The sequence below is a fragment of the Plecotus auritus genome (assembly GCF_963455305.1).
Source record: "Plecotus auritus genome assembly, chromosome: 10".
In the NCBI taxonomy this organism is placed as follows: Eukaryota; Metazoa; Chordata; class Mammalia; order Chiroptera; family Vespertilionidae; genus Plecotus; species Plecotus auritus.
This window is the reverse complement of record NC_137785.1, coordinates 36,886,937-37,175,294: the sequence shown is the minus strand read 5'-3', so window position 1 is coordinate 37,175,294 and position 288,358 is coordinate 36,886,937. Positions and strand designations below refer to the sequence as shown.

The window sequence follows — 288,358 nt, the reverse complement described above, 5'->3', positions numbered from 1 at the left end:
CAGGACGCTTATGAGGACAAAATGAGGTCATACCTATCAAGTGGCACATAGCAAGCACTCAACAAATGTTATCTAGTCTTACTCACCTGAAATAAGTTAGTTTCCAAAGTTACTAGCTAATTTGGTTTCATACACATAAAATTATAGGTGCTCTTTTCCCCATCAGCCCACCATCAGCACATAGTTTTAAGGCACTCATCCAATGGGAAGGAGGGTGGCCAGTGTTCAGAAAGTGGATCTTAGGGGTGAGAATGACCTGGGTCGGAGGTGGGATGGAGTCTAATTGGAGATTTACTGTTGGGTAGTAAGAACGCTGAACAAGTCTTGACTCCACAAAGTCAAAAGTCTTGACTCTACAAAGTAGAGTCCACAAGTGAAAAAGTGACAAGCAGTTCACCACAATTTCATTTTTAGAGGCTTCCCATGAAGATATTTTGAATTAGAAATGGAAAAACCACAGTCAGTGTTTTTCCCTGTTTACTTACATCTGGTGCTATTATGACATCTGCCTGAATGATAGATGCACAACGTGGCTTAAGGCCAAGGTTAATGCCAACAGCAAGCAGTCCTCCCTGCCTAATGTCAATACTTTGTAGGCCCCATGCATATGGCATTTCCTCCTGAAACTTGCCCTGAATTTCCAAGTCCTTTCCTATTACATCATTGACTTAAATGTTTACTTATTTATATCCCCCACTAGACTCCAAGCTCCAAGATGGCAGGGCCATTGTTATTTTCTTCAGCATTGTGCCCTTAGCAATCAGCACAGTCCCTAGCACACAGTAGGTTTCAATACTTTTGTAAATGAATGAATGATAGAGATAGAGAGGATAAGTCATTTTCTTTGAGAGGATTTTAAATGGGTGTGGGCACTGAGTGGTGTGTATAAGAGGGGTTCTTGGCCCTGTTCCCAGCCAGATCTGGGCAACAAGACAAGTAATCACTTCCGTTCAAAGACAAGGAAACAGGGGGGGGGTGGCTCTGGGATTTCTTCAAGTGGGGAGTGCACATGTTAATGAATCAAACAAGCCAATGTACAAATGAAAAATTAATTTACAGACAACATTTTCAGAGTACATATCCACAAAGCTCAGAATGCATGTAATAACACAAATTCCAGATGTTCGAGTATGATCTGGACAAAGAAACTCTGCACATGCAGTTTGGCCATAGCAGAGAGAGAAGTTAGAAGGGGAAGACCAGACTGGACCCACTGCAGGCAGGAGAGAGGCCAGTGTGGATTTAAGCCCAGTGCCAACATTCATGGCTGCTATTGGCTGCCATCCAGCTGTGGGCCTGCATCTGATAGGATGAGGGTTTTTAGCAGGGCTGTGGCTGGAGGAGGGGTGCAGGAAGGACTGGCCTGCAAAGGTTGCTGGGAGCCATAAATGGCCAGTGGTGATGGGAGGGGGAAGGGAGGCCAATAAATGGGAGGAAGTTTAGACAGCACCATTCCCTGGGGCACTGGCCGCTTCTAGGTCACAAGCAAGAACTGCTAGCAGAACAGAAACTTGGCTGGGGGGAAAAAGAAAACATTTTTGAAGTTGCTGAGTGAACCTGGCCTTTGTATGTGCATCCAGTTCCCGTACTGTGACCCCAAAGTGGCAATGGGCAATTTCTGCACTATCTTTGGAGTAGCGATCTCAGGGCCAGGCCATTGGAGAACTGGGTCATTCAGGGACTTCTTATGGAAGAATCTTTTTGAGGCAGTTAGTCAATCAACAAATGTTGCCGAGCACCTCCAGTATGCGATGGAATGCAACAATCTGGAGGGAGGCTTCCTAATGGGTCGGTGAGTTTAGACTGAAGGCAGATAATGAACAGTACAAGTGAAACCCCTCTGTCAACTGAGGCCCCTTAGAGGGTATATTGTATCACATCCTAAACACTCTTGCTTTGCTGAAAATATCCATACTTGGACCCTTTCCTTGATTTCCTTTTGAACATAAAACCAAACAGTGCTAAGAAGTTTGTGTGCATAAGAGACACCACTGAAAGTGTAAGTGGGGTGGAGCAGAGTGAAGAATTTAACATTGAATGTTGGATATCTTGTGCTCAAGATTCCTTTGCCTCTCCATCAGCAGGAACTCTTACAAGGTCACTTTACTCCACATGGACCCCCAGGCTGAGACAGATCTCTGGCTCTTCTTCCCTCCTTCTGCCTTTCTCCTTTCATCTTTCTTTCTCACCCCCTCACTTCTTGGTTTTACCCTTGAGAACTTCGAATTCCCTTCCGTCTTGAAAAATAATGGGCTCTCCCTGGTTTCCACTTCCCAAACACAGCTTCAGACCCATTTTTGAAGAGTGCTAAGCTGACCCCCACATTTGCCACGATCCTTAGCATACAGAAGTGGTTGATTAATAACCTTATTTCTCTATCTCTCACACACCAAGGTCAATTATTATCTCTGGCCTCCCAACCACCAGATTCTCCCTTTCAATCCTAAATGAGCCTTCCTAAAACATCACTTTCATCAACTATTGACAGGCAAAGCTCATTATTTTCACCCAAATTTGCTCTTCCTTCCATGTTCCACCCAGATGCCCAAGCCAGAGGCATCAATACAGATGTCAATACAAATATTACCGCCTCTCTCTCCCTATATCCAGTTGACCACCAAAACCATTAGATGCTCCTTCTGAAATGTTTCTTAGTCAAGAATAATGGTTCATGTAGTGAGCCAGATAGATGGTTCGGTGGAGAGAAGGTAGATGCTATGACTGACAGTTCTACACAAAACACATGCAATAGGAGAAGGAAGGTTTCACAAAAGAAGGATGATGGGCAAGCAAAAGATGCATCACCTCAGCAAGGAATCCAGGGCCATGATATTCGTAAATCTTGAGAGCTGGCTTCAGAAAAATGTGTGCAGAGAACCAAGCCATAATCACAGAAGGAGTTCAGACCCCAGCCCCTGGGAGTGGCATCGGAAAGATTGCACTGGGGTGAGGGAAAAGGAGGGGGATTCTAGAGAAAGAGATTAAGGCAAAGAAATCCATTATCAGAACTAAGGCTATATTGGTTTCTAGGGCTGCCTTAACAAAGTACCACAGACTGGGTGCTTTAAACAACAGAAATTATTTTCTCACAGTTCTGGAGGCTGGAAGTCCAACATCAAGGTATCAGCAGGATTTGTTTCTCCTAAGGCCTCTTTTCCTTGGCTTTTAGATGAACATCTTTTTTCCCATGCCCTCATACTGTCTTCCTTCTGGATATGTCTTCTTATAGGAACAGCAGTCAGATTGGATTAAAGCTTACCCTAATGGCCTCATTTTTTTTAACTTAATTACCTCTTTAAAGATCATATCTCCAAACACAGTCACAGTTTGAAGTGTTGGGGGTTAGGACTTCATCATATGAATTAGGTGGGAGGATGGGATTGAGCCCATAACAAAGGGCTACTGTCAGAGCCAAACTGTCAGTGAACTCCAAACCTGGGCAGAAGACCTGGTGATGAATCTCAGAGTGGAGAAGACAGAGCCACTCAACAGCCTCCTATCGCCTTAGGCAACTATGCTCCTCAGACCCTTCTCCTTTATAACACTTTAGTTTTTTATGGACTGACTCCTAAGATGGAGTCGGATAGGAGCCTTGAAGCATCATCAACCATTAAGCAGAATGGTCACTCCAAACAGGATTCCATTCACATCTAAGAAGATTACTAGGTATACCGATTAATAAGGCTGATTTTTTTCAATAGATGGAGTTACACATATGTTGATATATATGCGATTTGATATGTATGCTATTGTGTTGTATTGACAACAAGCTTCAAAACTTCATATGTCAAATTTGCTGAAGGTGTTAACATTGTAGATATTTTTACACTTAAAAAGGTCGAATTTTTTGCCAAAAAAAGAGCATTTGTGGGAAGTTTTAATTCATTACTTTATTTTGAAGAAAAGTGCTGCTGAATACTTCGGGAAGCTTATGGTGAACATGCTCCATCTCAAGATACTTGTGAACGCTGGTTTAAACACTTTAAAGGTGATGATTTCGAAGTGAAAGACAAAGAACGTCCAGGTCAACCGAAAAAGTTTGAAAACCAACAATTACAAGCATTATTGGATGAAGATGTGTGTCAAACTCAAAAACAACTTGCAGAAAGATTAAATGTTGCTCAGCAAACAATTTCTGATGGTTTACAAGAAATGGGAAAGATTTTAAAGGAAGGAAAATGGGTTCCACATAAACTGAATGAAAGACAAATGGAAAACCGAAAAGTCATCAGTAAAACGTTGCTTCAACGGCACGAAAGAAAGTCTTTTTTGCATCAAATTTTGACTGGAGATGAAAAGTGAATTTATTTTGAGAATCCCAAATGCACAAAATCATGGGTTGATCCAGGTCAACCATCAACATCGACTGCAAAGCCAAATCGCTTCGGAAAAAAAGACAATGCTCTGTGTTTGGTGGGATCAGGAAGGTGCAGTGTATGATGAGCTTCTAAAACCAGGTGAAACTGCTAATACTGATCGCTACTGACAACAAATACTCAATTTGAACCACGCTTTGATCGTGAAATGACCAGAATGTTCCAGAAGACACAGCAAAGTAATTTTGCTTCATGATGATGCACCATCACACACTTCAAAATCAGTTAAAGACACGTTAAAAGATCTTGCCTGGGAAGTATTAACCCACCTGCCGTATTCACCAGACCTTGCTCCTTCAGATTACCACTTGTTCCGATCAATAGCACACGCACTTTCTGAATAGCACTTCAAAACGTACAAAGAAGTGGAAAATTGGGTCTCTGAATGGTTTACCTCAAAACAAGAAAAGTTCTGCCCTGGCTGGTTTGGCTCAGGTCAAGGGCATGTACCTTGGTTGCGGGCACATCCCCAGTGGGAGGTGTGCAGGAGGCAGCTGATCGATGTTTCTCTCTCATCAATGTTTCTAACTCTCTATCCCTCTCCCTTCCTCTCTGTAAAAAATCAATAAAATATATTTTTAAAAAAAAAAAAAAAGAAAAGTTCTATTGGGACGTTATCCACAAATTACCTGAAAGATTGGGGCAATGTGTAGCTAGCGATGGACATTACTTTGAATAAAGCACTTCTGATGTTTCTCTTGCAATTATCGTGTTTTCTTTGATTACCAAATCTGCATTATTAACCGGTACACCTAGTAAAAACCTTCTCAGGACATCTAGAAAGCAGGTCAGGTTCCTTTTGCTGCTGTAGTGAGTTACCTGGAATTTCAAGCTTAGCTTTTATATCACAAAACTCCTAACCTGGGCAATATAGTCTCCATAAGACACTGAAAAGCATAACCGAAAAATTTAAGTGACTTCTTGAGGCCCTTCGTGATTCCTTATACTGAGTTAAAAAGATAAGAACATCATTTTCTAGGCCTCTTCACTTTCACTGGTAGCACAAAGAGGGCCATGCCCTCACTGAAGGCTCTAGGAAAGAATTGGTTCCATGCCTCTTGGCAGTGGCAACTTGACATCTATAAATGAATTTATATTTCATGTGGGGATTTGGTACATTTTATTATGATTAATGTGTTATAAGAAAGGGCTTCCCAAGGTAAGAGTGCCTACGGCCTCAGGAGATCTTCAACTAACCAGCCTTTGAAGATTGGGGTTCCATGTCAAGAGAGAATTCTAACCACATATCCCTTCCTCATGAGTCTTTGAATTCAGTGTAATTCAAAGTCTCTAGCAAACCATTCCTTTGTGGGGTGCCTGAAGAATCAAGCAAGGACATTCACAGAGCCTGGTGGGCAGGAAGCCCTAATTCACCTGGCCCTTGGAGGCCTTTCACAGTGATTTCCTGTGAAAATGCATCCCCCTGAAGCACCCCCAAGATGGACCTGACTTACTGGCTGGCTACCAGCAGCCCCTGGGGGCAGAGGGAAACAAGCAAGTGCAACTGGGGTAAATGGCTCTGTGGGAAGCAGCCTGTGGCACTTGAAGTCAGTGGCTCTCTCCAGCCTCCCGGAGGGAGAGAATAGAGAAGGAAAGCTGTGATACTATATTACCCTGTCAGTCACATGGAAGCAATTCTTTAGGTCATCAGTCAAAAACTTCCTTGGAAATGAGAAATGAGCCTGAACACCAGGCCACTTAAAAAGATATTTATTGTGAAATGTGAAGGCAGCAGCGCCTTCCTCGAGTTGAGATAGGCGCTCAACGTGAGATCCGCAGGCCAAGTCTAGAGAAGCAGGCAGCAGGAATCTGAGTACAAATGAGATATAACCTCAAAACCATCACTCCAAACAATGGCCTGGGAGGAAAGAATATACATGTGGAAGGCGAGGAAGTCAGTCCCCAGGGCCATGGAAAACAGGCAGGGCAGAGGCCAGTCCTTTAGTGTCTTCAGCCCGGTGTGAAGAAGCAGGAGGCTTAATCCGTTACATTGCAAACTGAAGATGACAGCTGAAATGTCTTGTTGCCTGGAGTTTGCTTTGAAATACTCCAGAAAAAAATGTTAGGAGAATAGATAGATAGCTAAAACAAGATTGGTGATAATTGCTAAAGTTGGGTGATGGGTATTAGGGAGTTCATTAAAACAATGTTTTGTGTAGATTTGAAAATTTTAATATGGAAACAATTTAGTTAAAGAAAACAGATCTTTATCCTGTATTCATGAATCTTATCTCTCTGAAGATATATGCATTGGAGCATCAGCTGACCACATTTTCTAGGCTCTATGAGAACCTGCAAACTTCAAAATTAGATAAACACACACAAATCATAGGTAGTATGTGTAAATACACACACCAGTATTATCATTTCCATATATATTTATACCATATGGCATGCCAGGCATAATGCATACCAGAAATGGGCAAGGCAGGTTTTCAAAGTGTCCACACACTGTTATTTTTTAATAAGATTGGGCCTGTTTGATTTTCTATTAATAAAGTTAATTGGGTTCTACCAAAAGCAGACCTTCAGTTAAAAACTTGAGTTCAAGTAGTTTTATGGTCGTGTCAGCCAGGGAGTGGGGGAAGTAATCTACCTATAATAATGTATAATAATAAAAGCATCATATGCTAATTAGACTGGACGTCCTTCCAGACGTCCTCCCAGACGACCGAGGCAGAGGAGGCAGAGAGGACAGATGCCCCCAGCGGAGGCTGAGCCCCTTGCACAAATTTCGTGCATTGGGCCTCTAGTCAGAGAATAAAAAGCAGTCAATGAAGGGGTGTGTTACTGAGCAGGCAAACCACCATGGGCAATGCAGGGGCTTGATTCCCCTGGGAAAGTTGTGGAGACCACATAGAAAATGCATCAGAGTTTTCCAACATAACAGGCAAAGGAACTGGGGGGTGTACCCTCCAACTCCCTCCCACTATTGGCTGACTGCTGCTCCTGGTGTTAGTAACTAACTCCTCAGCACTTCTAGCCTTCCCCTGTACTTGGGGTACTAGTGACATTTTACACCAAATGTTTTTTGCGAAGGGAACTGCCCTGGGCACTGTAGGATGTTGAGCAGCATTCTTGGCCTCTATCGACTAGATGCCAGGACAGCTCCCACCCTAGCTGTGTCTCCAGATATGACAAAATTTCCTGGGGTGGGGTGGAGGGGCAAAATCACCCCCCTATTGAGAACCACTAACCCATCATCCAAGTTTGCCCAGGACTCTCTGATTTTAGCACTAAAAGTCCCACATCCTGGGACATCCCTCAGTCAGGTACCCACCCAAAACACATTCTCTTTGAGGGCCAAGGTAAGTCATGTGCCACGGAAAAGCCCTAAGTTTTTCCATGCACCCAAGTCCAGACCTAGACTTGGAACCTCGGAATGGGGCTATGGATAAGAAGGTCTTTCAGACATCCCACCCAAGGGACCTGAGAAAGTCTGAGCACCCATCCCACTAGACTGTGAGCTCCACAAGGGCAGAAGACCTAGTATCTCCTTCCCCAATGACCCCTAGTGCCCAGCAGAGAGCATATAAAACATGATCAGTAAGTATTGCTGGTCAATATTTACTGATCAGCAATAAGTGGTGGATGGATGGATGGATGGATGGATAGATGGATGGATAAGTGGATGAAGATAAATGGATGGTTAGATATATGGATGAACTGACAGATGGCCTGATGAATAGATAGGTAGATGGACAGATGGACAAATTGACTATAATTAGGTTATCCAATCTTTCTAAGCTTCAGCATAACCCCACCCATAGAATGTGGATAAAAATACCTTCTATGTAGGGCTGCTGGGAAGACTGAGTGAGAAACTAAAGTACTGTGTGTGGTTTCTAGGATCAAAATGCTTAATGTGGTGCCCAGCACATAGCAAATGCTGGCTACCTTCCTTTTCTGGGATCCAGGAGAACTCATTAAATTTAATTAAGTGATTTGAAACATGAGGAAAGGTAGGAGAGGCCCCCACAATGCCCACAACACAAACAAGCCGGGGTGAGAATGATTGCAAACACTCTTATTTCTACCTCGTGGTCATAATTTCAGATTGTTCCTAATTCAGATAATGGATCCAATAAATGAGATTCCAGTTTCCTGCCAAGTGCACTCTGTCTTGCGTGCCCTGGCATCTGGGAACGTTTCATAACCAGCCCTCTACACATTAGGCCGGTTGAGCCATTTAGACCAACTTGCCACTTGGATTATAAGGAGTTAATCCTCCCATCCACCCTGCAATCCAAAGGAAAATGAAAAGAGTAGAAAGCAACAGCCCAGCCTTTACTCTGAATTTTGAACCTGGGGATTTTTCCCTTGGCTCAGTCAGGGGCCCCTGACCCCATGTCCTTGTCAAGATCAGCAGGTGACCCTGGGCTGGAAAACTCTTTGAAGCTGATTTTCTTGAGAGAGAGAGAGAGAGAGAGAGAGAGAGAGAGAGAGAGAGAGAGAGAGAGAGAGAGTTATATTAACTAATCAAACATGAATTGAAAAAGAACTTCAATAAACCTGGAATCCCAGGACTCAAGGAGAATAGCCAGGGATAGAGAATAGCCAGATGTAGATAGCATATCACACTGAGGGGCCAGCACAAGGCTGAACTTCTCTTTCCATGCATATGCCTTGCCCACCTCCTGGAAGAACGCCCCCCATGTCCCCCAATCACCTTCAGAGCCTCCTCTCTGATACTCACTGGGCTCCTGCCCACCACCCCTGAGCCTTCCTTCAGTCCCTGGAACTCCCCCAACTCCTTTCCACCTCAGGCTTTCATGTGTGCCATCACTCTGCCTGAAATATCACCTTCTCAGGGGAGCCCCTTCTGATCCCCACCCCCCAACCTGACCCCAACAAGGAGCATTAAGTACTTTTACACTGTAGATTTTAATGTATTACTAGAGGCCCAGTGCATGAATTCATGCACGGGTGGGGTCCCTCGGCCTGGCCGGTGATTGGGGCTGATCAGGGCCATGGGAGGTTGGCCAGCTGGGGGAGGGACCAGGGGAGGTTGGCCAGCCAGCTGATCTGGGCCATCGGGGCAGCCAGGGGGAGGGGTTGCAGGAGGTTCTGATTGGGGCCATCTGGACTGGCTGGCAGGGGGAGGGACCATGGGAGGTTGGCCAGCCGTGGGAGGTTGGTTGTGGGAGCGCACTAACCACCAGGGGGCAGCTCCTGCATTGAGCATCTTCCCCCTGGTGGTCAGTGCACGTCATAGCGACCAGTCGATTGGTCATTCGGTCGTTCAGTTCCTTAGGCTTTTATTTTATTTTATTTTATTTTATTTTAAAATATATTTTATTAATTTTTTGCAGAGAGGAAGAGAGAGGGATAGAGAGTTAGAAACATTGATGAGAGAGAAACATCAATCAGCTGCCTTACGGGGATGTGCCCACAACCAAGGTACATGCTCTTGACCGGAATTGAACCTGGGACCCTTCAGTCCACAGGCCGAAGCTCTATCCACTGAGCCAAACCAGTAAGGGCTAGGCTTTTATATATATAGATAATTGTAAATGCTTGTGGAATTATTTGTTTGATGTCTGCTATGGGCTAAATCATGCCCCCCGCAAATTCACAAATTACAAAATCCAATGAAATGCTATTTGGAAATGGGGTTTTGGGAAGGTAATTAGGTTTAGATGAGGTCATGAGGGTAAGGGCCCCTTGATGGGATTAGTGTCCTTATAATTAGAGAGAGACCAGAGCATTTTCTATCTATCTATCTATCTATCTATCTATCTATCTATCTATCTATCATGAGGGCCCAGCAAGAGAGCGTTGCAAACCAGGAAGTGAGCTCTAACCAGAAACTAAATCTTGATCTTGGACTTCCATACTCCAGAACTATGAGAAATAAATGTCTATAGTATTTTGTTATGGCAGTCAGAGCTGATTAAGACAATATCTGTTGCCCCAGAAAGACCAAGGCTGTCCTGTTATTGTTCCTTTATCACTCCTAGACCTCACAAGGTGATGACACACCTGAATTGAATAAGGGGAGGAGGGTTTATTTACAAAAAGGGGTGGGTATAGAGGCAGTAACCCAGAACTTACCACCCTAGGCTTGAAAGGAAGCCACAAAGGATAGAGCTGTGTCAAATCAGCCCCCTTGAGAGCAGCAGTGATTGCCAGTGATGGAGATGCAGGTGACCACACGGGGAGGGAGCCAGAGGAAAAGTGCATGACTCCACTCTTTCTTCTCTTCCAGATCTCCTGCCAGGACCCTCTGTTGAGCAAGCCCAGCCAGAGGGCACTGGAGTCTGATGCTGCCCAAATAAGTCAGTCTTCTGGGGCCAGACCAAGGTGGGGAAAGGTGGATAGTAGATCTGAGGGGGAAATGGAGGCTGTCTGGAGCATTCCCCTAGCATCAAACACAGTTCTGAGCTCAAGTATGAAATCAATATTTGCTGAATGAACGGCCATTCTGACCCTGAACCTTCTCTCCTGTGCCTGAACTCTGGCTACAAAGGCAGGTCTCCAGGATTTTGAAGGGGAAAGTGCAGAAGTGATCCCGATATTCTGGTCCTGCTACCATGTGTCCTTTGACAACCAACACCATTTTGGTGAACAACCACAAAATCTGCCACCTACTTCAAAGCCATCTGGGTAGTGTTCCATATTTAGACAAATACAGACACCTGGTTTTGGGTACCTGTCTCTGAGTCTCCTCCATATAAATATCTTCTAAAAAGGCCAAACTCTCTCCTTGGAGAGATCTGATTTCTTCCCTTACCCAACCACCCATTCTCTCAACACTTTATTTAAATATATTTCTCTATCCAGGGCAAGTGAGGGCCAATCTGGGATTAAGAATATGGCAGTCATGAAAATGCTTTGCTCAGATCTCCTGCTGAAGGAATACACTTGACTGACAGCTCCAGCTGCCACCCATCTGGATGCACTATGTTCACACTGAGGTTATGCTTCTCACAGGCTATTCTATACTCAATGATTGAGCACAACACCTAACAGTGCCAGCCCTCTCCCGCAGGGTGTAAGAGTTATCTAAAGGATGAGTTTAGCTGGAGGACTGCCTTATCAGCCTGGCCAAAATGTAGGCCTGTGCTGTGATCTGAGATTCTCCATGCCCGATCCTTCTTCCTTCCCAGGTGTCAGACTTGGATCTAATCTCAAGGCTCATCCAGCCTCTCCTGACTCCTCCCCCTTGTAATGCCTTTCACAGGCCAGTCTCCCAATAAATCTTTTGCTTGCCTAATCTTATCTTAATGACTGCTTCTTAGAGACCCAGTCTATCACACAGACTCTGGCAGTTTGTAAAATTCAACTGCCTACAGACAGGTGTTTGCTTGGTTGTGCATGCCAGTCAATGCAAGGATGCCCCTGTTGCTTTTAAAATTTATTTTTATGAAAGAGGATAATGGGATCTTGGGTTTGGGGGCTGGGAAGAGTAGGCTGGTGGGTGGGATGGCAGCCCTAGGACCTGGTTTTGAGCCTACATAGAAGGAGGGGAAATGGGTAGAGCTGAAGGAGCTGTAGTCATGAAAGACTGAGAAGTTGAGCATAGCAGTCCTACTAATGGGGTCCACATGAACAAATGTGGTAGAGAGTTGGGAAAAAGGATAGTCACATACACAGCTGGCCACAGACCAAGGCCATCAGAAATGGCTATGCCCAGTGGGACACTGTTTTCATAGAAAATTGTATCAATTATCTACTGCTATATAACAAATAACCTCAAAACCCCCAAACATTTATTATCTCAAACAATTATATATCATCACTTAAATGTCTACAAGTAAGGTAGGGGTTGGCTGCTTTAGGCAGGACTCTGCTGAGGCACCTCTGGTTCCTATATTTCTCATCTTCTTCAAACTACCTGGTTAGCCAGGCCATGTTCCTTTCATAGCAATGGCAGAAAAGCAAGATAGCAAGTGGAAAAGTGTGAAACCCCTAGGTCACTTCCATAAATGTACCACTGGCCAGTGCAAGTCACATGGTGAAGGGTTGGGGAAATAGCCTCCACCCATGATGAAGCCACTTTAAAGGTATGGATGCAGGAAGGAGGGAAGAATCCCCCACCAGGACTTTAGCAATAAAGGTAGACAAGGGTCATATGAGGACAACGCAACCCAAGAGAAAGAACAAGAGTGATTTGGTCTGGCACCTGTAAAAAGTACTTCCACCTAGAAATGACCTGAACTAGAGAAGGCTTTGAATTGGGGGAGTTATCTTTAATGTAACCTCATTAAGGGATAAGAATCCCCTTTCTCTTGGTTTCTCTGCAATGCTTGCAGCCCTCCCTTCTGAGTGTCAGCTTTGTACCTGTCCTCAGGCAAGTCACCTTCAAGATAGCAAGATGGCTGCAGGCAGATCAGAAGACACTCCCCCAAAGTTGCCCATTGAAAAGACAAACCAAATGTGGGCAGGAAAATGACATGTGTGGACTAGCTTGGGCTGCATTACTCTCCTCCAAGTACCAATTATTATAGCAAGAGTGAGACTACATTGCCGGCTCCCCCTCAAGTTTTTGTTTTGTCATATTTATTATACCACAGGGTAGAGTTGATTCCACAAAGGAAAGCATAGATGCTCTTTTTTTTTTTAATTTTTTTTTAAAAATATATTTTATTGATATTTCACAGAGAGGAAGGGAGAGGGATAGAGAGCCAGAAACATCGATGAGAGAGAAACATCGATCAGCTGCCTCCTGCACACCTCCCACTGGGGATGTGCCTGCAACCAAGGTACATGCCCTTGACCGGAATCGAACCCGGGACCTTTCAGTCCGCAGGCCGACGCTCTATCCTCTGAGCCAAACCGGTTTCGGCAGCATAGATGCTCTTATGAAGGGAAAGGGGGTAAGGGAAATGGGAAAAGCAGCAACCAGTATCCCCGAGAAGCAGCCAACAAACACATTTCCTGACTTCACGGAGCTTACAATCTATCTGAGGTGAGAGGAATTCATGACTGTGCAAACATTTCATTACAAACTGTGGTAAGTGCTACAATGAAAATAAATGAAATGGGTGCTATTGGGACAGATCATTGGAAGACTATCATCTCAGAGCAGGCTGAGATGAAAGGGTGAGCAAAATAAACTAGGAGAAAGGAGATTGGATGTGGAAGACAGAGAGAGGATTGGTTAGAGCACCCAAAACAAGGAACAGGCTGTGGGACTAAAAGGACCATGACACTGAAGGGTGCTGGGAGAGGGCCAGTGTGGCTGGAGCTCAGAGATGAGGGAGGAAGATGTGAGTTATAGGGCTAGTGGGGTGACGGGCCAGACTAAGCATGGCCCCCAAAGCCTTTGTAAGGTGTTTGATATGTATCCCATGAGAAGATGGAATCATCGAAAGGTCTTAAGAGAGAAAGGACATAGTAATTTGACTTGTGAATTTCTTTCACTCTCATGCAGTTTGGAGAATGGGTTAAACTTGACAAGAGTGGAAATAGAGACCTGTGAGGAGGCAATAGTTGTGGTCCAGGCAACCAAAGGCGGTGCTTGGAGGTAAAGTAAATAGATAGATCTGAGTGCTGTTTAAGAAGCAAAATCAATAGGACTTGGTGAAAGATGAGGAAGAAGACCAAGTTAGTAATCTCTTAACTCTTGGCACTGCTTTACATTAAGGACATACTGATTTTTCTATTAACCTTATTCAATGGTCCAAGGAAGTCATGGATATTGCCTTGGCAGCAAAGATTGTAAAACGGACTCCAAGCCAAAATCCACCTTACGCTGCCATGAACTTTCTCATTCTGCCAGCACAATGTGGTGTAAACTACATGGGATTTTGAAATCACCCAGACCTGGGCTCTGATTCCATACAGGATCCTCATTAGCTAGAGAAACTGGGTGACCTGTTTTAACCTCATTGAGCCTCAATATCCAGATCCATAAAATGGGGATTATAATACCCACCTCTGGGGGTGGTTTTAACCTGGGTTGGTTCAATCAGGTGACATGTGACAATGCAAAGGATATCAAGCTATAAAATGCTTGTTAATTCCATACAATTATAAGGAAAATCATTCTCTTATAAGAATACATTTATCTAGCACATTGGTTTCTGGCAATGGCTATTCTATATTTACTCATCCCCCAAAAGGGAAATTGCTTCTTGGGTCTTTGTTGGGATCTTACATACCTACAAACGTAAGGGACAAAACCTCTCTTTGTGACTTGACAGTGAAACCATTTCAAATGAAAGAACACAAAGTATCCTATTTTAGGGACAGTTTCCTCCACTCAGAAAACCTGTCGTCAATGACCTGTCACCTTGTCTACAGTCCTCTTTGATAAGTTAAACAGGTGTGGAAACCACAGGGGAGCAAATGTTCAATACACAATGGGATCAAAAGAGGCCAAGGGAAGATTCAGAGCATAGGCCTGGTGTCAGGAGGGCAGCATCCCAATTAGAGACAACTCAAACTGGTTAAGCTGAAAGGGAAATTCATTGACATGAAACAGTTTAATAGACCGGGGCAATAGCAGATTGAGGCCATGGCTGGATTCTGGGACTTGAACAATGTCACCAGCTTCTCTCCAACTTTTACTTCTGCTCTGTTGGCTACAACTCAGACAGGCTTTGCCCTCATATCTTTCCAGGTTCAAGTCCAATAGAAAAGAGAGAAATTATCTTCCAGGTATCTCCTGGGCAAGTCCTGGACTTCACTCTGATTGGACCAACTTGGGACACATGCTCATCCTTCAAGCAATCATTTGGCCAGGAGGACAGAGATAGGCAACTTGGTGGAGGACTAAGATTTTCCAATTACTGGAGGAAGAAAGATGGCTAGTGAGATGCGGGAAGACATGAAGCCTTCCCCCTTCCCCCCGCCCCAAAATCAGGGACTATTGTAGAGAAATTATGCTGAGAATTCCCTCTAGACAGGCACAGGGAGGTCCTCTCACCAGGACTTACCTTGGCTTCTCATTCCAGTTTCACTCCAACTTTGGCTCATCTAACTATACTCAAAATCAAGGCTACCCACTTAATATTTGTACTGTATCCTCCTTTACCAGTATACTTTAAAATATCTTCCTTGTCCACTTGTCCCTCTGCTCTTCACACTAACCATCAGCAAAGGGAATGTAACTTCCCAGATAAATCTAATATCTAGATGTTGACATCTGTTCTTATTCCATTTGCTCCTTCCATTCCATTCTTCACTCTCTCTGTCCTGCTGGGTGCCCCTGGAAGCTGACTTCTATGGACTGCATCACCAGGGGTCCCTTCTGAATTCACATCCTGTTGCCCCTGTAACAAATGACCACAAATTTTCAGCTTAAACCAACACTGGCATATTCTCTTATGGTTCTAGAGGTCAGAAGTCCAAAATGAGGCTTATGGATCAAAGTGTCAGCAGGTCTGGCCCCTTCTCGAGGTTCAGGGGGCGGGGGCGGGGTGGGGGAGAGCTTATCTCTTCCAAATTCTAGAGGCCACTGGCATTCCTTAGCTCTTGGCTACTTCCATCATCAAATCGCCATCTCTGACTATTCCTCTCCTGCCTTCCTCTTTAACTGACAAGGACTCTTGTGAATACATTGAGCCCAAACCTAAAACAGCCTTCTTTCAATCCCCTGCCAACACCATTGTATTTCTTCCTTCCTTACCCCGCTAACCTTCTTAAACAAATGATCTGCACACAGGAGCATGAGATATCTCTGAATCTGGTTTCTCCTCTCTGAAAGCTTCTGGAGCTTCCCCTTTGAAGGTCACTCAAGACATCCTATTTCTCAGTCCCCATGTCTCTGTCTCCCCTAGCGACTTTTCCTCTACCTTTTGACTCTGAGATGTGGAACTTCCCCTGTGTCTTGCCTCCACTTCTCCTCAGTTCCTTATACATTTGGGGCCCTGCAGGGCTAATCCCATCCTGCCTCTCACTTCATCACACATCATCTGTGAGCTCAAGACTCTAGAAGCTCAGAGTCCTATCTGCACCTGCCCATTGCTCATGTCCACCTGGATGATCCACAAATCCCTCATCACCTCCCAGATGGAATCTCCCTTCATCCATTGTTCCTTTTCCCACATTACCAATTTCCATCTGGGACATTCCTGACATTTTAGAGATATGGCTCCATGGGGCTAAAGCCCAGGATGCCTTGGCTTCCCTCCTGGCTCCTCTTCCTGTGGTGTTGCTGTGAATTTCCCTCAGGCAGATGTGCTGCGTGGATGATAGCAGACTGTGTAAATCTATAGTCCTCAAGCCAAGGGCAGCCAATTCACCTGAAGAAGGGTTTTAAAAACACAGATCCTCCTCAGGCCTTACCCATGGGCCACTAAATTAGAATCTCTATAGGTAAAACCCAGGCATCTGTATTTTATTGTTACCCCGGTGCTATATATATATATATCCCTTTGGAAATCCTGGTTTAAACAACTTACAGAGATAGTTTCAGTACAATTTTTACACTAAATTTCTCTTCCATTAAACCAACAAAGTGAAACCATTTCTAATCTTGTAGCTTATATCCACTGCCCTTATGTGAGGTGGTATCTCCTTGATGTACATTAGCTGGACATACATATATTTAAACTACTGTGTCCATCGCAACTGAGCCATTTGGGAACTATAGCATGCCCACAGACCACAGAAAATAGAGAAAGGGGATTGTTAGGGTGAAAGAGAGGAGAAATGAAGAAATAGAAAGGTTTCAAAGAGACAGTTATAAGCTCTTCATTTTTTATCAAAACAAAAGAATCCTTACCAAGATAAACAGAATTCAGGACAAAATTTCAAGATATAGAATATCTGTGTTCAAATTGGTCAGCCACCTTTCTAACTAGCCATTCATTGGTCTAGCCTATTTTTGTTTTCCGAAGACTTAGCAGATACAATTTCCCTTCATGAGCCACCTAAAAGCTTGAGAATATTCTCAAGCTTGTGTACATCTTGTTCTTCATCTTGAAGGTAATGTTCCATCAACCACTTTTTTAAGAGCTGTAGTCAAACTTTTCTCTCTATAAATAACTCAAGGGGATTTTGGTACTTGTTTTCAGCCTCTCAAAAAAAATATTCCATGTTTACTTCTAATTTCCATGGTTATTCTTCCTGCAGGGTTTAGACAAAAGAGAGGGAGGAAATCTTAACACAGCTATATATAACCTCTAATATGTGGACTCTAACCAACTTCAAACCTCAGAAATGGGAGCTGAAGTTGCCTCTGCTGGTTAGTATAGAAGTCAGACCTTCTGCTGCTGCCAGGCTCTGGAAAACTATCAAGGGCATTGTCTTAGTCAAGCTGATATAACAAACATACAATAGGTTGGATGGTCTAAACAACAGTTTATTTCTCACAGTTCTGGAGGCTGCTGAGTCCAAGGTCAAGGTGCTGGCAGATCCAGTGTTTGCTGAGGACCTGCTTCATGGTTCATAGACAGCTGTCTTCTCCTTGTATCCTCACATAGCAGAAAAAGATCTAGCTAGTTCTCTGGTCTCTTCTTCTGTAGACACTAATTGCATTCATGAAGGCTCCATTCTCATGACATAATCATCTCTCAAAGGCCCACCTCCAAATATCATCAATTAGAGATTAGGGTTTTGAGGTGATGCCAACATTCAGTCCATTGCAGCAGTGTCTTTCTACCTGTGCTCCGAGGGCCTAATCTTAGCCTGGAATCCAAAGCCCAGCTCTATCTCCACATCTAAGCAGTATCATGAGCCCAAAGTTCTCAGGTGCCTGCCTGGGCAAATGAGGCTGGGGACACAAATATGCTTAGAGCTGGGAGCCAGTGCAGATCAGGCCAAAAAAGAATTCTGGGGAAGCTGCAATGTCTGCCTCTTCTGCAAAGCCTTAGGCAGCACTGGGCTCTCAGCCAACATCTACGTCATCTTGTTTGCTTCTTGCACGCAATAGATAAAAGGTACTGCTGTGAAGGATTCTGACCCATCACTTTCTTTTGTTACAGTGAGAATTGCCTCCAACGCAGGAGAATCCACTGCCCCCAAGTGAAAAGCCAGTCAGAAGTTTCTCATGCTCATTCTACCCTCTGGGATTATTTCTCTACAATGCCAACCAAGTGAGGTCTAAAGATTCTAGAATGCCTAGGCTGGACAGATCCTTCAAAATCATTTCTAACAAGGGACATAGGCAGGACTAGGACTCCTGACTCTCATTGCTCTTTCCAGAGTGTATTAGTCAGGTCTCTCCAGAAAGACAGAAATACATAAAATTAACCATCACAACGAGGGAATCAAAGTCTATTAATTGAAAGCAGCCTCTACAGGGCTTAGGAAAGTCTTGTTCAGCATTAACAGATGCTTACTAGAGCATGCCTGGACTCTCCGAAGAAACAGGAACTAGACAGGTGCTCTTCTTGCCTTCCCACTCACTATATCTCTGGGAAACGGTTCTGCCCCCATCCCCTGGGGCTTGTTGGTTTGCCAGTCATGGAGGCCTACCCAACTAATCTACTGAAAGCAGCATGTGAACCAGGTTGGGCCAACTATATTTTCTACCTGTGGTAGACAGAATATTCCAAAATTGTCCATATCCTAAGCCCTGGAACCTGTGACTATGTTACTTTACATGGCAAGGAGGAATTAAGGTTGCAGATGGCACCAGGGTTGCTAATTAGCTAACCTGCATTTAGGAGGCCACTGCAAAACCAGGTGGGCTCAATGTAATCACAAGGGTTCTTAAAAATGGAAGAGATAGGCAGTTAGAGAAAGAGATGTGAGGATGGAAGCAGGGTCAGAGAGATGCTTCACTGCTGGCTTTCAAGTGAAAGGGGGCCACGAGCCAAGGCATGTGTGCAGCCTCTAGAAGCTGGAAAAGGCCAGGAAACAGATTCTCCACTAGAGTTCCAGAAGGAACATAGGCTAGCCGACTCCTTTACATGACCTGATTTACACGTTAAGACAGGTTTCTCTGATTGCTGTGTAGAAATTACCTGCAGGGAAAACAAGAGTATAAGCATTTAGGAGGCCACTGCAAAATCCAAGCAACAGTTAATGGTAACCTACATGGAATGGTGAGAACTGGATTCTGGATAAATCCAGAAAGTAGCGCCAATAAGACTTGCTGCTGACTGAACATGGGGTACAAGAGAAGGATGGGCATCAAAGGTATCTAGCTCGGTGGCACCTGTGTCAGATTTTCAACTACAGAACCAAAAGATAAATGTGTACTGTTGTAAGTCACCAAGAATGTGGTAGTTTGTTGTAGCAGCAATAGGAAAATAATACATTACCCTATCTTGTAGGAGCAGTGATTGGTTCAGAAATGGGCTTGAGACCCACCAAGGACCAATTAGGAATCTTTCTGAATAAGTTCCTGGTCACTGGAGAGAGAATTCCCTTCCCTGCTTAGATTACCAGGCTGAAATATGGAACCATAGGCTCTCAGTAGATTGCCCGATGGTGTTAATTAAGCCAATATTTGAAGAGAAGCCAAGTTGATAGAGATGCTCTGCAATATCACTTGAACCTTTGGATTCAGTCGTCTGAAACACCCAGATTTCCCAGTTACACTTACTAATGAAGTTTATATAGGGTGGACCCAAATCCAAACAGCAGCCTAGACCAGGGGTGGGCAAACTTTTGACTCGAGGGCCACAATGTGTTCTTAAACTGGACCGAAGGGCCGGAACAAAAGCATGGATGGAGTGTTTGTGTGAACTAATATAAATTCAAAGTAAACATCATTACATAAAAGGGTACGGTCTTTTTTTTTTTATTTCAATAGTTTTATTCATTTCAAACATTTTAACAAGAAGAATGTAAACACTAATTATTATAATTTGAAACTTCAAAAAATGGAGGAATCATAGCACAATAACATACCTTATATTGAAGATGGCAAAGGCAAAATAAAATTGCCTAACAAAGGAAAGGTACAAAAGCCTTTCAAATTAAACTTAAATATAATAAAATAATTTAAAACTAAAACAAATAGAAAAGAACAAAATGTGTAAACAGTAAATTAAACATTTTCTTTAGTGCAACTTCCAAATTATGCCCGGGACGGAGGTGTAGATGGCAATGTAGACTGGGTTGAAAGGTTTTTGGTCTTTAAAACATCAACTTCAGTGGGAACAGTGTTGTTGGTCTCCTTTTTAGCTAATGCTCTGATACTGTGCTCTCCAGGGGCGTGTCTCCCTACATCACCACGATAACGTGTCTATGCATTCCCAGGGTGATGTCGGGGACTCGACCGCGGGCATTACAAGGAGCCTCTGGAAGATTGAGAGGTTGTTCCTTCTACTGAATGGGCGGATATAAATCCGCCCACTCAGAAGAAGGAGCTGCGGCCGTGTTTCCCGATGTTGCCATGTTAACACTGCTGCTGGTGAAGGAGCGGAGGGGAGAGCAAGAGAACCCTCCGCTCTTTCGGCTCCACGGGCCGGATAGAACAGCCGAACGGGCCGGATCTGGCCCACGGGCCGTAGTTTGCCCACGGCTGGCCTAGACCCAAATCTAGGCAATCCCTAATGAGCAGTCCTATGAGCCAGAAAAGTAAGTGTTTATTATGGTAAGCCACAGAGTTTGAGGGTATTTTGTTATGCAATATGATTATGGCAATAGCTGACTAGATTCTTGTCAAGCTGATAAGACGTAAACCTAGAGCTATTGGCAGCCATTGCCCCCAAATAAGGGAAGAACCTCCCTGAAAATGAAGCCAACAGAAAGAAAGGCAAAGCCAAGAGATAGAATGTACATTGTTTAAGTTTAAATAATTTCAATAGCTGAATTTATCCCATTCCCAGACTATTCAGTTAATTAATTCAAAAAATTTCCAACGAAGTTTTATCGAGCACCTACTATGTACCAGACAATATTTTAGGTGCTGAGAATGGAACAGTGAACTAAACAAAACAAACAAAGATAATAATTAAAATATATAGTATGTTGGAAAGTAATAAATGCTAAAGAGAACAATATAAAATGGGGGGATGAACTTGAAATTTGATGGGAGATGTTAGATTTTTAGATAGGGTGATCAGGAAAGATCTTACGGGAAGGTAACATTTTAGAAAGAACTGAGTGAGTCAGCAGTCTAGGCAAAGGGTACAGAAAATGCAAAGGCCCTGAGATGAGATTGAGCATGGCATGTTCAAGGAACTGTGAGAAGGATATTGCGGATAAAGCCAAAAGGAGGACAGAGTAGCAGGAATGTACTAGGGTGAATAGTGCCCCATCCCCCCAACTTGCATGTCCACCCAGAACTTCAGAACATCAATACATTTAGAAATAGTGTCTTTGTAAATGTAATTAGTTAAAATGAGGCCATACTGGATTAGGGTGGGCCCTAAATACAATGACTAGAGTCATTGTAAGAAGAGAAGAGACACACAGGGAGACACACAGAGCGGAAGACCATGTGAGGATGGAGATAGAGACTGAAATAGGGCAGCCACAAGCCAACGATTGCCAGAATCTCCAGAAGTTAGGATAGATCAGTGGTCGGCAAACGGCGGCTCGCAAGTCACATGCGGCTCGCGAGCCGCGGTTTGCCGCTCTGTTGACTAATGAGTTTGCCTACCACTGGACTAGACTAAATGTTACCGTGTGGTTGGAAGCTGTGAGGATTAGGCTATTGTGGCATATTGTGTGCAAAGAGGTAAAGGGTAGTATATGACAGTGGTCAGCAAACTCATTAGTCAACAGAGCAGCAAACCGCGGCTCGCGAGCCGCATGTGGCTCGCGAGCCGCGTTTTGCAGACCGCTGGGATAGATGACTGGGAGAGTTTCTCCCTCAGAGGCTTCTGAGGCAGCTTGATCTTGCTCTGGCCTCCAAAACTGTGAAACAATAAAATTCTGTTGTTTTAAGTTACCTAGTTTCTGGCACTTTGTTACTGCATCTTTAAGACACTAATACAGAGAGGCAATAGAAAACATGTGTATTGAAGGATTTGGGACATTGGAGTTATATGACCTGATTTACACGTTAAGACAGGTTTCTCTGATTGCTGTGTAGAAACTACCTGCAGGGAAAACAAGAGTATAAGCATTTAGGAGGCCACTGCAAAATCCAAGCAATAGTTAATGGTAACCTACATGGAATGGTGAGAACTGGATTCTGGATAAATCCAGAAAGTAGCACCAGTAAGACTTGCTGCTAACTGAACATGGGGTACAAGAGAAGGATGGGCATCAAAGGAATCCAGGGTTTTGGGCCTGAGTTACATGAATGATGGTACTGCCATGAATCAAGATGGAAAAAATTGTGGCAGGGCAGGATTTGGTGTGCCTGGGCAATATCAGGAGTTCTGTTCAGACAGGCTACATGTGAGAAACCTACTAGACATCTAAGGGGAGACACTTTGAAGGCAGGCAGGTATTCTAGAGTGGAGTTCAGGGGAGTGGTCCAGGCTGGGGATTAGAACTCAGAAGGTGGATGAGATCACATAGGAAGAATATGGGTAGAAAAGGCAAGAGTCCAAGGCCTGAGCTCTAGGGGACTTCAACCTTTAGAGAGCTAAAGATGATCAACACTCAGCAAAGAAGATATGGGAGGAGGATCAGGAGAGGAGATTATCCCAGAAGCTGAGAGAATAAAGCAAGTCAAGAGAATGCAATCAACTGTGTTAACTACTGATAAGGCATGTCAGATAAGGGCTGAGAAAGGACCATTGGGTTTAGCCTCAAGGAGGTCACTGGAAACCTGGAGAGGTGCAGTTTCAGTGAGGTTGAAGTATAAAAAAACCTGATGATGGTGGTTTCAAGAATGAGTGGGATGAGAGAAATCTGGAGGCAGCAGGTATGGACAAGTCTTTGAGGAACTCCATGAACCCATGGAGTTTTTATTTTTCCTTAAGCTACTATGAACTGCTACTGTGAAATCCTCCAATAACAACAACAACAAAAGTCCAGACTAATGGAGGTGGGAGGCAAGAGGCAAAGGATAAATACTTACTATGTGCCAGTAACTTCATACACATTGTCTCAATTTATTTTACCTTTATATAGTAAACCAATAGAGTGGGTATTTTTTTATCCCCATCTTAGATAAGGAGCTGTTTTTGGGGAGAGTATATGGAGACCTCCTTGGCAGGAAGTCTGCAATTTTCAATAGGATTGTCAGAGAAGGCCTCATGGAGAAGATGTTCTTTGAGCAAAGACTTAAAGGAGCTGAAGAGGTGAGCTATGGAAAGTCCTGGGACAAGAGTACTTGAGGCAGAGAAGAGCAAGAACAAAGGCCTTTAGACAGGGGCATTCTGCATGGGTTTGAAGATTAGCAAAGCGTGTGTGAAGGGAAGAGGATTAGCAATGAGGTCAGGACATAGTTATGTGATTTTTATTAATGGAATTTATAAACCAGTGGTAAGTCATAACTGCTCTAAGACAATTCACCTAGTGACAGCTACTCACGTTTTTAACCATTGCAACATTTATACATGACACAACAACCCTTTATGAGCATATTTGTGTGATGGGGTTTTTCCCTATATTGCCAATTGTAATCAAAAGCAACCTTCATTAATACCAATAAAACCCAAATTCTTCAAGGGTGAAACTGGAAAACAAACGAATGAATGAATGAGTGAATGAATAAATGAGTGAGTGAGTGAATGAATGAGATTCTCATTGACTTCCACGTGAGAAGGGGCAGCTGGATCTCTATTGTTCCCAGACCTGTATTCCTTTTGGGATCTATCAGGGCCACCAACATGCTTATCATTAAGGGGTGTTGCTTCCCACTTAACATCATCCAAGCCTTGATGAGAAACCACAGGGCTTCTTTAATGTCCCTTAACACACAGAGGTCAAGGCTGAACCATGCAGTGAGATTTTGCAAACACTGGGGAGAGCAAAGGGTAACTAAACACAGCACCCATTGGAAATGTGATCATCTGGGGCTTTAGGTCAGTCCTAGAATCCAGCTCGTAGCCGGCCTCTCTGAGATAGGTACCTGATAGCATTTATTTCTGCACCTCACACATTGCTATTGGGTGAATACTGTATGCCAGGCACTGTGCTAGGCAATGGGAAAATATTTTTAATAAAATAGGCATGGATCTTATACTTAACCAAGAAATCAATACATAATCCCATAATGGAATGGGCCAGTAAAAGAAATGAAGAGGGTGAGGTAATCCTATCTAATAAAAGAGTAATATGCAAATTAACCATCACTCTGCTACACCCACAAGGCACACCCACCAGCCAATCAGGAGCAAATATGCAAATTAACCCAATCAAGATGGCTGTGGCCATGGAGCGAACAGGAGGCTTGGGTTGCCCCTGGCGATGGAGGAAGCCAAGCTTTCTGCACACCCTGGCCAGCCCAGGCCTCCACTCCAGGCTACAAAGTTTCAATTATAGAAGATAAATAAATCCCAATGAAAATGGCGGCAGCCATGGAGCTGGAGAGAGCAGGAGGCTTGGGTTGACCATGGCGATGGAGGAAACAAAGCTTTCTGCACACCCTGGCCTGCCTTGGCCTCCGCTTAAGGCTACAAAGTTTCAATTATAGAAGATAAATAAATCCCAACAAAAATGGTGGCAGCCATGGAGCAAGCAGGAGGCTTGGCTCCGCTCAAGGCTACAAAGTTTCAATTGTAGAAGATAAATAAATCCCAGATACCAGGACCTCCGCTTGGGTCGCCGGGGGGCGTGGCCAGCCTGCAAACCACCACAGGCCCCTTGCCCAGGCCACCCCATGCCCCAAAGGAACGCCCACCCTGATCCAGGACACCCTTCAAGGAAAACCAGCTGGCCCCCACCCATGCACCAGGCCTCTATCCCATCTAATAAAAGAGTAATATGCAGATTGACCATCACTCCAACACACAAGATGGCTGCCCCCATGTGGACACAAGATGGCCACCACAAGATGGCCAGCAGGGGAGGGCAGTTGGGAGGGACCAGGCCTGCAAGCGAGGGCAGTTGGCGCGATCAAGCCTGCAGGGGAGGGCAGTTAGGGATGATCAGGCCGGCAGAGGAAGGAAGTTGGGGGCGACCGGGCCTGCAGGGAAGGGCAGTTGGGGGGGACCCAGGCCTGCAGGGGAGAGCAGATGGAGGGGACCAGGCCTGCAGGGGAGGGCAGTTAGGGGTGACCAGGCCTGCAGGGGAGGGCAGTTAGGGGCAAACAGGCTGGCAGGGGAGCAGTTAGGCATCAATCAGGCTGGCAGGGGAGTGGTTAGGGGGTGATCAGGCTGGCAGGCAGAAGCAGTTAGGGGCAATCAGGAAGGCAGGCAGGTGAGCAGTTGGGAGCCAGCAGTCCTGTATCTCAAGGGGTCCCAGATTGGAGAGGGTGCAGGCTGGGCTGAGGGTCACACACCCCCGTGCATGAATTTCGTGCACTGGGCCTCTAGTAGAGAATATAAGAGATGATTTAGGGTGGCCAGGGAAGAGCTCTTTGAAGGATAATCTTTAATCTTAAACTTGAAGAAGAGCAGCCAGCCTTGCACAGATGGAACGAAGATGGTACCAGACAAGGGGAGAGCCTGTTGAAGGCTCTGAGTAGACCAGGACCTTGATGTGTTAGAGAACCAAAAAGCAGGCCCCAGGGGCTGCTCGGGGAACAAGAGAGTGGGGGGCCTGGACATATGACATGGAATTTGGGCTTTATCCCAGGCTTGTAATGCAATTCTATTGAAGCAGGGGAGTTTCTAAATGATGGCAACAAGATCTAAATGATGGTACTGCCATGAATCTAAATGATGGTACTGCCACATGCTCTTCCAGTGTGATTTGGACAAGCTCCCACTGTGAGGTAAGCTCTATATTCCCACCCCCTGAGTAGGGCAGAGGCTGGGACTCCTCCCCATGAAGGTGGTCCAATGTGACTTTGGAAGACAGGTTATCCAAAGGACACAGCTCTGCCTGGCTAGTCCCTTTCAGGATGCTTGCTCTGGAGACACTAGCATCATGTTGTGAGGAAGACCAAAGGAGCCCTGGTAGAGAACCACATGGAGAGGAACTCAGGCACCCAGCCAACAGCCGACATCAAGTGCCAGTCAGATGAGTCAAGAAGCCTTCAGATGACTCCAGCCACCAGCCTTGAGGAGCTGCCCCAGCTGGGGTCCCAACACTGGAGGGCAGAGGCAAACTATCCCCATTGTATCCTGCTTGAATTCTTCTCCCACAAAATCCATACATTTTAAAATGCTTATCTGACACCACTAAGTTGTGAAGAATGTGTTATGCAGCATTAGGAAACCAGAACAAACATCTGTGTAGAGAATGACTGGATGGGAGGAGGAAGCAGAGGAAGGTGCTTCCCAGACATTTCAATTCCTTGAAGTGTAGATGCAAAGAATAAGACCCCAGGATCAAACAGGGTGCTCTTTCTTCCCATCTGAGATAAAATTTCCAGCTCCTCTTTTCCTGTCTGAGGACCCCCCTTACACCAGGTGACTGAACTGGGAAAGAATGTTTTCCTTTAGGCAGGAGCCACCTATCCACAGCAGGGATGGGCAATACCTCATGTTTAAGGACCATATGGAATAAACGGAACACTCAAATGGCCATGCACAGCACACATGCCTGGGAGTCATGTCCCTGCTTCCACTCTTGAGCACTTTCAATTCTTCCAAGGTCATATCCACTTTAATTCCATATTCGTAACAAGCAGTGGTCAAAATCCATTCATTTTTCCATGATATGTTGTCTTTTGTCCCTTCAGAGTGTTTTTGCTTCCTTTTAAATGTCGTTTGTTATTTTGCCTACTTTTAACATTTTAAAGACTTATTTCAGGCATTTCATCTGAGTACATCTATCTTAATCGACTGAAAATCCTTGGAATACTGATGTAGTGCATTCGGAATAGAGGGCTGCTGCTGGCCGTCAGGGTTCAAAGTCTCATCTCTGTGATGCAAAATTCAATTTGGCAAAATTTCACAAAATAAACAATAGGTAATGTGGGCCAAGTTGGAGTGAAACTAGAAACTCATTCATTATGGGTGCCATTATAAATTAAGATGACCTCTTTGAAAAGCAACATGTTATAAAACATTCCCAATAATTTCATTCTTGGAAACTTATCCCAAGGAAAAAAAAATTCAACAAAAGCAAAAAGCTCGAGGAGAAACCAAGATGGCGGCATAGGTGAGCACCTAAACTGCTGCCTCGCACAACAATTTCAAAACTACAACTAAAAGACAGAACGGACACCATCCAGAACCACAGGAAAGCTGGCTGAGTGAAAATTCTACAACTAGAAGGAAAGAGAAAAGCTCACAGAGAATTGGAGGTACGGCAAAGGGTCTTTGTGCGCGCAGAGAGGAAGGGCGGCTGAGAGCCTGGCTGACTTTCTCCGGCGGAAGGGGGAAGGAAGCCCCCGACCGCACTGAACCCCAGTTCTGACTGCACTGAACCCCAGTTCCGGGCGAGCCCCTGGGGACCCACGCTCTTACGGGGGGAGTCTAGACTCTCGGGTGGAGACTCGGGAGCCGGGGAAGGCGGAGGACTAAAAGCGCGCGCGTGCCAGTGCGCACAAAGGCTGCGGAGGTTGCCATAGGCTTTCCCTAGTGGAAGGGAGTCGGAGGCTCCTGACTGCACTGAGCCCCAGTTCTGACTGTAGTGAACCCCAGTTCCAGGCGAGCCCCTGGGGACCCATGCTCTTGTGGGGGGAGTCTGGACTCTCGGGCGGAGACTCGGGAGCCGGGAAGGCAGAGGTCTGAAGGCGTGCATGTGCGCGCAAGGAAGGGTAAGGCTGACAGGAAGCCAAGACTGAGACTCCACCCCATCCAAGCTGAGCACAGAGGCTATTGCAATTTGGCAAGTCTAATCCTATAAGGCTGTCTCCAGCACCGAACTTCTCCCAGCATAGACACAGCTGATCCTTACAGCCAACTGGCCTGGAGGTCAATTCTTCCCAGTGATACCAACAACAATCAAGACTTAATTACAACAAGGCTGTACACACAGTCCACAAAGGGGTGCACCAAGAGTGTCCACCTCAGGTTAACTGGGGAGGCAGACCCACTGGGCCATATTGGAAACCTAGCACACAAATCTACCTTACCAACTCAGGGAAGCAGTGAAAATGCGGGGTCAAAGAATCAGATCACAAACGAAAGAAATGGAGGAAAACAAACGACTGGATATAGAATTCAAAACCACGGTTATAAGGCTTTTTAAGAATATCCTAGAAAAGGCCGATAAATATAACAAGACCCTCGAAGATATGAAAAAGGACCAACTAGAAATTAAACATACACTGACTGAAATAAAAAATATTATACAGAGACCCAAAAACAGACAAGAGGAACACAAAAATCAAGTCAAAGAATTGAAATACAAAGAAGCAAAAAACACTCAACCAAAAAAGCAAAAAGCAAAAAAAAAAAAAAAATCCTAAAAGTTGAAGATAATGCAAGAAGACTCTGGGACAACTTCAAGCGTACCAACATCAGAATTATGGGGGTGCCAGAAGAAGAGAGAGAGCAAGATACTGAAAACCTATTTGAAGAAATAATGACTGAAAACTTCCCCCACCTGGTGAAAGAAATAGACTTACAAGTCCAGGAAGCGCACAGAACCCCAAACAAAAGGAATCCAAAGAGGACCACACCAAGACACATCATAATTAAAATGCCAAGAGCAAAAGAGAAAGAGAGAATATTAAAAGCAGCAAGAGAAAAACAGTTAGTTACCTACAAGGGAGCACCCATACGACTGTCAGCTGATTTCTCAACAGAAACGATGCAGGCCAGACGGGAGTGGCAAGAAATTTTCAATGTGATGAATAGCAAGAACCTACAACCAAGATTACTCTACCCAGCAAAGCTATCATTCAGAATTGAAGGGCAGATAAAGAGCTTCACAGATAAGAAAAAGCTGAAGGAGTTCATCACCACCAAACCAGTATTATATGAAATGCTGAAAGGTATTCTTAAAGAAGAGGAAGAAGAAAAAAGTAAAGATAAAAATTATGAACAACAAATACATATCTATCAACAAGTGAACCTAAAATCAAGTGAATTAAAAACCTGAGGAACAGAATAATCTGGTGAATATAATAGAATCAGGGGCATAGAAAGGGAGTGGACTGATAATTCTCAGGGGGAAAGGGGTAGAGGGGGTTCATAAAGTGACTGGACAAAAATCATACACCTATGGATGAGGACAGTGGGGGGGAGGTAAGGGCAGAAGGTGGGGTGGGAACTGGGTCGAGGGGAGCTATGGGGGGAAAAAGGAGAAATAATTGTAATAATCTGAATAAAGATTTATTTAAAAAAAAAGCAAAAAGCTCTATGTCACAAATATGTTTATTACTTTCTCAACTACTATAGGAAAATAAGAACTAGAAACTAATACTGTCTAACACTAGAGAAGAGCATTGTTAATTATGACATATCCACTACAAATGACATCTGGAACACTGCAGAGAATTTAAAATGCTAACAGTGTAGTAATAGGTTAAAAAAAGATACAAAATTATGTGTACAATAATTTTTCACCATAAGCAAGAACTAAATTTTATTCCCTATTAACAAAAACATCCCATATACTTCAAGATAGCTGGAGCAAATAATACTAGTATTTGGAAAACAAGTATAGGGGTTGTGTTGAATTTCCATTTCTCTTCTGCTTCCTCTTCCTTCCCAGTTACATAGGAAAATCATACCTTCTACACTTTGGTTCCTTCATTTGTAAATTGAGGTAAATAACAAATGTAAAGTTACAAAAAAGTAAGGGAAAACAGTTTCTAAATTATAGTATACCACATAAACAAAATGTTCAATTGCCAGGAAATAGCAAAGACTTAAGGTAATGTTTCAACAAGAAGTTGAAAGAATAAGGCTGATGACAACATTTTAAACAATTTCTGTGTGTGTGTGTGTGTGTGTGTGTGTGTGTGCACGCGTGTGTGTGTATAAACCGGTTTTAAAGTAACCCTTACTGGAAATGTGTGTGTTTTTAATCCTCACACGAGGATATGTTTATTGATGAGAGAGAGAGAGAGAGGAGAGAGAAACATTGATCAGTTGCCTCCCATACTCGCTCCAACCGGTATAGAACCCACAACCTTTTTGGTGCATGGGACGAAGTTCCAACCAAATGAGCCACCCGGTCAGGGCTGAAAATGTTTTTAAAATTGAAAGAATGTGTTTATAACTTAATTTATTCCCCCAAGCTACCTTTTAACAACTTAAAAAGTTTCTTCAATTTTCCATTTTTCCATTCCATTATATGATGTGACAATACTCTCAATTCAGTTAAACTGTGGATAAATTTGATATGGGGACATACACTATGTGCAATTTAGAAACAATAGTAAAGAAATAGTATAATTATCACAGTGTCTTGAACATAAATGTTTGTTGAACGAGTGAATGAAAGATCTAATGAATAAATGTGGACAAGGTCCAGTGAGAACTTTTTTTTTTTAATCAAAGTGATGGAACTTTAGCCAACTGAGGGTCATGGACAGAACACAACCACAGAAATTCCAGGTTAACAGGGTTAAGATGGTGATTGAAATTACACCTCAAATTTTTCCAGCCTTAACATCTAACACAACAAGCAAAATAGTTAAACCAGAAAAAAAAAGTAATCAAAAGGATAAACTAATGAGAGATCAATTAAGGAAAGAACAGATGAGCAAAGCAAAAGGTATAACATGGCATGGCTCTCAAGCTACCCTCATCCTCCATTAGTTATAACTACAAATCAACGAAGTCTAGAGAAGTTTTACTTAATCCCCAATGTGTACCTTTTTCTCTTTTAATATAGAACTAGGGGAAAGGGCTTCTGGGAAGAAGGAAACAATGGAAAAAAGTGATAAGATAGAAAGGCAGGCTCCAACCTACATGCTGAATTGGAAAACAAAACACTAGGATATCCCAACCCCCAGAAAAATGGGTATACACCACCCCCCAAGGAGAGTGAACATTGATCCAGGATGTTTGGCATCATTTAGAAGAGAGAATAGAGCCCAGGCAATTCTAACAGAAAGTATTTTTGCTGGCTGTTCTTTCTCCCTCCCTCCATCATTCTCCCAGGTTCAGATGAGTGGATGGAACACAAAATATCTAGCCCTCGATATATAGCTTGTAAAAGAAACAATCTGGTTTCAGATAGGATAGAAAGAAAGTAAAAAGGTCATTTATACTATTTAATTGCAAGTAGAATGTCTGCTGTCCCGCATAAGCGGGATGAAAAGAAATGTCATAGAAACTATGCAGACTCAGAGAGGAAAAAAAAAGACAGTAGGGTAGGAAGGAAGGGAAGGATGGAGGGAGGGAAGGGAAAGGGATAGAGGGAGGGAAAGGAATGGAAGGAGGGAAAGGGATGGAGGGAGGGAGGAAAGAAAGAAGAAAATGTAAAACAAAGAACTCAACCAAAAAGAAAGTATGACCCAAAAAAGAGGAGATCCGTTATAACTACTTCATGCTGTACAGCAACAAATAAGAATATGAATCTCAATAAAGCAAGAGCTCTGAACAAGATAATACAACAACAGTGTGAGATTTTCTAAATGGAGACCGAAGAACTAAGGAAACAAATTGAGGACCAAAACAACAGAATTATGGAACTAGTAAATAATTCAGGACAGCAAAGAATGGATAGATCTGAAACTGAATTATTGAAATGAAAGGCTTGCAATGCAAGTAAAATGACAAACATCTTAACACTGTTGGACAGAAGCTAATAGATATGGAAGACAAAAATTATCCAACATATGGATATTTGATTCCTTAAATTGATAATCTAACAAAGATTTAAGAAGATATACTTAAAAATATAATACAAATAATTTTCCTGAAATAAAAATCTGAATGACTTTTCAACTCTACAGTAAAGGGCACAGAATCCATTGCAGGAAAATTTTATTCAGAATGCTTAATACCAAATATATCCCAGTTAAGCTGAGATGATATAGATCAAGTATTCTTCCAACATCCAAGAACAAAAATAAAGTGCCTACAAGGAAGAAAAAAATATATAGCTATCTTCAAACAATGCCAGAAGACAATGGAATAATGTTTACAAAGTTCTAAATAAAAGAAAGTGTATCTTAAGAATATTATACTCAGCCCATAATATTGTCCAAGCAATACAGGAACTGTAAGTCATTCTTGAAACAATGACTTCAAAATGAAATCCAGACAATTGAGAGATGACCTTAAATAAATAATTCAGGAATGTAAAAGAAATGGAAAAAGGGTTGGTGATTAACATTGAGTTTATTTAAATATAGAATCAACAGTAAAGAACTATGGGAAATATATTTCTATAACTAAATGTGAATGTTATATACCTGGAAAATTAAAAATAATCACTGTGTAACTTTTAAAAATCAGGAAACAAAGAAGTGATAGGAGAAAATGCATAAATGTTAATGTTCTCATCTTTCTTAGCAAGAATTAATTATGGGGGAGGAAGGAAAAAATTATACTAGCTAAAAACTGAAACATGTAGCTTTTTAAAATCTTAGTTCTCATTCTCTCTTCCTTCCTTCCCCATTCCCTCCCCTTTCTTTCCTCTCTTCTTAAATGAATATTTTATTGTATCTCCTGGTAAAGACACATTTATTTAAAATCCAACAATTCTTTCCATTTCATTATAATGTCTTGTATTGAATTCAAATAAAAGTAAGTTATTAAATTGAGTACTTTTTAATAAAAACAGCATCTCATTTTTACAGTTCATATTTATAGCTATCCTCTACCTGTATACATATACATAACACAGTAGTACATAATAAAAATATACTGGGGGCAGTGCTCAGCCAGTGTGCACAATGGTTGTTTCTGAGTGGTGGGATTTTTTCTTTTATCCTCTGAACTTTTCTCCACCTTTTGATCTCTTTAAAAGCAAGCACTTTGTCTCTTTAAAAAGACGATAGATGGGTTGTATTATTAAATACTTACACCAGAATCGACTGTGCCAAGACGTTAAAGGAGAGAGGAAAAGAGAGGAAGGAGGGGAGGGAGTCAGGGATAGAGAGAACAGAGAGAAAGGAGGAGGAGACCTGACAAAGGAGGGATGAGGGAAGGGGACGCACAGGGAGACCAGACGAGGGAGGCAGCGCACCGGGAGGAAGAGCCGAGAAGAGGAGAGAACTGGGGAAAGAAAGGGGAGGGAGCGGAGGAAGGACCCGACAAGAAGGGGAGGGCCCCAGGGCGCAGGGAGAAGTCGGCAGCGCTGCCTGGCCAAGGAAAAAGCCTGGCAGCGTGCTGACCTACTTTTCTTGGGTCGATCTGTTTGCTGCCAAAGCTACTGTTGAGACAGCCGCTGCCAGGGTTAGACGCACGGACTCGGGAGGATCCCGCTACTGCTCCCTCCTCTGCGCGCGGGAGTTGTCAGTTTCACCCACTCTGGCTCCCCTGAGGAAGGTGGAATCCCTTCAGACTCCGGGGACTGCCTTCTCCAGGAGATCAGCCGGTTTCCTTAGTTAATCCCAGGAGCCCCATGGGATCTATGGCCAGAGACCAGGCTCCCTTCATTCTGGGAGAGAACTAGACCCCTGGTGCTCTGGGACCCTTGCCTCTCCACTGATGTCCCCTCCAGGTCCCTCCAGGCCGCTGGATACCCACATGGACACACACACACACATTCTTCCTGGTCCAAGTCAGCCTCCCAGAATCAGCTTAGCTCTGCCACTCTCCACCCCCTGTCCTTTGGAAAGTCTCCCATATTTCTTGTTTTTAAGATGGAGAAAATGCTATCTACATCTCATGATCAGGGTGAGAATTAAATAAAATAAACGTGTGAAGTGCCGCAAGGGGCAGCGGGAACATGCTGTGTGCTCCTGGCACCTGGTGGAGGCTCAATATAAATGTTAGTTTCTCCATTTATGAGGAAGCTGCTTTATAGGGGGTGCCAGTTGATGGCTCCAGGCGCTGGCCAACTCCACTCCAACCACACCTGGTCAGCAATGATTTATGTCATCAAAGTTACTTATGCCCTGAGACATGAAGTAACCAAGTGCTTGGGGAAATGCCTCTTTTCTGAAATATTTCCTATGAAATAGTCTGGCCCCGTGCCCACTACCTAAAGAACTGCTTTGGATTATTGGTATAAAATAATAATGAACACTTTAAAAGCAATTGCTTCGGTGCAGATGGAGGCTGCCAGAGCTTTAGATGAAGTAACTCTCTTAGCCTCCCAGCAGCAAACTGAGTCTCAGGAGGGAAACTGAGACCAAAATAAGCAGTGGGGTTATAAGTGGACATTTGTCATTTAGGGGTCACATGGCATCCATTTCTCCTTTTTATAGTTAATACCAGCTTGATTTCTTTTGAGGAAGTTACCTCTAGGAAGATGCCTCCTGCCCCTAGGCCTCTCTCTTCCAACCTATCTTCCATGTTACAGGGAGTTCTTGCTAAAATCTTATATCTGGCTATGTCAGCAGCTTGAATCTCTTCAATACCCTGCCTCTTGCCTCTCAGCAAAACCCAGATTCCTTATCATGATAAACAAGTTCTTGTGTCTCATGTGACTCTGTCCCATTTCTTCTTATCTCTCAACATCCTACCCAAGCTCCTTCCTCTAGCTACATGAAATTCTGCACTGATTCCTGGACAGTCTTTGCTTCTTTGAGCCTCCATGCCTTTTCCTGCATGCTTTTCCTCTGCTTTGAATGCCCTTCACCCTCTTCTCTACCTAGAAAACTTGTTCTTACGCTTTAAGACCAAGCTCAAATACCCCCTATTCTGGGAGGCCTTTGCTGACCCTCACAGGCAGAAATTTACCATTCTTTCTTCTGAGCTCCATTCTTTCTTCTGAGCTTCTACTAAGCACATGTTTTACTGTTTTGCATTTATTCTGCAAGTCATGTCTCAATCCGTTCCCTCTATCTGCCACACCATCTCAAACAGAATAGGATGAGTGAATGAGTACATTCTGGTGGGAGATGGGAAAGGAGATAGTCCTAGGTTTGCTTTTTTCCCATGGGAAGCTGGTCTGATGTGGGCTTGTTTACATTTCTGAGAGTTAATAAAATGCAAGCCTGGAACTATGGGCAGCCATGCTGCCACTATGAGGAAAATACTGCCTGGAAATGGACCTCAAACAAACAAAGACAGAATTTGTACATAGAATGAAACCAAGTTCCCATGGTGACATTTGAGCCCCTAGATGCAGCTGTGCCGGAAGTCAGACAAGACTCAAATTTTTCAGTTGTGTAAGCCATTCCCACTTTTTGCCTAAGCCATTTTGAACATGGATTTTCCATCTATGGCAAGCAAAAAATAAATAAAAATAAAAATAAAAAAAATAAAAAATCCCGATATCCTTAAAGAACATTGAAGTAAGAATACCCTTGGAGAGAAAAACTTTAAATCCCATATGCCATGCACCAAGATAAAAGTATAGGATTAACTTGGAGACAGAATGGCCCTGTGGCTGGCAAGACTTGACTTCAACCTAACTGAACAAAGACTCATTGAAGGTACACATTGTGCCTGGGCTCTAAGACTTGACATAGAAAGTGTCCACCACAAGGAGGTTTGGTCAGACATGGGTGCCTGGACAAAGAAGGGTAGTGGAGAAAAAGTTGGCAGTGCCCATCCAAGCACCATCCAGGTTTCAGAGTTTCCTCGGCCAGATTCCCCATCTGGGGTCGGAGCTCTGAACCAGGGTCCTATGGCTGAGCTTCCTGGAGCCTTGTGAACCTCCTGAAATTGTATGTGTGATGGCGTGTCTTGAACAGAAGAGTGTCCAAAGTTTCAATCCAATTCTTAGAGGGGTTTGTTACGCTAAGTAGGTGAAGATTTGCTCATGTAGTAAGTGAAAGTGTTTCAGGCACCCACATTCTTTTGTATATTCCAGTCCTGTTCTCAGGACACTACCCTCTGATAATCAGCGAGCCCATGTGGCTTGTTTCTAGAGAGCAACTGATGGGGCACGTGGCTCCACTAAGAGCTGTGCTTCTCGTTATGAAGTGAGAAATGGGGACATCAGAGAAAGGAGGGGGTGTATTGTCCTAGGCAGCCCCAATGCAAGTATAACAGAACTTGGGGAATAGTAATTAGTATTTTTTATCATCTTCCAGATGCTTTCATGTTATCTCATTTAATCATGACAAACCTGTGAGAGAGTAATTATTATCCCCATTTTTATAGAAGGAAACCAAGATTTATAGAGGTTAAAAAATTTCCTCAAGGTAACAGAGCAGCCAAGACCTTGTGTTTTTCATGCTGCCAACAACTACCACAAACCACATCCAAGTGATAACTGCATGCTGGTCTTGGTGCTAATTTTGGTTATGGTGCTACTGTCTTGGTACCCCTTCCACATGGTTTTAGCAATGAACCCTGTCTCCGCCCTTGGCCAAGGGTATGTGAATCTAGGCACAGCTCCCTGGGATATCCCATGGACAGAGAGATTGATTTAGGGATGGAAACATGACCCAAGTCAGGACCATCAGAGTTCTTCCCTGGATTGTATAAATAGAGACAGCAAAGAAGCCCTTCACCTCTTGAGTCTTGGAGAAAGCTCATCTTCAAGAAGAGATAATAAAGTCAATCAGAAACCAGAAGAGATGAGAGATGGGTAACAGGAGCTTCCAGCTCCAAAAGTTCTTTACTTCTCTCATAACAGCCTAGACCGATAGTCAGTGGGTGAAAGTGCAAAAACATTAAACTTCATAGATACCTTTCATTGCAATTTATTCTTCACATGAAAACTTTAAGATAGGTTCTAGTCTTTTTACCAAAATGAGAGAAATAAGGAGCAAAGTGGTTAAGCAAATGGCCTAAGGTCACACACAGGTGAGTGACAGAGCAGAACTTAGGATGCCAGGGCTCTAACTCAATCACCATGTTATATTGCTTTCCATCAACATGATGAAAGTGGATGCCAATTTTGAATCCTATCAGGAAAAGCAGAGATGCTATGCCTCAGTTGGGGGAGGAATCTGGAAGTAGTTTAAATACCTCCAATGAGGAATGTTTGCCCCAGAAAATGAATGATTCCTAGCTTACCTAGAGAACCAAAGTATTAGTCAGTATTTTGCTATAACTAACAACTCCAAAAATCGCAGTGACTTACAACAACAAGATTTCTTTCTTGCACTCAGATTTGCAGCTCAGTTGCATCTCTGCTCAGCTCTGCTCCACATGTCTTCTCACTCTAGGACTCAGGCTGCAGGAACAGCTACCATCTGGGACATGAGAAGCTTATGGCAGAAGGCAAGAAAGCCAAACTATACAATCTCATGGAAAGCTTCTCCTCGGACATAGCATAAATCATGTCCACTTACATTCCATTGGCCAAAGTAAGTCACATAGCCAAGTCTGACAATATTTCCACCTACTGGAATAACTCCTGGAAAAAATATGTATTCCTCTCACTGGAATCACTCCTGGAAATCACGTGGCACAGGATACAAATGCATAATACCCTCACAGAGAGGAAGATGGTTGCAAACAATAACACAATCAATTATACCAACAAACAAGCATGTGCTGGAACAATGGAACATATGACAAATCTACCTTTCATCCCAGGCAGCCCTCCAGCAGGCCTGATGGGAGAGAGCAAAGCTCCCAGCTTTTCTGAATTGAGCGAAGACAGAGTTTCAGCTACAGACAGGCCAGGTTTCAAAGGCAAAACAGAAAGTCTTGAGAGCTAAAACCTTCAACATCTGGAGCCCAAACAGGGACCTAACAAAAGGCCAGAATACAATGGCCCAACGGGATGCCCAATGGGTGTGTCATAAGAATAATCATTTTCTCAGAGCATTGGGTTGTGAATAATTTCCCCTTCTGTTTTCTATTGTGTTACTGTGCTACTTTCTTTTATTTTTTTAATCCTCACCCAAGGATATGTTTCCATTGCTTTTAGAGAAAGAGAAAAGGAGAGAGAGAGAAACATTGATGTGAGAGAGAAACATCGATCGGTAGCTCCAATTGGGGATCAAATCCACAACCTGGATATGTGCCCTGACCGGGAATCAAACCCGTAACCTTTTGGTGTATAGGACAATGCTTCAGACAACTGAGCCACTAGGCCAGGGCTTGTATTACTTTCTTAACTATAAAAAAATAAGCATTTGTTTTAAAAGATGTGCCCTTCCTGAACCTTAAACAGCATGGGCAGCAGAGACAACTGCTTTTCAATGCCAAAACTCATAATGTTGCAGAAGGTTTATATGTTGATGACACACCAAGGGTGTTAAATTTCAGTCTGTGGGGGAAATGGTCCTGCCCCCTACTGCAATGACTGACACATGGAAAGGTGGTGATCAGCATAATGTTTTCCCTCAGGTTGTCTGTGTGAACAAACTGGACTTCACTCCCAAAACCTAGACATTCCAGGAATTTTCCACTCACAGGTCCCATCTGAGGTTGAAGACAGAAAAAGGCCACTATGAGTTCAGTATGAGCTGGAGAACCTGGATTTCTTTCTCGCACAAAAAGGAAGATTAGGCAACTTAGGTTTTAAAAATGCCTTAGCTGAAATTGAATCTGTGAGAAGTCAGCCCTGTGGTTTTGTAAAAGTTAAAATGAGTTTGGGCCCATTTGAGCCCAATTTGATGCAATATGCACAGGGACCCAGCCAGGGCTTTGGAGTTATACAAACCTTTAAACATTGGTCATGTCACTTGATGGCACTATCACTGTGGGCAAGCAATTTAATTTCTCTGTGCCTCAATTTTCTCATTGAAAAATGGGATCATAATAGCATCTACCTCACTGAGGTATTTTTAGGATTAAATACACACATCCAAAGCTCCTAACACAGTATTTACTATATATAGTACACAAATAACAAAATTTGGTTATAGATACTAATGTCATAGGGACAAAAAATGGTTGATATATGTGTGTTTGCAGCTTTTCCCCTTCATTTCCTATTAAAGAAAAGCTGGCATCACTTGGTCAGAGTTTCTTCCTTCTGTCCCTCCTCCCATGCTGTCCTCTACTTTGGGGTCTTCCTGGAGAAATCCACTAAACAATGGGCGAAGATCAGAGAAATGGGGATAGGGGTTTGCAATGAAAAGGGCTAAATGAAACAACAATAAAACAAACACACACACAAAAAAAACAAGCTAACAATTAACAAGAGAGTGAGGGAATAACAGAAGGAAGAGAAGTGAGCCTCAACAGTGGGGGTCTATGTGAAAGTTTTGAAGAGTAGAAAATGGAAAACAGGATGAGATATTTTTGATCTGTTGCATAGTGTGAGAGGTGGTAACTGAAATATACCAAGGAAAGGAATTGAATTCATTATCTATTCCTGCATAATAAATTACCCCAAAATTTAACAGCTCAAAACAATAAAGATGTATTATCTGTTTCTGTGGGTCAGGGATTTGGGAGAAACTTAGCTGGATTTATTCTAACCCAAGGTCACTCATGAGGTTGCAGTTAAGATATTAGCCAGGGCTGCCATCATCTGAAGCCTGATAGACAGGAAGACCTCCTCTCAAGATGGCTCACTCATATGGCTGTGGGCAGGCCTCAGTTTCTCACCACAAGGACTCTCCAGAGGGTTGCCCAGGTGTCTTCATAATACGGCAGCTGACTTCTCCAGAGTGAGTGCTCCAGAAGAGAGAACAAAGAGGAAACTGCAAGGCTTTTGTGAACCAGCCTTGGAACTCACTCATCATCACTTCCACTATATTCTATAGTGAGTCACTAAGTCCGGCCCACACTACAGGGGAAGGAGATAGGACTCCATCTTTGGGAGGGGATAGTGTCAAAGAACGTGTGGACATATTTAAAAACCACTGATAGGACTTAAGGGAGTGTTGCTGTGGATTGTGATATTGAGTCCCTTGAATATTATTGGGGGCCAGCATGGGAGGCTTAGAACTTTTTTTGCTTTGACTACACAATTTTTGTTGGCTGCTGCTTTGATAGTACATGGTCCCTACATTGGTCTATATATTTCAGTATCATTTCCTTTATGTCTGAATGATATCCTTTAGCACTTTTTGTGATCCAGGTCTGCTGAAGGTAAATTCTCTTAGCCTCCCTCTCCTTCTGGACTCTACTGACATATATTTAAAACTATTTGATATTATCCCACAAGTCCCTGAGGCTCAGTTCATTTTTTAAATCTCTTCACTCTGTTCTACAGATTGGATCATTATTACTCATGTCTTCAAGTTCCCTGACCCTGTCTTCTGCTATCTGAAATCTGCTGCTAAATAATTTCAGGTATTATTCATTTGTTTTTACTTCCACTTCTAGAATTTCCATTTGTTCTTTTTTGTGGTCTCTATTTCTTTGCCAAAATTACCTATCTGTTTATTCCTTTAATTCTCTGAACATATTTATAATGGCTGCTTTAAACCTTTCATTTCCAAAGTCCAATATCTAGGCCATCTTGGGTTTAGTTTTTATTGCCTGCTTTTATCTTTACTAAAGATCACATTTTTCTGTTTCTTCATATGTCTAGTTTTCTTGATTGAAAAACTGGGTGTTGTGATTAACAAATAGTAAGGTACATATTATTATTATATACATATCTTCATTTTGTACATATTATTATTATATACATAGCTCCATATCTCCCACTGAAAGATATTGATTCTGAAGTTTAGTTACAAGGCTTAAGTCATTTTGAACAAACGTAGGTTCAGTTTTATGATTTGTTAGTGCCCAAGGTGTTTCCCAAGAACCTCCAACGTGGTAGAACTCAAGTTCCAAACTCTGCCTCTACTGAAAATGTTGTCATGACTTCATTTTGGGTTTTGTTAGGGAAGGTTCAAAGTAGGTCTTATCCTAGGCAGTGCTTCTCAACAGGGGCAATTATGCCCCTAGGGGATGCCTGACAATGGCTGGCACAAGTAGGTGGTGGGGCAATACTGGTACCTATGGGTGGAGGCCAAAGATGCCGCTAAATAGGCTACAATGCACAGGACAGACCCTCACAACAAAGAACTGTCCCATCCAAAATGTCAGTAGGATGAATATTGAGAAACCCTGGAGGAAAAATGGCAGCGGAATAGACAGACGTGTTCCAAGCCTTGTCCTGGAGCAGAAAGAAAGAAAAGCTGAGGGTCGCACGAGGAGTGTTTGTTGGCAAGTTAAGGGACAGCTAAACTCCAGAAGAAGGTGGGGGACTGCTAAACGGGGTTCCCCTGACCTGGCAGCCCCCACTGCGGCTGGGTCCCCTCCCGGAGCTACGGGCTCCGACGAGGAGTTTGCGCCATCTTGAACGGGAAAGTGGAGCTTATCGGAAGCCTGAGAATCCACAACCGCGGCACCCACAGAACAGCTGCGAGCCCAAGAACACCGGTCCCCAATTGGCACAAAAACACGGATTCAGAGGAGCTCTACACTTCACCACAGAAAGGTCAGATTTGGCCTGGGATAAGGTGAGGTCTCTGGTCCCAGCGAGAGAGAGGAACACGCGTTTTGCGGGAGCTGGAGGACCAGGAAAGTCTGTGCCTAGAAAAATCTGTGGCTGTTGGGGCTGGCGTGACCCGTGCATGTGGAAGGGGGTCCTCAGAGCTGCTAACAGAAGGGATCTCTAAAAAACAACCCATTTGGATCCGACGTGCAGGGACACCCTAAGAATTTCAAAGGGGTGCCAGCTGCTTAGACTTGCGTGCAGACCCACTGTTCGCACACTTGGGCTTTTTCCTCTTCAAATCCTTGCTTCTGATTACTAAGCCCAATACATAGGATCACCCAGTTGGGGACACCCTGGGAGACTGCAGGGGAAAAGTGTTTTTCTGGAACCTGGGGATCGGAGAGGGAGTGACCATCAGAGAGCCAGCTCTGAGGCAGCCCACTCCCACAAACCAGTAGTGAGTGCCACAGGGAAAGAAGGCTCTAACACTGCCTAGAGAGGCCATATATAGACCCGGAAGTCAATCCAGAAACACTGCCACCCAGAAGCTGAATCACAAATTGACTCTTGTGTAATCAAAAATAAAGGAATAGGAGAAATTAAGACACACCACCTGCTTAAAATCAGGACTGGCTTACAACACTGAAGAGCAGTGAAACGCAGGGAACTGCAATACTGTCCGGACTGAGATACAGGCGTGCCAAACAGAACAACAGAGGAAGTGAATGACCTTCACTACTCCACATTTTATTTTTTATTTTTTTATTTTCACTTTTTGCATCTTTTACTCAAGAAACTAATTTTTTTTCTTTTTTCCTCACTTGATTTTACCTTTTTAATTATTACATTTTTATTTTCAATCTGTATTATTACTACTGCTATTTTATCTTTTTTTAAAGTGTCATTTTATTTTCTCTTCATTTTACTTTGGGATTAGTGTTCTACATTCTATTTTCATCTTTCTTTAGCACCGTTTTACTCTATCTCAACTCTACCTTTATGCCATCACACTCTTCCTAACCTTCCCCTTTTCGGTGTCCTGTTTATCTTACCCCTTTCTTGCTTTAGATTTCCCCTATTCTTTCTGTTTACCCCCTGTTAAAATTTCACCCTACTTACATATCTAATCTCCAATCCCCTGCTCCAAGTCCATACACACCTCTCTCTTTGCTGTCTGAACTATCCAAAAAATTGTTTTTCTCTCTGTCCTTTTGTTGTTGTTCGCTTGAATGTTGATAATATCGAATTTTTATGCTTTTTTGTGAGATTGTTTTGCTTATTCTTCTTTTGTTTGTTTTGTGCTTCTGTTTTCCCTTGCCTCACTCAATATTAGTTGGTGCTGTAGTTTGTATTAATCCCCAGGTACTTGTTGCTGGCATTTGCTGGGATTAGTGATTGTTCTATTGGAGTTTTATCCCAATATGTATAGTTTGTTCCCCTTTCTCTCTTAGTCTCTTTCTTGTCTCTCTTACTTTTTTTTCCTTTTCCCAATTTCATTTTGACACTCCTTTTTTTTAATTTCCTTTCTTTCTTTCTCCTCTTCTTCTTTCTCTCCTATCCCCTAATTTGCCTTTCTCTGGTGGTCACCTTTATTGGAGGTTATTAATATCGTGAATACATTTCTGTTCAGTGCCTTGTGTGTTGTACCTGGTAGTGCTGTATTTTGTGCCTTTAAATCAGCGCAGGAGAGAACTACATAACCAGACATCCAGAGAAGAGAGACCATGGGGAGACAAAGAAACAGCCCGCATATGAAAGAAAAGCAGGCATAACCAGAAAAGGAAGTAAACGAAATGGAGGCAAGCAACCTTCCAGAGAAAGAATTCAGAGAAATGGTCATAAGGTGGCTGAGAAGAATGGAAGACAAATTCGACAATATGAGCAAGAACCAAATGGAAATGAAGAAGAACCAAGAAGAAATGAAAAATGACATCGCTGCTGTAAAGAACTCAATAGAAAGCATCAAGAGTAGACGAGAAGAAGCAGAGGACCGCATCAGTGAGCTAGAAGACAAGATGGGAAAAAATACCCAAGTAGAGTAACTTCTAGAAAAAAAATTAAAAGGCAGGAGGAGAGCCTAAGGGAACTTTGGGACAACACGAAACAAAACAACATCCGCATAATAGGGGTTCCAGAAGGAAAGGAAGCTGAGCAAAGAATAGAAAACCTGTTTGAAGAAATAATGACAGAAAATTTCCCTGATATAGGGAAGAAAAAAACCCACACAAATCCAAGAAGCTCACAGAGTTCCAAGCAAAATGAACCCCAAAAGACCGACGCCAAGGCACATTATAATTGGCAAACACCAACAACAAAGTAAGAATCTTAAAAATGGCAAGAGAGAGACAGAAAGTTACATACAAAGGAACCCCCATCAGACTAGCAACTGATTTCTCAACAGAAACTCATCAGGCCAGGAGGGAATGGAATGAAATATACAAAGTCATGCAAAGGAAGGGTCTGAATCCAAGAATACTGTACCCAGCAAGACTATCAATCAAAATTGAAGGTGAAATCAGGAGCTTCACAGACAAAAGAGGGCTAAGGGAATTTATTACCACCAAACCAGCAATGCAAAAAATGGTAAAGGGTCTGCTGTAAAAAAAAAAAAAAAGAAGAAAAAGAAATAGGAAGCGAAGAAGGAACACAGGGGTAAAGAATAAAAATGGCAACAAATAAGGACCTATCAATAATAACTTTAAATGTAAATGGATTAAATGCCCCAATCCAAAGACATAGGGTAACGGATTGGATAAGAAAACAAGACCCGTATATCTGCTGTCTACAAGAAACCCACCTCAGAAAAAAAAGACGCACACAGACTGAGGGTGAAGGGATGGAAAAAGGTTTTCCAGGTGAATGGAAATGAAAAAAAAGCTGGGGTAGCAATACTTATATCTGACAAATTAGATCTCAAAGTGAAGGACATTACAAGAGATAAGGAAGGCCACTTCATAATACTAAAGGGAGCAATCCAACAAGAAGAAATAACTCTGGTAAACATATATGCACCCAATACAGGAGCACCCAAATACATAAAAAAACTCCTGGAGGATATCAAGGGAGAGATTGACAGCAATACAATCATAGTAGGAGACTTTAATACCCCACTATCACCACTGGACAAATCCTCTAAACAAAAAATCAGCAAAGAAACATCAATCCTAAATGACTCACTAGACCAGATAGAATTAATTGACATCTTCAGAACATTTCACCCCAAAGCCACAGAATATACATTCTTCTCAAGTGCACATGGGTCATTTTCAAAGATAGACCATATGTTGGGACATAGGCAAATTCTCTTCAAATTCAAGAAGATAGAAATCATATCAAGCATCTTCTCAGACCACAGTGGCATAAAACTGGAAATCCACTACAATAAAAACAACCCAAAAATATCAAACACATGGAGACTAAACAGCATGCTATTAAACAATGACTGGGTTACCAGAGAGATCAAGGAAGAAATAAAAAACATCATGGCAACAAATGACAATGAAAACACTACAATCCAAAATCTATGGGACACAGCAAAAGCAGTCTTGAGAGGGAAGTTCATAGTTCTACAAGCCTACTGCAAAAAACAAGGAACAATGGTAATAAATTACCTAACCCAACAACTCAAAGAATTAGAAAAAGAGCAACAAAAAAAGCCCAGTGTAAGAAGAAGGAAGGAAATAATAAAGATCAGAGCACAGATAAACGACATAGAGACCAAAGAAACAATACAAAAGATCAACAAAACCAAGAGCTGGTTCTTTGAAAGGATAAACAAGATTGATGAACCTCTAGCCAGGCTCACCAAGAAGCAAAGAGAGAGGACCCAAATAAACAAAATCAGAAATGAAAGAGGTGAAATAACAACAGATCCCGCCGAAATACAAAGGATTGTTAAAAAATACTACAAACAACTCTATTCCAACAAACTGGACAACCTGGAGGAAATGGACATATTCCTAGAAAAATATAACCTTCCAAAACTCAATCAGGAAGAATATAAACAGCTCAATATGCCAGTAATTATGGAAGAAATTGAAGCAGTCATCAAAAAGCTTCCGGAAAACAAAAGCCCGGGGCCAGACGGCTTCCCAGGAGAGTTTTACTAAACATTCAAGGAAGAACTAAAACCTGTGCTCCTCAGACTATTGCAAAAAATTCAAGATGAAGGAACACTTCCAAGTTCCTTCTATGAAGCCAGCATCACCCTAATACCAAAACCAGATAAAGACAACACAATGAAGGATAATTAAAGGCCAATATCCCTCATGAACGTAGATGGCAAAATCCTCAACAAAATTCTAGCAAATCGGATCCAGCAGTACATCAGAAAGATCATACACCATGACCAAGTAGGGTTTATCCCAGGAATGCAAGGATGGTTCAATATCCGCAAATCAATAAATGTGATACATCACATAAACAAATTGAGAGATAAAAATCACATAGTCATATCAATTGATGCAGAAAAAGCATTTGACCAAATCCAACACCCTTTCTTGATAAAAACTCTCAACAAGGTGGGAATAGAAGGATCATACCTCAACATAATAAAAGCTATATATGATAAACCCACAGCTAACATCATACTCAATGGGCAAAAACTAAAACCATTTCCCCTAAGAACAGGAACAAGACAGGGGTGCCCACTCTCACCACTCCTGTTTGACATAGTACTGGAAGTATTAGCCATTGCAATTAGACAAGAAGAAGAAATAAAAGGCATCCAAATTGGAAAAGAAGAAGTAAAGCTGTCCTTATTTGCAGATGACATGATATTGTATAAAAAAAACCTGAAAGACTCCATCAAAAAACTAACAGACTTAATAAATGAATTCGGCAATATAACAAGATACAAAATTAACGCCAAGAAATCTATGGCATTTCTATACACCAATAGTGAACTTACAGAAAGAGAGACTAAAAAAGCAATCCCATTTACCATCGCACCAAAAAAATTAAGATACTTAGGAACAAACCTAACCAAGGAGGTAAAAGACCTATACGCGGAAAACTACAAGACACTGAAAAAAGAGATAGAGGAAGATGTAAACAGATGGAAGAACATACCATGTTCATGGATTGGTAGAATCAACATCATTAAAATGTCCATACTACACAAAGCAATCTATAGATTCAATGCACTCCCCATTAAAATACCAACGGCATATTTCACAGACCTAGAAAGAACTCTCCAAAAATTCATCTGGAATAAAAAAAGACCCCGAATAGCTGCAGCAATCCTGAGAAAGAAGAATAAAGTAGGAGGGATCTCAATACCAGATTTCAAGCTGTATTACAAAGCCACTGTCCTCAGAACAGCCTGGTACTGGCACAAGAACAGACATATAGATCAATGGAATAGAATAGAGAATCCAGATATCGACCCAAACCACTATGCGCAATTAATATTTGACAAAGGAGGCATGAACATACAATGGAGTCAAAACAGTCTCTTCAATAAATGGTGTTGGGAAAATTGGACAGATACATGCAAAAACATGAAACTAGATCACCAACTTACACCATACACAAAAATAAACTCAAAATGGATACAGGACTTAAAATATAAGACGGGAAACCATAAAAATACTAGAGGAATCCACAGGCAGCAAAATCTCAGACATATGCCGAAAGAACTTCTTTACTGATACTGCCCCTAGGCCAACGGAAGCCAAAGAGAAAATAAACAAATGGGACTACATCAAAATAAAAACCTTTTTCACAGCAAAAGAAACCATCAATAAAACAACAAGAAACCCCACTGTATGGGAGAACATATTTGCAAATGTTATCACTGATAAAGGTTTAATCTCCAACATCTACAGGCAGCTTATACAACTTAATAAAAGGAAGATAAATGATCCAATAAAAAAATGGGCAATGGACCTAAATAGAATCTTTTCGAAATAAGACAGAAGGAAGGCCAAGAGACACATGAAAACATGTTCAAAGTCACTAATTATCCGAGAGATGCAAATCAAAACGACACCAGCTCACACCTGTCAGAATGGCTATCATCAACAAATCAACAAGCGACAAGTGTTTGCGAGGATGCGGAGAAAAAGGAACCCTCGTGCACTGCTGGTGGGAATGCAGACTGGTGCAGCCACTGTGGTGAACAGTATGGAGTTTTCTCAAAAAACTGAAAATGGAACTCCCATTTGACCCAGTAATCCCACTCCTAGGAATATATTCTAAGGAACTAGAAACACCAATCAGAAAGGATATATGCACCCCTATGTTCATAGCAGCACAATTTGCAATAGCTAAGATTTGGAAACAGCCTAGGTGCCCGTCAGCAGATGACTGGATCAGAAAACTATGATACATCTACACAATGGAATACTATGCTGCCGTAAAAAAGAAGGAATTATTACCATTGGTAGGCACCTGGATGGAATTAGAGAACATTATGCTAAGTGAAATAAGCCAGTCAATGAAAGAAAAATACCACATGATCTCACTCATTTGGGGATAATGAAAAACATTATAAACTGATTAACAAAAAGATAGATACAGAGGCAGTAAAGCATCAAAGAGACTGTCAAATTACAGCGGAAAGGTTAGGGAGAGGTGGGGGAAATAAGAGATCAACTGAAGGACTTGCATGCATATAAGAGTAACCAACGGATGCAAAACATTTGGGGGGTGAGGGCATGTATGGGAGTGGGGTTGGGGGGGGGCAATGGTAAGATATGTACACATATACTACCTTAATAAAAAAAAAGAGGCAAAAAAAAAAAAAGAGAAACCCTGCTCTAGATCATAATCCTTCCTCCTAAGGTGTGGTCCTTCTAGCATTTCAGCCAGATACCAGTGGTATTAGCTCACCATTAATGACATATCTCCACTATGGCAGGGCTGAAAGTCTGCTGAGCCCCAGCCCTGCTCATCCTCTAGTGCCTCATACTGTGCTCTCAACCCTATAGCAGCTGCTCTCTGGGGGTCTTGTTCGCACATGTGTCTCAGCCACAGGCTCAGAAGATATCTTCACACATAGCTCCCTGCTCTCTGATATCCTGTCTGTGGATTCTAGTTTCTTCACTTGCCTGAGCTCTGATCTCTGCCTCCTTCAGTCTGTGCTCTGCTCAAATTCCAGATCTTCCTGCCATAATTGGAATACTGTCCCCCAGGCAAGGAGCTGGACAATTATGGGACCCAACTCTTGGCCTTCCCCATCTCTCAGGGATCACAGTCTTGCTATCCTTGTTTCCACTGTCTGACATAAGTTTCTCCGTATATTCTGTCAAGTTCAAAGTTGTTTCTGGCAGATAGATTAATTAATCTATACCAGTTACTCCATCAAGGCTAGAAACTGAAGTCCAATGTGTTTATCTTGGTCTTTCTATTTCTAGTTGGAGTGTTATGCCCAGATTTCGTGATCCCCAAAGACCACCAGGGAGCCGAGTCCGATGCAAAAGCAAAGAGCCTTTAATCGAGCTAGCTCAAGCTCAGTCCCATACACACACACACACCTGCGCAGCGGCGAGGTGGAGAGAGAGAGAGAGCCCCAGGCCCCAAACGCGCTGATTTATAGGGGACCTGGGAGAGGTAGGAGGGGTGAGGTAGTGTGGCCTCCGCTGATTGGTTGGGGTCAGGTTGCACATGGGGGCAGGGCGCAGCTTACTTTCCCCTTGCATTTCTATTAGCTAATTCAAAAGTGTGGGTTGGGCTCTTGGAGAGGTTCTAGGGCGGGAACCTGACTCCACGAGGTGGAAGACATGGAACAAAGGGAACATGGAGTCGGTCTCTCCCCGCCCTTTCATTCCCCACTTGTCTTGAAACTTACAGGCCCAATCATGGGTCGGTTTGTATTTCTACTGAACAACATTCCTGGGTCACGAGGGTACACCATCCCAAATTCCCTGCACTGATAAAATTGGAGTCCCCAAGTCTTCCCAGTGTCCCATCAAGTAGCCTTCCTTCCCCCTCCAGCATCAGGCAGGTCGAGCACGCCGTAGCTTGAGCTTGAGTGGGTTGCGTTGATCTCGATCGATGCTCCATTTGGTGACGAAGTCTTCCCGGATCACAGATGGGTCCGCTGACCGGACGTGAGTGTGATGGACCCAGGTGGCGACACCGTCTACCTTGAGAGCGGTGGGGGTCGTCAGCACCACGACGTAGGGACCCTTCCATCGTGGCTCAAGGGTCTCCCGGTGGTGTCTCTTGACGTAGACCCAGTCCCCGGGCTTATGCTGATGAGGAGTCGGGGCTGGGCTGGTCTCGTAGATAGCGCGGAGGCGTGGCCAAATGTCCTCGTGCGCCCTCTGGAGCCCTCTCAAGGAAAGAAACAGTTCTTGACTTTCAAATTCTGTACGAAATTTGGCTTTAAGGTTAGGGATAATAGAGGGTGGCCGGCCAAACATGATCTCATAAGGAGTAAAACCCAGGGTGTAGGGGGAGTTCCTAACCCGGTAAAGGGCATATTGAAGAAGAGCCACCCAGGCCCCGCCAGTCTCCATGGTCAATTTGGTAAGGGTCTCTTTTAGAGTTCTATTCATCCTCTCTACTTGCCCTGAGCTTTAGGGCCTATAAGCACAATGCAATTTCCAATTTGCCCCAATGGCCTTGGCCACTGCCTGCGTTACCTGCGAGACAAAAGCTGGTCCATTGTCTGACCCTATCTCAGCGGGAAAACCGTACCTGGGCAAGATGTCTTCCAGCATATACCATCACCCCTTCTCCTCCTTTGCTTGGGGAAGCTTCCTAATGTGCTGTAACTCCTCCAGGGAATATCCTGGCTGAACTGGCGGAACTGGGTCTCCTGGGTCTGGGAGCTGTAGGGCCATGGTGGGGATCGGTGAAAGGGCTACTGCCTTGGCCTCCTGGTCAGCCCTGCGGTTTCCTCTTGCCACTGGGTCGTCAGCTTTCTGGTGTCCTTGGCAGTGTATGATGGCCAATTTGGCAGGGAGCCATAAGGCTGAGAGTAAGTCGAGTATCTCCTGTTTATTCTTTATAGTCCGCCCCTCTGCTGTTAGTAGCCCTCTCTCTTGGTAGATTGCCCCATGAACATGAGCGGTGGCGAACGCATACCGGCTGTCTGTGTAGATGTTGAGCCACTTTCCAGCTCCCAGTGTCAGGGCCTTGGTGAGGGCCACAAGCTCTGCTCTCTGGGCTGACGTCTCGGAGGCAGAGCCTCTGCCCATACAGTGTCCGTTTCAGTGTCTACAGCTGCACCTGCATACCTGCTCCTGTCCTGTACGAAGCTGCTTCCATCCATGAACCAGGTGACGTCTGCATCTGGAAGGGGCTGGTCAGTCAGGTCCTTCCGGAGCCCATTCACTTGCTCTAGGATTCCCAGGTCCTCGTGCAGGGCCTCGTCAAAGATGGTGGGCGAGTTCTTGAACCCGAGGCAACCGAGTCCACATCAGTTGTCCGCTGTAGCCCTCTATTGGAGAGGCTTTTTGGTGAAGCCAGTACTCATCCTCCAGCCTTATGGTCAGGACCTGAATGGGGTGGCCCTGCCTTCAGTAACCTGAGGCCCCCCTTGTCTGAAAGTTATCTGAGCTCCGATCTTAGTGAGCAAGTCTCGTCCTAACAGTGGGTAGGGGCATTCCGGAATTACCATAAAAGAGTGGGATACCCAGCCCGTCCCTAAATCCACCGTTCTTCAGGTAGTCCATGAATACTGGCTCATACCAGTTGCTCCTTGTACCCAAGACTTATTTGTTAATTTTCCCTGAGGCATACAGAGGACCAAGTGTTGCGCTCCGGTGTCGACAAGGAAGTCAATGGAGGTCCCCTCCACTCTAAGAGTTACCCTGGGCTCGGGGAGGGGGTCCGAACCCCGACACCCCTAATCACTCAGTTCATCTAGCTCCAGGACCTTCATTCGATCCGCTTCGCCTCCCTTTTTGCTGGCCCTTTTCGGGCACTCTTGTTTCCAGTGCCCTATCTCCCTACAGTAAGCCCACTGATCTTTCTGCAGCTTCCGCCTCCCGCCCCGGGCGGTCCCCTTACCGTCCTCCTGGTTGCCGGTGAGTTGGCGGAGACGGCGGTTCCGTTCCTCGGAAGAGTCCGCGGTGGTGGTGAGAGGATCTTAGCTAGGTCTCGGGTTTGTTTGCTGCTCGCAGCCGCCGCAGTGTGAGCCTGCCTTTCTTCCAGGGGCTCCCTGTTATTATACACCTTCTCGGCTACCTCCAGTAGGTCCTTTACACTCTTTTCCCCCAACCTATCTACTTTTTGCAGTTTCTTTTTAATATCCCCAGCTGATTGGTTTACAAAGCTTATGATCACAGCTGCCTTGTTTTCAGGAGCTTCTGGATTCATGGGGGTGTAGGTGCGGTATGCCTCCATGATCCATTCTAAAAAGACAGCTGGAGACTCATCCCTTTCCTGCTGAACATTCCCTACCTTGGCCAAATTAGTTGGCTTTCTAGCAGCCATTCGGAGACCCCCCATTAGAGTCTGGCGGTAGACCCGGAGCCTCTCCTTACCTTCTGCCGTGTTGAAATCCCATTCGGGCCTAGTTAAGGGAAAAGAGACATCTACCTGGACCGGGTTGGTGGTTGGGTTCCCGTCCACGCCTGGAACCACTTTCAGGGCCTCATTGAGGATTCTTTCCCTCTCCTCAGTTGTGAACAGGACCTGTAAAAGCTGTTGGCAGTCGTCCCACGTGGGCTGGTGGGTGAAAAGGACAGAATCTAACAGATCAATAAGCCCTGCTGGCTTCTCAGAAAACTTTGGATTCTGAGCCTTCCAGTTGTAAAGGTCACTAGTGGCAAAAGGCCAATAGTGATGGGGTTGATTGCCATCCGCATCTGGGGGCCCCGCGGCTTGTAAAGGTAGGGTTTTAATAGTGGAGTCGGGGGCTGTGACAGACAGTTCCCTCTGAGCCCTTTGTCTAGTAAGAGGTGGGCTTCCCACCAGAACCACAGCCGCTCCCGGAACTCCGCCCCCAGCTGCTCCCGGAACTCCTCTCCCCGTGGTGTCCGCTTCCCCTCGCGTGGGAGGATCACCCCCCTGTGGACTCCTAGGGGGCTGATATGAGGGAGGAAAGATTAGTTCCTCTTCAGTTCCCCCCTGAAAGACAGGGTAGAGGGGAGCTGATGGCGGGGTGAGATCCTTCTTCTCCTTCACCTTCTCCGTTTCCTGCAAAGCAAGTATGGGTTTCAGCTCCGGGGGGTGCTGGGACAGAAAGGGCTTAAGCCAGGAGGGTGGCTCTTCCATGAGGTCCTGCCACGTAATAATGTAAGGAAGTTGATCAGGATGTCCCTTCTTGGGCTGAGAGACGATGTCCCTCACCAGGTGGATGGTGGGGAGGTCGAAGGTCCCCTCTGGCGGCCACCCGACACTAAAATTCGGCCACTCCCTAGAACAAAAAGTTTACCACCGGCCCTTCCAGACCTCTACACTGAGGTTGCTAGCTCTTCCCTTAACCTCTTTGAAATGATCAACCATAATGCTTAAAGGAGTGGTTTGAGTCTGTCCCATGATGTCCGTCAACAGAGTCCACAAAACAAAACAGAAAAACACAGACACAGACAAACAAAGGGCCCTTGAGACAAGCTTTCCAATGCGAGTCCGTTGGAACAAAACTGACAAAACTGAAAGTGCGGATGACGGCCTCACACCGATCGGTGGGAGCGACCCACCTCGTCCCAGAGGTTTGAGGGGAATACACGTCCCTCCTGAAGGAGGATCGGGACGTCTCCCAATTCCTCCCACCCGTGGTCCTCCAGTGCGTCCACCTAGACCGCTTCGGGCACTGCCAGAGATCCAGAAATGAGCTCACACAAAAGAGACAAGGAACAGACAGACACCTACCGTGGCCAGTCAGACTCTACGGATCGGGGGTCCCTTGAGGTTCTTGGGGATCCCGGGCCTCCGCTGATTGGTCGGGGTCAGGTTGCACATGGGGGCAGGGCGCGGCTTACTTTCCCCTTGCATTTCTATTGGCTAATTCAAAAGTGTGGGTTGGGCTCTTGGAGAGGTTCTAGGGCGGGAACCTGACTCCACGAGGTGGAAGACATGGAACAAAGGGAACATGGAGTCGGTCTCTCCCCGCCCTTTCAGGAGCCCTGTAGAATTTGATGAATCTGAAGAATTATGATGACATGTCCACACTATAGGTGTTCCCCACCTGTCACTCACTGAAGACATTTCAGATTCCCAATCAACAGACACGTCCTGTGCCTCCATCATGGAGGACAAAGCAGTTTATCCTCATTACAACCCTGAGAGGTATCATCCCTGTTTCTTAATGAAATAAACTTGTGTCAGGAAGTGCAATTTTCCTAAAATTTAGGGAGATAAACAGATCCAGGAATCATATGGAAATATGTCAGAAACATGAATTGGTCTCTCAGATTCCAAGTCCAATATCCTTTCTTTCCTTTCCAAGGTCCACAGATGTCTTTCTGGGATCTCTCTACCACCTCTCAGAGGAGAGTGAATGGCCCCAAAACGTGACTAGTTTTTCCCTTCTCACACCCATCTGCTCTCTGCTAATTTTATTCATACTTTTCTTTTCCGGCAAACCTGTATCTGCTGCTGGGCCTCTTTGTCCACATTTGCCTTAGGACATATCTGAGCCTGAGCATCGCCTGTCTCCCCGGGAGCCCAGAACTTACACTGTCAAGAACATGTTGTCCAACATTTACATCACCACACCTTCATCTCCTTTGTTTAAAACATTTTTTCAAAACCACCTCTTAAGTGTTAACTAAGCGATTATCCAACTTGGATAAGACAATGTTTTCTGTGAAACACCAGTGAATACCAACCAATTTATTCCTATTTTTTATGAATTAGGAACCATTTTTAGGTTGAAAATAGAACCATGTTACCTGTTTGCACTATCAAATCACAACGAAGAGCAACTTGTGCTAGTGGCTTGAATGTTGGCACCCCAAAAAAGATATATCTACATCCTAACCCCCAGAACCTGTGAATGTGACCTTATTGGGGAAACCAGGCTTTGAAGATATAATTAAATTGAGGATTTTAAGATGAGACCATTCTGAATATCCAGGTGGCACTAAACCCAATGACAAGTGTCCGTATAAGAGACAGAAGTGGAGACACAGAACCACAAGAAGGAAACTATGTAAAGCGATCTGAGTGATGCCAACAGCCACCAGAAGCTGGAAGAGACACGGAACAGAATCCCCACTAGAGCCTTTAGAGAGAACACAGCCCTACCAAGACCTTGATTTCAGACTTCTGGCCTCAGAACTGTGGCAGAATAAATTTTTGCTGCTTTGAGACACCTGGTTTGTAGTAACTTGTTACAGCAGATGCAGAAAACTAATACACATGTTCTCAGAAAAAGACAATCTGACACTAACCACACTGACCTGAGATTTTCCCCATTAATATTTGGTTTCCTTGCTCGTTGGGTTTCCTTGCTAGTACTGATAGCCAACCATCAGGGCTGGGCTACAATTGTTTAAGTAAAAATTGGAGGAAAACTTAAAATTGAGTAAATTAAGAAACAGTTAAGTTTCCAGCTGATTAGCAAATGATTGCTGTGTGCTTCCATTGAAGCATCCATCTTATATAAATACTGCTGTTTGAAATTTTAGCTCTGCTATTTGGCTTCTGTAAATTCTTGCTTGCTAAGACAACTCCCACTTCAGAGAGGCCATTAAACTTTCCCCAGACAAGGTTATCAGTGCTGGTGCCAGGCCAGGCCTCTGGTTGAGGTCTTGAGGCCCCAGCACATTCGGGCTCTTTAAGAACTTGCAAAAGGAGCCGAAACCGGTTTGGCTCAGTGGATAGAGCGTCGGCCTGCGGACTCAAGGGTCCCAGGTTCGATTCCGGTCAGGGGCATGTAACTTGGTTGCGGGCACATCCCCAGTAGGAGGTGTGCAGGAGGCAGCTGATCGATGTTTCTCTCTCATCGATGTTTCTAGCTCTCTATCCCTCTCCCTTCCTCTCTGTAAAAATATCAATAAAATATATTTAAAAAAAAAAAAAAAGAACTTGCAAAAGGGGCCGGAAACACCCCATATTTGGGAGACAAAGAAGGTAAAAACATATAAATAGGGAAAATTCCTGCATGTTGGGGCCCAGAATTTGAGAGACATTCTCCTCTGGACCCGCGCGTAATAAATGTAACTCCATCTCTCTAAGTATTGCTTTGTTCTTCTTCGGTTTTCTGTAACATTATTGGTTCCCTGAACTGAGGAACAACTGTGCTTGGCCTTTTTGGCCTCCGGTGAATGGGCCAGGTTTGGGGCCGGGGAAGCCGGATAGGCCTCCGGGAGGTGCCGCTCTGCTGATTTAGCAGAATTGAACCGGGGACTCCGGGCACTCCCGGACCTCAGCCCAGGACCCGGCCGGCATCTGGAGAGAGTGGACGGACACTTCTGTACCTGTCGACAGAATCTGTAAGGTAGGGGCCCCGTCAGTTCAGCCCACTCCAAGTGAGTGGAAGGGGGAGCTTGATCACCTCCCCGGAAGCCATACAGCTTCCTCAGGCAAATTAATCAGGAGTCAGGAATCAGGTGACTATTTAAACTCTGGGTAAATATCTGGTAGAAGTCAAAAACTCGGACTAGCTAGGATATAAATGTGGGACTCTGGAGGTGAATGAAGGAATTATGAGTTCACTTTGCTGTTTGTTTGTGTGGGACTAGCCAATTTGCTACTGAGAAGGGGGAGTGGACGCAGTCTTAATGCCCTCGCCCTCAGGTAGGTTCTCACCAAGACGTTGGTTGAGAATTCTGTTTTGGGGCATGGGTGCCGGGAGTGCCCCCAAGCCCCTCTGGGGAGTTGGGCATTGTTTCGTTTATCTGCTCAACTCCAGTTTGGGCTAGTCTACTGAGAGAGTGTGAGTATGGATGTTTGTCTGTCTTGGCATAATTATCTGCTCATTAACTGGTCTGTGTGAAGCAAAAGCCATTTTGTGCCTTCTGGCTGTACACAGGAGAGTATTTGTTATCTCTTTCTATTGTTTAAAGATAGGGTGGACCTGTTGTGATGGTCTGCAAACAAGCATTTTTCTCAGAGATGTTTGCTCTCTATCACAGTGGGAGGGAATCAGCCCACTTAGCTAATAAAAATTTCTCTCTAATTTTGTATAAGTAAGAGTTTCAGTTTGCTCTGATTTGTGAAATTGCTGTATTAAATTGAAATTTTAAAGTCCTAGTATTAATTTAAAGGTATAAATTACGACATTTCAAAAAACAAAGAACTTTTATTTATGGCTTTCTTATCTCTTTTGGTGATCGGAGACTTCCAGGGGCAGGGCTTACAGCTCCGCAGGGCGGAGAGATTTACAGGCCCTGTCCCTGCCTGTGACATCATAATCCAACGTGAGGACAAAGGCTGAAGTTATTATTAACTATCTATGGACCTCCGATTCTAATAGCATCTGTAACTGGATTAAAGATCTTTTCTTTCAGGAGGCCATCCAGGCTTTCAGTTCACAAGAAATCTCCCTACACACCCTTATCTTCCTCCTCCCTATCTTTCCAGGCTGACTAAGAGTCATTTTTCTCCACAGGTCGGACCTCAGCCTTCGAAAGGGAGGACTACTACAGTGGTAGTCTGTAGTTTTCTCTGAAACTCCCACTGTTTCTATTTCTCCCCTCTATAGGAATTGTCTTCCTCTGACTCACAATCAGAAAGAGAGACAAGCAACTGGACTGGGGGACGTGACGGGGGAAAGGGGGATTGTCCACAGTTAATTATGAAGCAGGGAGAGATAGGTTTTTGTTGATTTTACTGGCTGCAGACCGCTCTGCTGGCGTAGGGGTATGGTCCAGGTGATCTTATCAGAACTTCACTAGATTTAAGGTCGCAAGTTTTCTGCAAGCATAATTAATCTAGCTGCCCTGGTGATTTAAAACTGGTTGCTAAGCAGACTCATCCCCCAAGAGCCAGGTGAAAGAAGGGGGTGAGGGGGGCTGGATGCCCGAGCTGCTTACAGTGGCCCTGGAAGAAGCCTCAGCAGCGAGAAAAGCGGGGGACAGTAGACATTTACCTGACACTAGAGCTGCCCCACTGCTGCCCAGTGAGTAATGAGCATTTTACAACAAGCAATACAAGACTTAGGCCTTTGGCTTACTGGCTGCAGCAGTTAAACCAGAAGCCAGTGACTGCTACTAGCCTTCCTGCAGCCCCAGGAATAGAGCAGCAGGCCTGGGATCTGTAAAAGCAGCAGAGAGAGCTAGTGAAAGCTCCCTGTTTGCAAATGTACTGAAAGGGTTCAGTACCTGTTGCTGCTGGAAGAGGAGAGGCTGAGATCCCTTTCCAATGCACTCCTTTTGGAGAGGCCTGGTCCCTGCTCTGCCACAAAGGGGACTGGCAGGAAGACTAGGGGTCTAATACCCAAGCCACTGCCACAGAAGCGCTTTGCAATATGCAAAGCTGTTTCTAACTGCAACTCCGGCTGTTTTGGACTGGCAACCTAAAGTCAAAGAGCAAAGGAAAGGCACTCTCCCTGGACCAGGGAGCCTTCAGGACTTTGAGATTCTCCAAGAGAGGAGGAGTCTGACTGAGGGATGGCAGAGACCCTGTTGTGTTAGAAGGACCTTAGGCCACATGTTAAACTCATAAATTATGGCTTTCTAGGCAGATGTCCAAGCCCAGTTATGTAGGGGTTAAGCTGCCTGTTTACAGCAAAACAACTCTCTCCCGTGCCAGTATAAAATTTAGGGAAATTAGACAGGCTGTGATTGTGACTAGAAAGAAGAACTGGCCACCATGCACAGCCCTGACAGTGACCTGCAGAAAGCTGTATAATAGATTTAGATGATGCCTGCGTCTTCATGGACATGATGCCAGAAAGACAAGGAAGGTCAAGAATAGACTTTAGTCACCTCCCTAAGATATTTGTATAGCCCTACCATATGTCATATATGATAGCAGAAGATTTAGCTACCTAAGGTGGCCACAGTGCCAATGTTACTGTCTTGCAGGCCTGTGTGACCATGCCCATGTCAGGGGTGGCACAAACCTCAACTTTAGGAAACTGGGGAAGGCCTGTTTGGAACAGAGGAAAGTAGTGAGTACCAGCCCTTTGTTACAGGAATTACAGACCCCGTGTGATCTTGTGACATATGAGACCCTGTAAAGCAATAAAGCTCCCTTAGTCCTTTCTCAGAGGGCATGTCACCCCTCCCAGAGACCATACGAAATTTTAAGGACAAGTTAAGTAGGGGGAACCCTACTACAAGGACAGCTATAATTGTCTACTTGAATATAGACACATTTTGAATTTCTCCTTGTCATTTGAAGACAGTTATATTACTCTAAAGAATCCATAGAAAGGACTGACAAGGAAAATCAGAAGATCTTAAAGCAGGTCAGTATATTTTTCTCCTTATATAATTCCCCTGAAATTTGGCAATGCTTAATAAATCATGGCAATACATTTCTCTGCATAAATTCAATAAGACCGGTTTCTAATAGTGGTTTTATTGACCAGAAACTTTGACTGGAGTGTCATGTTTTAAAGAGCCCCGTCTGAACTCTAAAGACTTGAAGCCAATAAGAGTGCCAAGGAAAAGCCTGGTATCCTGCTTGGGAGCCCTGAAAATGGCTGGTGCTGGAGCATCAGGCCCATGTCCTACCATCACTGGTGGTTGGTCAGAGTAGAAGGGGAGCAATAAGGGCACCTCTGCGTCCCTGCGGAACCCCACACACTCTAGGCCGTGACGAGTAGGAGCGCTACTGAGATGGGCCTTAAAACCTAGGGCGTGGGCCCAGGTGGAGTCGCTGCAGGTGAGGGACTCACCTAACTCAGCAGATACTACAGGCAGGCCTGACGGCAGCTGGATGGCTTGGCCTTCTGGCCCTACAAGGCACAATAAGATTCAATCATGAAATTCCGGCAAAGGTAGTCAGTTACCATTCTTGTTGTGTTTATGCAAACAATCAGGCCAAATTAAATACAATAGGTAAATTAGTCTTTATCTGGCTCTTTTGATAAACATAGAGGTAATTTTGAGGAGAAAAATTCTATTTCAATGAGGTCATTAAAACTGAAATGTTTTCTTTCCCTTCCACTGGACCATTTGTTACAGTTTGTCTCTGCCAGGTCACAAGCCCACCTCCTTCTGGGCCCAGGCCTCATCGTCCCTGTGACAGACAGCAAGGATCTCTTGGCTCTGAGGGAAAACTCCGTCCCTCCTCAGCACGAAGCAGCTACAGAAGAAATTCAACGTCCATTTTCCCTAAAAGAATTCAGAGCCAGGATCCTTAAGGTAATATATTAAGCAGTTAGACAGACATGAGCAGAGCAGGGATGATGGGCCAACTAGAGCTACAGGATGTAACTAAGTCTTTCCACCTCTACGTATGTGAGACAAGGGGAATAGGCAAAGAGGTACTCACCAAAATCTCAGCCCCTAGAAAAGGCTGGTAGCCTATTTGTCCAAAAGACTTGACCCCTTTGCATTTGAGTGACCTGCTTGCCTCTGGGCGGTAGCAGCCACAGCTATGCTTATTGAAAAAGCAAATAAGTTAACCCTAAGGCAGTAACTAATCCTAACTGCCCCACATAAGGTCGAGGTTTTACTCCAGAACACACTAGAGCACTGGATGTCAAACACTTGAGTCACCCAGTTTTAGGCTCTCTGGTAGACAAAAGAAAAATCAGTAACAATTTATACTGATAGCAGGTACGCATTTACAATAAGGTAAGGGTTCTCCACAGAAGCAAGAGGGAACTGGGCCACAGATGAAGCTGCCCAGGAGGCTGCCCTAAAACCAGTGGGGCCTCTACAGATTCTAGTGACTCTTCCAGATCCTGACCTACCCAATCTAGAAAAAGCTAAAATCCATAACCAGTCTTTATTCAAGTTCTTACAGGCTTTACAGTCTACCCAGGAAGCAATCCAGAAGCACATCTGAGATACTCTGCCTGTACCAACTTCTGATCTGGTTTATCCCTTCTACCCTGGTGACTCCGTTTGGGTAAAGAAATTTGCCACCCACGGACTGACTCCTACCTGGAAAGGACCACCTCCACGGCAGTCAAGGTCAACGGAATCCCAACGTGGCTTCGTCACACCTGGCTTAAAACAGCCCAGGAAAAATTGAGAGTCCAGGACTCTTCGGACTCTCTAAAGATTGCTCCTGGCCCTAATTCCGGGCCCTTATCTTATAAGCAGGCCCACTAACTGTATTAGGCAGAAAATTAAGATTATAGTCCTCAGGGGTAAATATAACTACAATGACTAAGAGTCAATGATTTGACTCATGTACATAAAACCAGTGGGGAATGAAGCATCCATCTTATATAAATACTGCTGTTTGAAAGTTTAGCTCTGCTATTTGGCTTCTGTAAATTCTTGCTTGCTAAGACTACTCCCACTTCAGAGAGGCCATTAAATTTTCCCCAGACAAGGTTATCAGTGCTGGTGCCAGGCCAGGCCTCTGGTTGAGGTCTTGAGGCCCCAGCACATTCGGGCTCTTTAAGAACTTGCAAAAGGGGCCGGAAACACCCCATATTTGGGAGACAAAGAAGGTAAAAACATATAAATAGGGAAAATTCCTGCATGTTGGGGCCCAGAATTTGAGAGACATTCTCCTCTGGACCCGCACGTAATAAATGTAACTCCATCTCTCTAAGTATTGCTTTGTTCTTCTTCGGTTTTCTGTAACACCATAGCAACCTATGTAGTACAGTTAGAATGCTGCAAGATGATGGAAAATCCAATCCAAAGGAACTTAAGCCTCCAGAACATTTACTGGCTCATATTCTGGAAGAACAAAGGTGGGCTGGGCTTCAGAGCAGGGGCAATACAGTCAACAGGTTGAATCATCTCTCCAGTGTTGGTAACTTCTTAAGGCTGGCCCCCTCATTGTTGGAGGAAGGCTGCCATAGGCAAGCAGGGATCCATGCTTCCTCTTTTAGGTCCAAGAAGAGTCAGAGAAGGAAAGACAGAGACAGAGACAGAGACAGAGGCTCCCTGCTGCTCTTATTGTAGAGAAGGTGCTTCCCAAAAGACTTCAGCAAAACCTCTCCACGTTCATTAGCCCAAATTGAAACACTTGCCCTATTTGAACCAACTGTTGGTAAGCATGATGGGTCACCCTTAAACTAATGAGGGTGGGTCAGCTTTCTTTAGCATCACAGGATGCATAGAATGGGGGGTAGATAAGTTAACAAAACAGGTTCTGTCAGGAAGGACAAGGTGGGGAACAGATGGTGGGTAGGTATTGTATGTAAATGACAATGCAACAATACCAATGCGCCCACCATCCCTTTTACCTTAAAATAAAAATACAGCCATGGTTGAAGATACCTGCATTCCCCTGCACAATTGCATTCCCTTCCTCCTCCTAAGAGTTCCTGCTAATTTAAATTCAGGGCTTATCATTCCCATGCATTTGATTCTATTTTTACTTTTGTAAGCCTACGCAGTATATTGCATTCTTTTGTATGTTTTTGAACTTAATATAATGGGATCCTATTGTACATACACTATCCTGCAATTTGCTTTTATTGTTCATCATCAGGTTTGTGAGACACATCCACAGGAATATATGAGGTTCCAGTTCACACCTTTTCACAGATGCCTCCCAATGTACGAATGTATTCATTCCTCCTCCTGTTCGTGAACATTTAGGTTAATGTTTTTTTCTGTAAATACTACCAAAAAGCTGCTGTGACCATTCTCAATACATAACTCTGTGCATTCCTAGAAGAGTTTCTTTTGGGTATATAAATAGAAGTGGCATTATTAACTTATAAGGTGTGTACATCTTTAACTTTTGTTTTTCTCAATAGAAGCTATACCAAGTTACGTCTCCACACCCTTGCCAACATAATCTGAGCCCAATTTTAAAATTTGTTAGGCTTTTCAAAACTTTATTGTTGACAGTATTATAGATGTCCCCCATTCCCCCCCAACCCCCCCTCCACCCAGCCCCTGCCCACCCCAGGACTTCACCACACTGTTGTCTGTGTACGTGCATATAAGTTCTTTGATTAACCTCTTTCCATCCCCCCACCCCTCTCCCCTCTGAGCTCTGTCAGTCTGTTCCATGCATCCATACCTAATCTCCAGGTCTATCCACGCTGTTGCAAAGGGTAAGAGATCCTTATTTTTTACTGCTGCATAGTATTCCACTGCATGAATGTACCACAGCTTTTTTATCCACTCCTCTACTGATGGGTACTTGGGCTGTTAGGCTTTTTTCTTCCTTAAATGATATGTTGCTCTTGCTAGTCTCCAAACTCCATGTGGGTAAAGACTGCGTTTGCTTCATTCATTCCCAGCCCCACACAAAGCTTAGCACTTGACAGGTTTCACCAGGGAGGGCAAGGCCCCAGCCTCACTCTTCTTCTCTGCATAAATCATTTGCTATGTTGTTAACAGTAAAAAAGGTCAGGGGCCAGGTGGCCCCAGTAAGATAACCTTGGAACTAACTGATCTTAAGAAGAGGCATCTATGCCCTGGCCAGTTTGGCTCAGTGGATAGAGCATTGGCCCGAAGACTAAAGGGTCCCGGGTTCAGTTCCAGTCAAGGGTACATACCTCGGTTGCAGGCTTGATCCCAAGCCCTAGTTGGGGTGCATAAAGGAGGCAACCAATCGATGTGTCTCTCTCACATCTTTCACATCGATGTTTCTCTTGATGTTTTTCTCTCTCCCCCACCCCTCCCTCTCTCCCCCTCTCTTCCACTCTCTCTAAAAAAAAAAAATCAATGGAAAAATAACCTTAGGGGGAGGATCCAAGATGGCGGCGTAGGTAAACACCTAAACTGCTGCCTCGCACAACAATTTCAAAACTACAACTAAAAGACAAAACATCTATCACCCAGAACCACGGGAAAGCTGGCTGAGTGGAAGTTCTACAACTAGAAGGAAATAGAAAAGAGCATTGAGACGTGCACAAGCGCTGAAAAGCTGAGGTATGGAGGCGCGTGCCATCTGGGCTGGTGGAAGGCGTTGCTTTTTTCAACCCAAAGGGAGACAAGCTCCCGATTACTCTGAAATCCAGTTTCTGGGGAGACGCAGGAGACCCAAACTCCTACAGAGAGAAGCTGGACTGTCTGTCATCGGGTTGGAAAGTGAGGGTGGCTTGCTTGCAGAGCTGTGCGCAGGAATAATTGTTTACCGTGCTGGGGTGTGGGACACGGGGACGCGGTCAGAGACGCAGAGCCGGCTAACTGGCAGCCATCGCTGTTTGCCACGCCTTAGTCTAGTGACACCCTGAGACCCCACCCCGCACAACCTACAAACCCACCCAAGCTCCAAGCAGCGGCTTTAGCATATGAATGGCCTGCCCTATCGCAGCTTAACCTAGCAAACTTGCAGCACAGGTCAGACAGCTCCAAAACCTCCAAACCCCAAGCAAAGAGGAGAAAACTGTAGTTCTCGCTGTAGCTCCTGCTGGGTGGCCTCAAACAGTAGCTGACCTGAACCCCATTGGAGATCCAAAAGCCAGTGTACCTAGTGGTCAGTGTGAGACACCAGATTTCAATTCCTCACATCCATAAGTGACACATTCAAGAGGCAGACTCAGTGAGCACTAAAGCCTCATTGAAACAAGTCCTGCACCATAAGCGTGTCTCCAGCACAGCAGTTCTTCCATTATAGACACAGCAGGTCCTCACAGCCAATTGGCCTGGAGGTCAATTCCTCCCAGTGTACCAACAGCAATCAAGACTTAACTACACCAAGACTTTGCACTCAGCCCACAAAAGGGTGTACCAAGAGCGTCCACCTCCGGTGATTGGGGATGCTGAGCTACTGGCCCCTATAGGTCACCTACCACACAAAGCCACTCCATCAACACAGGGAAGCAGCCAAAATGCGGAGACAAAGAAACATGTCACGAATGAAAGAAATGGAGGAAAGCAAACTACTGGACGACATAGAGTTCAGAACCACATTTATAAGGTTACTCAAGAATCTTCTAAAAACCTCTGAGAAACTTAGTGAGACCTTTAAGGATCTTAATGAGAATGCCAAAAAAATGGAAAAGGACAAGTCAGAAATTAAGCATACACTGTCTGAAATAAAGAATATACAGAAACTCAACTGTAGATCAACGTATCCCAAGAATCAAACCAAAGATCTGAAATATGAGGAAACAAAAAAACACCCAACCAGAAAAACAAAAAGAAAAAAGAATCCAAAAATATGAAGATAGTGTAAGGAGCCTCTGGAACAACTTTAAGTGTACCAACATCCGAATTTTGGGGGTGCCAGAAGAGAGAGAGCAAAATATTGAAAACCTATTAGAAGAAATAATGACAGAAAACTTTCCCTACCTGGCAAAAGAAATAGACTTACAAGTTCAGGAAGCACACAGAACCCCATACAAGAGGAATCCAAAGAGGACCACACCAAGACACATCATAATTAAAATGCCAAGGGCAAAAGACAAAGAGAGAATATTAAAAGCAGCAAGAGAAAAATGGTTAATTACCTACAAGGGAGTACCCATACGACTGTCAGCTGATTTCTCAGCAGAAACTATGCAGGCCAGAAGGGAGTGACAAGAAATATTCAAAGTGATGAACAGCAAGAACCTACAACCAAGTTTACTCTACCCAGCAAAGCTATCATTCAGAGTTGAAGGTCAGATAAGGAGCTTCACAGACAAGAAAAAGCTAAAGGAGTTCATCACCACCAAACCAGGATTATATGAAATGCTGAAGGGTATTCTTTAAGAAGAGGAAGAAGAAAAAGGTAAGGATAAAAATTATGAACAACAAAATGACATCAAATACATACCTACCAACAAGTGAATCTAAAAATCAAGTGAATAAAAAATCTGAAGAACAGAATGGACTGGTGAATATAATAGAATCAGGGACATAGAAAGGGAGTGGACTGACAATTCTCAGGGGGAAGCGGGTGTGAGGGGTGTGGGAAGAGATTGGACAAAAATCTTACACCTATGGATGAAGACAGTGGTGGGGGGTAAGGGCATGGGGTGGGGTGGGGAATCAGGTGGAGGGGAGCTATGGGGGGAAACAAAAGAGGAACACCTGTAATAATCTGAACAATAAAGATTTATTTAAAAAAAAATAAAGATATCCAAATGGTACTTGAAAAAAAAAAAAAGAAAAAGAAAAATATCCTTGGGTGAGGATTAAAAAAAAAGATTAGGCATCTAAATCACTGAAACAGACCAGAAAGCCTGGCAACAGGCTCACTCACAAATGGTCGACTGATTTTTGACAAAGGCACCAAGGTAAAGTAATTTAGTGGGGAAAGAATAGTCTCTTCAACAAATGATGTTGGAAAATCTGGGTGACTCACACCTCACACCATCCACAAAAATTAACTTGAAATGAATCACAGACCTAAATGTAAAAGCTAAAACTATATATATAATTTCCAGAAAAAAAAATAGGAGAAAACCTTTGTGAACAGGAAATATACAAAGATCCTTAGAACACAAAAAAAAGCATAAACAATAAAAGAAGAAAACTGGTAAATTAGATTCCATCACATTTATGTTAACAGTAAGAAGGAGGGAGTGTACAGGGAAAAACTGTTATTAGCTGAATTAGCCCACACACAGAGAGGATGGGAAAGGTCCTCAAGCTGCCTATTGGTCTTAATCAAGGAGTGCTGCTCTATTCTCTCCTTTCCCTGCAGTACTCCTGGTCACTTATCACTTAACCCCTCACTATGCCTCTTGTCCAGGATCTTCCTCAGCCTCTGGCTCAGGCTGTCATTCAGGTCTATCTGGTTTACCCTTTGGTAGAGATTGGGGGTAGGGAGTGGTACTGAAGTAGGTGGGTGAGCAAGGAGAAGGGGATGAAAAAGGGAAGGAACGCAGCCTTCCTGGTCCCACCTCAGTGGGGAACATATAAACACACCAACTTCTCAGTGCAGGACACTGAGAAATGGATTTGGTTTTCCCTCTGCTTTTGCAAGTGCTCCTTAGTATGAGCCAAATTTCTTATTACCACACCCACACGATGGGGGATGCATTTAAACTTCTGCTTGTTCCAAATCTGTCTTCCCCACAGTGGTTCTCAACCAGGGGAAGCAGCGCCCTCTGGAGGCATATGGAAATGTGTGCTGGCATTATAGGCATCCTGCTTGGGAATTTATTGGGTCCAGGCCAGGGATGTTGCACAGCCTGCAATGAGCAGGACAGACCCACACAGTGAGGAACTGTCTGGCTTAAAATGTCAATAGTGCCTTCATTGAAAACACTGTGGATGCTGGGAGGCAGAGAGTGAGGCCTGTGACGTTCACAAGTATGTCCCCAACACCCAGCACAGGGCCTGGTACAGAGTGGGAGCTCCCTAAATACGTGGCGAGTGAAATAATGCATGTGTGAACACAGTATTCTGTGGCACCAGCTCACAGAACTCAAGTGCCTGCTACAAGCATACTTTGAAAACCAGGGTGTTAACTCATCAGTCAGAAACAGACTCAAAATCTGAAGAAAAAATATCCTCCCTGGCTAGATGTGAAATTTTCTTTAGGTGTGGGGAAAAGATTTTGTTCTCTATCCCTGAAAAGATATTGAATCCTGCATCATCTCCCACTTAGGGATCTAAGTGGGGCTGAAGAATATAGTCAGAGTGAAAAACAAAACGAAACACAGAAATGCTCAGATATCACAAAGCAGCCAAAACCTTATGCACTTTAATCCTCCCTAATGACAGTGACATGAATGAACATGGCAGGGCAAAATTTGCCAGAGCAGTTACATGGGCTTTCGAGAGGAAGTGAAGGGAGCTCTCAAGCCCATCTTACTAGGAGAGGAGCAGGCAAGTGACTAAGAGCTGAGCTCTAGATCAGAGGTCATGGGTTCAAACCTCAGCTGTGACACCTAGTAGACTGGATACCTAGACTTTGGGTAAGTTGCCAAACTTCTCCATGCCTCAGTTTCTTCATCTATAAAACGAGGATAATGATATTTACCCTATAGGGTAATGTAAAGATTAAATGAGATAATGCAACTAAAGCACAAAGCATAGAACCTGGTACTTAATAAACACTTATCATTATTAAGTATTTGAAAAGCAACTCCAGACAAATGGCCCGTAATAAAGCTACTGACCACTTGGGGAACAAGAATAGACACTCAGACATTTAACCCAAGGACAAACAGATAAACAGAACATCATGTTCTTCAGAGACACAAATAATTTTATTCTGCCTCTAACTTATTTTGTTCCCTGGTTGAACAACACAGTGTTATGACTCACATTAAATTATAATTGTGTTTCTATATTCTTCTGCTGATAAATATTTCATTTTTAGGCCTCTTTTGAAGGGGGAAAAAAAAGGTCTTCCTAGCCAACTTATTTCTCACTCAAACTTGACAAATTCATTTTTATTCCCTCACCCTCATCATCCCAGGCCACTGCTGGCATTTTGCTGTACCAAGGATTAGACTTGTGTTTTATTCCAATAACTGAACATCGATAATCATGAAAATACTTGGCATCTGTTTTCTGTTGAAATGTGAAAGCTTCAGAGCAATATTTACAAAACCCACTTCCCCAATCACTGCTCTCAGATTTAATTAAGTAACAGTAAAATATGACATTCCAAATCAGAGTTACAAGCTGTTCTTAGGCTGTGGCAGGCCAATCCTTTATATTTTAAAATTTATGAGTATGCTACTTGAGAAACATCACTTACCCAGCTGATCCAACAAATGCTCTCTCCTCTCAATCACATGCAATACAGTTTGGGTTTTCCTGACTCAAATCCCAGTCAAAGCTCTCTTACACACGTTTTGGAGACTGGGGGTGATATGGGGAGTATTTCAATATTGGTAGTTTATAAACTGGGGCACATTCATGAGTTAATCACTTATTTAGTAAAGATAGCCTGGCATAAGTAAATCAGAGCGGGAGCAGGAGCAAAGAATTATTTTTTATAAAACTCAAGTCCCCATTCAGAAAGCTGAGAAAATTTTCCCTAGGAGAGCATGTGGGCAGACAACAAATTTCACACATCCAATTACACAGCCACAGTACGCTATCTGAAGCAAACCCACCATTAAATATTACTACATGAAGTAATATTTACACAAATAAAAGGCAAATCACAATAGAGTGTCAAGAATTTAGCACTAGAAAGAATTTAATACAATCTTCCTTCTGTTCCCTTTACAGATCAGGAAGCTAAACAGAGGGGAGGCCATATGCCATAAATCCACATGCACAATGGGAGGCAGAGCCAGGACCAGGTCTTCTGAGCCTCACAGCTCTTTCTTACGAAGGGAAGTCATGTCTCTGGCCTGCTTAGGTACCCTTTCTAACTTACTCAGAATGTTTCCAGTGCTGTCTAATATAGTAGTTACTAGCCACATGTGGCTAGTAAATTAAATTTAGCACTGGCCAGGTGGCTCACTTGGTTGTAGTGTCATCCCATACACCAAAAGGCTGCATGTTCGATTCCTGGTCAGAGCACAAACCTAGGTTGCAGGTTTGATCCCCAGTCAGGGCATGTAGAGAATGCTATCAATTGATGTTTCTTTCTCACATCAATGTTTTTCTCTCTCTCCTTCCCTCTCTCTCTAAAATCAATAGAAGCATATCCTTGGATGAGGATTTTAAATAATTTAATTTGACTTAATTTAAAATTCAGTCCAAACGGGGTGGTTCAATGGTTGAGCGTCTACCTATAAAGCAGGAGGTCACGGTTTGATTACTGGTCAGGGCACATGCCCAGCTTGTGGGCTTGATCCCAAGTGGGGGGAGTGCATAAAGCACCCAATCAATTATTTTCTCTCATCATTGATGTTTCTATCTCTCTCCTTCTCCCTACCTCTCTGAAAGCAATAAAAATACAATCTTAAAAAAATATTTTTAATAAAACAAAATTTAAAATTCAGTCCCTCCATCACACAGCCACATTTCAAGAGTCCAACACGTGTCTAGTAGCTACTGAATCATACAGCACAGACACATGAACATTTCCATAATAGAAAGTTCTGCTCGACAGTACTGGACCTAATGCTGGGAAGCTTCCTTGTCTGGGCCCAAGAGCAGCCCGGGGTCGGGGGGGCGGGGGTGAAAGAACAAGAGAAAGGGGGCTAACACCTTCTTTCAGGCCCTCCCAGACCCAACCTCCAAGAGTCTATAGGACATTCAGCTTGTTCTGATGCCTCTTGGGATCCCAAGAGAAGTCTGAAAGTCCCTCTCCATAAAATATCAACTAATGTCTGTATGGCTCTTTATAGTTCAAAAGTAATGTCATGGGGTCTCCTTTGATCCACACAACTGGTAAAACAAAGATACCCATTTTACAACTGAGAAAAATGAGATTCAAATAAGTAAGGTTTGCCAAAGATATGTAGGGAAACCAAGGTGGCGGCATAGGTAAATACCTGAACTTGCTGCCTTGCACAACCACTTCAAAACTACAACTAAAAGACATCATCCAGAACCACAGGAAGGCTGGCTGGGTGGAAATTCTACAACTAGAAGGAAAGAGAAAAGGACACTGAGACTCAAAGGAGCTGCAGAAGTAAAGGCAGTGGTACAGAGGCGCACGCGCAGAGAGGCCTGGCAACTGAGTACGCAGTTGTCTTTTTCAAATGGGAGGGAGACACAAGCCCCTGACTGCTCTGAACTCCAGTTCCGGGCAAGACTCTGGGGACCCAGACTCATACGGGGAGAAACTGGACTGTCTGGCTTCAGGCGGAACTTGAGGGCGGCTTTCTCTCAGAGGTGCTTGCAGCAATTACCACGGGACACTGAGACAAGGGGGCCTCTTAGGGAAGCCATTGCTGTTTGCTCCGCCTTGAGACCCCACCCCACCCAAGCTGTCGCAGAGGCTTTTGCATATGAATGGCCTGGTCCTTTGAAATATAAAATTACCTAACAAACTGCAGCTGAGTCAGAGAGACCGAGAAGATCCAAAAGAAGGCCCAAGGCCCCATAGCAGCTTGCATTGCTTCACAGCTGGGTCTCATCTGGGCACCTCCAAAACCCAAACAAAGAAGAGGAATCTGCAGATCTCTCCGTAGCTCCTGCTGGGTGGCCTCAGGCAGAGGCTACATTGCACCTCCTTGGAGATCCAAGAGCCAGTGTACCCAGTGGTCAGAGTGGGACCATCCAGATTACAACTCCTTAGATCCATAAGAGACACACTCAGTGGGTAGACTCAGTGAGCATCAAAGCCCCACTGAAGCAAGTCTTGCCTCATAAGGGTATCTCCAGCAAAGAAGTTCTCCCATCGTAGACACAGCTGATCCTCACAGCCAATTGGCTTGAAGGTCAATTCCTCCCAGTGATACCAACAACAATCAAGGCTTAACTACAACAAGACTTTGCACACAGCCCACAAGGGGGTGCACCAACAGTGTCCACCTCAGGTAACTGGGGAGGCTGAGCCACTGGGCCCTATAGGACACCTAGCACACAAAGCCACTCTATCAACACAGGGAAGCAGCCAAAATGCGGAGACAAAGAAACAGATCACAAATGAAAGAAATGGAGGAAAGCAAATGACTGGATATAGAGTTCAAAACCACGGTTATAAGGTTTTTCAAGAATTTTCTAGAAACTGCTGATAAATTTAGTGAGACCTTCGAGGATATGAAAAAGGACCAACTAGAAATTAAACATACACTGACTGAAATAAAGAATAATTTACAGAGATCCAACAGCAGACTAGAGGATCACAAGAATCAAGTCAAAGATCTGAATTACAAAGAAGCAAAAAACACTCAACCGGAAAAGCAAAAAGAAAAAAGAATCCAAAAATATGAAGATAGTGTAAGGAGCCTCTGAGACAACTTCAAGCGTACCAACATCAGAATTATGGGGGTGCCAGAAGAAGAGAGAGAGCAAGATACTGAAAACCTATTTGAAGAAATAATGACCAAAAACTTCCCCCACCTGGTGAAAGAAATAGACTTACAAGTCCAGGAAGCTCACAGAACCCCAAACAAAAGGAATCCAAAGAGGACCACACCAAGACACATCATAATTAAAATGCCAAGAGCAAAAGACAAAGAGAGAATATTAAAAGCAGCAAGAGAAAAACAGTTAGTTACCTACAAGGGAGTATAATACATCCATATGATTGTCAGCTGATTTCTCAACAGAAACTATGCAGGCCAGACGGGAGTGGCAAGAAATATTCAAAGTGATGAAAAGCAAGAACCTACAACCAAGATTACTCTACCCAGCAAAGCTATCATTCAGAATTGAAGGGCAGATAAAGAGCTCCACAGATGAGAAAAAGCTAAAGGAGTGCATCACCACCAAACCAGTATTATATGAAATGCTGAAAGGTATTCTTTAAGAAGAGGAGGAAGAAGAAAAAAGTAAAGATAAAAATTATAAACAACAAATACATATCTATCAACAAGTGAATCTAAAAATCAAATGAACAGAATAAACTGGTGAATATAATAGAATCAGGTGCATAGAAAGGGAGTGGACTGACAATCCTTGGGGGGAAAGGGGTGTGGGGGGTGCAGGAAGAGACTGGACAAAAATCATACACCTATGGATGAGGACAGTGCGGGGGGGGGCGGTTAAGGGCATGGGGTGGGGTGGGAACGGGGTGGAGGGGAGCTATGGGGGGAAAAAAGAAAAATACCTGTAATAATCTGAACAATAAAGATTTATTTTCAAAAAAGCCTTTCTTAACACCACCTCTTCTTCCTTCTTCTCTGAAGATATACACATATGTCTCAGTCCTTCTTAAGGACATCGGCTGAGTCTTGCTCATCTGTGTAGCCCAGGTGATATCTAGCAGTACTATCCTCACTCAATCAAATGGTCCTTGAAAGCCTGGTTCTCATATCTCACTCTCTTCTCTAGTGGGGAGGCTGAGAAGACAAATCAAGTTCAAAGGAAACAAGACAAATATTTGGAATTGCACTTCTGAATGCTCAACTCCAGAAATATAGGGATTTTGTACAAATTCACTTCAGAGGACCGAATTCCTTATTCTGACACAGGTGGTTATATACCATGATTGAGAAGGGGTTTTAAAGGCAGGCAAGAGGCATTTGTCTTTATATGGCCATATTCTTAAGTTTCTAGTGGTTTTCTAACACACGCACACAGGATTCTATGGATATTCACAGTATCCCAAGAACATAATTTAAATCTCACATGTGAATGTAACAATTTAATTCTAACCATAACTCTATGAAATGGGTACTACAACTAGCCCCTCACAGTTGAAGAAATTTAGGTTCTGAGAGTTTAAGTAAATTTAAGTAAATCCTCCATCACCACAGTTCACAGGTGACAGTGTTGGGATATTTGAATATAAGTCTGTCTGATTCCAAACTCCTGACCATGCTAGTATTCTGACTCTCAACAAAATCTAAAATAGCCATTGTGGATTTATATGAATTTGTTATGGAAAATAAGGGACCTAGGGCAAAAAAAAAGCCTTCAAAATAGTTGTAAGCTTCAATGTGGGCATATATATCATATTTTGAACATATTCCTATTCTGCTCCCAGCATTTCTATTATCAACATTAATTTTTTAAGAAAGGCTGCCCTTTGTCTTTAGCAGAAGAACCCAGAGCCCTTTAGAGTCACAAAGATCAAAATAAACATTAAGCATTTAGGAATAAAACAACCAATAGTTCTGAGTCCTCTTCTTAGAAGAGTACATATTCTTGACAAGTTATATTTCTAGATGAAATTGCTTCTTGACTCTAAGAATCTAGGACTCGCTTTCCAGCCAGCGCCAAGCCATGGGTATCTCTCGGGACAACTGGCACAAGCGCAGTGAGAACTAGGGCAAGAGAAAGCCCTACCACAAGAAGTGAAATATGAGCTGGGACACCCTGCTGCAACACTAAGATTGGACCCCGCCGCATATACACAGTCTGAGTGCAGGGAGGCAACAAGAAGTACCACGTCTTGAGGCTAGATGTGGGCAACTTCTCTTGGGGCTCCGAGTGTTGTACGCGAAAAACAAGGATTATTGATGTTATCTACAATGCATCCAACAATGAACTGGTCCACACCAAGGCCCTAGTAAAAAACTGCATCATGCTCATTGACAGCACACAGTACTGACAGTGGTACAGTCCCGCTGTGCACTGCCCCTGGGCTGCAAGAAGGGGGCCAAGCTGACTCCTGAGGAGGAAGAGATTTTAAGTAAAAAAGATCAAAGAAAATTCTGAAGAAATACGATGAAAGGAAAAAGAATGCCAAAATTCGCAGTCTTCTCAAGGAGCAGTTCCATCAGGGCAAGCTTCTTGCATGCTTGCTTCAAGACCAGGCCAGTGTGGCTGAGCAGATGGCTATGTGCTCGAGGGCAAGGAGCTGGAGTTCTATCTGAGGAAAATCAAGGCCCAGAAATCCCCTTCCCTCCTACCTTAGCTCATGTAATAAAGGTGTTTATTCTAAAAAAGAAAAAACAAAAACAAACTAGGACTCTTAAAAAAAATTTTATTATGGAAACTCTCAAATATTCATTAAAGAAGAGAGAAAAATATAATACATCCTTATGAACCATTTTCAACAGGTATCGGTTCACAGTCAATCTTGTTTCATCTAATGCCCCTACACTCACTTTGTTTGCTGGTATTTTAAAGTAAACCTCACATATCTATCACTTCCCCTGTGAATACTTCAATAATGCAGTAAGATCACTATTCGCCCTTTCTCTTTAATAGAAATGTCAACCAGATTCACGATCGACAATGACAGATTGAAACATGTGTGCAACTGGCGCCAGCCAAGAGCTTTATATGTATCACGCATGCACGAGTCAACTTAGCCTTTTATATATATAAACTTGCTTAATTAGACCTGCTTTCTGATTTAGCTAAACTTTTTCCAGCACAGTGAAGCAACCCAACCTCTCTTTCAGGTAACTGTCAGCAACACAGCAGTAAATATCAACACAAAGTAGATTATTATTGTAGATCACACAGGGAGAACAAGATATTTAACTGCAGCAGTGTTTGACTATATTCTGCGCAGTGAGAAAACCTGAAGTCATTTTCAAGGTCCACCAGTTCTTACTTCTTTTCAGTCAGGTCAAGTTTCTAAACTTTCTAAATCTCTTTTCCAGCTAATGAAAAGAAAATGGGATTCCACCGAGTCTCCTATCTACCTACTCCAGGACTTTTGTGAGGATCAAATGAGATGAGGCATGGGAAAATGCTTCACAGACATTTGGTTACAGTGTTAAGTGTTTCCACCTGGCTATAAAGTGTGTTCCTGGGCTGAAGAAACTACAAGGAGGCTAGTCGTCGCTAAGGAGAGAAAGCCAGGCTTTGCTACATGACGTCATTACCCAAACAGAGGGAAGGACACTTAGCCTATTTGCCCTTTATATATATATAGACTAGAGGCCCAGTGCACGAATTCGTGCACAGGTGGTGTCCGGCCAGCCCAGCCCCAATTGGGGCGGATCAGGGCCGGGCCTGTTGGGAGGAGGAGACAGTAGGAGGTTGGGCAGCCAGCCCACACCGATTGGAGCCCAATCAGGGCTGGGTCGGCTGGGGGAGGGGCTGTGGGTGATTGGCTGGTGGGCCCCACCCCCAATTGGGGTGGGGGGGCTGAATGGGGGCAGGGCTGGCCATGGGGAGGGGCTGTGGGTAGTCTCGCCCCCGAATGGGGTGGGGGAGTTGACTGGGGGTCAGCTGCTGGGAGAGGGGCCGTGGGAGGTTGGCTGGCCAGCCCCATCCCCGATTGGCGTGGGGGAGGGGGGCCGATTGGGGGCAGAGCTAGCTGGGGAGAGGGGCTGTGGGCCCATTGGTGTGGTAGGGGCTGATCGGGGGTGAGGCCAGCTGTGGAGAGGGGCTGTGAGCGGTGGGCTGACTGGCCCCACACCCAAATGGGGTGTGGGGTCTGACTGGGGGCCAGCAGACTTGGTGAGGGGCCATGGGTGGTTGGCCAGCCAGCCCTGCCCCTGATGGGAGTGTGGGGGCTGATCATGGGCGGAGCTGGCAGGGTGGTGGGGGTCCATCGGGGGTGGGGTTGGTCGGCCAACCTCCTGCAGCCCCTCCCCCCGGCCGGCCCCGCCCCCTATTGGGGTAGGGGGGAATCAGGGGCGGGGCCTGCTAGGGGAGGTTGGCCAGCTGGCCTCACCCCTTGATGGGGTGGGAGAGGCTGATCAGGGGTGGGGTGGCTAGGGGAAGGGGCCACGGGAGTTTGGCCAGCCAGCCCCATCCCAATTGGGCCGGTTCACTGGCCACAGTGGGCGTCATAGCGACTGGTCGTTTAGGTCATTAGAGCATACGGTTGCTGGCATTATATATATATAGATTCACCTCAACTAGTCACTGCTCTTGATCCCCAATACACTTCTTTTAATTCATGCCCTCATTTTTCACCTAAATTAGGGTAAAATCTAATTGGTCTCTGTGGGTGTAATCTCCAAACTGTTAGGAGCAAAAATAGAATATTGGAGACTAGCTATGGTTATGGGAAATATTAATCATGCTCTATTAACCATGATTGCCTTGCATTGGTTAAAGAAAGGACACTGGGAGTCAACCTTGGACCTGGGTGTCAACCTTGGAATGTGGTCCATTCTCATACAAGAAGTGCCTATTATCATGGAAAGATTAACAACCTTGTTGCCCAAACAATGGAATCCCACCTCAGCCCACATTGCCTATTCCCCATGTAATCTTTGTTCTACCCTATAAAAGCAGCTGCCTTATGGGGGCCCACAGAGCAGGTTTCTGTGGATGACCTGCTGCTCTCCCATACTGCCGGCATTATTGGAATAAATGCTCATATATGATCCAACCCTGTCTCTGCTGAATTAGCTCAAGTAGTGATAGGCAGCACAGACCCATTGAATGTCCGGTTACAAAACTACAACCAGAAAATCTTACTAAAAATACAAATTGAAACATATCCCTCTCCTAAGCCCCCTCTACAAATCCAAATCACCATATTAAAATTTGCAACTGGTCACCACAGTATTGAAGAAAAAATTCCAAAATTAAAAGCCATTTCTGATCTTCCTCCACCAACAGTTCTCATATTCCAGTCATGCCTAACAACTTGATGTTCCCCCGAATGTATTCCATTTTCACTTCATTTGTCAAAGGTCACCTGTGCTAAGTAGCTTTCTTGGCTTGGCTCTTTCTTCCTGAGGGCTGGGCATGGATGCCCTGTTTTCTCTGACACCTACCTAATCATGTCACTTACTACACTACTGTAATAGTCAACTTGTCAGTACTACAAGCTTCTAAGGACAAAATGTCTCATTTCTGTACCTGTACTGCCTGCCTGACATGGAGAGAGGGCGAAGGGAAAACACGACTGAATATTTGTAAACCTCTGTCTTGAAAACGACCTCAGAATTACTTCTGCTTCTTCCTCCAACCCTTCATCAAATATCTGTTATCCTGTGTAACCGCTGTAGGCGGCAGAACAGCACCAGGTGTCTGACCAGAAAGGGGTCAGACCTATCCTGGGTTCAGCAACCTCGGTACTTGGGTTCTGGCTAGGAAAGAATTCAGAGCCAAGACCCAAATGATAAAAGAACATTTATTGGTAAGTTAGAGGTAGAAGAAGCAATTCCTAAAAGAAACGGACTTAGGAGACAAATTATAGAGGTAAAGGAAGGGCCCTTGGAGGGAAGGCTTGAGCGAACTGGGTCCTACATCCTAAGGGTTTTAAGGGTGGAAATTTTAGGGGACGTTCCAGGGAAAGATCTCAACAGAATATTCAGCAATTTTCCAGGTGTGTCCTTTCAGGGTTGTGGTCTCCATTGATTGAATGCTGGCACCAGGGCAGGGGTCATTATTCAATGCAGTGGTCCTGAGGTCAGCCATGGGGTCACTGGTCTGATTTTGCTGTTTTTCTGCACCTGGAATATTGCTGAGGCCTAGATATTATCTCTAGGGAGGAAAGGTCAGGGGGTCCAAACCTCATGATCAGAGAGATATGCTAGGGGAAGAAAAGTCCCCCTGGGGGTGAGGTCCCACCCTACAACTGTCGGTTGCTAGGCACTTGGGGGCTTTCCATCCTGGTGATCTTCTGTATCTGGCCCATCATCCTTGCTCTGCTCATGTCTGTGTAACTACCTTCCACATAACCACCTCACTAAGTGAATGAATGTCTAGCCTCTTGAACACCTCTTGTGATACGGAAATCACTTAATTCAACACTGACACCAACAAGGCCTCATGCTGAACACACACAAAGATTTCAATAGAAGGAGCTCACAGTTCACAGTCTGTTGACAATTTATCTGACAAGAAGATCAAGCCATGCTGTCATGTGGCTGGACGTTGCTGACTTTCAGATTCTCACAGGTCTCAAGCACCAGGCAGAAAGAATGCTGCTAAAAAGTGAGTATGGGAAGAAGAGCCCTGTACCCAGCAAGAGTAGGCATGCTGGCCTAAGGTTGATGCCCAGTAGTTAACTGGCATCCAGGGTGAGCACATCCAACCAAACAAGAACCAAAGTCCACCAAGACTTCAATCCTAACTAGAATTTTATCAATGTTAAACACTTCACCTTTTAGAAAACAGTTTTTTTAAGAACAATAAAGTGGCAACATTTTCATATAGTTAGCACAGCTGGGAATTTCCTCAAACTCTTTTTGCCTTAGCTTGTATCTTTTTTATTTGAGGTTTTTATTTATTTCAGAAAGAGGAAGGAAGAGGGAGGGAGAAGTAGAAACATTAATGAGAGAGAAACATCTATTGGCTGCCTCCTGCATGCCCGCTATTGGGGATCGAGCCCAAAACCCAGGCAGATGCCCTGACCTGGAATCAAACCGTGACTTCTGATATACAGGTCGACGCTTAACCACTGAGCCATAGCTTGCATCTTCAATGTTTAAGCTCTAGAATTGCCATGTTGTCAGAAGGTAAAGTCTAATGGGACCATTTCTCCCTAATTCCAGGAGAGTCGAAGAGAACAGAGAAAATATGACTAAAGTCAATTATTTTATTGAGGGTGACAAATTACTCAAATGTTAAATGGCTGTAGGCAAAGTAAAGAAACATATTAAAAGTCAGGTGTGCTGGTAAAGGAATCAGAGTACTAAAGGCTCTGCCCAACAAATACTCTGAATCCAGCGTTTCTATATTTCTCCATGCCTCTATTTCTCATGGGCCACTTGCTATTCAAAAGATTCTGGAGACAAAATGAGATAGGATTCTTTTGGTTTTATCAACCAAGAGTCTTCAGATCTTCTCTCAGCCAAGGTATCCAGTGATAATATAATTTATGTTTCAGATTCCTCTGGAGGATTTGAAAGTCTCTTTCGCATTGCATTGCCAAGCTCCCTGCTCTTGATCCTCTTTTCCATGTACTGGAAAATAAAAGGAAGGGGGAGAAAAGAGTAGATTACATTACCATTTATATCAATTAAATAAAATATTTGCAGAAAAATAAATGTTTTTGCTGACAAAACTCTTGTCTTTTATTTCCCTGAATCTGAGACTGAAAACAGTGACTTTAGAGGCTATCTAGTACAAGTTCATTCAATACAGTACAGTATCCACATCCTAACAGATGCTTAAGTCTTTACTGAATTAATTTCCTCCCAAAATATGAATTCAGTAAATATTTAAGACGAATGGGTTTTGTCCCTATTCTCCAGGAGCTCACAATCTAATTATCCAACCTCTGATTGAACACTTCTAGTTATAAGGAGCTATCTACTTAATTATTGTTCGGAATAACTGTTCCAAAGTGTTTTATGTTGAACCAGTAAATGTTCCCAGTAAATTATCCCACTGTCCTCTATTTCTTCTTGCCTGTTATAGTCTTTCAAATATCTGATTACAGATAACCCATTCACAATCTCTTTTGCAGGCTGAATATCACTATTTTCTACAACTGTTCACAGAACATGGCTTCTGTCTTCTAATATCTTCTCTATAAAGCACCTTTTATGAAGTACTTTAATATCAATACTCCTTAAAAAAAGTATCACAACCAGAATTAAATACAGTGCTCCAGAAGTAGTCTGACAGATGTGGACTACAATGGGCCTACTAGTTCTTATGACCTGAACACATTACATTTCTATAAATATTATCAAGAGTAACCGACTCACCCGGCCGGCGTAGCTCAGTGGTTGAGCATCAACCTATGAACTAGGAGGTCACAGTTCGATTCCCAGTCAGGGCATATGCCCAGGTTGTGGACTCAATCCCCAGTGCGGGGTATGCAGGAGGCAGCTGGTCAATGATTCTCCCTCATCATTGATGTTTCTATCTCTCCCTCTCCCTTCCTCTCTGAAATCAATAAACAAAATATATATATATATATATATATATATATATATATATATATTCTTTTTTTTTAAAGAGTAACTGGTTCTTAGCAACCATATTATCCTATTGATTCATATAGAAACTTATAGTCAGCTGGACTTCCCAGGATTTTTTCATCATGAATAGTCATTGAATCAAATCTCCCCAAATTCTATGTTTCTGTAATCAGGTGGATCTAAATGCACTTTAACCTTAAATGTTTTCAACCTAGTATTCTGATCTGGCTAGTAGGTTATAAATAACAGGAAATACAGAGTGTGGCACTTTAAAAAGCATTTATTTAAAGCAGAGAAACTTGAATTTAAGTGTTCTTATATGTATATATATAGAGGCTTATAATATACTAGAGGCCCAGAACATGAAAATTCATGCACTGGAGGGGGGTCCCTCAGCCCAGCCTGCCCCCTTTCACGGTCCGGGAGCCCTCAGGGGCAGGAGGCAAACCGGTGATCAGGGGAAGGCGATGCCTCCATCACACCTCTGCTGCTGCCACTGCCAGCAGCGCAAGCCTCGGCTGCCCTGGTTACCTGAGCCTCGGGCGGCCCTAGGCAGCCCTGGGTGGCTGGGCAGCCGCCATCTGAGGCTTGCCTGGGCCTTGGGCCAGCCCTGGGCGGCTAGAAGGCTGAGGGGACTGGGGTACTCTGGAGGCAGGCGCACGGAGCGGCCAGACCCACCTGGTGGCGGGCCCAGCCATTCCCCGCGCCTGCCGCCCCGGCAGGGCTGAGAGGACTGGGTGCCGCCACCTTGTGGCTGTGGGTGCCACTATCTTTGAGGGCGTGGCAGTGAATTAGCATAATCCCTCCTTATTGGCTGTGGGCAATGCCATCTTTGCGAGGGTGTGACAGTCAATTAGCATATTCCCTCTTTCTTAGATAGGATATACTAATACAGACATATTTTAAAGGTGAATGTGAATACCTAGGCAGAGGGGAGAAAACTGAGTATATGTGAACTGTTGGACATCAAAATCTTTTAGGAAACAGAGATATGGAAAGAGGTCACAGAAACAAATGATTAGCGACAGAGTTAACCAAGTACTTGATTGGATCCCCTCCCCTGACTCCTGGTGTGGAGATTCCTGATGTTGAGTTACTTTATCTTCTGGTCCAGTAACCTCAAACATAAGGAGTTGGGTTAGATAACCTTTAAGAAGTTTTCTAAGTCTAAAGTTTTGATTGAAGCGTTCTAACATATCTCCTGGAGTGATAGTTTTCAAACTTTTTTTTTCTTCCCCATCAAAGGGCCTCTTCAAATTATAGGTGAAGAACCAGGTCCCTTTAACGAAAACCATTCCTTTTACCTGCCATACATTAATTTTCCTCTTAAGATTGTTAAGGGAAAAGTGTGTTTTATTGCTTTAAAAAATTTAAGGGTCCTGGCTGGCGTGGCTCAGTGGTTGGGTGTCAACCTATGAACCAGGAGGTCACAGTTCGATTCCTAGTTGGGGAGCATGCCTGGCCTTCAGGCTCGATCCCTAGTGTGGAGCATGTGAGCGGGGGGCGGGGAGACAGCCAATAGGTGATTCTCTCTCCTCACAGGTGTTTCTGTCTCTCTCTTCCTCTCCCTGAGATCAAAATATCTATATCTATATCTATATCTATATCTATATATATATATAGATATAGATATAGATATAGATATAAATAAATTTAGGGGGGAAAAAAGCCTCCAGAACATGGATAGATAGATATATGCTCTGAGAAAAATGCTTGATATTTTTAATCACATGTTGCCTCCGACAATTAGGCTGGGAGGAGGGTCTTAAGAGTAAGTCTTCTGAAGATAATACTTTGTAGCAAACCAATAAAATAAGCATAGAGCAAATTAAAATATAGTTTATATTAAAATATATGTTAAGATTATTTCCAAAGGGAGTTAAAATGGCCCCTGAATAAAAGAAGAGAGAAAAGGATGAATATGTTATTCACAAAACTCTACTGAATAACACAGATAGAATGGAAGGTCAATTAACCAAAAACCAAACAAAACACAGGTAAGAGGGACAAAAGAGGATGCTACAGGGCCTTCCTTCCCCCAGCTGCTGGCTGGGGCCTTCCTTCATTTCGTGCCGCCCCCTGGTGGTCAGCACATGTCATAGCGTGTGGTCAAACTCCCAAGGGGACAATTTACAGATTAGCCTTTTATTATAGGCTAATGGGGGGGAAAGATCAAAGATACAGAAAATTGGAAGGCGGATTTTTAGTAGTTATAGATTTTTAAAGGTTCTAGACATAAAATATCTGATGTACAAAACAAAAATGACACTAAATTTATTTTCAAAGATTTAAAACGCACTTTGCTTGGTTAGTAGTGCCTGTAAAAAAAACAATGAATTAGGTATTTTGACTATGTGCCCAAGTTCAAATCTTAGCCTAAAATTGGGTTCAGAAAATTAGTCTTTCCAAACAAGTCAAACTAGATCCCTATGGTTTATATATGCCATAATTATAAAGAAATTCAAAAATTTAAAGTTGTCAAGAGCCTAAGTCCAGCCTCACCATGTTATAAAGGAAACTGAGGTCCAGAGAGTTTTAGTTACCTGCTGTAGCCAATAGCTGACTGACATGTCTTTTTTGTTAAAAAGAGATTCAATTTCCCAAACTTTTAAAAAATTAAACAAAGAAAATTATAGATCAAATTCCAATGAAGAGAATCCTCTTTTGCCATTGCATCTTTTTCTTTCAATTACAGTTTATATTCAATATTATTTTTTATTAGTTTCAGGTATATAGCATAGTGGTTAAACAATCATATAGTGTACAAAGTCAACTTTCCAAACTTTAAAATTCATCCAGAGGAATTACAAGGATTATAAAAAGGAAGTTGTTTCATTTATATGCATGCCAAACAACAGCGGTATTCTAAAATTGTCCCCAGAAGAGGCTTCCATTTCTGCCCCAGGTTATAGATATACATATAAAGTCTGTTTTACTCTGTTATACTAAAACTAGAGGCCCAATGCATGAAATTTGTGCACAGGGGTGTATATCCCTCAGCCCAGCCTGCACCCTCTCCAATCTGGGACCCCTTGAGGGATGTCCGACTGCCCGTTTAGGCCCGATCCCAGTAGGGATCCCAACTGCTCGCCTGCCTGCCTTCCTGATTGCCCCTAACCACTTCTGCCTGCCAGCCTGATCATCCCCTAATCACTCCCCTGCCAGCCTGATTGATGCCTAACTGCTCCCCTGCCAGCCTGTTTGCCCCTAACTGCCCTCCCCTGCAGGCTGGTCCCCCCTAACTGCCCTCCCCTGCAGGCCTGGTCCCCCCCAACTGCCCTCCCCTGCAGGCCAGGTTGCCCCCAACTTCCCTCCTCTGCTGGCCTGGTCACCCCTAACTGCCCTCCCCTGTAGGCTTGATCCCCCCCCCAACTGCCTTCCCTTGTAGGCCTGGTCCCTCCCAACTGCCCTCCCATGCTGGCCATCTTGTGGCGGCCATCTTGTGTCCACATGGGAGCAGCCATCTTGTGGGTTGGAATGATGGTCAATTTGCATATTACTCTTTTATTAGATAGGATAGAGGCCTGGTACACGGGTGGGGGCCAGCTGGTTTGCCCTGAAGGGTGTCCCGGATCAGGGTGGGGGTTCCCTTGGGGTGTGGGACGGCCTGGGCGAGGGGCCTGTGGTGGTTTGCAGGCTGGCCACGCCCCCCAGTGACCCAAGCAGAGGCCCGGGGATCTGGGATTTATTTATCTTCTATAATTAAAACTTTGTAGCCTTGAGTGGAGCCAAGCCTCCTGCTTGCTCTGTGGCTACAGGCATTTTTGTTGGGATTTATGTATCTTCTATAATTGAAACTTTGTAGCCCAGGCCAGGGCTGCGGAAGCTTGGCTTCCTCCATCACCATGGGCAACTCAACTCCTGCTCTCTCCAGCTCTGTGGCTGCCACCATTTTTGTTGGGATTTATTTGTCTTCTATAATTGAAACTTTGTAGCCTTGAGTGGAGGCCTGGGCTGGCCAGAGTGTGCAAAAAGCTTGGCTTCCTCCATTGCCGGGAAACCCAAGCCTCCTGCGCATTCCGTGGCCGCAGCCATCTTAGTTGGGTTGATTTGCATACTCACTCCTGATTGGCTGGTGGGCGTGGCTGGTGGGTGTAGCAGAGTAATGGTTAATTTGTATATTACTCTTTTATTAGATAGGATTGGGGAGGAGTTAATAACAGCAGTAATATATAATACTGTTTTAAAATGTTTTGTTCTATTGTTGAACGATTTCCATCCTTTTGACACTTTTCTTACCTCATTCTTCAAGCATTTTCTCATCTCCCGATCAAAATCATTGCAATGACCAAAAAATTTCAGAATGCTGTGCTAAAAGGAAGAAAAGGGGTAAAATTTTCATCCCATAATATGCTATGTTCTCTGGCACATAGAATTTAAGTGCTTATTCTTAGAGCATGGGTTTAATGTGTCACCTTGTTAATAATCAAATAATTAAATCCCAAGTATAAAATATACAAATAAACAGGTTTATCCTGGCCTTTCTAAAAAAGAGGGATAAATGCTGTATAGTTAGAAATAAAAAATAAAAAAACTTTTCCTTGATAAATGGGAAGTCTATTTACTTGCCAAAATCTCATAGTGACGGTGTGTAAACCATTTTATTTCCTAATACCTCCTTCTTTAAAGGCATGTTAAAATCACAGCATAATCCATTCTCCATTACAGGGAGCAATGTAAAAGAGCAGTGTGGCCATATTAATACAATGAATTTCCTTCACTAGCAAACACGCTGTCCTGTAGAAGAGCTACTAAATAAATGTTTGGTGCCAAAGTCATTTCCTCATTTGACTCCATTCAAAATGTTATCAAATCTGAAACACATAACAGTTATTAGATGGCCTATATGGGCCACATAAATAAGCCACTAATTCACAATACATATAAGGAAATCTGTGTCTGAAGTTCAGTCTGCTTGGTTTGGAAAGCAAAAATAAATATCTCCTAGTGAATTCAAGTCCTATAACTATTATCATGGCAAAAAGTATGTTCCAAAGCAGATTAAGATGAAGACTGAAGTCAAGAAGCTGAATTTTAGTAGGGCCATATCTAGTGTGTTTGCATGTCACAATTTTTAAGAGTAGATTGGAGAGCATGGTGATTTCCTATAATAATGCCATAAATGCTGAACTTGTAGTTGTAATAATAAGGACATCTTTTCCTTTTCTTTCTAATTAAGACTTTCATGAAAACCAGGCAACTCATAATTAGTAAGCTATGCCTCATGCTATTACTTTTTTGCCTAATTCATTACCACTTTAAATGTGCTTTTCTGGTCCACATTGGAAAATGGTCAGTTTTTCTGGCAAGCATTAAGATAGGCTAAGAGCTCCTGCTAGCTACCTAATGACCTCTTCAGAATAAATATTTCCTGTGTATTTTTCCTAAATACTTAAATACAAATAAGCAGGGACAATGCAGCTTCACACCCCTCTGGTCAAATAGAAATAACAGAAAGGATTAGACTTTTAGAATGCAAGGCAATATTTCATAGTTCAGCTTACATTTATTCCACCCCATATACATACATCTTATTTTAAAAATCCAAGAAAAAAACTAATTTATAATAAGAATTATACTCTTGTGACATTCTGTGAAAAACCCAAAATGCCCAGTGGAATTGGTGAAAGACATGTCTATGTACAATTCTCTTGTATACACATAGCATATGCCACTAGTGTCTGACGTCTATTTCTAGAGAACTAAACTGGCTAAGCAACTGATTGAATAAGTGAATCAATCAATCAATCTATCAATATCTGGAAGACAATGTCCCAGGAACTAGAAGGATACGTCAGTAAGCAAGGTGAACCTGGGTCCTACTCTCATTGCACATAGTCAAAGGGAGGAGACAAATAATGAAGTGATTGCTATAAAGCAATGGTTTACAAAGTATAGTCCAGGAATATCCAGGAGTTCCCAAGACCTTTCTAGGAGATGCATAAGGTAAAAACTATTTTCCTAATAATCAAAGATCTTATTTGTTTTGTTCACTTTCATTCTCTAACAAGGGTACAGAGCAATTTTCCAGAGACTACATGAAGTGTAACATCATCACAGATTGAATGTAGAAGCAGGTATGAGAATCCAGCTGTATTCTATTAAGTCAGACGTTAAAAAGAATTGTAAAAATGCAAAAGCAATGTCACTCTTTTTTTTGGAAACTAAGCTTTTTATGAAAATTAATTATGTTAACATGAGTTTATTATCATTTTTAAATAAATTATTTTTTAATTTCTAAATTAATTTGATAGTATAGTCCATATAAACAAAGTCTTTTGTGGTCCTCGATAACCAAAGTGTAAAGGAGTCCTGAGACCAAAAAGTGTGAGAACAACTGCCATAAAGTAGGAAATGTATTATGTATGGTGTTATTGGAGTGCAGAGTGATTATCCCAAGAGAATCTAGGCCAGGAAAGAAGAAAAGGAAGAGGAAATGATAAATTAATCTGAATAAAACCTAGAAGATGACAAGTGGTATAGCAAATGGGAAGTGAAGATTATAAGAAAGGTTCTTAGTCAAGCAAAGGAAAAAGCAAGTGCAAAGGCTTACAAGACAGAAGCATGCTCCAATACAACTGCAGAAAGAACACATAGGAATGAGGGGGAGAACAGAGGTATAGGACAGTGGTGAAGCCCACAAGATAAGTAGGGGCCAGTTTCATGAAAATCTTGCAATACAAAGTAAGAAAGGAAGATTTTATTCTACAGACAAAGTGAGCCTTTAAAGTGGAATAATGATTAAACTTATATTTGAGAGATCACTCTAGATGCAGTGTGGAAAGTGAATTAAGACAGAGAAGAGTACAAAAGAGTCCAGGGACCACTCGGCCTCAGTAAGGTAACTTTGGAATTAACTGGTGTTAAGCATAGATACATGCGTATATCTCAGTGGAACAGACCAGAGAGCCCAGAAATAGACCCACTCACAAATGGTGAGTTGATTTTTTACAAAGGCACCAAGGTAATTTAGTGGGGAAAGAATAAATAAATAAATAAATAAATAAGTTATGTTGGAATAATTGGGTATCGACAGAGAAAGAAACTGACTCATACTTCACACCATACACAAAAATTAAAGCATGATGTCAATCACAAACCTAAATGTAAAACTTCCAAAAGAAAAAATAGAAAATCTTTGCGACCAGGAAATATACAAGATCGATAGAACATAAAAAAACACAAACAAAAGAAAAAACTGGTAAATTAGACTTCATCAAATTTACAAATTTCTCTCAGAAACACACTCTTAAGAAAATGAAAAAGGATGCCACAGACTGGGAGAAAATATTCACAATACACTTACCAGACAAAAGACTTGTATGCCCAATGATAAAAGTAACTCTGGCAACTCAATAATAAGACAAAGAACTCAATTTTTTTAAATACTGGTAAAAGACTTATATAAATGGCTAATAAGCACATGAAAAGATACTCAAAATCACCAGCCATTAGGGAAATATAATTTAAAACCAAATGAGATACTATTACCACATATCCATACAACAGCAAAAGTTAAGACTTACAATATCAATTCTTGATTTAAATGTATGCCAAAAATAGTTTGCCTACTATCATCAACAACATTCTTTGAACCAGTAAAAATACATGACTTCACAGGTCATGGGTTTTACTTACTACTTACTTTCAGTCTTAAAATTTTGCTCATTTAAATCACACTTACTACTATTATAATTTGGCATGTCTATAGTTTAAGAATATCATGAGGAAAATAATGCATCATGCAAAGTTAAAGAATAACACAAATAACCCTGATAACTATCTCATGCATCAGATATATGGAAAAAGCTACATATTTAACATCTGTAAAAATATCAGCTCAACTTAATGCATTCCAAAAATGGGCTTTTTTCTATTTTGGTTTTAACCATGGAATTTTACTTCTATTCCACTAATAAATAAATCTGTCAAATTAGGCCAATCATAATTTAAATTAATATCTAATTATAAAAATGTTTCAATTTCCTTTAAACACAGAATGATATACATCAAAGAACAGAAAATCTTGGATTAATTCCATTATAATCAGAAGAATCAGAGCTGAACATATTGTTCTAGTGCCCTGTAATTAGGAAAAGTATTTTATTGCAAGAATATGGATTCTAACTAATACATATCATTTCAAAAGATCCCTAACAAACTTTCATCCTTGATTTTTACTAATTATAAAAGGAAGTGATTTATAAAAAATCACAGCATCAGTTGTTAGTCTTTACTAAGCTAAGACATTACTGTTCCCTTCCATTAGTGGACATTACATTTAAATTACATCAGTATGTTGTACCTAAGCTTCATATTTACTTTATGGTATTTTTTTCTGAACTCTTACATTTTTGTGACATTCCTTAAGTAAGTTAATCAAGACGTTGCATTCTTCAGTGTGCAAGTGTGGAGATAAGTCAGGATGCATCTTTAGGAGAATGTGATGGAGGACAGCAGAGCAACCTGTGGATACAAGAGTGTCTTGAATGTCTGTGACTTTATTTGTTAATGTGACCTACAACTATTTTCACATTTTTAGTAAGAACCTTTATCAGAAAAGAATGTTGACCTTAGGCAAATTATTAAACTTGAGCCTCAAGTTCCTTATCCAAAGGTTTAACAGATTCAGTAATTTATCAGGAGTGTTGAGAGAACATGCAGGTTCAGAAAAACAGCAGGACTCCTCAATAGACCCGATCCTGGAAATAAGCACTCAAGCAGAAACAGCTTGCCTATGTTAATAAGCCCCACATTCCTGAAACTGATTACAACTCATTCTGTTCAGATGAAATTCTACCAATTAAGAGAACTGGCTTATTAATCCTTTAAAAACGTGTATTCCTCTGAGAGTGTTAAAGGGAAAATCAGTCATCTCACATTAGTGTGAATTAATATAGACTGCTTTCTTCCTAACATCTGGCTAGGAAAATCTAACCAATGAAAAGAAACAACAAGCAGATGGGAGATAAATTTTTTAAATTTAGCAGATATACTCATAAAATGCTATTATTACCATGAAAACAAGAAGCTGAAATCTCTGAAATTGGTTTAACTGGTTCATTCACAAAGAAAATTAGCAGCCACAGTCAAAGGAAAAGCATTATATTGAGGTATACTACAGTTATGTATCACTATACACCTATTGTCTTTAAACCAATTCTTTTTAACTCAGAAAAGATTACCGAAAGGAAGAACCAATTAATTGCTTTAATCTTTTAAAAGTTCTAAGAAAGAAAACTTAAGAGAAAATTATGACCTTAGATTGGGCAAAGAGTTCTTACATACATAAAAAGCACAATCCATAAAAGAAATAAGTTGGTAAGAACTCATCAAAATTAAAAAGTTTCTCAATTCGAAAACACCGTTAAGAAAATTAAAAAACATGCCACAATTTAGATTCATCAATTGTAATAAACATATAAACTCTGATGGGGGATGTTGATAGTGAGGGAGGTTGTGAGTGTGTGGAGGCAAAAAGTATATGGGACCTCTCTACTTTTGCTCAATTTGGCTGCCAACCTAAAACTGCTCTAAAAAATAAAATCTACTACAAGCCACAGACTAAGAAAAAATATTTGCAAGTCATATATGATAAAGAACTTATATCTAGAATAAAATAAAGAACACTTACAAACAATCCAATGTTTTAAATGGGCCCAATAAATGGACAAAAGATTTGAATAGGTATTTCACTGAAGGTGGTATAGGACTAGTTAATTAAGCTCATGAAAAGATGCTGAACATCATTAGTCATTAGGGAAAGGCAAACTAAAACCACAATGAGATATCACTATATATCTACCAGAATATCTACATCAAAAAGTCAGACAATACCAAGCATTGGTTAGAATGTGGAAAAAATGGATCTCATGCATTGCTCTGGAGAATGTAAAGCAGTACAGACAATTTGGAAGATAATTGGCAGTGTCTTAAGAAGTTAAACGCAAACTTACCATATGACCTGGAAATTAGTATAGTACTGCTCCTAATGTATTAATATAATACATTCCTAAGAATCTATTCAAAAGAAATGAAAACACAATGTACAGGGTGGGGCAAAAGTAGGTTTACAGTTGTGAGTACATGAAACACAGTTTATTCTTATATTATTTATTAGTATACAACTGTAAACCTACTTTTGCCCCAACCTGTATATCCACACAAAGATATGTATGTGCATGTTCACAACATTATTTATAATAGCCAAGACTGGAAACAATCCAAATGTCCAATAACCAAGTAACTGAATAAACAAATGTAGTATATTTACACAATGAAATACTATTTCTCAATTAAAATAAATTAACTGACACATGTGCCAACGTGGATGAACCTCAAAAGCACTAACTTAAATGAAAAAAAGCCAGATTCAAAACACTACACTGTTATGTATAGTATCAGTTATCTGATTTCTGCTTCACTTATTTCTTCTGAAGGAAGCTGTACATAGTTTAGTCACCTAGCAAATGTCTTCAATGTTTTATTTTATAAATATATTTGACAAAGTATTTTTGCATATATCTATCAATCAGCCCTCAAATTTGTGCTTTTACAGTTCAGAAACAAACTTATGATTTACTAAAATGACTTTTTTAACTGACAATAGTAAACACCTGAGAAGACACTTGGCTGTAGAGATAAAAACATGCATGCATGTTGTATATAAGCATAAATGAATATCATGAACTATTTAACTATAAAACAATGCCATTATTCTTAGAACACACTTAAATGAGTGTTGATACCTTTCACTAGTTATCTTTAAAAGCCTATTCTAGCCCTGGCTGGTGTGGATCCGTTGGTGAGCGTCGTCCCGTCCCGTACACCGAAAGGTCTGGTTCGATTCCGTCCGGATACATACCTGGGATTCGGGAGGTGGCCAATCATTGTTTCATTCTCCCATCTCTCCCTCTCCCTCCCTCGCAAAAAATTTTTCTAAAGCCCATTCTAATAACACTAGTATAACTCAAAGTAATTTTATAAACTAAAGAAAAGCTAAACATATATGCCAATGCTTACTTTTAAAGTTTCTTCAAAGCCGTAAGCACATATCTACATTATTAATGTACAAAATAATTTGTTAAAACACTATGTGCTGCCCTAACCGGTTTGGCTCAGTGGATAGAGCGTCAGCCTGTGGACTGAAAGGTCCCAGGTTCAATTCCAGTCAAGGGCATGTACCTTGGTTGTGGGCACATCCCCAGTAGGCGATGTGCAGGAGGCAGCTGATCAATGTTTCTAACTCTATATCCCTCTCCCTTCCTCTTTGTAAAAAAATCAATAAAATATATTTAAAAAAACAAAAACACTATGTGCTAAGCACAAGTCTAATAATCCTCCCTATAACTATCGGAAGTACCTTTTAAAATTCAATTGAATCATAAGAAATTGCCTTTTTGTAAGTCAAAATATACATTACCCACATTTCCATGGCAAAACTAAGCCCCAGTTACAAAGTAAGTAGCAGTTAATCTCTTATCACAACATATTTTTCCCACATTCAAAATAGAAAAGATATACCTTCCCTGTAGTTTGTGAATGAAATAAATTCAGTTAGAAAAACTATTTCCCAAATAGCCTTTTGGCTACAAGTTCAACAGGCACTAATTCTGGGCCTAGTTTCCAAAGAAGTCAATATACTGGTAATATTATCCTGTATTATTAGAAATAGAGGGTCTGTCTACAACAAGAAAAAGAGCAGTACTATACTCATCCTCATAAGCTATGTCCAAAATATTTACAATTTGAATATTCCTGGGGAGAGTGCTCAGGATGGTGATGGTTCTGACACTAGATTTAAACAGGAAACCATGAATGAAACTGGCAGTATTTACCAATGTAGGGGAGCCCCCAATAGAGGAGACAGATAAAAGGTACAACTTGGTTAAGTTGGACAAACAATGGATTTGATGGAAGAAAATGGTTTGAAAGCAAAAATTGTGGACTCAGTTATTCACAAGTTATATCACTTTGTTTACTTGATATGAGACCTAAGTCCCTTCTTTCTTAAAAGGCAATTAACTCGTAACCTATACTTCCGTGTTGTCATGAGGTTTAAAATGACATATACGAGACTCTCTGAAACAGTGAACAGTGTGTGACATATGTAAAGTATTATTTGTATATCTGAAATGCTCTGTCACATAATAGAAAATGTTGAACTGAATGTACTCTGAGGTGTTTCCAAGAACAGGACTATAAACCAAAAGGTGGAAATTACAGAGGCAGTCATCTTCATGGAGCTGTCCAACAATGAAACAGGATGCTATGTGAAGCTCTTGGTTATTGTCCAAACACGCCCAAAAGAGACTGGCTACATCAATTAAGGATGCCATAGAGTATATTCTGGCATTACATTCTTAAGTTTCTTCTCAAATCTAAGCTCACAATTAAATGACTTTAAGCCAATTCCAAAAACAAAATTCACACTCAAATGATAAACACCTGTTACTACTAGGAATACAAAAAACAATTTCAAAAGGGTACTCTCAAGGTACTTATGAACATCAGCTGCACCACCGAAACAAAGGGGAATGGAATATTCATTTGTGATAAGCCTTCATGCGTGGATGTTTGCAGTGAGAAAGAGGGGGATAAAGTTCATTATTATTCATTTAAAGAACAAAACCAGTCCCACTCCAATTTAGAAAACATCAGAAAGGTTAAACTTGTCACAATTACAAAACTTCCCTCCCCATGCCAACTCCACCCACTTCCTTAACTTTGCAAACATTGATACCAAAATAGTCAGCTGAAATTTTTTAAATTGTTCAGCTGTACAATTTGATATTTTGATAACTGGCTAGTAGGCCCATAAAAAGCAATTTTAACTTTTATTTGGGGGTAACCTGGGCGGGCAGAAGCAGTAGGGTACTCTCACTGACAATATAAAAATTAGTCATATTATATGTACTCCTTTACCTTATTTTACCAAGACTTTTGAGGTAAAGTATTCCTAATGAGTATTCTATGATAGAAGATTTCAACCACTAGGTGGCACAATTTCAGGAAATAAATAAACCAAGAGTAAGCGATACATAACTAATAAAGAAAAGGGAGTAAGCCTCCTAATTACACCATTTAGCAGATCTATAATTACAAGAATCTGAAAACCCTTTATTTTAATGCCACTTTTGTTTTCTTTGAATTTTGCTATTGTGTGGCTGCACCAAAAATAAATTTACACTACAGTTGCAATTTCTAATGTCATTTTAAAACAAGCAGAAAGCAGAACCACAAGTCTCTGAAAAATCTGTTCTCCAGAAAAACCTGTAAACCAGTATTTAAAGCTTTCTAAAACATATTTTTTAAAGTCCACATTTCAGAAAGCACTGGAATTAGTTAAATTAGTACTTCTCCAACTATCATTTTAAATAATGCACCATATTTAGCAGAGGTAGCAGACATAACAGATAACAGTAGACCACCTACCCTACCTACTTATACTTATCACAGCTGCAAAGTGACCAAATCTAAACAAATGCTATTAAGTGACTGGTATGCCCAAAGTACAGACCGTGCCCCACTGCTACTGAGAGCAACCCCTGGGCTGCAGGGAGGACTGCAGGGCTCTAACTTCCTCACATCCTTTCTTAAGGAATGGGTCAAGTTGTAGCTTCCCCTGAACACTTACCAGCACTTACTAGATGCTGAGCACTCTGCCACATCAGGTGAATTTCCGGGGAGAAGTGGGGGGATTTAGTCCATACACCTCAAAAAACACACAGGCTAATGAGGGAATATCCTTATAACTGCACATAGTAAATGCTCAATAACTGTTTGCTGAATGCTGAGTTTAGGATTATCATAGATTTGAAAATTGGTTCAGACCTCAACATCGTGGTATTGTTGTGTTTTAAGGATGGAAATAAGGCTCATTTAAAATCAACTAAACAAGTGCAAAAGCCTGTATGCACAGGAAAGGACATACAAAGTGGGAGGGAGGTGTTACAACAAAATTCCTTTACCAGCACAAACTTCTTTTATCCATTTAAAATTTTAAGTAAAGGTTTCCAGAACTCGGATTTACTTACAGCACCTATTGTGAAACCACAGGCACGGTCATCTTTAAACCCAATAAAAGGGACATGAACGGCTACATTCCTTGAAAAATGTACTGATGGGGGTCTTACGGGACTGTGCCATCGCAAGAAGGGTTGGTGCCAACGTTCACTGCAGCTGAGATGCGCCTTGACAGGCTTTTATCTTCTACATGCAAATTTTAAACTACATAATCAATAGCAATAATCATGCAATGTATTGAGCGCTCACCGAGTCAAACACTGTGCTAAGGACTTCCCTTCTCACAATCGATGCAATGGGTTTATACCCATTTTTCAGGCGTGGACGCAGAGGCTCAGGGAAGGGAGAAGCCCGCCCTGGATCATAAGGCCAGAGCGACGGGAGAGGCTGCAGGAGAGTGAAAGCTCGAGGCCACGCCTGCCCTCAGCTACTAGCAGGTCCTCAGCAAGAGCCCGCGGGCGGTCAGCTCAGGACTCACCTGTAGCCACTCTGACAAAATCACGGGCGCAAGGCGACGGCCGCCCCGAGGACTCGGCCTTCCAGGTCCTAACCTCCAATGGCAACAGAAAGTCCCGACAGGACGCGACAGAGAGGGGCGCTCGAGAGCGGGGACAGGTGAGTGTCCCGCGGCCTCCCCGGGCGCCGCGGTCGGAAAGAGCGCGCTCCTCTGAACCCTCCGACTCCCAAGACTCACCCACCTCGCGGCCACACCAGAAGAGCTGAAGCGGAATTCACCAGCGAACACGCCTCACCCCAAGTCCGCCTGCCAGGGCGCTAGAGCCGGTCAGCTCCGCAAGGAGAACGCTCCTACACTCCACAGCTGACCCGCTGGGCCGACCCCCGCCGCTCGCCACCTCTGAGGCGCATGCGCCGCCCGGCCTGGACGGGCCCATTTGGGGGGAATTAAAGGAGGAGCCAACCCACAGAGGCACGGTGAAGCCTAAAGAGCAAGCTGAGCTAACAAGTCAGATGTCGTGGCTGATATTAACTGCATTTAAAAAATATTCTCTGCTGAGAAAAACGACGTGAAGACTCGCCGAGTTTCACTTCTGCCGCTTCCACCACGCGGCCCCCTCCGCTGGGAATACAGTCCAAAGTTTGCGCTCCCCCCGGTGGGCGGGGCTCCAGGGCGGCAGGAACTGCCATTGGTGGCTTTGAAGGCGCAGCGGGCGGGAATAGCTGTAAGAAGTGAGGCGGCTGGCAATGTGAACGGTAAGAGAGCCCCTAACGGCATGGAATCGGGCCCCAGAGGGGAGAGGCCCGAGAACCCACATCCCAAGCCTCTGAGGCAACTTTTTGTGACTGCCACACGTTCCCTGGCGAGGGACTGGCGCTTGCTCTCGGCTGGAGGCAGAAAGGCTGAAACTACGGTTGAGGCTGGAGAGGGCTATGACGCTTGGTCCTGACCTCACATCCGCCCCTGTGGGGGCGGGACTTAAGAAGGCGGGCGTCAGAGCTGAGCCGCTCCGAATGGTCACGTGATGGCCTACTCAGCTATCCCAGCCTTAGATTGCTGTTTTTCCCAGTGTTGGGTGTTTTTTTGTGTGTGGGTGTGTTTGTGTTTGTTTGTTTTTAAAATATATATTTTATTGATTTTTTACAGAGAGGAAGGGAGAGGGATAGAGAGTTAGAAACATCGATGAGAGAGAAACATCGATCAGCTGCCTCCTACACACCCCCTACTGGGTATGTGCCTGCAACCAAGGCACATGCCCTTGACCGGAACCGAACCCGGGACCCTTGAGTCCGCAGGCTGACGCTCTATCCACTGAGCCAAACTGGCCAGGGCACCAGTGTTGGGTGTTTTGATTTTCCAGTTAACCTTGGCCTCCGTCCTCTTAGGTCCATGCAGCCTCCCGCGTTACTTATGCTCCTTGTTGCAACTCTTCAGCGGTGTAGTTCTACAGGAAGATTACGTAAAAGGGCTGTTTTCTGTCATGCGTTCATTCTACAAATATATCTTGAGCACCTTCTATAAGCCAGGCACTGAGCTGCATGCTAGGAAGTAAGAAATTAGGTCATCACAGGGAATCAAGAGTTTATTAAAGAGTTTTCCAACTTTGTTAGTGAGATTAAGTGCGCTCTTTCTACCAAAATTCTTCAGAATGGCATTCTACAAACTACCCAAAATTAGAATCTTCGGAGGCACTCTAAAATGCAGAATCTCAAGCCCTACTTGGTGACACACACACCCCCGCCGCCAAGTTTAAAGCGAAAGGACCCAGGAGTCTGCATTTTAACAAGCCCACCCACCCCTTCCATTGTTTTTGGTGTTTCACTGACTGTTGGACCCTAGTCCTTCCCAGGTTGTTTATCTCTTCAGCACACTGCTTAGGGAAAGTAGTACTTAATTCCACAAGTATTTGTCATTTAGGGTGATAGCCATGAATAAGACAAACATATAGTTCCTACCCTAGTGGATATCCTACATAATCTTTGTTTAGAAATCATGTTTTCTTGCCTTTTATGTTATGTATTTTGAGAGAGAGAGAGACACCCATTAGTATCCCCAAATGAGGTAACAGTTGAAGTCAGCGCTCACCCCTGGCCTATAGTTTCTGCACTGAAAAAGGGGCTCAGAATCCCCCTTCCTTATGCCACGGCTTTAAGAGAGACACTGAGTTATGCCAGTGTCTCTGTACATCTGTAACCTACATTATTGAGGTAGCCTCCTAGCTGGCCTCCTGCTTCCTCCGTTCCTCCTAGATTACATTCTCAGTACAGTAGCCAGATTGATCCTGATAGAAAAACTAAGAGAGAGCATATTCTGCCTCTTCTCAAAACCTTCCAGCAGCTGATTTCTGACAGAGTAAAGGCCTTGATCTCTGACCTCTCCTCCTCCTCTGTGCCCCTCTCTGTAATCCCTGGAAGCCTTCTTTTTCCTTGAAGGCCCCAAGGCTTTTTTACACTTGCTGTTCCCTCTGCCTGGAAAGCTCTTCCAATAACTGGCCACATGGCTCACTTTCCTCCAAGGATTGGCTCAAACGTCACCCTCTTGTGGGACCTACTCTGTCATCCCCCACCTCCACCTCACTCCCAGCCTGCTCCATTTTCACTAATACTGGTTTCCTAACACTACTCCATTTGCTCTCCAGCACTTACCACTTTTTTTTTTATCTTCACCCAAGGACATGCTTAGAGAGAGGAAGGGGGAGAGAGAGAAAGAGAGAGTGAGAGAGAGAAACATTGATCAGTTGCCCCAACCAGGGATTGAACCAAAACCTAGGTACATGCCTTGACCGGGAACCAAACTGGCAACCTTTTGGTGCAAAGGACAAAGCTCAACCAACTGAACCACCCCGGCTGGGCCGCACTTACTACTTTTAACACATTTTGTGATTTTCCTGTTGCCTGGCTCTCCCAAGTAGAAACAACACTCCATACTGGCAGGGATTTGTGTCTTTTTTGTTAGGATGTATTTATCCTCAGTGTCCAGAAAAGTGTCTAGCATGCATAAGTGCTTCTTCATTTGTTACATGAATTAGTAAACGAATGAATGATTTCCATATTATTGCCATCAAAAGTTCAAAATATTCTAGCCAAGAAAGGAGAGAGAGAGCACTAATTTTTAAAACTCTAAAACACATTTAAATATACAGCTTAAAGAGAAAGTTATTAAATCCTCTTGTGAAAACACTTTGCAGATTGCCTGAAAAAACAGTAAAATAAACATTTAGGTGTTTGACCTACAAATCAAAATCTCAGGCTAAAAATATGATGTTTAAAAAAATTAACTGTTGATTTGAAATAATGGCGGCGGAATAGACAGACGTGTTCCGAGCCTTGTCCCGGAGCAGAAAGAAAGAACAGCTGAGGGTCGCGCAAGGAGTGTTTGTTGGCTGGTTGGGAGACAGCTGAATTCCAGAAGGAGGTGGGGGACTGCTGAACGGGGTTCCCCTGACCTGGCAGCAAGAACTGCGGCTGGGTCCCCTCCCGGAGCTGCGGGCTTGGACGCGGAGTCTGCGCCATCTTGATCCGGAAAGTGGAGCTTATCTGAAGCCTGAGAATCCACAACTGCGGCACCCCAGGAACAGCTGCGAGCCCCAGAACAACGCTCCCCAACTGGCGCAACCACACGGGTTCAGAGAAGCTCTACACTCCACCACGGAAAGGTCAGATTTCGCCTGGGATAAGTGAGGTCTCTGGTCCCGGCGGGAGAGAGGAACGCGCGTTTTGCGGGAGCTGGAGGACCAGGGAAGTCTGTGCATAGAAAAATCCGTGGCTGTAGGGGCTGGCGTGATCTGTGACTGTGGAAAGGGGTCCTCAGAGCTGCTAAGAGAAGGGCACTCTAAAAAGCAACCCATTTTGATCTGAAGTGCAGGGACACCCTAAGAATTTCAGGCAGTCCAGACTTACGCCCAGCCCGTGCGCTCCCTGGGTGCCTGGGCTTACTCGCAGTCCCGGAGTTCGCACACTTGGGCTTTTTCCTCTTCAAATCCCTGCTTCTGATTACTAAGCCCAATACATAGGATCACCCAGTTGGGGACACCCTGGGAGACTGCAGGGGAAGGTTGTTTTTCTGGAACCTGGGGATCGGAGCGGGGAGTGACCATCAGAGAGTCAGCTCTGAGGCAGACCACTCCCACAGGCCCGAGTGCCACAGGGAAAGAAGGCTCTAACACTGCCTAGAGAGGCCATAGATAGACCCGGAAGTCAATCCAGAAACACTGCCACCCAGGGGCTGAATCACAAATTGACTCTTGTGTAATCAAAAATAAAGGAATACGAGAAATTAAGATACACCGCCTGCTTAAAATCAGGACTGGCTTACAACACCGAAGAGCAGTGGATCGCAGGGAACTGCAATACTGTCTGGACTGAGAAACAGGCGTGCCAAACAGAAAAACAGAGGAAGTGAATGACCTTCACTACTCCACATTTTATTTTTACCTTTTATTTTTTTTATTTTTTTATTTTTTTTTAATTTTCATTTTTTGCATCTTTTAATCAAGAAACTTTTTTTTCTTTTTTCATCACTTGATTCTGCCTTTTTAATGATTACATTTTTATTTTCAATCCGTATTATTACTACTGCTATTTTATCTTTTTTATTTTTTTATTTTTTTAAAATGTCATTTTATTTTCTCTTCATTTTATTTTGGGATTAGGGTTCTACATTCTATTTTTTATCTTTCCTTTAGCATCGTTTTACTCTATCTCAACTCTACCTTTAGGCCATCACTCTCTTCCTAACCTCCCCCTTTTCAGTGTCCTGTTTGTCTTACCCTTTTACTGCTTTAGATTTTCCCTATTCTTTCTGTTTACCCCTTGTTAAAATTTCACCCTACTTACATATCTAATCTCCAATCCCCTGCTCCAAGTCCACATACACCTCTCCCTTCGCTGTCTGAGTTATCCATAAACTTGTCCTTATCTCTGTCCTTTTGTTGTTGTTTGCTTGAATGTAGATTATATCCAATTTTTATGCTTTTTTTGTGAGATTGTTTTGCTTATTCTTCTTTTGTTTATTCTTTTGTTTGTTTTGTGCTTCAGCTTAACCTTGCCTCACTCCATATTAGTTGGTGTTGTAGTTTGTACTAATCCCCAGGCACTTGTTGCTGGCATTTGCTGGGATTAGTGATTGTTCTATTGGAGTTTTATCCCCAATATATATAGTCTGTTCCCCTTTCTCTCTTAGTCAATTTCTTGTCTCTTACTTTTTTTTTTTTCTCTTTACTTTCCCTTTTCCCAATTTCATTTTCACACTCCTTTTTTCTTTTTTTCTTTCTTTCTTTCTTTTTTCCTCTTCTTCTTTCTCTCCTATCACCTAATTTGCCTTTCTCTGGTGGTCACCTTTATTGGAGGTTATTAATATCGTGAATACATTCCTGTTCAGTGCCTTGTGAGTTGTACCTGGTAGTGCTGTATTTTGTGCCTTTAAATCAACCCAGGAGAGAGAGAACTACATAACCAGACACCCAGAGAAGAGAGACCATGGGGAGACAAAGAAGCAGCCCGCATATGAAAGAAAAGCAGGCATCACCAGAAAAGGAAGTAAACGAAATGGAGGCAAGCAACCTTCCAGAAAAAGAATTCAGAGAAATGGTCATAAGGTGGCTGAAAAGAATGGAAGACAAATTCGACAATATGAGCAAGAACCAAGAGGAAATGAAGAAGAACCAAGAAGAAATGAAAAATGACATCGCTGCTGTAAAGAACTCAATAGAAAGCATCAAGAGTAGACTAGAAGAAGCAGAGGACCGCATCAGTGAGCTAGAAGACAAGATGGAAAAAAATACCCAAGAAAAGCAACTTCTAGAAAAAAAAATTAAAAGGCAGGAGGAGAGTCTAAGGGAACTTTGGGACAACACGAAACAAAACAACATCCGCATAATAGGGGTTCCAGAAGGAAAGGAAGCTGAGCAAGGAATAGAAAACCTCTTTGAAGAAATAATGACAGAAAATTTCCCAGATATAGGGAAGAAAAAACCCACACAAATCCAAGAAGCTCACAGAGTCCCAAGCAAAATGAACCCCAAAAGACCGACGCCAAGGCACATTATAATTAAATTGGCAAACACCAACGACAAAGTAAGAATCTTAAAAGCAGCAAGAGAGAGACAGAAAGTTACATACAAAGGAACCCCCATCAGACTAGCAACTGATTTCTCAACAGAAACTCATCAGGCCAGAAGGGAATGGAATGAAATATACAAAGTCATGCAAAGGAAGGGGCTGAATCCAAGAATACTGTACCCAGCAAGGCTGTCAATCAAAATTGAAGGTGAAATCAGGAGCTTCACAGACAAAAAAGGACTAAGGGAATTTATTACCACCAAACCAGCAATGCAAGAAATGCTAAAGGGTCTACTGTAAAAAAAAAAAAAAAAAAAAAGAAAGAAAGAAACAGGAAGCGAAGAAGTAACACAGGGGTAAAGAATAGGAATGGCGACAAATAAGTACCTATCAATAATAACTTTAAATGTAAATGGATTAAATGCCCCAATCAAAAGACATAGGGTAACAGATTGGATAAGAAAACACGACCCATATATCTGCTGTCGACAAGAAACCCACCTCAGAAAAAAAGACGCACACAGACTGAGGGTGAAGGGATGGAAAAAGGTTTTCCAGGCAAATGGAACTGAAAAAAAAGCTGGGGTAGCAATACTTATTTCTGACAAATTAGATCTCAAACTGAAGGACATAACAAGAGATAAGGAAGGCCATTTCATAATACTAAAGGGAGCAATCCAACAAGAAGAAATAACTCTGGTAAACATATATGCACCCAATACAGGAGCACCCAAATACATAAAAAAACTCCTGGAGGATATCAAGGGAGACATTGACAGCAATACAATCATAGTAGGAGACTTTAATACCCCACTATCACCATTGGACAAATCCTCTAAACAAAACATCAGCAAAGAAACATCAATCCTAAATGACTCACTAGACCAGATGGAATTAATTGACATCTTCAGAACATTTCACCCCAAAGCCACAGAATATACATTCTTCTCAAGCGCACATGGGTCATTTTCAAAGATAGACCATATGTTGGGACATAGGCAAAGTCTCTTCAAATTCAAGAAGATAGAAATCATATCAAGCATCTTCTCAGACCACAGTGGCATAAAACTGGAAATCAACTACAATAAAAACAACCCAAAGAAATCAAACACATGGAGACTAAACAGCATGCTATTAAACCATGACTGGGTTACCAGAGAGATCAAAGAAGAAATAAAAAACATCATGACAACAAATGACAATGAAAACACTACAATCCAAAATCTATGGGACACAGCGAAAGTCTTGAGAGGGAAGTTCATAGCTCTACAAGCCTACTGCAAAAAACAAGAAACAGGGTTAATAAATTACCTAACCCAACAACTCAAAGAGTTAGAAAAAGAGCAACAAGAAAAGCCCAGTGTAAGCAGAAGGAAGGAAATAATAAAGATCAGAGCACAGATAAACGACATAGAGACCAAAGAAACAATACAAAAGATCAACAAAACCAAGAGCTGGTTCTTTGAAAGGATAAACAAGATTGATGAACCTCTAGCCAGGCTCACCAAGAAGCAAAGGGAGAGGACCCAAATAAACAAGATCAGAAATGAAAGAGGTGAAATAACAACAGATCCCGCCGAAATACAAAGGATTGTTAAAAAATACTACGAACAACTCTATTCCAACAAACTGGACAACCTGGAGGAAATGGACATATTCCTAGAAAAATATAACCTTCCAAAACTCAATCAGGAAGAATCTAAACAGCTCAACATGCCAGTAACTATGGAAGAAATTGAAGCAGTCATCAAAGAGCTTCCGGCAAACAAAAGCCCGGGGCCAGATGGCTTCACAGGAGAGTTCTACCAAACATTCAAGGAAGAACTAAAACCTATCCTCCTCAGACTATTCCAAAAAATTCAAGAGGAAGGAACACTTCCAAGCTCCTTCTATGAAGCCAGCATCACCCTAATACCAAAACCAGATAAAGACAACACAATGAAAGAGAATTACAGGCCAATATCCCTCATGAATGTAGATGCCAAAATCCTCAACAAAATTCTAGCAAATAGGATCCAGCAGTACATCAGAAAGATCATACACCATGACCAAGTAGGGTTTATCCCAGGAATGCAAGGATGGTTCAATATCCGCAAATCAATAAATGTGATACATCACATAAACAAATTGAGAGATAAAAATCACATAGTCATATCAATTGATGCAGAAAAAGCATTTGACAAAATCCAACACCCTTTCTTGATAAAAACTCTCAACAAGGTGGGAATAGAAGGATCATACCTCAACATCATAAAAGCTATATATGATAAACCCACAGCTAACATCATACTCAATGGGCAAAAACTAAAACCATTTCCCCTAAGAACAGGAACAAGACAGGGATGCCCACTCTCACCACTCCTGTTTGACATAGTACTGGAAGTATTAGCCACTGCAATTAGACAAGAAGAAGAAATAAAAGGCATCCAAATTGGAAAAGAAGAAGTAAAGCTGTCCTTATTTGCAGATGACATGATATTGTACATAAAAAACCCGAAAGACTCCATCAAAAAACTAACAGACTTAATAAATGAATTCGGCAATGTAGCAGGATACAAAATTAACACCAAGAAATCTATGGCATTTCTATACACCAACAATGAACTTACAGAAAGAGAGACTAAAAAAGCAATCCCATTTTCCATCGCACCAAAAAAATTAAGATACTTAGGAATAAACCTAACCAAGGAGGTAAAAGACCTATATGCGGAAAACTACAGGACACTGAAAAAAGAGATAGAGGAAGATGTAAACAGATGGAAGAACATACCATGTTCATGGATTGGTAGAATCAACATCATTAAAATGTCCATACTACCCAAAGCAATCTATAGATTCAATGCACTCCCCATTAAAATACCAACGGCGTATTTCACAGACCTAGAAAGAACTCTCCAAAAATTCATCTGGAATAAAAAAAGACCCCGAATAGCCACAGCAATCCTGAGAAAGAAGAATAAAGTAGGAGGGATCTCAATACCAGATTTCAAGCTGTATTACAAAGCCACTGTCATCAAAACAGCCTGGTACTGGCACAAGAACAGACATATAGATCAATGGAACAGAATAGAGAATCCAGATATCGACCCAAACCAATATGCGCACTTAATATTTGACAAAGGAGGCATGAGCATACAATGGAGTCAAGACAGTCTCTTTAATAAATGGTGTTGGGAAAATTGGACAGATACATGCAAAAAAATGAAACTAGATCACCAACTTACACCATACACAAAAATAAACTCAAAATGGGTACAGGACTTAAATATAAGACGGGAAACCATAAAAATACTAGAGGAATCCACAGGCAGCAAAATCTCAGACATTTGCCAAAAGAACTTTTTCAGTGATACTGCCCCTAGGGCAATGGAAGCCAAACAGAAAATAAACAAATGGGACTACATCAAAATAAAAAGCTTTTGCACAGCAAAAGAAACCATCAACAAAACAACAAGAAACCCCACTGTATGGGAGAACATATTTGCAAATGGTATCACTGATAAAGGTTTAATTTCCAACATCTACAGGCAGCTTATACAACTTAATAAAAGGAAGATAAATGATCCAATAAAAAAATGGGCAACGGACCTAAATAGAAGCTTTTCGAAAGAAGACAGAAGGAAGGCCAAGAGACACATGAAAACATGCTCAAAGTCACTAATTATCCGAGAGATGCAAATCAAAACAACAATGCGATACCATCTCACACCTGTCAGAATGGCTATCATCAACAAATCAACAAACGACAAGTGTTGGCGAGGATGCGGAGAAAAAGGAACCCTCGTGCACTGCTGGTGGGAATGCAGACTGGTGCAGCCACTGTGGAGAACAGTATGGAGTTTCCTCAAAAAACTGAAAATGGAACTCCCATTTGACCCAGTAATCCCACTCCTAGGAATATATCCTAAGAAACCAGAAACACCAATCAGAAAGGATATATGCACCCCTATGTTCATAGCAGCACAATTTACAATAGCTAAGATTTGGAAACAGCCTAGGTGCCCATCAGCAGATGACTGGATCAGAAAACTATGGTACATCTACACAATGGAATACTACGCTGCCGTAAAAAAGAAGGAATTACTACCATTTGTAGGCACTTGGATGGAATTAGAGAACATTATGCTAAGTGAAATAAGCCAGTCAATGAAAGAAAAATACCACATGATCCCACTCATTTGGGGATAATGAAAAACATTATAAACTGATGAACAAAAAGATAGTTACAGAGGCAGTAAAGCATCAAACAGACTGTCAAATTACAGTGGTAAGGTTAGGGAGAGGTGGGGGAAATAAGAGATCAACTGAAGGACTTATATGCATGTATATAAGAGTAACCAACGGATGCAAAACATTGGGGGGTGAGGGCATGTATGGGAGTGGGGTGGGGGTGGGGGGCAATGGTAAGATATGTACACATATAATACCTTAATAAAAATTTGAAAAAAAATAAAAATAACAAAAAAAAAAAAAAAATTAACTGTTAAGTTAAACTTGTGCTGTTTTTGTTTTATTAAAGTGCCAAAGAAATGGATGAAATTGTTGCCGAGTTTATCAAAAGGACCATCTTGAAAATCCCAATGGCTGAAATGATAACAATCCTGAAAGCCTGGGATTTTTTGTCTGAAAATCAACTGCAGACTATAAACTTCCGGAAGAGAAAGGAATCTCTTGTTCATGACTTGGTTATGCTTTGTGAGGTAACAATGTTCAAAATGATTAACCTTGAACTTTATGCTTTGTTTTTTTCTTTGTTCCCTTTGTCCAAAAGAGATTTAAGGCAGCTGCTAAGCTGTGAAGTGATGAGGTTATGTTCTTCTCTGCCCCCTTATCTTCTCTAGTGGAGACCGCTATAGTGGAGAAGACACTAATTTTTAGCTTACCAAAACTGCTTACAAATCACTAAGAAAAAAGTGAATACATGAGAGAAAAAAACAGACAATCAATACAAGTAATGAGCAGTATTCTTTTTATACCTATCAGATTGGCAAAGGTGAAAAGATAATAATACTCAGATGTGCTGGTCAAGTTGTGTAGAAAAAGACACTCTTTCACATGTATTTATTTACTTTTTGCTTTAAAAAGATTTCAGACTTTCAGAAAATTTGCTAGTACAAAGAATTCCCATATTCCAGTATACCCTTCCCTTAGTCACTTTTAAATAAATATACTTTATGACCCAGCAGTTCCACTTCTGGAAATTAATGTGGGTAAAATCATAAAAAATAAAGAAATATATAAATATAATTGATAAACATGTATGTAGTTATAAATATGTAAATATTTATACATAAAGATGTTAACTAGCATTGTTTATAAAAACAAAAAATTGCAAACAAACAACTATACATAGAAGATGATTATACTCCACATAAAATATTATTCAGCCATTAGAATAAATTAGATGTTTGTGTGCACATTGAAAGAAACTATATGCTATGCATACATATAAATGTATAATGTATAGGATAATGGTTCTCAGCTGGGATGAATTTTGTCTTCCGGAGGGTACAATGTCTGGAGACATTTTTGGTTGTCAAAACTATAGGAGTGGGGTGCTATTGGATTCCAGTGGATAGAGGCCAGGGACGCTTTTTTTTTTTTTTTTTTTTTAAATATATTTTATTGCTTTTTTTTACAGAGAGGAAGAGAGAGTGATAGAGAGTTAGAAACATCGATGAGAGAGAAACATCGATCAGCTGCCTCCTGCACACCCCCTACTGGGGATGTGCCCGCAACCAAGGTACATGCCCTTGACCGGAATCGAACCCAGGACCCTTCAGTCCGCAGGCCGACGCTCTATCCACTGAGCCAAACCGGTTTCGGCCAGGGACGCTTCTTAATGTCTTACAACAGCTCTCCACAACATAGAGTTATCTGACACAAAAATGTCAGTAGTGCCTAGTTAAGAAACCCTGTTGTAGAGAAAGTTGAGAAAAACAAAAATTAAAAGTGATGAATGAGGAGTAGACTGTGGGAGAACAGGTGTGAGTACCTGTACTAAACATGAATCAGAAGGTGTATTTGTTACTTAACGGGAGAGTGTAAATCGGAGAAGGTTGTTAGTAAAGTATTGAGAGGGTGCTCATAATCCGTCCTAAGCAATTCTAAAATGTGCTGTGATTCTAGGGTAGAATCAAACCGATAGCCATGTTTACTGAATATTTTACCTTTTCTTTCAGGAGAAGCATGCGAGTATCAATGATGCTGCCCTTTTAGACATTATTTGTAAGTTCTGGTGGTTTGTATTTATATTGAACCAATGCAGTTTCATCAGAGAGGCCATATTGTAGATAAGGGCTCAAGTTGACCTGGTATGTAAAATCCCAGCTCTATCACTTACCAGTCCTGTGTCCTTTGCCAAGTCACATTGCCTTTCTAGGCCCCCGACTTCTAGTAATAGAAATAATAATAGCACCTATTCATATAATAACATTATAATGATATAGCACAGGATCACTGTGAGGGTTAAATGAGATCATGCTTGAAAGGTTCTTAGCACAATGACTGGCATATATAAGTACATATTAATAGAATTGAAAATATATTTCTAAAAATTTATTCTTATTATAGTGCATCCTGTAAGGGATGTGAGGATTAAAACTGACTGGACTTTGCACATGGTGTGGTCTAGGGCAGCGGTCGCCAACCTTTCGGACCTCAGGGACCACCAGTGGTCCATGGACCACCGGTTGGCGACCACTGGTCTAGGGGGACTGAGTGGGAGGAGCACACATGGCTCCAGGGTCTATAGGTACAACTAGAAGGACAGTGGAGCCCCTTGCTAAGTAAGATAGGGAACACTAGAGGTGGACTGAGTGTGTCACAAAGATCATGGGTTAGCCTGGGACGTGTTCTATTTGAGGAAATGTCTTCATGTGTTTAAGTCCTTGCCACTTACCATGAACTTTTGCGTGATGTTTAATGGAATTATTACAACAAAAATTTTAATTTCTATTATTATAACAACCTTATTCAAAGATCAGTTAGCAGGCTATCTTAACTCTGAAATACAGAACCAAGAAGAAAATACCAGAAAGGAACAAAAACGCTTCAGATGCTGTCTCTTGGGCAGGCATCACATTGTGCCAGATTACACCTTCTTAGACAAAACTTAGGGACTCAAGAATCGTCAGGCCATTGCTATAAATGGAGTGAGAGAGAGATCTGGAGACACCAGGCACCAAATATAAAACAAAAACCCCCCACTAAACTGTAGGAAGGACAGAAAGTACAAAAAGCACAGTAAGTTGGTGCCCTTGTGTGTTGGGGTCAATAGCCCCTTTTTATGGGGTGCAGAGTACCTTGATCCTAGGTGCAAAGACACAGGGATGCAGATGGAGGTCAGTACAGGGACAGAGTAAAGCCAGGATGATAATGTGGTGGGATTGAACTTAATAACTCCCTAGGTCCATTTTTACTCCAAGACACTCAAGTTTATAACTCTTGAAGGGTGTCTTCTATATCAAACATTCATTCATTCATCAGATATAATACGGAGTGCCAGCCAGTGTCTACACTGAATACAACAGTGCACAAGACAAAGACCTGTATTCCACAGGATTCTAGTTGGGGAGACAAGCAGTATACAAATGACCGTCTAAATATATGATGTGATGTAGGATAATGATAAGTGCTATGAAGTAAACTAAAGCAGGGTGGGGTCGGGGGGGCAGTTTGGGTACAGTGATCAGGGTAGGCCACTGCATAGGTGGCATTTTATTAGAGACTAGATGAGGTGCAGGAATGAAGTGTGCAACGAGCTAGAAGAAGAATGCTCCAGACAAAGGAACAGACAGCTAGTACACACACCAGTTATGGGGAGCACGCCATTCCTGGCATGCTCAATAAATGCTGCATTCTGTGTGGAAATAGAATAAATGATCTGACTTAAGAGTAAATGCTAAAGCTCTACTAGATTGAGTAATTCGTTATAATGTGTTTCATTTGTCTGGAGTAAATTTCATCCATGTAAAATTTATATTTGAATAAAAATGTATAACTGAATTTATAAATTACTATTTTCTCCACCTTCATGTTATTAAAAGTACATATTCATAAGCATAGTACATAAAAGTTCTATGATATAATAGCAATAATTTCTTCCTCCCTCTCTCAGATACTCAATTTCATCAGCACCAGAAAGTTTGGGATGTTTTTCAGATGACTAAAGAACCAGGTAACATTTTCCCTTGTAAAGTAAACATTTAGCGGGCCGGAGGAGTTCATTGGGGAAAAAGGGGGACATATTTAATACTTTCAACAATAAAGATTTTAAAAAGTAACTTATCTAAAAAATAATAATAAAAAGTGAACATTTACATTTGATATTTTGGCTATTTAAAAATGAATAGCAGTATGTTCCTCTTAAATCACTTTTTTTTCAAAATGAGGTGATTATTACTCATTTATGGGAAAATGAAAAATATATTTGGCAATGCTGTGTCAGAGTACCAGCAGCATCTCTGTGATTTGAATATTATTGCTCTTTGAGGTTATACAAATGCTTGCCTCAGGGTCTTTGAAATGTATTTATTGAAGACATTGTAGCTCCCTTAATTTTCCTTAATTTTTCTTTTCACTTTGACAGGTGAAGATATTGACCTTTTTGATAAGAAACAATTCAAAAGTTCATTTAAGAAAATTCTTCAGAGAGCATTAAAAAATGTAAGATTAAAATCTTTCTGAACTTCAATGAAATTTAATTCCATGCATCTGTGCTACTACCTTTTTTTATTTGTAAGAATTTCAATTAATAATATTCCATACTATTCTAGTCCATAACAAAAAAAGAACTTTTTATTATGCAAACTTTCCTTTCCACTCACCTCTCTCTTTAAAAAAAAATTTTTTTAAATTGATTTTAGAGAGAGGACTTAAGAGGGAGAGTGATAAAAAAATATCAGTGATGAGAGAGAATCATTGATCAGCTGCCTCCTGCATGCCTCACACTGGGGATCAACCCACAACCCGGACATGTGCTCTGACCGGGAATTGAACCGTGACCACCTGGTTCATAGGTCGACGCTCAACTGTTGAGCCACATGGGCTGGGCTCCCCTCACCTCTCACTTCAAGGGCAAGTGCTTCTTTCTCAGGAGCAGCCCCATCCAATAGAACTCTGCAATGATGGGAATGTTGTATGTTGGCACTGTCTAGTACACAAGCCAATAGCCACATGTGGCTACTAAGCACTTGAAATGTGGTTGGTGTGTCTGAGGATCTAAAATTAATTGATCTTATTTAGCTGCAGCAAATTTTACTTAAATAGCCATGGGTGCCTAGTGGCTCCTGTAATGGTCAGTGCAGCTCAAAAGCACCCACAGAATCTTTCTGCCATTCCATTTCCACAAGCACCACCTTATTGTCGTAGGTTTGGGCAATCTCTCCTTCATTCTCTTTCTGCATTATTCTGTCTTAGTCCTCCTTACATATAAAAACATGCCAAAAAATCACATTTGCCATGCTATGGCTGTCCTCCTTAGAGTAGTAGTGTTCCCTCTTTTCTCATACACAATTCTTTGATCTTTCCATTTCTTTACCTCATCCTTTGTAACTTGTCATTCTTTCTATGTATCCACTTGTCAGTGAACATATTTTCTCCTTTCTTAAAATGACCCTTCTTCATGTGCTTTGAACCCATCTCCTACATCCTCATAGGGCCTACATCTTGGTTTTTCTCTATTCTTTCACATTCTCAACCCCTTCATCTACTGATGCCTACTCTAATGCATATAAATATGCCCAAGTCCTAGTAAAAGTACATCCAAAATCTTGGAAGGAAATATTTCTTGTCCCTCATGTAGGAGTCCCTCCATCACCACCCCTTCATTTTTTTCTCCAGCAGGAGCACTGACTTAACCTGAGTGAGAGCAGCAGCCTACAGGGGCACCTGTTCTGGTCTGTGGCTCCAGGGCCCGGCTCTGCCCTTGCAAGGGAAGCCACCCGGAGTGATTCTGCCAGCGGCCATGTGGGTTTTATTGTCCAGAGGGCCACTTGTCTGCCAATATGAGCCAGTCATATGAGTTTCTTGGTAATATGAGTTATATGCTGGCCTCCACCTGCCAACTCTTGACTTATTTCTTATTTGTTCCAGAAGGATATTGTTCCCCTTCAAAGACCTCCCCCCAAAGACCGTTAGACCTCCCCAAAAAGATGAACGGGTAATCCATCCTCACTGGCGTCATGCTTAAGCCCCTTGCTCTCTGGCTACTGCCCTCAATGCCAGTTTAAAACTGAGTTATTTTGTTTTGTTTTTGTTGTTGTTTTTGAGAGTGCATTAAAGCTGGGGACAGTGAACCAAAGAAGGGCTTAGAATAGAAGAAGCAACAGGAGAGCCTAGACAGGGCTGCTTTGGCTCTCTGAAAAGTCAGAGAAAAAGGGGCCTTGGGGACAGGTTCAGGAGGTTAGTCCAGGATGGGCTGCCGCTGCCCCTTGCTCCCTTGGTTGCAAGTCTCATGGGGTCCCTTAGAGTTTAAGACCTGCACGCCTAAGAGGGAAGAAAAGTGGGGGTGTGCTCCCGGCAGGGAGAGCGCTGGGACTGAGTTTTGAAGGGCAGTGGTTCTCACAATGTGATCCCAGACCAGCAGAATCAGCATCGCCTGGGAATGTGTTAGACATGCAGCTACTTGGGCTCCATCCCAGACCTACAGACTCAGACACTGTGGGGATGAGCCCAAGCCCTCTAGGTGATGCTGATGCCCGATGAAGTTTGAGAACCTCCCTGTTGAAGGGTGCCAGTGATATAACAAAACTAGAGGCCCGGAGCACGAAATTCGTGCACGGGGGTGGGGGGTATCCCTCAGCCCAGCCTGCACCCTCTCCAATCTGGGGCCCCTTGAGGGATGTCCGACTGCCCATTTAGGCCCAATCCCTCTCTTTGTTTTCTTTATACAAAGCCTTATTGGCTCAGAGTCCCTGGCCAGCTCTCCATAAATATTGTGGATTTATGGTTGGGACCCTCCTGGAACGAGCCTTTTTGTGAGGCTGAACATGACTGGCTAACTTGTTTTTGAGAACCACTCTTGGCAGCGTTCCCACACTACTTCACCCAAAACAAGAAACAGCCCAGGGGGCTTCTCTCTTGGCGCCAGTTCAGAATTTATCTGCTTCCTTTACAGTACCCTTTCCTCATTCAAGGCCTCTTTTAGGAACTTCTGTTCTCTGAACCCCATGCCTCCTGCCCCCACCATTCCAGGAGAAAAGAGTCGAAAACGCTCATATTTCCTCCTACTTTAAAGCCCGCGTATTTCAGTTGTTAGATTTCTTCTCTTTTTATCACTGCCATATTCCAAAAGCTTTTACCTCCTGAATGAACCTCAGATAGACTAGCAGAAGAGGCTAGGCAGCCTTGGGCAAACTACGGCCCGCGGGCCGGATCCGGCTGTTCTATCCGGTTCTCTTGCTCTCCCCTCCGCTCCTTTACTTGGAATTTATATTAGTTCACACAAACACTCCATCCATGCTTTTGTTCCGGCCCTCCGGTCCAGTTTAAGAACCCATTGTGGCCCTCGAGTCAAAAAGTTTGCCCACCCCTGGGCTAGGGGAACAAAGGAGCTTTATTATGGGACATATGAAATGTCAGCTAGAGACTGATGTGCTGTGTACATGACAGTTTTAGATGAGAGGGATGTACAAGTAAAGCTCCTGTGTCGTCTTGTTCATTGTTCCCCTGCTCTGAGCTGGGTGACATGTCCTAACCACTTTTCTCAATTGACCAAGAACTTCCAGCTGGTCTTCACTCTCCTCCTCATCACTTAGCCAGCGAATGGATAACCCCACTTTCCCAAAGGCTGATGATGGTAATGTCATGCCAAGGAGCATCTCCTGGTACTCAGGATTGAGGAGTGATTCACTTGCTGCTCTAGGACAGGTATCTTAACCCTTATTGTGCCAAGGACCCCCTTTGACCATTAGTAAAGCTTATAGACCACTTCTCAGAAGAGTGTTTTTAAATGCTATAAAATAAAATAATAGAATTACAAGGGAAGCCAATTACATTAACATACAGTTATTATGGTATTAAAATACTAAATTATGATATAGTACTGTATGTGTTTCTTTATTAATACAAATAGTCCCATGGTGGGTCTACAAACAACTAGTTTCAAAGTAGTAATGGGTGTAAATGATATTTTTTGAGGCATCTGCAATAATTGTAATGTGATAAAAAAATTGGGAATTTCTGTGAACAACAAAGTAACTGGTTCTAAAATTCTACTGTTTTGTTGCCTGCCTTCACAATTGAAGGAGATGATAATTTTCAGTCGAAATGAGTGCAAATAAAGATATAATCTCACCCCCGCCGCCCCCCCCCCCCCCCACAAGTTCATAGATGCCCTGAATTCTAACTATGGACTTCAGGTTAAGAATTCCTTTCCTTGAATCAATTGGGTAGAAAAGCTGGTGTGAGAAGGCACAGGAATGCTAACTGGAGAGTGATGGACTGAGCCTATAGTTCAGGGATTCAATCCAGACCCAGAGAGAGAGAGAGAGAACTATTCAAAAATATAAAGTTCTTGAAAGACTTACAAAGAAGAGACAAACAAAAGAAATGTTTCCGTTATAAACACATTTATTCTTTTTTTATGCTTCTATATCATGTATAATAATCTCTGTGTAAAATATGTAGGAATTCTGTGTTGTAACCTTCATTTGATTTGTATATTAAAGTTTATTATAATACTAGAGGCCCAGCACCCTCTCGCAGTCAGACATCCCCCAAGGGGTCCCAGATTGCAGAGGGTGCAGGCTGGGCTGAGGGACACCCCTCATGCACGATTTCATGCACCAGGCCTCTAGTCCTACATAATAAAACCCTAATATGCAAATCGACTGAACGGCGGAATGAACAGTTGCTATGACCACCAGGGGGCAGACACTTGATGCCCTAAGTGGTCAGTGCACTCCCACAGCTGGAGCCCTGCTCAGCCAGAGGCCAGGCTCATAGCTTGTGAGCACGGCAGTGGCAGAAGCATCTCCTTGCCTCTGAGGCAGTGCTAAGGAGCAGTGAGCCCAGCTTCTGGCTGAGTGGAGCTCCCCCTGTGGGGGTGCACTGACCACCAAGGGGCAGCTCCTGCGCTGCTCAGCCAGAAGCCGAGCTCACAGCTGGTGAGTGCAGCGGCGGTGGAGGGAGCCTCTCCCGCCTCCACTGCAGGTGGGTGGCAAGGAGCAAGGGGTCCCGGACTGCGAGAGCACCGGACTGCAAGAGGGATGTCTGACTGCCAGCTTAGTTACCTAGTTAAGCTTGAGCATTATTAATCTGAGCTATCATTTGTGAAAAATGCTTTATCCTGGCTATAACAGGATGATAGCTATTGAGATATTTCCTTTGTAAAATAATATAGGTCAGTGGTCGGCAAACTCATTAATCAACAGAGCCAAATATCAACAGTACAATGATTGAAATTTCTTTTGAGAGCCATATTTTTTAAACTTAAACTATGTAGGTAGATACTTTGTTATTAACTTAATTGGGGTACTCCTAAGCTGGCCTTTGCTAAAAACTCAAGGGGCCAAAAAGCTGCATGTGGCTCGCGAGCGCAGTTTGCCAACCAGTATAGGTGTATATTTGGGCCCCACCTCTTCAGGTATCTGAGGATCCTATCTAATAAAGAGGGAATATGCTAATTAACCATCACTCCGTCACAAAGATGGCTGCACCCACAGCTGAGGCCAAGTTCCCATAGGAGCCTTAACAAGCAATCAGCAGAGAACTAAGGCTACACCCTCTCCTGCCCCCGTGGGGCTTGACAGGGGACCTCAGGCTGTGTCCCCCACCTGGCAGGGCTTGACAGGGGATCTCAGGCCACGCCCCCCACCCAGTGGGGCTTGACAGGGGACCTCAAGGTGCACTTCCCATCCTGGTGCTGGGCTAGGGGACCTCAGGCTGCTCCCCTGCCCCAGCGCCAGGCCGGGGGGCCTCAGGCCACGCCCTCCACCTGGCAGGGCTTGACAGGGGACCTCAGGCCACACCCCCACTAGGTGGAGCTTGACAGGGGACTTCAGGCCACGCCCCCCACCCGGCACCAGGCTGGGGGACCTCAGGCCGCACCTCCCGCCCCAGTACCGAGCCAGGGGACCTGAGGCTGTGCCCCCCTGCCTGGCAGGGCTTGACAGGGGACCTCAAGGTGCACCCCCAGTGCTGGGTCGGGGGAACTCAGGCCGCAACCCCCGCCCAGGGGGGACCTGAGGCTGCAACCCCCTGCTGATGGGGCTTGACAGGGGACCTGAGGCTGCGCCCCCCCCCCTGCCTGGTGGGACTTGATGGGGGACCTCAAAGCATGCCCCCTGACCCCAGTCTGGGCTGGGGGACCTCAGGCCACACCCCCTGTCCTGGCGCCAGGCCAGGGGACCTGAGGCTACGTTCCCTGCCCGGCAGGGCTTGACAAGGGTGGGACTAGCCAGGTCTGGATCTATCCCAATGAGGGGGGGTGCTGGCTGGGTCTGGGTCTCACGTGATTTTGAGGCTCATGTTGGTGGGCGGGGACTTGACTCTGGGTCCCATGGTGTGCCCCGGACTCTGACAGGAGGAAGGTTTTCATATACATTTTACTAATTTTCTTTCATCTCTGACACTTCTATTATAGAAAAAGGGCAAATAGCAATATTAAATTATTTCCTCTAATAAATCCTCTTATAATGTGCACGAATTTCGTGCACCGGGCCACTAGTCTTGCTATAAGAATGTGAGATGGAACACCTGGAGGCCAGCTGTTCAGAATTATACTGATTCTGTGGGCATCTTTTTTTTTTAACCCATTGATTTTTTTAACCTTTTTTGGATTGTATATAGACCCTTATGAAAATTTTGATACGTGATACAGCATGTCTCTCCAGAAAACATACACTTAGATATATATACCTAACTGTGCATCCAATTCAGGGAGGTCACAGGCCTCTTGGAGCCCTCATTTAAAAGATTCTCATTCTGGGCTAGAGAGACCACTTGAATATGCTGAGTGCTACCAGTTTTCTCTCTCTAGTTAAAGTGTGCCCTCCATATATTTTATTTAGTCTTGATTTTACAGGTGTTTTTACTTTGGTAATGTGACACAAAGAGGTTATTGAGAATAAGATCCTATCTTCCACTCAAGGCAGTAGTGGTCCCCTTGTTGGGACCAATCGCTGTGCTGCTCGCTCAGGGAAGGTCAGACAGTTACGCACCCTCCATGCCCAGGACTGGGGAGGGTTCCTTGTCTCATGCACCAAGGGGATTTGGAAAAGCAGCCAAATAAAGAGTGGGCAGAATCAAAGCAAGTGCCTTCTTAATGCCAGAGTCACGTTACAACCAGATTACTGGAGTAAGTAAGGTATAAGAGGGTGGGAATAAAGAGACATGGGCCAGCCAAGTACACCTGTCTCAAGTACTGCCTTTGAGGGTCTGAGCTCCGAGGGAAAGCTGAGTCAAGGGGAAACTAATAATCTAAGAGTAGGATACTGAATTCCAGATGAACTGATAGTCATATTTAAAAATTTAGAAAGGTCTACATTTTATTCATGAAATGGAAACCAAATAGAATTTCCTATTCTCACCACATAACTTTCCTTTAGAGTAATTTGTGGCATCTCAGCTAAATGCATGAAAGCATTAGGATTAATATATTTTTAAGCCTATACATATTAGTATATATTTTAATGTTGCTATTAAATTTAATAGTGCACCCTAGGTCTATGTTCCATGCAAAAACAGGCTCCATTTTATAACAGATAAGTCATTTGTAAGGCTGCCTTCATAAACTCTTACAGGTAGAGGAACAGTTTTTTAGGACAAGCCCAAGAAATTATTGAAAAATTCTGATATCACACCGTGATTGTAGGTTTTTAATTTTTTTCTTCCAAACGACTTTGCAAAGCAATATATGTGTCTGCAAAACAAGCACAAAATATTTTCTCAAAGATTCCCAAAACACTGTAATGAAAAGTAGGAGAAAAGACTGTGTGGAAGATTACAGTGACATCCTTCACCCTTAGAAAGCACATGTTGGCGCTACAAGATTTTACTTAGGAAACTTAAATTTTCTTTTTTAATAAGGTATCAGTCACCTTCAGGGACGCTGAGGAGAATGCAGTATGGATTCGAATTGCCTGGGGAACACAATATAAAAAGCCAAACCAGTACAAACCTACTTACGTGGTGTACTATTCCCAGACTCCGTATGCCTTCATTTCTTCTTCCAGGCTGAGGAGCAGCATTCCCCTTCTGGGTCAGGTATGGAACCAGTTACTACAGCTATAAAATTGTATTATCCTATCTCAAGGTCTATGTAGGGTTAAGCACTATATGTAAAATGCCACATGTAATTCTTGATTTCCTAAAATGAGGAAGTGTGGTTCTTCTGCATATGGGAAAGTGGTATAAGCATTGGTTCGGAGCTCTTCATTATTGTCTTTTAATCTAGAAGTAATGCATATTTAATGTAAAAATTCAACCAACACAGAGGTCTTTAAAGATTAACCCTTAGTCTTTTAAAACTTCATATCCTTTTTCCCAATCCTATCTACCCAAAATTATTACTAACAGCTTTGTTATTTCCTTTCAGATGTTTTATTACAAAAACCAGAGTAGCATAGCATCTGCCATTTGCTTTAACATTTCCATGTGTTTCCATATGATACACCTCACTTCTTTCTGACTGCATAATTTGCCTATTAATGAACATTATTTAATTTGTAATCATTTTTCTTACATTCTGTGCACAAGAAGGAGCCTCTACTCACAGCCTGCTTCTTGTTATATCTCTGGCTTCCTAGCATCTTTCCCCTAAATAAGTCATCGCTACATAGGCCTGGCAACTGCTGCTGTTTTCACTCTCCATTAATATTCACATCTACAGTGGCACCTCAGTTAGTGCCAGAGCTGCCATGTAAGCTGGTTGTAGGTGAGCAGCTCCACCATCCAGGCTCCATCATCCTTAGTAGAGTGAGCACTCCACAGTACGGAACTAAGAGCTATAGGATCCTAGTGGGCAGACTTGCTTGTCATTTAAATTCCTTGGCTGTTTACTGAAATGGCAGAAGGATTTCTACTGCTGCATGCTTCTACTTTCCTTTAACACAACTCTGCTTCTTTATGTTTGGGATCTTTTCCTCCTTAATATATAGTGATTGTTCATCCACTTACAGTCAGGTGAGTCCACCCTGCCACAACTAGTTTAAACACTGCCCCACAAGCTAATGTTTATTTCCATTGTGAATCTTAAGGCAAACTTATCTCTACCCTCTAATTCCAGGTAAGTATTTTATTAATCCTGTTTCTGCCTTCTAACTTGTTTCCCCAGCTAATGGGAAGCTTTTATAAATTGCACTTTATGTACTTTTTTCTTCAGTATTTGTCCTAAAGCATACATATTTGCATTTTAGTGTGGCAGTATCATTGTAATATTAGATGACTGGTATTCTAAAATGGTAACATTTGAGTATTCATTGTTTATTCCTAAGTCTGAACTTAATTTATTATAAATCCTAACTTCAAATAGGAACACAGTTCTAAAAATGGTACAAAAGAGTTTGCATTTATGAGAATTTTAATGCCATTAGCCTTTTTTTGTCTTTTAAAAAAGCTGAGTAACAGGACTTGAGATTATATTTTTCTGGGTTTCTTTTCTAGAGTAGAAAGTATTCACTTATTGCCACTCTTAATTTTACTTTGACAAATATTGTAAATACAGGAATAGACACAGTAATCCTAATATTCTTTCTAATTTTCACTTTAAGGCACTGACAGTTGCTAGCAAATACCATCGGATTGTGAAAATGGACTTCAGAAGTCGATATCTGGACTCTCTTAAGGCTATTGTTTTTAAACAGTATAATCAGGTGAGCCCATCAGTGACTGTTTAAAGTTAAGTCTCCATTTTCTCTTTACAAGCCACTGAACAGGTGGGAAAGTTCACCTACAACAAAAGGAGATTCCTTCAGGTACTACTGAAGCAGAGAAAACTTTCAGTTAGTTAACGTTAAAGGAAACAAAATAATGAAATGCCTCATTATCACCTCTTTATAATCATATTTTGTGTTTCATACTGCTCATTAGTTATGGGAGTCTGTAAGATCCCAGTTTCCAGATCAGCTATTCTAATTAGAGTTTATTTTCTCTTTAGAATAACTTACTGCCTTTTTAAGCTAATTACAAAAAAGTAATTCTACTACTCTCTTCTATTATGCAAGAGAGAAGTAGAATTAATTTTTTGTCCCATCACTCCAGTAGGTGATACAGGGGTTAGAAGTAAAGGAAAAAGCATTGGTTTATTAAGTCCCGCAATATATTTATTTATTAAAATTATTTAAATGCATCGTTCCCTTTTAATTATAAGAATGGATCTGGCCGTACTCACAGGTTCAAGGTTATTTGCTCCTGTGCATGGTATCTGTGTGCTCATATGTTCAGACTCCTGTAGGTGGGTCATTAATGCCTTATGTATATATTTGAGCTCTTAGATATATTACACAGGGTGGGACAAAAGTAGGTTTACAGTTGTTAACATGGAAAATAATACAATGATTAATAAATAATACAAGACTAAACTGTTGTGTTTTAATACAATTGTAAACCTACTTTTGACCTACCCTATACTTATATATATCATCTGTTTTACATAGAAAGAAGTGATGGCTCTGCAAGCCCTCTAAGGAAAACAAATCTAACATAAAGAAGTTAGATAATGATTTTTCTCCCATAGCAGTCCCCTCCCCTCTTACCAGCCACATTCCCATCAAATTGCTATCAATCGTTCTGCTCTGACAGTTGCATTCCAAGGAAAATACACATTGCCAAATACTTAATTATAAAAACAGTGGGTTTATGCCGAAACCGGTTTGGCTCAGTGGATAGAGCATCCGCCTGCGGACTGAGGGGTCCCAGGTTCGATTCCGGTCAAGGGCACGTACCTTGGTTGCAGGCACATCCCCAGTGGGAGGTGTGCAGGAGGCAGCTGATCGATGTTTCTCTCTCATTGATGTTTCTAACTCTATCCCTCTCTCTTCCTCTCTGTGAAAAATCAATAAAATATATTTTTAAAAAAATAAAAAAAAATAAAAACAGTGGGTTTAGTGGGGGAAGGTCAGGGAAGGGATTTGAGAAATTCAGACTTTTAGTAGGAAAATTATTTTTACAAAAGGAATCTCAGTGAGTTTTTTGGGGTTATAAAGACATAGCATAAAGCTAAAACTTCACATTGCAAATTCTGCCCTGATTTCTCTAGCTTTTGTACTCACCACCTATTCCTTCCAGGTCCATTTTTATGATAACAAAGTATAGAGAGAGCTCCTCAGGCAAAACAGCCATGTTGCTGGCCCTAGATGTCTCTGCCAATATCCTGCTCTAGGAGAAATGCTCCGCTCAGCCTGGATATGGCCTTAAATCTCTTCTTGTTTGAAAAAATAAATATAAAATATGAGCCCTGGCTGGGGTGTGGCTCACTGGTAGAGCATTGGCCCAAGCAACGAAGGGTCTCAGGTTCAAATTCCCAGTCAGGGGCACATACCTGGGTTGCAGGTTCATTCCTGGCCCCAATCAGGGTGTGTACAGGAGACAACCAATCGATATGTCTCTCTCACATTGGTGTTTCTCTTTCTCTCCCTTTCCGTTCCTTCTACTCTCTTTAAATATCACTGGGGAAAAAAATCCTTGGGTGAGGATTTACAAAAAAAAAATAGATAAAACTTGACATACTTTTATGTACTAAAACAAGTAATAGCTGTACTTCAAGGTGTTAAAATCAGGAAAACATTCACTTTTTTCTTTTTTTTTCCCTAGACTTTTGAAACTCACAACACTGCTACACCTCTACAAGAAAGAAACCTTGGGCTAGATATAAACAGTATGTGTGTTTTAAAATAAAAACTGAAATTTGAAAGTATACTTTTAAAAATGAAAATTTTCCTATCTCTTAGCAATGAGTTGGCAATAAAATGAAATGGTACAGCCATTCTGAAACATTTTTATGGCTTTCCAATGGCATAGGAACTGCTATTGATTTCATGTTAAGTAAAGAAAGCAGGATGGAAAATTGTATTTTATAATCCCAGTTTTAAAAATATACTTTTTATTTTCTAAAAAAGGGCTACACAGGAATATATAAAATGATAACAGTATTTATTTCTGTGTGGTAGAATTATGAGGGGGTTTTATTTTCTTTTTTTATCAGTGCTTTCCAATTTTTCTACAATAAGAAAATATTACAATCAAGAGAAGAACCAATAAACATTATCTTTAAATTATACAAGCAAGTTGAAAGGTTAGGAATTAAAAGGGGATAATTTAAGGATGAAATATATTCCTAACAGCTCTTTTATTTGAAATCTTCCATCTGTAGTGGATTCAAGGATCATTCATGAAAACATAATAGAAAAAGACAGAGTACAAAGAGTGACTCAAGAAATTTTCGGAGACTATCCTCAACCAAGACTAGAATTTGCACAATATAAGGTAGGACATTGCTGTAAACCACCTATAGTTATCAATATTTTCTTAAGAGAACAAAACATCTAAGTGAATGGGTTCTAAGAAACTTTCTTACTCATTTGTCACTTTAATTTTGTATAATCAATTTATGAGTTAAAATAGAATTCTCTATACTATTTAGTAAGTTTCTCTATTAATAAAGAAGACCTTTGGAAATTTTGCATTTGCCTTTTCATTTCATCTTTCATATTAATTCAATTATATACAACTGGCTGTGAAAAATTGTAGGCTATACCTTTCTAATCCATCCACACCTAGAACAATACTTACAATGCAGTGGGTGCTTATAAAGACTTGTTGAATAAAAGTGAATAAATAAGGCATTATATAGTCCAGTTGGTAGCACATGGAGAAAAAAACCAGTAGCCTAGTTAGTTTTGTAAACCTAGCTCATCCTAGAAGTGTACCATTGCCCACCAAGAAGACCATTGCCACCATTACAAGAATTCAAGGTTTTGTTATGACCACTAATGTCATACTCATCAACACTCTCCTCCCCTTAAACACCTCATTAAAATTATTTCTGCTTAGTGTGCCTACAGCTACAGGTCACACTTCAAATCTGCCATAGATCTGCTCATTTAGGCCTAATGATTATTTGGTTTGAACAGCTGATTAACACCTTTCAAGTATGGTTCCCTGAATAGCAGGTTTTAATTCAGTTCCTTTAGAAAGCTCATACTGTGGGACACTGGTTCTCAAAGTGTGTTCCCTGGACCAGTGGTACCAGCATCACCTGGGAATAGATAAGAAATGCGGATTCTCGGCCCCACTTTAGTTCTACTGAATCAGAATTCTGGTTTTACAAGCCCTCTAGCTAATCTTGCACACTAAAGTTAGAGATCCACTGAAGGAATATACAGAAGATTTAATCTACAGAATTTCCCTTTACATATATCTTAGAATGGCTCTATTCTATAAGTCAAGGTGCACATTGATGCATACCTGCTACTAATTTTTCCCCACTTCCTATTTTGAAAAATGTCAAACCTTCAGAAAACTTGCAAGAATATTACAGTGAATATCCATGTCCCCTTTGCCTCAGTTCACCAATTGTTAACATTTTGCCACAGTTGCTTTCTTTCTTTATGCTGAACCATTTGAGTTAGTTGCAGGCATTACTCACTCTTCAGCTATTTCAGCATACTGCCTCTAAATGCGAAGGATCACTTTAAGTTTTTTAAAAAAATTGAAATTAGAATTTAAGAGCTAAGTACCTATTGAGTAGCAATTCTTGGATATTTGATAATACTAATATTTTTATGTGTGGTAATGTTAGGGGGTGAAAAGCATCCTTTTTAGGTGTTTTTAGATACATATTGAAATATTTACAGATGGAATACTATAATGTCCTGGATTTGCTTCAGAATAATCCAGTGTGGGTGGGCTGTAGGGAATGGGAAGAAAGGTAATAAATGAAAAAATACTGACCACTAGTTATCATTGTTTTAGCTCGGTGATATGCACATGGGACTCATTATACTGTGCGCCTTACTTTTGTATGTTGTTTTTTTAATCTTCCATAATGAGAAGTAAAAAAGAAATCATGGTAGTAATTCAAAAGACATGACATTTTTTATATTGAAATAACAGGTTACCAAAGATAGTGCTAATTTTCCATTAAGAATGCAGAATAGGCCCTAGCTGGTTTGGCTCAGTGGATAGAGCGTTGGCATACAGACTGAAGGGTCCCAGACACATGCCCGGGTTGCGGACTCGATCCCCAGTAGGGGGCGTGCAAGAGGCAGCCAATCAATGATTCTTTCTCATCATTGATGTTTCTATCTCTCCCTCTCTTTTCCTCTCTGACATCAATAAAAATATATTTTTTAAAAAAAGAATGCAAAATAGGACACCTGTGGGCGAAACTGCCATCCAAAATCTCCTGTGTGTCAGGCACTGTACACACTTAGCATTTTGTGTGCTCTATCGTTTGATATGCTGGTTGCCCTCTACATTTTCAGTTAGCAAATTAATGCTTCTCTCATCCATTAATCCCTGTATTTCTTGATGATAATAATTAATGAAATGAGTAATCCAATTGTGTTACATGTTGCCATTCCAACTGATATATTTAATAGTCATTTATAAATATATTTGTTGACAGCTTGAAACAAAATTCAAAAGTGACTTAAATAGGGGCATCTTGGCTGAAAGAAAAGAACCTCTCCGGTGCCTAGTAAAGTTCTCTAGCCCAAATCTTCTGGAAGCATTGAAATCCTTAGCACCAGCAGGTAAGTAGTCAGTTTATTTTGCAAGCTAGAACAATTAACAGCATACTACATTGAAACCTCTCTTTGCTGACTAATTACCTCTGAGCTTTCTCATGACCAGTCTGGCATCCCATCATACCCTATATTGCATATTCTGCTTCTGCACATAATGGGGGTCCATGATCTTGCCCATTTTTAAACTGACTCAAATCTTTGCCCTGTGATTATTTTTATTGTCTCTTCTTTTTCTTTTTTTAATTTCAGGTATTGCAGATGCACCACTTTCTCCGTTGCTCACTTGCATACCCCAAAAGAGAATGAATTATTTTAAAATTAAAGATAAATAAGACATATATGGTTTGTAAGCGTCACATCTCCCTGACTATATTGCATACACATTTCACTTCATGGCTAGCTGTTTTAGACATGAACCCTTAATATTGACAGTTTTAAAATGTTCATTATAATTGTTGGGAATGATTATTTCCTCTTCCACTGTGTGCTCCCTCTTCCTCATATCCTGCAAAGCATAGCAGTTGTGGGTCTTTAAGTGACAGGATGTCCTTTTTCTCACACCTGTCTCTCTTCTGTCTTAGAGAGGTCTGGTTCCAATTGCTGGTTTTTAGGAATTTTCTCTTAAGATTTGGATCACATAAAGAAATGTCAAGAAACTATACCCAACTCAAAACTTTCTAGGAGAATCATAAACGTGGTACATTCAGAGGATAGACTTGGGTCCATTAAGTTATTATTGCAGGAGGTAGTATATCAGATGATTTAGTTATATAAAATAATGGTTTCATTGTAAATATACTTTTCATAATCTATTTTATCGTACATATGACATTCAAACTGACCAATTTTATACTGATTTGTGAATAAAGATATTTAAAAACTGATACATAAGTTACTTTTGATGAAAATAAAAAAAGAGGCTTATTGTACAGATACATCAATACAATCAGAAAAAGGAATTAAAGTATGCTTTATAATACAATGGTATTTTCTACAGACTGTAGGTATTTTATGTGAAAAGTATGTTTTTAGATTTAATTAGCAATAGCAAAGACACTTCGGTTATCTCAGAGTGAGGCACTGAGTCTGCAAGGACTTAATGCTAATTTCCTTATGGATTACTGTTGTGATTTAAAGCATCTGTGCACACAGGGCAGGCACTTCTGCTCAGTGCCCAAATGGCTGTGTTAGGTCTGCACAGAGGTGCTGCATGTTCCTGGGTTGGCTTCTCACAGCTCACAGCCCTCCTTGGTTCTTAGTAAGGGTGTGCAACTGGGACCTGAATGAGAAGATGCTAATCATATTATCCAATCTATAGTGGAATCACTTGAGGCTGCACACTGAGGCCCTCCCAGACAGAGGTACCTGCTTAAGGAAATGAGAATACAAGGAACTCTAACCTATTATGTGCTTGATGGTCCAGACACACATACTGTATTCAAATGTAGTCTTGAGAAAAGATGGAGCAGTAAATATACATCCAAGGACCTCTATAGCCAAGGTATTTACTGCCTAATGTAAAATTAGGGAAAAGAAATTGCTTCAGAATAATGCAGTGGGATTTTTGAATTTTTTCTAATTAGGAATTTATTTAATTTTACATTAGGTAGAATCTCTAAAAATGAATAACATTAATTAAGCCCTTAAATATATGGCAAACACTGCTAAGTATTTTATATGCATTGTTTTATTTTCATAACAATCCTTTAAGGCAGGCAGCATTACTAGTCTTATTCTACTTAAGTGAATAACAAAGCTTAGCTAGTAACACATTACTAGTTAACTACAGGCAGTCAGACCTCAGAGCCTGTACTCTTAGACTCCACACTGGAAAGAACAATAGTCCATGGATCCTGTCCCACACATAGATATGTGTTTTTTTGGCCAACGATACTTTTTAAATCATAATTCCTTTGGTGGCAGAATAATACCCCCTGTTCATAGATGCCCTGGAATCTGTATGTTACCTTACAAGCAAAGGGACTTTGCAAATGAGGAGAGTTCCTGAATGGACCCAATGTAATTATTAGGGTACTCAAAAATGGAAGAGAAGAGAGCAAAAGGCAATGTGACTACTGAAGAAATCAGAGTGACATGACGACTCAGCTCACCATTACTGACTTTGAGAAGCTGGAAGAGGCAAGTAAACAGCTACTTCCACAAAGCCTCCAGAAGAAATGTAGCCCTGCCAACTGCTTGATCCTAGTCTGGTAGCTAGGATCATTCTAGACTTCTAATCTCTAGAACTGTAAGATAATGTAGGAAGAGTGAAGATGGGGAATATATAAGATGGAGTCATTTTAACTAAGCTGCTAAAAATTAACATGAAGTTTGAGGCATGAAAGATTCCATTCTTGTTCTAACTAACCTGGGAACATAAACTTTTTTTTTTAACTTTCCAGTCCTGTGTCAGTGCTTGGATTTACAAATGGACTTCTAGATAACCCTCTGTTTATCTCCTAAAGGACTCACATGTACATCCACCTGACATCCATTATCCAGACCAAAGGATGTGACCAAACCTCCTAGCATCCATCACCCTGACTGTCCTGACATATGACTGATAATCATCCTGGATCAGTAGTAAGGCTAAGAATGCAGGGCTGATAATTCTCAAGAATGTACTTTTTATTATAAGAACTTAACTTTTCTTTCTGCTTTGGGACATATTTTTGCCTTGCTGTGTTTCCAACTTGCAAACTCCAAGACCCTTGAATAAGTCCTTTCATTTATTTCCAACCAATGCCTCCAGGCTCTTTTTGAGTTTCTTCAACAATAATAAATCTGTGTTTTAAGCCACTAATTTGTGGAAATTTGTTATTGCAGCATAGAAAACTAATACATATGCTAATATATAAGTGTTGAATGTTTTCACATAAATATATTGAAAAACAAATCTAGTGATATCAGAGATGCAGCGGCTCCCCTTTAAACAAAGGATTTATTTCTCATTTCACTGCAGTCCTTAACCCTCCCTTTTGTCTATACCTGACCTACTAGTCTCATCTACATGACCTACCAAGTCCGATTTTAGAACCCTGCCCTGAGCTCTACTGTCTCCCAAATAGTAATCGAATCTTATCCATTAAAATACAAGCAAGTAAATCCAGCCTCCCTAAAATGATTAATTATGTCAATTATAACAATCCTTTTGTTTGTATAATGTGATCTAGGGCTAATTAGTTACTTCTCTGCAAAACTTATAGTGCATACCCACTATGGCTGTTTTGAGGACACTAAATGACAAGTGCTTTCTCCAGTGTCTGGCACATGGTAAACAGTAAATGAAATACACCTGTAATTAACATATAGTTGCCTGTCCTGCTGTTGAACACTTGAGTTGTTTCTAATCTTTGGGAAGTAAAACTTCTGAATGCGTCACTTTTTCTTCTCCAATTATTGCCTGATGTCAGGTTTCTTGGAAGCACAACCAATACCTTCTACCTGTTCATAGGAATCCTAGTGAAGTTTTGCAACCCTCCCGCCTCACCTGGCAGCAGCTCCCCGCTGACATGCAGGGGGCGCCACGTCCAGCCCAACCTGACCGGATGCTAATAAGCCTGGGGGCCCCGCCCCCTGCCGGAAGTGCAGTGTTAAGAGGCGGGGTTTGCGAGCTGGGCCCGACTGCTGTGCGGGAGCCATGGCGGCCTCTGAGGCGGTGGCGGCGGGACCCGCGGCTCTGGCCTCGGGCGCCCCGGCCGTCCCGGCGGCCGCGAGGGGGGCCGCCGCCGCCTCGGGCTTGTGGAGTCCACCCGGACGGCTGAGGGGCAGCCGGCCTCGGCCCGCGGCGGCGAAACAGCAGCCCGCGGGTTTGGCGCCGCCGGCCGGGGAGTTGATCCAGCCGTCGGTGAGCGAGCTGTCCCGGGCCGCGCGGACCAACATCCTGTGCACTGTGCGCGGGTGCGGCAAGATCCTGCCCAACAGACCCGCGCTCAACATGCACCTGGTCAAGAGCCACCGCCTGCAGGTGAGCCCGCCGCCCGACGGCGCCTCCTCAGGCCTGGAGCCGACATTGCGCCTCACTCGGGGGCGTGGGCGCGGGTCCTGCTCCCAGGGCGGCGCGGCCTGGGGTCTGGAATGCGCCGTGTGAGTCCAGCCTCCGCCGGCCTGCATCAGAGGGGGCTTCCAAGTACATAAGACGGGCCTAACCGAGGGGGGCGTCCCGGTCGGGGAAGGAGGGAGCGAGGAAGTGGGAACGCGTAATAATAGGAAAACACTGTGTCATGCCGGTCGGACCAGCCGGGACTACCGGCCTCTAACTTCGCGGCCCGGGCATTGATCTCGGTAGTTCTCTCAGCAACTTCGTGAGGTACGGCCTACTGGTCTCATTCCATTGATGAGAAACAGGTTACAGAACCTAAGTAGTGCTGGGATTTAAACCTGGTCTCTGGTCCCGAAGCCCGTGTGCTTTCCACCACGCCCACAATACCTCCGTCGGGCCCTGGTCCTGCCCCGTGGTTAGAGGGAGCTAGCTGCAGACCTGGCTGAGCGCCGGCAGTGACCAGTTTGAGACCTAAGGGGAATTTCTCCCGTCTGAACATCCCTTCCACCTTATATAAAATAGGGCGGTGATTTTCAACCTTTAATGCACATCTGTAGAAGGCTTATTAAAAATCCAGATGTTCAGTCCCACCCAGATCTATTAAATCATAATTTCTCAGTCATTATAATTGGAGGTTTCCTTCCACCACTTAGAGCCCTTCTTGGCCAACAGTGACATAATTTGAAACCCTAAGTCACTGAAAGCAGTTTTGTTGAGTATGTAGCTTTTGACAGTCTGAATTGGTTAGAGAGAAAGCTTAAATTACCTGGTATATTGCATGTTTCTCCTTGGAAACGTCATTAGAATCAGGCTTCTGATAAGAATTTAACAGCAGAAAGTCTAATAGCTATGGCAGATGTGTTGCCCATGAAGAGTAATCTTTTAATAGGCACCAAATGAACAGAAATGCAATTGCCTTCACATAGGAGGATTAGGAACCCCAAACAGGAAATGTACAGGGAGATGTGCTGAGGAAGACCCTGCAGTGGGGCTGTAATTCTCCTCAGAGGAGTTTGGGGTTTCCTCCAGAACACAAGTGAAGTAACTCTGGGAATGGGCTTCTCTTTCATGCTAACTTTTAACTAAATCCTTCCTTTTCTTAACCGTATTTATTTTCCTTAACCGTATTTTAACTTGAGTGGTAAGTATACATTTGTAGGAATTCTACAGCCTAATCCCTTGGTTCTCTTTAGCTCATATACAATCGCCATCACCCACCTTCATCCCATAGCTAAGGCAGACATTACATCTCTGAGCACAGATGAAGCTGCCAGTCTAACGAGGACCGTCCTTGTGTTGGCTGAACAGCACTCTAGGAAGCACGTCTTAACACTTTATATTGCTCTTTTCTTTGGAATTGCTGTCTGGAGCTCTACATCTCTCAAGACTTTTTGAAGCATCTGTTTAGCATGAAGATAGCACTTACTCTCCAGGATATTGATAGTATGTATACAATAGGTTTATTTCTAATTATGTTTTTAAAATATGTAAACTTCAGAATTGTGAAGATACCAATACAAAAGATATAATAGACCTAAGGAGGAGGAATATGTTTAAGGAAAATACAAACTTTGACAGATCTTTACTTGGACTTCAGCCTTTCAGAGTGTACATCTCCTCCCTTGCTTAGAACATGTGTAATGTTCTAGTCAGATTCATTTTTCAGGTTTTTCTGAAGACAGCACTCAAGATCCCTTTCTAAACTAAAAATGTTGAACAATGAAAATGGGCTTTTCTGAGTTTCCTTCCAAAGTCACTAGGGAGACCTGTTTCAGTAGGAATTAAAGAAACGTCGCCGAGAACCATCATTGGTTTTTTTCTTGTCAAACAGGCTCACTTTCCTGACTTATTCTGCCTTTCTAACCATAGTACACAGCAGCCTCTGAGCATTTGATGTCTTGGGGAGAAGGTCCACTTTCTTTAATGAAAGTGACCTATGTGACAAAATAACCATATCCATATGGTAATGCCTCAGGCAAGTCTGTATTCTTAGTCTGGATCCGTAATAGAGGCTCTTGAATTCAAACATTACTTTTGACACTTGATGTTCTCAAAGTATTGGAAGGAGAAGGCCTGATAAGGGCTGACTGGGAGTTCCCCATGGTTTTAAAAGCAGTCTGTGTTTAGACCAGAGACTCCACTACCAGCCAAGTTCTGTTCTGAAGCTAATCTTGAGTATATTTGATTGGCACTTTGCATAACATTCAGTGGAAATTTTCCCTTTCATTCTCTTGGTTACAGCTACTTGCATATTTCTAGTTCCTCTCCTAATTTTTATTTTTTCAAATTATGATAATTTTATTTCCTTTCCCTGTTAGTTGCTATATGGTTCCAATTCTATTCTAATCTTTCTTCATAGGATACCCTGCCCTTAACCAAATATTCCTTAACATAAATGATTAACAAACCCTTCTGAAAGATGATGGATAAGGGTGAGATTGTAAGGTAAAGGGTACATGCTGCATTTTGGTTTTATGTGGGTTCTTAAGATATATGTCTATATTTCATATCCTGTAAGAAAATATGGAAATATCCTAGTTCAGCCTTGCCTAGGGGGGATCCATGTAGAAATGAAAGCTGGTGATTCAGGAAAAGGAATAGTAGGAATAAATGGGCATTTCTTGTTTGTTAGGAATTATTTTATTCATTGTGATTGAAAGCAGTGAAAAGGACAGGAGAACCTTTAGAGAACCTTTTATCCAGCAACATTTATATTTTTAAAACATGACTTAGAGGCCTGGCTGGTGTGGCTCAGTGGTTGACCCAGGAACCAAAAGGTCACTGGTTTGATTCCTTTTCAGGACACATGCCCGGGTTGTGGGCTCAATCCCCAGTAGGGGCGTGCAGGAGGCAGCCAATCAATGATTCTCTCTCATTTTTTCCCATTAGAAAATATTCACATCAAAATTTCCTGAGATGTTAAACAACTTGAGGTTTAGCAGTAAACTGACTCATACTTGCACATTCTCTCCTTTGTCGCCTGAGAGACCCATGACTGATGATACAGGTATCAGCATGAAAGGGTTGTTGAGAACCGAAGTTTTGTTCGACAATTGAGACATTTTTTCATGAAAAATTTGGTCAAGAACCGAATTGTTCGAGATGGGAGACATTCGAGAACTGAGGTTTGACTTTGAAAACTTTTAACCAAAAAGTCAATCACATTTAATAATAAGGGATAAGTAAGATTATGTATGAGTTAATATATATAAAGTGCTTAGAAGAGTGCCTAACACTAGTAAAAGCTTTGTTAGTACTGGCCTTTATAATAATCATTAAATTTCAAACATAGCATGCTATATAAAAGTTGTGTCAACTAGCTTTAGCTACTTTAGGGGCAGTGTGATAATCGGAGAAAGCCACAGATCTTTTTATCAGGAAGGCCAACATCATAGTCAAGGGAGGCTTTTTTAGGAGTTCATATTAAGACGCTGGGCATGAGATAAAAGGGAAAGGAAGATTTAAGGATGATATAGAAATCTTGAGCCTCATAAACTGTAAATATACCACTTTGCAAATAGAATAGATGGCTTCAAGTTGTTGACTTGAAGAACCTGTAGAAAATTTTTATGAGTTCTTAAGAGTTTATGTGCCAACAGAAGACATGCCTAGAAGCAAAATCTCAGCAGAGGAAAATGTTTTCCAGAATGACAGTTTGCAGTTTCTTTTATACATTTGGAATTAAGGAGGGAAGTAAAGAAGATTACATGAAAATGGGAGAATGTAAGGCAGGGAAATATTTATGATTGGATATGAGGGATGAAAAGCAGCATTTCACAGGGATGTTAACCTAGATGCACAAAAACAATGCACAGGGCTTGCAAAGAGAAACTTCTACTAGGGAAGTTATAGACCTGAGGCATGACTATCCACCATGACCTGCCCAGTTAGGAATGTATAATCAGATCACCCTGGGAAATTACTTTGTTAGATTTGTTACAGAACCCCTTTTTCATCCACAAAGGGAAGAGATTATAGGTTTAGAATGGATAGTTTAAAGGAATAGATAGAATCTGAAACAACATGGTTTGAGCTATAGTTCATACATCATAAAGTTTACCTAATTTAAGTGAATAATTCATTTATTTTAGCATTGTGCAACGATCACCACAATTCAGTTTTAGAATATTTTAATCTCCCAAATAAGATCCCTTGTTCCTATCTTTAGTCATTCCTTGTTTTTACTCCCAGTCTGTTTTATTGATTTTTTGAAAATAATTATTTGAAATAATTTTTCTTTTTCAGGATGGCATAGTAAATCCAACAATAAGAAAAGATTTGAAAACTGTACCAAAATTCTACTGTTGTCCAATTGAAGGATGTCCTAGAGGCCCTGACAGGCCATTTTCTCAATTTTCTCTCGTAAAACAGGTATTTTACATAAGTATACTTCTCTGAGGATGAAATGCAAATGGTATAAACCTAATGTGCATTCTAATTACTTAACCAAACATAACTAGAGAATTGAGCAGAAAGTTGTGTGAGGATATCCACCCAAAAGTATTCCAGTTGGAAAAGGTGAGTAAGGTATAATGCAAGTGAAGGAGACGTGCCTTGTTCTGGAGGGAAAGGTGTCCAGAAGTGGATTCAGAGAGAAAGAGAAAATGGCCAATTCAAAGAATGAGAACATGTGTACTTTGTATCTCTTGTGTGAATCTGTGCCTCCAAGGTTAGACAAGCAAAGGCACAAAGGAAATGTTCTCCCAAAGGAGTAAGATAAGGCAGAATTTCAGAAACGGCCATCTTAAGGGGAGGGAGGAGGCCCAGCAACTGGGAAAGGAGGTGGTTCAGGACTGGAAGAAATTGGCAGCTGAAATACTTCCCAGAGGGTTTGCTGGAGGGGGTCCTATAAAAAGTATTGCAAATACTTTTTATTCTGCCTGCAGCACTTATTTGTAGATCAGAACCTAAATGCTGGGTAATATGGATTGTTTCCAAAACTGTCTCCACACTTTTCACAAAGTAGAAGTGATAGGGAGAAGAGGCATATGATAAACTGCAGTTTGCCAGCTTCTACATTCTTTGATTTGGACTGCTATGTTTTATCATGTAAAATCATTGTTAATTTGGGTATGTTGATGGTTTTTGAAATGTTTTGAGCAGTTGCAGTTTTTCATTCTGGTTCCTTTGTGTTCTTCCTAGCACTTTATGAAAATGCACGCTGAAAAGAAGCATAAATGTAGTAAGTGCAGCAATTCATATGGCACTAAATGGGACTTGAAAAGACATGCAGAGGATTGTGGCAAGACCTTCCAGTGCACATGTGGCTGTCCCTATGCAAGTAGAACTGCATTACAGTCCCACATCTACCGAACTGGCCATGAGATCCCTGCGGAGCACAGGTAAAGGGGAAGAAATGGTGGCCCAAAAGTCAATAGCTGTGGGAAGAGTTTCAAATGAAACTTCCTGGAAAGCTGTTAGTGTAGGAAGAAAGGAGGAATAATGGAAAAAAGGTAAGACATGGAAGAAGGGAACTTTCAGAAATGGTAGCAGTACTAACAAAGGATCCATGTCTACTTAACCCGGTTGTTCTTCCTTCTTCTTTCTGCCAACTCCTTTTGAGGGTCCCTTAACATGAAACTATACTTTATTTTATTTATTTACTTATTTTTTTTTATGCTCACTCAAGGATTTATTCATTGATTCCAGAGAGAAGAAGGGAGAAAGAGAAACATCAATTGGAGTGCAAACATCCTGTATGCACTCCGACTGGGGATTGAACTCACAACCTAACTATGTGCCCTGACTGGGAATCAAACCCTGCAACCTTTTGGTATATAGGAAGACACTCCAACCAACTGAGCCATCCAACCATGGCTATACTTCATTTTAAAGGCCAAATTTATATTTGGGGTATAAGCTTCCTACTTTAGAAATGATAAAAGTTGCATTATTTAATCTGTTAGCATCCTTATGCTTACAAATCTAATTTAAGTTCTAGTACTTAGAGCTGTGTCTCCCCCGCCCTCCACAAAAAAAAGGTACACTTTGTCCTTCCCTGTTTGCATGTTCCTGAACTTCTGCCTGCCATACAGCAGGCTCAGTTCTCAAAGAGGTGTAAAAGAAGGGATTTCTCTTCACTGGGTTGATTCTGACCTCTTTTTACTCTATCATTTTCAGGGACCCACCTGGTAAGAAAAGAAAAATGGAAAACTGCCTGCACAACCAGAAGTTGTCCAATAAGACCATTGAATCCTTGAGCAACCAACCAACCCCGAGACCAGACACTCAAGAATTAGAAACTTCAGAAATAAAGCTATTTGCTTCTTTTGAAGACTCTTGTGGCTCTAATGCCAGAAAGCAAACTCTTACAACAGCTCCAAAATATCCTCAGAAATTGCTTTTACCAAAGCCCAAAGTGGCTTTGGTTAAACTACCTGTTATGCAGTTTTCTCCTATGCCTGTCTTTGTGCCTACAGCTGACTCCTCGGCCCAGCCTGTAGTGTTAGGTGTTGATCATCAGGGCTGTGCCTCCGGTGCTGTGCACTTACTGCCCTTGTCAGTAGGAACTCTGATTCTTGGCCTTGATTCAGAAGCCTGCTCTCTTAAGGAGAGCCTTCCTCTTTCAAAAATTATAAATCCTGTTGCTGTTGAGCCAATTAGTACAGGTGTTCAAGTGAACTTGAGTAAAAATTCATCTAGTCCTTCACAAGAAATAGGGAATGTGTGTCAAAAGAACAGCATTTCTTCAATCAATGTACAGACAGATCTGTCTTACGCCACACAACACTTTATACCTTCTGCACAGTGGGTCAGCCCTGATTCCTCTGTATCGTCTTGTTCTCAAACTGATTTGACTTTTGGTTCTCAAGTTTCCCTTCCCATTAGTGTTCATACTCAGACATTTTTGCCCAGTTCTAAGGTAACTTCATCTAGAGCTGCTCAGACTGATGCGTTTTTAGATGCCTCTTTCCAGGCAGGTGGAATCTCCAGAGAAACTCAAACCAGTGGAATGGGAAGTCCAACAGATGACCGAGTACAAATGGACCAAGCTGTAATGTGCAGAGACATTTTTGAGAGTGTCCATTCATCATACGGTATTGCTACAGACAATATTATAAGCAGCAGCTTAGTAGGAGAGACTGTCACTCATGGTTTGTTACCTCAGAACCACTCTAAGACTTTAAGTCAAGATACTGAGAAATCTGCACCAGTTATAAATTTTAGTGCACAGAACAGTATGCTTCCTTCACAGAACATGACAGATAATCAGACCCAAACTATAGATTTATTAAGTGATTTAGAAAACATCTTGTCTAGTAATCTGCCTGGTCAGACACTGGACAATCGTAGTCTTCTGTCTGACACAAACACTGGACCTGATAGCCAGCTCCCATCTGGTTCAACCCAGAATCCTGCAATTGATTTTGATATCGAAGAGTTCTTTTCGGCCTCAAATATTCAGACTCAAACTGAAGAGAGTGGTCTTAGCAGCATGACCACTGAGCCAGTCTTAGAATCACTGGACATAGAGACCCAAACTGACTTCCTACTTGCAGATACCTCTGCCCAGCCCTACAGTTACAGGGGGAATTCTAATTTCTTAGGCCTTGAAATGTTTGACACGCAGACACAGACAGATTTAAACTTCTTTTTAGACAGTAGCCCTCATCTGCCTCTGGGAAGTATTCTGAAACACTCCAGCTTTTCCATGAGTACTGATTCATCTGATACCGAGACCCAAACTGAAGGGATCTCTGCTGCTAAAAACGTATCTGCTCTAGAAAGCAAGGTTCGGTTAAATAGTACAGAAACACAGACCATGCATTCTGGCTTTGAAACCCTGGGGAGCTTGTTCTTCACCAGCAATGAAACTCAAACAGCAATGGATGACTTTCTTCTTGCCGATTTGGCCTGGAACACGATGGAATCTCAGTTCAGCTCTGTAGAAACCCAGACATGTACAGAACCACACACAGTCTCCAACTTCTAAAAGTGAAGTCCATGTGTGGAATGGCATTTAAAATTTCCTTGATTTAGAAAATGAGGAGTGGAGACAACAGTATTAACTCTATTGAATGTAGTTAATATGCAGTTCTTCCGTTCTTTGAGGTTCTTTGCCTTTTGTACTTGTAAACATGAAATTTGTGTATAAATGTGAGTGTATTATAAAGTGAAGATGTTGACCTAAAAAGGATTGTATTGTGTTGCCTACATTTGCCCTTTCACAGCTAGTCTTTCCATCTTAAAAAAGGGGTGGGGGAGGAGGGGGAATGTCACACCTTTAAAACCCATCAAGTCATTTAGCTAAAGCCAAGCTTACCAGGTACCAGGGTACAGACTTTTCAAATCTCCAAAATATTTTAGTCAAAAGTGTGACTTGCTTAAGTCGCATCTAAAATATTTTTGACAATGCTTGTTAGAAATTCCTTTTCCTGATAGTAATACCTAAAGAAATTTGATGCTGTACCATCAGGTTTAAACACCTATACATAAGTGGTTTGAGACTCCTACTGTCTGCAGCTTCAGCTGCTTGACATCTATCTCTCTGAATTGCAGACACAAGAGAAAACTACATCTGCCTTTAGCTTTTCAGACAGTTTTCATGTAGTCATTGTCATCTCTTCTCTACATGAACTATTATTGATACCAATGTAAGTGTACAGACGTGTTGTAAAATTGCTTAAAGTAGTAGTGGCAAGTACTTAGTGTAAGTAGTGATCCTTCTAATCGTGGAATCATGCCTATTGGCCCATACCAAGTGTGCCCTACAAGCATCCCTTCCCATTCTCTACAGTAGGCCAGGGTGGTGTTCCAGACCTGTTTGGCTCTTTGTCAAAGTGCACAGGCTGGATCTGAGTTTGGTCACTCTAAACATTTATTGATATCTATATATATATGACATTCCCCCTAAATTTATTTATTTATATATATATATATATATATATATATATATATATATATATATATGACATTCCCCTTAATTTCAATTCATAGCATCTTGAAAGAGAAGAGTGCAATCAACAATTATATTAAAGTGACTCTTCACCTCTCATCTTTTCCTTGAACAAGGAAAGACATTGATCTAGCAGGTATTATTTGTGCCTTGAGGATAGCAATTACATAATAGATCCAGCTTCTGCATTTTGTTGCTTTATTTGTTTCGAAAAGGTAATACCAGCCAGTCTTCGAAGAAAACTGAGTTGAAGACTGATTGCTTCAATAATCATCTATTTTGAGATGGGAGTATGGTCAAGGATGCTTTGGGGATTTTCTATATTTAGGAGATCCTGAATTCTTGATTGTTGGCCAACTTTCAGGCAAATGAAAATCAGTGCGGCCTGTAGGTTTTCTAACGTCACCAAAAAAACAAACAAATGCTCTGTTCCTTCTGTGGCACATGCTTGTGCCGCTGAAAGTTAAATCCTCAAAATAAAGCCTAAGGAGGGGGACTAACAAGTTGTGTTGCTAATTCCTCTTTCACAGATTTTTGTTCGTCATGGATAAAGAACATATCTTGAACTCCACCTGGTAGATAAAAATTTGCTTTGGTCACAGTTGCCTATGAATATGGATTTTAAAACAAACATAAGCCTTAATTAACATTTCATTGTTTTAGAATCATCACTGCCTTAATGTTCAAACACCTATTTAAGTCCTAGTAAAGGAGAAATGCATGTTTGTTTATGGCTTTTGTAAATATAATGCAATGATCTATGGCTTTAAATTTTTTTTTGTTTCTGTGACAGTATTTGTTAATCCAGCCAATAGAGTTATTTATAGAAAATGGAGCATGTAATAGTTCATGTGTAAGTAAGCACTATTTCCCCAAAACCTTAGTTACCTGACTTGTTATAAGAATTATTTGTAAAAACTCAAATTCGGTGATTAAACAGAAGAAAGAATTCTCCCTTTTTTTCTGTGAATTCTTCGACCTACTCATAATGTGACTTATGTTGTTGCCTTAATTTTTCAAAGTCGTTGTCTTCTGAAAGTCACATGATAAAATGATTGTGCCTAGTTATTTTCATTATTTTACCTCTGATCATAAAAACATGCTAACAGTTTTCCTAATAGAAAATGAAAAGACACTCCATTCTAAAGTTTCTATTTTGATGTAAAGTTTTTATTTTGATAAAAACTATACTCCTTACAATATAAGCTTTTGGAAAATTTATTCAAAGGAAATCAATTAGTACATTTGCCAAATGTGACCATTTTATACTGTGATGACTTTTTGTAAATAATGTGGTTCATTATTTTAAGAGCAAAAAAGGGGGTTAGAATATAAGTAGTTCTTTGCTTGGCCACTAATGTACAGGAAAATCAAATCACTGCTTTTAATTTTTTTGACATAAAGGAAATATAAGGTAGAAAAATTTTGTAGATTTACCTGAAAGATGCCATGTAAGGTTTGAAGTTACTTCTGATGGAAAGAAAATGTATCAGTGCCAACCTAGTTGTGAAATTGTGTTATTTTATTTATAATGGCAAATGACAGGTTGATATTTACATGTCATCCTTTATGGCCTTAATTTAATTAATTTTTAATCCTCACCGGAGGATATGTTTTTTTCATTGATTCTAGAGGGAGGTAGGCAGAGAGAGAGAGAGAAACATCAATGTGAGAGAGAAACATCAATTGGCTACCTTATGCACACATGGGTATGTGCCCTGACTGGAAGAGGAACCAAACCCACAACGCTTCGGTGTACGGGATGGCGCGCTAACCACTGAGTATACGGGCCAAGGCCTGTGGCCTTAATTTTAGAATGTCTATCTTAATTCCAATAGAAAACTGAACCTCAGAGCCTGTCATCTAATATTGACTGTGCAAAGAACTTACTATCTAGTATTTTTAGATTAGTGCTTCTCAAACTTGTCCTCAGAAGGCTCAAGTAATTTGGGGGGAGGGAGTGGATTTAGGGATGAAGCCTTTGAAGTCCCAAGTATTATACAGTTCATTTTCCTTATATTTCACAGTATATGTGTGTGTTTTCTCATCTGAAGTGTGTTAAACTACTACTGATTAGATTTGACATGGAAGAGGACAGGTCTATCTTTGGTTTATACATAATCCAGCATCTAAAATACTTTGTACAATGACATGAATTTTAATCCATTTACTTAAGCAAGATGTTGGCTATTATGTTCTTTTTTTAAATTTTTATTTTATTGTTTAAAGTATTACAAATAGTAGTACATATGTCTCCTTTTTTTCCCCATTGACCTTCCCCCGGCCTTCCCTACCCCCCCACACACACATGCCCTCCCCCCCACCCCCAGTGTCTTGCGCCCATTGGTTATGCTTATATGCATGCATTCAAGTCCTTCCGTTGATCTCTTACCTCCCCTACCCCAACCCTCCCCAGTCTTTCCGCTGTAATTTGACAGTCTGTTCGATGCTTCTCTGCCTCTGTATCCATCTTTTTGTTCATCAGGTTATAATGTTCTTTATTATCCATAAATGAGTGAGATCATGTGGTTTTTTGTTTTTTTTCACTGACTGGCTTATTTTACTTAGCATAATGCTCTCCAGTTCCATCCATGCTGCTGCAAATGGTAAGAATGCCTTCTTTTTTACCGCAGCGTAGTATTCCATTGTGTAGATGTACCATAGTTTTCTAATCCACTCATCTGTTGATGGGCATTTAGGCTGTTGCCAAATCTTAGCTATTGTAAATTGTGCTGCTATGAACATAGGGGTGCATATATCCTTTCTGATTGGTGTTTCTGTTTTCTTGGGATATATTCCTAGAAGTGGTATTACTGGGTCAAATGGCAGTTCCATTTTTAAATTTTTGAGGAAATGCCATACTGTTTTCCACAATGGCTGCACCAATCTGCATTCCCACCAGCAGTGCACCAGGGTTCCTTTTTCTCCGCATCCTCTCCAGCACTTGTCATTTATTGATTTGTTGATGATAGCCATTCTGACAGGTGTGAGATGGTACCGCATTGTTGTTTTGATTTGCACCTCTCAGATGATTAGTGACTTTGAGCATGTTTTCATATGTCTCTTGGCTTTCTGAATGTCCTCTTTCAAAAAGTGTCTATTTAGGTCCTTTGCCCATTTTTTGATTGGATTGTTTATCTTCCTTTTGTTAAGTTGTATGAGTTCCCTGTAAATGTTGGAGATTAAACCCTTATCAGAGATAACATTGGCAAATATGTTCTCCCATGCAGTGGGCTTTCTTGTTGTTTTGTTGATGGTTTCTTTTGCTGTGCAGAAGCTTTTTATTTTGATGTAGTCCCATTTGTGTATTTTCTCCTTAGTCTCTCTTGCCCTAGGATCTGTGTCTGTAAAGATATTTCTACGACATATGTCTGCAATTTTGCTGCCTAGGAATAAACTTAACTAAGGACGTAGGATTTTTATGGTTTCCTGTCTTACATTCAAGTCCTTTAGCCATTTTGAGTTTATTTTTGTGTATGGTATAAGTTGGTGATCTAGTTTCATTTTTTTGCATGTATCTGACCAAATTTCCCAGCACCATTTATTAAAGAGACTGTTTTGACTCTATTGTATGCTCTTACCTCTTTTGTCAAATATTAATTGAGTATAATGGCTTGGGTCAATTTCTGGGTTCTCTATTCTGTTCCATTGGTCTATATGTCTGTTCTTGTGCCAGTACCAGGCAGTTTTGAGAACCGTGGCTTGGTAATATAGCTTGATATCTGGTAATGTGATCCCTCCAACTTTGTTCTTCTTTCTCAGGATAGCTGTGGCTATTCGGCGTCTTTTTTTTATTCCAGATGAATTTTTGGAGAGTTCTTTCTAGGTCTGTGAAATATGCCATTGGTATTTTAATAGGTATTGCATTGAATCAATAGATTGCTTTAGATAGTGTGGACATTTTAATGACGTTGATTCTACCAATCCATGAACATGATATGTTCTTCCATTTGTTTATGTCTTCCTCTATCTCATTTTTCAATGTCCTATAGTTTTCTGAGTACAGGTCTTTTATGTCCTTAGTTAAGTTTACTCCTAGGTATCTTAATTTTTTTTGGTGCGATAGTAAATGGAATTTTTTTTTTCATTTTTCTTTCTGTGAGTTCATTATTGGCATATAAGAAGGCCATAAATTTCTGGGTGTTAATTTTGTATTCTGTTACATTGCCAAATTCATTTATTAAGTCTAGTAGTTTTTTGATGGAGTCTTTGGGGTTTTCTATATATAGTATCATGTCATCTGCGAATAAGGACAGTTTTACTTCTTCTTTTCCTATTTGGATGCCTTTTATTTCTTCTTGTCTGATCGCTAAGGCTAGTACTTCTAGTACTCTTATTATAATGTTCTTATGGCCTAGAAGATAGTCTGCTAAATACTATTGTTTTGCAATGTTTACATCCAAAGGATTCAGTCATGTGAACTGTATTTATTAGCAGATATACTGATACATTATTTACCTATCAAGAGAGGCAGAATAAAGAGCAAATGGAGAGGATTCTTAGCTTGTCAGTGTTATAAAACATTAATAAATGTGGGCACTACTTTTAAAAACATGCATGTTTGACCTGGTTGGTGTTGCTCAGTAATTACAGCATTGGCCCACATACCCAAGGATTCCAGGTTCAATTCCCAGTCAAGGGCAGGTACCTGGGTTGCAGGTTGGAACCCCAGCCCATGTTGGAGAGTGTGCAGGAGACAAACAATGTGTCTCACATCTATGTTTCTCCCTCCCCCCCCCCCTCTCTCTTCCTCTCTCCTTCTTCCTCTCTTCCACTCTCTTTAAAAATCAATGGGAAAAATATCCTTGGATGAGGATTATCAAAAAATATATATATGCATGTTTGAAAGGAGCAAGTGCTCAAATGATGTGAATGAATAAAAGCATTTTCTATAATTCTTGAACTGGAAGAGTACCAATATTCATTCAGTTCCTTCAACCAACTTTTCAAGAACTCCAAGTTTTATCTTACTAATAAATACATTTGTAATTTTATTTTAAATCCACAATTTCAAAAATAGTGAAGGTTAGCAAGCATAGGAAAAACTATTGCCAACGCTCTTCTATTAATTGTTGACACTTTACTCTCAAGCAAGTTAATATTACAGAACATAAAGCTGGAAAAATAAATAACAAAATTGAAACAAGTAATTCTCTTTTTTAGCTTATCAGTAAAATTTCAGAAAATGAAGAAATTTTTGAAAAAATGTATCTCCATGGCAACTTTGTCATTCTCAAAAGTATGTATGTTATCTCAATGTGAACAACAGACTTTTTTCCCTAAAGGAGTGAGCTTAATTACATGGTATGTGTCAGTATGACCTTGTTCCAGGCCTGGCATCTTCTTACTGCTTCTGCTTGCGGCTTTTTACTCTTTGCTTTCTGATGATCCACTGCATTTTCCATGCCCTGGGTGAAATACTTGGTTTTATGATTGCATCTCAAACATGTTGCTGCCTAGGGCTGAATTTGATACTGATCCCTCTCCTACTTTATCTCCTTTTTCCTGTGCTGTAACGAGAAATTTAGTGACTACAGAAAATCTAGAGTTCATGCTGCAATAAACATGTGGCAGAAGTCTGTGCATCTGAATTAACTTATCCCAAAAGAATATTTACCCTTAAAATGCTTCTCAAAAACTTTTCCCTATTTAAAAAGTGAGCCTTCAAAAGTTAAGATTTTATATTATCCTTTTGAGAAACCATCCAAACTTTGGCAAGTTATACTTAAGGAATTATTTATATTGTCTATTTCAGTTCATAATAATTTTTTTTAGCTATACTGAAGTCTGGTACTATTAATGAATTATAAGCTAGTATCAATTTTTTCTCTTTTTCACCTTTTTTGGTTAAGATGTGGTATATTTTTAAACCACTTAAGTCACTATTCTCTAACAAGATATGTACCTGACTAGTAGGTCTTCAGATTTACAATTCTCTAAATAGCTACCATAACGACAATGTCTCTCTAACATTCCATTTTCCTGAAATTACATTAGAGAAATCAGTCAAGGGGATTTAGGTGAATTGCCACAGAAATTGCACCTTCACAAGTGAAGAGTATCAGGACCAGTGGTATTTGTCCCGAGTTAAATGTTTTATTCAGAGATTACGAATTTTCTTCACAGCAACATGCAGATTAGAACAAATGAAATTGCTAACAGCCCTTTCACATTAAGGGCTTGGTTAATAGTCATAACCCTCCTGTGGTGCTGAAAATAAGACTAGTTTATAGAATATTTTCAAGTTTTCTGTTTTTAAAAATTATTGATTTCAGAGATGAGGGGAGAGAGAGAGAGAGGAGAGAGAGAAACAACAATGTCGAGAGAGAATCATTGATGGGCTGCCACCTGCTCGCCCCCTGCTGGGGATTGAGCCTGCAACCCGGGCATGTGCCCTGACCTGGAATAGAACTGTGATCTCCTGGTTCATGGGTCAACTCAACCACTGAGCTACACTGGCCAGGCAAAGTTTTAATAAGCAGCTAAACAGGAAAGAAAGGTCTTAGTTTGTACTAACTGGGAGAAAAAAGTCATTTTCATTTGTATTTGTGAAGTATCGATGTTTAAACAGTAGAGATTTCCTAATAATGGCATTAAATGGAAATATATTAATAGTGATGCACATTCTCCTGAAAGAGGGATGAGTGGATGCCAACAGCTCTTCCTGGTGCTGGCTAAATATGCCCTATGTTGCTATGAGAGATTGTCTCAGAGAAAAGCAGGCTTGTCGTCGCCTTCTTTTGGAGGGGACCTGGGCAGGTGGCACCAGAAGACACTGAAGGACCAGGAGTACCTGTGCTTTCCAGGATGAAACAAGCAGAACTCCCACATTTCTTTCACCTCTGTGCCAAGGTTTCTGCTTGCTCTGTAAGTAAAGCTGTCAGAGAAGCTGCAAACAAAGGCTTGGTTTCTAGAATTATTAAATCCCTAAAGCAGTGGTTCTCAACTGGGCCAATTTTGCTCTCCTGGCACTTGGGAACATCTGGAGACATGCTTGATGGTCATAACTGGCGTTACTATTGGCATCTAGTGGGTAGAGACCAGGCATATTGCTAAGCATCCCACCATGCACAAACTGCCCCCACCACAAAGAATTACCCAGCCCTAAATGCCAACAGTTCCAAGGTTGAAAAGCCCCACCCTAAGAGAAGGTCAGTTGGTGAGGTGGAACTTTAGGCATTGCGATAGATGCGATATCAAGCTGGGCTGTTGGTTCTTTAAGAAGCATGTTTTTGTTTGTATGTTTGTTTGTTTGTTTGAAGTATGTGTTACTAGAGAAGGTTGAGTCCTCATAGTCTTATGTAAAAAATTTTTTTTTAATCTCTAGGATTTTTACTATCAGTAATTTTTGAAATACACAAATTGAAACTCGCTTAGATTTTTTCTCTTTTAAATTTCATAGTACAAAGATCAGGATCCAGAGCAAACATGATCACAAATCTGTGACAGAAGGAATTATTCGACATTTTGAGTCTTGTAATGGTTGTAGGCAAGTTAATTAGGCTAAAATGACAGATTAGGATTAATTCCCTTGTTTCATAGGGCAAAGGCAGCAATGCCCAGTGGCAAAGCTGGAGTGTTGAAAAAGAAAAAGAAAAGGCCTCATTGGGTAGCTGAGTTGGTTAGAGCATTGTCCCTTTACATGAAGGTTGTAGGTTCGATCCCTGGTCAGAGCACGTATAAGAATCAACCAATGAATGCATACGTAAGTGAAACAACAAATCAATGTTTCTCTTTCTCTAAAAAAAAAATCAATAATAAATAAAAAGCAAGTCTCCTAATGCCTCATTCTTAGCTCCTAGGGAAAAAGGGAAGATGTTCTATTTTTACTTATTTCACTGGACACTGGAATTAAGACAAGAAGATATACAGCAGCTTTGATCTGGGAGATTGAATTTGACAAGTAAATTTTTTCTGTAACACCTCAGCAGGTGATACAAAATCAGTATGGGAAGCATGTACTCTACAGAATGGTTGTGTTTATTTTATTATTAATTTTTAAAAATATTTTTATTGATTTCAGAGAGGAAGGGAGAGGGAGAGAGAAACATCAGTGATGAGAGAATCATTGATCAGCTGCCTCCTGCATGCCTCCTACTGGGGATGGAGCCCACAATCTGGGTATGTGCCCTGACTGGGAATCAAACCCGGGACCTCTTGGTCTATGGGACGATGCTCAATCCAATGAGCCACTACAGCCAGGCACCAGAGTGCTGGTTTTTAGACTGGTGCAGGGAAAATTCAGGCAAAACAGGATGAAGAAAAGAACCAGGGAATGAAGATAGCCCATGGATTGATTAACAGGATCCCAAGCAAAGAGCCTTAGTTCAACAAGTTATAAAGCTGAGTTGTGAGGACTATTAAAGATTGAAGACCCTTCAAGGTCCAAAAAACAACTTACCATGCCCACAGGATTTCTATACAACTTTGAAATCAGTTATCCATTAAGGGAAATAAATGATCCAGCTATTTATATTTGATCTGATTAATACATTCAGGAAAACCACAAATCTCTGTTTTTTGTTTTACATACCTCATCATCCTCACCACATCCTGTGTGTGAAATTGTTCCCATCTTACAGGAAGGAATGACATTCTCCAGCCCTCCTTCCTGCCTTATGTGGTATTTTCCACCCAGCGCTCCAACTGTCCCCCAGCTGGGAGACATATTGGAGCCTCCAGACCAGGGGTCCTCAAACTTTTTAAACAGGGGGCCAGTTCACTGTCCCTCAGACCGTTGGAGGGCCAGACTATAGTTTTTAAAAAAAAAACACAAAAAACTATGAACAAATTCCTATGCGCACTGCGGGCCTGGGACGAGTCAGCTGCTAAGCAGGACAGGCAGCGGCACCCGGCGGGCCGGATAAATGTCCTCGGTGGGCCGCACGTGGCCCGCGGGCCGTAGTTTGAGGACCCCTGCTCCAGACCCTACCTGGCCTGACTAAACGCAATCTCTCTGACTGGATTCTCCTTGGGTTACAGAAGAAAATGATCCCTGATGCACATGCATACACTCAGGATAAAAAAGAGATAATGCTCCAAAGGAGGTTTGAACTTTTAGAAACAACAATGCCTTGAAAACAAGTGAAATTGTTGTATGGTGTGACTAGCTAATAAATTAGCCTGGGCATAACCTTGAGCCTCTCATGGCTCCCAGTTAGCCTAGCAGACAGCAGAAAAGTGTTCTCTGTGGGACCAGCAACTGTGTTGGTCTGTCCTCTGTCATGGCCACAGAAGCCCCTCTATTTCTTCCTTCCCCACCTTGCTTCTCAGGAGCCCCTAAACCAGCCGTGGGCAAACTACAGCCCGTTCGGCTGTTCTATCCGGCCCGCGGAGCCGAATGAACGGAGGGTTCTCTTGCTCTCCCCTCCGCTCCTTTACTTTGAATTTATATTAGTTCACACAAACACTCCATCCATGCTTTTGTTCCGGCCCTCCGGTCCAGTTTAAGAACCCATTGTGGCCTTCAAGTCAAAAAGTTTGCCCACCCCTGCCCTAAACTATAGCACCAAGTGGACCCAAGTCCAGACACCAAAAAGCCCCAGATGTGAGGCCTCCAGCTGTGCAGCTGGCCCGCTTGGCCAGCTAGGGGCGCCCACGGGGAGATGGGCTAGGCTTCTGTGGTCTCTCTGGGTCCTGAGGCTCCTACACTTAGAGGGGGAGATTGAAAGCAAATTTGATTTTGGATTCAAATCATTTTATAGCATGATCTTTGACGTACAGGTAAATTCCACAATAGAGGCAAAGTCCAGAATAAAAAGAGAGTAAAGCTAAAAATTAGGGAAAGTCTCCCTGAGTAGCCAAAGTCCTATGTACTTGTCTAAATGTATGTAGCCAGATCTAGAATCAGAATAGATTTAAAATCTCCCCCTTGCCCTTCAAGCATGTCACCCCCTCATCTCTCTGTCAGGTTGACATTCTGTCTGTCCAACATCTCCTGCCCCTCTGGCCCTTCCTTTGCCTCACCTAGACCCTCAGCAGCATTCCCAGACCTCAATCCAGCCTCACCCAAATAGGTGACCTCAGGCCCTGTGTCAGACGCTACCACAATTCCGCTTCGTGATTTTTAAGTTTACAAGAAAAATGGGAGTTTGTAAAGTTTAACTCATGAGACATTCAAAAATAATAGAATGAGGAATGAAACACAGAGCTCTTCATGCTTGGTTTGGAAAGGACTAAAGGAACCGAAACCTAATTGAGATCATCTCCTTGAGATAGGAAGAAGGCCACTGGGACCTGTGTTATAACATGCTTGACTCCTTATTTCCCCTGTGAGTTTTCTTAGTGACCTAGAATGCTGATGGGGACTGCATTCCAGTAAACATTTAGCCTTTATCTAGTCTTGGACATCAAAGACCAGTTTAGGCGTACCAATTTTCTGAATGGAAATTGGGACAAGGTCTACAATGACTTTATCCACAGAGAAACAAACTAAACCTGGGCCAATGCAAATAGTATCCCTAAAGGGACTTCATCAGGTACATGAAAAATTACCTAACAAAGGGATGCCAAAAGAACATTTTTATATATTCACAGAGGAATGTTCTACTCAATATTTTGTTGACCAAATTAATTATTTGCCCCAAAAGAAGGATACTATGAATCTTCAGTATATTGGCCCATTTTTTGTTCAGACTGGCCTTCCTGTAAACTCTAAATTATTCCTATAATTGGGGCCCAGTGCACGAATTCGTGCACCTTGAAAGGAACTGTGGGCCATGAGGCTGCGGTGGGCACAGGGGTGGGTCCTGGCCCATCCTCCGCGCCCCTGCCCAGCCCTTCCTGTTGCACCCCATTTCCTGTCTGCCAGCAGCCCCGCACCCGCCGCTGCCATTCCCACGTGCTGATGGCGCCTGGCCCCGCTCGCACCTGCTGACACTCCTGGTGGTCAGCACACATCATAGCGACCAGTTATTCAGTTGTTCTGCCGTTCAGTCTATTTGCATATTAGCCTTTTATTATATAGGATAGGAAGTTTACCCCCAAATCTGTAGAATTTATAACTCCATCTCATCAAAAGAATTTTTCATAAAAAAGAAATATTAAGTTGTAACTTATATCAGTGTTTTTAAACTGCCTCAAGAACTCAAAAGTAGTTGGGCCAGTGTGGTTCAGTTGTTTGAGCATTGTCTCATGCACTGAAAGGTCACCAGTTCAATTCCCAGTCAGGGCACATGCCCAAGTTGCGAGTTCAGTCCTTAGTTGGGTTGCATGCAAGAGGCAACTGATGGATATTTCTCTCTCTCATTGATGTTTCTCTGTCTCCCCTCTCCCACTCTCCGAAATCAATAAAAACATATATTTTTAAAAATATCTCAAAAGTAAATACATCTAGGCTAAGTAGGTTGGGCTCCATTGCTCACTCATGCTGGTCCATACCCTTCCCTCCCAATCAAATACTTTTGACTCTTTTACATATTGAGCTTATTATTCTGCTGTTTGTAAAGGGGGCTTGAAAACCACTGACTTAGGTGGGCAGGCTGCCATTGATAGATTGCCCTCAAACAGTACCAGCTCCAACACCCCACTGTCAAGAAACAGTGGGAAATTTGGGTCTTTTCTTGACGATGGAATCCAGATGTTTCCTTCATTCAGGGAAGAAGGGATGGATGGAACCTACAAATTGCTTCTAGACTTTAAAGAAGTGTCCAACTTAAGTAGGCAAAATATACCTTTTAATGACTGTTGTACTATAACCATTCCTGCATTCTGGTGTTTCAAAAAAACAAACCAACAAAACAAAACCCTAGCCAAAACCGGTTTGGCTCGGTGGATAGAGCGTCGGCCTGCGGACTGAAGGGTCCCAGGTTCGATTCCGGTCAAGGGCACGTACCTTGGTTGCGGGCACATCCCCAGTTGGAGGTGTGCAGGAGGCAGCTGATCGATGTTTCTCTCTCATCGATGTTTCTCACTCTCTGTCCCTCTCCCTTCCTCTCTGTGAAGTATCAGTAAAATATATTTTAAAAAAACAAAAAATCCTAAACTAAAGAGCAATTACGGAAAGCAGATGTTTACAAATGCAGTCATCATTTAGGGAATGTAAAGTATAGAGTTCGTTCAAGTACAACCTACTTAAAGCAAATTCAAACTGTAATTACAGAGCAGCTAAATGGTTATTCATATTACAAAGTGGTTTTTTTCCCCCAGAGCATTTCTCTACTTAGCATTGTCACTTGGCATTTAAAATAGAACTCATTTACAAATAATGTTTAATTTATATACAACTTCAGGAAATATGCATTGGAGTAAAATGAGTGGGGAAAAGGATCAGAAGGGAGAATGTAATAGTCCCATTCTGTAAGTGTCTGTCGGAAGTTGTAGAGTTCCCAAATATTGATGCAAAGTAAGGCAGGAGGAAGCATGTGGGGTGACAATAATCACAGTGACTTTTTTTTCTCAAATAACGATTCTTAGCCTGCTTTACAAGCAGATTTTGTAGAACTGTGGCTAAAATTTCCCAGACACAGAGACTAGCATGAGGCTACAATACAAAGATATATCACTTTGGACACATGGGATACAATAAATATGGTAAACTCATGGATTTATGTCACTTTGGACATATAGGATACAATGGATATGGTATCCTCATTGGATATAATACAAGGATATGTCACCTGAACACAAGTATATTCATTTAGACACAGGATGGAGTTTTCTATTGAAACAATGTTTCAAATCTTTGTTGCAAGAAAAAATGAGGCAACAGACAGATATCTTCCTGTTTTAAAATATCAGGATACCCTGGCCAGTGTGGCTCAGTTGGTTGGGCACAGTCCCACGCACTGAAGGGTTGCCAGTTTGATTCCTAGTCAGGGCATATGCCCAGGTTGCAGGCTTGATCCCTGTGGGGGACGTGTGGGAGGCAGATCGATGTTTCCCTCTCACATCAATCTCTCTTTCTCTCTCTCCCTACAAAAATCAATTTTAAAATCTTCAAATTACAAAGACAAGAAATAATTTGGTCCAAAAAAGGCCAGTACACTTAGCTTCAGGCACTGGGGTAGAGCAGAAAGAGCCCTTTCCAGTGGGTTCAAGGGTGATATTGGGGCATCACCACAAGAGACCCTCTTCAGATTCCCCACCATCCACTTGGCTTCCAGTGGGAGAGAGATATAAAGCAAGCAGAGGCTGAGACTGGCGTTACTAGTTTGCATTTTATAAATGACTAAGCAACTGAAGCAGGTAACACATAAATATGGGTGTTTTGAGAATAAATCAAAATCCATACAATGAGTTTATTTCCTCTGGTTCTACTACCAAAAAGAAAAAAAATGGACAGAGAAGAAGGCAAGGAGGGAGAGAAAAGGATGGAAAAGAAAAGGGGAAGGGGAGGGAAAGGAATAAACAAGAAGAGAATGGGGTGGGGGCAGGGGAGAGAGAGAATAAATAAGTTTCCAAAGGTGTTTATTCCCAGGAAATTATATTGTGGCAATTCAGAGGAATCTGTGAGTGGAGACGGGAATAACAACTCTGCTCACTTTAAGGGATGGCAAGAAAGGTCTTGGGAACACATTGGTCTCCAATGGATGGGGTCTGTTTTCCTGCTTGGCCTCCTTGAGAATGCACTTTTGGGTGTTCATGGGAGGCCTCAGCTCCCTGGCTTTGAATTTGGCTTTGTAGCTTTGCTCTCTCTGTTTTTGCAAAAGCTGCACAGTGGTGAGACAGTGAACACTATTGGGATTGGGAGGGCACATCAGGTTTTTCTTAGGCAGGAGGGACCAGTGCAGGCAGCCCAGCTCTGGATTGGCCAGCAGGGATGTCCCAACCATTGGTGGAGGAAAAGGCTGCATGCAGTTGACCTTAAGGTGCTTGGCCAGCTCAAAGGGTCTCTTTCCATCTTTCCCTTCAACTATTTTCAATCCATATGCACAAGCCACACACTCATCCTTTTCCACACTCAGCACCTTCTCTTCTGGCTGCAAGAGAAAGCTCTTACTCTTCTTACCCTGAACATCCAAGCCATTTGGGACTGGAGAATTCAGAGGAGGGAGAACTAAAAGGGCCTTGGAATTCAATGAGTTTGAGATGGAGGGACCTTGGTCAGTACCGCTGTTGGAGTCTTGGCCCCTAACAGTCTCGGGGACGGCCCACTCTTCCATGCACCAAAGAAACTCCTTTATTTGCAGACCTTTTTTATCTCCCTGACTGTGGGAGGGAGAGCACATCTTGCTAATATTCCTGGAGGCATTGGTGGGGCAGCCAGTGGGGCTCTGAGTCTGGGAGGGGCCACCTCGATCCTCCTCTGAGCCTGCCTCAGGCAGAGCCCTTGACTCCAACCTTCCAGCCTCAGTCTGAGGCCGGGTCTCGGGGATCCCTTGGGAGAGACTGACACAGAGTAAGCAGCCTCTGACACTTTCTCCCACCTTCGCCTTTTTACGTTTCTTTCTGGGCCAAATGCAAGCAGTTGGAGAAGTCTTCCCCCAACCTCGAACCTGAAAATAAAGCAGCGTATTACTCTCAGCTGATTGGCCGCCCCAATTTTGGTCTCATTCCCATTTTGGCCATTTGAACTAATATTTTTCTTTAAACAGATGTCTTTTTTTAAAAAAAAAAACTTCCAATACCTATTTTAGCCTCATATAAATAGTATTTTAAAATCTGAAATACTAGCAATAGGATTTTTAAAATACTAAGCAATAGTATCTGTAATTGCCCACCTTGATGTGCTGACTATGTATTTTTTCAGATCTACATTAAATAAAAATCAATTCAAAACTATTTGTCCTTGTCCCCCCTGCCAGGCTTTCTTGTCCTTCCAGGCTCTGTTTACCATACCCAGGAGACTGCTGCATGGGGGCGGGGGGATGGCTGGAGAGAGAGAGGATGAGCAGAGGCAGGTCCATGCCAACAGCCCTTGGATGTATATTTCAAAGCAGTTACCTTCAATAGTAAGTAAACTGAACCATCTAAACTTAGAAAGTTTTAAATTCATAAATAGGACAGCCTATAGCCCTGACTTATCTGGCACGGGAACGTGTGTTTGGAAGGTCATAAATGCGGTGGGGGCAATACAGTAGAGAGAGTATTAGAAGAGGGCTCTTGAAGACATGATTCTTTCAACTGTCAAGTGGATTTGGGTGAATCACTCTGCCTTGTCTTGCCCTCAGTTTCCACATTTATAAAATAAACCAAGTAGATTGGGGATTCTCAACCTTGGCACGACTAATATTTGGGGCTTGTTACAAACTGTATGTTTGTGTCCCTCCTAAAGTCCCATGTTTAAACCCTAATCTCCAATGTGATGGTATTTGGAGATGCAGCATTTAGGTGATTAGGATTAGATGAGGTCAAAAGGATGGGGCCCTCATGATGGGATCAGTGTCCTTATAAGAAAAGGAGGAGTCAAGGGATCTCTCCTCTCTCCTTCTCCCCCCTTCTCTCTTTCTCTCTCTCTCTCTCTCTCTCTCTCTCTCTCTCTCTCTCTCTCTCTCTCTCTCTCTCTCTTCTTGTACACAACATAGGTGGCCATGTGAGGGCAAACCAGGAAAAGGGCCCTCACCAAGAACCCAACCATGCTGGCACCTGATCTTAAACGTCCACCCTCTAGAACTGGGAGAAATAACTGTCTGTTGCTTAAGCCACCCTGTCTATGGTGTTCAGGTATTGCAGCCTGAACCATACAGGGCTGGATTATTCCTTGCCAGCGTGCTGTCCCGGGCCTGGTAGGAGCAGCACTCCTGGCCTCCACCCATCAGAGGCCAGTAGCATCTCCTCCCCTCACCCCTTGTTGCGACATTACCAAGTGTCACCTGAGAAACAGTAGATCAAATTTCTTTTTAGTTCTAAATTTAGGATGCTATTCTTGGTTCTAAGAATACTTCACGGTTAAACCCACCGGGTTCTGAGTAGAATCACTGGGACAGAAACCTCAGGTCTCTTGGGGGAATTTAATACAGTAGTTAAGGAGCTCAGGTTCTCGAGTCCAGAAGAACTTGGCCACTGGCTGGGTGATCTTCAGCACATTATTTCACCTGTTGGGTGCCTTAGTATCCTTGTCCAAAAAGTGAGGCTGTTCATAATACCTGTCACATAGGACTAACGTGAAGTTGAATGAAGCATTTAATACTGTGGTTGCCAATACTGAGTGACATAAATACTCAATAAAAGGTACTGCTATCCTCATCATTAATATTTTACCTCTGTTACCAATATTTCTGTATTTAACTGTTTACACATTTTTTGGTAATAGTAACTATTTTTGAAAAAAGTAAAAAGGCTTGCATCCGAACACTGATATTCAGGCCCTGGCGGAGTAGCTCAGTTGGTTAGTGTGTCATCCTGATATACCAAGGTTGTGGGTTCGATCCCTAGTCAGGGCACATATAAGAATGAACCAATGATTGCATAAATGAGTGGAGCAACAAATTGATGTTTCTCTCTCCTTCTCTCTCTCTCTCTCTCTCTCTCTCTCTCTCTCTCTCTCTCTCTCTCTTTCTCTCTCTCTCTAATCAATAAAAATAAAAAAACACTTTATAAAACAACAACCAAAACACTAATGTGCAAGAGACCTAACTCAAGAAGATACTTACTGCTTCTTCCCATCCAGTTCCGATAACAAACTTGTTGGCTTTTTCATCTTGTTCAAGCGTGATGTCACTGATATTGAGAAGACAACAAATATGATTCTTTTCCCTGCTTTCATCTGAATAAGTACACTTTAATTCAGTTTCTTCTGTGCTTGGAATTTCATTATTTTCACTATTTTCTAACTCCGTCTCATTTTTCTGACAGAGATCCATTACTGTGATTACTCTGATGGTTGCTTAAAGTTTTTAACATCTTCTTCCTGTAGTTTGAAATGCGGATTGAATTCAGTTTTAATTTTCTTTTTATAGCATACTAGTAACTCAGGTGAAACATTTTCAACACATTCAGGAATAAACTCAGAAGAAATATTACAAAACCATCCATTGCCAACTATTGACAAAATAAAAGATAAGTATAATTTTAATTAGAGACTAATGGATGTAAAGACCAAAGTTGAGAGTGAAGAAAAGAGAAGAGGAAGATATTTAACAAGGCTCTATCCCTCATGATGGAATACAGACTGCAGTAAGCAATGTAGCCTCACTACCCTCCACTCCAAAAATGCCCAGATGATATTGTGCTAATAACAAGAGAACTGTAGTGGATGTGTGCGACTTATGCACACAGGCCTTCTCCTCTTTCTCTTCCCAACAACTCTGGATATCAGCTTGGGGATCCTTAGGCTTCTGAGGAAACTGTAGAGCATATGGTCTAAGCTAGTCAATCAGTTTACCCTCATCCACCGTATACGACTGGTGTCTTTATTAAAAGGGGAAATTTGGACACAGACGTGCATAGAAGGAAGATAATATAAAGAGACGCAGGGAGAAGATGGCCATCTACGAGCGAAGGAGAGTGGCCTGGATCAGATCCTTCCTCACAATCTTCAGAAGGAATCAGCCCTGCCAGCACCTTGACTTCGGACGTCGAGCCTCTAGAACGGTCAGGCTCTGTTGTTTATGCCACCTAGTCTGTGGCCCTTTGGGGTGGCAGCCCTAGGAAACTAATACAGTAGATGATGGTGATAGTGTGATGGTGGTGGAAGTGATGACGATGATGATGCTATCTAGCCTTAATTGATGCTTTTCCCAAGTTGAAAATGGGACTTGGCATTTATAATTCAGTCAAAGAGTTAGAAAATTTATATCCTAATTATGAGCGCAGACTTGAGTGCCAAACAGCCAGGGTTCCAATCTTATTTACTAGCTGTGTAAGGCTTAGATAAGTTACTTTTCTGGGTGTGATTGCTCATATGAAAGAGGCATGATTACACTTTCCCACAGACAGATGTTCCTCCTGGGGCCTGCACAAGCTGCATCGATGAACTCTTAATGCCTAAGCAGTGGCCACCAATGATCCAGCTGAGTGCTAATGAACAGCCAGTGCCTTCTTGAGGAAGTCCTTGCTTGTAATGAAATAAAGTTCACTGGGGACCACATACCTTGCTTTCTCTCACCCCAACATGATCCCTGCCAAAAACCCACATTTTTTTCCTTTTTTGTTGAGGCAGAGACAAGTAACTTCTTGTAACACTATCTGTTCAATTACCATTTCAGCTTATTTACTTAGGCTTAGAGTGGCATTTAGATGGCAATAAAATTCCATTTACCGATGAAAGGTCAAATATCTTTGGACATCCTAATCTTTCCAGTATGACACCAGAGGAAATGAATGAGATCTGAAAGAAAAAAACTTATATTACAAGTGACTAAAAACTAGAAGTGCTATTTTATTTACAAACAGCATGACTGAGGACCTGACAGGTTGTGCAAACCAGCCGGATCCTCTCATATCATGAAATTCCACTTCAGTCACTGTCCAGGCCAAAGAAGCTCCTATAAATACATTCTGACCTTGTTCTCTTCTAAATTACAAATACATTTGTACCAGAGAACCTCTTAGACCTATCAAGTGTACAGTTCAAAAGGAAAAAAGCAGAGAATCAAAAGGAAAGCCATTTATTACATAATAAGATAAACTTAAACTTGAGGCTATTATAGCAAAAAAATAGATATTGTTTAGGAGAGATTAAGTAGTGCTAGAATGCTTGAATCAATAAGAAGAATGTTTATTTTTGCTTAAGATATCTCCACTGACAAGGCGTTCACTACTTAGAGAGTCTTCTCAAATGGCAAAGTAATTTACTGGTTCTCAAATTTGGCTGCACCTTGGAATCATCTGGGAGCTTTATATAAAATAAAAATGCCCAGATTCCACCTGCAGAGATTCTGATTATAATTGGACTGGGCACAACTTAGCCATCAGGATTTTTTTTTAAATGTGAATTATTTTAAAAATATATTTTTGTTGATTTCAGAGAGAAAGGGAGAGGGAGGGAGAGAAAGATAGAAACATCAATGATGAGAGAGAATCATTGATCAGATGCCCCCTGCACACCCTCTACCAGGGATAGAGCCAGTAACCCCAGGCATGTGCCCTGATCAGGAACTGAACCGTGACCTCCTGATTCCTATATCAACACTCAACCACTGAGCCACATCCGGCCAGGCAGGATTTCTTAAATCACCTGAGATGATTCTAAAATCCAGCAAAATTGGTGTACTAGTGCTCTGTTAAAAAGTTCTTTCTTATATTGAACCAACACTGCATTTCCTGCTTCGCTCCCTGGTCCTAGCTTTGCCCTCCAGAGCAAGGCTCTGTGATAGGAAGCCTTCCCATTCTTGGATGGGGTTAAGAAAGTCTATGTTAGCCAAAACCGGTTTGGCTCAGTGGATAGAGCGTCGGCCTGCGGACTGAAGGGTCCCGGGTTCGATTCCGGTCAAGGACATGTACCTTGGTTGCGGGTACATCCCCAGTGGGAGGTGTGCAAGAGGCAGCTGATCGATGTTTCTCTCTCATCGATGTTTCTAGCTCTCTATCCCTCTCCCTTCCTCTCTGTAAAATATCAATAAAATATATTTAAAAAAAAAAAAAGAAAGTCTATGTTAGCGTCAGCCTTCAGACTGAAAGGTCCTGGGTTCAATTCCAGTCAAGGGCACTTGCCCGAGTTGTGGGCTCAGTCCCCAGTAGGGAGCATGCAGGAGGCAGCTGATCATTGATTCTTTCTCATCACTAATGTTTCTATCTCTCTCTCCCTCTCCTTTCCTCTCTGAAATCAACAAAAATATATTTTAAAAAAGAAAGGAAGCCTGGCCAGTGTCGCTCAGTGGTTGAGCATTGACCCAAGAACAAAGAGGTCCCTGATTCAATTCCCAGTCAGGGCACATGCCCAGGATGCAGGCTCGATCCCCAGTAGGGGGCGTGCAGGAAGCAGCTGATCCATGTTCCTCTCTTATCCATGTTTCCATCTCTCTATCTCTCTATCCCTCTCCCTTCCTCTCTCTCTAAAAAATAAATAAAAACATATCTTTAAAAATCTTAAGTCTATGATGCCTCTGAAGATGCTCAATGAGTTTTTTCAGAGAAGGGCCTGCATCTGTGTTACAAAGCAGTCTGCTACTACAAAAGGTTGGAGAATAACTTGTACAGAGATTGTCCACTGCCCCAGCCTCCCAACAGTCCTTTGAAAAAGTTCATGCATTCTTCTCTCTTTTAGCCATCTACACTGCCTTCAACTATTTCTCACATGCCATGAGCATATGTGAAATCTGAGGGGAAGACTATATCGCTATCTCTATATATCTAGAGAGAGGAACAGCAGAGGCCAAGGATGCAATATTGGATAAGCCTGTATATTGGAGTCAAAAGAATTGAAGGGTTGTCAGAAAAGGTTCCAGTCACATTATACTACAAGGTGACTAAAGAAAGCCAGGTAACAATAATAACTTAATAATAAAACTTACTATAATATAGCTGTTACTATCTGCAAATCTTTGCTATAAGCACTTTACATATTTGTTATAAAGAGTACATTTTTATAAGTACTTTACTCATTTAATGGGGGATCATGAGAACTATATTGACTCCTTATGACTAAAAACTAAGAATCATCTCTGTTGGTAAACATATTCTTAGTGAAATGGTCAGATTCCTACATACTGGATTGCTCCTCCAGAACCCTGGTATCTTCAAGCAAGCTGGATCAAGACATTCCACAACTAAAACAATATTGGTGGTCTTTTCCTAATCAGAAAAAAAATCAGTTAGTGGAAAGTATATTCTTAATTTTAACTTTTCTGTCTATAAGTGTGCCTTCAAGTTTCACTGCCCATTCTTGTCTTCTAGCACTTGTAAAAGATGACAAATAGAAATGTACTTCTTATAATTCTATGCAGTTTTACTTTTATGTTGGAATACAGAAATCTGCACTAATATAATACTCATACTTTTTGATAGTAAAATTATGCCTACTTTACAGACTTGAAGTCAATCAAAAGTTCATGCTATTCTACTTGTTGACTTCCAGTGGGCTTAACAATCTGATTCTGTTTGAGAATCACTGGTATAAAGAAAACATGAAAGTCCGGTTATTAATGTTTTGTTTTTTTCCAAGAAAATCACATTAAGAAAGCACAAAGATCATAGTGTAAAATGCTACCATGGGAAAATGCATTTGCAGATGCAACTAAAAATTGGATTTGGAGTACAAAGCAGGAAGGCTCACAGATGTAGGCCAGAAGGTATTAAATTCCATGACACACACTATTGAAGTGACTCAAACCAAAATGTACAAAAAAGAAAATGTTGACTGAAGTCCAAGCTCCCAAAGTACATGCTTGGATAAACATGAATAAATATGAAGAAAAACTGATCAAGGAACTTAAGATATTAGGAAATGAAATAAAGATGAATGAGAACCTAAGAAACAGAGATGAAAATTCACTATGATCTGGAAAATATCTTTTCTAGTAGCTTTTTTGAAAAAAATCCTCACCCAAGGTTATGATTTTATTGAGAAAAGGGGAGTGAGAAATATAGATGTGAGAAAAACATCTATCGATGGACTCCCATATACGCCTTACTGAGGATCGAAACACCAACCTAGTTATGTGCCCTGACAGGGAATCAAACCAGAAACCTTTTGTTGTATAGGACGATGCTCCAACCAACTTAGCCACCCAGCCAGGGCTCTAGTAGCATTTAAAGACAGAAGTGGAAAGCAAATGATCAGCAAAAAAACTGTAACATAGTGTTTTTTATTTTATCAATTAAAGATAAGCCATTTTGATTTGCTTCACAATAATTGTGCAAGGGGTGTGGGAGGTGTGGGGCATGTGGTGGTTGTGGTTAGAGAGAATATGATAAAATAAATTATGTTATTTGGTCATAAGCTCTGTTTGTTATAGATGGGTATGAGGACATAGAAGTTAACTGCATTCTCTCTACTTACTTTTTTAACTTTAAAAATTTTTTTATTGATTGATTTTAGAGAGAGGGAGAAAGAGAGAGAGAAAAGGATTGATTTTGTTATTCCACTTATTTATGCATTCATTGGTTGCCCTTACCGGGGGATTGAAACCACAACCTTGGCATATCAGGACAATGTTCTAACCAACTGAGCTATTTAGCCAGGGCTACTTCTTCCTACTTTTATATGTGTGAACTTTCCCATAATAAAGAAAAAATTAAGCCCGGCTGGTATACTCAGTGGTTGAGTGTTGACCTATGAACCAGGAGGTCAGGGCAGGGTTTGAGTTCCATTCCCAGTGCGGGGCATGCAGGAGGCAGCCGATCCAATCCATGATCCTCTCTCATCATTGATGTTTCTATCTCTCTCCCCCTCTGGCTTCCTCTCTGAAATTTATATATATATATATATATATATATATATATATATATATATATATATACACACACACACACACATATATATATATATATCTGTATATATATATATATATATATATATGTATGTATTTAAGTTAAAATTGAGTACAAAGGATTGAAATCAATGTAAACTGAGAACAATGACCATATCTGCTATTTACAAATAAGAAAAAACTATGTGAAACAGAGGCCACCTGACCAAGAACATAAAAAAATTTCCAAAGGCTAGCAGAAGACACAAGGAGATAAGGATGTCATATTAGTATAGAAAGGGACTTTGTATTTCTTTGTATTCTCAGTATTTCTTTGATGGATAAGGTGATAATGTGCTTAATTCATCTTAATAAAAGTGAAGTTAAAAATTGATATTTAAAATATCCATAAAACTCTGAATTTGGGGATTTGTTTTGTTTTTACTTTGTCTCAGATAAGGCTCACCCTGCCAGGTTCTTTTTTTAAAAATATATTTTTATTGATTTCAGAGAGGAAGGGAGAGGGATAGAGAGATAGAAACATCAATGAGAATGAATCATTGATTTGCTGCCTCCTTCACACCCCACACTGGGAATCAAGCCCACAACCCAGGCATGTTTCCTTGTCTGAAATCGAACCTGGGACCTTTCAGTCCACAGGCCAATGCTCTATCCACTAAGCCAAATCGGGTAGGGCCCTGCCAGGTTTTTGGAAAAGGTTGCCCTGGCAGCCTTACTAGTGTACAGGTCAGTTTGGCATGGTCACTGTCTGTTAGCTAGAGCTACCTAGTATTAGTCTAGGTGGGCAAGGTTATGCTGTTAATAACAAGCAATCCTAATTTCTCCCCTCAGTGATAAAAAACAAGAAAACTTTATTTCTAACACATGTGACATGCCCATTGTCTGATACTGTAGACCAGCCGTGGGCAAACTACGGCCCGCGGGCCGGATCTGGCCCGTTTGGCTGTTCTATCCGGCCCGCGGAGCCGAAAGAGCGGAGGGTTCTCTTGCTCTCCCCTCCGCTCCTTTACTTTGAATTTATATTAGTTCACACAAACACTCCATCCATGCTTTTGTTCCGGCCCTCCAGTCCAGTTTAAGAACCCATTGTGGCCCTCGAGACAAAAAGTTTGCCCACCCCTGCTGTAGACTCTGCTCCACATTATCCTCACTCTGGAATTGAACTAATGGAGACACCATAATGGAAAACCATAGCTAACTATGACAGCAAACATGGGGAATCACACACTGACTCTTAGATGCTTCTGCCTGGAAGTAACATGACTTCAGTTCCCATGTCATTAGCGGGAACAAGTCAGAAGGTACTGCCTAACTTCTAGGAAAAGTGGGGATTCTACTTCCTCCTAAATCTCCAAAAGGAAAAGGAAGCCAGATTTTGGTGACCAGTAATAATGTCTTGGTATCACGTAATAATACTTGGTAGGTATTTTCTGATGTGACATATAAAGTAGATGGTCCTTATGTACTAAGAATGTCACCACCTAAAATGTGTACATTTATGGTCCTTGAAAAGAGTCCAGGACCCCTGGGAATGGGAAGTCCTAGATCTTGGGAAGATAAACTATGTGCCTATGGCATTATAATCCTTCTCTTAAAACTTTTTTCAATTTTTTGGATTTTAAAACGTATATAAAAATATATAGGCCTAAGAATTGACAATCTTTAAAAAGGTGGCTGAATATTAAGATATGAATATAATACATGATTTATTATTGATATTGACAAGCTGGCTTTAAATTTTAATAGGAAATGCAAAGGAACTATAATAGCTATAACAATTATGAAAACAAAATATAAAGTGGAAGAATCATACTACCCAATTAAAAAAATCAACATAAAGCTATAGGAATCAGTATGATATTGGTGAATGGAAAGACACATAGATCAATGGGCCAGAATAGGGAGTCCAGAAATATACTCATACAAATAGGCCAATTGATTTTTGACAAAATGCCAAAATAGTGAAATGCATACAGGATAGTCTTTCCAAATATAGTGTGGCATGTGGCAACCTCTGGCCATCCAAAAAAAAAAATGAAAAAAAATTTAACTCAAAATGGATCATAGTCCTAAATAAAAAGCATAAAACTATGTAACTATAAAACAAACAAACACACAGCCCCAGTGCCACAAATACAGCTTTTATGGTTGGTCCTCACAATTTTGTTTGTTAACATGAATGATTTTCCTACATTAAAAAGTACAAAGTTTCAAAAAACAAAAAACAAACAAACACAATCTTCTTGACCTGGGGTTAGGCACTGTTCTTACATATGCTTAAATAATTTTAATAACTGAGAGCTCATTATTTTACAAGCTACTTTTTCCATTCCAGTGGCAACTTTAAAATTGGAATGTTCTCCAAAATAAACTGACGAACAAAATAGGTCCAGAGACATAGAAGTATGGAACAGACTGATGAATTTCTGAGGGAAAGCAGGGGTGGAGGAATGGGGGTGGTGGGAGTAATTACCTGGGGAACTTATATGCATACTAGAGGCCTGATGCATGAAATTCGTGCAAGGGCCTTGGCCCTGGCCCCTGCCCGCCACCGTCACCACGGCTGGGGGCCTCTGCCACCTCTGCCATGGCCCCTGCCTGCTGCGGCTTTGTCCAGAAGGAAGGACATCCAGAAGGATGTCCGGTCTAATTAGTATATTACGCTTTTATTATTATAAATATGCATAGCCCATGCATAGACCCAGACAATGAAGTGGTGAAGGCCTGGGAGGGGCAGGGTCGGGGTGGCGGGGGTCAATGGGAAAAAAACAAACAAACAAACGAAGGGGATATCTGTAATACTTTCAAAAATAAAGATATATATATATATTTTTTTAAATTGGAATGTTCTCAAATCAATACATCTGTAAGCCTGAAAATTTTGCTTCTCAGTTCCTGGCATTTCTCCCAAAAGAACACATGACAATGCTGAAAATATCTGAAGACAGTTCTCATTTCTTCAGACAAGAATCTCAAATTCCCTCATCTTAAGAATGCACAGTCACTTATCAATGTCTTTAAAATGTAGTATCTGGAAATTAGGACAGTACTTTAAATTTGGATTGCCGAGAAGTATCTGTTTTGAAACTTGAATCCCTTTGATCTACACCTATTAATTCAACAAAGATTGCTATATATTTTAAATGCTATATCCCAATCTTCTTTTTTTTTTTTTTTTGAAAGAGAGGGAGAGATAGAGATAGAAATTTGTTGTTCCAATTATTTATGCATTCATTGGCTTGGTTGACTCTCTCTTTTTTTAAAAAAAATTGATTTCAGAGAGGAAGGGAGAAGGAGAGAGAGAGAGAGAGAGAAATATCAATGATGAAAGAAAATCATTGTTTGGCTGCCTCCAATGGGGTATGGGGCCTGCAACCCAAGCATGTACCCTGATGAGAAATCGAACAGTGACCTCTTGTTCACAGGATGACTCTCAACCACTGAGCCAAACCGGGCCAGGCCATTGGTTGATTCTTGTGCCGTGACCTGGGATGGAACCCGCAACCTTGGCATGTCAGGACAATGCTCTAACCAACTGAGCTACCCGGCCAGGGCCTATTTCTCAATCCTGAATAACACTGAGCTTAAGGTCAACTACAGCTTCTAGATTTTCTCACATGAATTGTTAATAATCCCTGTCTTCTTGACTTCATGCCCATGCTGTTGTTTTTCTTTAATTTTTTTTTCTTTTTTCTTCTAGTTGGCTAGATGTAGACATTCAAATTTATCAGATTCTTCTAAAAAATTTTTTTCTCGGTTTTGGATCATCACCCCAACCTGCTTAGATCATTCTGAATCATTTCTTCCAATTCCTACTTTAAAACGTCATTAATTCAATAGACATACCTTCTGTAACTTCATCTAAATCACTGATATAAATGTTGAGGAGAGGATAAATGACAATGTCCTATAGCTATCCCTGGTATTGGGCATTTACTAATTATCCAACCTCATACACAATTATCTGGCCTACATTTCTACATGCTACAGGATTCCTGATCCATCTATTTAGGTAACCCCACTGAAAACAAAAAGGAATCTTACCAAGAGTTAAGGAAATTTACATTTACATTGATGTCCATTAAATTTTTCACATTTATTATCTACATTAGGTATGAAGAATATGTTCCAAATGATCAGTTCCAAATAAGTAGTGGCTACCTAGGGTGTTGTGTTGAGAAGGATCATAAGACTTGGCCACTATGAGAAAGAGTTCTGAGATTGATTAATGAAGTCTGTCAGGTAACAAATAAGGGCAGTGGTAGCACCTTTACCACATATTTGCCATTGCCTGTCTACATAGTCAGACTACAAATGTGTTACCCTAGATTCCTACACCTGGTTGACACATTCCTAATCAATTAACAGTGGGGGTAATGTTGATAGGTCAGAAGTGAAAAGCCCATGGTTTTTAAGTCAAAAGCAGGCTGTAATCCCTCAAAACTTCTTACCACTTCCTGGCTCTACACCATGTCTCCACACCTACCCCCATCTTCCTAGAAGTTTCAGGTTTAAAGGAATCTTGAATCCATGTCAGAATTTCAGCCAGGGAAAGATGGGTTTCTGGCAGTTTCACTTGGAATTCTAAATGGATGTTCCTGTGGACCTTATCATTATGTGTTGAAGAAATCAATAAATAGAAACAGCCATGGTGGAAGTTGTTTCCCTTTCTTTCTTTCTTTCTTTTTTTTTTGTTAATCCTCACCTGAGGCTATTGTTCCATTGAGGTTTTTTGTTTGTTTTTTGTTTTTGTTTTTGTTTTTTTAGAGAGAGAGAGTGGAAAGGAGAGAGAGGAACAAAGAGAGAAATATCAATTGGTTGCCTCCCACATGAGCCCCAACCAGGGCCAGGGATCTGGGGATTGAGCCTGCAATCAAGGTACATTCCCTTGACTGGAATAAAACTGGGACCCTTCAGTCTACAGCTGACGTTCTAACCCACGGGTGGGCAAACTTTTTGACTCGAGGGTCACAATGGGTTCTTAAACTGGACCGGAGGGCCGGAACAAAAGCATGGATGGAGTGTTTGTGTGAACTAATATAAATTCAAAGTAAACATCATTACATAAAAGGGTACGGTCTTTTTTTTTATTTCAATAGTTTTATTCATTTCAAACATTTTAACAAGAAGAATGTAAACACTAATTATTATAATTTGAAACTTCAAAAAATGGAGGAATCATAGCACAATAACATACCTTATATTGAAGATGGCAAAGGCAAAATAAAATTGCCTAACAAAGGAAAGGTACAAAAGCCTTTCAAATTAAACTTAAATATAATAAAATAATTTAAAACTAAAACAAATAGAAAAGAACAAAATGTGTAAACAGTAAATTAAACATTTTCTTTAGTGCAACTTCCAAATTATGCCTGGGACATAGATGTAGATGGCAATGTAGACTGGGTTGAATGGTTTTTGGTCTTTAAAACATCAACTTCAGTGGGAACAGTGTTGTTGGTCTCCTTTTTAGCTAATGCTCTGATACTGTGCTCTCCAGGGGCGTGTCTCCCTACATCACCACGATAACGTGTCTACGCATTCCCAGGGTTATGTCCTCGGGCATTACAAGGAGCCTCTGGAAGATTGAGAGGTTGTTCCTTCTACTGAATGGGCGGATATAAATCCACCCACTCAGAAGAAGGAGCTGCAGCCGTGTTTCCCGATGTTGCCATGTTAACACTGCTGCTGGTGAAGGAGCGGAGGGGAGAGCAAGAGAACCCTCCGCTCTTTCGGCTCCGCAGGCGGATAGAACAGCGGAACGGGCCGGATCTGGCCCACGGGCCGTAGTTTGCCCACGGCCGTTCTAACCACTGAGAAAACCAGCCAGGGCTAGTTAAGTTTCTTAATACAGAGCTAAGCTTCACCTATATGAACTGGTCTTGAAGATTGGTCTGGGCATGCTGATCACTGTAATATAGTTTCTAAAAGAAACTGTCATTGGTACTTCAATCTGATTTATAATTTTGAAACACAATTCTGTAAGGAGTTGAAATTTTGCCTCAAAGTTAAGCATATGCGCCACCCAATTTGAGTAAATTGTTTACACTTTAAGAGTATAAGTCTTATCTTCCTATGTTAATTATTTGTGCCTTATGTTTATTATGTGCCTATAGAGCACAGCAGCTTTGATTGTTCACAGACAGGAGTGCAGTTCCTACAATGATCTGAGCTCGGATCAGACCATTTTTATTCCAATCACAATCTCCAACTCTTCCACTTTTTCCATTCACTCACTCAGTGCCCATTAGATGCCTAGGACCGGGGATAAAGCGTGAAGCAATGCCCAGCTCTCATACAGCTTACAGTCTACCTGAAAATACAAGTCATCAAACACAGACCCAACCTATCTCTCCTAAAGGCTCTTCCCTTTCCTTTATAGTCCCTCCCTTCCCTCAGGCACCCTACTTCTTCCAAGATCCTTCCTTCTTCCTCATCTACCTCCACCCCTTCCAACAGCAGTTCCTACCCAGCCACGCAAGATGCCTTCTCTTCCTTCTTTCAAGCGCTAACCACCAGAACAAAACTTCCCCATTTGCCGCACCAAGCCCCACCCCTTCCTCAACTGGCTCCTCCCTCATAGGGACCCGCCCTTTCAACGGCCCCTCCCACTTCTCCACCCACACCGTGCGGCTGCTCCCCAGGCCCCGCCCTTAACCCAGTGCTGGTACCTCTCCCTTTTGCATCCCCGTCTCAGAGGGCAGCTTCTCTCTTACGGGGCAGGGCTCTCGCTCTGCTGCGCGTGAAGTGTGGTGGGGCCTTGCTCTCGGGGCGGGGAAGCGGCCGCCGCCACTCACACCCTCACATGTGGGGCCAGTGCGGTGGAAAGCCCCGGCAGCTTAGTATTCGCCGGCGACGGGCGAGGGCGACAGTTGCCCTGGGTTACAACGCACTAGAGGGGGTGGTGGTGGGCGGGCCCGCGGGGGTTCATAGCGGAAGTGACGCAGGGCCCGTCTCGCGCAACAAACTGAGCTCGTGAGGCAGCGGGGCTGTCACTGTGAGCGCGTGCTCCCAGAAGGCTCTGCGCGGCCGCACACCCTCCACCGCGGGAGAAGCTGCACCGATGCCTGGCCCGCTGGTAGAGCCTGAGGCGGCGTTGCGCGGTACGGTGTAGCCTTAAACGCCAGTGAGGGAAGTAAGCGAGGGGCTGGATCCCCGCAGGACCCTGGAGTTAGAAAGCGAGGGTCCTTTCGACAGGCTTCTCCTCAGAGACCCAGGGCCTCTCACCAGACGATCTCTCTGGGGCCCAATTTTTCTGAGGTGAGGCCGCCATGTTCATTGCAGGATGGTTAGTAGCATCCAAAATGTCCTCAACTTTGCCAGCTGACCACTAGTCTCCCCTCCCCCATGAGAACGTTGGTTCTAGGGTGATGTAGGCCAAAAACGTAATAATTGATCTTTAACTTTTCGGCGCCTGCTTACGTGCCTAGACAGTACTAGGTTGACTCCATTGGCAGTACAACCAACACTTATTGAACTTGTGTAGCAGTACAGCTCTGTGAAGTGGGCATTGGGAGATTTTTTTAAAAAACAAATGAAGAAAAGTAGCCTCACGCCCTTAAATCAACTGAGGAACTCTTTGAAGACAGTGCAAGGCTCTCCCTTATGCCCTCTCACCTTTGGTGCTGGTACATTTTAACACCCAGAGGTGAGCCAGGGGTGGGAACCTATGCCCAGGCATTAGGGTAGAGCATCGACCTAACTCAGGTTTGATTCTGGTTTTAGAAATGTGAATATTTCTGCTGTCGAAAAATATTAGAATGTAAGTCCTTTAGAGCACTGGTTAAAAGGCATTTGGAAAGGTAGCTACTCTTGCCCTAGCTGGTTTGGCTCAGTGGATAGAGCGTGGGCCTGCAGAATGAAGGGTCCCGGATTTGATTCCAGTCAAGGTCACATGCCCCAGTTGCAGGCTTGATCCCCAGTAGGGGGCATGTAGGAGGTAGCCAATTAATGATTCTCTCTCATCATTGATGTTTCTATCTCTCCCTTCCCCTTCCTCTCTGAAATCAATAAAAACATATTTTTAAAAAGATAGCTACTCCTGCTTTTTTAAAAGTTCATGCAAAGACTATTTTATATAATGTCTTCGAATATCACAATATTCTACAATGTTAGAACAAAGAACTTTTATAGAATCTGACTTTTTATCATTTCTTTACCTAAAATATACATATTTGGATAATTTGGCTTTCACAATCTGGAAGGAATGGTATGCCTGCATGCTTCTAAAAAGAATTGTAGACAAAACTCATACCCCATTGCAATTTTTTTTGTTAAAACATAAAATTTTAATCTTAAATGTAAATAGTAGCCAAGGATGTAACATGCAGAGTATCACGAAAGCACACATTCTTAAATGCTACATTACTCTTTTAATAGTATTGAAAGAAATCTAAATTTAATGACAATTTGATACCTATCAAAATTTATTTTAAAATACATGAATAAACTAAAAGATGGAAATTTTTCTTTTGCTTTTTCTCCTTAAGTTCATTGTTTTATTTTTATTCTGCTTCCTCCACAAAATTTTATTCTAATATCCAGGTTTTTCATAGATGTAAGCCGAGATACCTTGTTCATATTTAAATGCACATGAAAGCGGTTTTGTTATAGCAGTCTCTTAACTTTTTAAAAAACTCCTTTCCACACCAGAAATCACATGGTGATCAACAAGAAAAAAACTTAATGATCTATCAGCTGACAGTTTGGTTGGGTCCTCCTTTAGATCTATTAAAAAAAGAAAATTTGAAAACATCTGTTCAGAGAATGTTATCCACTCATTAAACCTACTTTCTCAATTTCTGAGTATACCAGTCTTAATTAAGAGTCACTAAATGATTGATTAAACTTCTTGACTGAAAGTACATTTTCATAAGTATGTGAAAGTTGGAAGATCTGGTAACTGATTTCCTTCACACTAATCAGGCCTGCATGTTTTAAATGTACTAGTAATCACTAATGAAATCTAGCAGGTAAAAGCCTGCTAGCATGATTGAGTAGAAACATTAAGGGATAAGTGTGTTTGGCTAGTTGTTTATAAAAAGCTAATATTGATTGAATCAAGATATCAGCAGTTCTAGTACAGTATCTCAGAGTTGGCAAAGGGATGTTTCCAAAACAGAGAAAGATGGGGTCAGGAGGTATATGGAAACTATAGTTTGTGCTCAATTTTGAGCCTAAATCTGCTCTTAAAAAATTAAGTCTATTTAGAGGGGAAAAATACTGATGAGGGTAGGTGGTCAGTACTAAAGCCATGTTGCAGGAAAAATATTTTAATCTCGATATAAAGTGAGGGCCTTTTCTGAGGAAGGGAAATAAATGTGTGATTGAGTCTGAAATAATAGATTGTAAAGCAGTAATGAAGGCAGTTATAGTTAGCATGATTGTCTTTAAACTGAAGGTAAGCAGTACATTTTATCAGCGCCCCCCCCCCCAATAATTGGGGAAATTTAGAAAAATACAAAATTTCTAATTTGCTGAGTTGATCTAAAATACCAGCCTCATTTTCACGTTAGCATGCCTATGCAGAGCCCCCTAGTGGTTTTACATTAAAAATACTGTCAACTAGCTCTAGACATTTGGCTCAGTGGATGGAATGTCTGCCCAGGGACTGAAGGGTCCTGGGTTTGATTTTGGTCAAGGGCATGTACTGGGTTGCAGGCTGGATCCCCACCCCTGGTTGGGGCGCCTGTGGGAGGCAACCAATCAATGTGTCTTTCTCTCATTTATGTTTCTCTGTGTCTCTTCCCCTCCCTTCTATTCTCTCTAGAAATCAATGGGAAAATACCCTTGGGTGAGGATTAACAAACAAACAAAAAATACTGGGAGATGATATAAAACTGCCATCTCTTTGAGACTACAATCACTGATGTACTTTCACTTTAGAAAGGCCATTTCTGTTTCCCACCTTTAGAACATTCATCCCCCTCCTCCCTCCCCCCACCCCGCCCCGTTCCCATTTAAGTATTTTTTTAATAGTAACATTTGCTAAAAAACTGAACCAGGAAATGTGAAAATCCTAACCATGACTGCCCAGCTTTTTAACAATCTCTTATTCTCTCCATCACTTTATCTGTAAAATGGTGGTAGCTATCTACCTCTGGTTATTACTGTGAGCATTAAAGAAGGTAATATATGAGAGAACCTTCAAAACAAAAAAGTAAAATGTATATAATTACTCACCCCTTTTTATTTCCAAAGCAGATAGTCAAATTAATTACCCTGAATATTAATTACACAAATAGGAAGACAATCATCCTGAGTATCTCAGATACCTTCTTGCTAAGGGTGCAATGATACAGCACAACAGTGATATGGCCATTGGCACAGTCTTGGAAAGAATGGTTTCTGTCTGCTGAGGAGCAGGAAAGATTTGTTATTTATCTCCCTTCTCCCTTTGGTGTCTCATTTGCTGTTTATTCACCATCAGAAGGTGTTAGTCAGAATACTTTCCTTTTCCTCTAGTAACAAGGAAAATGATGGAGGAGTTTGTGTGCTCTTGCCGTGTGAGGACATATATATACCAGGTGTACCGGTTAATAATGCAGATTTTGTAATCAAAGAAAACACGATAATTTCAAGAGAAACATCAAAAGTGCTATATTCAAAGTAATGTCCATCGCTAGCTACACATTTCCCCCATCTTTCAGATAATTTGTGGATACCATCCCAATAGAACTTTTCTTGTTTTGAGGCAAACCATTCAGAGACCAAATTTTCCACTTCTTCGTACGTTTTGAAGTGCTGCTCAGAAAGTGCATTTGCCATCGATTGGAACAAGTGGTAATCTGAAGGAGCAAGGTCTGGTGAATACAGAGGGTGGGTTAATACTTCCCAGGCAAGATCTTTTAATATGTCTTTAACTGGTTTTGAAGTGTGTGATGGTGCGTCATCATGAAGCAAAATTACTTTGCCATGTCTTCTAGCACATTCTGGTCCTTTCACAATCAAAGTGTGGTTCATATTGATTATTTGTTGCTGGTAGCAATCATTGTTAATGGATTCACCTGGTTTTAGAAGCTCATAATACACCACACCTTCCTCATCCCACCAAATGCAGAGCATTGTCTTCATTCCGAAGCGATTTGGCCTTGAGAGTTGATGTTGATGGTTGATCTGGATCAACCCATGATTTTGTGCATTTGGGATTCTCAAAATAAATCCACTTTTCATCTCCAGTCACAATTCGATGCAAAAAAAGACTTTCTTTCGGGCCGTTGTAGCAACATTTTACTGATGACTTTTCGGTTTTCCATTTGTCTTTCGTTCAGTTGATGTGGCACCCATTTTCTTTCCTTTAAAAACTTTCCCATTGCTTGTAAACGATCAGAAATTGTTTGCTGAGGGAAACCAAGATGGCGGCATAGGTAAACACCTAAACTGCTGCCTCGCACTACAATTTCAAAACTACAACTAAAAGACAGAACGCACACCATCCAGAACCACAGGAAAGCTGGCTGAGTGAAAATTCTACAACTAGAAGGTAAGAGAAAAGCTCACAGAGAATTGGAGGTACGGCAAAGGGTCTTTGTGCGCGCAGAGAGGAAGGGCAGCTGAGAGCCTGGCTGACTTTCTCTGGCGGAAGGGGGAAGGAAGCCCCCGACCGCACTGAACCCCAGTTCTGACTGCACTGAACCCCAGTTCCGGGCGAGCCCCTGGGGACCCACGCTCTTGTGGGGGGAATCTGGACTCTCGGGTGGAGACTCGGGAGCCGGGAAGGTGGAGGACTGAAGGCGCGTGCATGCCAGTGCGCACAAAGGCTGCGGAGGTTGCCATAGGCTTTCCCTAGTGGAAGGGAGTCGGAGGCTCCTGAACGCACTGGGCCCCAGTTCTGATTGCACTGAACCCCGGTTCCAGGCGAGCCCCTGGGGACCCACGCTCTTGTGGGGGGAGTCTGGACTCTCGGGCGGAGACTCGGGAGCCGGGAAGGCAGAGGTCTGCGCGTGCGCACAAGGGCAAGGCTGACGGGAAGCCAAGACTGTCTGCTCCGCCCTGAGACTCCACCCCATCCAAGCCGAGTACAGAGGCTATTGCAATTTGGCAAGTCTAATCCTATAAGGCTGTCTCCAGCACTGAACTTCTCCCAGCATAGACGCAGCTGATCCTTACAGCCAACTGGCCTGAAGGTCAATTCCTCCCAGTGATACCAACAACAATCAAGATTTAACTCCAACAAGGCTGTACACACAGTCCACAAAGGAGTGCACCAAGAGTGTCCACCTCAGGTTAACTGGGGAGGCCGACCCACTGGGCCATATAGGAAACCTAGCACACAAATTTACCCTACCAACTCAGGGAAGCAGTGAAAATGCGGCGTCAAAGAAACAGATCACAAACGAAAGAAATGGAGGAAAACAAACGACTGGATATAGAATTCAAAACCACGGTTATAAGGCTTTTCAAGAATATCCTAGAAAAGGCTGATAAATATAACGAGACCCTCGAAGATATGAAAAAGGACCTACTAGAAATTAAACATACACTGAAATAAAAAATATTATACAGAGACCCAAAAACAGACTAGAGGAACACAAGAATCAAGTCAAAGAATTGAAATACAAAGAAGCAAAAAACACTCAACCAAAAAAGCAAAAAGCAAAAAAAAAAATCCAAAAAGTTGAAGATAGTGTAAGAAGACTCTGGGACAACTTCAAGCGTACCAACATCAGAATTATGGGGGTGCCAGAAGAAGAGAGAGAGCAAGATACTGAAAACCTATTTGAAGAAATAATGACTGAAAACTTTCCCCACCTGGTGAAAGAAATAGACTTACTTACAAGTTCAGGAAGCGCACAGAACCCCAAACAAAAGGAATCCAAAGAGGACCACACCAAGACACATCATAATTAAAATGCCAAGAGCAAAAGACAAAGAGAGAATATTAAAAGCAGCAAGAGAAAAACAGTTAGTTACCTACAAGGGAGCACCCATACGATTGTCAGCTGATTTCTCAACAGAAACTATGCAGGCCAGACGGGAGTGGCAAGAAATTTTCAATGTGATGAATAGCAAGAACCTACAACCAAGATTACTCTACCCAGCAAAGCTATCATTCAGAATTGAAGGTCAGATAAAGAGCTTCACAGATAAGAAAAAGCTAAAGGAGTTCATCACCACCAAACCAGTATTATATGAAATGCTGAAAGGTATTCTTAAAGAAGAGGAAGAAGAAAAAAGTAAAGATAAAAATTATGAACAACAAATACATATCTACCAACAAGTGAACCTAAAAATCAAGTGAATTAAAAACCTGAGGAACAGAATAATCTGGTGAATATAATAGAATCAGGGGCATAGAAAGGGAGTGGACTGATAATTCTCAGGGGGTAAGGGGTATGGGGGTTCATGAAGAGACTGGACAAAAATCATACACCTATGGATGAGGACAGTGCGGGGGAGGTAAGGGCAGAAGGTGGGGTGGGAACTGGGTGGAGGGGAGCTATGGGGGGAAAAAGGAGAAACAATTGTAATAATCTGAATAAAGATTTATTAAAAAAAAAAAAAAAAAGAAATTGTTTGCTGAGCAATGTTTAATCTTTCTGCAAGTCGTTTTTGAGTTTGACAAGCATCTTCATCCAGGAACACTTGTAATTGTTGGTCTTCAAACTTTTTCGGTTGACCTGGACGTTATGTTGTCTTTCACATCTAAATCATCACTTTTAAAGTGTTTAAACCAGTGTTTACAAGTATCTTGAGATGGAGCATGTTCTCTCTCCATAAGCTTCCCGAAGTATTCAGCAGCACTTCTCTTCAAAATAATGAATTAAAACTTCCCGCAAATGCTTTTCTTGGCACGAAATTCGACATTTTTAAGCATAAAAATATCTATGATGTTAACACCTTCAGCAAATTTGACAAATGAAGTTTTGAAGCTTGTTGTCAAAACAACAAAATAACATACATATCAAATCGCATATATATCAACATATGTGTAACTCCATCTATTGAAAAAAATCCGCATTATAAACTGGTACACCTAGTATTTATATTTACCTGTTTGTATATAATATCTCTCCCAGAAATATCCACATATTACAGTTGGCTGAATTAAAATATAATTTGGGACTGTAAATATGCTTAAACTTTAAAGCACATTCACTGTCTCTAAGTCAATGTCTGAGCTCAAAAAGTTTCACTTCTATTCTGATTACGTAAGTGAAAACCTGGATGATTTAACTTTCTTAAAGATGTCATCCATGTGCCTTACTGATCAAACTTTCACCTTTCCTTGTTTTTCCTCTTCTCTAACTTAGCATGACAGAAAAACAGTATCAGTGGTTTCTTTTTCATGATATTAAAGGTGACCAAAAGGTACTTAATATTATCAGGCAATTAGAGTTTTGCTTAAGAAAAATCACATTTATGAATGACTAAAAGGAAACATTTTCTTGGAACCTTTCATTGTTATGGCTTCAATTACCTTAAAACATAAAAAACTTTCAGTAAGTTAAAATTCACATCTTCTCAAATACTAGCATAGTCACTAAATGATATATTAACAGCAAAACAAAAAACATTAATGAAGTTGAATGTTTTATTATTAAACTTTCTTATTTTCCTGTGAGGCTGCTACTTCAGTGTATAAAAATAGCACCAGCAAAATCAGTATATTGCTAAATTAAGACAGTACTGTTCATCATCTGACACCATAACAACAAAAACTTTTCTCTAATGCCTGTTATTTCCAATGGAAAGATCATTAAGTATTTTGATCCAAAGACTGATGTAAGCAAGTTACAGTATTATTAAGGCTTAAGATAACAATGTTATCCTTGAAATATATAATTTTTACTACTAGATTTTACCATAGATAATTTCAGGAATTCTGAATATTATAACTGTAGCCTAGCCTAAAAACCATAGGGTGTTGTGGAAAAGATGCACATTGTATTTATCTGCCATCATTTAGATGGTTAAGGGGTATTTTCGTCCAGTAGCATTGTTGTAGTTTCTTTTTTCAATGGAATTATTAAATCTTTTATCCACCACTAATTTAAGACAACTATGCTAGATAAGTTGTTTCAGACTACTTTATTTAGGTGGGTTCCATTTTCACTCCTCAATAGATTTTATGTATTTCTCATATGCTTCTTCACTCATTAGTTCATCTAGTTCTGAAGGGTTACTCAGTGTCATCTTGATCAGCCAACCTGCAACCAAAGAAAAGTATCTTATATTCCAAATTACCTTTTTAAAGAGTTAAAGTCAAATTCATTAAAAAAAGTAAAATAGTTTTATTTTAAATTAGCTTATATTTAATATTATTTTGTATTTGTTTCAGATGCACAGCATAGTGTTTAGACAATCATATGCTTTATACAGTGATCTCTCCCCTGATGTTTCGAGTACCTACCTAAAATATACACAATTATTACAATATTATTGATTCACTATATTTCCTATGTTGACTTATAACTACTAATTAGTACTTCTTATTCTCTTGACTTTCTCACCCAACTCTCCAAATGCCTCTCCTCATCAGTCTGTTCTCTGTTTATATGAGTTGGTTTTTATTTGTTTGTTCATTTATTTTATTTGTTAGACTCTACATGTAAGTAAAATCATATAGTATTTGTCTTTTTTTGCCTGACTTATTTCACTTAACATAATACCCTCTAGGTCCGTCCATGCTGTCACAAATAATAAGATTTCATTATTTTTATTTTTTTATGGCAGAGTAATGTATATGTGTACCACAGCTTTTTTATCCACTCATCTATTGATGGGCACTTGTGTAAATAATGTACAATGAACATAGGGGTGCATATATTTTTTTGAATTAGTATTTTGGGTTTCTTCGGCTATATACCCAGAAGTGCAATTGTTGGGTCATAAGGTAGTTACATTTTTAATTTTTTGAGGAACCTCCATAGTGTTTTCCATGGTGGCTGCACCAATTTGCATTCCCACAAACACTGCAATAGGATTCCCATTTCTCCACATCCTTACCAACACTTGTTTTAAAATAAATTATTTAGTGCCTCAAAATTAATGTAGTATTATTTACCTCAATGACTCATTTGTTCAAGGAATTTTAAGTTTTAGCATTACGAATGAAATTAATATCCTTGCATATCATTATTGAAAAGATTACAACTAGAATAGATTCCACTATAATGGATTAAGAATTGTTAGATTGTAATAAGCATCAACAAATGACACTGAAGACTTTACATAGGGATCCAAGTATACAAGAGACCAGGTATATCTTTCATTAACAAGAGGAACCCCAACACTGTTAACTACTGATGTGAAGGACATAGAAAGTAGAGAATTAGAAGGGCTTGGTGATAGGCAACAGAGAATTACAGCCTAATCCTAACTTTACCATTTATGGATGTGTGACCTTAATAGATAAATCCTTTCCGGGCTTCATTTCATCTACAAAATGGAGAAAATTGCTACTAGCCTACCTCACTGGGTAACTGTAAAGATGAGTATGTGAGAAAACTGAAAATTAATGGAATAAGTATTATTCTGTATTACCTACATCACAATATAGATGCTTTATATTTGAAGAAGTAAATACTTTGCAAGTGTTTGATACTAAGAACCCTGTAAAATAAGGCCATGCTTTATTTTATCATCAAAGATCTTAATAAACATAACCTTAGATATTCAGCTAATCTGTGCTTTCTTTATTAAAAGCAGAACATCTCTATTTAGTACCAAAAAGTGCAAAGAAATGAAGTCACAATCCGCTAAATTTTGCTTTTAACTCTAGATTAACAACTTACCGTCTTCATAACAAGATTTGTTGACAAGTCCTGGATTTTCTACAAGAGCTGTATTAATTTCAGTTACTTCTCCTGACAGAGGAGAATAGAGTTCACTAGCAGCTTTCACACTTTCCAAAGCACCAAACTCATCTAAATTAAGAAAATGAAAGAAAATATTAAATGTCAAAAGTTAATGACCTGAAAATGCCAATATAGAAAATTGGTCACTTCAAGTACAATCATGATAAAATTCCAAGTATCTTTATTTAAAAATAAAATCGTAGGTTTTGTCATGTTTGTATCACCTATGAGAAGGGTATCAATATCCTCAATAAAGCAGACCTATTTCTTTTAGACAGAGTAAACAAATGGTGATGTATCCGAATACCAGAAGTGCTTGAATTCACTAAAACTCAACCTTCTTTCAATTTACTATGGCTCAGAAAAAAGTTCAGAAGATTCCAGTAGCAGTAAAGTATCTCAGACCAACCTTTCTACAGATACACCAAAAAAACAATTATGTGAAGGATCTGTAGGATAACCAAAAGGAGAGTCAGTGATTGGCGGGGAAAAAAGGGACTCAAACTGAGATCTTCTTTTATACACTGCATACACTTATAACACCATGCTATCCAAAGACCACAGTGTAATTAGAACACAAGTAGAAAACCAATCTTATTTATTTGAAGGGTCAAAGGATGAAGTATGGGGCTGCCAAGGTGGATGGAAAATGAGGGTTTCCTAGAAAGAAAGGAGGATGGAAAAGAGAAAAAGTAGTCAGCAGAAAGATCCCCAAATGACCCACAGATCTACCTGATGGAATTAACCAGAGAACCTTCACATAGCTATTATAAGCATATTAAAAGACTTTTTTTAAAAAAGATCATCATAATAAGTGAACATATGGAGGAATACTTGTAAACAAATATAAATTTTAAAATGGACTTTTTAGAACGGAAAGTAAACTACGTAAAACAAAATATTCCCTGAATGGTATAAACAGCAGACTGGATATAGTAAAACAAAGGATCAGTGAACATGAAGAATGATAATCTGAAATTAACCAATCTAAAGGACAGTTAAAAAAAAAAGGCTGGCTCTAGCTGGTTTGGCTCAGTGGATAAAGCATCAGGCCTGCAGACTGAAGGGTACAGGTCCCATTCCTATGAAGGGCCCGTGCCCAGGTTGCAAGGTTGATCTCCAGTAGGGGCATGCAAGAGGCAGCCAATCAATGATTCTCATCATTGATGTTTCAATCTCTCTCTCCCTCTACCTTCCTCTCTGAAATCAAAAAAAATATATTCTTTAAAAAAGGCTGAAAAATTAGTAGAGCCTTAGTCACCTATAAGACAATATCCAGTGGTCTGAAGTGAATGATGAGAATACAGCATACCAAAATATTTGGGATACTAGAGGCCCGGTGTGAAATTCATGCACGGGTAGGGTTCTAGGCCTGGCCTGCGATCAGGGCCAGTTGGGGCCTTCCGGCTGCTGGCTGGGGCCTTCCTTTCCCCGGCTGCTGGCTGGGGCCTGCCTTCCTTCTGCGCCACCCTCCTGGTGGTCAGTGCACATCATAGCGAGCGGTCGAACTCCTGGTCGGTCGAATTCCCGAGGGGACAATTTACATATTAGCCTTTTATTATATAGGATAGCTAAAATGATGCTTAGAAGATTAATGTCTTTAGCTTTTTTTAAAAAAAGAACACCTTGACTGTAAAATCAGTCTGCAGGCAGAGGTGGGTCTCTGGAGGCTTTGAGTCTTTGCCTAATTGAATTAGTCAGAAACAGCATTATACACTGTCCAGCACTGAAGATTGGGAGGCATAACAGATCTACCTAATACATAGTCACAAACCCAAACAGGCAGCCAAAATAGGGAGACAAAAAAAAAAAAATAAAAGAAAGAAAAAGAAGCCCCAAATGAAAGAATAAGAGAATTCTCCAGAAGAAGAGCTAAATGAAATGGAGAAAAGCATTACCGGACATAGAGTTGAGAATAATGATGGCAAAGATGCTTAACAGCATGAGAAAACATATGAAGAATGACATAGCACTAATAAAGAACAGGGAAGGAACACACAGTTGATTAGGGGAAGCTGAAGATTGGATCAGTAAATTAGAAAACAGTAGAAAAAAAATCACTCAGACAACCAAAAAGTAAAGAACAGGACAGCTTAAGTGAGCTGTGGGACAACATCATATGTAACAATAACAACATAATAGATGTGTTAGAAGGGGAAAAAGGGAGCAAGGGATAGAAAACATGTTTGAAGAAATAATGGTAGGAAACTTCCCTAACTTGGTGAAGGAAAAAGTTATACAAGTTCAAGAGGCACAGAGAGTCCCAAACAAGAGGAGCCCCAACAGGTCCATGCCCAAACACATCATAATTAAAATGCCAAAAATTAAAGCAAAAGAGAGAATCTTAAAGACAGCAAGAGAAAAGCAACCATAAGGCTGTCAGATGTTTTCTCATGAAACTCTACAGGCCAGAAGGGAATGGCATGAAGTATTCAAGGTAATGGAAAGCAAGGATTTGAAACCAAGATTACTATATCCAGCAAGGCTATCATTCAAAATAGATGGTGATGCCCTAGCTGGTTTGGCTCAGTGGATAGAGTGTTGGCCTGCAAACTGAAAGGTCCCAGGTTCAATTCTGGTCAAGGGCACATCCTGGGTTGTGGGCTTGATCCCCAGTGGGAGACTTGAAGGAGGCAGCCGATCCATGATTCTCTCCATCATGGATGTTTCTATCTCTCTCCCCCTCTTCCTTCTCTGAAATCAATAAAAATATACTAAAAAAAAAAAAAAAAAAAAAAAAAAAGATGGTGAAATAAAGAGCTTCCCAGATAAAAAAAGACAAAAGGAGTGCCCTAACCGGTTTGGCTCAGTGGATAGAGCGTCGGCCTGCGGACTGAAAGGTCCCAGGTTTGATTCCGGTCAAGGGCATGTACCTGGGTTGCTGGCACATCCCCAGTAGGGGGCATGCAGGAGGCAGCTGATCGATGTCTCTCTCTCATCGATGTTTCTAACTTTCTATCCTCTCTTCCTCTCTGTAAAAAATCAATAAAAAAAAAAAAAAAAAAAAAAAAGACAAAAGGAGTTTATTACCACCAAACCAGCACTGCATGAAATGCTAAAGGGACTGCTGTAATGAGAAGAATAAAGAGACAGTGAAACATAGGCATAAATAATTAAAATGGCAACAAATAAGTACCTATCTATATATATAAAAGCCAAAGTGACTGTCTGACCTGTAGCTATGATGCACAATGACCAGAAGGAAGAAGCTCCGACTGGTAGCTATGACACACACTGACCATGTGGTGGCAGACGCTCAATGCAGGAGCTGCTGAGCGACAGCAACTTTGCAGAGTGCCCTCTCACACTCCAGGACCCCTTGGGAGATGTCGGACTGCCAGTTTCAGCTCAATCCCTGCAGGTCACGCTGAGAGACCCCACTTGCCAGAGGAACCCCGCTCACTCCGCAGATGCCCTTCGAGCTCCAACGCCACCCCAGGTGTCGCTGGTCAGGGAGGGACCGCAGGAGGTTGGCTTCAGGGCGTGTCAGGCCCATCTCACCCAGTCCTGCACCGCCGGCCACCTTCTAATTAATTTCTTTTCAATGTGCATGAATCCGTGCACCAGGCCTCTAGTCAATAATAACCTTAAATGTAAATGGATTAAATGCTCCAATCAAAAGACATAGGATAGCTGAATGGATATAAAAACATGACCCAATTATATCCTGTCTACAAGAGACCCACCTCAAAACAAAAGACTCAGGATGAGAGTGAAGGGATGGAAATTTTCCATGCAAATGGAAACGAGCAGGCCATTACAAGAGACTATATAAGTCACTACTTAAAACTAAAGGTATTGATCCAACAAGAGGATATAACCCTGGTAAACATATATGCACCCAATACAGGAGCATCTAAATACATAAAAAAACTTCTGGAAGACTTTAAGGGAGAGATCAACAGCAATACAGTCATAGTAGGGGACTTTCACATCCCACTGACTTTACTGGATATATCTTCCAGACAAAAAAATTAACAAGGAAATAGTAACTTTAAAGAACACACTGGATCAGATGGGTTTAATTAACATTTATAGAATATTTCACCCTAAAACTGCAGAATATACATTCTACTCAAGTGCACATGGGTCATGCACATTCTCAAAGACAGACCACATGTTAGGACACAAGTCTATACAAATTCAAGAAGATTAAAATCACATCAAGCATCTTCTCAGATCATAATGGAATGAAATTAGAAATAAACTATAGCAAAAACACTCAAAAACACTCAAATACATGGAGGCTAAATAACATTTATTAAATAATGAATGGGATACCAATGAGATCAAGAAAGAAATTAAAAATTTCCTGGAAACAAATGAAAACGATGTACAACAACCCAACATTACTGGGACATAGCAAAAGCAGTCCTGAGAGGGAAGTTCATAGCATTATAGGTCTACTTCAAAAAACAGGAAAAATTAATAATAAACTATCTATAGCTTAAAGAATTAGAAAGAGAACAACCAGAAAAGCCCAGAGTAAGTAGAAGGAAGGAAATAATAAAGATTAGAGCAGAAATAAATGGAATAGAGAATAGAAAAACAATACAAAAGATCAATGAAACCAAGAGCTGGTTCTTTGAAAAGATATACAAGATTGATGTACCTTTAGCCAGGCTCATCAAGAAACAGAGAGGACCCAAATAAGTAAAATCAGAAATGAAAGCAGTGAAGTAACAACTGGCACCACAGAAATACAAAGGATTGTAAGAAAATACTATGAACAACTATATGCCAACAAATTGGACAATGTGGATGACATGGACAAATTCCTAAAAAAATAGTCTTCCAAAACCGAATCAAGAAGAATCAGAAAATGTGAATAGGCCAATAACAACTGATGAAATAGAAGCAGTAATCAGAAAACTCCCAGCGTGGCACAGTGGTTGAGCATCAACCTATGAACCAGGAGGTCACGGTTCAAATCAGGGCACATGCCCGGGTTGCAGGTTCGATCCCCAGTAAGGGGCGTGCAGGAGGCAGCTGATCAATGATTCTCTCTCATCCTTGATGTTTCTCCCTTCCTCTCTAAAACCAATAAAAATATGTATTTTTTTAAAAAGCTTTTTCATAAAAAAGAAAAGCTTAAAGAAATGAAAAGGTAAAACCGCAAGCTATGACAAAATATTCACAAAATATATATCTGATAAAGAATTTGTATCTAGAATATATAAAGAATGCCTAGCTCTGGCCAGTGTGCTCAGTGGTTAGAGTGCCGACCTGCGCATAGAAAGGTCTCAAGTTCAATTCTCGGCCCCAATTGGGGCACATGCAGTAGGCTATCAATTGATGTTTCTCTCACGTCAGTGTTTCTGTCTCTCTCTCCTTCCCACCCTCCCTTCCATTCTCTCTAAAATCAATGGAAAAATAACCTCCTCTGAGTCAATGGTAAAAACACACACACATAAAAACAAAGAAATTGGTAAAAGACTTGACTACAGACTTCACAAATAAAGATGTTAGTAAAAAGCACAAACAAAGTTGCTCAACAATAATGTTCCTGAGGAAATTCAAGCTTAAACCACAATGAGATCTATAGCTTCTGGAAAAATGAGTCTCATATTGTTGATGAGAATGTAAAATGGTACAAACACGGAAAACTGCTTGGCAGTTTCTTATTAAGTTAAACATATACCTACACTATGAGCCAGAAATACTACTCCTGTATGTACTTACCCAAGAGAAGTGAGGACATACATTCACAAAAAGAGACTTATACAAAACAGTTTATAGTAGCTTTATTCATAATAACTCCCAATTAGAAATAACATAAAAATCCATCAACAGGAGAAAGGATAAAAATGTGTCTATTCATACAGGGGGATGCTCTTCAGCAACTAAAAATTGAACTACTGCCCAGCTGGAGTAGCTCAGTGGTTGAGTGTCAACCTTTGAACTAGAAGGTTACTGTTCAATTCCCGGTCAGGGAACATGCCATGTTGAGGGCTTGATCCCCAGTGGGTGGTGCACAGGAGGCAGCCGATCAATGATTCTCTCTCATCATTGACGTTTCTATCTCTCTCCCTTCCTCTCTGAAATTAATAAAAAAAAACCTGATCAACAGGAATATCAAAAATCATGACATTGGATAAAAGAAATCAAACATAATACATATTGTGTGATTCCTTTTAAAAAGTTGAAGAATGGGCAAAACTTACCTATGGGGACATAAATCAGAAGAGGTTGTCTATTGAGAAGGGTTTCAATTGGGAAGATTCACACAGTATGTTATTGGATTGTATACTTAAGATCTATGTATTTTCATTATATGTATCAATTTAAAAATACATTTTATAGAAAGTTTTAAAAAGGCATTTTTAAGTTTAAGGATATTACCAGCATATTTATATTAATAGAATTTTTTAATGCACAAAAAGGCTCATGACACTCACTATAAAGAGATGTTCAGAAACTTATGGTCTGCTTGAGTAGCAGAGTGGGTACACAGTAAACAAAAGAACTTAAGAAAATGAGAACTGTGTGTTGATGTATAGAAAAAAAGATTATTAATCACACTGAGGGTTTTATTATGACATCAGAAATGGTTTCTAGGAAGACCTTCAAAAAGAGGGATGTGACCAACCAGGATGTTGAGAGACAGGAAGCAGAAAAATATCAAATAAGATAAATGATGGGGAAAGTTTAAGCAGAAAAAGAGATGGCCAGTACTGTCAAAGATTCTTACATTATGCTAAATTTCATATAATCCTTATAACTGTATGAAGTAGATACTATTATTATTATTATCCTAACTTATAGATGAGACCTAGATTATGTATGTTCCTCAAAATCACACAGCTAATATATTGTGAGACAAGGCTTGAAAACCAGGTTCTGAACCCTTTTAGTTCACATGCTTAACTACCTCAAAGAAAAGCAGATTTTACTTTTTAAACTTAATAGGCCTCAATATGAATATGTGGAATGGAGAGCAAAGGGGCTAACACCCATTTCCCTCTACTTCTTCCTACCTTCCATGATAATGTCTAAAAATGCTCATTATTCTCTTTGCCATCATCCTTACAACTAGGGGTGGCAAATATAACCCATATCTGGCTAATGAGATGTAAGAGAATAAAAATGAAAGCCTGGAGAGGATCCAAGATGGCGGCATAGGTAAACACCTAAACTGCTGCCTCGCACAACAATTTCAAAACTACAACTAAAAGACAAAACGTCTATCACCCAGAACCACAGGAAAGCTGGCTGAGTGGAAGTTCTACAACTAGAAAGAAAGAGCAAACAGCATTGAGAGGTGCACAACACTGAAAAGCTGAGGTACAGAGGCATGCGAATCGGGCTGGTGGCGGGCTACTGGGAGCGCTGCTTTTTTTCAACCCAAAGAAAGACAAACTCCCGATTACTCCGAACTCCAGTTTCTGAGGAGATGCGGGGGACCCAAACTCCTACGGGGAGAAGCTGGACTGTCTGCCATCGGGTTGGAAAGTGAGGGTGGCTTGCTTGCAGGGCTGCATGCAGGAATAATTGTTTACTGCACTGGGGCGCGGGACGCGGAGACGCAGTTGGAGACGGAGAGCCGGCTTACTGGCAGCCATCGCTGTTTGCCATGCCCTAGCCTAGTGACGCCCTGAGACCCCCCTGCACAACCTACAAACCCACCCAAGCACCAAGCAGCGGCTTTAGCATATGAATGGCCTGCCCTATCGCAGCTTAACCTAGCAAACTTGCAGCCCGGGTCAGACAGCTCCAAAACCTCCAAACCCCAAGCAAAGAGGAGAAAACTGTAGTTCTCGGTGTAGCTCCTGCTGGGTGGCCTCAGACAGTAGCTGACCAGCACCCCATTGGAGATCCAGAAGCCAGTGTACCTAATGGTCAGTGTGAGACACCAGATTTCAACTCCTCACATCCATAAGTGACACATTCAAGAGGCAGACTCAGTGAGCACCAAAGCCCCACTGAAACAAGTCCTGCACCATAAGCGTGTCTCCAGCGCAGCTGTTCTTCCATTATAGACACAGCGGGTCCTCACAGCCAATTGGCCTGGAGGTCAATTCCTCCCAGTGTACCAACAGCAATCAAGGCTTAACTACACCAAGACTTTGCACTCAGCCCAAAAAGGGGTGTACCAAAGGCGTCCACCTCAGGTGATCGGGGAGGCTGAGCTACTGGCCCCTATAGGTCACCTATCACACAAAGCCACTCCATCAACACAGGGAAGCAGCAAAATGCGGAGACAAACATGTCACGAATGAAAGAAATGGAGGAAAGCAAACTACTGGATGACATAGAGTTCAGAACCACATTTATAAGGTTACTCAAGAATCTTCTAAAAACCGCCGAGAAACTTGATGAGACCTTCAAGGACCTTAATGAGAATGCCAAAAAAAGGAAAAGGACCAGTCAGAAATTAAGCATACACTGTCTGAAATAAAGAATATACAGAAACTCAACTGTAGATCAACGTACCCCAAGAATTCAACCAAAGATCTGAAATATGAGAAAACAAAAAACACCCAACCAGAAAAACAAAAAGAAAAAAGAATCCAAAAATATGAAGATAGTGTAAGGAGCCTCTGGGACAACTTTAAGCGTACCAACATCCGAATTTTGGGGGTGCCAGAAGAAGACAGAGAGCAAAATATTGAAAACCTATTAGAAGAAATAATGACAGAAAACTTTCCCTACCTGGCAAAAGAAATAGACTTACAAGTTCAGGAAGCTCACAGAACCCCGTACAAGAGGAATCCAAAGAGGACCACACCAAGACACATCATAATTAAAATGCCAAGGGCAAAAGACAAAGAGAGAATATTAAAAGCAGCAAGAGAAAAATGGTTAATTACCTACAAGGGAGTACCCATATGACTGTCAGCTGATTTCTCGGCAGAAACTATGCAGGCCAGAAGGGAGTGGCAAGAAATATTCAAAGTGATGAACAGCAAGAACCTACAACCAAGATTACTCTACCCAGCAAAGCTATCATTCAGAGTTGAAGGTCAGATAAAGAGCCTCAAAGACAAGAAAAAGCTAAAGGAGTTCATCACCACCAAACCAGGATTACATGAAATGCTGAAGGGTGTTCTTTAAGAAGAGGAAGAAGAAGAAAAAGGTAAAGATAAAAATTATGAACAACAAAATGACATCAAATACATACCTACCAACAAGTGAATCTAAAAATCAAGTGAATAAAAAATCTGAAGAACAGAATGGACTGGTGAATATAATAGAATCAGGGACATAGAAAGGGAATGGACTGACAATTCCCAGGGGGAAGGGGGTGTGAGGGGTGCGGGAAGAGATTGGACAAAAATCTTACACCTATGGATGAAGACAGTGGCGGGGGGTAAGTGCATGGGGTGGGGTGGGGAATCAGGTGGAGGGGAGCTATGGGGGAAAAAAAAGAACACCTGTAATAATCTGAACAATAAAGATTTATTAAAAAAAAAAAAAGAAGAAAGAAAATCCCACCAAAGGTTAAAAAAAAAAAAAATGAAAGCCTGTCCATCTCTTCCTGCTTTCGGACATTGTCATTTGAGAATGTGACAATGTCTAAAATTTTGCTGCCATGTTGTGAACTGTGACACACTGAGGCAGAAAAAGTACTAAAAGAGGTCATGTCCTTCACTGAGCCACTCAACCAATCCTCTCTTCACCTATGTCCAGACTATTTGTATTAGTATAAGATATAAATCCCTAGCCCTGGTCCGTGTGGCTTTGTTGGTATTCAAGCCCTGGCCAGTGGTGCATACGAGAGGCAACCGATCAATCTCTTTCTCTCTGTCTCTCTCTCCCCCCTCCCTCTTCCTTCTTCCCTTCCTCCCTCTTACCCCCTACTCCCCTCCTTCCTATCTCTCTGAAATCAGTGGCAACATCCTCTGGTAAGAATTGAAAAAAAAAGAAGTTATTATTCAAGGTAAAGATTAGGTAAAGAAAATTCATGGCATGAATGATGACAATCCAAGGTAAGAAAAATACTCACCTTGCTTGTTCAATTTTGTCCCAATTTCAGGCAGACTACAGTAAACAACATCTCCCAATGCTTCCTAAAAACAAACAAACAAAAAAACTCTAAGAAATAAAATTAAACCTCCTAATAAATAGGAGCAAGCCAAACACCGAATCCCCTGGAATTTCAGATAGTAGTACAAATTTTACATTTGATGGGCCACATTTTTTGTGTTTTTTCTTACAACACAAAACACAAAACTATTCTTGGCTCAGGACCTGCAAGGAAACAGGCCACTAGCTGGACTTTCCACAAGCCGTAGTGACCAGTTACAAATCGTATGTCCTCCAAAAGATTACTATCTCCTCTGAGAAGAATCACACTTGGCGTTTTTTCACTTCTGCAGCCATTTCTTCCTCAGCATTTGCTTAAATCTTACCCATTAATTCTTCAACTCATAGTCACATGCCTTATACTCTTTGAAGACCTTGACTCCAATAAGAAATTATCTCTCCATCAGGTTACTACCCACTGTACCACTCAGGTTATCCATCTAGTAATGTTTTGTATGTCGTTTTCCATGTAGGTTATTACACTGATAAATTCCAGGAGGTATGGACACTATACAATATTTCACAAGCACCCTGTACTGGGCTTCAGTAGGTACACAGATATACCAATGAAGATACAGTTGTCCTTCACTTTCAATACCTGATATTACAACATTTCTATAAAATATTTTATATTTCCATCAGTTATCCCCTTTCCCCATAGTGCCCCACCTCCCAGAGATCCAGTTTAAAATTATTAACTGGTGCTGCCATTTGCCTTAACGTTTTCTTTTACACAATATTTCAAATATGGGATCAGTGGGAATAGGGGAGTTAATAGAGAAATAGATAGGCTAAATAGAAGGTTTCCCTCTGCGTAATCTGTGCCATTCTAGGTTTTTCCCTCTTCATCTCCCTGGTCATGTGTGTTTCACTGTATCCACAAAACACTATCAACACTCTACCCTTTTGCTGCTTCTTTCCTTAACTACCCCAATATGAAACAAACACATTTCTGTCTTGAATAAGGTTTGTTTCCTACCTTCAATTTTAAATGTTAGCCTTTCAATATCTCTAACACTACATACTCCCCTAACCAGATTATGTTTTTCACTTGTTTCACTTATGATTGATGTTTCTCTACGGGCCTGTAAAGGGCCCAAAATACTAAGGGCAGAATAAACAAATTTTAAAAGACAGAGCCAACCCAATTTAGGTGACAGCAGACTATTTTAACTATTTCGAGACAATCCAATACCTGTGCAAAATTGCTGATTCCCACTGTTCCAATACCATTTTCTGTTGTTATCCATTCATGTTTCTCTGTGAATTTACGCACTAAAATAGAAGACCAATATTTCAGAAAAGCAGTAGCATCACTTCTTATAATGCATTTTTTATATCAATGCTGTCAAAAGACAAAACTTTCCCAGTGTTTGGTCTGACTTACTGACATTGCCTTTCAATAGTACATGCCCTGGAAAAAATGATCGCTACTAGATGGTACATCTTAACAGTGCTATCACTTAGACCAGTGGTTCTCAACCTTTCTAATGCCGCGACCCTTTACTACAGTTCCTCATGTTGTGGTGACCCCCAACCATAAAATTATTTTCGTTGCTACTTCATAACTGTAATTTTGCTACTGTTATGAATCGTAATGTAAATATCTGTGTTTTCCGATGGTCTTAGGCGACCCTGCTAGCAGTTCTCAACCATTACGATTCATAACAGTAGCAAAATTACAGTTATGAAGTAGCAACGAAAATAATTTTATGGTTGGGGGTCACCACAACATGAGGAACTGTAGTAAAGGGTCGCGGCATTAGAAAGGTTGAGAACCACTGACTTAGACAAAGATGGCTTGATGTGAACACCTTGCGCGTCTTTTGGAGATTTGATTATCTGCTCTAACCTTACTTAGTCTAAATCACGCACAAAAAATTTGAGGATATTTCAAATGTATAATTATCTACAAATTGGTCTGTCTTGCAGAAAAGTCTGTCCCCCTGAAGACAGATTTGGAGTGATGAAGTTTTGGAATGAGCACAGACGGCTCATAAATTATTTAAGCTAAAAAATAACGTGCCTTTTTAGAGTTGGACCTAAGACAGCTTCCCAGCAAATTGGTTGCTTGCAGGCAAAGTGGAATCTTACAGGAATGAAACTGACCTAGTAAATTACAACTTAAATAAGTTCTTAAAATTCCATTTTAATGGAATTCAGGCCTGTGTGGAAGAAATAGGCTACCATAGTTTAAAGAAGCAAACTACAAGATAAGTCAACAGTTACCTCAGAGCTAAGCCTTGAACAGGTGGAAAGTCAAGTCCTATTGATCTTTCATTGGACAGGTTAGCCCCTGGCTTTCATTCTTAAAAAATATATATATTTTTTTATTGATTTCAGAGAGGAAGGGAGAGGGAGAGAGAGATGGAAACATCAATGATGAGAGAGAACCATTGATTGGCTGCCTCCTGCACGTGCCCCCTGGGGACCAAGCCTAAAACCCAGGCATGTGCCCTTGACGGGAATCAAACGCGGGACTATTCAGTCCACAGGTTGACGCTCTATGCACTGAGCCAAACCGTTTAGGGCTTGGCTTTCTTTATGAGTTTCTCTTCAAAGATATGGTCGCCCTAGCCGGTTTGGCTCAGTGGATAGAGCGTTGGCCTGTGGACTGAAGGGTACTGTGTTCGATTCTGGTCAAGGGCACATGCCGGTGTTGCAGGCTCGATCCCCAGTGTGGAGGGTGCAGAAGGCAGCCAATCAATGATTCTAATCATTGATGTTTCAATCTCTCTATTCCTCTCCCTTCCTCTCTGAAATCAATAAAAAAAGTTTATTAAAAAAAAAAAGATATGGTCAAATATTCAACAATTCCTGGAAGAAAGACTGACCAAAATTTAAGAGATATGAAAAAAATTATTTAGGATTTAATGTTAAAAGTACTTGCTTTAAGAAATAAGTAATTTTTTAAAAAGTATATACTATCTTACATATATATTACTTTCCAAAATGAAGTATTTTTTCCAAAAATAATGCATCAGAAGTGAATTGGGAAATGGTTCATTAATTCCAATACAGTTTTAAAGTAAGCCTTGCTGGTTCACTCTTCTCCCTTACCCATAGATATTTGTACTTAAAACAGCATTAAATTGCTTTGATTACACAGCTCTGATGCGCAACAGAATATAAATAGAGTATAGCTTATTCCTTTTTTTTCCCCTTAGCATTAAAAAACTTTAATTTTATATTCTTCAGTGGAAAAAGTTGCAAAATCTGTGACAAAGGAATTTGCTTTGCTTTGTTCCACTTCAAATAACTGAATGCTTCAGATCAATCTAATCCTTCTATTAAAAAGCTTAAGATTTGGCCTCACTGATGTTGCTAGGTAGTTAGAGCATTGGCACACTGATTGAAGGGTCCTGGGTTCGATTGCCAGTTAAGGGCATGTACCTCGGTTGCAGGTTCAATCCCTGGCCCCGTGGGGGCTTGAGTTTGGGAGGCAGCCAATCGATGTGTGTGTCTCTCTCCCTGCCATCCCTTCCACTCTCTGTAAAAATCAATGGAAAAAATATCTTCATTCCTTCAGTGAGGATTTAAAAAAAGTTTAAGGTTTATACTTGACGTTCTGACTGCAACACTGTCCCGACCTTTCACTTTTTCTTGACTATTTCATAGTTCAGTTTAGAAGCTCTTTCCTACCACAAGCCTAGTCTAGCCCTTCAAGCTGCGTTCCTGGGCCCATCCAGCACGTTCCCATAGCACTCTGCACTATTCTCCTCCCACCATAACCCCAAACACACTCATAGAACTTAACATACTACAGATATAGCCCACTTACCAATTTTTCCCAGGAAGGTAGATTATAAGTACAAAGCAAGCAAGTGCAGAGTTTATTTTATTTGTACTCCCATTTCTAAATAATTTAGTAAACTCTTAAAAGCTGGAGTTAAGTAATTTTTGAAAGTTTAAGTAAAAGGGATTCTAAGCAAAATATCCAGTATATAATTATTTGGCTACAACACTGAATTCTCCCTATCATTCTCTTACAACTCTAGAATGGGTTGTCTAAAACTAACATACTTTTTAAAAGGCTGGAGAACTATAAATATGACTTCTCTGAGTCCATTGTCCTGATTTTGGCCTTGCCATCTTACCTAATTGTAAAGATAAGAGTAAGATGGCTCTCACATTCAGTTTAGCAACTGAACAAGCAAAAGTTTAGAGGAAGAGGCAGCCACATTGCTAAGCTAAATGTGCCAAGGTCCACTTGACTTTAAGTCCATTTAAGCCTTTTTTCTAGGCCAGGCTATTTAGGTTCAATGATTAGTACAATTCTTGGCACAACAGGAAACAAGTGGACAGGAGATTATGTAAATAATTACTTTCTTACTGAGCTTTGAGCCTCAGAAAATTAGGCGTTTTGAGTAATCTATGTAAGGTTTGTATTTCCCTTCTTTCAAAGTCACTAGGCAGACAAAATATATTAATATCGGTCCATTTTTTGCTGTTTATTTGATTCTATGAACTAAAATTTAATAATCAAATACTATGTGCCAGGCATTATGTACAACAGTTACATTACTATTATTTCACCCTCCTAACAACTCTGTGAGGTAAGACTATCATTTCCATTTTCCTGATGAGGGAAACTGACTCAAGAGTTTTGCTTGCTTACTAGTAAAAATCTAGATCCAGTGCTTTCACTTCAATAAGTGCTCTTGCTTTGCTTTTACTTAGAGTTCTCATTGATATGATCCGTGGAGCAAACTAATAGCCTATTATTTGTCTCCACTTTTAGGGTCCACAAATGAGAGATAACCTAAGGTCACGAAGAAGCTTAGGGGCACTGGCCGGATTCTCCAGGAGCGAGCGGCAGACTCCTGCCCCGGACAGGGCGATCGAGCCTGCTCCAGCACCCCGCCCCCCCTCACCCTCCCTAACCTGCAGGACAAAGGCTGCGGTGTCGGCCACGCCACTTAGGGAGGGGAGGAGGGGCTGCACAATTAGAGATCCCAGCAATAAAAGAAGTGTGAGTCGCACGGCTTGACCCGGGCGATCAGCACCCGGGACTTGAGGTAAGGATCAGGGCGAGGAGGGAGGCGTCCCAGCTCACCCCCACCCCGAGGCAGCCCAGCTTAACCCACGTGCCCACTCGTGCTTACCCAACAGCAGATTGGGACCAGTACGCAGCGACCGGATGGCGCCCGCCCTCAGGCCACAGGGCCGCGGCGGGCAGGGCGTAGCGGGCGCCCACGCGGTGCGCAGGCTGCAGGCCGCGGCCCGCACGATCCGTGCGGCTCGGAGCGCCATGTTCGCTGGAGGAGTTGCAGCACTGCTCCAAGGCCGCCCTGGCGGGTGGAGGCGGGAGCAGGGGCAGCCCTGGAGTTAAGGTGGCCCGCACGCGGGGGCGGAGCCTGGAAGTGCAGGGGGCGGGGTTTGGATAGGGCGACGGGAAGGGCGTGAACTTGCTGAAGGTCCTTAAGCCCGGAAGGGGCAGCAGGAGAGGGGAGAGGACTAGTGCGACTGGCGGAGACCAGCTGGGCTGCTGGTCTGCGTAGCGGGTCCACCCCAGGAGGGGTGGGGCTACACCTCTGTACCGTGCTTCCAGGAGAGTTAAAGTGATGGATCAGCAAATCCCTTTTCCGCAACTCGCCTGGGGCCTGGGCGGATAGGCGGGTTGTAGGCATTCCCTAGCCTTTGGGCACAAGAGTCCCAGAGAAGCCAGGGTACTCCCAGTCCTGTTAAAGGATGCGGTCCTGCCCTCCTTACGGAGGTTCGAAGGCAGGCATAGTTGGATTCAGCCAAGTCCAAACAGAATCATTCCAGGAGAAGATGGTTGTTGGGCATTGGCCAAGGGCATGCTGACATAACTACAGTTTTTAATTAAATTTATTGGAGTGACATTGGTTAATAAGATGTAGGTTTCAAGGGTATCCTATATAATAAAAGGCTAATATGCAAATTAACTGAATGGCGAATGACTGGTTGCTATGATGTGCACTGACCACCAGGGGTCAGAAGCTCAATGCAGAAGCTGCCCCCTGGTGGTCAGTGCGCTCCCACAGGGGGAGCCCCACTCAGCCAGAAGCCCTGAGCCTCTCCCGCCTCCACAGCAGCACTAAGGATATTGGACATCCCCTGAGGGCTCCCAGGCTGCAAGAGGATGCAGGTGGGCTGAGGGGACCTCCTCACCACCCTACCCGCGCCCCCCCCCCCAACGAATTTCTAGTCACAGCTGTTTGTCAGCTGTGCCCAATCAGTTGCTCAGTCTTGTGGTCAACACAACCCTTTTTCTTCAAGATCTGAGTCCCTCCCCCACTGATCTGTGACAGCCCACCCTGTCTGTTGCTGGAATTTCCTGGCAGCCTGCCCCCATTTCCAGGGATGTATTTGGTCGTGCTGATATTCAGCCCTCCTGAATATCAAAGTCCATTGGCCTTCCAATGTCTCTTCTGCACTTTTATGCTAATTGCTCTTTGCTTTAGCCTCTGGCACATCATTGATGCTTCTATCTCTCTCTTCCTCTTTGAAATCATTAAAAAATATATTTAAAAGAAAAGAAAAAGTTTCTTAAAATTCAAACCCTGGCAAGATTGTCCAACTTATTTTACCAAAAGATCATATATCATTACTATTATTATAAAACAGTATTACACTATTCATTCAAAGTGACAAAAAGATATTAAACAAACATAGGCTAGTAAAACTTTAGTTCCCCCAGTTAAGAAGATGGCTTTTTAAAGTAATCAAGTGTTAACATAAGAAACATTCAAACCTGTAAAGAATTTTTGTTTGAGCCAAACTGTCAACAGTTGCCAAGAAGCAAAATCTCAAAGCATTGAGGGATGCTCCTGAGAATGGTGGTTTTTCACCTTGTTTTGTACATTACATTCAAAAGAGAAGACTCCAAGGTCCTGGGGGCAAGGTTGACTCCCATTTTGGAGGGGGGTGGGGCTACAACTCCCAGCCAGGTTAGAATGTGCTTTCTTTAATTAGAACAAAACAATCAAGGTTAACAGAGGATGATTAATGTTTCTTATAACTATAGCTAGTCCCCAATATTCTATTTCTACCCCTAACACCTCTTCCTCTCACTCTCTCCTGTCCTTTTCTCTCCTCTCAAACTGCTTCCTTCTTCTTTCTCCCTTTCTTCCTCTTACTCCATCTCCCTCTCTCCCTCCCACTTCCATTTCTTGTCCCCCTCTCTTGTCATTCTCCCTCTCCCTTTTCCTTTTTCTTGCTCTAATTCCCTTTCCCTCTCCCTTTATACTAATTCTCACTTTCCCTCTCTCCCTTTCCATCTCTCTGCCTATTTCTCTCCCACACCATCTCCTCCTTCTCAGACTTTTACTCCCTTCCTCTCCCCCTGGCTCTTCCTCTTCTTCCCAGGTCTCTCTCTCTTTCTCCCCCATCTCCCTCTCTCTATCTCATTCTCCCTATCTCTCCCACTCTCTTCCATTCCCATTTTCTCCCTCTCCGTCTTTCCCCCTATTTTTTTTCTTTTTCACTCTCTTATTTCCCTCTACCTCTTTCACTCCCTCTCCCTTTCTTCTTCTCAGTCTCCCATCTCTCTCTCTCTCTCTCTCTCTCTCTCTCTCTCTCTCTCTCTCTCTCTCTCTCTCTTCCTTGCTCTTCTTCTCCCTTTCTCTCCATTCCTCCCTTTTCCTCTCCCCATCTCCCTCATTCTTCCACCCTCTCCATCTCTCTCTCTCCTTCCTCTCCCACTCGCTCCCTAACTCCTCCCTCACTCCCTCTCCTCCCATTTGTATTTTTCTCCCTCTTTCTCTACTTTCTCTCCCTCAACTCTCTCTCCCTCTCTTTCCTCACTGTGCCTCTTCCTCTCCTTCTCTTTCCCTCACTCTCCCTCTCCCTCTCCCATTCTCCTCTTCCTCTCAGGCTCTCTTTCTCTTTCTCTTCCTCTCACTCTCTCCCTCTCTCCTCCCCTCTCCCTCTCTTTCCCTTTCAACCCCTCTTTCTCCCTTTTCCCCCCTTATTCTCCTTCTCTCACTTCCTATCCCCCACCCTTCTCTCGCTCTCCTTCTCCAACTTTCTCTTCCTTTCTCTTCTAGTCTTTCCCTCTCAACTTCCCTTTCCTTCTTCCTCTCTCTATCTTCTACTCTCCTCATTTCTCTCCCTCTCACTTTCTTTCTTTCCTCTCCATCTTTTTCTCTTTTCTCTTCCAACTCTCTTGCTCTCTTTCTCTCCCTCTGCACTCTCCGCTCTCCCTGTATCCCTCTGCCTCTCTCTGTCTCTCTCCATTGTTCTCCCTCTCCATCTCTCTTCGTATTTCTCTTGATCTTCCTCCATCTGAAGAAGAAGGAGGAGGAGGAGGAGAAGAAGAAAGAAAAAAGGCAGAGAATTGAGACCTAGCATGGTCTGTTTCTTGCTTAAGCAGTGAGCCCAGTAACCAAATTCTTCTGAGAAAAGCAGAGGTCATGTCTCCATTCAAGAAGATAGAAAATAATTGTTCTGGGAAAGACAAATTTTATGGCGTGGGCGTGAATCAGGAAAGAAACACTGAGGTGGAAACACTTAAAGAACGTTGAAGTGCGCACCGAGCTTCTGCCTTGTTAAGTTGGGATTGTCCACACTTCTGTTCAGTGCCTTGCCCTTGCAGGGGCTGTCATGCTGAGCAAATAATAGGTTTTTTTTGTTTTTTTTTAAACCCTTGATATGTGCCTGGGACTTGTTGGGGGCCTCGAGAACAGCACCAAGTGTTAGACTAGTGGGCAGGTGACAGCCTGTTCCAGGAGCCAGCAAGCTTTGGGGCATATATGAATGATGGCTCAGATAGTCTGTGAGGAGATTTAAGGGAAGCAATTTCTATTGTGGCCCGGATCTAGCTAGCTCAAGGTTGTCGGGGTCACATCATGGTACAGTCTCTCCTTAACACGTAATGTGGTTGAAAGAGTTGGCAGCTTGAATATTTACAGTCAATAGAGAAGTGGAGAGTAGATGGGAAAGTTGAGAAAGAGAAATGAAGAATTTATAACTTTTCCAGATTTCCTATTTAAAATAGACTGTTTTGTATGTCTCTGGGTAGGTTTCTGTACTGGTTTATTGGGAGACGTGTACACCTTGCTATGGGTTATTTGATGAGCATCTCTGCATATATAGCTTATATCTATACCTGACACAATAGAGAATAGTCATGGGCTTTTGGGTGGATGGAAGATAATGAAATCGCCAAGGTTTTATGTATATTGCATGTTATGTGGCTCTCTGTTTATAAAAGATCCTAGGTTTTTGAGTGTCAGGGTAGCAGGGTGTGATACTGATTCAACCATTATAAAAAGACGTTTAAGCTCTCGTTCAGATAAAAGGTGGTAGTTCGACTCCAGCCTTGATTACATCAGCTATTGAAAGACTTCATCAGGCATGCATGTTCCTCTCATCTTTCTGTTCTGCCATCTTCAGATTGTTCCCCATGGTCTCAAAGATTCTGATAGCAAGGAGGAAAGCATAGAATGGATTGGGAGCAGGCAACCTAGAGTATCTGCTACAATGGATGTGTGAGGAGGGACAAGACAAGGTGACCTGGAGAGGATGTGTGAGGTGCTTCCCCTGCATGGGGGAGGGGAAATGTGCACTTATCCACACAGACATCTGGAAGCCTTTTATTATCTAGATCTGTAGTTCTCAGAATTAGGGGCAAGTCTGACTGCACATTGGAATCACCTGGGTGGCTTAAAAAAATATTGACAACTGGGTCCCAGCCAGAGATTCTGATATATTGGGTTGAAGTCTAGGGATTCTAGTATGCAGCCAAAGTTGAGAATCACTGGCTGCAGCCAGATGTTTGGGAATCATTACACACTTTGCTGCTCTTGCTCATCTCATCCCAGGAGACTCACAGTGCACATTTAACATATTCAAAGCTCTGACACACACACACACTAAAATAAAATAATAATAATAATTTTAAAAAGCTCTGACAGTTCCCATTCTAAAGAACTTGGATAGCCTTTTATAATCCAGTGTTTCCCACATTTATTTGATCCAGAAACATTTTGGGGGGGTCATGACACCTTTTATCGGTTGACTTGTGCCCCCTAAAGAAATACATTGAAGTCCTAGCACCCATTATCTCAGAATGTGACCAAATTTGGAAATAGGAACTATTGCAGATGTCATTCATTAAGACAAAGTCATAGTGGAGTAGAGTGAGCCCTCAATTCACTATGACTAGTGTCTTATAAGAAGAGGAAAAGAGACAAAGAGAAAGACACAGGAGAGAAGATCAAGTGATGGCAGAGGCATCTACAAACCAAGGAACACCGAGCATTGCTGGCAGATGCTAGAAGTTAGAAGAGAAGACTCCTCTGGAGAGCCTTAAGAGGGAGCGTGGCCCTGTTGACATCTTGATTTTGAGTTTCTATCCTCCAGAATTCTGAGACAATAAATTTCTGTTGTTTTAATACCCAGTTTGTGGTACTTTGTTCCAACTGCCCTAGCAAACTAATGGCATCCATCAGCATCTCTCAGATACAGTTTGAGAAACTCTGAACTAGAACCATTCAAAGGCAACCCCTGACTAAGAAAATAATTAATAATTATTAGTCTGTAAAAGACTAATGAAATAATTAGTCTGTAAAGAGTTTTTTCCTCTTGAAGTCCACACTATTTTTATTTCTAGAAGGAAATATATTTGAACAGTGTATCACAGTAGTGGCAATTGTATGTGTATGTATATACATTTTTTATTAACTTTTTTACATGCCACTCTTGGTAACTTATTCATGGGACACAGAAAATATTGACTTGAAGAGATTACAGAATCAATGGTAAGTGTAGGCCCGAGGCTCTGGCCTTCTGCTGACTCTACAGATGATCGTGTGTAGACAAACAGCTTAAACCTGGGGCGCAGCTGGTGCATGTTGAGGGGACTGGGCCTCTGACAGCAACTTGGGCTGCTCACTGCAGTTTCCAGGCTCCTGTCTTTTACATTTATCGCCCAGAAAACTGAGTATTTTCATCAGCAGCAAATCGACAATCTCTCCTTCCTCCGACAGCTGCAGAGGGAGAAAGAACCATACAACATATAAATTTACATTCTCTTTGGGGCTTTTCTTTCTAAGGGGAAACCATGGTTTTCTTGTGTAACTTGGTCCCTGCCAGAGTCACTTTGATTTTTAGACTTGCTTTTGTGAATCCAGGTATTCATCTCTTTCAGGGAATCTCAAGGTTGTGTTCTCCCCACTTTATCCCCGGGGGGGGGGGGGTGTTCCCTTCTTCCCCTCTGATGAAAATGACAGAATTCCTCCACCCCCTCACCACCCTCCCATCAGAGGTGATTAGGAATGTATGTACAAAGCCTCTCATATATTGCTCCTGTTAATGGGAAATGGTGCCACTGCTTTGGAAAACAGTTTGGCAGTTTCTCAAAATTTAAACCAAAGTCATCATATGACTTGTTGAAATAAATTTCTAGTCCCAGAGTGGAGCTGCTCCTGCCCAGGGTGCTGTGTCAAAAAACCGAAATTTAGATAACATTTGTGTCCTGGTAAATGCTCCTCTTGACAGAAATGCAGTACTTCAGTCAGCCAGTCCCCAAACACCAACACAACTCTGGGCTCTATCCGTACTTATTTCTTTTTACTTCTTACCCCAAACAGGTTGACTCTGTGGCCCCAGCCAATCGATATTTTTTATTTTTCTCTTCCTTGTTTTTTATTTTTATTTTTTATTCTTTATCCTATAAAAGCTTTGCCTTCCACCCTACCTTGCAGTTCTCTGAATGGACACTGATCACTTCATGAAGTATTAAAGTTTGTTTGTATCACCTAAGTTTTCTTTGATTATTTATACCTAGAAGCCCGATGCATGAAATTCTTGCAAGAGTAGGCCTTCACAGCCCCGGCTGCCTTGGCCCTTGCAGCCCTGACTGCCAGCTTCATCCGGAAGGTCGTCTGGAAGGTTGTCCAGACAGTCATTCCGCTGTTCGGCTGTTTGGTTGATTTGCATATTACACTTTTATTATTATAGATGGGTTCTCAACCTTGGCTGAATATTAAAATCACACAGGGAGATTTCAGAAATACCCATGCTTGCATCATTCACCCAGGGATTCTGTTTTTAGTGGTCTCAGGTACAACAGTAGTTTCCAAAAGCCCCCAGGTGATTATAATGTATAATCAGAGCTGAGAATCACCGATGTAAGGCACAGAGTCAACTCAATTCTAGAAAATTCAAGATCATTTGCTTATGATCTTGGTGAAGTAATTTTCTTCTTCTGGTCCTCAGTTTCCCCTCCCATAAAATGAAGGCTTTAAGCTACAATGGTCTCTCAAGTTCTCTCAAGTTCTCCTAATGTCTAATGCTGCTCAGCCAACCTTTTTCTATTTCAAGGTCAATGACTATTGAAGAATAGGCCAAAGGAATTCACCTGATAGTATTTTTGCTCTTTGTTGAAGGCCACCAGGATGACAGAGATAAATAGATTCAACACAATAAATGTCATGAAAACAATGCAGGACCCAATTAGGAAGGAGCCGAGCACTGGGCGTGGTCCAGGACCTGTTAGGAAGAAATACAGAGTCATCCCTGAGGGTCCTGTGTCCTATTGGCCACCGGATGAGGGAGTATGCTGTCTCCATTTACAGGTAAGGACAGAGAGTTGGCATAAGGTCACACAGCTACTGACATAATTAGTGGCATAACTGGTGGTGGAAGAATGACAGTTGGAATTCAGGGGTGTCTGATTCCAAAATCCAGGTTCTTCCCCTATCCCACCCTGCCGTTCATTTCCCTCTCATGCCTTTGCACTCTAAATTCAGTCTTAATGTTGGTGTGTCATTAAAAATGGCATAGATCTATATTTAATGACATAGATGGGAACGTCTATAGAAAAAATTATATGATCTCAAGTTTTTAAAAGCATTTAATATACTTATATAATGCCCTAATGAAAGTTTTCCTTTTACCTAATCTTTTGCCTTCTAGAACTTTTCTCCCTTTTTTGAGCAGACTGGGGCAGCTTGTATGGATGGTGGCTTCCTCCTTTGGCTCCTGCAGCACCTTGTTTCCCCCCCTGCCCCCTTTTAAAATACCCAACTTTCTCTCATGTCATCTAATTGTTCATATATGTGGAAATAATAACCATGTAAGCCCTCCTTTATGATGGCAATTAGCTCTAATTAAAGCAGTGAGCTCAAACTCATCTACATTTTAGAAAAAAAACAGGAAAACATTAAAAATACTGGTAATGCGGCTCTGTCCCCAGACATCCTGATTTAGTAGTAGGCCTGGACATCAGGGTTGAATCATCCCCCTGAGTGATTCTGCTGAGGAGCTAGGCCTGAGAACCATTGGGTTAAAGGGAGACTATGAATATGAAGCATATAATTTGGTCTTAAAAAGTACTTTTAAAATTGAGGGCCTAACTACAAAATGGTTTATCTATTTCAACAAGAAAACAAAATTTGCAAGTTTCTGAAATAAACACTAACTTTGGTTATTTGACTAATCAAAATACAACTGAGGGTTTCCTATAATGCCAAACTTAACTATCCTCAGGTTTCTATCAAAAGTGGCAGATTTCTTTTGTTTTCTGACACTCAATATAAAAAGAGTACTCTCTTGCTGTAAAATTGTTTTATAATCAATCTAAGCAAGAAACCAGTCTGTGTGAATGTAAAAAAAAGAACATGTTTAGATCATTGTAAGGAATCATAAAGCATGGCTAGTGTGGGGACAGTGCTGGTACAACAATCACACTGGCTGCCAATGATCTCAGTCATGTGTGACCTAAAACAGACTCACATTGTCCCTTCCTAGAACTCAGGCTTTGTTCTCTAAGCACGAGTAGACAGAGTTTTAATGTAAAGGGCCAGATGGCACATGTTTGAGGCCCTGTGGGCCAGTTTCCATCCCAGTGACTTAACCCGGTTTAGCAGGAAAGCGGCCATAGATAACACATAAAGGAATGAGTGAGGTAGTGTCCCAATAAACTTAACTTAAAAAACAGGTGGAGGGCTGGATTTAGCTCCCTTGTCATCTTTTGCAGACCCCTTCAAGAGCTAAAGCATCTTTAAGATTTTAAAATAACTGTCTGCATAAGGTTTACAATCAACTTAAAAGTACTTCTGATAATTTTTGAGCTCAAATAATTCTATTGATACTGAGACATTTTTATGGACAGGGGCTTTTAGAGAGGGTAGAGTTTTTGTGTGGCAACATGGGTGTGGCACAAAGTAGAACTCAATTTCGGTTTGTTGAATGAGTGAGACATTCTAGAGTGAAAGTTAGGAGTGTAGAGTTCAAATTCTAGGCCTTGAGTTTCTTTTTTTTTAAAATTTCTTTATTGAGTAAGGTATTACATATTTGTCCTCATCCCCCCATTCCCATCCCAAACCCCTCCCTACGCATGCCCCCACCCCCCTGTTGTCCGTGACCACTGGTTAGGCTTATATGTATGCATACAAGACCTTTAGTTGATCTCTCCCCCTTACTTCCACCCTCCCCTACCTTCCCTCTGAGGTTTGACAGTCTGATCGATGCTTCCCTGTCTCCGGGTCTGTTTTTGTTCATCAGTTTATGTTGTTCATTATTTCCCCCAGATGAGTGAGATCATGTGACACTAGAAATACACTTATAAGAACCGAAAATGAGACAAGCAATAATGGTTATGCTGAGAGGCAAATGAATCAGTCTGTAGTGAGTTTCTTTCTGGGCCAACAGTTCTTTTGAGTCCCAATTTCTATGTCAAACAGTTCCTTGTGAGTACATGTCAGCAATGATATTTCCGTTCTGGGTGGTGGACAAATGGTGGTAATGCAGGTCCGACCCTCTCTGGTTTGGTCCTGGGCAACCTGCAGCGACGCACAGCTGCTGACTGCTGATACGGCAAGGCGTCGTCAGCGTCTTCCATCTCTGGACTGTTTCTCTTCTGTCTTCATGGCTGGAGCAGTCCTGTCAATTCCTCTCTGTTGCAGGAATCCACATGGTCTTGGAGTTGTTTTCTGAAAATATACAAACATATTCTTGATCAAAAGTTAATAAAGGAATCTTTTAGAAAATTAACTTTCATTTGTAATGCTAACAGCAAGACACCCATGAAAAACACACATGGTGTCAAAACAAGCCAAAGGAAAATCATTTGGGCAAAAAATGAAAAAGGATCCCAAGTCAAATTTATAGAAAAGATTCCTTTATTAACTTTTTTTAATTTAATAATTTTTATTGTTCAGATTATTACAATTGTTCCTCTTTTTTCCCCCATAGCTCCCTTCCACCTGGTTCCCACCCCACCCTCTGCCCTTACAGCCCCCCCGCACTGTCCTCATCCATAGGTGTACGATTTTTGTCCAGTATCTTCCCGCACCCCCCACACCCCTTTCCCCCTGAGAATTGACAGTCCACTCCCTTTCTATGCCCCTGATTTCTATTATATTCACCAGTTTATTCTGTTCATCAGATTTTTTATTTACTTGATTTTTAGATTCACTTGTTGATAGATATGTATTTGTTGTTCATAATTTTTATCTTTACCTTTTTCTTCTTCTTCCTCTTCTTAAAGAATACCTTTCAGCATTTCATATAATACTGGTTTGGTGGTGATGAAATCCTTTAGCTTTTTCTTATCTGGGAAGCTCTTTATCTGCCCTTCAATTCTGAATGATAGTTTTGCTGGGTAGAATAATCTTGGTTGTAGGTTCTTGCTACTCATCACTTTGAATATTTCTTGCCACTTCTGTCTGGCCTGCATAGTTTTTGTTGAGAAATCAGCTGACAATCGAATGGGTACTCCCTTGTAGGTTACTAACTGTTTTTCTCGTGCTGCTTTTAATATTCTCTCTTTGTCTTTTGCTCTTGGCATTTTTTTTTTGTGGGTTTTTTTATTTTATTTTATTTTATTTATTTTTTAAAATAAATCTTTATTCAGATTATTACAATTATTTCTCCTTTTCCCCCCATAGCTCCCCTCCACCCATTTCCCACCCCACCTTCTGCCCTTACCTCCCCACCACTGTCCTCATCCATAGGTGTATGATTTTTGTCCATTCTCTTCATGAACCCCCCATACCCCTTTCCCCCTGAGAATTATCAGTCCACTCCCTTTCTATGCCCCTGATTCTATTATATTCACCAGATTATTCTGTTCCTCAGGTTTTTAGGTTCGCTTGTTGATAGATATGTATTTGTTGTTCATAATTTTTCTCTTTACTTTTTTCTTCTTCCTCTTCTTTAAGAATACCTTTCAGCATTTCATATAATACTGGTTTGGTGGTGATGAACTCCTTTAGCTTTTTCTTATCTGTGAAGCTCTTTATCTGCCCTTCAATTCTGAATGATAGCTTTGCTGGGTAGAGTAATCTTGGTTGTAGGTTCTTGCTATTCATCACATTGAAAATTTCTTGCCACTCCCGTCTGGCCTGCATAGTTTCTGTTGAGAAGTCAGCTGACAGTCGTATGGGTGCTCCCTTGTAGGTAATTAACTGTTTTTCTCTTGCTGCTTTTAATATTCTCTCTTTGTCTTTTGCTCTTGGCATTTTAATGATGATGTGTCTTGGTGTGGTCCTCTTTGGATTCCTTTTGTTTGGGGTTCTGTGGGCTTCCTGGACTTGTAAGTCTATTTCTTTCACCAGGTGGGGGAAGTTTTCGGTCATTATTTCTTCAAATAGGTTTTCAGTATCTTGCTCTCTCTCTTCTTCTGGCACCCCCATAATTCTGATGTTGGTACGCTTGAAGTTGTCCCAGAGTCTTCTTACATTATCTTCAACTTTTTGGATTTTTTTTTTTTGCTTTTTGCTTTTTCGGTTGAGTGTTTTTTGCTTCTTTGTATTTCAATTCTTTGACTTGATTCTTGTGTTCCTCTATTCTGTTTCTGGGTCTCTGTATAATATTTTTTATTTCAGTCAGTGTATGTTTAATTTCTAGTTGGTCCTTTTTCATATCTTCGAGGGTCTCGTTATATTTATCGGCCTTTTCTAGGATATTCTTAAAAAGTCTTATAACCGTGGTTTTGAATTCTATATCCAGTCGTTTGTTTTCCTCCATTTCTTTCGTTTGTGATCTGATTCTTTGACCCCGCATTTTCACTAATTCCCTGAGTTGGTAAGGTAGATATTTGTGCTAGGTTTCCAATATGGCCCAGTGGGTCTGCTTCCCCAGTTAACCTGAGGTGGACACTCTTGGTGCACCCCTTTGTGGACTGTGTGTACAGCCTTGTTGTAATTAAGTCTTTATTGTTGTTGGTATCACTGGGAAGAATTGACCTCCGGGCCAGTTGGCTGTAAGGATCAGCTGTGTCTATGCTGGGAGAAGTTCGGTGCTGGAGACAGCCTTATAGGATTAGACTTGCCAAATTGCAATAGCCTCTGTGCTCAGCTTGGATGGGGTGGAGTCTCAGTCTTGGCTTCCTGTCAGCCTTGCCCTTGCGCGCATGTGCGCTTTCAGTCCTCCGCCTTCCCCAGCTCGAGTCTCCGCCTGAGAGTCCAGACTCCCCCCACAAGAGCGTGGGTCCCCAGGGGCTCGCCTGGAACTGGGGTTCACTGCAGTCAGAACTGGGGCTCAGTGCCGTCAGGAGCCTCTGACTCCCTTCCACTAGGGAAAGCCTGTGGCAACCTCCGCAGCCTTTGTGCGCACTGGCACACGCGCGCGTGCGCACTTTCAGTCCTCCGCCTTCCCCGGCTCCCGAGTCTCCGCCCGAGAGTCCAGACTCCCCCCACAAGAGCGTGGGTCCCCAGGGGCTCGCCTGGAACTGGGGTTACTGCAGTCAGAAATGGGGCTCAGTGCAGTCAGAATCCTCTGACTCCCTTCCACTAGGGAAAGCCTGTGGCAACTTCCGCAGCCTTTGTGCGTACTGGCATGCGCGCGCGTGCGCACTTTCAGTCCTCCGCCTTCCCCGGCTCCCGAGTCTCCGCCCGAGAGTCCAGACTCCCCCCACAAGAGCGTGGGTCCCCAGGGGCTCGCCTGGAACTGGGGTTCACTGCAGTCAGAACTGGGGCTCAGTGCAGTCAGGATCCTCTGACTCCCTTCCACTAGGGAAAGCCTGTGGCAACCTCCGCAGCCTTTGTGCGCACTGGCCCGCGCGCGCCTTCAGACTTCTGCCTTTCCCAGCTCGAGTCTCCGCCTGAGAGTCCAGACTCCCCCCGTAAGAGCGTGGGTCCCCAGGGGTTCGCCCGGAACTGGGGTTCAGTGCAGTCAGAACTGGGGTTCAGTGCGGTCGGAGGCTTCCTTCCCCCTTCCGCCAGAGAAAGTCAGCCAGGCTCTCAGCTGCCCTTCCTCTCTGCGCGCACAAAGCCCCTTTGCCGTACCTCCAATTCTCTGTGAGCTTTTCTTTTTCCTTCTAGTTGTAGAATTTTCACTCAGCCAGCTTTCCTGTGGTTCTGGATGGTGTCCGTTCTGTCTTTTAGTTGTAGTTTTGAAATTGTTGTGCGAGGCAGCAGTTTAGGTGTTTACCTATGCCGCCATCTTGGTTTTCCAACCTGCTCTTGGCATTTTATTTATTTATTTATTTTAATATATTTTATTGATTTTTTACAGAGAGGAAGGGAGAGGGATAGAGAGTTAGAAACATCGATGAGAGAGAAACATCAATCAGCTGCCTCCTGCACACCTCCTACTGGGGATGTGCCCGCAACCAAGGTACATGCCCTTGACTGGAATCGAACCTGGGACCTTTCAGTCCACAGGCTGATGCTCTAACCACTGAGAAAAACTGGTTAGGGCTGCTCTTGGCATTTTAATTATGATGTGTCTTGGTGTGGTCCTCTTTGGATTCCTTTTGTTTGGGGCTCTGTGCACTTCCTGGACTTGTAAGTCTATTTCTTTCACCAGGTGGGGGAAGTTTTCAGTCATTATTTCTTCAAATTGGTTTTCAGTATCTTGCTCTCTCTCTTCTTCTGGCACCCCCATAATTCCGATGTTGGTATGCTTGAAGTTGTCCCAGAGGCTCCTTACACTATCTTCATATTTTTGGATTCTTTATTCTTTTTGCTTTTCCAGTTGAGTGTCTTTGCTTCTTTGTATTTCAAATCTTAGACTTGATTCTTGCGATCCTCTAGTCTACTGTTAGATCTCTGTATAATATTTTTTATTTCAGTCAATGTATGCTTAATTTCTAGTTGGTCCTTTTTCATATCCTCTAGGGTCTCACTAAATTTATCAGCCTTTTCTAGAAAATTCTTGAAAAACCTTATAACTGTGGTTTTGAACTCTATATCCAGTCATTTGCTTTCCTCCATTTCTTTCATTTGTGATCTGTTTCTTTGTCTCCGCATTTTGGCTGCTTCCCTGAGTTGATAGCATGGCTTTGTGTGCTAGGTGTCCTATAGGGCCCAGTGGCTCCGCCTCCCCAGTTACCTGAGGTGGACACTCTTGGTGCACACCTTTGTGGGCTGTGTGCACAGTCTTGTTGTAGTTAAGCCTTGATTGTTGTTGGTATCACTGGGAGGAATTGACCTCCAGGCCAATTGGCTGTGAGGATCAGCTGTGTCTATGCTGGGAGAACTTCTGTGCTGGAGACACCCTTATGAGACAAGACTTGCAAAAGCCTCTGTGCTCAGCTTGGATAGGGGAGAGTCTCAGGGTAGAGCAGACAGCATTGGTTTCCCATCAACCCTGCCCTAATAGGCCCCTGTGTCTCAGTGTCTCTTGGTAATCGCTGCAAACACCTCTGAGAGAAAGCCGCCCTTGAGTTCCGCCCATTGCCAGACAGTCCAGTTTCTCCCCGAATGAGTCTGGGTCCCCAGAGGCTCGCTTAGAACTGGAGTTCAGCGCAGTCAGGAGCTTTTGTCTCCCTCCCACTTGAGAAAGCCAGCCGCACACTCAGTTGCCAGTCCTCTCCGCACGTGTGCGTCTCAGTACCTCTGCCTCCTGCAGCTCCTCTGAGTCTCAGTGTGCTTTTCTCTTTCCTTCTAGTTGTAGAATTTCCACTCAGACAGCCTTCCTGTGGTTCTGGATGATGTCGGTTTTGTCTTTTAGTTGTAGTTTTGAAGTGGTTGTGCGAGGCAGCAGTTTAGGTGTTTACCTATGCTGCCATCTTGGTTTCTCCTTGAGTTTTCTTGCTGTGTGACTTTTCACAGACAACTTAACCTCTCTGAGCCTCAATTTTCTCATCTGTGAAAAAGGGATGATGATAATATCTCAGAAGTTTCAGAAAAGTGAAAGTAGATGATTTTAAAGTGATGTCTTTAGCCCTAGCCGGTTTGTCTCAGTGGATAGAGCATCGGCCTGTGGACTGAAGGGTCTGGGTTTGATTCCAGCCAAGGGCACATGCCTGAGTTGTGGGCTCGATCCCCAGTAGGAGGCAGCCAATCAATGATTCTCTCTCATCATTGATGTTTCTATCTCTCTCTCCCTCTCCCTTCCTCTCTGAAATCAATAAAGAAATATATTTTAAAAAAATAAAGTGGTGTCTTTTGACTGTGTATGGCATCCAACAATAACTCAATAAATGTTAGCTCTATCTATAAAATTAGTGAGTCAAGAAACGCAATGGTTCAAAGTGAAAACTGGGATCCTGGAGATATACAAACTAGGTTTAAATTACTTCTCTGCCACTTTTTAGCTGTGTGACCTTGGGGAAGTCATATTATCTCTCTGAATTTTAAGTTCTTTATTTATAAAACTAGAGGCCTGGTGCATGAAAATTCATGCACTGGAGGGGGGTGTCCCTCAGCCCGGCCTGCCGCCTCTCACAGTCAGGGAGCCCTCAGAGGTGGGAGGCGACCCGGCAATCAGGGGTAGGTGATGCCCCCATCACACCTCTGTTGCTACCACTGCCGGCAGCGCAAGCCTTGTCTGGCCCTGGTTACCTGAGCTTCGTGCAGCCCTGGGCATCTGGGCAGCTGCCATCCCAGGCTTGCCTGCACCTCAGGCTGGCCCTGGGTGGCTGGGCAACTGCCATCCGAGGCTTGCTTGAGCCTCGGGCCAGCCCTGGGCGGCTGGGGGGCTGAGGAGACTCTGGAGGCAGGCGTGTGGAGTCACCAGACCCACCTTAGGGTGGGCCTCGCAGTGCTGTGCACCTGCCACCCTGGCGGGGCTGAGGGGACTGGGAGCCGCCATCTTGTGGCTGTGGGCGCCACCATCTTTGAGGGCGTGGCAGTCAATTAGCATATTCCCTCCTTATTGGCGGTGGGTGCCGCCATCTTTGTGAAGGTATGATGGTCAATTAGCATATTCCCTCTTTATTAGATAGGATGGGGTAATGATAACATTTACCTCCATCAGTTCTCATGAGGATCTGATTGGTTAGGGCTGTGGTCGGCAAACTGCGGCTCATGAGCCACATGTGGCTCTTTGGCCCCTTGAGTGTGGCTCTTCCACAAAATACCACGGCCTGGGCGAGTCTATTTTGAAGAAGTGGCGTTAGAAGAAGTTTAAGTTTAAAAAATTTGGCTCTCAAAAGAAATTTCAATCATTGTACTGTTGATATTTGGCTCTGTTGACTAATGAGTTTGCCAACCACTGGGTTAGGGCATCCTGCCTAGCACAGAGTGGACACTTGGTAAATGGTAGCAGATGTAGGTTGATGACACAAATACTTGCAATAACCCTGCCCAGCAGGCTGGGAGGGATCTTAACAGAGTCACTTGATCCTCTGTTTAGTAAGATTTGCAAAATATCCTGTTTTATTTTGTCTTAGAGTCTTCAGACCACAAACATAAATCTAAGTGATAGCCATAGCTAATTTTTAGAGTGGCCCTTTATCCTCTGAGGGTCAACAAGATTTTAAAGGCCCCCTTTCAACACTGAGCCACACAGAGCTGGAGGAAGCAGGGCCAGAGGTGGGACCTAGGGCTGAGGCAGAGCCACTTACTCCTCCCCTTGTTTCCGATATCGCTGGATGTCTCACTCCGCTAGGGTGGCCCTCTTCACAAACACTGCCACGGCACTCCAACTGGCCAGGATGATGGCCAGCTCCAGAAGGTTCCACTTGCTGTGAAAATAGTGCCACTTCTCCTTCCTCATAAGCTTGCCCTGAGAAAGGAACTAGAGGTTCTATTAAAGGCTATGGCCAGAACTGTGCTTGTCTTTACTCCCAAGGTGGTTCCCTGCACCATCCAGAATGACCCTCTGGGAGAGGGTTACTGGATCCTTAGAGGTTTCTTAAAGCCCTGGCCCCACATGCAGAGTGCTGGGGGCCTCTCCCCAGCTTTATGCACAGACTACCTGCTCCCAGTCTTTAATATGAGCTGCAGTATTTGGAGGTGTATAAGAGTAAATATAGCATCTAGTAAGACAAACATTTAATTCTCTGTAATGCAAAAAAAGGAGGGAGAGGAAAGACATACCCCCACCATAGAGCATTTACTGAAGAAAACTTGTCATTGTGAATTCTTTCTCTGCACCTCTGAGATGTATGCAGATCTTTTAAAAAGCTAAACAAGGCTCTTGTCAGTTTTTCTCAAGGACCTGGTAGCCATCTCCTTGAAATTTTTTTTTTAATATATTTTATTGGAGAGATCCAAGATGGCGGCGTAGGTAAACACCTAAACTGCTGCCTTGCACAACAATTTCAAAACTACAGCTAAAAGACAAAACGTCTATCACCCAGAACCACGGGAAAGCTGGCTGAGTGGAAGTTCTACAACTAGAAGGAAAGAGCAAACAGCATTGAGGGGTGCACAAGCGCTGAAAAGCTGAGGTATGGAGACGCGCGAATCGGGCTGGCAACGGGTGACTGGGAGCGCTGCTGTTTTCAACCCGAAGGGAGATAAGCTCCCGATTACTCCGAACTTGTTTCTGGGGAGACGCGGGGGACCCAAACTCCTATGGGGAGAAGCTGGACTGTCTGCTGTGGGGTCTGAAAGTGAGGGAGGCTTGCTTGCAGGGCTGTGCACAGGAACAATTGTTTATTGTGCTGGGGGATGGGACGCGGGGACACGGTTGGAGCCGCAGAGCCGCAGAGCCAGCTTACTGGCAGCCATCGCTGTTTGCCACGCCCTAGCCTAGTCACGCCCTGAGACCCCGCCCTGCACAATCTACGAACCTACCCAAGCTCCAAGCAGCGGCTTTAGCATATGAATGGCCTGCCCTATCGCAGCTTAACCTAGCAAACTTGCAGCTCGGGTCAGACAGCTCCAAAACCTCCAAACCCCAAGCAAAGAGGAGAAAACTGTAGTTCTCGGTGTAGCTCCTGCTGGGTGGCCTCAGACAGTAGCTGACCTGCACTCCATTGGAGATCCAGAAGCCAGTGTACCTAGTGGTCAGTGTGAGACACCAGATTTCAACTACTCACATCCATAAGTGATACATTCAAGAGGCAGACTCAGTGAGCACCAAAGCCCCACTGAAACAAGTCCTGCACCATAAGCGTGTCTCCAGCACAGCAGTTCTTCCATTATAGACACAGCGGGTCCTCACAGCCAATTGGCCTGGAGGTCAATTCCTCCCAGTGTACCAACAGCAATCAAGGCTTAACTACACCAAGACTTTGCACTCAGCCCACAAAGGGGTGTACCAAAGGCATCCACCTCAGGTGATTGGGGAGGCTGAGCTACTGGCCCCTATAGGTCACCTACCACACAAAGCCACTCCATCAACACAAGGAAGCAACAAAATGCGGAGACAAAGAAACAAGTCACGAATGAGAGAAATGGAGGAAAGCAAACTAATGGACGACATAGAGTTCAGAACCACATTTATAAGGTTACTCAAGAATCTTCTAAAAACCGCCGAGAAACTTGATGAGACCTCCGAGGAGCTTAGTGAGACCTTCAAGGACCTTAATGAGAATGCCAAAAAAATGGAAAAGGACCAGTCAGAAATTAAGCATACACTGTCTGAAATAAAGAATATACAGAAACTCAACTGTAGATCAATGTACCCCAAGAATCAAACCAAAGATCTGAAATATGAGGAAACAAAAAACACCCAACCAGAAAAACAAAAAGAAAAAATCCAAAAATATGAAGATAGTGTAAGGAGCCTCTGGGACAACTTTAAGCGTACCAACATCCGAATTTTTGGGGTGCCAGAAGAAGAGAAAGAGCAAAATATTGAAAACCTATTAGAAGAAATAATGACAGAAAACTTTCCCTACCTGGTGAAAGAAATAGACTTACAAGTTCAGGAAGCACACAGAACCCCATACAAGAGGAATCCAAAGAGGACCACACCAAGACACATCATAATGAAAATGCCAAGGGCAAAAGACAAAGAGAGAATCTTGAAAGCAGCAAGAGAAAAACGGTTAGTTACCTACAAGGGAGCACCCATACGACTGTCAGCTGATTTCTCGGCAGAAACTATGCAGGCCAGAAGGGAGTGGCAAGAAATATTCAAAGTGATGAACAGCAAGAACCTACAACCAAGATTACTCTACCCAGCAAAGCTATCATTCAGAGTTGAAGGTCAGATAAAGAGCTTCACAGACAAGAAAAAGCTAAAGGAGTTCATCACCACCAAACCAGGATTACATGAAATGCTGAAGGGTGTTCTTTAAGAAGAGGAAGAAGAAGAAAAAGGTAAAGATAAAAATTATGAACAACAAAATGACATCAAATACATACCTACCAACAAGTGAATCTAAAAATCAAGTGAATAAAAAATCTGAAGAACAGAATGGACTGGTGAATATAATAGAATCAGGGACATAGAAAGGGAGTGGACTGACAATTTTCAGGGGGAAGGGGGTGAGGGTTAACAACAACAACAAAAGTCCAGCTGGCATGGCTCAGTGGTTGAGTGTTGACCTATGAACCAGGAGGTCACAGTTCGATTCCTAGTCAGGGCACATGCCCGGGTTTCGGACTCAGTCCCCAGTAGGGGGCATGCAGGAGGCAGCCGATCAATGATTATCTCTCATCATTGATGTTTCTATCTTTCTCGCCTTCTTCTTTCCTCTCTGAAATCAATTAAAAAAAACACACAAACAACCACAAAAAAAGAGAATCTTTTATTCTCTGTTCCATTTCTCTCTACTACCTACTCTTATGGAGGAAGGACTAGTATTTGCTGGTAAGAGACTAAGTTTTCCTCCAATCTAAAGGGATGGAGCAAGGGGGAAATTTAAAAAAACTGCTCAAATAACATTTTGAGAAAAATTTAAGGGTTTTGAAAGAAGCTTTCCGAAACAGCCACAGGCAGAGTGTGAGGGCAATCGAGAGGAGAGGAGTGAAGCTCAGAGGCATGGTAAATAGGCCTCCTTTGATGTTCTTAGAGAAATGCTAGGACATCAGTTGCTATTTGATGACTGTTGACTGGTGAGTTTGAATTGGATCTCAGAGAGCATGTGTGCTGCCAGTTTTGAGGCTGATGGTGTGGCATAGGGCTTGAGTGTCAAGACCTGGGGTCAGATTCTCAGGATTCAATTCTGAACTTGGATGAATTACTTCACATCTGGACTTTAGCTTCCTACTCTGAAATGGATCCATAAGACCTTTCTCCTGGTGTTGTTAAAGGAGAAAATCCACATAAGGTTCTTAGCAAAATCCCTGCCTCTTAGTAAGCACTCAAAGTATATTTCTTAAAGTGGTTGTTGTGGTGGTTGGAGCAGGAAATTGGGGAGCTAAGATGCCCCTTTTAGGTATCTGGTTTCCATTTTTGGAAAAGAACATCTAATATGCTTTGGATGTGTTCCCATCGTCATTATCAACATCTGTACTTCATTGTGCAACATGATGGTAAAGGTAGCAAGGGGAATGTTTCCTATTTCTCAGGGATCACAGTGAGAACAAAAGTGCTAAGAACCCCCACAATATTAGTTCAGAGAAGCCCCAGCTATGGAGAATATCCACCTCCAGCATTTTGGAAAGTCTCAGTTCAGCAGAAATGGGAACCTTGCTCCAATTCCTTCCCCACCCAGGAATGACCACCCTGAGTTCTTAGTTTCTCTGAGGTGCCAAAGTTGGGTTCCTGAACTAGGTCAGCCCTCAGGACCAGCAGAAGGGCCCCCAAAGGTTACCTTGACAAACAAGTAAGCATAACCTTTTCCTCCCCCTCCTTCAGACCCCACCCCAGGGAAGAGGGTAGGGGTGGGAGAGGGAACGGGCACACCGCCATCTCCTTCTCTTGCCCATGGAGCTACAAGTCCACCCCTCACCTGCACGACCATGTAGTAGAGGAGGAGTAAGAGGTAGATGACCTCTGCCACCACCACAAAGGGGTGCCAGTCATCGGTGAAGGGATACAGGCGCAGGCTCTGCAGGTCTGCACGTGTAAAGAAGGTTCCTGAGAAGCAGAGTGCATTTCTTTCACCACCACCACCTCCCAACAGCCCCCATTCCCACCCTCCGCTCCCAATCAGAGCCATTGTTTCTAACCAGAAGTCAGTCATCAGTGGGCTGACTCAAAATCAAGCCTTTCTGGCGGCTGGCTGGGGGCAAAAGAGAAGATAGAGGTCCTTGAGACCCACAAACCCAAGGGACTGAATGGGGACAATTAATGATGTCAAAGATAATGGACAGATCAGAAAGGACAAAGGTAGCTGCAGTGGAAGACCTTCCTGCTTACCCTCTGCATTTGGTGCTTGCCGTGTGTGCACTCAGTCATCTTCAGCCAAAGCATACCCAGCCACTTAACATCAGTTTACTTCACAGTGGCCCTTTTAAAGACATTTCATCTAAATACAGTTCACTGAGAATCCATTCATCTATTGACCAATATGCCTAAACTTCAACCTTCTTTCACATCATCTCTTATCTATTTGTGTTTTTTCCTTTTTTTTTTTTTTGTATTGAAATTATTTTTTTTTAACTAAGTTGACTAATAAGGCTACTGCCTACAAAAACAAAGCCAAGCCCTGGCTGGATGGCCAGGAGCCATCCTGGCTGGGTTCATAGGAGCATCGTCCCATACACTGAAAGGTCATGGGTTTGATTCCTGGTCAGGGCACATACCTGATTTTTAGGTTCAATCCCTAGCCTGATTGGGCAACTAATTGATGCTTCTCTCTCACATCAATGTTTCTCTCTCTCTCTCTCTCTCTCTCTCTCTCTCTCTCTCTCTCTCTCTCTCTCTCTCTCTCTTTCTTCCCCTCTCCCTAAAAGTCAATAAACATGTCCTGGGGTAAGGATTTAAAAAAAGAAAAAGCAAAGCTGACCCCAAGAATGGCAGATGGAAAGATGCAAACAGCCTGAGTCCTTACTGACATCAGTGGTCTGTTGCATCAATCAGATCTGACATCTATCCCACACTTTCTATTTGTAGAAATACATAATTGAATCAGGTGTATTTGGGGATAAGTTGTTTAAGAGGTCCTGAAAAAGCCAAAAAGATGGCTCTGGCCAGTGTGGCACACTTGGTTGGGCATGGTTCCATGCATTGGGAGGTCGCCGGTTTGATCAGGGCACATGCAGTCTCCATCCTTGGTAGGGGTGTGCGGAAGGCAGACCATTGATTGATTAATGGTTCTCTCTCATCCATCAATGTTTCTCTCTCTCTCCCTCCCCCTTTCTCTCTCTAAATTCAATAAAAACATATTTTTTTTAAAAAGCCAAAAATAAATAGGAAAATATAAGAGATATAAATAAGCTCCAAATAAGGATTTGAAATAAATTTTTGACAATGGGAAATGGTAATGGAAATTGATATGATAATGATAAAGGAAGGTGTTTTCAAAGTTCTGAAAATTAAAAAAAATCTACAAACATTACAATGTTTTATAAAAGTAATACATGTTTTAAAAATGTTTCCTTTTCAAAGGAAAGGTGGTTGACATTTAGGCAAATTGATTATTAGCTGAAGAGACCTGAGGTCAATGTTTTCAATAAATTGTGATTAGCATTAAAAGAGGGTAAAAGGTGGGGGGATGGGGAGAAAGAATTAGAATAGAAAGCAGAACAGAATGCAAAATATCAGTGTATCATGTAGTTAAGGGAAATATTTTTGAAGCTGTTATTTCAGTTGTGTATATTTGTGTGTGTTGGATTATGATATAAAATGTATTTCACACTGTAGATTGAGGTACAAGTAAAATATTGTTTAAGGTGAAGGTATCTGTTACCAGGTCACCCCCTCCCTAGCCCCTCACTGCCAGCCCCCATCACCAGTAGAGTGGGAAACTCAGGGATATGAGCTGCTTTCAAACCACAGCTCGTTCTATTAGGATAACTTGAGAGACAAGGCCAAAGAGGGGAGTGTGGGACAGCTAGGAATAAGGCTGGAGCAACCCTAAAGCCTTGCTTTTGGTGCCCAGGGAGAACCAAGACCCACCCTGAATTTCCCAGACCACCATTTGCCCTGGAGCTCTGGCACTGGGGCGCTGGACCCTAGCCCAAAGGGAGGGGAGGGTTTATCTTCTGGAACACTGCAGATGGGTTCACAGGCAAATGCCCACCCAGGGCACTGTTTTCCAGGGTCAGAGTGATGATGCAGAACAGGTTGACATTGGCGTTGTAGACAGTAAACTCCACAAACACAGCTCTGGTCAGGCTGTCCAGCCAGGTGTTGTCAAAGAGGTACTGGAGAATTCTGTGGGAAGAAGGGCATTTAGGAGCATCTGTTCCCTAAGTGGCTCCCTGCCCCCTTAGCCCTGGGGAGGAGGCCAGGGCTTCTTGTTGAAACTACTCCTTCTGCCTCTGTTTTGCTCCCTGGGACACTAGGCCTTAGGGCTGCTCCTGGGAGTGGTCCCAGTTTCCCATACCATGGTATAATGTGTTGGCACCAGTGGTTTCCTAACTGTTACAGCAGAGGTTCTCAAAGTGGAGTCCCCAGACTGGCAGCATTGGCATTGGCATCATCTGGAGACTTGTTAGAAATGCAGATTCTCAGCCCCCACTAGGACCTCGGAATCAGAAACGAGAGGGATGGGGCCTGAAGATCTGTGCTTTGATGAGCCCTTTAGGGGATTATGATGCTGTGTAAAGTTTGAGGACCGTGGTGTTAGAGGAGCCACATAAAACATCAGGGGCTTAGGCAGGAGCACCTGCAGCTGCCGATGTTCATCTTGGGCTGGCAACTCCCATGAGACCGTTCCTAGAGATCTGCCTGCTCATGTGGTGGAAAGAGCATGTGCTGGAGGGACCTCAAATCCTAACTGCCCTGTGGCAAGCTAATAACTTCTCTAGGCCTGTTTCCTCATCTACTGTACAATGGTGTTAACACCAGTGTCAGGATCATTGTGAACAGAAAATGGAATGTGTGTATGTGTGCAAAGTAATGATAGCTTTTATTACTTAGAACAATAATGATGGGACTATTTTAAAATGTGCCCTGTTCCTGTGTGTCTGCATCTTGCTTGGTACATTGAAGCAGGGAGAGAGTATCAGTTATTCCCAGTGGTAGGAAAAGAGCTCAATCTGAAATAGACTATTTTTGGCCTGTCTTTAATCTCAGAGGACGCCTGCCAGCAATTCTCTTAGGGGTTTGTTACCTGTGTTGTAGGCAGGATGGGGGCCCTGCCATCATAAACAACCTCAGTGTTGTAATAATACAGAGTCAGAGACTGGGGCTACACAGCTAATAGGAGCAGTGCCAGGGTTTCAATCTAGGGCTCTCTGACTCTAGAATGCACTGGGAGAGGCAGTTTGCATGGGCCCTGACCGTCCCTGTGCTGGGTGTTCCAGAAATGCTAGGCCCTGGCTGGGCTTCACCCAGGCCATTTCTCAAGGCTATGTTTGCAGTGGGCAACCTTGAAGGATGAGGTGGCATTTTTGTTTAGACAAACAGCAGCTTCTGCCACTGTAAAAGTTGTGAACGTTTCCAAGCTTCACTGTTTCTCTTTGGTCCTGCAACTCATTGCATATACAAATATCCACCATGGCTCTTGGCAGGGAACTGACTCAAACCACCATGAAGCTCTGCTACAGCTTTTTTTTTTTTTTTTTTTTTTTTTAATATATTTTTTATTGATTTTTTACAGAGAGGAAAGGAGAGGGGTAGAGAGTTAGAAACATCGATGAGAGAGAAACATCGATCAGCTGCCTCCTGCACACCTCCCACTGGGGATGTGCCCGCAACCAAGGTACATGCCCTTGACCGGAATCGAACCCGGGACCCTTCAGTCCGCAGGCTGACGCTCTATCCACTGAGCCAAACAGGCCAGGGCTCTGCTACAGCTTTTGCTGTAATAAAGTTGTCTCTAACCCAGGAGTCTCATGTCTTCTGCCAACATCCATGAAACATTAACAGGCTAGCTCATTAGCATACAGACCCTATATGATTCTTTGTAAGGTTAAGCCTTAACCATTTCTCACTTGCTTGGTGGACAGCTCTGTGTGAGTGTGAGCTGCCCATCCCTGCGCTAGACTGAGATCACCAGGCTGAGAATGCCGAAGGGGCAATTCCCTTCCAACTCTGAGATTGCAGTTTCCAGAGTCCTAAAAAATATGACCTGAATGATTCTCAATCCCCCACAATGACATAAATGACCTTGGCTCAGCTCTGTTTTGAAGCCTGCACAAGCCAGTCAGAGCTGAACTCCAGCAAATGGCTTTCCTCAGCTGCACATGAATCATGTTAGCCTTACCTTGCTGCACTTTGGCAATTGGTGCCCAAGGTGACCACATAACCTCCTCCCCGGTACACAGTGAGTTTGCCCCAGATGGGATACCCTTGACGCTGCCTCTGGCTCTGATACTGCCAAGCCCGAGAAAAGCCATTGCTGCTATTGAGGTTGGAGGCATTCCAGCGTTCCCCATAGTCTGACAGGTCTTCAACATCCAGGGAATATGTTGCATGGCACCTATCATGAGAAGTCCACAACCTGGGGGCAAGAGGGCAAGTGTTTTCCCGGACTCTCACTTGGCGAATCTGAGCACTGCTAACCAGTTTGGAGTTCCCGTCAGTGATGAAACCTGAAGATCGATAATAAGTTCATTAAGTAAGCAAATGAGTAAATCAAGTAAGCAAAATTATCTTAGCACATTCCAAGCTCCCTGGCTTGGATGCTAATGTAAGTTTCAGTGTACCCAATGTAGAGACAGCCAAGAGAAGTTCATGGCAAACCACAGGCTCCACCATCTCCCCACCCAGGACATAGTCTACTTCCTGCGTAATTTCTCTTAATGAATGGCACCCTCACCACCCACTCATCAATCCGGAGACCATCTGTACCCTTTCCCTCAACACCCTTATCCTAATGGTCAACAAGGCTGTCAATTCTACCTCTTCATTGTTGTCTTCATCCATCCTGTCTCTCCATCTCTCCTGTCCCTTAGCCCTGCATCAGCCACATTATTTCTCCCCAGCATACTAACTTACCCACCCTGTACTCCAAATTCCACATTTCCAGAATGATCCTCCTGGAACTTTGATTATACTACAAGTTTGATTATGTTACTCCTTCAGGTAGAAACCATCAATGCTCCTCCTTTCCTTGAGCATAAAATATGAACTTCGAGACCTTTCCTGATCTGGCCCCTTTTCTCTTCTGCTTTGCTTCTCACTGGTACTCAATTCCTTCCCTACACTGCAGATACACAACACTTTGTAGTTCTGAGAATGTGCTATGCCTCATATTTTCTCATGTTTCTTCTGCCCGGTACACCATTTCCACCTAGCAGATTCATGCTCAGTTACTTCTCATTTAGGAAGTTCTCCACTCTGCATCAAGAGAGGGTTAGGGCCCTTCTCTGTGTACACACAGTCTTCTGAGTATTTCTCCTTTAAAGCATATGGTCTATGGTTATTGGTTCTCTATAAGGCTGATGTTGACAGAGACCCACACCTGTTCCTAGAAAGAACAGTGCACCAGGTGGCTGACACAGGTCCTGGGGCAAGGGGACCATACATGGGTGATGACTATACAGGTTTTTTACAAGGGTGGTGTTGGCCCACATGAAGAACTCCTGGAAACTCAGGACAGCTGAAAAGCTTTGGGTGAAGCTATGATTAAGGTGTCTATTGTAGTGGTAGGCACTGGGGTCCCTCTGTCCATAGGCCACCAGCAGCAGAATCCATAGGAAGCCCAGGTATGCTGGGAAAGGAAGCATAGCCCCTGGTCAGGCAGAGTCCCCACTCCCACCAAGCCCAGGAAGGAAACAGAATGGCACATGGGATCAGAACAATTAAGGTTTTGTAGACCAATTATTCACCTCTCTGGTGACAATGGAACTGATTTTTATAGAGACAACAGAAAGAAAGAGTCCACAGACATGAACCTGCTAGGTTCAAATCCTGGCTCTGTCACTTTCTATCTATATGCCCTTTCTAAGTGTTTTAACCCTCTGTACCTCACTTTCCTCATCTATGATATGGGGATAATAATTATATTATACAGGGTTGTGATGAAGAAGTCAAGAAAGTAATATTTATGAAGCACTTAAAATAGTGCCTGCTCAAGTTCTATAAGTGTTTCCTAAATAGAATTTTTTAAAAATAGGGCATCTGCCATGTTGTAATGCTGGGGATAGAGTGATGAAGATGACAGATGTGTTCCCTGCCCTCATGGAACTCACCTGTCTTGTAGGAGACTGGTGAGTGTGATGTAAGGGCCAAAGAACATACAAAGATTTAGTTTACAAGGCCAGATATGAGAATCATGTGGGGAATTAGGAGCCTTACTGAATCAGAATCTCTGGGTCAGGGACTGGGAATCTGCATTATGGAAACCTCTTCCTGGGATGACTTCTCAGGGCTTTTGCCCACACATCTCGGAACTCTTCACTCTGCACATGCTACTTCTCCTGCACAAGCCTCCCTGCTCTCTGCTTTGGCCAGGATCATGGTCAGCCAGTGGGAAGGCAGGCTAGGAGTGCTGCAAGCTCTGTGTTCTCCTCAGGACCATCTTCACCAGTGACCTAGTGGGTGACAACTTGAGGGTGTGTACTACATGCTCCCACCAAGGTCCCCAGCAGGACTGAGCCCCAGTTATCCACATGGAAAACACTCATCACCCCACTTTCCACTGGCTTTCTTCTCTCCCCCTGCACTTTCCCCTTCCCTACCAATGTTCCCTATGATCACCTCCCAAACCAACTATATGTACCCAAATCTGCTTGTGGGGAACCCAGACTAAATTATACATAGGCGAGGAGAAAGCAAGATGGCGGCATAAGTAAGCACCTAAACTGCTGCCTCGCACAACAATTTCAAAACTACAACTAAAAGACAGAACGGACATTATCCAGAACCACAGGAAGGCTGGCTGAGTGGAAATTCTACAACTAAGAGGAAAGAGAAAAGCTCACGGAGAATCAGAGGAGCGGCAAAGGGCTGAGGTATGGAGACCTGTGCGCAGAGAGGAAGGGTGGCTGAGTGCCTGGCTGACTTTCTCTGGCAGGAGGGGAAAGGAAGCCCCCGACTGCACTGAACCCCAGTTCCGACTGCACTGAACCCCAGTTCTGGGCGAAACCCCATGGACGTAGGCTCATACAGGGGGAGTCTGGACTGTCAGGCACACAAGACTTGGAGACTCGGGGGAGCCGCGGTGGGCAGGGGTCTGGAGGTGCGCGCGCGCAAGTGCTCACAGAGAAGACTGAATGCGGAGGTTGCCACAGGCTTTCCCTAGCGGAAGGGAGTCGGAAGCTCCTGACTGCACTGAACCCCAGTTCCGACTGCACTGAACCCCAGTTCCAGGCGAGCCCCTGGGGACCCACGCTCTTATGGGGGGAATCTGGACTGACAGGCAGAAACTAAGGGGAGCCACGGAAGGCAGAGATCTGGAGGCGCACATGCAAGGGCAGGGCTGACGGGAAGCCAAGACTGTCTGCTCCACCCTGAGATTCCGTCCCATCCAAGCTGAGCACAGAGGCTTTTGCAATTTTTCAAGTCTGATCCTATAAGGCTGTCTCCAGCACCGAACTTCTCCCAGCGTAGACACAGCTGATCCTCACAGCCAATTGACCTGGAGGTCAATTCCTCCCAGTGATACCAACAACAATCAAGATTTAACTACAACAAGGCTGTACACACAGTCCACAAAGGGGTGCACCAAGAGTGTCCACCTCAGGTTAACTGGGGAGGCCAACCCACTGGGCCATATAGGAAACCTAGCACACAAAGCTACCCTACCAACTCAGGGAAGCAACAAAAATGTGGAGACAAAGAAACAGATCACAAATGAAAGAAATGGAGGAAAACAAACGACTGGATATAAAATTCAAAACCATGGTTATAAGGCTTTTCAAGAATATCTTAGAAAAGGCCGAAAAATTTAGTGAGACCCTCGAAGAGATGAAAAAGGACCAACTAGATATTAAGCATACACTGACTGAAATAAAAAATATTATACAGAGACCCAACAGCGGACTAGAGGAATGCAAGAATCAAGTCCCAGATTTGAAATACAAAGAAGCAAAAAACACTCAAACGGAAAAGCAAAAAGAATAAAGAATCCAAAAAGTTGAAGATAGTGTAAGAAGCCTCTGGGACAACTTCAAGCGTACCAACATCGGAATTATGGGGGTGCCAGAAGAAGAGAGAGAGCAAGTACTGAAAACCTATTTGAAGAAATAATGACTGAAAACTTCCCCTACCTGGTGAAAGAAATAGACTTACAAGTCCAGGAAGCGCACAGAACCCCAAACAAAAGGAATCCAAAGAGGACCACACCAAGACACATCATAATTAAAATGCCAAGAGCAAAAGACAAAGAGAGAGTATTAAAAGCAGCAAGAAAAAAACAGTTAATTATCTACAAGGGAGCACCCATACGATTGTCAGCTGATTTCTCAACAGAAACTATGAAGGCCAGACAGGAGTGGCAAGAAATATTCAAAGTGATGAATAGCAAGAACCTACAACCAAGTTTACCCTACCCAGCAAAGCTATCATTCAAAATTGAAGGTCAGATAAAGAGCTTCACAGATAAGAAAAAGCTAAAGGAGTTCATCACCACCAAACCAGTATTATATGAAATGCTGAAAGGTATTCTTTAAGAAGAGGAAAAAGAAGAAAAAAGTAAAGATAAAAATTATGAACAACAAATACATATCTATCAACAAGTGAACCTAAAAATCAAGTGAATTAAAAATCTGAGGAACAAAATAAACTGGTGAATATAATAGAATCAGGGGCATAGAAAGGGAGTGGACTGATAATTCTCAGGGGGGAAGGGGTATGGGAGGTGCAGGAAGAGACTGGACAAAAATCGTACACCTATGGATGAGGACAGTGGTGGGGGGTAAGGGCAGAGGGTGGAGTGGGAACCGGGTGGAGGTGAGCTATGGGGGGAAAAGGAGAAACAATTGTAATAATCCGAACAATAAAGATTTATTTTTTAAAAAAGATATACATAGGCTTTAAAGCTTTTGGTCAGAGGAAGCCTATCTGAAGATATAATAGTCTGGGCTGAAAATGAAAGAATAAGAGGACTTAGCCAGATGAAAAGGTAGGGAAGAGGGATAAGCACATTCCAGCAGACTAGATGGAACAGCCTGGGAAAAGGCCTGGGGTTGGGAGTGGGCACGGTGTCCCAGGAGCTGTAGAATCCTATGTCATTGGAGCTCAGGGCACAAGGGACCGAGAGAGGTGACCTGCTGTGGATGGAGCCACAGTGGGGAGTTTGATCCGAAGGGCCACTGAAAAAATTTAAGTGTCGTGCAGAAGCTGGAGTGAGCTAAAATCTTGGAAAAATGTCCAAGATGCAGTGTGGAGCTCATCAGAAGTTGCACAGTTCCTTTTCAAGTCTGTGTTGAGAACCAGCCAAGTGGGAAGATTGCTCATGGGTAATCTTGGCTGCCTACCCAAGATTTCTTTGATTAGAGCAAATGCTTTCTGTTCCTTGAGGTGGGAGGTTTTCATCTTCTCAATGTTGGCAGCCAGAGGCCGCTGGTAGACATCCTTTCTGCTATTTCTTCGTACCTGGAACAGGGCAGAGGGGTCTGTGAAAGCAAGAACACAAGAATAGTTCCCACATGGGCAGTGGAATCAGGCTGTACATTTGCAAGCAGGTATAGCTAGGATTCACAGTTCCTCCCTTGTGGGAGCCATTACCCAACACTGCCCTCCATGCTCTGCCCACGCTATTCCAGTGCCCAGAACTCCATCCCTTTTTCTTCATGTGGGGAATTGTCCTGGTACTGAAAATGAATACCTTCCCCTTCCTGAAGGGTTACTCACTCCTGGATGCCATCTTCCTTGCACTCCTGGATTCTAAGATGGATTCCAATACTTTCAAAAGGATGGAAGAATGAGGGTAAATAGTATTTCAAAGTCCTGTCATGTCTAATTCCAGTATCTTCTTTTTCAGACCACATTATTGAGATATAATTTTCATAAATTCACCCATTGGAAGTCTACAATTCAATGATTTTAGTACATTTTAAACAATCCAATTTTAGAACATTTTCATCACCCTCAGAAGGTTCTCTCATGTCCCATTGAAGTCATTCCCCACTTTTACTCTATTCCCACCCTCCTCCCCATTACTTTGCTTTCTGCCTCTATAGCTTTTCCTTTTCAAGATATTTCATATAAATGGAATCATATGTACATAGTTTCTTGTATCTGGCATCTTTCAATTAGCATGTTTTGGAGTTCATTCATGTTGTTATATATTAGTAGTTAGTTTATTTTTATTGTTGAGTAGTATTCTATTGTATGGATATACTACCTTTGTTTTTCCAATCACCCATTGATGGATTTTAGATTGTTTCTAGTTTTGACTAATATAAATAATGCTGCTATGAACATTCAAGTACAGGTGTTTGTGTGGACATATATTTTCATTTCTCTTGGGTAGAGTCTTAGGAGTGGCCAAATATCTTTTGGCTATTTCAAATGAAGCTGCTATGAACATTTGGGCACAGGTTCCTATGTGAATATAAGTCTTTGTTTCTCTGGGATAAATGCCTAAGAGTCCAATTGCTGGAGCATATGGTAAGTCTGTTTTTAGATTTTAAAGGAACTGCCAAACTGTTTTCCAGAGTGGGTGTACCATTTTATATTACCACCAGCAAAGTATGAATGCTCCAGTTTCTCTTCATCCTTGTCAGCCTTTGGTTCTACCACTTTTTTTTTCACTTTAGCCATTCTGGTAGGAGTGTATTAGCCCAACTATTTTTTTTTTAATCCATTCCCTTTTGTTCACCCTCACTGCCAGCATATGTCATCTCTTGTCTGGACAATTTTTATATTCTTCCTACTGGCCTCCCCACTTCCACTTTTAACATAATACCTCTGTTCTCCAAGAGTAGCCACAGTAATCTTTCTAAAATCACAGATAGGCCATGCTGCTCTCCTATTTAAAACACTTTGAAACCCTAACATTGACCCAGATCCTACAAGGCCCTTGCATGACCTGCTCCCCACTCACCTCTCTGCCCTCATCTTGAACCATTCTGCCCCCCCCAATCCCAAATGATTCATCCACACTGTCAGTAATTGCTATAAAATGACAAGCTGCATATTACCTCAGGGCCTTTGCACATTTCCAGTGTGTAATCCCTCCTTGGCCCCATCCTCTAGGAGCCAGCTTAGGTACCACCTCAGTGGAGAGGCCTGCACTCTCTTATTCTCCCACACCTAGTTCTCATCACAATTCACACTTATATGTCTACTTGTGCATTTAATTATTTAATGTGTCTCTCCACATGGGCTGTTCATTGCGAGGGCAGCAACCTGTTCCATCTTGTCAATGCTGTGTTCCCTGGGACTGGGATGGGAGCAGAGATTGACTTCAAATGGGCAAGAGGTAATCTGGGGTGATGAAGCTTTTCCAAGTCTTAATTGTGGTGATGGTTGCACAACTCTATAAATTACTACAATCAATGAATTATACATTACGAGTAGATTTCATATAAATTATGTTCCCAGGCCACCGCACTGTCTGGCACACAGCAAGTACTCCCTGAATAATTGCCAAAGGAATGACTTAATGAATATTTAATTAGTCTGGAGGGTGGCCTCTCCTTGGAGAAAAATTACTCTTGTCTTAGGAAAAAGATTTTAATGGACCTTTGGATTTGCAAAGCCAAAACCCTAATTTATAATGGAAGAATACAGGCCCGTGTGGGTAAGAACTACACTGCATACTGATGTAGATCCGTGGGCTTTTGTTAGTTCCTGTTTTATTTTCCCTGAAGCTCAAGATAACTGCATAGGCTATAAGAGTGTTGATTCTGTTCTGTTTGCTTGTTTGCTTTTGTAATTCTTTTATTGTCAGCACCCTCAGGAGTTTCTATTGGGAAGGGAGAAATCAGGTTGGGGGAAGGGGTCTGGTCATGGGGCTCCTCCAACAGGGCTCATCTTGACTATATTCTAATAAAACTACAAAAATAGGCATTGGGCTAGATTTGGGCCCCTGGCTATAGTTTGCAGATCCTTTTCCTAGAACTCTAACTTATGGCAATCTTTGCAGCCCTCCCACATGCCTGTGTGTGTGTGTGTGTGTGTGTGTGTGTGTGTGTGTGTGTGTGTGTGTTTCCATTCTAAAGACCAGGGAGCTGAGCCTTGGAGAAGAAAACTGCTTGATTGAAATTACAATCAAGGGTGAGGGCCAGACTATGATAGCACAGAGCATGGCCCCAGAGGTGCCTCTAATGGCCAAGGAGTCATGCTTAGGTGTCAGATAGAAAGGCCCAGTAGAGAAGGAATAAGATTGCTCAAGTGACGATGGAATCACTTATTCTGGATGGTTCACCAGTCAGGGGTAAAGAGCAGATGGGGCGCAAAAATCTGAGGCCTGGACCACTCACCCAGTGGTTGGGCTCTCTAGGGCTTTCTCAGCTTTGTCAGATTCCAGGCCCCTGCCTGCACCATTACCTGGGCTGGACAAGTGTTCCGGGAGAGAGGCCATAGGTTCCTCTTCATCCTCCACACTCTTTAAGACCAGTGCAAAGAAGGCAGCAAATCCCTGCACCTGGAAAATACCCAAGTTGGAAACTATCAACTACTGGTCTGAGAGAGGGCGGGACTGGGGCCACTTTTATGTCCTTGTCCCAGGAGCCAAAATACTCTGGATAAGTCAGGTAGGAACTAGCCCATCCTCTGTAGAGAGAGCACATGTTTATGAAGGGTGAGGGCCAGAGCTTGCATGCACCTGGCTTATACTCCAGTGTGTAGTGAGTTAAGCTTCCCTCCTCCCTTTCTTCCTGTATTAAGTGATTAGCCCTTATACTGTCTCTGATGTAAGGGTTCAGAACAGGCCTCTCCAATAAGTTTCTTTGGCATGTGAATTGTTTTGAGTTGAGGGAATCAAGGCCCTGCAAGCTCATGAGCAATTTTTACCTCTCTCTTAAGTAATTTAAATTAGGGACCTTGCCTATAGTAAGAGTTATTACAGTTTTTATGACCTATTTGTAGGGCAGGGTAAACTTCTAATTGCTGAACACCTGCTGTTATCATCCTGCAATGACCTTCCTCCCCTCTGAAGCCCCAAGGTGATTCTTAGCTCAGAGTGTCATATATATTTCATTTTTCTTCTCTGTCTTTGAACCTCTAATGTATGTGGGTTCTCTGACTCCTTCATGTATATCAAGTTCTCATTCATATGTGTGTATTAAATTTGGTTATTTCCTCTTGTTAATCTGTCTCATGTAGATTTAACTATTAGACCAGCTGAAAGAATCTTGAGGGTAGAGGAAAATTTATTCCTCCCCAACAGTACCTACGGTACACAAATATAATAGGATTCTGTGGTTTGATTGGGAAGAGAAAGGCCCAGGACTCTGTTCTTAAAATTCTCAGACTAGGTTGGGGGAGGTGTCAGGAACTGTTGAAATCTTCTGACAAAGGCTGTTCATGACAAGGCAGAGGGCCAAAGGGAAAAAATGGGGTAGCGGATTTGGTGAGTCTCATAGGCATAAAGATTCACTAAAAATGTCCCCTCCTTTCTTTAGCTTCCCCTAACCCACACACACAGTACTCCTACCACCTGATTTTTTTCCAGGGAAAGCTGTGACCTCGAACTCCAGGCCAGGGCTCAATGTTTCTTCTACTCTGATAGTAACTTTACATTTCAGAAATAGGATTGCATCTTCCAATAGTTGTACACATTTAATGACTTGGGAGTTTTATCTGAAGGTCAAATTCCTGTAAATTGCTGGCCTGTCTTACAATTAAAAGCATCTTAGAACTGAGGAAATTTGGTGTTATTCCTATTTATATGTGTAGTCTAGGGTAGGATGCTTATGACCTAAACTACTTTTTCTTTTTCTTTTTTAGTGCTTTTATGATTTCACAGAGAGGAAAGGAGAGGGAGAGACAGAAAATTCAATGAGAGAGAATCATTGATCGGCTGCCTGCTGTATCCCCTTCCCGCAACTGGAGATTGAGCCCACAACCTAGGCATGTGCCCTGATTGGGAATCAAACCATGACCTCTAGGTTCATAGGTTGACACTTAAACATTGAGCCACACTGGCTGGGTGGTCTTACCTTCTTCTCTTTTTTAAAATATCATTTCTATGATATTTTATGTTTTTCTTTTTGTTAATCCTCACCTGAGGCTATTTTTCCATTGATTTTTAGGGTGAGTGGAAAAGAGGGAAAGACAGAGAGAAGCATCAATGTGAGAGAAGCACATTGATTGACTGGTTGCCTTCTGCATGAGCCCTGACAAGGGCCTGGGCCAGGGAGGAGCCTGCAACCAAGGTACATGCCCTTGACTGGAATCGAACCTGGGACCATTTGGTCTGCAGGCTGACGCTCTATCCACTGAGCTAAACCAGCTAGGTTTGGCTCAGAAGTTAAGAAAACCTTAACTTCTTAACTTCAGATTTTCTCATCTATAAAATGGAGGCAAGGTCCTTCCTGAGGGTGATTGTGATGATGAAATGCCAGCATCTCAGTAAACCACTAAGCCTGGCCTAGAGTGGCCAAAAGCTTGGGTCATCATGGTACTCATCTTCATTATTGTTCCTGCCCTGGGACTTGCACAGAGGTGGTGTTCCATGCAGTTTTATTGAATGAATAGATGAAGGAACAGCTGAAGTTAGGACAAGGCAGCTGGCAGGAGAGAAAGTAAGGGGTCCTAACTTCAGGGGCTGGGTGACAAACACACTCTCTACAAAGGAGAGGGCCATGGAGATGAGCCACTTGAGGGAGCTGGTCCTCCCATAGTGCAAGCCATATAGCATGGTGAAGAAGGCTGCCACACTGCTGGTGGTGGCCACCAGGAGCCAGCCCACCAGGACACACCACCAGCGCAGGCCTCGAGGGGGCTTGCTTGATCTCAGGGAGCTGTAATGGAAAGTGGATATAGTCAGGGTGACACCACCCACTGGGGTTCAAGTTAAAATATAACTCCACCCCATCAGCTGAGTGACCCTGGCCAAGCTTGTTGACCTTAGCCAATCTCCCTGACTTCTTAGACCCTCAATTATCTCTATAGCTTCAAAGGGCTATTCTATGTTCTATCCAGTATACATATTGTAAAAATAATACAAGCAGAACCACTTCAAAATTGAGTCAGAGTACCATCCCAGAGGAACTGCCTTGCACATCCTACTCCTCTACCCTTTGGAATGTTAAAACAAGGCAAAATAACCTTTGGATTAGGCCTAAAGCAACACTGTATTCCAAGAAACTGTTTGCAAAGCAAACAGGAAAGCAGACATTATGATTATTGGCATGAAAATTAAAGACATTCTTTAGAATTAGCAGCACTGTGTTAGCTTATCTGCCTTTAGAGAAATGCCTTTCTTAGCTTATTAACATCCATAGAAATTCCTTCTATCCATGTAATTTTTGCATTTACCTTTCTTATAAATACCTCTTCCCTTCACCTCCTAATCTGAACACTATTTGGGTTTCTGCCTGGATCATTTCTTCCTGAGTAGCTATTCTTTTGGATCTCATATAAAGGCTTCTTACTTCTCATCTTAGCCTTTTATTTTTGGGTTAACACTATCCTATATAATAAAGAGCTAATATGCTAATTAGACCGAACAGCAAAATGACCATCCAGACGACTGTCTGGATGACCTTCCAGACCAAGTCAGGGCTGCAAGGTCCGAGGCAGCTGGGGCTGTGAGGGCCAAGCCCCTTGCATGAATTTTGTGCATCAGGCCTCTAGTATATACAGTATATATATTCTATTGAAGTCACATTTATTCAGTGCTACTAAGAGCCAGTCCCCAAGTGAAGTGCTTTACACAGATTTGCTCCATTATTCCTCGTGGCAAGCCTAGAAGACTGGTGCTGTATAATTTTTTAGAAGTTTTTATTATGAAAATTTTTTCCTACAAAAATCAGTGAGCATAAGGAATCCCCATCAACTACTTGTAACAACCATCACCACCTTATTTCATCTATCCCCGCTTTTTTTTTTTCATATATGTTCTTATTGATTTTAGAGAGGGAATAGGAGAAGGAGAGAAAGAAACATTCATCAGTTGCCTCCTGCACTCCTCCTACTGGGGATCAAGCCTGCAATCCAGGCATGTGCCCTGAATGAGAATCCAACCCTGATGGCCTGGTTCATGGATCCATGCTCAACCACTGAGACACACTGGCAAGACCAAATATTACTCTTATTTACTGTGTTTTTCCTGGTAATCCTCCATAGCTGACTCCCCACCCCCAACATCATCTTTTGTTTTAATCTGAAGGTGATATTTATAAGTAATGGCTTCTGCCGTTTTGGTGAGTTACTCAGTTTTGTTGGGTTTCACTGATGTATACAGATTTGCATGTTATTAAGTCTTAATTTGTTTTCCCCCTGCTAACCTGTCTCATGTCAATTTGATTATTAGACCAGCCAGAAGAACTTTGAAGGGTAGAGTAAAATTTTTTCTAGCTGTGAGAATCAAAAAGTCTTTCCTGTCAAAGGTATAGTTACTAACTCCATTTCCTTTGTGTATAAACCTCCATTTTGTAGCTTAACCTAGAACCTAGATCAACTCCTTTTTAGGCTTCACTTCCCTATCAGACATAGGCCTAGTTTCACCGCATTTCCTGGTAGGCAGTTAAACTGCAAAAGTCAACCCCACCCCTTTGTGCTGTCCTGTTTGAATTAGCCATTCGCGTCAGCTTGTGAAACCACACTCTTACCAATCAGCGCACGGTGCAGCAATGTGTCAGGGATAAAAGGAGAACGGACTTCCCTTTCCATGTGCTTGCCCACCAGATATTTTTTTGGTTGGCTACACTCCCTTCTGCAGAAGTAAAATTGCCTCACCGAGCCATTTTCAAGTGTGAGTCTCATTCTGTGACACCGTTTATTAGTAAGAGCATTCTAACATCCCTGACACAAATTTCACTAGTTATCTTTAAAAATGTATTTTGATTGAAGTTCAATTTAGGAGATAGACATTATCATTCCCATTTTACAGATGTGGCTCAGAGATGTTGAAGGACTTGTCCAAGGGATAACAGCTAGGAAACATCCCATTTAAAAATGGTTATGATCTGCAAAATGCTGTACAAATGGCAATAAATGCCTTCTTGTGCAAAACCCCCTTCCCAGAATTTGTGCAGGAAACCTGAATTTTTTCTGCTGGGGAGATCTTGGTGAGCATTCTTACAGAGTTGCTTGGGATGCCCTTTCCCCGAAGGCCCCAGGCTGGGGTCAGATACCCACTCAGCACCCAAGGGAGTGTAGTACCTGGTGTGTGCTGGAGGTAGAGTGCCAGCTGTCCCATGAGGCAGCCCTTTAGGGTCTGCAGCTGTCTGAGGGCCCGGGCCTGGCTCTGGCAGTGGGGGAAGCCTTGGGGTCCCACCAGCCACAGTTCTTGTTCCACATGCTCCAGCTGAAGGTAGAGACACTGCCTGTACACACTGTTCTTCCATGGGTCACTTGCGCCCACCTCATGTGTGCAGGCATGGAATTTTTCCTGGAAGACAAGGGAGAGAAAGAGCATGCCCTGGTGTTGAAGGACAGAGCAGACTGTCAATAAAAACAATAGTATTAGTATCAGCTTTTTTGCATCAGGCACTTACTGTGCCAAACCAGGAGAAATCTGAGGCCAGAAAGATGGGGCAAGGTACCAGCCTCACTCAGCCAGTTAGGATTTGAATGTTCCCCCTTTCAGTGTTTTATCAAGGGCATTTTCAAAATTTCCTTACACATAGACAGAAGAGAAGAAAATAACTATCACCCTGCCATAACAGTGACCAACATTTTTCTAATCTTGTTTCACTCTGCCCCCAACGTTTCCTTTCTCTGGAGTACCTTAAAGAAAATCCCAGACATAGTGTTACCTCATCTGCAAATACTCTAATATGCACAAGATTTGAATTTGAACCCAGGTTCACCTGATGTCAAAGATGATCAGTCTTAATCTTTTGTCTTTAATAACTTTTTTAATTATGAAAAATTTTAAACTTATAAAAGGGAGAATGATAAGATGAACTGCACACACCCACTGCTCAAAATCAACTCGTGACCATTCCTGTTTCATCTGTACTTCACCCACTCTCTTCTTGTGGATTATTTAGAAGCAAATTCCAAGCTTCATGTCACATCAATAAATATTGTAATACTAGTGACCCAGTGCACAGATTCACGCACATTGAAAGGAAATTAATTAGAAGGTGGCTGGTGGGGCGGGACTGGGCAAGATGGACCAGACACGCTCTGGAGCCAACCTCCCGTCCCTCCCCAGCATCTGCTGAGTGAGCCAGGTCCCTCTGGCAGGTGGGGGTCTCTTGACCTGGCCTGAGGGGATTGGCCAAAACCAGCTCTCTAACATCCCCAGTAGGGTCCTGGAGCGCAAGGGCACTCTGCAGAGTTGCTGTCATACAGGGTGTGGAACGCAAACGCAAGTGTGCAGTAAACCAGATTGGGGGCCGACAGGGCCCCAGCAACAACATAACCCACGGCCAAAGGTGGAATCGCGTGGCCCCGTGATGAATAGGGCTCCCTCCTCTCTGGTTTCGGCGTGCGTCACCTGAAAACCGCTGCTGCCAAGTTACTGCAGCTCAGCAGCTCCTGCGTTGAGCGTCTGCCCCCTGGTGGTCAGTGTGCATCATAGTAATCGGTCGGTTGGAAGGTAGGAGGGACACTAAGCACATTAGCCTTTTATATATAAAGATGCTTCTATAGAAGATAAGGTCTCTTTTTAAAAACAAAACCAGGGAGGATCCAAGATGGCAGCATAGGTAAACACCTAAACTGCTGCCTTTAACAACAATTTCAAAACTACAACTAAAAGACAAAACGTCTATCACCCAGAACCACGGGAAAGCTGGCTCAGTGGAAGTTCTACAACTAGAAGGAAAGAGAAAAGAGCATTGAGACGTGCACAAGTGCTGAAAAGCTGAGGTACGGAGGCGCGCATATCGGGCTGGCGGCGGGCGACTGGGAGCGCTACTTTTTTCAACCCGAAGGGAGACAAGCTCCCGATTACTCCGAACTCCAGTTTCTGGAGAGACACGGGGGACCCAAACTCCTACGGGGAGAAGCTTGACTGTCTGCCATCGGGTTGGAAAGTGAGGGTGGCTTGCTTGCAAGGCTGCGCGCAGGAATAACTGTTTACTGCGCTGGGGCGCGGGACGCGGGGACGCGGTTGGAGATGCAGAGCCAGCTAACTGGCAGCCATCGCTGTTTGCCATGCCCTAGCCTAGTGACGCCCTGAGACCCCACCCTGCACAACCTACAAACACACCCAAGCTCCAAGCAGCGACTTTAGCATATGAATGACCTGCCCTATCGCAGCTTAACCTAGCAAACTTGCTGCCCGGGTCAGATAGCTCCAAAACCTCCAAACCCCAAGCAAAGAGGAGAAAACTGTAGTTCTTGCTGTAGCTCCTGCTGGGTGGCCTCAGACAGTAGCTTACTTGCACCCCATTGGAGATCCAGAAGCCAGTGTACCTAATGGTCAGTGTGAGACACCAGATTTCAACTCCTCACATCCATAAGTGACACATTGAAGGGGCAGACTCAGTGAGCACCAAAGCCCCACTGAAACAAGTCCTGCACCATAAGCGTGTCTCCAGCGCAGCTGTTCTTCCATTATAGACACAGCGGGTCCTCACAGCCAATTGGCCTGGAGGTCAATTCCTCCCAGTGTACCAACAGCAATCAAGGCTTAACTACACCAAGACTTTGCACTCAGCCCACAAAGGGGTGTACCAAGACCGTCCACCTCAGGTGATTGGGGAGGCTGAGCTACTGGCCCCTATAGGTCACCTACCACACAAAGCCACTCCATCAACACAGGGAAGCAGCAAAATGCGGAGACAAAGAAACATGTCACGAATGAAAGAAATGGAGGAAAGCAAACTACTGGATGACATAGAGTTCAGAACCACATTTATAAGATTACTCAAGAATCTTCTAAAAACCGCTGAGGAACTTAGTGAGACCTTTAAGGATCTTAATGAGAATGCCAAAAAAATGGAAAAGGACCAGTCAGAAATTAAGCATACACTGTCTAAAATAAAGAATATACAGAAACTCAACTGTAGATCAACGTACCCTAAGAATCAAACCAAAGATCTGAAATACAATGAAACAAAAAACACCCAACCAGAAAAACAAAAAGAAAAAAGAATCCAAAAATATGAAGATAGTGTAAGGAGCCTCTGGGACAACTTTAAGCGTACCAACATCCGAATTTTTGGGGTGCCAGAAGAAGAGAGAGAGCAAAATATTGAAAACCTATTAGAAGAAATAATGACAGAAAACTTTCCCTACCTGGCAAAAGAAATAGACTTACAAGTTCAGGAAGCACACAGAACCCCATACAAGAGGAATCCAAAGAGGACCACACCAAGACACATCATAATTAAAATGCCAAGGGCAAAAGACAAAGAGAGAATCTTGAAAGCAGCAAGAGAAAAACGGTTAGTTACCTACAAGGGAATACCCATACGACTGTCAGCTGATTTCTCGGCAGAAACTATGCAGGCCAGAAGGGAGTGGCAAGAAATATTCAAAGTGATGAACAGCAAGAACCTACAACCAAGATTACTCTACCCAGTAAAGCTATCATTCAGAGTTGAAGGTCAGATAAAGAGCTTCACAGACAAGAAAAAGCTAAAGGAGTTCATCACCACCAAACCAGGATTACATGAAATGCTGAAGGGTATTCTTTAAGAAGAGGAAGAAGAAGAAAAAGGTAAAGATAAAAATTATGAACAACAAAATGACATCAAATACATACCTACCAACAAGTGAATCTAAAAATCAAGTGAATAAAAAAATCTGAAGAACAGAATGGACTGGTGCATATAATAGAATCAGGGACATAGAAAGGGAGTGGACTGACAATTCTCAGGGGAAAGCGGGTGTGAGGAGTGCGGGAAGATATTGGACAAAAATCTTACACCTATGGATGAAGACAGTGGTGGGGGGTAAGGGCATGGGGTGGGGTGGGGAATCAGGTGGAGGGGAGCTATGGGGGGAAAAAAAGAGGAACACCTGTAATAATCTGAACAATAAAGATTTATTTAAAAAATAAAAATAAAAACAAAACCAGAATGTCATTATCAATCTTTAGAAGAATTAATGATAAGCCCTTGATAGCATCAAATATCCAGTGAGTGGTCAAGTCTCCCCCCCACCCATTATCTCATGTGTTTTCTTGTGTGTGTTTTTGTCCTTGTTGTTAATCCTCACCTGAGGATATTTTCCCATAGATTTCTAGAAAGAGTGGAAGGGAGGGGGAAAGAGAGAGAAGAAACATTGATATGAGAGGGACCATTGATTGGTTGCCAACCCCACCTTCCCTGTTTTAAAAAGTTTAATAACTTTTTTTAAAAGTTATTAAAAAGATTAAGACTAACCATCTTTGACACCTGGGTTCAAATCCAATGGGGATGGAGCCTGCAGCTGGGGATCCAGCCTGCAACCCTGGTACATGCCCTTGACTGGAATCAAACCTACAACCCTTCAGTCCATGTGCTGATGCTCTATCCACTGAGCCAAACCTGCTAGGGCTCTATAGTTGGTTTGTTCAAATTTCAGCTTCCTAAATTTTTTAAAATGGTATTTTGCTTTAAACAGGTAATACACATTTATTGCAAGTGTCAACATAGAAACATTCAAACCTGTAAATAATTTTTTTAGTTTATTTGAGTCAAACTGTCGACAATTGCCAGGAAGCAAAACCTCAGTGAATTGAGATAATGCTCTAGACTAGAGTCTAGCAGCTGTGGGCAAACTACAGCCTGCGGGCCGGATCTGGCCCGTTCGGCTGTTCTATCCGGCCCGCGGAGCCGAAAGAGTCCGCTCTCTTGCTCTCCCCTCCGCTCCTTTACTTTGAATTTATATTAGTTCACACAAACACTCCATCCATGCTTTTGTTCCAGCCCTCCGGTCCAGTTTAAGAACCCATTGTGGCCCTCGAGTCAAAAAGTTTGCCCACCCCTGGCCTAGAGAATGGTAGTTTTGCACCTTATTTTCTGCATTCCAATTAAAAGAGAAGATATGACTGGGTTACCTGAAATCTATTGGTGATAGATTAGGGAGGCAGGAGAAAGCAAAGGGTGGGGGGTGAACCTCTGGGACTGGATAAAAAGTAAAATGATAGCTCGGCTGGCTCAGTGGTTGAACATCAACCTATGAAACAGGAGGTAATAGTTTGATTCCTGGTCGGGGCACGTGCCCGGGTTGCGAGCTCAATCCCCATTGTGGGATGTGCAGGAGGCAGCTGATCAATGATTCTCTCTTATCATTGATTTTTCTATCTCTCTCTCTCCCTCTCCCGTCCTCTATGAAATCAATAAAAACATATTTTTTAAAAAAGTAAAATGATAGACATATTTCTTTTACATTGGTGGGTATAGGATAGTTAGTCAACAATGAACTCAATAACAATGAGGGAATTTGTGGTCTCCACAGAGCGATCCTTATGCTTTGAGAGGTTTGGAAAAAGAAAATTACTTTGATATTCCAAAGGTGTGTTATCATAGATGCAAAAAGACAACAGACAGGCTTAGTTAAGGTGAAATTGACCTTTATCAGGGAAGATTTCTAGCCTAGGACATGACTACCCATCATAAACTGCTCTTAGTTAAAAAGTTTTAATTTCAGACCATCCTTTGTGGTTATTTTAGGTCTTTGAGTTTGTAAGGCCACCACGCAGGGCCCCCCACCTCCCTGAGCTTGTCAGATTTAATATGTGGCCTCTTTTTGCCCACACAAGAAAAAAAAATTTTGAACATTTCTATTATTTCATGTGCATTGTAAGGGAAACTTGACCTCATTACACGGAACCAGGCCTGGGTCCCTGGACCCTGAGCTGGGAGGCTGGTGCCCACAGGCACGTTTTCTTATGGCAATAGGGGCCCTGAAGCATCCCTGTCCCATGATCCTTATCCAGTCACCAGTGAGAAGTGAATGTGGAAAAGGCTATGGCTGGTTCAGACTAGATGTTGGTAAAGGCCTAGGGCAACATCGGCTCCTCCTCCCTCTGACTCAAGCCTCCTCGCAAACCCTTCTGACTTGTGACTCCCTCACTGAAGCTTCAGCTAAGGTTCCAGTATCAACAGCCTTCCTGTTGCAAGTGTTCTGGCAATATTTCTGAAAGATGCAATCACAACACCCATTACTGAATACCTGCTTTGTGTTAGGCTGGAGCCTAAGAGTTGCATGTGTCTTATGACTTAAGTCAATCTTTGCAACAAGCCAAGGAGCTAGGTGGATCATACTTCCATTATTTTAATTTAAACAACCACATGTGGAGAGTGGCTGTCATATTGGACAGCGCAGATACAAAACTGTGGGAAGTTCTGTTGGGCAGCCTTGTCTAAACACTGGCAGCATGGATCTGGATGGAAGATGGACAGGAAAGGGACAAGAGGGGAGAGACTAATTTAAACCAGAATAATGTATCTCACATAGAACTTAATAAAAATGAAACCATGTTACAAAATTCTAGCAGAATATTGTCTCAAAAGGCTCTAAATTTGAGGATTGCTATCTATCTGCTAAACAGAGATTAGCAAGTGTTAAAGAGGTGTTGACACAGTAGTACCAAACTAAGACCTTTTTCTTGACTTAATTAGATGGATTGGAAGAGAATGGAGAGGAATCTTTTTCACTCTGTGATTCAATGTTCTTAATGTTTTTTTACTGTCTTATCCATCATCTGTGTCCTGTCCCACACATTTGGAAATGGATCTGTTTTGACTTTGCACCCCCCAAATACTTTACAGGAAAAAGAAATGGAGGCACAGAGAACTGAAGTATCTTGTCCAAGGTTACACAGCCCATTAATGGCAGAGCCAGTACCCAGACATGGTTCTTCTGAGTGGCCCAAGCTATAAGGCTGGCCAGTGCTATTCTTAGCTAAATACAGAGGAACATGGCTTTTGCTTTGTGCATTCCATAATGACCTCCTATGCTGAGGTCGTCTTGTGCATGTTTGTTACATGCTTTCTATGTGTTGCTTGGGGCCAGGTACTGGGGAATCAACAGAGACAAGATGGTCAGGTGGGTCCCATCTCACAATGCTCATGTTCCAGGAAGGACAGTGCAGACTTTAAACAACTCTCCTCACAATTCATGATTTGGCAACAAGCAGTGTGAAAACAGTGTAAGGGAAGCTTCAAGGCTAAAGAGCATGTGCCTGGAGACCCTGTTGTGGGCTCCCCTGAGGAAGGGATGCTTAAATCCAGACCATAGGCTTACTAGGAGTTAGCCAAGTGAGGAAAGGAGAAAGAATATTCTAGATTAAAAGACTAGGCTGTGTGAAGGCCTTTAGTGGGAAGGCATCTTGGCATTGTGAAGAGAGCAGGGTGACTGTGGTACTGAGATTGAGGCAGTGGCAAGTGGTTGGAGTGAAGGCTGGTGAGGGAGACTCTGGTAGGACTTCTTGACCCCTTAGTGAATAGACATGCCCTCAGTCCTGTCTCCACCTGGATCCAACATGCCCCCCTGTCAGCACAGAAACATCAGGGCCTACCTCTCACTTCTCTGTCCCAAGAGTGAGTGTTAACGGGCCCTCTCTCTGTTTGGCTTCTTCCAGAACATCTGCCCTGCCATGTTCTGCAGACAGATGATGTCTTCCAGCAAGGCCAGCTGTTGGTTGATGTCCATCAAGTTTGCCAAGTCCCAGCCTGAGGCAGGGGATGGCATTTTCAGAACTTGAAACAGGGAGCTGACAAGTCTCCACATATCCTGCAGGTCAGACCAGGTAGGATAAGGGGTGTTAGCTATAGCTAAGTGGGCAGCCAAGTGGTCAAAAGCATTCGCCCTGGGGCCGGACAATGTGGGTTTGAATCCTAGCTCTGCACACTGAGACATGATGTTGGACCACCCTGTGCTTCCATTTGTCACCTATAAAATCCCTCTTCTAGGATTTGAACTGGTGCATTCCAGGCTGTATTCCTCAAAGTGTAGCACTTTTAGGCACTCAACAAGTGCTTACTTACTGAGTGCATGAGTGCAGAGGGAGTCCTTTCTATGGGCTTCCAGTCTGATCTATGATGAAGGTGCAATATTTTGCACACAGTATTTACCCCAGAAATGTGTGTGTATGCATGTGTGTATATGTAGGTGTTGGTTTGTATATGTGTGCATGTGTGTAAACATTTATAAATTTGTGTATGTGTGCATGCACATGTATGTGTGTAGATGTATATATTTGTGTATATCTGTATGCATGTAGATGTTTGTAGGTATGTGTGTTTCTTTGTATGGTGCACATGTGTTATGTATACATGTGTAGGTGCACATGTGTACATGCACATGTGTGTATGCACTTGATGAATCTTGATGATTGTTACTGTCAGAAAGCATGAGGTTGTCAGGCCCTAATGCTGAGTTTACACCCCTACTTCTGCCCAGGCTGGAGCACCTCCCACACCACCAAGGCTGAGAAGATACCTTGGTCACCATTTCAAGTGTCAGAAGGCCATCCTCCAGGGGCTGTGGTGAGGGGGTTGGACTGGGAGACCCCCTGTCACATTTCCCAGTTTTCTGCTCCTTAGTGACCCGAGGTCAGGTGTTTCGAAAGATCTGAACAATCAGGAGGTTGATGGGGAACATGAGGAGAGAGCTCTCCAGCCCAATCATCACTTCTTGCCAAGTAAATTCATTTTTACCTGAGGCAGAGGAAGGGAAAAGGTCAGTGGGAGAGTCTCTTCCTCTTCCAGGAGGTGGCCATGCAGTAAGGATTAAACTTGCCCAAGGAGGGGTCTGGCCCCTGAGTGGCTCCTACGAGGTGACCTCTTAAGCCCTTGGGATGTCCTGCGTTGTAGGTACACCTTTGTTTATCTGGGGTCTTGGGTCACACTGTATAGTCTATGCTAACAGTGTGATTTATGGTAGGGACCTTGGCCACATGATATTTCCTCAACCTCTGGAGGAACTGGAGGATAAGGCTAGTCATGCAGGGGAGCAGTCACTTCTATGTGAACAAGCCCCCATAAAAACTCAGCAAGGCTTGGGTGAGCATCCTGGTTGGCAATACTCTATGTGTATTGTCACATGTCATTATCAGGAGGAATGAGCACAACTCATTCACAACTCCACTGGGAGGAAACAACTAGAAGCTCCCCGGTTGGTCTCTCCTGGACCCTGCGCCATGTGCCTCTTCCCTTTCCTGGTTTTAATCTGTGTGTTTTTCTCTGTAATAAGTATGAGTATAGTTGTACAGTATTTCTGACTTCTGTGAGTCCTTCTAATGAATTATTGAAACTGAGGTGGTCTTGGGAGCTCTGGAACTGTGTGGCATTTCTGGAGCAGTGACAGCTCATCTTCACCAACCACTCATCTTCACCTGACTGCCATGACAGTGGGAATTACCCAAGTCCATTTTTTGCTCAGCTGGGTCCTTGGGAACACCCCAAAACATGATGCTGGTCAGCATGGTGCAGAGGAGCAGGTTGAAGCAGCAGGACACCCTCTGGACGCGGGTGAAGTTGCTCCGAGCTGAGCAGCTGAAGATGGAATACCAAATGTGTCTGTCCTGGAAGCCCATGGAGGTCTTCATGAAGAACAGGTGGCTGTGGACAGGCAGGGAGAGAGGGACAGCCACTTAAGGAGATAGGATGGGAGAAGACTGGTCTCTTTGGAATAATCTTGGGATGAGAAGGTGGGGTTTGTTTCTAAGATTTATCACCTATTTTTCTATTGTATAAGAAATACATCAACCTGGCAGCATCACTTAGAGTTAATGATGGGGACTCTGAACCAAGTGGGCTGGAATCCTAGACTGCCCTCCTACTAGCTGTGTGACCTCAGGCAGGTCGCTTTCCTCTTTGCACCTCAACTCACTCATCTGTAAAATGAGGGTAATAACAGAACCTGCCTCACCAGATTGTCGAAAGGATTAACAGTGATAATTCTTATAAAGCATTTGGCAAAGTAGCTGGCATATAGGTGAATGTTCATCCGTGTTAACAATTATTACTTTTGTTATAATTTTAAGGTAATAATAGAACTATAATATTATTGGATTTGTTATAATTAGAGCATTAAAAGATATCAGTTAAAATTCCAGGTTCTGAGTTCAGACTCAGTTTGAGAGAATTAAAATTAACAGATAGGGTCTCTGAAAATGGTACCACATTCCCCTTAATTCGTATTATTTCTCTGTGAATACAATGTAGTTTAACCACAGAAGCTCTCAAGGGCTCAGATTCTCTTGAGAGTGTGCAGAGCTGATATTCTCAGCTGGCTCTGTTCTTATTGGTCAATGCCAGCACCCTCCAGGGTTGTATAATACTTGGATGCCACCCTGGGGTGTGTGGGTGGCTTGGACTCAGAGTAAAGAAAGAGGTCAGTTGCCAACAACAGCAATTTTCCAAATGGTTGTTCTACTCATTCAACAAATATTTGGTGATCCTAGCACTGTGGGCCAGTGCTCCACTGAGCACCAAGGATTCATGGACTAATGACACGCTCCTGCCTGTAGAAAGCTCCTTGTCTAGTTTTTAGGCATCACATGTTTTGATACAATTGGAGGATAGTATCTGCTCCTGCAATTGGGAACTTACTCTGAGCCACTCACTGTGCTAAGCCTTGTACCTACATCATTTCATGGGACCTGCACAGGTCCCTTTTGGGGTAGGTACATTGAACAACTAATTTTTCAGATGTGGAAGCTGAGACCTGAAGAGGTGAGGGACTTATTTAAGGTCATGCAGCAAGTCAATAGCAGGCATGTGGGACTTTGTGGTCCATCTCATGTCTTATTATACCTCTTTTGGGGTCCAAGTCTCTCTAATTCAGACTTTTTCCCCCTTGGAGGCTGAGCTGCTGCTCACAGTGGCAGCTGAAAGGAAAAGTCACATTTCAGTAAATGCACTGGAAACAGACTTTAAAAAAACAACAACAAACCTAACTCAAAAGACATTTAAGCCCTGGCCAGTGTAGATCAGTAGTTAGAGTGTCAGCCTGTGCACTGAAGTATCTCAGGTTCAATTCCTGATCAAGGGCACGTACCTGGGTTGTGGGTTGATCCCTGGCCCTGGTCAGGTGCATGGGGGAGACAACCAATTGATGAGTCTCTCTCACATGGATGTTTCTCTCTCTCTCTCCTGTCCCTTCCTCCCTCCCACTCTCTCTCTAAAAATGGGAGGTGGGGAAGCAATGGAAAAATATTCTGGGGTGAGATTTTTTAAAAAGCCATTTCTAGTACAGATCACAAACCCAAGTGCTTAAAGGGGCCCAGGTAGATGTAAATAAGTCAAATAAATGAGTGAAGTGGGTTGGAAGTAGTGTAATAGGGAGTGTGAGGACTGTGGTAAACTGGAGAGCATATGGTCCCTGTAAGAGGAAGGCTGAGACTGAGCTCCAGCACATTGGTGTCATGCAGGAATATTGCTTCAGCATTCCCATACTTGCCATTTTTTGTGAAGTCTCTTGATTTTTAAATATTGGAAACAGACTTAGTGTTCACTGATAAGAGAATGGTTGAATGAGTTGTGGGGCATTCATTCTACAGAACATTATGCAGCTGATAAGGAAAAGTTTGACCTTAACATACTGTTGTATCATTTTGAGTAACACAATTTTAAAAGAGATAAGATAAACAACATTCTATGGTGTTATATGTATGTGTACATTTTAATTTGCTTTTATGTGTTTGGAGATAGATGTGGAAGGAAGGAAGTAAAGCAAAGTGAGACAAATGCTGGTGTAAAAATAACATGTAGAAGAAGCCCCAAATGAACAGACATTGAGTCACCATTCAAATCAGTCTGTTTCCTCATAAAAATATTATTCTGTGACATTCATAAGGAAATATGCATAACTGTTTCAACCTTAACTATTTTCATCACTTTGAAGATAACTCTGTCTGGAAGGGTCCTTGTCCCTCCAGGGCCTTTTATTCCCAACAAGAAAAACTGATTGGTCATTAATGTTACACACTCAAAGCCACCCAGTTCTGATAGCTGAAATGTGCTTTTATTTGGCTGCGCCTGGATTGTGATGCAAGTTCCCTAGAAATGAAAGAAGAAAGTAAAGAGCATGTGCTTAAAAAGGAAAAAGAAAGTACCTGAATTGTTTCCTGTCCTGCTCTGAAGCCACTGGAAGTCAAGGACACAGTCTCCGACATCGATGGACAGCCACGAGTTGCAGAGGAAATACCACTTCCTGCCCATTGCCAGGTCATGCGCAAGCACCCGGCTCATGTACCTGGAGAAAGGACCCACACTTTTGAGGACAAGGTCAGGGGGGCGAGACTTCTTTGAACACCTTTGCAAACCTGAGCCCAAGAACAAGAGCTCCTGTAAAGAGAGATTTTATTTTTTTCTTCACTGTTCTTGATGCCTTGATCAAAATGCCCCAATCAGTAGGTGAATTTGGCCTCACGTGGGGAGTTCAGCTAGGGTAGGGAGCCAGCTGTTGAAGGCTGCCATATTTTCACAGTTATGATGCTAGAAATGATTAACCCCAACACAGGGTGAAAGGGCGGGGAGAGACCGACTCCATGTTCCCTTTGTTCCATGTCCTCCACCTTGTGGAGTCAGGTTCCCGCCCTAGAACCTCTCCAAGAGCCCAACCCACACTTTTGAATTAGCCAATAGAAATGCAAGAGGAAAGTAAGCCGCGCCCTGCCCCCATGTGCAACCTGACCCCGACCAATCAGTGGAGGCCACACTACCTCACCCCTCCTACCTCTCCCAGGCCCCCTATAAATCAGCGTGTTTGGGGCCTGGGGCTCTCTCTCTGCCTCCTGCCGCTGCTTCGGCGAGTGTGGTGGACGGGGAGCTCAAGCTAGCTTGATTAAAGGCTCTTGGCTTTTGCATCAGATTCGGCTCCCTGGTGGTCTTTGGGGATCACGAAATCTGGGCATAACAAGGGCAGCAAGAACAAGTGAAAAAGGAAAGACAGGTTATCTAAATGTGTGCATTCAGGGAGGTGCAGACACAAAATTTGATCCTCCCATAGGCTTCCTTCCACCCAGAGAATATGCCTACTATCTATCTTGGACTCAGGACTTTACAAGTATCATCTAACCTGAGTTAGAAGAAATGAAGTCATCTCACCTCTGCTGGAATGTCAGATCCAGTAGCAGCCAATTTCTCTGTTGCATTACAACCAATAAGAATAGTAATAATATCAGTAGCCACTCTTTAATGAGCATTCACTGCATAATGGAGACTAAACTAAGAAGTTCTTTTTAAAAAAAAAAGATTTTATTTTTATTGATTTCAGAGAGAAAGAGAGAAGGAGAGATAGAAACATCAATGATGAGAGAGAATCATTGATCGGCTGCCTCCTGCAGGAGATGGAGCCTGCAACCCTGGGCATGTGCCTGACCAAGAATCAAACCATCACCTCCAGGTCAATAGGTTGATGCTCAAATACTAAGCCACGCTGGCCGGCTAAACTAAGAAGTTCTTTACATGCATTTTCTCATTTCTGGGAGGACAGCCCTGTCAGGCATGCCAGAGCCACGTCTGTTGAGGTCACACAGCCTGCTGGGGAGGCTGACATCCAGTGACTGGTGGATGCAGTGCCTGGGCATGATCAAGACCTAGGCATCTCAACACAAGTCAGGACAGCTCCAGAGTTCCCTGGGGGATGGCGGGGAGCGAGGGGGTCAACCGGGCTGTTTTTGGGCTGCATCGAAACTTCTCTCTGTGCTCATCCTGCTTCTTTCCCTTCCTTCCCAGAGGTGACCCCAGATACTCCTTTTTTAAAAAAAATATATTTTATTGATTTTTTACAGAGGGGAAGGAAGAGGGATGGAGAGTTAGAAACATCGATGAGAGAGAAACATCGATCAGCTGCCTCCTGCACACCTCCTACTGGGGATGTGCCTGCAACCAAGTTACGTGCCCTTGACCAGAATCGAACCTGGGACCTTTCAGTCCACAGGCTGACGCTCTATCCACTGAGCCAAACCGGTTTTGGCCCAGATAGTCCTTAATAAACACCCTGCATGCTCAACTCCATCTCAGCGTCTGCTTCATGGGAACCAACTACAACTGAAGCACTTAAAGTATTAATGTTTAATCCCTTAGGTAAATCAAAGGCAGCAATATAAATGCTGTTGTTTTTTTTTTAATATATTTTATTGATTTGTTACAGAGAGGAAGGAAGAGGGATAGAGAGTTAGAAACATCGATGGGAGAGAAACATCGATCAACTGCCTCCTGCACACCTCCTACTGGGGATGTGCCCGCAACCAAGGTACATGCCCTTGACCGGAATCGAACCTGGGACCCTTCAGTCCGCAGGCCGACGCTCCATCCACTGAGCCAAACCGGTCAGGGCAATGCTGTGTTTTTCTAAAGCTGCCAGCCGCTGATGGGTGGTCAGGCTGGAAACCACTCATTTTGATCACTAGCTTTGACCTCAGACAGAATGGGGAGGCGTCTTGGCCTTGAACTTGCCAGCTGTTGTGACTTTGGGCAAGTCAGTTATCTTCCCTGAGCTTATATTTTCCTCCTGTAAAACGAGGATATTAACAGTACTTGTCCCTGAGGGTCATTGTGACTATGACCTTAGTTTAGTGCTCAGCAGCGGCAGCTTCTTCTACCAGAGAATCAGCTCCATGTCCTCTTATTTGGCAGGGTTTGTCTTCATGATTGGCATCTGTCCCCATTTTACAGATGCTGAAACAAAGAGCTAAATGATAGGTTGATGCTGCAAAAGTGCTAAGGGTGGAGCTAGCACTGGACCCCAGGGCTGCAAGTTCTAGTTTCTCTCCTAGATACTGATTCAATCTCTGTGGCCTCTGGACTGGTGGTTCGTCCTTCCTTCCTTCCTTCCTTCCTTCCTTCCTTCCTTCCTTCCTTCCTTCCTTCCTTCCTTCCTTCCTATTGTTTAAAGTATTACATGTCTCCTTCCCCCCCCCCCATTGACCCCCGCCACTCCCAGCCCCGAGGGCAAGCCCCCACTGCCCCAGTGTCTGTGTCCATTGGTTATGCTAATAGGCATGCATACAAGTCCTTTGGTTGATCTCTAATCCACACTTCCCCGCCTTCACTCTGAGGTTGGACTGTCTGTTCAGTGCTACCTTGTCTCTGGATCTATTTTTGTTCATCAGTTTATGTTGATCATTATATACCACATATGAGTGAGATCATGTGGTATTTATCTTTCTCCGACTGGCTTACTTTGCTTAGCATAATGCTCTCCGGTTCCATCCATGCTATTTCAAATGGTAAAATGTCCTTTTTTTATAGCAGCGTAGTATTCCATTGTGTAGATGTACCACAGTCTTTTAATCCACTCATCTGCTGATGGGCACTTACTACTAGGCTGTTTCCAAATCTTAGCTATTGTAAATTGTGCTGCTATGAACATAGGGGTACATATATATCCTTTCTGACTGGTGTTTCTGGTTTCTTGGGATATATTCCTTGAAGTGGGATTACTGGGTCAAATGGGAGTTCCATTTTTAACTTTGAGGAAACTCCATACTGTTTTCCACAGTGGCTGCACCAGTCTGCATTCCCACCAGCAGTGCACGAGGGTTCCTTTTTCTCCACATCCTCGCCAGCACTTGTCATTTGTTGATTTGTTGATGATAGCCATTCTAACAGGTATGAGATGGTACATCATTGTGTTTTGATTTGCATCTTTCAGATGATTAGTGACTTTGTTACTAATTGTGTTTTGATTTGCATCTCTCGGCCTGTTGTGTGTCCTCGTTCAAAAAGTGTCTATTTAGGTCCTTTGCTCATTTTTTTGATTGGATTGTTTATCTTCTGGTGGTCCTTTCTGACCCTCAGTTTCCTTAACTGTGAAATAGGAATCTATTCCATGTGTCTTTCAGAGGCCTGTGAAGATCAATAAGGCAGCAAATGCATGGTGCCCAGCCCTGGCCTAGGGCTTAGTAGGTTCTTGTGGTTTGCTCAACCCCTACTCACCAGGTTGGCTGGTCCCCTGAGTTGTCATGCCACAGCCGCAGGCTCCTCAGTTCCCCCAGGGGGAACAGGGTGGAGAGTAAGAAGACATTCACTCCTCCTTGTTCAAAAACTGGAATGTCAGAGTCTGACAGGTGGTGGGGCTCACTCTCTCCATCCAGGCCACATAGGGTTATAGTCACCTGAAATCCAGAGACCACAGTGGCCAGCTTCACATGGTAACCAAGCCCCACTGGCAGTATTTCATTGGAAATGTAAAAAACAAACAAACACAAGGAAAACCAGCAAGCATGGCCCTTTCATCCTCTCTTCTCCTCCAATGTTGGACCTGCCTGGTTATTTTTTAGTTGTATGAAGATTTGGGGTGATACTATCTATATTCATGTCTGGTGGCCTTTCCAAACTTCCCATATATTTATTTGTAAGGGTTGTAGAGCAGGAACTGGTTTCCCCCGTAACAGTTATATTCCCAGTCTCCCAGAGGGCCTGGCATTGAGACATGAATGAATGAGTGCCCCCTATGTTGAAAATACCTAGGCCTTGCTGCATACCTACCAAGTAGGAATATTAGGGATAGGGCCCAGGAATCTGTGTTTTTCTAAAGCTATCCAGGTGATGCTGATGGGCATGCCTAATTTTCTGTGCTAGGGGAAATCAGACTAAAACTATATCAGATTGAAATGTGACTGCAACTCTCCACAAAGAGAAATGGCCTGTGCATCACAGGTTTTACTTCCTGTTTAGGACTCTTCAGTGTCAAACAAAATGAGATGGTTATTTCATGAGATGGATAAAATTGAATCCTACATTTTTTTGTTTTGTTTTAGAATCCTACATTAATTTAACAGATAGTTACTGAGCACTTACTCTGTTTTAGACTGCTGGTTGAAGACCTAAGACACAGCAATAAATAAAAATACAACAATTTAAAAAAATAAATAAATAAAAATAATAAGATTAAAAAATAAAAAGTAAACAGATAAATGCCCTACACTAATGAAGCCTAATGTCAATTTTGATAAAATAAAGACAGAATAAAAATGCCAATGGTTCTCAACCTGTGTTCCTTGGAGCCCTCAGTTTTGGTAAAGGAACCTTGGAAGCTGCTGCAAGGGATAATGTATCTGATGAGGGATATGGTGTAGGGAGGGCAGACCTAACTAAAGATGCTGAGACATCACAGAAACAACCTGCTGTATGCCTCACAGCTAAATGTTCAAGGATTTCAGAGAATCTATAAATGAGTGAAATAGTTTCTTTTTTAAAATATATTTTTATTGATTTTTTTTTTTTTTTTTTTTTTTTTTTTTTTTTTTACAGAGAGGAAGGGAGAGGGATAGAGATAGAAACATCGATGAGAGAGAGAAGCATCGATCAGCTGCCTCCCGCACACTCACCACTGGGGATGTGCCTGCAACCAAGGCACACGCCCCCGACCGGAATCGAACCTGGGACACTTCAGTCCCCAGGCCGACGCTCTATCCACTGAGCCAAACCGGCCAGGGCAATAGTTTCTTTACTACCTTCAGTCAGCCTGTTCAAGGACCTCAAGGCTCAGTTTGACCTCTTAGCTAGATGCCAGTTAATCAGTTTACCTAAAAAATATAATTTAAGACTCATTGTTTTCAAATGGTGGGCATTTTTTCTCTTTCCTTTCTCCCCTATCTCTAACAAATTCTCTTTTCCCTGTATTCATTGATCATTTTATTGACTGTTCTTCTTCATATGTGAGCAAATTTGCATGCAGGTAACCAACTAACTGAGTTATTCCTTGATAGGGATAAGAGAGATGACCAGTGGCACTATGCTAGACTCCAACTCTCCATTAACCAACTCCTCCTTTTTCTTTTTAAATATTGGGGCTTGGGGTGATATTTTATTTGACAAAAAGATTCCTATAAAAAAACAAAAAGCAAGAGATAAAAAATAACACACCCTAAAGTGCCAAATCCACTCTGCTAAAGTAACCCAAAAATGGACTGGCAAGCACTTTGCTGAGTGGCACATGCTGATTGACTGAGCGACCTTGAATGGTCAGGTACCTTTGAGGAAGTAGCTGCCCCTCTCCGATGTCCAGTGTAGACTGTCACCAGGTAGTGGTACTGGGCAAAGTGATCATTGTCCTCCAGCACTGTGACCTTCACCTGGACAGAAGGATTAAGTCAGGAGGACTCTGCTAAGTGGGTTTTTCCACTCCCCAGCAGCCAACAGTGAGCTGGGCATTCATGACAATTAAAGGGTGGAAGCAAAATTATGTATGCTATTTACTTATTCCATCAGGTGAGAACAGGGAAAAACAAACACTTTTAAAATAAAAAGTACAAAATGCATTTGTTATTAAATATGACCCAAAGTAGTCAGATTGGAAATGAACTTGGTATTATTAAGCTGAGAATGTTTGATCTGGTGAATGATACAAACTCTGTTTATATATAATTTGTTGTAGCATTTGATAACCATATTGTGCCTTTGAGGGATTTTAAAAGGAATGAATGTTAAGGTGGTTAAGCAAAAAATAAAAATATTTTCAAAAGCTGTGATGAGCCACTCAGATCTGTCAAGGGAGGGCTTGATGCCCCAGTTGCTGAGATGCTGTTGTCAGGGATGCAAGAGCCACCTCTGTTGAGGTCATGCACCCCCTGGGGAAGCCAGCATCCAATGGCAGATTGATGTGGTGCCCAGGTGTGATCAAGACTTGGGCATCTCAACCCAATTATGGAGAGCTCTGGGTTGGCGGGGCAGTCATTGGGCTGAATTTCAGCTCAGCTTCTCCCTTTACTCATCCTGTCTCCTTCTCTGCCTTACCATGGGCTGATCCCTGGCATTCCTTGATAAACACCCTGCATGCTAAACTCCATCTCAGATTCTGCCTTGTGGGAATCAACCTACAGCTAAGCACTTAAAGTATTAATGTTTAATCCCTTGAGTGAATCAAAGACAGCAGTATAAACGCTGCAGCTATTTATCTTAAGTGCCATATCATCTTAACACCCAAGAGGTGTTGCTATGTGGGGAGAGGGCAGAGAATGGAAATGTTTCAGAGCTTTGCGCCTGCATACTAGTGCTCATTTATGTGCTCACTCACTCACAGATATTCATTGGAGGCTCACTATGTGTCAGACATGGAGCATATATTGGAAAAATAATCAGAACTTCGTTGTTGTAATTTGTTGCACAATTTGTTGTTTGATCTTGTTTCTATCCTCAGACCTGTCTTATTATCAGAGTTCAAGGTTTGAATTCTGCCTCCCAGGAGGGTGGCTCTTGACCAGTTAATTGTGCTCTCTGATCCTTGGTTGCCTCCTCTGTAAGATGATAGAGGTATTGTGCTGTAAAGGGTGAACTCAGCAAGCTTGGGTTGTCCAAACCCTGCACATTTCAAAGAAATGACTGGCTCTTGTCCAGATCCTGAAAGATAATCTATAACTCCCCAGAAGGTCCAGTATTATAAGTATGTCCTTGAATACCTGGGGCCGTGGGCCACAGCAGGTACTCTATGCTAACAATGTGATTTATGGTGCGGGCTTTGAGCCATGCTGTATCAATTTGACCCTGGGCAGGAGAGGGGTGGTTTGTGGGAGACTATATAAGGAAAGTCAGTCATGTGTGCACTCCATACCTATGTGACTGACCCCCAATTAAACCCTAGACACCAAAGTTTAGGTGAGCTTTTCTTGATGGTAATACTTTGCTAGGAGAATTAAGTCTGTCCATACAATTCCATTGGGAGAGGGCAACTGGAAGCTCTCGCCTGATCTCCCATGGACCCTTTCCCTTTACTGGTTTTAATCTGTATCCTTTCACTGTATACACATAATCATGAGTATAACAGCTTTTCTGAGGTTCTGTGAATCCTACTAGCAAATCATTGAACTTGAGGTGGTCTTCACACGGTACTTTCTTCTTAGGGCTATTGTGAGTATTAAATGGAGTAATGCCTAGCATATAGTAAATCCTCAATAAATGATCAGTATCATAATCCTTGTGATAATTTTATGAAAAAGAACATTTTTACAGATAAAGAGGCTGGGGGCTGGCTTGCCTGAGATGATTACAGGGGTCAAGGCCTAGATTTGCATCTAGCCTCTTGGTTCCCCATCTGGGCTCCATTCCCTGGAGCTCCTGCAAGGGTTCACACCTGCTTCTCCCTCCCATTCCCCAGGACCATACAATCTCACCTTGGCCTGATTCTGAGCATCCTTCCTCCTTGCCCAGATCACCACCAGCACTTAGGCCACGAAGAGACAACCCACAGTAGTCACAACCACTGGATTGTCCTCAAAGGTGGCAAAGAGCTCTCTGGTCTGGTGGACATCAATGGCATTGGGCATCACCAAGAATGTGCTTCCAAAGAAGGTAAGATGGTTGCAGAGGCAGTGTGTCTGGGAGGCAGTGGTTCATGGCCCCACCTGCAACCGCAAAGAGGCCCTGGTAGCAATGCGAGTACATCCCTGAATGGCTCGAGCCCAAGGGAGAGCGATGAGAAGTGGACACTGTCCTGGGGAGAGGCTGGGGAGCCTGTTGGGAGACCAGTTTCAGGATTCTGTTTGGGTTTTTAAAATTTTAATTAAAAAATAATTTTAAAATGAGGAGAATATTACCTTTAACAAACATCTTTGTATCCATCACTCTCAATGAGCAGCTGTCCACCTTGTCAGTCTGCTTTGCCTTTTGTAGATAAGTATTGCAGGACAAGCTGAAGTCCCCTCTGTCCCTCACCCTCCACAACCAACCATTATCACACTTCGGTGTGCATCATTCTAGTCCATTCTCTCACCTGATGCTCATTCATTTTACAGATATTTGTTGAATGCTAATTCTAGGCCAGGCAATGGGCTAGGTGCTGAGAGGATATCCAGGGTGACCAATGCTAGGGACTTTCCTGCTTTTCAAACTGAACGTCTTAAGTTGGCCATCTTACACTGAACAGCAAAGGAAGACCAAGACTGGGGGAACTATGCTAGGAAAAGGGAAGGGCAAATATTTTATTCTAAGCTGGTGTCTCAGCACCAGGAAAGTATTCCCTAAACTTGACCCCCCTCCTTAGCTCTAGGCACCTGAAGCCCTTGTCCTGGGCTTCTCCTTAGAAGGGTCCCATTCTAGCTGTCCTTGGGCTGTGCCCCTCTACACAGGATGAGGCGTTGGGGCTAAGGAGACATTCCCACCACAGCACATACCACCCAGCTAGGACTAGGGCAAGGCCTTGGGTGACCCTGAGAATGAGTCCTCCCTAAATTTTGCTCTCCTGGTGCCTCACTTGACTTATCCTACCCTTTCACTTTTAAACTGAGGCTTGGGGACCTGGAACCTCAGAATTCCCTGCTTCTAGGGCCCGCATTGACCTATTCCTCAGGATCATGAGCCTGAGTAGGCGGGGAATGTGGGTGGAGCTTGGCACGCTGTCCCATGTGGTATGGGACAATGAGGTTGGGGACAGGGAGACAGGAATGGGCGAGGGCAGGGACCCAGCTGTGCTCTTAATGTATACTCTGCACTTAGAAGCAGGCCTTCCCTAAAGTCCTCGACCAGTTTGAATTCTCCCCCCAGGGCCATTTGGTGGATAAAGAGGATTTAATTCAATCCCACAACCCAGAACCACCCTTTCATTTCAGGGTCCACCACAAGGTGAAGGAAGGAGGAAGCAGGAAACACTGGCATGTGGAAAGTACTCTGCTCAATGCCTGGTAAGGAAGAATCTGCCATATCCCAAACATGTCCCCTTTTCCTTAAATGAGCCACCCAGCAAAGGCATGGCACCAGCTGTTCATTGATGGATTTCACATGGGTCTTAGTCCCTTGTGTTCTGTTGTTTTTTTCACTGTTTCCCAATTCTGGCCAGAGCATTTGGCATACAGCTGTGAGGCTTATGGGAACACTTGGCACACCCGGAAGGGGTGGGGCTAGTTTCAGAGAAGAAAGCCAAGCAGGTGCCAGTAACAAGACCATCTCAGTGCTGGGAGCCCTGGGACCAGATCTGATTTATGTCTAAGATCTTTGCCCTTCTGGGTTTTCACAAGACTTCCGGGGAGAGGAATAAAAAGCCGCTTTCTCAACCTTTTCTAGCATGAGGACCTCTTTGAAAATTTGAAATTAATCTGTGCATCCCCTTGCAACAGTAGTTGAGCCTTTAGTATGGCTCTCAGACCCCTTGCAATATTTCTGCCTTTACCCCGTGACAAGGTCTGTAGTCCATAGATTTGGAACCTTCTTTAGCTATTTAGAGGATTCATTGGTGGTTTTCCATGCAAACTTGATGATCCCATTTACTTATTTATGGTCCTCAATGACCTCGACATATCTGTATCTGTATTTATATATATCTATAATGAGCAGCAAGTACACAATATTGGGTACTTTTGGTCTGTGACACACTTTCACATATGACCTTTGTACATTCACATTCATGTATGTATGCGTTAGTAAGTGTATATATGTATTTTTTATTGATTTCAGAGAGGAAGGGAGAGGGAGAGAGAGATAGAAACATCAACGATGAGAGAGAATCATTGATCGGCTGCCTCCTACACGCCCCACACTGGGGATTGAACCTGAAACCCAGGCATGTGCCCTTGACCAGAATCGAACCTGAGACCCTTCATTCGGCAGGCTGACGCTCTATCCACAGAGCCAAACCAACTAGGGAAGTAAGTGTATATTTTTAATAACACAATAAGCACCCAAGCACCCACAACTCAAAAGCTAGGAACTTCCCAATAACTCACTTTTAGTGAAGTGGTCCTTTCCCAACCTGTTCTCATGCTTCTCCCCACCTACCCACCATGCTGAATTCCATGTTCATTGTCTCCTTGATTTCTATTTTATGTACAGTTTTGTCTTCTCTATATTCAGATTGGCTAACATAGCCATCTCTTTAATCTATGGAGCACTCACTGTATGCCAGACACCACACTAAGTACTTTATACCCCTAATCTCATCTAGGTTCCTGCCTCCAACTACAAGTATCTTTGTGCTCATTTCCAGATGGGAAAGCTCAAAGAGGTGGGGTGACTCATCCCAGGTCACCTTGCTAGAATTGATGAAGTGGGATTGGACCCAAGTCTGTCTAATGGTGGAGCCCTTGCTGCCAGCCCCTACACTTTCTGAGCCTCGGGCATCTGAGGGCAGCCTGCAGCGGGCACTCTGTGCCAGCAACATGGGGATCAAACAGCCTCTGGGAGCAAGGACTCTAGGAGGTCACAAAACAACCAGGCACTCTGTGCCAGCAACATGGGGATCAAACAGCCTCTGGGAGCAAGGACTCTAGGAGGTCACAAAACAACCAGGGTATTGTTCATAAGGAACAAAGGCCTGTGCTGCAAGTGGGGGGACCTGCTGTGCCTTGGACATCTCAGTGCCCCCTCATCTCTTCCTGGTGCTCTGGGAATTCCCCATGTGTGGCAGCTGGAAGCCAGGGCAGGAGTTGACATGGCAGCAGAAAAGGACCTGGAAGGAGCTCGCTCTGAGTCCCCTTCTGTGACTCTATTGCAACCTGACTTCTTACACTACTTGTAACTGGTGTCATTTGACATGCATGTGCCATAGGTTTCTTGTCTGTGTCCTCTGCTAAACTGAAAGCTCACTGGTTTTTCTCACCATTATATCCCCACTAGTTGGCCGGGCACATGGTTACTATTTGTAGAATAAATGAAATAAGGCATTTATGGTCTTATAGGTGGAGACAGATGTGTGATAAATTTGAGCTAGAAATGGAGGCTGCTGTTCTTGGGGAAAGTATGAAGTGCTGTGGAAATCCAACAGAGGGAGACTCAGACATCTGAGAAGCTCCTTGAAGAAGGTGGCAGTGAAGTGGGAGATTGAAAGATGAATAGGTACTGTAGGTAAGAAGGGCATTCCAGGGAAGAGAACAGTATATACAATAGCATAAAAGGGGGAAGAGGGATACTGATACCACAGCAATGGCTTCTGATGGCATCAAAGTCAATATCTGCTACCAGCACACTTGCCTCCTTGGGAGCAGAGCTGAACTGACCCGAGACAGGGATTTAATTGCAGTTAATAGAGCCACGTGCCACCCAGGGGCTTAGTGAGACTGGCCTGGGCTCCGGAGAAACAGTGCCTCATATCACTAAGGCTTATTCTCTGGAGGCAGACAGACCTGAGTTTGAGTCCTAGCTCTTCTACCTACTAGGTGAGAGATTTGGGGCTAGTTAATTGAATTTTCTGAGCTTTTGTTTTACCATCTATAGAATGTGAATACCAACTATTTTAGAGGGTTATTGTGAAGATTTGATGTGGTAACACAAGAAAGCATGGAACACAGCACCATGGCATAGAATAAAGGACTCCTTGGACATGACACTGGCCTCTTTCCGCAACCAAGTCAGCAGGGCTTCCCAGCCATTTGTCCATTCGGTCAGTGGTCATTTGTTCCTAACAGTGAGCAAAGCACATTGTACCTGTCTCGTGTGACTCCCAGTGCACTGAGGGTACAGACATCGTTCAGTGATCTGAGAGGATGTGAACTACTACTCTGCTTAGTCCATGGAGGAGACAGGCCTGTGTGCTTTGAGTGTTCACAGTAGGAAATCTGAGCTAACCAGGGCATTGAGAAGTTTCTGGAGGAAGTAACATTTCAGGTGGAATGTGACGGAGGAGTTAACTTCACTGAATGGGGGTTCAGGGCGCGTTCCCAGGCACACATGCAAAGGACCCAAGGAGGGACTGATGGTATACCAGAGGCACTAAAACAGGACCCTAAAGGAGCAGGACACACCCCACAAAGCTGTTCTGTCTTCTTCACTTCCTCCTCCTTACCTGGCACCCAGAATTGTCCCAAGTTTCCTGGGTCTCATCCCAAAACACACAATGGGAAAGGAAGGTGGTGATGCCAACTGTGAGGTCTCTGCCAGGGGTCAGCTCCAGGTCAGACTTGGGGATCACAGTCAGATAGTAGACACATTCTCCAAAGTGCAGGTCCTCTGGGCTCAGGATCCATGTGGACAGCCCATCTGCAGGAAATGGGGCTTAGGGTCAGCCTGAAGCCTTGTGGAGACGTGGCTACATCGTAGAAAAGGGGGACTGAGGTAATTTGCCAGGAAAGCTGACCCTGATGGTCTCCCCAATGTGCTAGCAGTACCCTCTCCTTCTGAGACCAGGAGCTTAAATGAGGCACTCCCAGTTAGTGTGCAGAGCATGGCTGTCAAGTCAAATAGACGAGGGTTCAAATTCTGACTCTGTCCTTCTTGGATATGTGACTTTGGACCAGTTGCTTAACCTCTCTGCTCTTACCTGGAAAGTGGAGATTTCAATAGCCCCTATTCCTGAGGATTGTGAGGATTGCAATGAGGTCAGTTCTGTGGTGCTTGTCAGCTTTTTCAGGGCAGATAGTAAGTGCTCACCTAATATTGCTGAATAATAACAATAATAATAATAATACCAACAACAAAAATAAGCACTTAATGTAGCAAGTGTTTTTTTCTTTTTCTTTTTTCCCCTTTGGCTTCTGATGCTCAAGTTTTGAGCTGGTCACACTCCCAAGAAGCAGCTTGAGAAACTGGTCTGATGATGTGACTACCTGGAGCAGCCACTGGTGGAAGGTGAGTTTTGGCATCATAGCTGGTCTTGTTGGGGTGGTAGCCATAGCCCAGGCTGAGTATAGTGGGATGTCAGGTCTCCAGTGCAGCTGGATCCCCAAAACTGCGCCCCCTGAAGTCAAATTCACCCGCAGAGCTTCAGGATTGGTCAGATTCAACACGGTTGGCTCACTATGTCCTTCTGAAAGCCGAGGCAGCAGGGTCTGTCATCAGAAACAACCAAATCAGGGGTGAGCCAGGGTGGGAATGCCAATGAGCATCAGGGCTGATGGGCAGAGCTGGACAAGGCAAGCACTGGGGGAACTGAAATCCACTCTGCTTTGCTTGTTCAATTAGTTTCCTAGAGCTGCTATAACAAATGACCACAAACTTGGTAGCTTAAGACAACACAGATTTGTTATCTTCTAGTTCTGGAGGCCAGAAGTCCAAAATCCATTTCACAGAGCTAATGTTGGCAGGGCTGGTTCCTTCCAGAGGCTCTCCAGGAGAATCCACTTCTTTGCCTTTTCCCACTTCTGCAGGCTGCCTACACCCCTTGACTAATAACTCCTTCCACCCATCACCTGCCTTCTTGCTTCTGTAATCAAATTGCCTTTTCTTCTTCTGTAATCATCTTTTCCTCTGCCTCCCTTTTATAAGGACCTGTGATAACATTGGGCCCATCCAGATAATCCAGGATCATCTCAAGATCTTTAACTTAAGTCATATCTGCAAAAGTCCCTTTCGCTATGTTAGGTGACATATTCACAGGCTCAGGGATGAGAACATGGACATCTTGGGTTCTTTATTCAGCTTACCATGGTCATGAAGCTGTGCACCCCAGCTCAGAGCTGCTTCTGCACAGAAAGAGGAGACTTTTTCTAATTTACACGAAGGTACCCTGTGAACTAGAGGTAGTGTTGGTGAAAGTGTCAATCAAGTTAGGAGCACAGGCCGTAGAGACAGAGAGGTCTGCCCTATAGCAGCTCTAGGACCTCCAACCAATCAACAAACCACTCTGAACCTCAGTTTCTTGTCATCAATAGAACACGTGACCTCCTGGTTCATGGGTCAACACTCAACCAATGAGCCACACCGGCCAGGCTGGGTAAGGATCACTTTTTTTTTTTTTTTAAATATATTTTATTGATTTTTTACAGAGAGGAAGGAAGAGGGATAGAGAGTTAGAAACATCGATGAGAGAGAAACATCGATCAGCTGCCTCTTGCACACCTCCTACTGGGGATGTGCCCGCAACCAAGTTACCTGCCCTTGACCAGAATCGAACCTGGGACCTTTCAGTCCGCAGGCCGACGCTCTATCCACTGAGCCAAACCGGTTTTGGCAGGGTAAGGATCACTTTTAATGATTTCCTCTCTAATATATTTTTTCCATAGCCAACCAACTTTTAGTCCTAACCAAGTTGAAAAAGGCAGAAGTACCACCTTGACAGCACCCCGAACGTCTACGTTGATATTCTCTGACAGATTCTTCATGGGTATGAGCTGTCCACTAGGGCTGGTCAGAGAGAGGCCCCCAACAGTTCCGCTGACATCAAAGTGACTTTGGGCTGGGAAAGGGCTTTTTGGGAAACTCATCATCTGGAACCAAGAACAAAGAGTGTTGGCCCAGGCCCCCAAAGGCTGGAAGGTGATAAGATCCTTATGGGAATTATGAGGTATCCTAAGATGGGATGGACAAGGGGCCCTCACCCTTAGGGGCATATGGGGTCCCTGCCTTTACCTGCTGCTGGTTTTCCTGGTGTGTGTCTACCCTTCAGGGCTGTAGACTCAGAAAGCTGGGCCTAGACAACCCCACCAGATTTGCTATAGCTGAACAGTTACTACACTGTACAACAATCTGAGCCTTTCTTCTGGCAAAGCTAACAAGCCTCTGAGAGAAAGAAGTTGGTTCACTTTCAATGGGGCTCAAGGAGCAAAGAGTCAGGTACATACCAATTTGGGAATGGAAAGAGCCCTGGTTTGCCATTTCCTAGTTATGGAATGAAGTCAGAAGAGCTCCATTTCCAATGACTAATTGAACCAAGGCTGCTGGAGAAATTCCAGAACACAGAGGGAAAAGTTGGATTTGGGAATCAGAAGGCCTGGGTCTGAATCCCAGCTCTACCACTTTGCTCATGGCCTTGGGCAAGTCATTGAATCTCATCTGTAAAATGGGCATCATAATACTGGGTAATTGACAGGGCTGTGATCAAGCAACATAACTGAGCAGATGTTGTGAAAGTGTTTTGCAAACTGTAAAGGGCTGTTCCCAAGAAGGTTATTACTGATGTTACCCGTATGTCCACAGGCTCCTGACTGTCCTGCATGAAGCCAAGGGAGGAGGCAGCAGGCAGGGTGAAGGTTGCAGAGTTGGCAGCAGCAATGTGCACAGAGGAGTCTTGCCAGCTCCGGGACTGAATTCTGGCCATAAGGTGAGAGCAGAGGTACCGGGAGAGAGGAGAGAGCCTGTGTCAGAGGAAGAGCTGTAGTCTCTTGCACTACAGGGAGGCCTGCGTTACCATCAGAATAGGCTGCTCTGTTTCAATCCCCTTATATTGTTCTGCGTGTTTGTGTCAGTAGCAGCAGCATAAAAGGCAGCTAATACCCCTGCACTGGGTTGGAGGCTCCATGAGGACAGGGCTTTAGCCAGCTTCGTTTACTGCTGTAACCCCAATGCCTAAAGCAGTGTCTGGAACATGCTAGTGGTCAATACATACTTTGTTGAATGGATAAGTGAGCTGTGATGTGGACATTTCTCCAGGCTTATCTTCCCTATCCACTTGACTTCTGATGTTATGTGCTCCAAGCCCCATCTTTATAGCCTTTGACCTTGTATGTGATCAGGATATTGCTATGGGAAACTGTTCTGGGATCCAAGAGGACAACCCAACACCGGGAGCATCTCTCAGTGAGAAGCCCTTCCCACTTCTAGGTCCCGTCACTTCTCCCACTTCCAAGGCTGGTCTCCTAGGCTCTGCCTGCCACACGGTCTTGGGATGTGGGTGTGGAATGAGCCAGGTCACGGGATGGGCTTTCTTGGGGACCTACAGTGTAGTTGGTTACCTATTGGTGTACACAAAGATGGAGGGGGTGGCCAGTGTGGCTGGAAGGCCCCTGGGCAGTCTCCCCAGCAGGAGGGCATCCTGTACACCCTCCACAACTTTGAGCAGCTGAGGCACTGTGGCCGCCTGGAAAAGAAAGCAGGACTGTGTGGAAAGGAGAGAGAGAGGAGAGATGGAGGAGAGGGAGGGGAGAGAGAGGAGAGAGAAAGGAGAGAGACCTGTTTCCATATGCCACATTTGGTTACTGTCACCAGGCTAGTGTGGGACCTTCAGCAGGGACTGAGAGAGGGTGGAGGAGTGAGTCAGAGACCGTGATGGGACGCCATTAATTGAGGGAACAAAGAGTAAGCACTTATAAAGCTTCTAACACTTGACTTATATGAACCCTTTTCATCTTTAGACAACTAACTCTGTGTGGGAGGTGCGTGTAAGCAACAGAGGCAGAATTCGACGTCAGTCTACCTCTTTCCAGAGCCTGCTCTTGGCCCGCTATACCATACTGCCTCCCAGAAGTTATGGTCTCTGGAACCTTTCTTTTAGCCTCAGTTTCCTCGTCTTCAAGATGTGGTGAAAGATCCACCTAGAAAAGCTGGTGTGAGCTGGGCATGTGGTAGGTGTGAGGTCTGCATCTGGGCTGGGACACCTACTTGGCTGCCATTGGCCTCCGAAGGCTCTTCTAGTTTGTCCCTCAGGGAAGCTTCTAACACGCTGCCCACAGCCTCAAACAGGACCCTGGTGGCTGCCTGGCGCCTCTGGTCCTCAGGACGGGCCTTGGCACTCACTGCCAACAGGGCCTCACTGGCATGCTGCAGAGCCCAGGTGGCCTCCCGCTAATGAGAAAAGAGAGGCAGATTTAATCTCAGTGTTAACTGAAGATGAAATATCACAGCCCTGTAAGAAGCAAGCCTATTTTCTGATATACATATTAAAAGAAATAAATTTGCCTCTGAGCACTGCCTTGGTTGCATCCCAACAATTTGGGTAGGTTGTATTGTCATTATCACTTAGAAATATATTTAAGTTTCTCTTGTGATTTTTTTTCTTTTACCCATTAATATTTTTTTAGAAGTGTGATTTTAATTTCCAAGATGGCTAAAAGATATGTATGTATCATAGATATCTTATTATTGATTTATAACACAAACAGAGAGCATGCTTTGTTTAATTTCAATCCATCTGGGTCTCTCTTCAAGCAGAAGACATATCGGTGATTCCTAGTGTTCTGAAAAACCAGAACCAAAACAAACAAACAAAAAAACCCCAGAGTACTTGGATATCTTTTTCTTGTGAGGTTAAGAATTTTAAAAAATACTCACATTCTTTTCCTCAACATTTGTTCCAGATGGTTCTTAGAGACTGGAAGGAGCTGTGAACACAGTGGGAACAGGTGTCAGACTTTGGTGGTATTGATAAAGTTGCCAAAGGACAAAGTCACAAGGTATGCTGAAGATCCCAGGGAATCTGCCTGTCTTTGGAAATGGCTTAGGGAACATAGCAAACATTCAGGTCATAGGGAAATGGTCAAAAGCAAACCATTATGTTTACCAGTGGACTAAAGACACCTCTTTGGTAGTAAAGAAAGAGGCATGTGGCCTGCTGAAGGAGAGGTGGCACCTAGCCCTGGAGCAGAGGGGCCCAGTCCGGGGCCTTCAGAGGCCAGAGAAGCTCTTACAGAGATAGTTGCAAATATGTGCTGGCCCTGAGACCAAGGCCAGCCAGGACTGGGCCAGCCCCTCCAAGTGAGAGCCTTCCTGTCCTACCTGTTCCCTTGCCTTCCTCCTCATCCCCTTCATCACTGGAGTCATCCAAGTCTATTTTTCTTGTGGGGAGAAGATTGCTTACCATCTAAGACAGAGGTGGGGAACCTTTTTTGCTGCCATTGGATATTTATAACATTATTTGTGGGCCATACAAAATTATCAACTTAAAAATTAGCCTGCTGCCCTAGCTGGTTTGACTCACTGGATAGAGTAACAGCTCATGAATTGAAGGGTCCCAGGTTTGATTCCGGTCAAACATGAGCAGTGTGATGGTTTTTATAAGGGCACGTACCTGGGTTCCAGGCTTGATACCCAGTCCCAGTCAGGGTGCATGCAGGAGGCAACTAATCAATGTGTCTCTCTCACATAGATGTTTCTCTCTCTCTGTTCCTCTCCCTCCCTTCCACTCTCTCTAAGAATCAATGGAAAAATATCATTGGGCAAGGATTAACAACAACAACAACAACAACAAAATTAGCCTGCTATCTTTGGTCAAACATTTAATTAGCTCACCCCTAATGCCTTGGCAGGGCCAGACCAAATGATTTTGCGGACCTTATATGGCCAGCGGGCTGGGTATTCCCTAGCCCTGATCTAAGAGTAAGCCATAAAGTCACAGGGCATGCTGAAATTTTATCTCTTATCCCCTGAGTAACTTTTATAGGAGACAAAAATTAATTTGCATTTGAATTATAGTCTATATATTATGTATAGTTACCATCATCATTTCATTTCATTTTGGCTTCTTCCTGTTCCAAACTGGACTTTTGTTATCTGGCAAAGTTCCTATGTTTTTCTTCTTGAATCTATTGTCCTTTCTGTCATCTCTTTTGCCAAATCCTTTACTGACAGCATGGTAGGCCTACACCTGCATAGTATCACCCTCTATTTTGCACACCTCTGAGACTGAGGGCAGAGGATGCTGTAGGCAGGGTCCTGGGTGAGCTGGAGACTCTGGAACCTCATCACATTCCTGCCTGCTAACCTTACTACATTGCCCTCAAGGACTCTGTTCTTTTTATATTAAATGCAAATATATGTGTGGTCTCCTCCCCTGGCTGGTGCCAGCTAGTCTGTCCCCCAACCAGTCAGTTGCCCTGTCTCTATTCCAGTAAGAATTATGACACTTCTCTTGTCCCTCTCTCTTCTCTTCCCACTCTTCAGTTTTTACCTCTCTTGCCCCTAAGGGCATAGGCTGCAGTTTCCCAGACACACTATTTTCTAGAAATTATGGAAGAAATTGGAATACTCCTGCTCTTCCCCAATGGTTTTCTCAATGAGGGTGATTTTGTTCCCCAGGGGACAGTTGGCTTTGTCTGGAGATGTTTTTGGTTGCCAAGACTTGGGAGGCTGGTGCTGCTGGCATCTAAGGGTAGAAGCCAGAGATGCTACTAAATATCCTATAATGCAAAGAACAGCCTCCACAACAAAGAATGATCCAGTCCAAAATGTCAGAAGTGCCAAAGTTGATAACCGCTGTGACAATACACTCCATGAGGACAGATAATATCTGTCTCTGTCTTATTTTGTGACTCAGGTTGGATGCTCTTAACCATGTTTGTGTCCAGGACACCCTGGAAACTGGCTGACAGGAGCCTGGATTCTAAGTTAGGAAGGGAAGAGGAGGGAAATTTGGAAGAGAGCTACCAATCCCAAGTACCTTCAAGAGGAACTACCACATGGTAAATCCCAGATGGCCTCCCAAGGCTCTCTTCCTCATGGGAGAAGGATGCATTGAGTCCTGCTACCTCAAAGGTCAGCTCTTCTGGGATGCCATGAGCCACTGAGATGTTGACCAGTAGATCCTGTCCAAGCTCCAAGTGGTCAGAAGCCCAGGAGGCCTGTAGCCCTGGCAGAGGTTTCATGAAGTGGACTGTGATGTTTGTGGAGGGTGCAGAGGTGGTGGTGTTGCTGGTGGCTCGGATCTCCAGGTGGTGCATCCCTGGGCCCATCTCCTGCTGGGCTGCTCTGTCCAGGGTGAGGTTGTAGGGGAGCAGGGCCCGCTGTGTGGTGGACTCTGATAGCACAGTGTAAGTCACCTCCATTTCTGGGTGGGGCAAGAAACATTTAGGAATGTGGTAACAACCATGTAGTTGATTATACTAAGATAGTTCAGACTCAAGCTCTGAAGTGAGATTCTGGGAATCGACATGGATAACAGCATCTAATCTATTCTAATTGGTACAGTACCCATGGATATAGCTATAAAGACAAAAGTAAGGATATACCCTGCCCCTGAATACTAACAGTGATTATCTCTGAGTATTGGATTCATGAGTTTTGGGTCCTCTCTGCTCATTTGTATATTATAATTTATTTATACTATGCATGTGTTACCTAAAAACTTGAAAGTTTGTAATAAAAGTATTAGATTATTTGTTGACATATTTTTGTAGGGAGGAAGGCTAAAAAGGGAAGGCTAAGGGTATAGCTGATATATATGCATTAGGGTTAGTCTCAAGTCTTGTTTCAGGAAGGAGCAGGTGAAGCCATTTCCTTCTACTCCCACAGCTAACTGCCAGAAAGCCTGTCCACAGAACTCAGCTTGCTGACATCGCGATGGTGCTCCCTTACAGGTTGGGGCTGGTTGTCCTTACTGAATGCTAAATATTGTGGTTGACTCTTAAAATAGGATATAAACCAACAAGTTAGGATTCTTTCCAAAAGAAATTAGGCTAGTGCAGGGGTGGGCAAACTTTTTGACTCGAGGGCCACAATGGGTTCTTAAACTGGACCGGAGGGCCGGAACAAAAGCATGGATGGAGTGTTTGTGTGAACTAATATAAATTCAAAGTAAAGGAGCGGAGGGGAGAGCAAGAAAACCGGATAGAACAGCCGGATCCGGCCCGCGGGCAGTAGTTTGCCCAAGGCTGGTAGTGTGTTTCTTGTTTGAGTGATGATGATGATAATGATAAAGATGACGATGACGACGATGATGATGATGTAAGCCCTCGAGAGCAGCAATCCTGACTTTCAGGTTTACTGCTGCCTTTCCCGTACCTGGCAAAGAGTATGCTCTCAGTTATATTTGTAGAATGAATAAATACATGAAGGATTATTTTAAGCTTCTCCAGTTACACACAGCCACCATCTTTAGCCAACAAACACACCACACAGAAAGGAGTCCCAAGGACAAGTACTGTATGTAAAGCTTGGTTAGAGTTCCTATAAGTCACTGCTCTGAATGAGGCTTCAGGTAGTGTGAAGTCACGTGAGGTCATGCCCTCACCTCTACAGCTCTGTGCTGCACAGTTTACATTAACAAGCCTCTATCTAGATCTCAAATTGGACCTGTGCCTTGAGGAAAGAGCTGGCTTGGGTGAGGATGGATTTTAGTTGGGAGGATCTCTACTGAGAGAAGGGGTGGTTTTCAAAATATTTAACACTGAAACTTGCAATTTGAATTGGTGTTCTGATAAATCAGAATGGATACTGTGACCAATCAGAATGGGTACTGTGGCCAATCAGAATAGATTAGATGCTGTTATCAGTCACAATGAACACTGTGACCAATCAGAATGGACACTTTGACTAATCAGAATGGACATGATTAGAATGGCCTCTGTGACCAATCAGAAAAGAAACTGTGACCAATGAGAATGGACACCAGTCACAACAACTGCTATGGCTGTAGCAGTGTGTGCAGCCGAATATGAGCCCTGACTTGGGACAACATAATTGGACCAAATTGGTCAATGCTGGCTGCATTGAGATGGGCTTGGGCCCAGTTGGAACCACTCCCAGTCCTATTTAAATACCCCCAGCAAGGAGTGTCTTATAAGTTCAATTCTTGAGATGGGACTATGGGCATGCAAAGAAGGACCTTCGGAAAGCTGGAAGCTCTCACTAGCTTAATAGCCTGAGACTTTGAACCTTTGATTCTGAACCCTTCCTCCATTTCTTCATCTGTAAAATGGAGATAATAATAGTATACTGGGTGGGCCAGTATATGTAAAATACTTAGATCAGTTCCTAGCACACATGAGGTGCTAAACAAATGAATAATTAAATAAATAACTGATAAGTGATTGCTGTTAGTATTTATTAAAGCCTGGGAGTTGGATAGATAAATTTGGGGGATATCAAGATTGCCTTGACCTTGACCATTTCTGCAGACTCACCTTCATCGAGCTCCACCTGAATCCACATAGTATCCCCGAAGACAACCTGGCAGAGAGGGCTGGCTCCTGATTTGGACAGGCCAGAGCACCCAGTCACACTGAGTCTCTTCATCTTGTCTGGAATTGTCACTTGCTTCTGAGTTGTCACATGCCACTCACTAGTTGTGCACTCAGCAAACACAGTGAATTCCCCAGGGGATGTGAATTGGTGGATCACTTTGCTAGACAAACTGCCGGAAACAGAAACGTTACCAGAGTTGGGAATGTGCAAACACATGCATTCACACATGTGTGCACAACTGCAGTCACCCGCCCCACACCTTTTCTGCACTGCCAAGATAAACAGGTGAAGAAAAAGATGCTACAAACCAAGCTCTCAGTGCTTGCAAAGGTGACAAGGAGACATCCTGGAGCAAGTGAGAGTGGAAGAAATAGCACTGACCAACCAGGGAGTTGAATATTTGGCTACAAGTCAGTTTTCTGCCATTTATTCCTTCTGTGGCTCACATAAATCTCTTTTCTGGGTCTTCTTGCTTCATCTGTAAAATACTGTGCCCTAGCCTACCTTTCTGAGCCTTATTTCCCCCATCTGTGAAATGGGGTCAGATTCCAAACATATCAAAATTATGGGTTAGTTTTGCTTCTCATTTTCCCAAGGGGATTAATTAAAAATCTCAAAGATCGTCTGCAAAGATGCACATGACCTCCTCTCCTGACCATCTCCCTATCTTCTGTCACACTCCTCTAATTGTATGTTCACTGAGACCGCCTTTTCAATTTCTGGAATATGCCACCTCTTGCTCATCTCAAGGCCTGCAAGTGCACTGGTCTTTGCTCACACTCCTGTTCTTCCGCTGGTTCTCAGTTTAAACATCACTTCCTCAGGGAAGCCTTCCTTAGGTTCACTTTACTGCCGTGGCTTTGCTGCTTCTCCTAAGTGATACTCACGCCTTGTGTGTGTGCTTATTCCCTGTCATTCTTCCTTGCTAGGCTGTTAGCACAGTGTCTGTCTAGCTCTCTGTTATACACCTGGCACCTAGCACATAGTTAGTGCTTGAGAAATTGTTGACAAATGGGTATATTTGTGAAAAAGCTTAGAAAACAGTAACCTGATTCTTGGTGCCAGCCAAAATGGAGTAAGCCCAGCATAGCATACTTCCTCTATTGATCACAACTAAATACCTGGACAGAACTAAAAAAGAAACTGCCTGAGGACTCAAGAGTAAAAAAACAAACAGAAATAGCAGTCAGATTGGCGTTTCTCCCATGAAGATGGGAGTTCCCTGTTTTGTGTCTTTTTAAAAAAATCTCCTTTATCTCTTGGCTTTGTCCCCAGAGTAGTAGCCTGAGTCATGGAACTGCACAGTGAGTGAATAAAACAAAAACCCCAAAAGAAATCCCCTCTGTTTAGACAGAGAACCAAGAAAAGGGATCCAGTCAGTGAGCCTGAGAATACAGAGGAAATACCATTTTTGTTTTGTGCTGTTTCTCTTTTATTTTCTTCTCCTAGCCCTTCACCAGGCTCTGCTCTCTTGAAGCTACACACACCATGTGGGGTGATGCAGACATCTAAATCCCACTAAAAAATTCATAGCAGAATAGAGACCACAGAAGAAAAAGTCTGTGAACCTGATGACAGAGCAAGAGAAATCCAATCTGAAGAACAGAGAGGAAAAAGATTAAAATTTTAAAATGAACAGAGCATCAATAATCTGTGTAATAATATAAAAATGGAAAACGTGTCATTTGAGCACCACTGAGAAGGGAGATTGGTGTAGAAAATGTATTTGAAGAAATAATAACTGAAAATTTCCCAAATGTGGCAAAACACATAGAGATTCAAAAAGCGCTGTGATTCCCTAAAAGGGAAAAACAAAACGAAATTCATTAAAACCATACCCAGACCTAGGTGGCTTGGCTCAGTGGATAGAGTGTCAGCCTGCGGACTGAAGGATCCTGGGTTTGATTCCAGTCAAGGGCACATGCTTGGGTTGCAGGCTTGATCCCCAGTAGGGGACGTGCAGGAGGCAGCCAATCAATGATTCTCGTCATTGATGTTTCTATTTCTCTTTCCCTCTCCCTTCCTCTCTGAAATCAATAAAGATATATTTTTAAAAGAATAAAAATAAAACCATACCCACACACATAATAACCAAACTTCTTAAAATAAAAAATCTTAAAATCAGCGTGAACATTACATATGGAAAAACTGATGATTTAAATGACTATAGCTTTCTCCTCAGAAACCATGGAGGTCAGAAGACAGTGAACAATATCTTTAGAGTGTTGAAAGAAAAGAATTGTCAACACATAATTCTATATCCAGCAAAAATATCTTCCAGGAATTAAAGCAAAATAAAGATATTCTCAGCAGTAAAGAAACGCTCTAAGAATTTGTTGCTCTAGGAAATTGACTTAAAAGAAATGGTGAAGGAAAAATATCTTCAGTTGAGGATTAACAACAACAACAACAACAACAAAAAGTTTTTCCAGTTGAAGGGAAATTATACCAGGGAAACTTGGGACTTCAGGAAAGAAGGGAGAGCACAAGGAATGGCCATCTTGGTAACTGCATAGACTTTTTTCCTCCTAAGTTCTTTAAAATATGTATGTTTGTTGAAAGGGGTTTCAATGTATGTAGATGTCCTACATATGACAATTATAATGTAAACTTAGGCAGGCAAATGGACCTATATACTTGAAGTGGTATAATAGTAACTCTAAGTAGACTGTGAAAGGTTAGACATGTATCCAGAAATTCCCAAAGTATCTACTAAAAAATGTAATACAAAGAGATATAACAGAAAACAAAACAAAAACACACAAACAACCAGTAGTTAAGTTAAAATGGAATACTAAAAATATTCAGTAATCAAAAAGCAGTCAAGAAAGGAGAGGAACCAGGGGTGGGGAATAAACAGAGGGGGCAAACAGAAAACAAATACCAAAATAATATATCTAAATTCAACTAAATCAATAATTACATTAATTGTAATTGCTCTAAACATACCATATGGGATATTAAAAAACCAAGATTCAGCCATATATTGTCTATAAGAAACCCACTATAAATATAATGATATAGATAGGTTAAAAAAAATAAAAGGATGGAAGAAAGATCTACCAGCCAACACTAATCAGAAGAATGCTGCAGTGGGCATTGTTAATATCAGATAATGCAGATTTTAGAACAAGAAAATGCTAACTCTTTGTGGATATGTGAAGGATGGTTTTGAATAGCAAAATCCAGCCAGTTTTTCAGTGATCTGTCTGGGAAAAGTAATTTGTTAAGTTTTTTAAACTCTGGTACCAACTGAAATTGTCCAGGACTAAAAACAGAGAAATTGATTTTATTTTTTCTGATTTCTCTCCTAGTGGTCTCACCTAAAGGAGAACCCTACAAAGTGGTTTTAGAAACTGCTGCCAGCATATGGAAGATACGCTTGGAATACAAAGAGAGGGAGACAACAACTCAAAAATTTGTGTTATAACCCTATAGATTTGTGCAATTCCACTCTTAGGTATAAACCCAACAGAAATGTGTTTGATGTGCATCAAAGACAAGCACTACTACAATGTTCATGGCTGCACAATTTATAATACTCCAAGTGGGAAATCACTCAAAATGCCTACCAGTGCTAGAATGGACAGGTAAACTGAGATATATTCACACAATGAGATGCTATCCAGCAATAATAAAAAAGAAATCCTTAATTATACACAACAATAAGGATAAATATTAAAAACACACTACTGAACTAAAGTCAGACACAAAAGAGAATATACAATCCTTTATAAGATTCCATTTATATAAGTTTCAAATACAGGTCACACTATTCGATGATGTTAGAATCCTTGGAGGGCATCGACGGGGGCTCGGGAGTGCGCGGTTTCTGGGAGACTGGCCATGTTTGGTTTCTTGATCTAGGTGCTGGTTCATTGTGTAAAAATTAATTGTTCCATATCTTTTGGGGCACTTTCCTGTACATGTATTATGCTTAAATAGAATGTTTAAAAATTGGTTCAAGACTCTGACATTCACTGATTTGTATATACTGCTTAGATGGTTGATGTTAATGGGATGCAACTTAAAAAGAAAGTGGAGAAGAAAGCTCAAATTTTTGGTCTTTTCTTATAATTTCCAATTGTTAAGAACACCATGATCTGTGTCATTTTATTTATGTCACTCACAAATTGCCAGCCAGCTTGGTGGATGAGGCCATCTGACCAAATCGGGCAGTGTGATGGAATGGAAAGGGTAGGAAACTAGAAATGAGATCCCCTAGGGCTTCTAGGGTTACCTGTAAAACCTAATGACTCAGTTAACCTCTCTGAGCCTCAGTGCCCTTGTCCATAAAATGAGGTGAGAGCCATTCCTGGCTGGGTTGTAAAGTTCAAATGAGGCCATGGCTGAATAAGTATCTGGCATGTATGTAATCGTCTCATATATTGTAGCTTTTTGTATAATAAGATGACATTTATGCACTTAGCCTATTAAATAAAATTAGTATGTACTTTCATGTAATATTAATATAATAGTAACAATTACCTGCTTTTTAGAATCAACTCTGAACCAGTTATTCTTTGTAGTCCCATTTACTCCTTGAAGTTACCCAGTGAGTATTAGTTGACACTGGCAATACCAATAATCACAGAGCTTGTAACTCCATGGCCTAAAGATTCCTGTGTATCCTTTGTAGTGGATGTGGTGGCGTGTCACTCAGATTCCACCCTTCAAGACTGAGGCCTGCACCACCACCACCCCTGCCCAGCATCCTGGCGTGATAGCGGCTGAGGACTAACAGCTGAACCACCTCCAGGAATTCTTAGCCAAAGTGAGCTGCCTGTCCCAAGGTGATATCCCTTCCCCAGGGACATCCTGAATCCAGTGGCTGTTCAATGTCAGTGGGGCCTGTGCTGTTACTGCATCTCACCCTGCCCCATCTTAGTATCCCCCAGGAAACCTGCACTCCAAATCAGAGCCTGTGTCCTGGTGCTTAACCTGCATAAGCTCCTAAAAACAATGTCTTTATACTGGCAGGTATCAAGGCTCTTCATCACCAGACCTCTTGGAGTTTTCCATCTTTCATTTTCCCCACGTACCCCTGAACTCCCAGTATAGTGAGGTGCTCAAGTTACCCTCCAAATCGATGACTTCCCTTGCTCTACATTCTCTGCTTCTGCCTCCTATTTCTGATCCCCCACCAAGGACTTCGGCTCTACAGTCCTTTCTGACCAGGCTTTCACAGAGTCCTCTCTTCTGCGTCTCCCAACAGCCTGTGTACATCCCAGTCACTCTAAGGCTTATCCTGGCTTGTGAATGATCCATTTCCAGGGACATCCCCCTCCAGACTTGGCTGTGTGGCTCTGAATAGACTAAGAATAACAGCAATCCCTAGATCTGTCAGTAGGTGGCGCTAAGTCACCTAAGCTAGACTTGGACAAATTTCACCTTATGCAAATTGTTCCATAAGGATCATAATTTCAGAAATGTAGAAAGTTTTCCATTACAGAGAAACAAAACAGACTGCCATGCAAATGTGCTCAAGACATGGGGAGTGCAAGGCGAGAAGGAGCTTCTCAAGGAGCAATTGTTTGGCTTTCATTATGCCTTTTCTATTGGAGGCTGTATTCTCCCCATTGGCTCATGTTATTTCTCTACCATGGAAATGGAGCCTCCATTTTAAGCAGAAGTAGGAGTCTATACAAACACATAAAAGAAAAACACAGTCACATCTACACAAAATATGTAACTTAAAATTCATGCCATTTTTCATTGTAAATTGAGTTCTGAGGCTGCTAAGACTGATTAGAAAGCACCAGAAATATATTTCCCAATCTTAATAAAAATAATAGAAGAATGTGGGTGAGTAGTTTCAAGGTCTAACAAGTCTTTAAAGAAGAGGAAATTTGAGTATTCGGGTGGGGTGATGGCAGAGGATATTACCATCTATTTCTTTCGAAAGGGAAAAAATATGACAGTCGCTTTCACTTAGAGTTAATGCCCAAGGGATTGCAAATGTAAAGCATCACTTATTGTTGTTTGACTTAGATTATGAAAAAATTTAATCACACACAGAATTCAGAGAGTAGTATGACAAACACCCTTGGACTCACCATCCAGAGTAGACAGATATTTGCATTTTGTTCCATTTGCTCCAGTTTTTAACTACTGTTTGTTTATTGCTAGAAGGTCCTTGTGTAACTGAAAGTCTTAGCAGGGCTACAGACAGTGCATTTTGACTTATGCCAAATTCAAGTTCTATAAAATGTGGGGATTAGGAATGTATAACTTAGCATTTGTTCTTTTATTGATGAAATAGTAGCAAATGGAAAGAAACCTACAGAAAATACCATGGTATTTGTATTACTTAAACATTTTTTCCCTAAGCATCTTCACGTGTAATTTCTCATTTTACTCCAATTAAGGCAGCCATCAATACAAATGTGACACAACCTTTCTTACTTTATTGACGTCTTCATTTCCAGTGCCATCACCTCTAATCTCAGAGTGGGCATTGCTTTTTATGTGCCATTTCTGTGACCACCCTTAAAACAAAACTGATCCTGGATTCCTTCCTTTCTTTCATGTAGCTGAACTGAGGTCCGTTCAAGGCCAGACAGTCCTGGGATTCCACCATAGACAGTCACCTGTTACTATTTGACACAAAGTTTGGATTATAGTAGTTGTCCAATAAATGTTTAGTGAGTGAAACAAAAGGTAAATACCTGGACACTTTGAACAGTGTCCAGGTGATCTGTAGGGTCCACTTAGATTTGTGTATTTTTCATGTAAACGTTTTCTTTTTTGTTGCTTTATTCATTGTAGCTTTAGAGTAATGGAAAGAGCATAGACTTTATAGTAAAACCAATCTATTCCCCCTCCTGGCTGTGATATTACTACGGGATTTGGAGCTATTTAACTTCATGCACCCTTATTTATCTTGTGGATAGCGCAAACATATTTTTATATTTAATCCTATAGTTTTGGAAATAGATATTGTAAGAGGAAGTGTGAATGGAGGGTTATACAGTGGGTATTCAATGAAGCAGGAATTCAAATTCAGATTTTTCTGGTTTTACAACATGTGTTCTTTTTATACCACCCATTTAAATTGTTATCTTGATTTGTTCCTTTTTCTGTCATATATATCGTATATATACTAGAGGCCTGATGCACGAATTCATGCATGGGTGGGGTCCAGCCAGCCTGCCCCAATTGTTTGACTTTCATTATGCCATTGGTCCCAATGGGGGCCAATGGGAGCCGGGCTGGGGGCGGGGGAAGGGCTGCGGGAGGTTCGCCATCTGGCCCCGCTCCCAATTGGGGCCTGATCGGGCGCCGAGCCAGCTGGAGGGGGGACTGCAGGAGGTTGACTGGCCCCGTCCCCGATGGGGGGGCTGATCAGGGGCAAGGCTGGCAGGGGGGGCCGCGGGAGGTTGGCCGGCCGCAGTGGGCATCATAGCAACTGGTTGTTCCAGTCATTCCGGTCATTCCAGCATTCCAGTTGCTGGCTTTTTATATATATAGATATCTCTATATATAAAAGGCTAATATGCAAAGTGTCCCCTCGGGAGTTCGGCTGGGAGACTGGGAGTTTGATCACTTGCTGTGACGTGCACTGACCACCAGGGGGCAGCACAGAACGAAGGAAGGCCCCAGCCAGCAGCTCGAAGGCCCCAATCGGCCCTGATCGTCAGCCAGGCCTAGGAACCCTACCTGTGCACGAATTTCATGCACCGGTCCTCTAGTATGTATATATGACAGTGAAGGAAACAGAAACCCAAGGCTGGGGATTGTTTCTGGGTCTGACACATTAGCAGAGCCTGGGATTAGAACCCCAGCCTCGGACACCAGTGTGTTTGGCACAATGCCTGAGACCTCAAAGCATTGCTGAATTTGAGACCTGCACTCACTGGAGCAGCTTTGGGCTGTGGACAGGGCTGGTCCCCTATTTGCCTCACCGCAACCAGTGCTTTTGGGAATGCTGGGCCAGAATTGGGGATTAGAAGAGAGGCGTTTGGGCCTCTGTGCTTTCCCAGGGAATCCATGTTGAACTGGGGTCCCTGTAAGGAGCTTCAGAATCCAAAGAGCACTTAGATTTTCTGAAACAGTCTGGGGCACCCTCCTGCTGGGGCATCGGAGCTTACCAGGTAGGACTTTGAAATACTATGAGTTGGGTCTTGCTACTATCAGGTTGGGAAGGTAACTGTTTCCTGGAGGATGTGTGTGTGTGTGTGGGGGGGGGGTGTGGGGGGTTGGGAGGGCGGGGGGTAGTGCTCTCAGGCCCAGATACTATGCACTGTATAACCCACCAGGGACCTCAGAGGCTGAGCTCCGTTCTAGGCTTGACAGTCCTGATTGCATCACAACGTTGTGTGGCTTGGTCAACACTACTGTACCTTTGTTAAAACAAGATAATGATTATCTAGCTCAGCATCATCCAATGCAAATAGTGTGAGCCACATGTGTAATTTTAAACTTTCTAATAGCCACACTGCAAAACGTAAGAAACAGGTGAAATTAATTTTAATTTATTTTCTTTAACCCAATGTATCTGAAGTACTATCATTTCAATGTGTAATCAATATAAAAATTATCAGTGAGAAAAAAAAAATTTAGTGAGATATTTACATTCTTTTGGGGGGGATGGGGGACTCAGTCTTAAAAATCCCATGTGTACTTTACATGTACAGCATATCTTAACTGAGAACAGCCACATTTCAAGTGCTCAGTAGCTCACATGGTGAGTGGCTGTTACATTAGACAGCACAGCTCTAGTGAGATTATGTGTGAAAGCTGCCTGGCTGGACTATTATTAATATTGTTATATTATTTTTATAATCCTTACCAATAAAAAGCATTCCCAGGTGAGCATCTTTACCCCATTACCGACTCCTCAGACAGTGACCCTGGAGAGATTCTACACAGCGCCAAGCCAAAAGGACCAGCTCTCCATGCCTGTTCATGTGGCTTCCATAATGAGAAACAGGTGAGCATCCATTTCTCCCACTCCCATATGTATGCCCTTTGTTCTATGGCTCTGCCATTTCTTCAATCAACAGGTATAGTCTGTTTCTCTACCTGTTGAATCTGGGCGTGGCCATGAAACTTGCTTTGGCCAATGGGTCATTAAAAAATGTGACACAAGTAGATTTGAAATATGCTTGCACATTGGGCCTTGCTCTCACTTGCTGCTACAAACTCTTCTGCCACCACCTGAGTGAGCCTGGGCTGGCTTATTGGGTGATGAGCAACACATGCTCCTAGCTGACGATAAGCTGACCACTGGACACATGAGTGAGGCCATCCAGCCCCAGCTGAACCTATCCAGACAAGAAAATCCACCTAGCTGATTTAAAGAACCATGCCAAATAATAAATACTATTATAAGGTTTGGGATGTTTTGTTATGCAGCAAAAATTGACTGATAACCTCCTGAATCAAGGCTCAGAGGTTCCTCTTACCTGGCGGCGGCGGGGGGGGTGGGGGGGTGGGGGGGTAATAGGGATCAAAAGTGTGGCCATCCCCTGTGATAATGATACAGGACAGGTTTCCAGTGTAGGGAGAGAGGAGCCACATCAGGGAGATGGTGACATTATCAAAGATGAAACTCTCATTGGACACCATCAGCTGCAGGCCTGCAGGTGAAAACACAAAGGGCTGTGTGCCATTGCAGAGCAAAATTGCATGCTTAAAACTGACTCTCCTATCCACCTGTCCTGCATCTTTAGGTGGGATTTTTAAAGTTTTCAAAATTTTAGTTTTACTTTTTAAAGTTCTTTTGAATTTTATTTTTTGTCATTAGGTAATATATGACCAATAATTTGAAATGTACAACCCCCTTCCACTGCCATACCTCAGCATTCTGCTCTCCAGAGGCAACCACTGTTATCAATATCCCGTTTTACCTTCTAGAGATATTCACAACCCATACGTACTTTTATATTTATACAAATGGTGCATACTATATTCATTATTTGACACCTTCCATTTTCTTCACTTAGTATATCTTGGAGATTATTCTATATAAATTCAGTTAGAGCTGCCCTGTTCTTTTTAATAACTACACAATGTACCATAATTTATTTGCCAGGATTCTATTGATTGTCCAAATGCATTTTATGATGTTTAAAAAGACAAAAGGCTAAGCACCTTTAAGAAAATCTACTTGGCTAAGGTGGCCAGTGATTCACTGTAAGCCATTTAATGCACATTAAATTTACAAAACCTTGAGCTTCACAAGTTGGCATGGAGGATGGGGTGAAGGGCAGAATTTGCTGGGTCTTCACTCAGCTATGGGCTAATTTGTGCAGCATAATCTTTTTTTCTGAGCACAAATGGGAAAGGAAAAGAGACTGATTGTAAATAAAAAGGACTTTTAGGAGGTCTTGATTCTCAGCTACCTGAGGAAAGTCACATGCAACTGGGCACAGTCGGTGTGGAATGTCTGGATAAAGTTCCCCCTTTCACAAATCAGAACCTGATCAGAACACACTGATTCACAAGGGGACAGGGTATTTGAAACAAAGTTGGGGCAGAAAATCTAGACCACGTAGTTGCTGGATCCAGCTTGCCCCCTGCTCCGAGCTACACATTTGTCCAATGACAGCAGCACCGGGCCTGGCAGATCAGAGGGCACTCTGTCCGTTAGCAAAACCACCAAATGGAACGTGTTGCCAAAACATGTGGCCTCCTCTTCCCAGAAATAGAATTGAGACACCTTGCTCACTGTTTTTCTACTCAAGCATGTCCAGCAGACTAATGTCTCTGGTAGAACGTGTCTTCCATGCACCCTCCTATTTCTGTACCCTCTCCTCCATGTGGTCCTCCCTCTTCCTATACCCACGGACCCTGCTCTCCTGGATGGCCCCTGGGAACCCCAACATTCACTGACTCATCTTTTCCCTTCAGAGCTCCTTGCATCATTACACACGCCCTCAATAGGAGTAGCTGTTCCGACCGATTAATGTGTTAGAAAATGGCATAATGTGGTTTCACAGCCGTAGGGGACACTGGCACCCTCATGCACTGTTAGTCGAAATATAAATCGATACAGCGATTTTGAAGGGTAATTGGGCAGTATATATTAACATTTAAAGTGCACAGACTCCCCATGGACACAGAAAATAGTGTAGTGAAGGCCTGGGGAGGGGGTAGAAGTAGGGTAGAGGGGGGTCAATGGTGGGGGGGTTAGGGTGGTCTTCTGAAATACTTTTAACAAGAAAGATAAATTTAAAATAAAATAAAATGCACAGACCCTGTGACCCAGCATTTCCACTACTAGGGATCTGTCCTTTAAAAATAATCCCAGGCACATGTCAAGATACAGGCACATGAACGTACAAGAAAGCACTGCAGAGTGATATGTAACAACAAAAGACCGGAAGCAACTTAAATGTTTATCAACAGGGGAACTGATTAAATACATTTTGACATAATCTTATACTAGGATATTATGCAGTTATTAAAAGAATAAGCTAGTGACTTGGAGAGATGTCCAGTATATATATATATGAAAAAATGAGTTGTAGACTAATATATTTTATGAGATTATATTTTTATTAAAATATTCAAATATAAAGTTATACACAGCCATTCTATGAATACATTTTTAAAATCGGGAAAGAATTTATTCTAAATAGTTAACAGTGTTTTCGTTATGGGGAATAGGAGTGTAGAGCTAAAGGGAGGGATTCTTCCTTCTTGATTTATCAACTTTTGTAAATTGTGGTAATGTGGGTTATTTTTATGGCTTTCAAGATTTTTATTTTTTATAAGTTCCTATGTGTACTCAAATGACAGCCTATGGGAAGGTTAGTGGTTGAATGGAATGGCATGTGGGAAAGATCTTTTGATTCCTTTCAACCAAGTAATCTTGGATTTGTCTGTTATGTTTATTGGGCCACGCCATGAAATTTAAATTGAAGGGTTCTGGGGATTAAAAAAAACAACACAATAATAACAACAACAACAAAAATACACATACACACAACACATTTTTTTTTTTTAATTTCTGGCTTGTCAGTTCCTTTCTGCAACAGGACCCTCAGATACTTTATCCTCAGGTTAAACCAGGCCACAGGACAGCAGTTTTGGGTTAGGAAGTCTCTTAGCACATGGTAGATTAACCCCAGGGTAGCTGCTCTCTCTGCTCTGAGGGAGCTGGGCCTGTTGTGAAAATAAGAAGGGAATTCCCACGCCAAGGCAAGCTGGGGACTCACCTTCCCGACACTGGTACTGCACCCAGAGGTAGCTGCCCCAGATGGGGCACAGGTCTCCAAAGAAGGTCCCATTTGCTGCCACCTGGCATGCCTGCAGGCCCTGGCACTATCCTGGGAAGCACCCGAATCCCAGCAGAAGCAGAAATGGTGTGAAGGGCATTGAAAGGGCAGAGACTCCATTTTTGTGCGAGGCCCTTCATCCTGTCCCCAGAATAACCTCCCTTCCGAGAAAAACTACAAGAAAGCAGCTAGGCCCAAATTGGGCTATACCGTAGCATGCTCCTTCACCCATCAGGTGCCAGGGCCAGCCTGACAGGTTGAACTGGGCTGAGGTAGGGAGGTGGGAATTGAGAAAAGAAAGAAAGACAGGAGAGCAGGATCAGGAGGACTACAGATCATCGAGAGACTGCAGCAAGTTTATTAACTGCGTAATGCCTTTTGTGCACAAAACACTGAATAGGAGGTCTGTCAAGAGGAATGTATTCTTTGTTCCTCTTAATCTCTAAGGGAGAGACAGAGCAGAAGGACAAATTCTCAGTACAGCAAATCTCAGTAAATAGTTACAGACTTCTTGGTAAGCTATGAAAGGTTGCTCTCATTCTACTGATAACCACCATCCAAACAAGCCTGGGAAAACTGTGTGGGTAGGGGACAGCCTTGCTAGTCCCTTCAGATGACCTGGAACTGACCATTCGGGGTCAGCCAACTCAGGGGACCCTTCCCCTGCCCCAGATCCCTATAAAACCTTTGTCCTGTTGAAGCTCTCTCTCTCTCCACCTCGCTGCTGCGCCGGTGTGTGTGTGTGGGACTGAGCTCGAGCTAGCTCGAATAAAGGCTCTTTGCTTTTGCATCGGACTCGGCTCCCTGGTGGTCTTTGGGGAACACGAAATCTGGGCATAACAGACATAAAGGGATAGGTTCAGACAGATGAATAACCTCTAATTCATTCATTCACCCACCATCCGCCCAACAAATATCAGTTGGTGTCTACTGAAGACTAGGCACTGTGCTAGGTACTGGGGGAGAGAGAAGTAGGGTTCCCATCCTCAAAGTAGTTCAGAGTCCATCCCAGTGGTTCTCAAACTGTGGATTGTGCTAGAATTCCCTGGAGGGCTTTGACTCAATAGATGTGGAGGGCAGCTTGAGAATTTTCTTCTAACAAGGTAATGTTAACATTGCTGGCCCAGGAACCCCACTCTGAGAACCACTGGTCCAGTGGCATCTAGTCAAATGGCCTAAAGCGAATCATTGCCAGGGGTCAAAGGCAGCTCAGAGGAAGATTTAATCTAATTTTGTAAAACAGGTCCTAGAGAAATTCTCCCATGTGAACAAGAGATGCCACCAGAAACACTTGTTTAGCATTATTCACAATACCAAGGATTAAGACCCAACCCATACACTCTTAACAGAGGAAGAGACAAATTCTGGCACATACAATAGATGAAACAGATAAGCTAACACAGCATGTATCAAGATGGATAATACTTTGAACAAAAAATAAAGAAGGAAAAGAGAAAAAAAGCACATCACAGAATGACATACGATATGATACAATTTTTATAAACACTAAAAACCTGCAAAGCAATACTACATATTGCTTAGGGTTGCATACATAGAAGGCAGCAATACAAAACCACCAATGCGATTAACAAGCACTGACTTTATGACAGGAGCAGACCAGGAGGGCTTCACAGAAGTGTTGGCTGTATATCCAATGTTGTGTTTGATTCCTTCATGAGGGAATTTTAAGCAAATATGATTTGACAACATTGGGTAGTGGGTCTATGGGAGTTCATTGAAGTATTTTTTTATTCTTGTCTATGTATTTCAAGTATTTAAAAAAATTTTTTAAATTAAGTTAAAAAAGGAAAGTGATGTTTCTTGCATTCAAGTTGGGTGGGGAGCAAAAGTGAAGGGGTGAGCTGTAGCTGCCTTGCTTCCCAGCTCAGTGCTGTGGCAGAGACTGGCTAGTTTTCCCAATGTTGGAGGCTCAAGGTCATATATGAGGATTGGTGGAGGCTTCCAGACTCCAGGAACTGCCCTGAGCTCACAGCCAGAGCTGTGGAGCCCTTGGGCCCTACCTGACACTTCATCCTTGACGCTGACCCAGCTGCATTCCTCCTCCAGGTCCAAGGGGCTCCCAGCGTCCTGGGTGCAATAATGGGGAGTCTGGCGCCCGTAGAAAGCATCCTGGATCTGAATGACCTCCCCTGAGCCACAGTGCATGGTGGCATTATGGCCCTCGCAGGCCAGACTCTGGCCAACACCTGTACAAAGGTAAGGTGATACATAGGAGGCCTATGGTCATGGATGGGCAAGTGCCTGGTTGATGGGAAGTGGAAGAGTCTCAAGAGTCAGGACTGTGAGCAGCAAGGACACAGCAGAAGCAGACTCAGCAGGGGTGAGAGTAACTCTGGAGCCAGACTGCCCAAGGGCAGATCCAGCCTAGCCACCTAGTGGCTATGTGACCTCTGCAAATTACTTAGCTTCTCTATGCCTCCTCTGTATAGGGGGGAGTCTATCCCATACTCCATATGGTCATTAGGAGGATTAAATGAGTTTGTACACTCAGAGTATGGGCTATTCAAGTAGCAATTATTATTCTATCTATTTCAAGTACCTTCCTTGAGCCTTATTTGAAAACAATGTCTGGTACATGATAGATGCTAAACAAGCTTTTGTTGAATGAATGAGTGATTTCAATGAGTGATTCCAATCCTATGAGCTGAGCTATTATTCTCTCCATTAGGAACATGGAGCTCAGTGGGGTCACTGTGCCAAGACCCCCACACAAGCCCTGCTCCCTGGCATCTGCTCAGTAAACATTTGTTGCAAAAGAATGACCTGGCTCAGGTGTGCACAGCCAGAAAGTGGTAAATGCTGAATTCACACTCAGGCCTGTTTGCTTGGTGGGAAGTCCACAGAGTAGGAGAGACCAAATCTGTGTTCATTTTCTATGTCTGCTGTAACAAATTATCACAAATTTATAATATTATAGTAATGAAGGTCAGAAGTCCACAAATGGGTATCACTGGACTAATATCAAGGTTCTTTCTGAAGGCTCCAGAGAAGAATCTGTTTCCTGCCTTATCCAGCTTATACAGGCTGTCAGCATTCCTTGGATTGTGGCCTTCTCTTCCATCTCCAAAGCCAGTCTGTCTCTCTCTCTCTCTCTCTCTCTCTCTCTCTCCATAGGCAAAACTGCTTTAGGTCTCATCTCTGTCACTTCCCAGCTCTCTGGCCTTGGACAAGGAACTTACCCTTTCTGACCCTCACGTTTTTTATCTTTATAATAGGCCTACAATAGAATGGTGGACGGACTTCTATTACGGTGAATAAATGTACATGGAGTGTCTGGCTCAGTGCTGGAACTTTTGCTCAATACTCATTAGTTCTTTATAGCGTGACCTCATGCCAGGGCTGCAAGACCCTGGGGCTGACAGAGTCTGAGAGACGGGCTTGAAGTTGGGGTGGCAGAGGGGGCAGGGACTTGGGGAGGCTATGATAGAAAGAGGGAATTGCATAATACACAGACCAGGAAGGGCTTCACAGGAACTTCCACATTTTCAGAAGTAGTCAGGCAGGGCGAAGTGCATCTATTTAAAGCTGGGGGAGGGGAAGAATGGAGCAGGAGCTCCTGTGAGTGTCCAACCCAGGACAGGGCCAGGGAACCAGGAGCTTAGGGCCAGGGAAGGGACTGGACCCAGGAAGCCCAGAAGGTTCTATCAAGCCTGGCTTGTGGGTCAGGGGACCAGGAGGCTCAGCTCTAAGACCAGGCCCCAATCCCAGTCCCCACCTGTTGGGTAGGACCTGGTGTGCGGCCACCTCCCACTCCGGCAGGGTTTCTTATACACAGTCCCCAGCATCTACAATGGGAGTTGGGCATGGGTAGCAGCCAGAAAGGGCACAAAAGAATAATAGTTGGGAGCTGGTGGGATGTGGGTATGGGGGGCCCAGACTCAGGCTGGCCAGAGAGCATGAGTTAAGGGTGAGTGGCATTTCCCCCTAGATGCAGATATATGAGGAAGAAAGACAGAGAGAGACAAGCAAGACTAATAGGCAGGTAAATGGACAGGGAGAGTGAGGATGTGAGCTAGGGAGACGGAGGGACTCACAGAGAGACTGAGCACATAGACAGAGGCAGGTGGGCATTTAGAGACAGACTGAGAGATAGGGACACAGGATAGACAGCAGAGACAGAGATAAGGAGACATGGAGCATCACACAGAGACAAGTGGGCATTTAGAGAGACACTCAGAGAAACAGAGAGACAGAGACAGAAGTAGAGAGACACACAGGAAAACAAGGAAACAGAGACAGGAAGAGACAGGGCAAAGGAACTAGACTCGACAACAGAGGCTCACCAAACTTGCAGATGAAGGCAAACAGCTGTGCGCAGTTGTCTGAGGCAGCCCACCTGACAGAAGGGTCTCTCCCGATACAGCTGCAGGTGTCGGGAGCAGGAGAGGCCTGCCCTCCGTGCCAGTGGCTATAGTTCACATTTGAGGTATCCAGCCAGATCCCCGGTCCTGGGAGGGAACACAACCACCAGGACTTTTTCTGATTCTTTTTATGTACAAGGCTTGTCCCAGCTCAGCTCTTTGTGTGCAGTAGGTACTCAAGTTGGAGAGCCTGTAGAAGTTGGTTTGACTAAATAAATGATGCTTTTAGCTCTATCTAACCGTAACCTAAAGAAGAGTGCAGAAGTGTGCCCCAGGGTGTTAAAAGGAATTTCACATAGAAACAGGGCCCTTGACAAATAGAAATGGGCACTGCTGAGCTACAGCAGACACAGTTTTCCTTACTTCAGGACTCTTCAGAGCCTTGAACCCAAGGATGTTACGCGTGCCTGTGTGTGTGTGTGTGTGTGTGTGTGTGTGTGTGTGTGTGTGTGAGAGAGAGAGAGAGAGAGAGGGAGAGAGAGAGAGAGAGAGAGAGATACAGAGGCATTTCAAGGACACTAGAGATCTAGAAAAACTAGATAGAAAATATTTGCTATAAAGACTCAAAAATGTATTTATTAATTTTTAAAAATATGTATATTTTTTATTTCAGAGAGGAAGGGAAGGGGGAGGGAGAGAGAGAGAGAGAGAGAGAGAGAGAGAAACATCAATGAGAGAGAATCATTGATCGGCTGCCTTCTGCACACCCCCTACTGGGGACTGAGTTTGCAAGCTGGACATGTGCCCTTACCCGGAATCGAACCAGTGACCTCCTGGTTCATAGGCCAGTGCTCAACCACTGAGGTATGCTGGCTGGGCTATTTATTAATTTTTTAAAGAAAAGAAATCCATACAAATGGTTAAAATTTTTTAAAGAGTAAAAAGGGAATGAAATGAATCTCCCCTTTCCCAACCTGTGGACCACTCCCATTATTGTTGATTCCTGCGAGTTGTTCCACGCTGCATTTTATCCATGTAGCGGCACCCATGAGTGCCTGAAGTCTATTTACACAAATGCCATCATATTGCACATAGCACTGTCTCTTGCCTCTCAAATAACATTACATATTGAAAGCTGTTATATATCCGCCTACTCAGATCTACTTCATTTTCTGTAAAGCCATGTAGTATCCCCTGAATATTTTATTTTATTTTATTTTATTATTTTTTAAATAAATCTTTATTCAGATTGTTACAATTGTTTCTCCTTTTTCCCCCCATAGCTCCCCTCCACCCGGTTCCCACCCCACCTTCTGCCCTTACCTCCCCCCCACTGTCCTCATCCATAGGTGTACGATTTTTGTCCAGTCTCTTCCTGAACCCCCCCATACCCCTTTCCCGCTGAGAATTATCAGTCCACTCCCTTTCTATGCCCCCGATTCTATTATATTCACCAGATTATTCTGTTCCTCAGGTTTTTAATTCACTTGATTTTTAGGTTCACTTGTTGATAGATATGTATTTGTTGTTCATAATTTTTATCTTTACTTTTTTCTTCTTCCTCTTCTTTAAGAATACCTTTCAGCATTTCATATAATACTGGTTTGGTGGTGATGAACTCCTTTAGCTTTTTCTTATCTGTGAAGCTCTTTATCTGCCCTTCAATTCTGAATGATAGCTTTGCTGGGTAGAGTAATCTTGGTTGTAGGTTCTTGCTATTCATCACTTTGAATATTTCTTGCCACTCCCGTCTGGCCTGCATAGTTTCTGTTGAGAAATCAGCTGAGAGTCATATGGGTGCTCCCTTGTAGGTAACTTTCTCTTGCTGCTTTTAATATTCTCTCTTTGTCTTTTGCTCTTGGTATTTTAATTATGATGTGTCTTGGTGTGGTCCTCTTTGGATTCCTTTTGTTTGGGGTTCTGTGTGCCTCCTGGACTTGTAAGTCTATTTCTTTCACCATGTGGGGGAAGTTTTCGGTCATTATTTCTTCAAATAGGTTTTCAGTATCTTGATCTCTCTCTTCTTCTGGCACCCCCATAATTCTGATGTTGGTACGCTTGAAGTTGTCCCAGAGTCTTCTTACACTATCTTCAACTTTTTGGATTTTTTTTTTTCTTTTTGCTTTTTCGGTTGAGTGTTTTATGCTTCTTTGTATTCAATTCTTTGACTTGATTCTTGTGTTCCTCTAGTCTGTTGTTGGGTCTCTGTATAATATTTTTTATTTCAGTCAGTGTATGTTTAATTTCTAATTGGTCCTTTTTCATATCTTCGAGGGTCTCGTTAAATTTATCGGCCTTTTCTAGGATATTCTTGAAAAGCCTTATAACCGTGGTTTTGAATTCTATATCCATTCTTTTATTTTCCTCCATTTCTTTCGTTTGTGATCTGTTTCTTTGATGCTGCATTTTCACTGCTTCCCTGAGTTGGTAGGGTAGATTTGTGTGCTAGGTTTCCTATATGGCCCAGTGGGTCGGCCTCCCCAGTTAACCTGAGGTGGACACTCTTGGTGCACCCCTTTGTGGACTGTGTGTACAGCCTTGCTGTAATTAAGTCTTGATTGTTGTTGGTATCACTGGGAGGAATTGACCTCCAGGCCAGTTGGCTGTAAGGATCAGCTGTGTCTACGCTGGGAGAAGTTCGGTGCTGGAGACAGCCTTATAGGATTAGACTTGCCAAATTGCAATAGCCTCTGTGCTCAGCTTGGATGGGGTGGAGTCTCAGGGCGGAGCAGACAGTCTTGGCTTCCCGTCAGCCTTGCCCTTGTGCACACGCGCGCGCCTTCATACCTCTGCCTTCCCTGGCTCCCGAGTCTCCGCCCCAGAGTCCAGACTCCCCCCACAAGAGCGTGGGTCCCCAGGGGCTCGCCTGGAACTGGGATTCAGTGCAGTCAGAGCTGGGGCTCAGTGCAGTCAGGAGCTTCTGACTCCCTTCCACTAGGGAAAGCCTGTGGCAACCTCCGCAGCCTTTGTGCGCACTGGCATGTGCGCGCCTCCAGACCTCTGCCTTCCCTGGCTCCCGAGTCTCCGCCCGAGAGTCCAGATTCCCCCCGTAAGAGCGTGGGTCCCCAGGGGCTCGCCTGGAACTGCGGTTCAGTGCAGTCAGAACTGGGGTTCAGTGCGGTTGGGGGCTTCCTTCCCCCTTCCGCCAGAGAAAGTCAGCCAGGCTCTCAGCCGCCCTTCCTCTCTGTGCGCACAAAGACCCTTTGCCGTACCTCCAATTCTCTGTGAGCTTTTCTCTTTCCTTCTAGTTGTAGAATTTTCACTCAGCCAGCTTTCCTGTGGTTCTGGATGGTGTGCGTTCTGTCTTTTAGTTGTAGTTTTGAAATTGTTGTGCGAGGCAGCAGTTTAGGTGCTTACCTATGCTGCCATCTTGGTTTCTCAATCTCCCCTGAATATTTTAAATAGACCCAACTCCTTTAAGTGCATACAAATGGAAATCTGCAAATTGCTGCATCTACAAAGTAAAAAGCCATTCAAGAGTTATTGGCTAAAGACACATTGCAGAAATTGGCTGTGAGCTTCCTCAAATGAGCTTCCCATCTGCCCCTTTATTAAAGCATTTCCATCCACTCTGGTATATTTCTCTAGGTACTTAGCAGAGACCAAGTTTTTCTTTTCTAAAACCCAGTAGCTTCCACAGAGCAGTTTGAGATGGCGGGACACTGGCTCAAGACCTCACTGCCCTTCCCTAGATGTGTCTTCTTGAGCAAGGCAGTTCCTCTCTCTGGACTTCATTTTCCTCACCCATAAAATAAGAGTAGCAAAGCCTACCTCATGGGGCCGGTGTAAGGATTAAATATGAAGGTTTATGTGTCCATTCTTAGATATGTATGGACACTGGGGGTGGGAGGGATTGGCCTGAATATGGTTCCTTCCCTTAAAGAGCTTATTATCTATGAGGGAAGACACCTAAATAACTAAAGTCATGCCAAAAGTGTCCTACAGGTGCATAGAGAAGGACTCAACTGGTTGTGCTGGGGTTGGAGGAAGGAGCCCTCCCAGAGAAAGGATAAGTGAGAGCCTGGGAGAACTATTAACATGAGACTATCCCATGTGAACTGAACCATGCTAAGCACTTGACCTGCTTCAGTCTCAGGGAGGAAGACATGTGGAAGTTCTTTGAAAATAGCTTAGTAATTATTTCCCGAGGCTCAGTTTTCTCACTTGTAAAATAGAGACAGCAATAATAACTATATTATAAGTTATTGTGAGGATTCAACATGATAATGGACATGACTCACTCAGGATAGTGCTGGATACTATTCTAACAAGAGCCAAACAATTCATAGATATTATGAATATTAGGCATATGCAAAGCAATGCACGTTTCTGGTGTCAGCTCTGTGCCGGGTACTGTGCTAAATACTGTGCATGAATTATTTTATCCACAAAACAACCAAAGAGGAGGGTTTGCTTACCATGAGAATGGGATATATTAATTTATTTTATGGAGCTCTGGGTAGAAAGCAATGGGAGAATTGCAGCCACTAGCTCCCATAAAACATAGTTATCACAGCACCTAATTTCTGCGGTTCCATTCTGAGCTGAGTTTCCTGTGGGTCCAATCCACCATTCTCTGTCCTGAAAGACGTGCTTCTGCAGAAACTTCTGGGTGCCTTCATCATGTATAAAGACCAAATGGCCTTGCTCCTCACACCAGTTCTGGGCACCATAGAAAGAGCGGCCAAAAGGCACAAATTCATAGCAAGAGTCTCTGAAAGCCACTTGGCTCTTAGAGCAAACGCTGCCCTCCTCTGGCTTGGCAGGAGTGGCCATAAACCTCAGAGCAAGCCCCAGGAGGACCAGGCCTGCTGCACTCATCCTTGAACCAGCTGGAGAGTCTGGATGGAGCTGGCTGTCAGTCCTTCATATGCTGTTCCCTTTGCAGCCATCTGCCATCCATCTTCCTTTTCACTTTGAATCAAATAATACCGACTACCTCCTGTTTAAGAAACAATGACTCAGGATGAATGTGTCTGCTGTTTTGTTTTCCCCAGCTCTTTGTTTAATGCCAGTTCCAAATGCAATTAATTTGCAGAATGTTCTTCTAGAGAAAGATAAAGCTGCTGTATACCTGTCTTCTTGTTATTTGCTCAACTGTTAGCTTCCGATAAAAATTCCTGGCTATTGGTTTTATGTCGTCACCTTTAAAGGCCAAATTCTTCCTTAGAAGCCATCAGCATGTGGGAAGGATGTGATAAAAGAAAAATGGCAGGAAAGTTGGAGTTATGGGATTGTAAAAAAAACAGATTGCACTCATATCCAATCTTATTGTCTAGAATGGCTGCTGTACCTAAATGATAATCACATTCTCTCCAGCATGGCTTAAATCCTAATGGAGATTCCCCCCTCTAATTCGTCACATTACCGCTCATTGCCTGTTAGAGAATAAAAATTTCCTACAACATTTATTTGATGTTATCATGCAAATAAGCTTTAAAAATTTCAAACATATCCATCCTCATCCAATGTTTAAACCCTCCAGTGGGTGTCCATGGTCTATGGATCAAGTTCAAACTTCTTTGCTTAGTATACAAGGCTCTCTATGAACTGGTGATTGACAATATTTCCAAACATACCCCCCAAAAGGTGGGGAACCAGGCTCTTTTACCCATTGCCAATGCAAGAATAAATTGGTACAACCTCTATTGTGGGCAGTGTTACAATATCTGTCAAAATTTAAGTCCCTCTCCCCAGCTGCTGGTAAGATGCTGAGTTCTTCCTACGAAGCTAAGACCGAGTTGGGGTGAGGCCCTCACTCCATCCAGCAACTAGCACCATGGCTGGCTGCACTCACCTAGCGCCCACCCACACCATGGCCTCGGTCTCAGAGCTTACCTGCATCTACTCAGACCTCATCCTGCAAAACGATGAGGTGATGGTCGCAGAGGATAAGATCAGTGCCCTCATTAAAGTAGCTGGTGTAAAAGTTGAACCCTTCTGGTCCAGCTTGTTTGCAAAAACTCTGGCCAACGTCAACATCAAGAGCCTCATCTGGAATGTAGGGGCTGTTGGACCTGCCCCAGTAGCTGGTGCTGCACCAGCCAATGGTCCTGCCTCCTCTGCCACTGCTGCCCCAGCTGAGGAGAAGAAAGTGGAGGCAAAGAAAGAAGAATCTTCGGAGTCTGATGATGACACAAGCTTTGGTCTATTTGACTAAACTTCTTTTGTAACACGTTCAATAGAAAGCTGAACTCTGAAAACAAAATTAAAAAGCACAAACTCTGTAATGTAGCAATTCCACTTCTAGGAATTTCACCTACAGATAAATTCATACATATGTGAAATGTAATATGTGTAAGATTATTTATTGCAGATTTTTTAAGAAGGAAAAATTGGAAACGACCTAAATGTCCATTGATAGGAAATTGGTGATTAAAATGTTGTACATCCTACATACCCATTAAAAAATGAACAAATTCATTGTATACAAATTTGGAATGATATCTAATATTTTTGTTACTATTAAAAGCAAAGTATGAGACATTGTTGGTGGTTTAATGCATTTACATAAAAACATACATGGCCCTAGCTGGTTTGGCTCAGTGGATAGAGTGTAGGCCTGTGGACCAAAGGGTCCCGGGTTCAATTCTGGTCAAGGGTTCGATTCCGGTCAAAGGCAGGTACCTCGGTTGTAGGCTCCTCCCTGGCCTAGACCCTGGTCGGGGCACGTGCAGGAAGCAACCAATCAATGTGTTTCTCTCACATTGATGTTTCTCTCTGTCTTTTCTCTCTCTTCCACTCTCCCTAAAAATCAATGGAAAATATCCTCCACCTCATCCTCCACAAGCTCAAAGTCACAGCTCTTTCTATCTTAATCAATTGCTGGAGACCTTTCCTCACACTGTGTGCTCCTGTGCTGTCGCCTCATCCAGGAGCCACTTTCTCCCTAGTCCTTCCCTGATCACCTTCAAGATTCAGCTCAAATCTCACTTCCTTTGTGAACTTTGTAGAACTTGCTTCATATAATATGCTTCTCTCCTCTGAATGTTTTTCTCTTTTTTTCAATAAAAGCTTTACTAAGATACAAATTCACATGCCATACAATTCACCCATTTAAACTATACAAGTTAATGTTTTATATTTTTTATTTTTTTGTTAATCCTCACCCAAGGATATTTTTTCCATTGGTTTTTTTTTTTAGAGAGAGTAGAAGGGAGTGGGAGAGACAGAGAGAGAAACATTGATGTGAGAGAGTCACACTGATTGGTTGCCTCCCACATACACGAGGATTAAGCCTGCAACAGAGGTACGTTCCCTTGACCGGAATTGAACCCTCGACACTTCAGTCCGTGGGATGACGTTCTAACCACTGAGAAACTGGCTAAGGCAAGTCTATGTTTTTTAGTATATTCACGAGGTTGTGTTAGAACATTTTCATCCCACCAAAAGGAAATCTATTAGCATTCTTACCCAATTCCTCCTTCCCCCAGCATCAGAGAAACACTCATCTACTTTCTGTCTCTGGATTTGCCTATTCCAGACATTTCATGTACGTGGCATCAAAAGTTATGATGATAACTTTTTTGTGACCCACTTCTTTCACTGTAGCACAGTGTCTCCAAAGTTCATCCCATCTTGTAGCCTGTGTCAGTGCTTCGTTCTTTTTTTATGACTGGATAATATCCTATTATATGAGTAAACCACATTTTGTTCATCCATTCTTCCATTGATGGACATTTGAGTTGTCTTATCCTGTGAGTTTTTTGAGGGGAAGAACTCTATCCCATAGCTGGCACATAGTAGGACTCAATGAACATTTGTCACCCAGGTCCCTGGGGCTGACTCTTGTCCCCCTTGGGTTTCCCAGAAGCCCTTGCAAGCCCCAAGGCAGGATTCGATGTCATTGCTGACTCACAGGCTGGGCAGAACTGGTCTCTTATCTGTGGGAGGCAAGCTTCTAATGACTTCCGTTAGAAAACTATGTGGAAGGCCTCACACAGAGATAATGTATCTTCTGGGTAAAGGCTTAATTTATGTCGCTCGTGGAACATGCTTGGAGACATTTGATAAGGAACACAATCTGCAGGCTAAATTCCATTTTCACATTCTTTACATTCTGATAAATTGCAGACTCCTGGGTACGGAATCTGTCTTGATGATGTCAACTCCCAAAGTTCCTCAGCCTCTGTGTACATGAAGAAAGGAAACAGGACATGGCTGAACACGTGTGAACGTGTTTCCAATGATCTGAAGCAGCTGTCTGAGCTGCCAAATGCTGATTTTGGGGATCAGCAAATGAAAACAGAAAGAGAAGGAGTTTGGTTTAAATTGAACCATGAAAAGAACCCTAAAGATGTTCATGCCCAATGGCCCAGATACCCCAGTCCTGGGAATAGATCAATTTTAGTTAGGGTTCCCCCAAAAGCTAACTGAGACAAGAATTCAAGCACCAGCAGGAAACAGTGGCAGGGGAGTGTGGAGTACATTGATCTCTGTGAATTGGTGTTTTTAATTAGCCATAGTAAATCTTTGCCCTCCACTCGGCTGAAAAGACAACTTAGCAAAAGAATTCTCCTGGTCCCATCACCCTAATACATTTTCAATTCCTTGTGGTTCCCTTGAATGCTTCTTGCTTGAAGATGGATATTTACCTACGCACAACCATAGTATACCTATCATTAATTCACATTGCATCCTGCACTTCCCTCTTAGCATCTGATGGTGAGTCTTTTCTATGCTGCTCAAGGGCTTTGAAAGCGGCATGGTGGCAGCTGTGCCTCCTTTCTTTAAATGGACATCACTAAACCATCCCCACATTGCTAGGTATTTTGTGTGGTTTTCATCATTTGTTTGCCATCTGTTCAGTTTTGCTATTCTAGTCCACACTGGACATCTTTTTTGCATTTACTCTTTAGCCTGGGCTGAGTTCTCTCCTGAGGGTTGTCATAGACACTGTCAATGTCCCACCTTAACCCATCACACTTACCAGGTAAGGCTTCTAAATGCTCTTTGCACCCATGGCTTTTTGCCTTCCTCGGCATACAAAGGACAGGATGGAAGTGCCTGGAAGTTAACGCCTCGCAGGGGAAACTCTCACCCTTGACTGACTGGCGCTGGTGGACCAGTCCCCCATCTCCCTCAAAATCACTCTGCGGCAGGTTCACAGCATCTCCGAGTCCCCCAGCCAGACAGCTTCAGTGTCCGTGATGGCAACGACCTTGACAATGTACCTAGTGTCTTCTCTCCCTGTTTACTTCCCCATCAGCTGCTGGCCTTTCCCGGGTTCACCTTCCAAATAAACCATTTGCATTTGAATCCTCTCCTTGGGGTCAGCTTCTGGGAGAGCCCACGCTTGGACAGGTCTGTTCCCACTGAGTTCGTGGTTCTTTGTTATGGCAGCCCCAGGAAACTCTACAACATGATGTAGCACAGTGAGGCCAGGTACGAGACACTGTGCTCAACTCTGGATTTTAAACGGGAGAGTGACAGGATCGGGTGTGGATTTCAGCCAGGTCACCTGGTGGCAGCAAGGGAGGTCGATTGGAGAAGTTGGGACTGAAGTCAGGGAGACCCGTGAGGAGGCTGCTCCCAAGAGGCACACGGTAGTGAGGACAGTGGCTGGGGAGCTGGAGGAGAGAGGAAGA

At 42.6% G+C, this 288,358-nt stretch overlaps 6 protein-coding genes and 1 pseudogene across 18 annotated transcripts; 4 read left to right on the top strand and 3 right to left on the bottom strand.

Moving 5' to 3' along the window:
• Nucleotides 1-73,057: 73,057 nt before the first annotated feature.
• Nucleotides 73,058-73,691, top strand: LOC308236003 (small ribosomal subunit protein eS8-like; annotated as a pseudogene). The gene has a single exon. The product of its transcript is annotated as a small ribosomal subunit protein eS8-like (transcript).
• Nucleotides 73,692-78,222: 4,531 nt separating this feature from the next.
• Nucleotides 78,223-164,865, bottom strand: LOC308236213 (COX assembly mitochondrial protein 2 homolog). Of its 10 annotated transcripts, XM_080645635.1 has the most exons (6): nt 94,289-94,435; nt 93,206-93,283; nt 90,318-90,433; nt 87,920-88,035; nt 83,809-83,880; nt 78,223-78,603 (listed from the first exon to the last, which is right to left on the bottom strand). In XM_080645635.1, the coding sequence occupies exons 4-6, from the start codon at nt 87,998-88,000 to the stop codon at nt 78,517-78,519; spliced, it is 240 nt and encodes a 79-aa protein (XP_080501761.1). In that variant the 5' UTR covers nt 88,001-88,035; nt 90,318-90,433; nt 93,206-93,283; nt 94,289-94,435; the 3' UTR covers nt 78,223-78,516. The 10 variants fall into 10 exon arrangements, with proteins under 10 accessions (XP_080501761.1, XP_080501757.1, XP_080501763.1 ...); XM_080645631.1 differs by lacking the exon at nt 90,318-90,433 and having other exon boundaries at nt 94,289-94,452; XM_080645637.1 differs by lacking the exon at nt 90,318-90,433 and having other exon boundaries at nt 93,216-93,283.
• CENPN (centromere protein N) lies at nt 94,733-125,599 on the top strand. Its single transcript, XM_080645640.1, has 11 exons — nt 94,733-94,806; nt 104,630-104,810; nt 106,293-106,338; nt 108,230-108,289; nt 108,701-108,777; nt 116,143-116,319; nt 117,825-117,926; nt 119,866-119,929; nt 120,425-120,537; nt 122,681-122,807; nt 123,051-125,599. Exons 2-11 carry the CDS (start codon nt 104,640-104,642, stop codon nt 123,131-123,133), a joined length of 1,020 nt encoding a protein of 339 aa, XP_080501766.1. The 5' UTR covers nt 94,733-94,806; nt 104,630-104,639; the 3' UTR covers nt 123,134-125,599.
• On the top strand, nt 126,391-136,752 carry ATMIN (ATM interactor). Of its 3 annotated transcripts, XM_080645625.1 has the most exons (5): nt 126,391-126,768; nt 129,733-129,968; nt 131,089-131,214; nt 131,986-132,185; nt 132,964-136,750. In XM_080645625.1, exons 2-5 carry the CDS (start codon nt 129,912-129,914, stop codon nt 134,774-134,776), a joined length of 2,196 nt encoding a protein of 731 aa, XP_080501751.1. In that variant the 5' UTR covers nt 126,391-126,768; nt 129,733-129,911; the 3' UTR covers nt 134,777-136,750. The 3 variants fall into 3 exon arrangements, with proteins under 3 accessions (XP_080501751.1, XP_080501750.1, XP_080501752.1); XM_080645624.1 differs by lacking the exon at nt 129,733-129,968 and having other exon boundaries at nt 126,410-126,768; nt 132,964-136,752; XM_080645626.1 differs by lacking the exon at nt 126,391-126,768 and having other exon boundaries at nt 126,789-129,968.
• A 6,532-nt stretch (nt 164,866-171,397) lies between the features above and the next one.
• On the bottom strand, nt 171,398-190,336 carry GCSH (glycine cleavage system protein H). The gene is made up of 5 exons (XM_080645642.1): nt 189,920-190,336; nt 186,010-186,089; nt 184,735-184,798; nt 174,726-174,857; nt 171,398-173,138 (listed from the first exon to the last, which is right to left on the bottom strand). The coding sequence occupies exons 1-5, from the start codon at nt 190,065-190,067 to the stop codon at nt 173,041-173,043; spliced, it is 522 nt and encodes a 173-aa protein (XP_080501768.1). The 5' UTR covers nt 190,068-190,336; the 3' UTR covers nt 171,398-173,040.
• A 5,271-nt stretch (nt 190,337-195,607) lies between these two features.
• Nucleotides 195,608-284,734, bottom strand: LOC308236002 (polycystin-1-like protein 2; the record flags this gene model as incomplete). Its single annotated transcript, XM_080645218.1, is given in 43 exon segments — nt 195,608-195,769; nt 197,143-197,273; nt 197,358-197,416; nt 206,521-206,552; nt 206,556-206,681; nt 210,748-210,875; nt 212,983-213,116; nt 215,113-215,440; nt 216,376-216,561; nt 220,271-220,408; nt 223,290-223,380; nt 225,466-225,706; nt 228,072-228,099; nt 228,102-228,300; nt 235,318-235,320; nt 235,324-235,374; nt 235,380-235,532; nt 236,241-236,354; nt 236,358-236,458; nt 237,162-237,361; nt 239,860-239,896; nt 239,899-239,999; nt 243,689-243,867; nt 245,728-245,829; nt 247,864-247,914; nt 247,918-248,082; nt 248,086-248,094; nt 252,462-252,655; nt 253,222-253,302; nt 253,305-253,443; nt 254,689-254,820; nt 255,516-255,642; nt 256,285-256,409; nt 256,931-257,113; nt 257,636-257,649; nt 259,704-260,090; nt 262,165-262,385; nt 271,659-271,806; nt 274,390-274,495; nt 276,466-276,656; nt 278,754-278,916; nt 283,287-283,936; nt 284,610-284,734. Coding segments are annotated over 42 exon segments (5,766 nt in total). The 5' UTR covers nt 283,593-283,936; nt 284,610-284,734.
• LOC308236219 (large ribosomal subunit protein P1-like) lies at nt 284,587-284,931 on the top strand (the record flags this gene model as incomplete). The annotated part of the gene is made up of 1 exon (XM_080645643.1): nt 284,587-284,931. The coding sequence occupies one exon, from the start codon at nt 284,587-284,589 to the stop codon at nt 284,929-284,931; it is 345 nt and encodes a 114-aa protein (XP_080501769.1).
• Nucleotides 284,932-288,358: the final 3,427 nt, after the last annotated feature.

Bases quoted from the DNA above. Each gene is read 5' to 3' on its own strand.
- CENPN (XM_080645640.1), top strand. From the start codon at position 104,640: ATGGATGAAATTGTTGCCGAGTTTATCAAAAGGACCATCTTGAAAATC. The intron at 106,339-108,229 runs GTAAGTTCTGGT...TCCCTCTCTCAG, and splicing joins TGCCCTTTTAGACATTATTT to ATACTCAATTTCATCAGCAC. The intron at 122,808-123,050 runs GTAAGTAGTCAG...TTTTAATTTCAG, and splicing joins GAAATCCTTAGCACCAGCAG to GTATTGCAGATGCACCACTT.
- ATMIN (XM_080645624.1), top strand. From the start codon at position 126,442: ATGGCGGCCTCTGAGGCGGTGGCGGCGGGACCCGCGGCTCTGGCCTCG. The intron at 131,215-131,985 runs GTATTTTACATA...TGTTCTTCCTAG, and splicing joins AATTTTCTCTCGTAAAACAG to CACTTTATGAAAATGCACGC. The intron at 132,186-132,963 runs GTAAAGGGGAAG...TATCATTTTCAG, and splicing joins GAGATCCCTGCGGAGCACAG to GGACCCACCTGGTAAGAAAA.
- LOC308236213 (XM_080645628.1), bottom strand. From the start codon at position 152,481: ATGGATCTCTGTCAGAAAAATGAGACGGAGTTAGAAAATAGTGAAAAT. The intron at 150,175-152,271 runs GTAAGTATCTTC...CTTTATTTTCAG, and splicing joins GAACTGGATGGGAAGAAGCA to GTTCGAGGTTGGGGGAAGAC.
- GCSH (XM_080645642.1), bottom strand. From the start codon at position 190,067: ATGGCGCTCCGAGCCGCACGGATCGTGCGGGCCGCGGCCTGCAGCCTG. The intron at 184,799-186,009 runs GTATTGGATTGT...GTTTGTTTTTAG, and splicing joins GAATCAGCAATTTTGCACAG to GAAGCATTGGGAGATGTTGT. The intron at 174,858-184,734 runs GTGAGTATTTTT...TTCTTAATTTAG, and splicing joins GACAAAATTGAACAAGCAAG to ATGAGTTTGGTGCTTTGGAA.